The sequence below is a fragment of the Moschus berezovskii genome, chromosome 6, assembly GCF_049115385.1.
Source record: "Moschus berezovskii isolate FMDL1 chromosome 6, NW_MosBer_1.0, whole genome shotgun sequence".
Lineage (NCBI taxonomy): Eukaryota > Metazoa > Chordata > Mammalia > Artiodactyla > Moschidae > Moschus > Moschus berezovskii.
Window position 1 is genome coordinate 116,491,989 of NC_142465.1, and position 262,269 is coordinate 116,754,257.

A 262,269-nucleotide genomic window follows, 5' to 3' on the forward strand; every position below is an offset into this window, starting at 1 on the left:
TCTTTACCATTTCAGCCACCAGGGAAGCTCATATAACCCCAACTTTTTTCCTTTTGGAAAAAACAAACTAAGAAATCTAAGCACATCCAAATAAAGCTGGAATAGTACATTAAAAGCTCACAGAAGTGGGCCATGTGGCTGACAGCAGCCTTCAGTCCCAGTAGCTCTTGCCTTTGCGTATTTCACAGGGGCTGTTCCCTTTTTCTTGATATTCTAAGCTCCCAGGGGGCAGGGACCAAACCAATCTCCAGGGCTTCTTCACAGCTCTGGACACACGGCAGAGGTACAGTTTCCCTCACCTCTTGCCTGACAGCTATACTACCCTCCTCCCTGATTTTCTGCTGCTCCTCTTGCCATCCGTCCACCCCAACTCCTCTGCCCCCAGTCTGTTCTCAATAGTGCAAACCAGTCACATCATTCTTTGACCTACTGGGCCAACCCACTCTCTGGCTTCAACATCTCCCACCACCCCTTCTTCTCAAGTTCCAACTGCTTTAGTCCCATTCAGTTCCTCCGACATTTTCTCACTTGCTGCTCCCTCTGCCTGAAATGCTCTCAGATCTGCGTTTTGTCATTTAGTTCTCAGATTTTTTTACTCTTTGTATTTTGAAATTAATTAAGCGTCTTAGTTGCCACATATAGGATCTTCTTTGTGGTGTGTAGGATCTAATTCCCTGACCAGGGACAGAACCTGGCCCAGGGCAGTGAAAGCGCCAAATCCTAAGAACCAGACCAATCTGGTAACTCCCTTGATTAGGTTCCCCTTAAAGACTTCTGACGCTAAAAATGAAAATGCCAGCTCTTGGGAAGCAAATATGTCAGCTAAAGCCACCTGCCCTATGTGTCGTCTGGAAAAACAGAAACACTTGCTTTTTTAAAAAAATTATGTTTTTAATTGAAGGATAATTGCTTTACAATATTGTGTTGGCTTCTGCCATACATTGACATGAATCAGCCACAGGTTTACATATGTCCCCTCCCTCTTGAACCTCCCTCCTGCCTCCTACCCCTTCTTGCTTTATTTTTAAGCTAGCACATTGGAAAGAGGCAGTGCCTCAGTGATGATGTCTCAGCTGGGTGGTGGTGAGAGCATGGCCTGGATTCAAGAGCTCAGCCACTCACCACCTCTGCACCACTTGCCCATCTGTAAAATGGGACCATCTCACATCCATTGTGAGGGGAAGGGGCTCACTTCAAGTGACCTGACTGAACCCGCAGACACCCACCGCCAAGCTGATATGTCTGGACATATCAGGGGTCATTCAGAGAGCTGTCCATCCACCCCAACACTTGTTCAGTGAGGTGATGGTAACAAGGTGGGGTGAGATCCCCGGGGCCACAAACCCAGCCTACAGCCAAACTGAAACCAGAAGTAGACACTCCTTGTGAGGTCGATGTCCTCTGAGGTCTCAGAAATTGGGCCCAGCAAACCAGACTTCTTTCTCCATCCCCACCCACGAGGTGACCTTCAGCTAGTAGAATTCTCTCTGGGCCTTCTCCACCTTTATAGTCTGGTGGTGAAAGTCATACATTCTTCTCTGCTCTCATCACTTTTTATCCATGAGGCATATAGCCAAGCACGGGCAGCATGTCCAGACCCAGCAAAGCTAAGCTCAGAGGGAGACAGACGAGGCAGCAGCCTGCAGTTGCTTCACACTCAGACCCTCAAGCAGCACACAAATGCAGCAGGCAGAAGTGAGTTTATTGCATTAGAAAAAATACCAAAGAAAACCAGCAAACACCTCCATACTAGACACAATTATTAGCTTGACTTAAAGGGCGGAAAGGAATCTCCAAGGTACAAACTTTATTTCTGGGAGGGGGGTGACAGTCTCATCCCCTCTCCTCCTCCCCTGCCCCTTTAGACCCATGGACTTCAGTGGAAGCGTCCCACTGTGATACAATCACACACGCCTCCTCTCTCATTCCGCTTGCCTGTGTGCGTCCGGGTGGAGCTAGCTGGTTACAAAGAGCAGGCTCCTGAGGTTCTGGGATACACAGAAATGTGAGGATGGGCTTGGGGGGGTCCTAGCCTGAGCCTGGGCTTCCAGTCAGTGACTGGGGTCGGGGAGGGAAGGTTTGCCTTCCTGCAGAGCTGAGGCGAAGGCTTGCTTACTGCTCCCTCCTTGTCCCCAACAAGCCCTAAGGCATGGGCTTTGGCACAAGTGGCTGTTGCTCATGAAGGGCGGCTTTCTGTGAACTGAGGGACTCAAAGTCTCTCAGGGGAGCTGCTCAGGCTGACTTCGTGGTACAGCCCTGGGTCTGGAGGTGACTACTAGAAGGACAGAAATCAGCTGAGCCCGGATGTGGGGGAGGACAGAGAAGAGAAGGAGCTTGTGAGCCTCATCACACTCTGGCCAGAGCACAGTGCCCTGGGCAGAGGGGTCTGGAGCAGGAGCCTGGAAGAGAGGGCTGGGCAAGGCGAGCTAAAAGAAGGAGAACACCTGGCTAAGGAGCAGAGCCGTTGCCTCCACCAGCATGCTGCCCTCCCAGGAGGAACCCAGCCTGAGACACATTCTCCACAGCCCAGTTCTGCCAGTTGGTCCACTTTGAATAGCAGCCTTGCTAGTTTCTGCTCTGAGGTATCATTACCACGCACACTGGCAAATCAATGGGTCTTGAGAAGGATTAAAGTGCTCACTGGTTTAGCTCCCAATCTTAAAAGTTCCAAAATGTCACTTGATAGAACAGCTCATCATCCTGGATGTGCCCTGCTCAGGTCACAGGCAAACACTAAGGCAGAGGAACATCTTTTCCTCCAGTTGAGACCTGACAATGCCAGCTGCCATAACGGCATAGATGGGAGATGAGGCCAGAGGTGAGCAGCAGCTCTTTGGAGAGGAAAGGCACCTGCTGTGGGCCAGACCCCAGGAGAGAGAACATAATTCAAGTCTGAGAACTGGCAAGAGCCGTGGCAGGAGGGACCCATGGAGGCCAGGGCTGGGACTCAGGCACCAGGGAGCTCTGAGTTCTCCACATTCACTCTCCCACCTTAAGGGAGGCTCACAGGAAGCAAGAGAATCTGAAAGCCTCTCTAGGTTAGAAACTTCCAGATTGTTCCCTGCTAGAAGCTCCTGGCCAACAGCCCTTTATGAAAATGCCCACTCACGCCCTCCATCTTGCTTCCTTCAAGTCAGAAGGACACCAGAAATAACACGTGCCTTCAAAACACATTGAGGATGCTATAAAAATCCCTATCAGAAATAACTACAGTTTCTTGCCACCTTGATTCTGCATTATTATGCTTTCTACATTTCCTCTTGGTCCCTAGCTGAATACTGCATATTGGTCTAGGGGTGGGTGGGTACAGTGACTGTCAATAACCTACATTATTACTTGCAGACAAAAGGCCTGGGTCTTTGCTGCTCCAGACCTTCATTAACTGTGACAGGTCAGCTACCCGGAGGAAGAGCAGACTGTAGACAGCAAGGCAGGTTCTCCTAGAGCGATGTCAGAGGCCTGGCCATCAGTCTAGGTGGAAGAAGGCATGGCTTTATCCTGTTTCCTCTGGACTGGCACTTGCTGTTACTCTCCCCGCATCCTTGAGGCTTTTGGTTGCTCCAGTCTGGGCCCCCTGGCCTTGCTGGGGGAGGGGAGGGAAGGTGAGAGAGATCATGGCTAGAGTTCACTTAGGTTGGGTGAGTTACCCTGACACTGGCCCCATTTGCACCAATCCTTTGGTTCATTTCATGGTGGCGAGTAACCACTTCCAGGTCATAGATAATGTGAAACTCACCTGGGTCCCACAGCAGGTGGCAACCTGGGTGGAGTATGGGCATTCTCTAGAAAGAGGTTCTGGGCTGGGGCTCCCCCAAATGGTGCCTCCTGCTTAAACAAAGCCCCTCCCTTTCTCCAGTGGGGAGGACGCTTAGGAAGCAGCGTCAAAAGTGAACTCACAGACAAGACAGCCTTAATAAATTAGTATAATACTATTAGAAGGGATGGCATTTTGTTCTGTGTCTTAGCAGCTGTGTCCTACATGCAGCCTGATGATTTCCTTCCCTGGGAAATTTAAAAAGCCGTCCCCTGGTTGTTAGCTCTGATGTAAAATTATAAAATAGAAATCTGGTAGGGTTTGTTTTGTTTAAAAAGGAAAAGCCCTGGTGAGGCAGGGTGGTCCCATGCAGTCCGGTTAGCTCTGGCCGTTGGGTCGGCCCACCGGGCTCCCTCCGGGAGGCTGGATCGCAATGGAGTCAAGGAAGGGCCTCAGGGCCTGTCCGAAGGGCCTGTGGAGAGAAGAGATATGGGCGCTCGGGTGGGCTCGTGAAATGAAAAGTCAGAAATGAGGATGGCACACAGTTGGGCTTTGGGGGAACTGGGGTCTTCTGGAGAGTATCGGCAATATTCAGGAAAAGAGACAGGTGCAGGGTGTCAGAAGGTGTTGATACCACTGCCCAGTTTGCTCTCAGAGTAGCTTCGCTGGAAAAAAGACTGCAGATACTGTAGTCTCAGACACTCTCCAGGACTTCCCAGGTGGTCCAATGGTTAAGACCCCCTGTTTTCAATGCAGGGGATGTGGGTTCGATCCCTGGTTGGATCCAATTAAGATCCCACATGCTGTGTGGCACAGCCAAAAATAAAAAAAAAGACTTTCCAAGATTACTACAACTTTAAATTGGGTTGCCTGGAAAATATCTGTTATTGGCTTTTTTTTCTTTGGTGGCTACTGCCATTTTTGAAAACCATCCCTGAATTCAAAGGAAGTGAAATATTCTAAAGCATAAACAGAGGAAACCAAGAAATAGCAAGCCTAATTCAGACAAGTCCAGGAACTCACGCATCAAATAATAACAGGGAGAACAATCCAGCTACTCAGGGCCCATAACCTAGATCCTGCTGTGGGCTTTAACATGCCCACTAAGGAGTAGGAAGGCAGGGCCAGGGACGTGGGGCTCACCTTGCTGGCTGGACACTGACAACAGCCTTGTTTCCTGAGGGGTTCTGACCCAGGTATGAAGGATAGCTCACCTTGCTGAGCCTGCTAAACCTGTCAGGATCGCTGCTGGACAGGTCCTCAGTTCAGAGTAACTGAGTCAAGAGTCAGGAAATGGGCCTGGTCCTGCAGTGGGCAGAGGCTGCCTGAGTGCAAAGGGAGGGAGGGGTGAGATGGCACTGAGCACGTGTGTCCCCTGAAAGGACACTGCCTGGACGATGGCCCACAAAGCTTGCATTACATCAGGGTGGGAGGGGTACAGGGTGTTTTTGAAGAAAACATCTACTGAGGGCTGTCCATGTGCTACGAGGTTGACTGGGAGGTTGTCTCTCAGGATGTCAAAGAGCTCAATTACAAGGGAAGAAAGACTGACAGTTTCAAAACAAGTTCCCTGGCTAATTCTCCGACTTACTCTCTGCTCGTCCATCTAAACTGCCTTTTCACTGGGCACTTCTGGGGAGTGGCAAGCTTCATGTGCAATGGGAAAGACAGATGCCAGGATTCTGTACAAACACTGGGGCCAGCGTCAAGTGGGTTTCTAAGTTCTGCAGTTGCGCTCAGGCCAGGGTAGAGTAGGAGGGTGAAAGTAACACAGGTGAGCCTCCGAGAGCAGAAAGAATGGTGTCCTTCCGTGGTAGAAGCTGCCACTGACACCCCACCCAGCCTGGCAGGATTTGGGCGGGGGGGACAGTGATGGGGAAGGAGGCGGACAGGGGCCAGAGGAGAGACCTTGTCTGTGAGTGGGGATTTCAAAGGCAGAGGCAGAGACAGAGGCCACTTACGTGGAGAGAATTTCAGAGGGAAGGTCAGTGATGTAAGAAGGGATCTTCCGCCCGGTTAGGAACTGTGCCACTTCGTTGCTGAAGGTGTTACAGTTGTTCTCAAAGATGTTGTAGGCCTCACTTCTGTACATTATGAGAAAGGTTTGGGACACAGATATGAAAGTCAGTAAGCGTGTACATGAAACTGAAATCAGGTAACGGGAGGGTGAGCACAGCTGAATCTGAGGACAGGGAATTCCTCTCCTACACTCCCAGAGCAGAGCTTGGTTTGCCACTCTGGGCATTTTAAAGGAAGAATGAAATAAAAACATGGCTCCTCCATTTCAGGAGAATCTTTGCATTCACAAAAGCCGAGCTCTGGGGTTAGAATTTTAACACTTGAAACTGACTCAAGCCTCAGTAAGAGAAAACCTGCTCCAGTGTATTTCATCCCAACCTCTCTACAAACTCTGTTTCTGATTTTAGGGACAAAATGCTTCGCTGAGAGCAGCATGTGCCGAAAGAGCAGCAGCTGCTTTTCATCAGAAGGAATAAACAGCTCTTCTTTCCCTCAGAGTTTCAGCAGTAGGTGCGCTGGATGGAGCAGCGGCCGTGGAGGCAGTGCTGAGCTCTTTTTGTGGCATGGCAACTCCTTTCCCATCCTACTTGTTCAGCAAATACTGGGTCGGACCTTGGGCTGAGTGCTCTGGGGGAAATGTCCTGGTGGCTGCCCTCTGGGGACCACTTATCTAGTGGGGAGACAGACACCACTACCCATCTCTCCTGTTCGCCACCCACGGGAACTACCTAGTGGGGAGACAGACGCGACTAACCAACACCCCTGTTCTCCACTCACCGGAACAGAGACTCCCCCAGGGAGGACAGGTACTCCAGAAAGATTTCTTCTGTGACTTCTGTGCTCCCAACATCAACCACAGAATCTGGGGGCCCAAGCAAAGTCCTTCCCTACAAGAGCCAGCCCAAAGAAAGCCAGTAAGTCACTCCCTCTGATGAATTTTTTCCCCTGCCATGGAAGACCACAAATGCTCTGCTCCAACAGCTTCTAACTTTCAGAGCACCTGGGGCAGAGGAAGACTTATTTCCTCTTTGTGTCAAGGCTACGACAGCTTAGAGGCTCCTGGAGACTGTCCGTGGATGTGGGCTGCCAACATGGCTGAGACGTCGGGTGTCCGGTTTCTGGTGGGACCCTGGGAAGCTAAGTCTTCTGCAGGTCGGACTCCTGATACTGTCCACTCCATCAGAGGATACACACAGAAACCCAGAACCTGAAGTCTTCCTTTGTTTCCAGCAGGTCTAGTCACCAGGGCCGAGCAGGACGGCCAGAAATGGCTCACACCTGGCGGCCATCGTTCCATGACTGTATTCATCATGGATGCAGCCAGCTTTTCATATGACACACTTGATACCCCTGTAACACTGGGAAAATGTGAAGAACTGTGAGAAAGCTGGCAGACACTTTCACGATTCAGTTCCTTTTTGATCTGTGAGGCTAATTTAACAAGGTGATAGGGTTCCCCTGGCAAGGGCGTTACTGGCCCCTGAAAGGCCTACCAAAACCTCTCAGCCATGGGTTAACAGACTGGCGTAGCAGATGCAAGGAGAGACTGAGGCCTGGGGGAACCAGCCGAGGGGAAAGCAACAGGACCAGTGGGGAAAGAGGGCTGGGAATGGGATGGGGAGTGAGGGAGCGCACTTCAGAGCAGCGCTCCTCGAAAAGATCATAAATTCACGCAAGAGCTCTTGAGCACCCACTGTGTGCCCGACAAGATTTGAGGGGAAAGTGCGGTGAGCAGATTACTGTAGTCAGAGGTGCAAGAGACCAAAAGGTCACCATTTGACCCACTGCTCTTCACTCGTATGACAAATGTTATTGAGAACCTACTGCATGCCGGGCCTCAAGCCAGGCACTGGAGGCATGTGGACAAGGCAGATGAAGCTCTTGTCCACGTGGGGCTCACAGTCCAACAGTCAAGGCAAACCAACGTCTACTTACGAGCTGTGACAAGGCGCTTGTTGGAAGAAGTACAGAATGTCACGAGTACATAAAACAGGGGACCTTCCCAGTTCAAAGGGTCAGAGAAGACTTGTCTAAGAAAGGGACAGTGAGCTCACCTGGAGGATGGAGAGAGTTAACCCAGTGAAGGATTGGGGAGGTGGACTGATGTCAGAGGACAGGTTTAAATGTCCAAGGTGTTCGAGGAATGAGAAGGGGGTAAGGGTGGGGAAGGGCACAACCTGCAGAGAGGCTATCTAGAGAGAGGGACCGGGCCCAGATCGGATGGGGCCTTGGAGGCTATGCTGAGCTTTCTGGTTTTTATTCTGAGAGCAGTGGGGAGAGTTAAGCAGGGGAATGCCATGTTCAGAGTTGGATTTTGAAAAGATTGCTTTGCCATCTGTACAGAGAACTGACTGAGAAGGAAGAGCAGATGCGCTGCTGTGGTCCAGGCTAGAGATGAGGGTGACTGGATTAAGGTGAAAACTCTGGAGAAATGAGAAGAGATGAAGAGGGACAGACTGCTTTAAAGATACGCTTACAAGGTGGAACTGAATTGGGCTTGTTACAGGGGGTGGGGGGCCAGTAGAAGGGAGAAATGAAACATGACATCCCATTTATGAGTATCCAAATGAATGTGTTTTTGGTCTTTGCTTGAGTACCTCCTGGGACAACCCTTAGATAGCTCAGACAGAAATTCTCTGGAAAAGGACATGGGATTTGGAGTCAGAGAAACCTGAGTGCTAGTACTTACACGGCCGCAACTGGCTGTGTAACTTTGGGCACCTCACTTTCTCTTTCAGAGCCCTCATCAGCTTCACACTGAGTTCACAGCAGGAAAGAGGCACGGAGCTGGTGACGGTGACAGAAGAGTGAGACAGTCTCAGCCTGAAAGGAGCATACACGGGGCTCCCGGTGGAGACTCAGCAATGGCCCGCTTCACCATCACATGCCCAGTGTGAAAGAGGAACCACGAATGCCGTGGGAGCAGAGAGGAGGGCAGCTGCCTGGCAGACCTGTGAAGGGTATTCTTGAACTGAGTCTTGAGGTCATCATGAAAAACTACGCCACAGGGCTACCTACACCGGGCCAGACGCCAGAACTATGAGGACAGCAAGGTTCCTGGACTGTGGGAACTCCCAGGAACCTGGGACAGTGGACGGGCTGGGGGCAGACACTCACCGGCGGACAGCTGGAGATACCGCCACTGCCGAAGAAGAACTCATCCTTGTGCACGACTATGGATGTGTGCCTGCAACGCAGAGAAGAGGTAGAATGAGCCAGATGGTTTAGAACTGGTCTGAGGAAAAGCAAAACACCACACTGCTGTAAGAGTAATTTCTGCCTCAGGATATGACTTACAAGGTCAACAGCTTTATAATCCTAACCAAACAAAGGTAAGATAAACATCACAGATCAGAGTTTCTCAGCATTGGCACTAGTGCCTTTGGGGCTGGCTAATCCCTTGTTGTGGGGGCTGTCCTGTGCATTCTAGAAGGTTTAGCAGATCCTGGTCTGCTCCCACTAGACGGCACTAGCATTCCTCATGCCCTCTGTGGTGATAACCAAACGTGTCTGCAGACACCACCAACATTCTTCTGGTGGCAGAAATGTCCCTTGTTGAGAACCATTGCTGTGGATCATATAAGTGGAGGAGAGTCCTGAGAGTCACCCCAACATTAACAAATCAATACTGAAATAAAGTTCAGCAGACCAAGATGTGTTTCCAGACTTTTCATATGAGATCAGGTGCGTTCAGGGTGGTATGGCCATAGATTGTTCCCAGACTTTTCAAACTAACAGGAGTAGTTAACCTGGACCATGCTGAGGGAAAGACCAGATGGTGTTCAGTGTGAACCTATTTCAAGTGAAGGTGTGTCATATTGCTTCTTGGTTCTGGTCAAACAAAGCAATGGTCATCTGGTCAACTAAAATGTCAGTAGGCTCTAGGATCCATTCAGAACTCTGACCTATGGTTTCCTCAGAAATGGAACAGAGCCCAGCCATCATCCTGTGTCTGACAGGGGTGAGTCTGAGAGACCAATGAAATTGTGTTTTAAGACCAACGTGGAAAAAAAAAAAAAAAAAGACCAACGTGGGGTCCTCATGGCGTCTATAGTTAGAGAACTTGGTCAGGGGTGGGCACACATCATTCTGCCTTTCCTTAGGACAGGGTTTTTATCCTCTGTCTGGTGAAATGTCTGCACCACTGATATTTTTAGCTGGATAATTCTTCATTGTGGAGGGGTGTCCTGTGCATTGCAGGATGTTTACAGCAGCAACCCTGGCCTCCGCCCATCCACCCTAAACGTCTCAAGACACTGGTAACTTCTGGCTGGGAACCATTGCATTAGAACGTGAACATTTGTGGCTTAGAGAGCTAAGTTTCAAACTGGAAGCCACAGACTGGAACCTAAAATGCATGGATGCTGTTTGGTTTCATAAACCAGCCAACGTAAGGAGTCCCACCCAACTTACCAGATGCCTTCCAGTTGTTTCCCTGCAGAGGCAAAAAAAAAAAAGAGAGATTTAGCCACCTGTGACTAGACAACTTGGGACTTTTGCTTCCCAGCCAGAACAAATTCAGATCATCAGAGGAACCCATTATAAACCTCTTGGGGGACCTCTGATAAGGTCCATAGGTCGTGACATGATATATCGTGTTAAATAAGTTGAAAAATAATCAGAATCCTTAAACAGAATTCAAGCAGAAACACTGGTACTGAGGTACCCATTTTTTAAAAAAATTTATTTATTTGTGCCAAGCCTTAGTTGCAGCATGTGGGATCTAGTTCCCTGACCAGGGACAGAATTCAGGGCCACTGCATTGGGAGTGTGGAGTCTTAGCCACTGGACCACCAGGGAAGTCCCGATGTACCCAATTTTATGTCTGCTTTTCTTTCTCCTTTAGGGTCAATTCAACTCTATCTTTTTAATTTCTGTCTCATCTGCAGAGACAAAGTAAAACAAGAGTATAGAAAAGCTATTATCCACTTCTTCACTGAACACATGTGAGGTGAAATCCTCTAGAAAATAAGAACGAACTCTGAAGATGCCGCCCATCTGACCAGCCAGTGCACATGCATACTGTACCTCCATACCTCTATACGCCAGAAGTGATGAGAGATATGGAAATGAAAGTATGAAATGCAAGTCCTGCCTTTAAGGGGCCCAAAGTCGAATGGAAAGAGAGACATATGAAACTAGCTAACACACAATGCTGATAGGCTCCATAATAGAAGTAAACGTAATAAAGGTAAAAAACTACCTTCAGAGCTGCAATTTAACCAGTGAACAAACAGGGAGAGGGGTGGACATTTCTGCCAGAGGGAACAGACACAGAGCTATGAAAAAGACTAAGGTCTTGCAGGGCACAGCAAAGAGTGCAGTGATGGCGGGAAGAGGGCAAGTGGCGGGCCAGGGTGCAAGAAGGGAGAAAACCTCACTGAAGGCCGTCCCACACTGCAGGGCACGGCAGGCTGTGAGGCAGCACAGGGCCTCGACCAGACCCAGGTTTTCAAACGATAACCGTATCTTCTAAGAGATGACTGCAGGAACAGAAGATGTATTGGAGGGAAGAGAGCTGAGAGAGAATAGCCTGAGGAGGTCTGCGCAGTAAGCCATGGGAGATGCAGGAATGCCAAGGACAAAGCGGAAGGACAGTGAAGGGCATGAGAGCCTTATCGAACACCACTCACTCACCTCTGGTTATCACTTCAGGGTAACTGTTTACTGAGTGCTGAGTAAAGAGTGCTTACTTTTGCTTTCAATGCTTCGGTGTTTGCCCTGTGACTTTCTAAAGGACGAAACTTTAGGTCCTGTACAGAAGGGGAGCTGATATGATTACACTTTTCCCTTTGCCTAGCCTGCACTATTTTGCTCCTTCAAGCAAACTTAAAACAGATAACCTCAGCCTAATTTTCTTTTTTTGGAAGAGACAAAAGAAACCATGGCTCCTCCATGACAACCTATTGATGACTCAGCACAGTGTCATTAAAAGCATTTAAGAGTATGGCATAGGACTTCCCTGCAGTCCAGTGGTTAAGACTCTGCCTTCCAATGCAGGACGTACAAGTTCAATCCCTGGTCAGGGAGCTAAAATCCCACATACTTCGTGGCCAAGAAAACATTAAAAATTCGAAAAATATTGTAACAAAGACTTTAAAAATAGTCCACATCAAAAAAAAAAAAAAGAATATGGCATAAGTTCAGATCTGAGCTTTTCCCTTTGCTAGAGGTGGATCTTGAAGAAGGTAATGGCAAGCCACTCCTGTACTCTTGCCTAGAAAATCCCATGGATGGAGGAGCCTCGTAGGCTGTGGTCCGTGGGGTCGCTAAGGGTCGGACATGACTGAGCGACTTCACTTTCACTTTTCACTTTCACACATTGGAGAAGGAAATGGCAACCCACTCCAGTGTTCTTGCCTGGAGAATCCCAGGGACGGGGGAGCCTGGTGGGCTGCCGTCTATGGGGTCACACAGAGTTGGACGCGACTGAAGAGACTTAGCAGCAGCAGCAGCAGAGGTGGATCTTGGGCAAGTTTATTCAACCTGAAATGCAGTTTCATCAGTACAAAGTTGTTGGAATCAGTAATGATTATCAGTGTAAAGCATCACAGTGTGTGGCACACAGAATTCTGATAAACGGAGATACTGGATGTAATAGTCTCCTTGAGGAAAAGGGTAAAATTTTTTAAAACTATCAAAGAAATTCTGCTTCAGGGTGGACAGGTAAGATCTAAGAACAGATTTCAGTATCCATCGGATTAGTCTGAAATCCTGTATTACACATAATCATTTTACCCTCTGTTGTTAGTGCTGGCAGGCTAAACAAAATAACAAAGGAAAATAAAATGTAGCAGAGTTCTTCTGCCTCTAGAGACCAGTCTGCTTTTCACTAGGAGACTGGCTGCTTTGACCACAAGGTCACAAATGGGACAGAGGGATTCTGGCCCAGCGTTTTGGGGACTGTGCGGCAGGCTCTGCCTTGATCCAAATTGAGTTGAAATTCCACAGAGATGGATCAGAAACAAATGGATGCCAAAAGGAAGTGATAACCCATTTAGGACAGGCACTGAGTTGCATTCTTCATCTCTTCCAGACGAAGACTGCTGCTGCTGCTGCTAAGTCGCTTGAGTTGTGTCTGACTCTGTGCGACCCCATAGATGGCAGCCCACCAGGCTCCGCCGTCCCTGGAATTCTCCAGGCAAGAACACTGGAGTGGGTTGCCATTTCCTTCTCCAATGCATGCAAGTGAAAAGTGAAAGTGAAGTCGCTCAGTCGTGTCCGACTCAGCGACCCCATGGACTGCAGCCTACCAGGCTCCTCCACCCATGGGATTTTCCAGGCAAGAGTACTGGAGTGGGGTACCATTGTCTTCTCCGCCAGCTGACTCTAGGAGACTCTAAAAGACCACACTCTTCCTTTTACAATGTGTAAAGTGGAGAGACTAACGTTGCTTTTTAAATTGAGCTGGTGTGCTCTTCTGGACTGACACATAAAAAACAGCTTGTCTAAATGGCAGCAATCTGATTTTTATTTTCTTGGAGACATGCAATGATGCATGAAACTGGACAGATAAGGGATCCTGCTTTCTCCTGGGTGATCCTGCTCTCATCTACTTTGGGAAGAACACTATACTTATAAGACAGGAAGTACAGTGTAGTAAAGAACACAGGTTCTGAGAATTCCCTGGTTGTCTGATGGTTAGGACTCAGCGCTTTCACTGCCCAGGGCTTGGGTTTGGTCCCTCGTCAGGGAAATAGGATCCTGCAAGCTGAATGGTATGGCTAACATTTTTTTAAAAGAAGGGAAAAAGAGAACACAGATTCTAGTGTGGACAGGGCAGGTCTGAATCTTATCAGTTCAGTCAGTGAATCAATGTTTATTAAGTGACTATTATACTTCAGGTGATGTTCTTGTTATTAAGGATATGTCAGAATGCAAAGGAGACAAAAAGAAAAGAAAAGAAAAAAGAAAACTCTTTCAATGCATTCACAGGGTGGGGAGATAGGACAGTCAATAAATAATACTAATAAGTATAATAAACCACAGTCAGTCAGTTCAGTCGCTCAGTCGTTTCCGACTCTTTGCGACCCCATGAACCGCAGCGCGCCACGCCTCCCTATCCATCACCAACTCCCGGAGTTCATTCAACCTCATGTCCATCGAGTCGGTGATGCCATCCAGCTATCTCATTCTCTGTTGTCCCTTTCTCCTCCTGCCCCCAATCCCTCCCAGCATCAGAGTCTTTTCCAATGAGTCAACTCTTCGCATGAGATGGCCAAAGTACTGGAGTTTCAGCTTTAGCATCAGTCCTTCCAACGAACACCCAGGACTGATCTCCTTTAGGATGGACTGGTTGGATCTCCTTGCAGTCCAAGGGACTCTCAAGAGTCTTCTCCAACACCACAGTTCAAAAGCATCAAAACCACAGTAGGTTAACAATAATGAGTGATAAAAATAAGAGCAGGGTAAGGGAGACTGGGCATTTCAGGGACGGCCAGGGTGGGCCTATTTGAGAAGGTGACATTTGAGCAAAGGCCTGAAGGAGGCAAGGGAAAGAGCCATGCAGAGGCAGGACATGCTCGGTGTATCCAAGGGACCTTCAGGAGGCCAGGGTGGCTAGAGCGGGTGAGTGAGGAGAAAAGCAGGAGGTGAACAGAAGTAATGGAGAAGCAGGTCATGCAGATCAACTTGGAGAAGCTGAGAACTTTTCTAAGCCTGAGCTGTCCACATGGTAGTCACTGACCACAAGTGGCTTTTAAAATCAAAAGAACAAATTCAGTACCACATTTCAAGCACTCTCAACAGCCACGTGTGGCTAGCAGTTAGCCATGGGACAGTGCAGATCTAGAATGTTTCTATCACTGCAGGAAGTTCTATTGGTTGGCACTGTGGGAACCTTGGTTTTCGATTCTGTTAGGGAACAAAAGGCACAGTAACAGTGTCCATCTCATAACATTTCCAAGGTTAAAAGAGATGACACATGAAAGGCACAGTGCCTGACACATACTATGTGCCCCGCAAGAAGAATACTTATTACTTTTAGGCTTTACAAATTTGAAAGTTTTATGGCTGCTCCACGGAGAAGGCAATGGCAAGCCACTCCAGTACTCTTGCCTAGAAAATCCCATGGATGGAGGAGCCTGGTAGGCTGCAGTCCATGGGGTCGCTAAGGGTCGGACATGACTGAGCGACTTCACTTTCACTTATTGGAGAAGGAAATGGCAACCCACTCCAGTGTTCTTGCCTGGAGAATCCCAGGGATGGGGGAGCCTGGTGGGCTTCCGTCTATGGGGTCAAACAGCGTCGGACGCGACTGAAGTAACTTAGCAGCATGGCTGCTCCAACAGCATCTTGGTATAAAAACTACCTACTTACAGGTCTTTTCCCCTTGTTAGACTATAATGGTCTCAAGGACAAGGGCCATTGCTTATGCATCTTTGTGATTCTAGGGCTGAGCAGAGAACCTGGATCAGAGATATTACATGCACAGCTGTGGTAGCTGACACACGGTGCTAATGAGGCCAGAGTTCTTAACCTCAATCTTGGCTGCCCTGGCTTGTTATTCAAATGACTTTGCAGCCCTGGCATACTGCACCCTGCTTCTGCCTTCTCAGATGCCCACGCTCAATGACCCAGGAGGACAGGTGGCAGGTCCAGATGCACTGGTCCAAACCCAGTCCTACTAAAATAATGGGTTTTTGGACTGAGGCCTCAGAGACCTTCCTGCCACTTATTTTTACACCTGAAAAACAATGGAAAGTTGTGGGATACAAGTCCTACTTCATTCTCCTTGATATTCTCTGTACTGATCATTGAACTTATCTGTAAGCTGGACATTATGCATGTGTGCGTGCCAAGCTGCTTCAGTCCTGTCTGACTCTCTGCGATCCTATGGACTACAGTGTGCCAGGCTCCTCTGTCCATTGGCTTCTCCAGGCTAGAGTACTGGGGTGGGACTGCCATGCCCTCTTCCAGGGGATCTTTCCCACCCAGGGATCGAACTCATATCTCTTGTGGTTCCTGCATTGCAGGCAGATTCTGTGCTGTTGAGGCACTGGAGAAGCCCCAACCTGGACATTATACTTCCTCTTTATTCAACCACATCAAGGTATGCTTAAGATCCCATCCACCCACAGAATGGTGATAGAAACTATAGAAAAGAAGATTCTCTTATTTATCTTTCTGCCATTTATCAATCCATCTACCAAACACCTAGAACCAACAACTTAAAATGGATTGAGTGGATTCACATCCTTTCTTAAAGTGCTTCATAGTTATCCTTATTCTCACATCTTTACATAGTAGAGTGGGACAAATATTTATTAACATCATTTCAAACAGGTAAATAAAAATGCATGATTTGTCCAGTGTATAGAGAAAAAAGAAAAAAAGGGATACGACCATGTACTTGTTAGAGCAGCTCAGGTGGAAATGTAATGTTAGCTGCCCCGTGGCCCACTCTCATGAGGACAAGAACCAGGGTCATGGCCTCCTCTGGGGGTGACCAGCATTGTAAAGTGGGACTGAAGTGATTTTTAAATTTTTTTGTTCAGACTGAGACACAGTAGGTGAGTAAGTGGTGAGGGTTTGAGACTGAATCAGGGCACAAGGCCATTGGGGGATGTGAATTAGGCTTAGTGGCTATAAGCACACTACAGAAAAGCAGACTGTTTTCCCACTAGGACTTCCTCAGCAAGCTGCAGGGTGCGTGGGTCAGATGGCTGCATGTCTCTAAGCTTGGTGGCACACCCATTGCATTGATTTGGAAGCCTGTGAGGTATGCACATGAAAACAAATGGAAGCTGTGGATATTAGCCCTGTTTTCCATCATATACAACAAAGAATGTAGATTGAGGTCCTGATTATAAGAGTAAAGTCAGTATATAAAAGCCAAGAAGAAAATAACTCCATCTACCTCCCTTGCCAATCAAGGTAGTGGAGTTTGTGTGTACAGACATCCAAGTTGGTAATGGGATGTGCTCACCTTGTATACTGCTGGTGCTAAATAAATGTCTACTAACAAGCATAAAGTGGGTGGCAGGGATGGGACTCCAGGGGCAGGCAGCATTAGCTCATGGGTGTAAACTGAAAGTAGCCCAGGCTCACCTCGGGCTTCTCTCGTAGCTCAGTCGGTGAAGAGTCTGACTGCAATGCAGGAGACCTGGGTTCAACTCCTGGATCGGGAGGATCGGGAGAAGGAAATGGCAACCCACTCCTGTATTCTTGCCCGGAGAATCCCAGGAACAGAGGACCCTGGCAGGCTCCAGTCTATGGGGTCGCAAGAGTCGGACATGACTGAGCAATTGAGCATACTAGCTCACCTCCTAGGTGTCTCCCCACAGGGACAAAGCGCTCTTAACTGGCAATGTTTTAATCTGATTTTCCAGATTACCAGCAATGTGAAGGGGTTAACTAAAAAAAAAAAAATCAGCTTATTCTCCGTGTCTGACTCTTGTGACCCCATGGACTGGAGCCTGTCAGGCGCCTATCTTCATAGGGTTCTCCAGGCAAGAATACTGGAGTGGGTTGCATTTCCTTCTCCAGGGGATCTTCCCAACCCAGGGATCAAACCCTGGTCTCCTGCATTGCAGGTAGATTCTTTACTGATTGAGCTATGAGGGGTTCTCTGGTGACTGAGCTGGTAAAGAATCTGCCGGCAATGAGGGAGACCTGGGTTTGATTCCTGGATTGGGAAGATTCCCCTGAAAAAGGAAATGGCAACTTACTCCAGTATTCTGGCCAGGAGAATTCCATGGACTACAGTCCATGGGGTTGCAAAGAGTCGGACATAATTAAGCGACTTTCACTATTCTTTAGAGCCAGTAGGTAAATGTTTAATCTATGTGGGAAAAGGTAAAAAGAAACATTTGTGTATCATAAGTGGACCTCTGGCCCTATTTTGGAAAAAAAAAAATGCTTATTAGCAGGGGGCTTGCCCCTCCTTAAGGCAGGGAAAGGTTATCACAAAATCAAAAAGGAAAGCACTGTTAAAAACTAAGAGGTATTTTAATACTCAAAAAAGGATAGATTTAAAACTACTTAATACTTTAGCTCTAGCAGCCAGTATATGATTCTTTCTCAGGATAAAAATAACTAATTTGTGAGTTCTTTTCTTTCAGTACTGAGTGGGTTCTCTCTTAATCATTGCTTGGTGTTATCAGTCAGGCCTTGTAGCAATGCTTTGAGGTAGGTCTGCAACATCCTGTCACTTACTCAGTTTGTATGATATTTACTGAATTCCATGGCTTCTCAGGTGGTGCTAGTGATAAAGAATCTGCCTGCCAATGCAGGAGACAAGAGGGTTCGACCCCTAGGTGGGGATGATCCTCTGGAGAAGGAAATGGCAACCCACTTCAGTATTCTTGCCTGGGAAATCGCATGGACAGAAGAGCCTGGCGGGCTACAGTCCATAGGGTGACAAAGAGTTGGACATGACTAAAGCAACTTAGCACACATGCACAATCAAGAATTCTTGTCCCCAGTGGAGCTTCTAGTCCAGGTGGGGATGGGGGAGTGGACACAGATGAGAAAACATGCAATTATAAAATAAGTGCTATTAAAGGAGATAACAGGATGTTATCAGTACTTTATAGAGACACATGACCAAGATTTGAGGGGCAGCGGGACAGGGAAGGCTTCCTGGAGGAAGTAACACTTCAGTTGAGACCTCAAAGATAAGCAGAAGTTATCCCGGCTAAGAGATGGGGAGAGAAAGTATCCCTGGCAGAGGGCACAGCCTTTGAAAAGCCTGGAGGTGAAAAAAAAATGAACAGTTCAGTCCTGTTAGGATGTACAACCGTTTTCTCAGACCCTGGGGTTCTGTTAAGACAATTAAGCCATAATGCCTTGAGGATTTACTGGGAGAAATAGTTACCCAGATCATTTTCCCCATGGCTTAGTTCTCCTGTAGAACCCAGTTGAGGAAGTGTTAAGTAGAGACTGTTCAGGATGTGGGGACAGGTGAGGGTGGAGAGAAAAGCAGAAGGATCATGAAGGGCCTGGCAAGTCCCATTCGTTTTTTCATTTTGCTATTAAGAAATGGCAGTTATTACTAAATTAACTCGTTGGGTGGATATAAAACAACACAGAATGAAAAATAAAAATCTAAAACAAAGCACAATAGATGGCATTAAAAGATTAAATAAATCCCCTCAGATTTAAATACATTCTGGCTAATCTTTAAGCCTGAGTTTGTCTCAATCATTCCTAAAATCAATATTTACTGACCACTAGCTCTGAATGGGAGAAGGCAATGGCAAGCCACTCCAGTACTCTTGCCTAGAAAATCCCATGGATGGAGGAACCTGGTGGGCTGCAGTCCATGGGGTCGCTAAGGGTCGGACACGACTGAGCGACTTCACTTTCACTTTTCACTTTCACACATTGGAGAAGGAAATGGCAACCCACTCCAGTGTTCTTGCCTGGAGAATCCCAGGGAAGGGGGAGCCTGGTGGGCTTCCGTCTATGGGGTCCACAGAGTCGGACACGACTGAAGTGACTTAGCAGCTGCAGCAGCAGCTCTGAATGACCGCTAGGGAACACACAGGGGAGACAGAGTCCCTGCCTTTCAGGAGCTCAAGGTTCCTGCTGAAGTCTTTCTGACACATCCAGCCCACAACGGCCTGTCCCATCTTTCAAGGCCTAAAATAATTATTTCACCACTCACTTCTTTTTGGCATCTAATCATAATCTCTTTTGGGCTTTTACCTAATGTGGCATATGTACATTATTTTTAACTAAATAAACTCAAGGACAGAGTCAATGTGTTTTATTTTGTTACTATTTGTACTATAGAATTAAGCTAGAAACTGAACAGTGTAAAATCTCAAATATTCATTAGATTGCATTTGGCCGAGAATATATATTTATATATATATTCTATATGCCTAAGTCTTTAAATCTGAGAACAATTTTGAGACAGGCTTGTAAAGAGAAAATAAATGTGATCTTGGAACATGTATATGTACACAAAACTTCACACTGGAAAACAATCAACAAATACAAAATATCCCTTAGCACAATTAAATACATAAACCTCCACATTTATTTTTACGTAATTTAGCACAGAAAGAGGTCAAGGAATTTAAAGAGCAGCCAAAATTATTAAAAGGATAAACTGAAGGTCAATCATAATAGCTAATTATCTTAGGCAAATAGTGACCATGAAAAAAAAAAGTACAATCAGGCCATCTGCTCCATTAGAAAGGTAAGGATATTTCTGGGATCATGCTCATGGTGAGTGAGAGACTGTGGAACAGGAGCAGCTTCATGAGAAGCAATTCTAGAAAACTGAAAAGGGGACAGGGTAAAACTGTGGAGTCCACACTGTTTCAGGGGAGAACGGACTCACACTGGGCTTTATCTGGTCTAGTCATGACTGTAATAGACAAGACTGGGTCTTATAATGAGGAACTGTCACTAGAGTACAACTAAATTAAAGAGCCAGGCCACCCCACCTTCAAAAAACAAGATTAAGAGGGCACTGCTGATGAGCTCACACTAGTTCAGGACAATGAAGGCCAGGAGGGATGGTCATAAATCTGTGATTATGATTGGCACACACACTGAACTCAGCTATTTTCCTCATCCAGATTTGAAACACCTGGCCAAAAATGCCTTTATAAACTTGAATGAGGTACCTACTTTACATCAGTTATAAAGGAACAGATTACACCAGAGAGGTGGTACAGCAAAATAACTGAGAACGTGAGCTCCAGAAGTCAAGACTGCTGTATTCACAACCCAGCTTTACTACTTACCAGGTGTGACCTGGGGGCAAATTTCTTAATGCCCTTATCTCAGGAATCTCAACTAAAAAATGGAGGTAAAAACAGGACCTATATCACAAACTTGTGGTGAAGAATGTAACACATGAAAATACTCAGGAAACAGAAGGGTCTGGCACATGGCAAGTGGTAACTATCAGCTATTAATATGCTTCTAGAATTCATAAAAAAATCAGGAAAAAACCTGATTTTTAAAACATTCAAACATATTAATATTTATGAATGGGAAATCAGTGGATGGCTACTCACAGAATTGGGACACACTCAACTTTAAGGTTAGTGATGTTTGGATGGGATGACCCAGTTAGGCAACGCCCGTTTTCCATGTTTTTAACTCTAGAGAGTGACGATAACCCTTTTTTCATTACTTTTACAAAAGGCAGAGAAGCAATATGAGAAAAGGGGATAGAGAAGAGAGAATTAGATTTGTAGGCACGGTGGTGTTCTCAGAAATACCACTGCAATCAAAGGTGCCAAATGATGAAGTTCCAGTTTGGCTGGGGTCTTCTAGGATTTCACATCTATTAAAAAAGCTTTCAGATGGGATGCGAAGGAGTCCCAGTATTCCACCTTCAGTTAAGGCACTTTCTACTTCACCCACTGAACTCCACAAAGGTCTTCTTCCAGTGCCAGGCCAGGCTCTTTTTGCCTAAGAGCCTTGGCAGCTTAATTCCTCTTCTGCCTGGAACCCTGTAACTACCTCACCACCCACATTGTGACTACTTCTTCCTCATCCTTAAATTTCCAACTTAAAAGCCACTACTCCTGATTTTCATATTTAAAATGGGTCTCTCTTTGTATTTTTTGTCTCAGCACCTAGTTGGCTTCCTGCACAGCCTAGTACTTTTCACAATTTGTAATTATTTCATATGCTTATTTATTTTTACTGTCTTCCCCACTAAATAGCTCCATGATGGCAGAGAATATCTTTATTCATCATATCATCTTCACTTAATCTTAACATTGACTAGTATATAGTAGGCACTCAATAAATATGTTGAATGAATTATGAACCAATGGCCCTAAGACCCCTTTCAGCTAAAATCAATAACTATTAGATAATAGAACAAAAAATATCCAGTGTAAAGGTGGAGGCTTTTATTGATGGGCCTAGGAAGTATTGACAGAGAAGGCAATGGCAAGCCACTCCAGTACTCTTGCCTAGAAAATCACATGGACAGAGGAGCCTGGTAGGCTGCAGTCCATGGGGTCGCTACTAGTCAGACACGACTGAGCGATTTCACTTTCACTTTTCACTTTCACACATTGGAGAAGGAAATGGTAACCCACTCCAGTGTTCTTGCCTGGAGAATCCCAGGGATGGCGGAGCCTGGTCGGCTGCTGTCTATGGGGTTGCACAGAGTCAGACACGACTGAAGCGACTTAGCAGCAGCAGCAGGAAGTATCGAAGTGACACCTCACTATGATCAAGCTAACTAAATGGCTCCATTCCAAGAGGTTTAGTCAGAACTTGACTGATGTAATATACTAGTGACTATCACCTGCCTCAAACAGTGACTCTGTAAGTTTTGCTTTCAGATTTGCCTTACTCATTTTAACAACTGGAGAACTAGGCCCAAACTTCTAAACATGAATTAGCTACATAAGAATTGTCTGAGGAGCTTATTAAAAAGACAGCTTTCTGGACCAAAACTCCAAAAGATTCTTATTTAGTACTTGTGTAATAAGGGTCTAGAATCCATATGTTTAGAACTTCATGGAAATTCCCTGGCAGTCCAGTGGTTAGGGCTCTGTGCTTTCACTGCGGAGGAAGTGAAGTTGCTCAGTCGTGTCCGACTCTTTGCGACCCCATGGACTGTAGCCTACCATGCTCCTCCATCCACGGGATTTTCCAGGGAATAGTACTGAAGTGGGTTGCCATTTCCTTCTCCAGGGGATCTTCCCGACTCAGGGATCGAACCGGGGTATCACACATTGTAGACAGACGCTTTACTGTCTAAGCCACCAGGGAAGTCCTCACTGCGGAGGAAGAGGGGTTCAATCCCTGGTTGCCAAACTAAGATCCCGAAAATCAGCATGGCCAAAAACAATGTTTATTTTGCAATATGTGTATAGTACAAATTCAAAAGACACAAAAAAGTTTACAGCAAAATCTCCCTTTCATTCCTGTCTCCCAGCCTCAAGTTGTCCTTTTCATAAGCTAACACTGTTACCAATTTTCTGATGTATTCCTCCAGATAACTATTTGCCTAAACAATATGTATTCTTTGCATCAAACACCCAACTGCATATAGAAAGAACTATTTCAGTTTCATTTTTTCTATTCCCATTTAACAACATATGCTGGAAAGGAAGGTATCTATATTTTTAACAAGCACCCTAGGTGATTTCTGATGGAAAGCCAAACAGGAATCACTCATTGGCCCAGAGTTAAGTGATTAAGTTTGCTCCACTAAGACAAGTTAGAAACTTAAAGGACACACAAACTCAAAGGTAGCTTTGCTTACTTGACCTCTCCCCTCTTGTCTTGTGGACATGAACTAAAACGTTCTCTAATGTCTCCACAGAAGTCAGGAAAAACTAGCCATTCACATGGATGCTCCCAAACTGTTCAGTTTTCAATTCCCATAATCCTTTCCTGCCCAACAGCAACTGAAATCACAAACCGGACTATTTCTAGGTTACACAAGGCATTTTGGTATTTGGGTTATAAAAGAGGATTGGTCTCCGCTAAACTGGGACTGGTTTTCTCTCCTGGTAGTTAAGTAGTTTAATGGAGCACAACCGAAAATACTTCCTTCACTAATCATTACTGACCAAACTGCATCCAGTCCTTCGACTGCTTTCTCACCATGTGGGCAAAAGCAATTAACTTAGAAACTGTCGAGAAGACCGCATGAAGTCAGGCCGAACTCGGTGAATTCTCGAGTTCGGAAGCCGGGAGACCCCGACTTTATTCTCTCTGGGGGCGACTGGCGGGGCCCCTGCGCAACACGCTCTAGCCTTCTCTCCCCACCTACCCCAGAGACTGCAGGAAGAGTTTCCTTTTGGCGGGGAGCGAAGGCTCTCCTCCGCAGTGTCCCTTTCACCACGCGGGGCACTGCGCGGAAAGGCACCTCGCCTCCCCTCCGAGGAAGGAGTGTAAGGGGGCTCCACGAGCGAGTCAGGACACCCACCGGGACCCAGCGCCGGCTTACCCCTCCTCCCAGCTGGAGGGGCTCTGAAGGGCTTGGGGAGGGCGTGACTCCTCCCTCCCCTCTCCCGGGATTCAAATGCGATGACTGCAAAGCGGGGCTTAGGGGGCCCCCACCTCCGACGCACAGCTCTCCTCCGGCGTTTCTCCATCCTCTGGGCCTTCCCTTGAGTCGTGACCCAGGCCTGCCCCCCTCGGCCAGCCGTCCCGGAGCCCTCTTGCCCGGTTCCCGCCCGCTCCCCACAGTCCCCCTCACCCAACATGATGGGGCTGAGCCGCCGGGCCAGGCCCTTGGACAGGTCGTACACGTAGAGCTTCACCGGATAGAGATTCGGCGGCTCCATCGGGACCCGTGGCGGCGGCGGCCACGAAGTCCCTCAGGCACCGGGCAGCGGCTTGGACCTTCCCGTACCCGACGGCGGAGGGGAGTGGAGGGAACGGGAGACCGAGCCGCGGCCCGGCCTGAGGGGCGGGGAGAGGCCGCCCTGGGCTGCTCGCGCCCCCGCACCCGCCACCGGCAACGACTACTGTGAGGTGACAGAGCGGGGACGGGCACTGTCCGTGCGAAAGACAGCGCGGGGGCGGGGACGCACTTTCGCGCATGTGCGTAGTGTTCTGACGGACGGCGAGGGGCGGGGTTTGGCGGACGGGGGCGGGGCTTCGCAGACTGCGTGGTGGTAGTTCGGGTCCGGTGTGGAAAGCGCCTTGTGGGAGTGGGCATGTTTGCTGAACGGGGCGCGCTGTGCGTGATGACGTAAGCGGCGTTGATTGGGTGCAAGAACAGGAGCTTGCGCGTGCGCGGCGCCCCGCCTTCTGCCCAAACTGATCTCTTCCTTGAGGTCAAGGTAGGCGGAAGGGGCTGTTCTCTGTTGCTTGCTGGCCAGGGCTGGCTTCATTCTGCTTTGCCTGTTCAGTCTTGCGAGCCCCTCGTAGCCTCACCGTGGGACGGTGTCAGCCAGGAGTGTGCAGGCCCGAGGGGGTCGAGGAGACAGCCTCTGATCTCCGTTTCTTCCTCCGGGGAGAAAGCGGCACCTGGCCTTGGAGGGCCGCTTCATTTGAGACTTCAGTGGGCATAGCTGGCTGAGGAGTTGGGGAAGATTTGGGGGCGGGGTGAGGATAAGTGGGTCTGCTAAAAGACGAAGTACCCTGGACTGGGAATTTCCAGTCCAGATGATGCCGGAGGCGGGACTGGACCACTACGTCAGGCTACCCAAGCACACCCATTATGGGGGTTATCCCGGGTCAGCGGCGCTGAATCGTCCTTAAGGGATATAGCTCAGGAGAGGCTGCTTCAGGAATGGTCCCCATGCCCGTTTACCTTTGCAGCTCAATTACCAAGCACTCCAGGCAGCAGGATCCATCCACATTTCTCACAAGTAACCTGTAGCCTTTTCCAGTGAGTCTCTTTACAGCACCAGACCTTGCTTCTATCACCGGTCACATCCACAACTGGGTATTGGTTTTGCTTTTGCTCCATCCCTTCATTCCTTCTAGAGTTATTTCTCCACTGATCTCCAGTAGCATACTGGGCACCTACCGACCTGGGGAATTCCTCATTCAGTATCCTATCATTTTGCCCTTTGATACTGTTCATGGGATTCTCAAGGCAAGTATACTGAAGTGGTTTGTTATTCCCACATTTGGCTGTGGTCCATGTGATCAGAGCGAGTTTCCTGTGATTATGATTTCAGTGTGTCTGCCCTGTAAAGAGACTCACTGGAAAAGACTCATGCTGGGAAAGGTTGGGGGCGGGAGGAGAAGGGGATGACAGAGAATGAGATGGCTGGATGGCATCACCGACTCTGTGGACATGAGTTTGAGTGAACTCTGGGAGTTGGTGATGGACAGGGAGGCCTGGCGTGCAGTGATTCATGGGGTCGCGGAGAGTTGGACACGACTGAGCGACTGAACTGAACTGAACTGAACCTGTAGCCTTTAGGACAGATCTCAAAGGAGCCTAGGAGTGGATAAGTTTTAGGTTTAAATTTACTTTGTTACTGATCTTCGCTTTCTTTCACCTAGTGAGCAGTAACAACATGTCAGGGTGGGAGTCTTACTACAAAAATCAGGGTGATGAGGAAGAAGAACAAGAAGAGGGCCTTGAAGCAGGTGGTAAGTGACTTTCATTAACATGTACCATTGTGTGTGTGTTAAAGACTTTCCCTGCCTATCTCTGCTGGATGACCCTTGTTGCCTCCTGGCCCACCCTTCTCTCCTCAGAGAATCTCCAGTGCTTTCCTCCCTTTGAACTTTGCAGAGCTGCTCTGAAAGCGAAAATGAAAGTTGCTCAGTCATGTATGACTCTTTGCGACCCCCATAGACTATACAGTCCACGGAATTCTCCAGGCCAGAATACTGGAGCGGGAAGCCGTTCCCTTCTCCAGGGGATCTTCCCAACCCAGGGGTCGAACCCAGGCCTCCCAGATTGCAGGCCGATTCTTTACCAGCTGAGCCACCAGGGAAGGCCTATGCACTTTTATTCGGGTCCTGCTCTAGTCTATGGTGCATCCCTAGTCTTAAATTATTGCTGGGCACTGATAGATTTAGCTCCAATAAATTACACTGAAACATTGGTATTAAGGGTCACTTTAGGTGGCTCAGGTAAGACCCTTCCTCACCCAGGAAAGTAGTTTTTCTCATTCTTGGACCTCAGTGCAAAAATGCTTTCACCCTACAATAACTGCAGCAACCAAAGAGTAAATGTTCGCAACACAATTACAAGAGTCATTCCCTCACCTTAGCCTGGTGTTTTGGGAGTATGTGTTCAGGCAACACAGTAACATAGGCCAAAGGAAAAGAAACAAGTGTTGCATGTCTGTTGTCCAGTTAATAAATTGCATCCAACTCTTTGTGACCCCGTGGACTACAGTACGCCAGGCTCCCCTGTCCATTGTCTCTTAGAGTTTGCTCAGGTTCATGTCCACTGGGGCAGTGTGCTGTCTAGCCATCTCATCCTCTGCTGCCCCCTTCTCCTTTTGCCTTCAGTCTTTCCCAGCGTCAGGGTCTTTTCCAGTGAGTTGACTTTTTGCATCAGGTGGCCAAAGTATTGGAGCTTCAGCATCAGTCCTTCCAATGAATATTCAGGGTTCATTTCTTTTAGGAAATCATGTACTCTACATACTGGTTAATTTAAGTCCTGGGTAGAAAATTTTAAAGTATTTTTATTAAAAGTGAGAAATATAAGAAATATAAAAAATGAAAGATCTGTAATCTACATAATCTACCACCCTTACACAGCCATTACTAGCATTTTGGCAGTTAGCGTATTTCCTTCCTATATCTTTCAGACTATGTATTTCCTAAGTATATATAGTCTGTTTTTGTTTGTATCTAATTTTTATATAATTGTAATCATAGTGCTTATATTTTTTCCTTTTAAATTTATACTTTCAAAATTTACGTTTTTCAAAAAGAATTTTAAACATAACTTTGTGTGCCTTTTTTCTTTACTGTACTGTAGATATATCTTTACATGTAACTGCAAATATAGCCTCTCTGACTCATTTTAAATGTGCTGTGATTTTTTTTCAGTCTACCTTCCTTTGGACATTTTAGTTTTCAGTTTCTTACTTTAATAAACATCATTGTGGAGATTTTTGCATAGGGTTTTTCCGTATCTTATTTTCTTAATATAGATTCCTAAGAAGTAAAATTCATTGGCTCAAGGTAGAATTTTTCTTTAAGGCTCTTTACACGTATTGCTCTATTGCTTTAGAAAAGATGGGTAAATAAATTTATTGCATTAGGAAGCAGCATAGTCAAAAGGGAGATATTATATGTCTTTTAATGAAAAACTCAACATCACCTATAATGTAATCATGCCAGAAAAAAAGAAAGAAAACCAAATCCGATGAAGCCTCTGTAGGTCCTTTGTGGAAAAGACCGAACTATGTTAATCTACATCAAAAGAATGTAGTCAAGCAAAATCCAGAAGGTGGAAAACTATATGACATAATATCTAGGTTCTTTGGCAAATAAATAATAAGAGACAAAAGACAGAGGGCTATCCATGGATTAAGAGGCTTTAAAAACTTTTTTTAAAGTCAAAACCAGTATGTAGGAATGTTGGCTTGGATGATTAAACTATAAAGAAAAATAATGAAAAATGATTACCACAGGTCAGGGTGGTGGTTACTCTTGGGAGGAAGGTGGGTGTTAAAATTGGATGGGGACCTGGAGAGGGCTCCAGTGGTGACTGGCAAGATTCAATTTTCTGATGTGGTGTTGATTTTAAGAATGTTTGCCTGTTTGTTTTTTTTGTTTTTTTTTTGGGTTGCACTGTGTGAGCATGGCTTGCCAAATCTTAGTTCTCTGGCCAGGGATTGAACCCATGTCCTCAGCAGTGAAAGCATGGAGTCCTAACCACTGGACCACAAAGGAATTCCCTAGGGGTGTTCATCTTATACTAATTCATCAGGTTATAGTTTTGCTTAATGGGGTTTTTTCTATTTGTTTTATATAAATAATAAACATGATAAATGTGAAACAACTGCAAATATTTCCTTCAAATTTTTTTCCCCCATAGGAGATATTTCATATTCAGGAAGAGATAGTTTGATTTTCTTGGTTGATGCTTCCAGGGCCATGTTTGAATCTCAGGACGAAGATGAGTTGACTCCTTTTGACATGAGCATCCAGGTGAGACTACCTTTTCATTTAATTAAACAAACAAAAAAGTATTAACACTACTTTAAAAAATGTAGACTCTTAGAAAAGTTAGTTTGGATTAATAAGTGGTGGTTAGCCTCCTAGGATGGCTACCTATACTTGCAGCTGCAAAAGAGGAGCAAGAGTTGGAGAGCAGGCCCGTTCTATTTTGGGTTTGAACTTCTGATCCTGGGAATACGTTGCTCCCACCTTCTGTGTTAGCTCTGGCAGTAGAAGTGGGCTCCTGTTTCTCTAGAGATGTTTGTGTAAAGGAAGGAAAGACGTTCCAACAATTATGCTGTGAAATAAGTCCTTTTGTAAGTAATTATGTGGAAGCCGAGTATTACTTGTGATTGCGGAAGATTATTACAACAAGAGGACAAACAACCTAGTTTTTATTTATTAATTTTGTTTTTGGTTGTGCTGGATCTTCATTGCTGCATGCAGGCTTTCTGTAGTTGCAGCGAGGCGGGGCTACTCTCTGTTTATGCCGTAAGGGCTTCTCATTGCGGGGGCTTCTCATTGCAGCACATGGGCTCCAGGTCATGCAGGCTCGGTAATTTTGGCTCCTGGGCTCTAGAGCCTGGGCTCAGTCGTTATGGTACACTGGCTTAGGCAGTCCTTGGGATGTGGGATCTTCCTCCACCAGGAATTGGACTCATGTCACCTGCATTGGTAGATTGTTTTGTGTGTTTAATATTTATTTATTTATTAGGTTGCATTGGTCTTAGTTGCAGCACTCGAGCTCTCTAGCTGCGCACATGAACTTAGTTGCTGCATGGCATGTGGGGGTCTTAGTTCCCCTACCAGGGATGGAACCCATGTCCTTTGCACTGCAAGGCAAATTCTTAGCTACTGGACCACCAGGGAAGTCCCTGGCAGGAGGATTCTCATCCACTGTACCACCAGGGACGCCCCGGACAACCTAATTTAGACATGAGCACAAGACTTGAATATACATTTCTCTAAAGATGTTCAAGTGTCCAAAAGCACATGGAAAGATGCCTGACATCTTTAGGCATTAGAGAAGTGCAAACCAAAACTGAAATGAGGTATCACACCCACTAGAACTGGTGTAATTAAAAAAAAAAAAAAGAACGATAGGAAGTGTTGTCGAGGATGTGGAGAAATTGGAACCCTCATACGTTGCAGGTGGGAATGTGAAATGGATCAGCTGCTGTGGAAAACAGTTTGGCAGTTCCTCAGAAGCTTAAACATAGACTTATTATTTGACCCAAGAGTTCCCCTCCTGGGTGTTTACCCAATTAAATAAAAAACAGCTTCTCAAATCCTGATTCTGCCATTTACAAACTGTATGATATTAAGAGTTGCTAAAGCTCTTACACGTTTCTCATCTGTAAAATGGAAATAGTACCTGCTGTGTCAAATTGTCAGAATTAAATATTTTCATTTTTTAGATTGAGGTGTGATTCACGTAACAAAATTAGGGTAATTTCATAACCATTTTGAAGTATACAATTTTAAGGTATTTAATCATTCATGTTACCACTCCCTATCTCATTCTAAAACTTTTTGAATGGATAAACAAAATGTTTACATATAGTCAGTCAGTTCAGTTGCTCAGTTGTGTCCTACTCTGTGACCCCATGGACTGCAGCACGCCAGGCTCCCCTGTCTATCACCAACTTCCAGAGCTTACTCAAACTCGTGTCCATCGAGTCAGTGATGTCGTCCAGCCGTCTCATCCTCTATCATCCCCTTCTCCTCCCGCCTTCAATCTTTCCCAGCATCAGGGTCTTTTCCAGTGAGTCAGTTCTTCGCATCAAATGGCCCAAGTATTGGAGTTTGTATGTAGGTGGAATATTATTGTTGTTATTTAGTCACTAAGTTGTTCTGGCTCTTTTGTGACCCCATGGATTGTAGCCCATCAGGCTCCTCTGTCCATGGAATTTCACAGGCAAGAATACTGGAGTGCGTTGCCATTTCCTTCTCCCGGGGATCCTCCTGACCCAAGGATCAAATCTGAGTCTCTTTCATTGGCAATCAGATTCCTTACCACTGAGCCACCAGGGAAGCCAAATGGACTGAAGCCATAAAAAAAGAATGAAATACTGATACAAGCTATAAGGTGACTGAACCTTGAAAACATTAAGTGAAAGAAGCCAGGCAAAAGGTCACATACTGTATGTTTGCATTTATATGAAATACAGAATAGATAATCCACAGAGTATGCAGGTGGGTAATAACCCAGGCTGGAGGGGGAGGGAAGAATGGGGAGCAACTTCTTAATGGGTATGGGGTTTGCTTTTGGGATAATGAAAATATTTGGTAACTGTTAACAGATAGAGGTGGTGGCTGTACAACATTGTGAGTGCATTAGTTGAACACTGAATTGTTCACTTTAAAATGGTTAGTTTTGTTATGTGAATTTCACCTCAATTAAAACATGTTGTTATTTCTTCACAGAGAAGAATTTCTAAGGATTTATTGTATATCTTGTTTCTCATATTTTTGTAGTTGGGAATCAAAGAGAGGTTTCTTATGTGAAACATTCACAGATGAACATAATGTATTTGATAAGGAGCAATAAAAAAACATTTACTTATTTTCTATTTTAGTTTGTATGTGCTGTGTATGTAGTTTATTTTAGAACATGAAGAAACCCTCACCAGATTTTTGTAGAAGTTTGTAGAGTGCTCAAAGAATAGATTAAAATATTTATAGAAATGATTACCTTAAAGATTTTAATTGTCTTCAGACTTAATAAATAAAAAATTTAAATTTAAAAAATGACTACTTGCCGTGAAGATTACTGTCAATGACTAGACATGCCGTATATAAGTTCTGCATTCCAGGAGAGAGTTGCTAAGGAGGAAGACTGGGTAGTCTCAAGCAGGATATGGAGGGGGGTTGCCAGGGTTGGTTTATTCCTCAGCTTTGCAGAATCAGAAACTTAATTTTGTCAAGGACTAACCCACTTATGAGACATTGATTTATCAGATGCTAGCTTTAGTCGCTAAGGGTCGGACACGACTGAGCGACTTCACTTTCACTTTTCACTTTCACACATTGGAGAAGGAAATGGCAACCCACTCCAGTGTTCTTACCTGGAGAATCCCAGGGATGGGGAAGCCTGGTGGGCTTCCGTCTATGGGGTCACACAGAGTTGGACACGACTGAAGTGACTTAGCAGCAGCAGCAGCTTTAGTTTAAATGGATGACTAGAACTTTCCTGGGATACTGATGTCTTTAAAAGTGTAACTAAGCAAATTCTATTTCAAAAAATGCCATTGGTAGTTACAGATTTATTTCAGGTCACATATACTTTTTTTTTTTTTAACATTTTATTTATTTATTTATTTTTGGTTGCTCTGTGTCTTCATTGCTTGCAGGCTTTTCTCTGGTTGCAGGGATTGGGGGCTACTCTCTGGTTGGGGTTCTTGGGCTTCTCATTCTTCTGTTACAGAGCATGGTGTCTAGGTGCGTGGGCTTCAGTAGTTGTGGGGCACAGGCCTGGTTGCCCCACAGCATGTGGGATCTTCCGAACCAGGGATAGTACCTGGGTCCTGTGCAGTGGTAGGTGGATTCTTAACCACTGGTGGTGGTGGTGGTTTAATCGCTAAGTCATTAACCACTGGATCACCAGGGAAGCCCCCAGGTCACATATACTTAACATTTGCTTAAATTTTATACATGTATATTTTGTTTCTTGGTATCAAGCTACTAGAGAAATGATAAAGTGGCCTGTCTAAACTCAGCCAATTAAGTAAATGACATCATTGGGACTCAAATTCTTGGTTTTCTGATTCTAGTGCTGGGCTTTTATTTATTTATTTTTATTTCCCTATAGTAGAGTTTCCTTCCTGGGTATATACCTGGTTTCAATTCTCTGATTTATTATAGTAGGAACTGCTTATACTTCTGTTCTATGTTTATCACAATCTGCCTTTTGTTGTCATAATGTAAATGGCCAGCATTCTCACTGGTTTGTGAGTTTCCTGAAGGAAGGAGTCACGCCTTACTCTAAGGCCGTGTACAAATTCAGCAAACATATATCAAGTGCCCTCCTATGTGTGAGGCACTTGTGGAGCTTAAGTTTAGTGGTGAATAATATTAACTGATATTTCGTTTCCATTTTCTCAGTGTATCCGGAGCGTATACACCAATAAAATCATAAGCAGTGATCGAGACCTGTTGGCAGTGGTGTTCTATGGCACCAAGAAGGACAGAAATTCAGTGAATTTCAAAAACATTTACGTCTTACAGGAATTGGATAATCCAGGTCAGTAGTATTCTGTGATCAACTTTTCCCCTTTATATGAGAAGGTCACTGCCATGCACAAGGAGGGCAGTGGAGGAGGAAGCAATGACATCTTGCCTGGGAGTACGCTTCCCTGCACAAGGGGGTTCTTACTGGGATGTGGGCCTTTGTTGCATGGGTTAATCAGCTCTGGGTGAGGAAGAGCCCCCAGGCCCTTCCGTTAGTTTTGTAACTGTGGCCACTGACACCATTCTGACTTTTCTGCCCATTTAACTCCCTGTCTCCGAGCAGGTGCTAAACGAGTGCAGGAGCTTGACAAGTTTAAGGGGCAGGAGGGGAAGAAATATTTCCAAGACCAAATTGGCCACGGATCTGATTACTCCTTAAGTGAAGTGCTGTGGGTCTGTGCCAACCTCTTTAGCGACGTCCAGTTCAAGATGAGCCATAAGAGGATCATGCTTTTCACCAATGAAGATGACCCCCACGGTGATGACAGTGCCAAAGCCAGCCGGGCCAGGACCAAAGCTGCGGATCTCCGGGACACAGGTTGGTATTCTCATTCTGTTTGTTTGTTTTTTAGCAGCTCCATTACAGCTCAGTTTTATTCAGCAAACAAAGGATAGTACACCCTCTCCGCAAAGGAGAGGCTCCCAGTCTTTAATTAATTTATTTGGTCACACCGTGTGGCTTGTGGGAATCTTAGTTTCCCAACCAGAGACTGAACTCATGCCCCCTGCGATGGAAGCGTGAAATCTTAACCATTGAACCACCAGGGAAGTCCCTTCCATTGTTTTTTTTTTTTTTTTGGTCATTGTTTAGTTGCTAAGTCGTGTTTTATTGCTTCTTTATAGCTGATGTCAAATATTTGCTTTTCACCCTTCAGAGGAAAATGAAAAAATAAAGGGAAGCTAGGGGAGACCCTTATGTAACATTCCCAGAGAAAACGGGACTCTACCAGAGCGAGCTTTTCTTGACTTCAGTGCCACCGCGAATGGTGGTTCTTTGAATGACTGTTCTGAAGTCATTAGAGCAGCTGGTCCCCTTAACCACTTCTTTAAGTCCTGAACGTGTTCATCATCAGTCTAGTCTTTGGAAGCGTTTATTTAGCATATTTGTCCCTGCTGGGAATTGCCTCCCCTCACTTTGGTCTGTCCTTGCCCCAGGCATCTGCCTTGACTTGATGCACCTAAGGAAACGTGGCGGCTTTGCCATATCCCTGTTCTACAGAGATATTATCGTAGCAGAGGATGAGGACACAGGGATTCACTTTGAGGAGTCCAGCAAGCTCGAAGACCTGTTGAGAAAGGTTCGCGCCAAGGAGACCAGGAAGCGTGTGCTCTACAGGTGGGTATTCAGCCTGGGTCAGTGCCTTCAAGGCCCCTAACTAATCATGAGCCATGCATGGCTTTGACCTTCTTGGCAACTTAGCTCTGGGTTGGACCAGCTCTGGGTTATACCACTGCCTCACTGTGTTCCTCTTAAAAAAATGTGCTTTATTTCATGATGACACAAGCTATTTGCTTTCCTTTCTCTAGAAAGAGCAGGTATGCTGTTTGTCCGAAGTAACACACCTCTCCACTCTGGGGTAAACAACTGTGGCCTAACGGTGTCCCCAGGTGCACTCTCTAGGACATTGCCGGTTTTTTTCTCCTCTGTAGATGGGGGATAACAATAGTACCTCGTATAGAACAAAAACTCAGTGCATGTTAGTTATTATCATTGTTGTTGTGTTTTTCTGGTTTCTTATTAAAAATGAAAAAGGGAAAGTGTTAGTTGCTCTGTCATGTCTGACTCTTTGGGATCCCATGGACTGGAGCCCACCAGGCTCCTCTGTCCATGGAATTCTCCAGGCAAGAATACTGGAGTGGGTTGCCATTCCTTTCTCCAGGGGATCTTCCAGCCCCAGGGATTGAACCTGGGTCTCCTGCACTGCATGTGGATTCTTTACCATCTGAACCATGGGAACCAGAAGGTTGGATTATCTTCTTTTAGAGAATTTAGGATTAGAATCCTAAAGCCTCTTCAGTGTTTCTTACTGAAGAGCATCAGACTTTGATTTTAGACAGCTTTCCTCAGTATAGAAGAATGAGACCATTGGTAGTTTTTGAGCTATTTCCAAAAATTACAGTTCTACTAGAAAACCCGTGAAGTTTTTTAAGGAAACCAAGATGCACTTCTTTGCTATAGTTATAGTTTTGTCGTTGGTCTCTCTTTCCCCCAAGGAAAGAGGGGGGAAATTTCTCTTTTTCCTCAAATAAGCACCCTATCACCTTCCCCTTCTTCCTGAAACAGTGGAATATTGTTACTACTACAGTTTGGAAATCTAACATATTGGTGGAAGTGGCAGGGAGGATGAAACAATAGTTGAAAGTAGGTTATGGAGTCAGATTGACTTGAATTCTAGTCCTGGCCCCTTTGCTGTGTGGCCTGGGGGTAAATCATGTAGCTGCTCTGAGTGTCAGTAAAATGGGAGCAAAAATGGTTCCTTCTTAAAGGACTGCTGTGATGATTAAAAGGAATAATGTAATTATAAATGATAGCTAGTCTTACTATTTTGTGAAAGAGTCATTATAGGATACTGGATATGAATAATAATAAATTGGAGCTATTTGAGAACTAATTGCCTAAGGCTTAGAAAATTATTACACTTATCCTTGCTATAATAAAATAACGTAATTATTTTATTGCATGATTATTATGTGCCAGGCACCATACTAAGCTCTCTGTCTCTAGATTCTCAGGAACAAGTCTGATGGCTTGAACCTAGACCAGATATGCCCATCCTTTGGTCAGGGTAGGGCACAGTACTTTACTGGACATTTTAAAGGGAGATTCCCAAAGAAAAATTGGGGTTTCACGGTTAAAAGAAGAGGGAAGGTATACCAGACAAGCAGAAAGCACAGATAACATAGTACTTACAGGGTTATGATGATGATTAAATGAGAGAATAGCTGTAAATTGATTTAGTAAATGGCTAGACTCAATTTAAAAAGTCATTACAATACATTCTTTATCATTATTTTAAGGAATTAACAATATGTTCTGAAACTTAATTTTTTGTGGTACAGACCCTGAGATGTATTATAGCAAACTCCATTGTATTATTAAAATGTTTTATGTTTGTATTCAAAGAGCTTGAATTATTGGACGGCATAAAACAAATCAGGACTTGGGAGCCATGATTTTAGATAGGAAAGTATAATCTTTCAGTCCAAATTTAAAAATTTTTCTCTCCTTCAGGTTGAAGCTTAAACTCAACAAAGATGTAGCGCTCACTGTTGGCATTTATAATATGGTCCAGAAGGCTTACAGACCTTCTCCAGTGAGGCTTTATCGTGAAACCAATGAACCAGTGAAAACCAAGACCCGGACATTTAATGTAAATACAGGCAGTTTGCTTTTGCCTAGTGACACCAAGAGGTCCCAGGTAGGTCTTCCTTCCTAACTGAATTTTGTCCTGTTGAACTACTGAGGAGGGAGACAGGATCAGTCTCACCAGCTAAATAACTTTCACGTGTGCATCTTTCCAGCCAAGTTGTTGTTATTACCCTTTGGAATATGGCATCTGGATCAGTAATACCTTAGGGGCTAGAAAGTTAGAACCAGTTATTTGAAAGAGTTGTCAGTGAAAACTTCAGCCCTCAATCACTCAGCACATTCTACTCTGAGTCTTAACAGTCTAATTCCTTGCTCAGTGCAATGGCAGAAAGGGTTTTATAGTTGACTAGGTAGGTGAGTTGTGTGTACTCAGTCTCGTCCAACTCTTTGCAGCCCATAAACTGTAGCCCACCATGGCTTCTCTGTCCATGGGATTTCCTAGGCAGGATTACTGGAGTGGATTGCCATTTCCTACTCCAGGGAATCGTCCCAACCCAGGGATCAAACCCAAGTCTCTTGCATCTCCTGTATTGGCAGGCAGATTCTTTGCCACTGTGCTTTAGGGCTTCCCTAGTGGCTCAAGTGGTAAAGAACCCGCCTGCCAATACAGAAGACCAGGTTTGATCCCTGGGTTGGGAAGATTCCCTGGAGAAGGAAATGGCAACCCATTCCAGGATAGCCTGGGAAATCCCATGAATAGAGGAGCCAGGCGGGCTGTAGTCCATGGGGTCACAAGAGTTGAACACAACTTAGTGACTAAGCAGCAACAAGGGAGATGAGTTAGGGAAAGTGTGAAGTGTGTTAGATGTGAAGTGTACTCTTTTTTTTAGGGAGAGTTTTTTTTTCCAAACTAACCACAGTTTTTCCTATGCTTTGAAATGATATATGCATGCCTTTCTTAATCTCAAAGACAAACTAAGAATGTAGAACCTTATGTCTCATCCTGTTACCTTTGTTTAATCTGTAGAAAGATTTTAATTTATTCGGCTGTGCTGGGTCTTAGTTGCAGGATCTTTGATCTTCCTTGTGGCATGAAGGATCTTCTGGTTGTGGCATGGAGGATCTTTATTATTTAGTTGTAGCATTCAGACTATTATTAGTTGTGGCACGTGGGATCTAGTTTGCTGACCAAACTAGAACCCAGGCCCCCTGGAACCCAGGCCCCCTGCATTAGGAGTGTGGAGTCTTAGCCACTGGACCACCAGGGAAGTCCCAATATTCTGTTAATTTCTGCTGTATGGCAAAGTGATTCAATTACATATAGGGCTTCCCTGGTAGCTCAGCTGGTAAAGAATCCACTTGTAATGTAGGAGACCCAGGTTTGATTCCTGGGTCAGGAAGTTCCCACTCCAGTATTCTTGGAATTCCCTGGTGACTCAGTTGGTAAAGAATTCGCCTGGAGTGTGGGAGACCTGGGTTCAATCCCTAGCTTGGGAAGATCCCCTGGAGAAGGGAAAGGCTGCCCACGTCAGTATTCTGGCCTGGAGAATTTCATGGACAGAGGAGCCTGGCAGGCTACAGTCCTTGGGGTTCCAAAGAGTCAGACATGACTGAGCAACTCTCATTTTCGTGTATATATATATTCTTTTCCATTATGGTTTATCTCAGCATGTTGAATATAATACATCCGTGGAGAAAGATTTGATATCTTAAATTAAAGTTGAATGAGTCATCCTTCCTTTTTAATTATGCGAAATGTGGGAGAGCAATTTTGTATAAGTTCAAGACCTAGGAGGATCAACTAAGTGACTAAAATTAGATATTATTTTGATTCAACCCTTGAGATGTTTTTTGGAGCACAAATTTCAGGCCAGAGTGTCTAACCCTACTTTTCAGAAGGAGAAGATGACAAGAAATTTCCCCTTCCATTATGGAGGTAGCTAGCTTTCCATATATGCAGAGTACATCATGAGGAACGCTGGGCTGGAAGAAGCACAAGCTGGAATCAAGATTGCTGGGAGAAATATCAATAATCTCAGATATGCAGATGACACTACCCTTATGGCAGAAAGTGAAGAGGAACTCAAAAGCCTCTTGATGAAAGTGAAAGAGGAGAGTGAAAAGGTTGGCTTGAAGCTCAACATTCAGAAAACAAAGATCATGGCATCTGGTCCCATCACTTCATGGGAAATAGATGGAAAAACAGTGGAAACAATGTTTTGGGCTCCAAAATCACTGCAGATGCTGACTGCAGCCATGAAATTAAAAGACGCTTACTACTTGGAAGGAAAGTTATGACCAACCTTGATAGTATATTAAAAAGCAGAGACATTACTTTGCCAACAAAGGTCCATCTAGTCAAGGCTATGGTTTTTCCCGTGGTCATGTATGGATGTGAGAGTTGGACTGTGAAGAAAGCTGATCACCGAAGAATTGATGCTTTTGAACTGTGGTGTTGGAGAAGACTCTTGAGAGTCCCTTGTACCGCAAGGAGATCCAACCAGTCCATTCTAAGGGATATCGATCCTGGGTGTTCATTGGAAGGACTGATGCTAAAGCTGAAACTGAAATACTTTGGCCACCTCATGCGACGAGTTGACTCACTGGAAAAGACTCTGATGCTGGGAAAGGTTGGGGGCGGGAGGAGAAGGGGACGACCGAGGATGAGATGGCTGGATGGCATCACCGACTCTGTGGACATGAGTTTGAGTGAACTCCGGGAGTTGGTGATGGACAGGGAGGCCTGGCGTGCTGTGATTCATGGTGTCGCGGAGAGTCGGACACGACTGAGCGACTGAACTGAACTGAACTGAACTGAGCTTTCCATGTTGGTTTACTGATAGGCTGTACCTCTTCTTGTTACTAAGTTTTTCTTGACTCATTGTGCCTACAAGAAAAATCTTAAGAGCTCTGTTTTGTTTTTTTTATAAAACTCAAATTTGATTGTTACTAATTTCTGTTACAAATCACATATTTAGGATCAGAATGCAAATGTTGATGTTTGAAAGTGTACTGGATAGTAACAGACGCTTGAAAGAGGTGTGCGTGTGCGTGTGTGTGTGTGTGTCTGCCTGACGTTTGAAAGTGTACTGGATAGTAACAGACGCTTGAAAGAGGGTGTGTGTGTGTGTGTGTGTGTGTGTATGTGTGTGTGTGTGCACGTGTGTGTGTGTCTCTGCCTCCCATACTAACTGAGACCTCTCACAGTACCTGATATTGGTCCTGTCAATGAATAGGTAAGGTTTGAGCATCCTTTGTGTGTCAGGGGGTGGTGCTGAGAGTTTGTTGTTGTTGTTCACTAAGCCATGTCCAACTCTTTGCAACCCCATGAACTGAGCGTTTAGTACACATTGTTACATGAGGGAAAGTATAAAAGCTTAAAGAGGCCTTTAGCCTCTAGCACCAGACAGATGTGGTTTGGTTCAAGACCCAGTTCACTTGTATAACCTGGAGCAATATTGAGCATCAGTACACTCATCTGTAAAGCAGAGTTTTTAACATTTACCGCCTAGGAAATTGTTCAGTTCAGTTCAGTTCAGTTGCTCAGTTGTGTCCGACTCTTAGATACCCCATGAACCACAGCACACCAGGCCTCCCTGTCCATCACCAACTCCCGGAGTTCACTCAAACTCATGTCCATAGAGTCGGTGATGCCATCCAGCCACCTCATTCTCTGTCGTCCCCGTCTCCTCCTACCCCCAATCGCTCCCAGCATCAGAGTCTTTTCCAGTGAGTCAACTCGTTGCATGAGGTGGCCAAAGTATTGTAGTTTCAGCTTTAGCATCAGTCCTTCCAATGAACACCCAGGATGGATCTCCTTTAGAATGGACTGGTTGGATCTCCTTGCAGTCCAAGGGACTCTCAAGAGTCTTCTCCAGCACCACAGTTCAAAAGCATCAATTCTTCGGCTATCAGCTTTCTTCACAGTCCAACTCTCACATCCATACATGACCACGGGAAAAACCATAGCCTTGACTAGACGGACCTTGGTTGGCAAAGTAATGTCTTTCCTTTTTAATATGCTATCTAAGCTGGTCATAACTTTCCTTCCAAGGAGTAAGCGTCTTTTAATTTCATGGCTGCAATCAGCATCCGCAGTGATTTTGGAGCCCAAAAAAATAGTCTGACACGGTTTCCACTGTTTTTCCATCTATTTCCCATGAAGTGATTGGACCAGATGCCATGATCTTAGTTTTCTGCATGTTGAGCTTCAAGCCAACCTTTTCACTCTCCTCTTTCACTTTCATCAAGAGGCTTTTGAGTTCCTCTTCACTTTCTGCCATAAGGGTGGTGTCATCTGCACATCTGAGGTTATTGATATTTCTCCCAGCAATCTTGATTCCAGCTTGTGCTTCTTCCAGCCCAGCGTTCCTCATGATGTACACTGCATATAAGTTAAATAAGCAGGGTGACAATATACAACCTTGACGTACTCCTTTTCCTATTTGGAACCAGTCTGTTGTTCCATGTCCAGTTCTAACTGTTGGTTCGTGACCTGCATACAGGTTTCTCAAGAGGCAGGTCAGGTGGTCTGGGATTCCCACCTCTTTCAGAATTTTCCACAGTTTATTGTGATCCACACAGTCAAAGGCTTTGGCATAGTCAATGAAGCAGAAACAGATGTTTTTCTGGAACTCTCTTGATTTCTCCATAATCCAGCGGATGTTGGCAATTTGATCTCTGGTTACAGATGATAAACTGGGTGGCAAAAGTGCAGTGCCTGGTCAGCCCTCAATAAATGTCCGTTCTTACTGGTAGGAGGAAGGTGCTTCCTGCCCCTTAGAAGAACGCTGGTTTTAACTTGCTAGTGTCATGTGGCAACCATTTGCATCTCTGCGTAGCCTCTTTACATGGCTCTCGTCATTCCCTTTCTGTAGATCTATGGGAGTCGCCAGATTGTATTAGAAAAAGAGGAAACAGAAGAGCTTAAGCGGTTTGATGAACCAGGTTTGATTCTTATCGGTTTCAAGCCCTTGATGATGCTGAAGAAGCACCATTACCTGAGGCCCTCCCTGTTCGTGTACCCTGAGGAGTCCCTGATAAATGGTAAGAGGCACGGGCCATGCGTAAACGAAGAAGTGATGTAGAAGGCAATTTCAGTTCAGTTCAGTCGCTCAGTTGTGTCTGACTCTGAGACCCCATGAATCGCAGCCTGCCAGGCCTCCAGGTCCATCACCAGCTCCCGAAGTTCACTCAAACTCACGTCCATCGAGTCGGTGATGCCATCCAGCCATCTCATTCTCTGTCGTCCCCTTCTCCTCCTGCCCCCAATCCCTCCCAGCATCAGTCTTTTCCAGTGAGTCAACTCTTCGCATGAGGTGGCCAAAGTATTGGAGTTTCAGCTTTAGCATCAGCCCTTCCAATGAACACCCAGGGCTGATCTCCTTTCCGAGCAGCATTTCCCAAATGGCTGCTCTGGAAATTGAATAGGAAGTGTTACTGGGTATTTTGAAAGTGTTTCATGCTCAAATAAATTTTAGAAACATGGGACTAAACAAAGAGATTTCTTTAGGACCAACAATGCACTGATACGTATTGTGACTATCCAGGAGGGGATATGAGATTAGCATATTTAAAACTTACTTGCTTTGAAATTCTTGGAGGCATCAGATAGGGAGTTTGGGAAAAACAAAACACAAACCTGGCATCTTCCTTAGTGTTGCAATTAGAGATGTGTGAACTTGGCCACTGGACTGATGGTGAAGTTGAAACACCAATACTTTGATCACCTGACGTGAAGAACTGACTCGTTGGAAAAGACCCTGATGCTTGGAAAGATTGAAGGTGGGAGGAGAAGGGGACAACAGAGGATGAGATGGTTGGATGGCATCACCGACGCGATGGACATGAGTTTGAGTAGGCTCCGGGAGTTGGGGATGGACTGGGAGGCCTGGCATGCTGCAGTCCATGGGGTCGCAGAGTCGGACACAACTGAGCAACTGAACTGAACTTGGCCACTGGGTTTATCTGTCCAGACCTATATTCCTCTGTGCTATAACTAATGAACCCCCTGGATCTGGACCTGACTGGTTTTCATTAGCGACTCAGGCTTATAGCATTAGTCTAATGATAGTGAAAGTGAACTGACATCAATAATTCACAGTCCTAAATGGAGTATTTGATGCTCCCAATCTCTTACTCCTTTCCTTTTTGTGCCTCTGCTCCCCCAACTTTTCCCTCTACTCTGGGTCCATCACTCCTGACCTACTTAAGTATCAAAAGTCCTTTTAAGAAAATGGAAGAGACACTGTAGGCTTATAACTTGGGCTAAGAGGGAAGAAAGGAGGAGACACCTTTAGGATGTAGAACCCTGGGATGTTTGTTTTCCAGGGAGCTCAACCCTGTTCAGCGTTCTGCTTACCAAGTGCCTAGAGAAGGAGGTCATGGCAGTGTGCAGATACACACCGCGCCAGAACATCCCGCCTTGTTTTGTGGCCTTGGTGCCACAGGAAGAGGAGCTGGATGACCAGAAAATTCAGGTGGCTCCCCCAGGTAGGTGGAAGAGGTGATTTCAGGGCTTTTGAACCTGGCTTAGGCTTTGGAATCACTCATGCGATACTAACTCAGACCGGCCAAAGCAGAGTCTCTAGGAATGGAGCCTGGGAATTGTGTACAAGGTTGCTGTTGTTGTTAGTTGCAAAGTCATGTCCGATTCTTTTGCAACCCCATGGACTGTAGCCTGACAAGCTCCCCTGTCCATGGGACTCTCCAGGCAAGAACTCTGGAGTGGGTTCCCATGCCCTCTTCCAGGGGATCTTCCTGACCCAGGGATCTAATGCATGTCTCCTGCATTTCAGGTGGGTTCTTTACCCATTGAGCCACCTGGGAAGCCCTTTTATAAGGTTGCATAGGTGAATTTGAAGAGCAGCCGGAGAAGGCTGTCATATGTGGTTGTGCAGTACACAGCATGTACAACTGTACAAGGCAGCTTTGCAGCCAGGGTTGAGAATTGACTACATAGGGACTATTCGTGGGTTACTGTCATAAGTTCATGGGGTCTCACAGATACCACATTCTTTACTAAAAACCATTGTTTGATACCCTTGTAATGTTTAATAGTTGGTTTATCTCCTGTGAACAATAAGGCAGTGCGGTATGGTGGAAAGACTGTGGGTTTTGAAGTCAGATTTTTATCTTATACTTAAGTGTCTGAAGTAAGAGTAAGTGTCTTTTGTTTTAGATCCTTCTCTGCCACCTGTTAGCTGGCCAACTTGGGCAAATAATTGAACCTTCCTGATTATGTTCCTTCTCTGCAAAGATGAGAATTCTGGAATACTTTTCTATCAAGGCTGCTTCACATTTGAAATAAGTCAATAAACATACATGCCTAGCCCAAGGCAGCCTGCCACTGTCGATGGTAGTCATTGTTCTTCATTCAGTTCAGTTCAGTCGCTCAGTCGTGTCCGACTCTCCGCGACCCCATGAATCACAGCACGCCAGGCCTCCCTGTCCATCACCAACTCCCGGAGTTCACTCAGACTCATGTCCATCGAGTCGGTGATGCCATCCAGCCATCTCATTCTCCGTCGTCCCCTTCTCCTCCCGCCCCCAATCCCTCCCAGCATCAGAGTCTTTTCCAGTGAGTCAGCTCATCACATGAGGTGGCCAAAGTACTGCAGTTTCAGCTTTAGCATCAGTCCTTCCAATGAACACCCAGGATTGATCTCCTTTAGAATGGACTGGTTGGATCTCCTTGCGGTACAAGGGACTCTCAAGAGTCTTCTCCAGCACCACAGTTCAGAAGCATCAATTCTTCTGCGATCAGCTTTCTTCACAGTCCAACTCTCACATCCATACATGACCACTGGAAAAACCACAGCCTTGACTAGACGGACCTTGGTTGGCAAAGTAATGTCTCTGCTTTTTAATATGTATCTAGGCTGGTCATAACTTTCCTTCCAAGGAGTAAGCGTCTTTTAATTTCATGGCTGCAATCAGCATCTGCAGTGATTTTGGAGCCCAAAAAAATAAAGTCTGACACTGTTTCCACTGTTTCCCCATCTGTTTCCCATGAAGTGATGGGACCAGATGCCATGATCTTCGTTTCTACATGTTGAGCTTCAAGCCAACCTTTTCACTCTCCTCTTTCACTTTCATCAAGAGGCCTTTGAGTTCCTCTTCACTTTCTGCCATAAGGGTGGTGTCATCTGCATATCTGAGGTTATTGATATTTCTCCCAGCAATCTTGATTCCAGCTTGTGCTTCTTTCAGCCCAGTGTTCTTCATGATGTACTCTGCATATAAGTTAAATAAGCAGGGTGACAATATACAACCTTGACGTACTCCTTTTCCTATTTGGAACCAGTCTGTTGTTCCATGTCCAGTTCTAACTGTTGGTTCGTGACCTGCATACAGGTTTCTCAAGAGGCAGGTCAGGTGGTCTGGTATTCCCATCTCTTTCAGAATTTTCCACAGTTTATTGTATAAAAATGATAAAGTAAGTCATTGAACGTGTTACTATTTCTAACTCTGGTCATCAGAATGCTCAGGAACAGCTATTATGTCAGTTCTTAAGCTGTAGTCTCAGCTCTGTTTTCCTGAGCGGGTGAGGCTCTTCAAGCCCGGTTTCTCCATTGCCGGCAGGCTCTCAGGGAGACTGTCAATAGTGGGCGCTAGAGGGAGACATTAGTGCTGGGGAGAGCTAAGAGGCTTGCTCCTTCCTCTTGCTCGGACCTCTTGGCATTGCCAGCAAGGGCTCTTCACCTGGGTTTCAGTCTCTAGATTTTTCAGTCTTTCTGCAACCCATCAGTAATAGGAGAGGGATTAGCCTGATAACCCTTACCTCTTCCTATTTAGTATGTGTTGAGGGCGGGGGAACAAAGGGGAGAGGTTGAAGCTCAGAGGAGAGGCTGATGGTGGGATGTAGCCCTCCAGGGAGGGGCACTGTCCACCTGGCTCTGGGTGTACGGAAAAGGCTGGAAGCTGGCTCGGCGGTGGGGGGACATGGACCAGAACAGGAAGTACATGAAGAGGAACACTCCTGCTTTCAGGCCTCCCTCTTGAAGATGCCAAAGGGAGTCTGCTAGGCAGGCGCTAACAGGAATCAGCTGATAAAGAAGAAATGGGGTTTGCAGGATGTTAGCCCCAGCAGAAAAAAAAGAAAGTGAAGTTGCTCAGTCGTGTCTGACTCTTTGCGACCCCATGGACTGTTGCCTACCAGGCTCCTCCGTCCATGGGATTTTCCAGGCAAGAGTACTGGAGCGGGGTGCCATTTCCTTCTCTAGGAGATATTCCCGACCCAGGGATTGAACCCGGGTCTCCCTCATTGTAGGCAGACGCTTTACCGTCTGAGCTACCAGGGAAGTCAGCCCCAGCAGCACAGGACACAAAAGGGTGAATCGGGGCTGAGAGAAAAACAGATCGGTGACTGAAGCCTTTTATTAGGTCAAGTCTCCGAAGACGTACCTTTCTTCCTCAGGCTTCCAGCTCGTCTTCTTACCCTATGCTGATGACAAACGGAAGGTGCCCTTTACCGAAAAAGTCATGGCCAACCCAGAGCAGGTAGACAAGATGAAGGCTATTGTTCAGAAGCTCCGCTTCAAGTACAGGCGAGTGACGCGTTATTCACAGGCTTTCTTCTGGAACTGCCTCTTGAGTTGAAGGTCTAACTGGAGTTTCGACTTAAACACAGACCAAGAGAATATGATTTTATTATTTTCCATTAGCTGATGGTTTATAACTCTTTAAAAGCTATGCAGAGAGTGAATGGTCTTATATTGAAACTGTGGAATTGTGCGAAGTGTTTATAGCTGGTTGACCTGTTGTGCTGAGAAAGCCAGGTTGGTTAGTTGAGTTTGCTCAACAAAGCAGCAGTAAGGAGAAGGTTCTTGGATGGCCTTCTCCTTGATTGATGTCACACAGCGAGTAAAAGTAAAGTAAATCCAATGTCAACTGCTGCAAGGTTAAAAGGATGATTATATAATTCAAGTTACTCCCCCTTACAAGCACGTAGACCATCTCCCAGAACCTTTGTAAAGTGACACCATTTTTTCACATTCCATCTTTTGTCTCTGGGCTGCTTCTCGGCAAACTGACCTTCCTCCTCAAAGGAAACCTCCTGGTATAGTCCTTTATTGGGCAAATGGAAGCATTGTTAAGATTCTACCACGTGCTAGGCACTGGTCTACATACAGTTCCAACAGTGTCTCATTTATATAATTCAATGGCATTTTCATAAGAACCTGCCCATTTTACAAATGAAGAAACTGAGGCTTAGAGGAGTGAGGCAACTTGTCCAGATTCACCCAGCTAAAAGGAACAGGAGCCAGGGTTCAAGTCGAGGACTGTATCGCCTCTAGGTTCTTTCTCTTTTAACTCTCATGCTGCTTTTGAATATGGTAAAAAAGACTATCAAGTTCATTATCTCCTCACCTCTCATCATCCGTTCTTCATCTTTTCTCTGCACATGCCTCCCCTGGCCCTGCCTCCTCTATTTCTGTCTCAGCCCACAGTTGCCAGTGCCAGACAGATAGGCGGGTGTTGTTTTGCTTTTAAGTTCACTTTTGGATCTTCAGCATCAGACAATAAATTGAAAATTGGGAAGAGAGAGATTGATTCAAGACAGAAGACTCCCAGCTGTTTTACCTGGGGTGTATTTCTCAGCTGACCTTGGGCCTGCACTGTCTCAGCTGAGTTTTTAACTTTATTTTTGTTTTTTAAATATTTACATCTTAACTTTTAAAATTTATTCATGTTACTGTTAATGTTTTAATAGAAGTGACAGCTTTGAGAACCCAGTCTTGCAGCAGCACTTCAGGAACATGGAAGCCTTGGCGCTGGATTTGATGGAGCCTGAGCAAGCAGTGGACCTGACGTGTAAGGAAGCCGTTACCGAGCTGAGAAGTTCTTTTCATGCGAGGCTTTCAGAATGTTAATTTTTCTTGCTCCAGTACTATGCATGCATTTCCTGGCAGGCTCTAAGTACTTGACCTTGTTGTCCAGGTCATCTCTGCTTGAGAGATTTTCTAGACCAGCTTAGATTGCCTGGGAATAGATCTGGCCAGTTCTGTAGTAAAAGGAGGAGAAAGTGCCAGGCTTCTGAGATCCATCTCTGAAGTAGGCCACCCATGACTCCATGTTGGTAAAAGTTAAAAACAACAATCTGTACCATTTATTGAGTGCTTGCTGTGTGCCGGGCACTGTTGTTCTGTGTGTTGACTCATTTATTCCTGATGACCATGAGATGGGTGCTGTTACTATCGTTGGTTTGCAGAGAAGGGAGTGACTTGCCCCAGGCACTAAGTAGTAGTGGTGGATGGATCTAGGTTCAGAATCCTGTGAGCTGGCCCAGAGCCCTTGCTCTGAACCGCTGTGCCCACTGCTGCTCCATCAGACGGCATGCTCTGCCTTCAGAAAATGTACCTTGTTACCCAGCATGGAGGAGGTCTGCCTGGCCTCTGAGCTCCCTGCTGGTCCCTGTCTGGACTGTGACTCTCTGATGTCTCGTAAGAGGATGCATGACATTTAGCGATGTCAGTAAATACCCAGTGGAAAACAGGTTGGATTTAATAATGACTGTAGACAGAGGTTGAAAAGATCAGAACTGTTAGCTTGGCCTTCTTGGCTTCCCAATTATGAATGTTCTTTTTCATACTAGACAAAAGGAGCCAGCCTTAAAAGCATAAAAATTATTGGACCTGGGTCATGGTGGTGACTATCAGCTGGGCCTGGCATGCCCCTGAACCCCACCGCTTCAGCCTTCTCTCACCCTCCTTCAATTCGTACTCTGCAGAGCTGGCCGGCAGGGAGATCCAAAATGTCAGTCTGATCATGTCGCTCCCCTGTTCATAGCCCTTCAAAGTTTCCCCAACACTCTTAGCATGAGGCCTAGTTCCTGGGCAGACATCTGAGGCTTCCGTGACCTTGCCATGCTGCCTTTCCAGCCTCCTTGCTGGTCCTGCCCTCCTCATACCCCACCTGCAAGCTGCGTCACCTGCTATCTCTCATTCCTGTGCCTTCTGCTGAGACTGGTCTCAGCTTGCCAGACTATCTGCACAGAGTCCTTCCTGACCACTGTCCCACCGTATTCGCACATGCCTGTATGGCCCCTTCCTTCACTGCACTGCCGGACTCTACTGCATTTGTGTTTTTACCTCCTTCTCCTCCCACCTGTAAGCCCCGAAGGCAGGGACTCTTGTTGAATCCCCTGGCTCTAGCCCTGTTCTCAACTCTGCCCCTTCTCCGCTGTTTGACCTCAGCAAAGTAATGTAACCTCTCGAATTTCCACCTCTGTAAAATGAGGAGAGAGGTTTCCCTACCCCAGAGATTGTTAGGAGGATTAAATAAAAATAATAGTAAGTTTAAAGCATTTAAGAGAGTGCCTGGCTGTTGTGCTCATTAAGTGCAGTTGTTACAAGCTACTTGGTAAATATTAGACTTTTAGTGAACATTTCCGTGGCCAGGTGAGCTGCCTCCTGGAGCCGTCATACACCACCCCGTCTCAGCAATTACATATTTTCTTCTCTGGTCCCTGTAGATTTGGACTGGGCAGAGGCTGGGCTTGTGACTCACCAGGCCACTCTTACTGTGTTTTTATTTTCTAGTGCCCAAGACTGAAGTAATGGATAAAAGACTGGGCTCCCTCGTGGATGAGTTTAAGGAACTTGTCTACCCACCAGATTATAATCCCGAGGGAAAAGTAACCAAGCGAAAACAAGGTAAGGAGCTGGGCATGGATGTTCAGTGAGTTTCTTTTTTTTTGGCCGCACCGCACAGTTTACAGAGCATACTGCCTGTGTTTTCACCTAGAAGTTTTATGGTTTCAGGTCTTACATTTAAGCCTTTAATCCATTTTGGGTTTTTTTTAAAGTATGGTGTGAGAAAGTAATTGATTCTTTTGCTCATAGCTGACCAGTTTCCCCAGCACCATTTATTGAAGAGGCTGTCTTTTCCCCCTATTCTTGCTTCCTTTGTCATTGATTTATTGCCCGTGTAATGCAGGTTCATTTCTGGACTCTCATCTCCTTCACTGATTTATGTGTCTGTTTCAGGGCCAGTACTATATTTGATTACTGTAGCTTTGTAGTATAGTTTGAAAGTATAAATGCTTTTTGAATAAAGGAAGGAAGGAATGAATGACTTGCTCATCCAGAATTATCAGGAGTTTGGGGTAAACTGGTAAGACTCACGACCTCTAACTCCCTCCTAGATGTGATACTTTAAAAATTTTGTGTATAACTGAAGCTGCCTTATCGAGACACCCGTCTTCCCCAAGGTGTGCTAGGTGGGCGTCACAGCTTTATGGAAGATGGTTAACTGCTGCCTGATCACGTGAGGGCCCCTGCGCCGTATAGCTGGGATCCCACTGAGCCTTTCCAGTCACTCCTACCTAACCTCTGTCCTCAGATGATGAAGGTTCTGGAAGCAAAAGGCCCAAGGTGGAGTTGTCCGAAGAGGAGCTGAAGGCCCATGTCAGCAAGGGCACGCTGGGTAAGCTCACCGTGCCTGCACTGAAGGAAGCCTGCAGGATGTACGGGCTGAAGGGCGGGCTGAAGAAGCAGGAGCTGCTCGATGTCCTCACCAAGCACTTCCAGAAGGCCTGACTGGAGAGCATACAGCCAGCCACCCTTCCACAGTGTAGCCAGGCTGCCCGGTTTTGTTTTTATCAAGTCAAAACCTTTCTTCTCCTGATCCAGGACGAGTCTGCGTGACGGAAGTCAAGGACTTTGTTTAAGAGACTTTCTGTTGCTAGGGAGACAGCGCCACCCTCTCACTTTGCTGTGCTTTACTCTACTGTCTGAATAAAGAGCCTAACTTTGTACTATATATTGTTCTATAGTGTAAAAGAAAAAAGATGTCTCCTTTGCATCCAAAGATGCCGTTGGCTGTGAGCTTTACTTTCTCTCCCACTGGGAATGCGTTTCCTCACAACGGAAACAAGAAATATCAGTGAGGGTAGGGAAGAGTGTGACAGTTAAGGACACATGAACACACTTTAGGGATGATAATCCTAGTTGGGTTATATTCTGATCCTCTGTTTTCCCACCTGTTTCCCTTTACTTGTGTCATATTAAGATCTACAGATCAGATTTCAGAAGTAATAACAAGGTAACTTGTCTAATTCTTGTACTACTCACTTCATGAGTACATAGCAACTCCCCTACTCATGTTGTATTTTCTTAATATGACATTCAAGTATATGAAGAAGAGATACGCATTTTCTGTTGCCCTGAGAATTTGGGTTGCAGTGTAAGTGAAATGAGTTATTCCTGTAATTTTTCAGGGGAGCTGTAGGAAGTTCAAGAAAATAAGGAGAGGTTCAATGGGAGAACGGAAAAAGGAGGGGTCCTTGGATCAGGAAAAGGGGAAGAGGAAGTAAGGGATCTCCCCGTGTCCCCCAGAGCTTCCCTCCTTTAGCCTCCCTGCCCCTTTCCTTGTTCTTTCTGCAGTTACTGCTTTTGAAGAATTAGCCTGAGAGAAGGAAGGAAAGCACCTGGAAGGGTTTTTATCCTCTGAGGATGGCTTGTAGGTCCTGTGTCTTTGAGACTAGAATGAGCATCTCATGAGGTGAGTGTAGGAAGGATCAGGTTACTCTTGGAAGAGGTTTTCAGTTTTGGATTCTTTGAGTTTTATGGATTTTTTTAACTTCTTTTTGCTCGTGTTTGTTTGGAAAGGAGATATTATATTCTTGTTTGGATTTCTTTCCTTATCTCGGGGAGAGGGAAAATAATTATCCAATTAGATTCCTTTGAGGATACAGCAAGATAATGCAAAATCATTTAATATAGGAAGTGTTCATTCTTGTTGCTGGGAAATTAAGACCACCCCTGTTAAATGACACATTCTTGAAAACTCTGGGTTCTAGAGAGGGTTACTAATACCACAGAGGTAGATCAAAATCAGGCTGGTCATCTCAAGTAGGAGGGTAATAATGAGTGCTACCGCTTGCTGGACCTTTGCTTTCAAGCTGGTGAGAAGGAAACCTAGTGAGTCCCAGGCTTTTCTATGCACCCCTGCAGGCCCCTGGGGTCCTTTTCCTCTGTTTGGTTTACAAAATGGAGAGGAGTTCAAGGGTCAAACAAAACATGGGTAATGATGTTAGAAAAATAACCATGGAGGTCTGTGATGAAGAGCAATTGTGTAATCTCTGTTTCTCTGTAGATTAATGATGCTTGCCTTCTCTGCTGTTGAGCTCCTGGGAGAAAAACCATCATGTCCAAACATAATTTGGTTGGGCTCTTGTAAGCTCACAAGTCAGATTTAGCAGATTTACATCTTGGCTCCATCACATACATCCAAATGACTGTAGGCAATTTACTTGGCATTTTCAAGCCTCAATTTACTTATATTTATAATAATAATAATGTGGAATAATGAAAATAAGAAAACATGTAAATGGACAAAGTGCTCAAAAGGCTGCTGCTGCTGCTAAGTCACTTCAGTCGCGTCCGACGCTGTGTGACCCCATAGACGGAAGCCCACCAGGCTCCCCCATCCCTGGGATTCTCCAGGCAAGAACACTAGAGTGGGTTGCCATTTCCTTCTCCAATGTGTGAAAGTGAAAAGTGAAAGTGAAGTCGCTCAGTCGTGTCCGACCCTTAGCGACCCCACGGACTGCAGCCCACCAGGCTCCTCCATCCATGGGATTTTCCAAGCAAGAGTACTGGAGTGGCTTGCCATGCTGCTGCTGCTGCTGCTAAGTCGCTTCAGTCGTGTCCGACTCTGTGCGACCCCACAGACGGAAGCCCACCAGGCTCCCCCGTCCCTGGGATTCTCCAGGCAAGAACAATGGAGTGGGTTGCCATTACCCAATTTCTTCGACTGCAAAAACGCTTCAGTCCAGCAGGTGGTGGTGACGCGCGGTCATTGAGCAGAAATGGCCTGTGCTTGCATGCCACAAACCTGGCGAGAGCGCGCCGGGATGGGAGGAACGGGGAGGTGCCTCTGCCTGAATGGCAGTCAGCAGAGGCAGGTGGGGGCGGGGCTGCTGGAGAGAACTGCACGTGTGTGTATACCCCTCCAGGCCGAATGCAGAGGGGACATCTCTTTTAATGTCTTATTAAAAGGGTAGAAGCAAAGCAGGACCATGAAATCTGGGAGAGCCTAGTCATCCACTTCTCCGTTGCCTTCAAACAGAAATTCCAGCCTGAAGTCCGTTTTAGAGGGAAACACACCCCTATTGTAACGGACCAGGAGCTGTGACGACTATCCAGCCTTTGCGGTTTGAGCCCAAACTATCCCCAAATGTGTAATCTTCATTGTAACTGACTGTATCACACATGAAAGCCAGTCCTGCCTGAGCTTTACTCTGGACACTCGTGCAGCTGGGGCCATCTCACCTGCAGGCCCTGCCAGCACTCTTCATCACTACAGCAATTTTGACACGGTCATATTGCTGTTTTTTGTTTGGCTGCGCTGGGTCTTTGTTGCTGCTTAAGGGTTTTCTCCAGGGGGCTACTCTAGTTGTGGTGCACAGGCTTCTCATTGTGGTAGTTTCTCTTGTTGCCAAGCACAGGCTTTAGAACACACAGGCTCAGTAGTTGTTCATGGGTTTAGTCCTCCCCCTTGCCTCGTGGTGGTGAAGAGAATGGCAACCCACTCCAGTATTCTTGCCTGGAGAATCCCATGGACAGAGGAGCCTGGCAGGCTACAGCCCACGGGTCGCAGAGTCGGACATGACTTAGCGACTAAACCACCACCACTGCCACCTGCCTCGTGGAATGTGGGATCTCTAGTGGATCAGAGATTGAACTTGCATTCCCTGCATTGGCAAGTGGAGTCTTAACCACTGGATTGCCAGGAAATTCCAGAGATTGGACTACTTGATCTCCCTTCACCCCCATAATTATTTCAGTCTTTTATAGCATGATACATAAAAGATACATATGCTGGAGTAAGCCAAAGGAGATTACTAGCCCAGTAGGAACAGAACAGGCTTTAGCACAACAGGGTGGCTTTAGCTTCCCTAGGAACCCACTGCTGGAGTGGTTATATTCTAGTGGGTAAAGGCCAGGTTTGCTGCTAAACATTCTACAGCATACAGGGCAGGCTTCTACAGGAAACGATTATCTAACCAAAAATATCAACAGTGCTGAAAAGTTGAGAAATCCTCTTCCAGAGTGACAGCGACACCTCAATGATTAAGTCTGAATATTCTGAACTGCCAGAAATCATCTGGAAGTGCCGGCTTTTGCACAGCTTCCTGGTGAAAACTGAGAAAGTAAGAGAAACTATTAACCACTCTAATGCTTCAGTCAAGTATCAGCTGGACACCTACCAAGAATCACACTTTCTTTAAACTGGAATATGAATGTATGTATTCTTATTAGGGGATGCTCACAAGAAAGACACATTAGCACTATCCTTCTGATGGGACAGAGAATACACATCTGACCCCCATCATAGCAGGAGACAGGCCCAGGTAATGGCCCTCAGAGCTGGTACAAGGGTCCACTGAAGAAACTGCCATTCAGCAAAGTGAGGACGCTTCCTTGGATTCCATCATCTCTGCTGCAGCTTCCAATCAGTCCTCCGTGATGGGCCCAGAATCCTCCATTCCAGAACCTCTTGCCATGCCTTCAAGACCTAGGTCAACTGGCCCATGTCTCACTCACCTGGGCACCTCTGGAATTTGGCAGCGTGTCTCTTTGGTATGCTGCTGCCCCGCCACCCTCGGGGGCAAAGGTGGGAGTTAGGGGGAATACAACATTACCAAAAGCAAACAGCAGGGATACATCAGCAACTGACACTTCAGGCATACACCCAACCACCTCACAGAACACATGCTTCCTCCCCAAACGACACAGAACGCCCTGCAGAGCAAAGGAAACACCTCAATGACTCAGACACGTGCACAACGCCCCTGTACACTGGGAACGAGGGGTACAAGCAGACAGTTATGCCATCATGCCCTGCACAGTAGGAGGCAGGCACCCAAAAGCTGGGACCAAATCTCTACCTCGGCTCTTCCCTGCCTGTAAGTGGTGTCATCCAGCCTGTTTCACCTGTTCTGGGCGTTAGTTCATTTTCCAAAAGGGAGGATAAAATGGCAGAGAGGAAGGGGAGATTAAGGGAGGGGCTGACAACCTATAAAACAAGACAACAATACAAAAATGCAAAAACCAGACTGAGCATTAAAATATTTTATAACAATAGAAGGTAGCTGGAAACACTACATGCTAACAGACAATATGATACATAACTCTGGGGGGCGGTGGGGCTGGAGAGGAGTCAGCCGGGAGTGTGGCCGAGGCCTCCGGTTTAGACTAAGAGCCTTTCGATGGACTGCTGGATGGACTGGATCTGCTGCTTCAGTTGTGAGCCCTCTTTGATGGTGACGGAGCAGGCGATGACAGGCCTGGAGACCCCGCAGGCTCGCCCCAGGGCCTGCTTGGAGCGTACAAACACGTAGGGCACGTTCTTGTCCTCACACAGCAGTGGGAGGTGCAGGATGATCTCCAAGGGCTCTGCGTCTGCGGCCATCACGATGAACTCAGAGATGCCTCTGTTGAGGGTTTTGGTGGCTGCGGAGAGAAGGACATGAAGTCAACAGGTGATGGGGGCTGGGGCAGGGAAGCCACAACAAAGCAATTTCCAAGGAAAAGAAACAAGTACAAGAAAAATGGGCAAAAATGTCCAGGACTAGGCAATTCTCTGTCCCACAGTGGCCTTGGGAAGATAGGGAGCCAAGCATCAAATCCCCAATGCCTTCCTCAAACTCCATGTCAAACTCCTCAGTTCTGTCAAAACACATGCTAAATCCTAAAGAGCCCTTCTTTTCTTGTCCTCTGCTACCACAGTCTCCAAGTCACCACTATCTCTTGCCTGGGTGACGGGAACAGCTTTCACCCAAGCTTCACCAGCAGGAAGCACTGCAGTGCAGCACTTCTCCAACCCTGTGACCAAGGATCAGGAGTTTCCATCCGAATCTGCCATGATCAACACTTTGGAAAGTTCACACCACATGCAACTCACCAAGCAAGTTCAACACCCCACAGCATTGTTCAAATCCTTATTCCTTATTATAAGGAATTCCTTATTCCTTTATTTAATTTATATTTGTATTTCTGGCTGTTCTGGGTCTTCCTTGCTGCATGGGCTCTTCTCCAGTTGTGGCGAGCAGGGGCTACTCTTTCAGTGGTGATGTGTGGGCTTCTCACTGCAGTGCCTTCTCTTGTGCAGCACAGGCTCAATAGTCATGGCACACAGGCTCAGATGCTCAGCTGCTTGTGGGATCTTCCCAGATCAGGGTTCTAATTCTGTCTCCGGTATTGGTGAGTGGATTCTTTACCACTGAGCTACCAGTGAAACCCCCTCAAATGCTTATTCCTGACTGCTTATCTCTGTGATCCAGTGCTAGCCCATAGGCCACACAAACTGCTGCTCTTAAGTCCCCATGGTGGGCCTAATCAAAAGCATCCAGCCCTCTTTCCACCTTAGAAATCTAGTCCAGAACCCAGACAGGGATAGTGCTGTTAACACTCTTCTCGGACCATCCTCTGGTTGCCTTACCCTCATTGGCTCCTTTTCGAAGTTGCTTGTAGTTACATGACTGCTGAACGAGGTCCAGTAGTTTCTTGGTGAGGTGGGCATCTGCAAGAGGGTAGGCCTTCGGATTGACATCAGCCTCAGTCTGTTGAGGGGAAATCAAAGCATGACTCAAACTGAACCAGGAGTTGTTCCAGACAAGTCACAAAGTACTTCAACCAAAAACTGAGAGGGACAATAGGGAGCTTCCCTACTTCCCCTCCCCCAAACATACACATTTAATTTACTAAATCTAAACCAGTATAATTTATAGAAACCCAGCACAAAGTTCTATTTCCTTTATATTTGAATCTTCAGTTTTCAGTAAGAATCCTGGTTTCCAAAACATCAAAGTATATTTTCTCATTTATTCTACCCTGCAATTCAGAGTTGCTATACCAATACTACCTCCATCAACTATAAACCCACCAAGGTCAAAATTTCCTTTTAATCTTACAATATGTATAACTAAAACCATCCAGTCAGAATACTATATTCAAAAGTTATTCAAATTATATTTTACCTTGTGGCTATCAACCTGATATACAATTAAGATTCCTTTGTATTTAGTTTGCTTAAAAATTCTTAAAACTACATAAAACATTTATGTGGTTCCAAAGTCATTGTTTTGAAAACTAGTAAACTGTAGAGTCTTTCCTATGTAGACTGAGTTAGTAGGTAACCAAGCACCAGGTAAACTTCTCTTGCATTCCACCTAAAGAATGATACAATTAAATAGCACCATCCTGCAATCCATACTAATCAGTTAATTAATCCAAACAATTAATGGATCCAGGTATTGATTTTAATAGCTACCAACATCACACAAAAAAAATACCATGTGACCAGTGCCTCTCTGGGCTTCGTTGATGGCTCAAAGGTAAAGAATCCGCCTGCAATGCGGGAGACCTGGGTTCGATCCCTGGGTTGGGAAGATCCCCTCGAGGAGTGCATGGCAACCCACTCCAGTATTCTTACCTGGAGAAACCCTATAGACTGGGGAACCTGGCGTTCATTGGCGTACAGTCCATTGGGTTGCAAAGAGTCGGACACGACTGAGAGACTAAGCAGATTGCCTCTCTTAAAGAACAAACCATCTATGATCAAGCCTTCCAGCCAACCTTTTTTTGCCCGCAGGGCATGCGGAGATTCCTACTTTCCCGATCAGGGATGGAAAATTGCGCCCCCTGCAGTGGAAGCGCAGAGTCTTAGCCCGGAGCACCGGGGAAGTCCCAGCCTTTGATTCTAATACTGTTACCAAATCCAGGTCCAGAACCCAGGTCTGGCTACTTGAAAGCCAATTCTCCAGAGACAAGTGCTGGTAGGAAAGGAAAGGTTGCTTTATTTTGGAGGCCTGCGGCAACCAGGCGAAGGCAATGGCAACCCACTCCAGTACTATTGCCTGGAAAATGCCACGGAAGGAGGAGCCTTGTAGGCTGCAGTCCATGGGGTCGCACAGAGTCGGACACGACTAAAGCGACTTAGCAGCAGCAACCAGGGGAGAATACTATATATTTGATATTAACGAATTATTAAACTTGGGGGTATAGTAGTGGCATCAAAGTTGTTGAAATTTCTCATTTTACAGACGCATGCTGTAATACCTATAGATAAACTGCAACCCCACTGGATCCACTGCAAAATAACACACATAAAAAACAAACTCAGTGGTGCCTCGCCTATTCCATTCCTCCTACCCTATTTTCAGCTCTCGACTTTAACTATTTTTATTAATTTCTCATTTGCTTTCCCTGTGCTTCTTTTTACAAATATTTATTTTATTATATACATAACCTGGGTGCAGCCCACATTACCATTCCTGAGCACCAAGCAGTTTGCCTGCAGTGATGCGGTCTAACCCTGGGTTTGGAAGCTGGACCGTGGCACGAAGCTTGCGGAACGCGGCACCCATGGGCAACGGCCCACTGGATATACTCACCATGTTGAGTCAGCCTTGATCGTCTCCTACCTGATCCCCGAAGAGCTTAGAAGCGACCCCCCCAGAGGAACTGGAAGTGAAGTCAGCGGAAGTGACGTCGAGAACCCGTTCGCACCCGGAAGCCTGGTCCCACACACCAACACAACACACTGGGTCAATCTGTCATGGTCCCAGGGTGATGAGAAATTAGGGGAAGTTCGATATGTTTCACGAAGTGGGAAAGAGCTCTAATTATTTGCTCTTCTTCACACACCCAGGTGGCTCAGTGGTAAAGAATCCGCCTGCAATGCAGGAGACTCAAGAGATGCGGGTTCAATCCCTGGGTCAGGAAGATCCCCTGGAGGAGGAAATGGCAAGCCACTCTAGTATTCCTGCCTGGAAAATCCCATGGACAGAGGAGCCTGGTGGGCTATACTTCATGGGGTAACAAAGAATCCGACATGGCCAAGCGACTAACAGAGAGTGAGCACGCAGATACATTCTAGAATCAGCTTTTTCAAATTCTACTAAGAAAAAAAAAAAAAGGAAAGAAAAAGCCTGCTGGGACAGCATTGATTTGTAGATTTAAAGTAATCCCAATTAGGATAAAACACCTTTAAGATACAGAATCTGTTAAACCAGTTAAGCATATATATTTACTTAACTCTTTCGTGCTTTTAAATAGTTTTATAATTTCTCCAAAAGCCTTAATATCATTTAGATTTACTCAGATATTTCAGCTTAAGAAAATTCACTCTATTCCTTAATATTTTAAGAACTTCTTTTACAAATGAATTGGCACTGAATTCTATCATATTTTTTGTACAAGATGGGTGAGTTAAGACTTTTCTCCTTTATTTTTAAAGTTTTTCTAGTGTTGGTTGCACAAGGTTGTAAATATAAGAACACCCATTGAGTTATACACTTCTTTTTTTTCTACTACACGCTTGTTTTTAAAATTGATGCATAACTGACCTATGATATTATGTTAGGTACAGGTGCACAACACTGTTATTTGATATTTCTATACATTACAAAATGATCACCATTGACTTACACACTTTAGAGAGCGGAACTTTATGGTATGAAATTATCTCAATAAAGCTATTTTTTAAAGTAGGTGTAGTGGCTCAGATGCCACAATGCAGGAGGCCAGGGTTCAATCCCTCGGTCAGCAAGATCGCTTGGAGAATGGGATGGCTACCCACTGTAGTATTCTTGCCTGGAGAATTCCATGGACAGAGGAGGCTGGTGGACCACAGTCCGTGGAGTTGCAGAGTCAGACAGGACTCAGCGACTAACAGTTAAAGTTTTTCCATGTTAAAAAACGAAAAACAAAACTTTTAGTTTTTCTTACTGAGTTATAATTAACATACAATATAATATTTGTTTCTTTACTATTATTCAGCCCTCCTACTTCTTCTTTAATTCATTTTGATTCTGATTTTTTCAGGTATCTATTTTTTCTAAGTTTCTGTATTTACAGATATCACATTGCTCATATTTTCTTGATTAATCTCATCAGAGGGGACTTTTCAAATACTCTTCTGATTTTGTCCACCCTACAACAAGATATATTTTCTAGTTCAGTAATTCCTGCTTTTCTTTCATGTTATTTTGTCCTTTTGATCTTTTCTTAGCTTTTTAGTGCCCCCCATCTTAGGTTCCAATACTTTAGTACCCTACATACCCTGATATTTGGTATTTCCATTATTGTTCAGTTCTGTTTTCAAATTTCCCTTATTATTTTCAAATTGACCCATGAGTTCTTTATATCTTCTTTACGCTTTGTTTCTAAGATATCTGCATTTTAGTTGGGAGAACATGGTCTATATATTATTAATCTTTATCTTCTATAATTGATGGGTGCAGTATTCACTGGTTTCACTACCACCAGTAGATCAAGTTTATTCATAGTGTTATTCACATCTTCTATTTCCATACTGATGTTTTGGCTTCACAATCAATTAAATGCTACATAACTGCATATCTATTTCTTCTTGTAATTATGTCATCCTCATTTTACTTGTACTTTCTTTCCTTTGAGTGTCGTGTCCCCCCCCCCAACCCATTTTCCACTCTAGTGGTTTGGAGTTATCTTTATTTTTTTGATGGCTACTAAGAAATCACAACTTATGTTTTTAACTCATCAAAATCTAATGCTCACCAATAATGTCACAATTAAGAACCTCCTCTTACAGTTAAGTTCCCAGAAACAGTTTAATTCCTATCACTCCTCATAAATACACTTTTTAAAATGCCAGATATTCTTACTGTAGCTTCCAGTCACCCATCTCTGGGAACTAGGATTCTCATCTCTTAATAAACATCAAAGGCATAAAAGGGGGAGACTTCAGGAGATCCACTATGATCATCTGGTTCCAACACTTCATGGCAAACAAATGGGGAAACAATGGAAACAGTGACAGGCTATTTTCTTGGGCTCCAAAATCACTGCAGCCATCAAATTAAAAGACGCTTGCTTCTTGGAAGAAAGTGAAGTGAGTCACTCAGTTATGTTCGACTCTTTGTGATCCCAGTCCATGGAATTCTCTAGGCCAAAATACTGGAGTGGGTAGTCTTTCCCCTCTCCAGGGAATCTTCCCAACCCAGGGATCTAAGCCAGGTCTCCCACATTGCAGGCAGATTCTGAAAAGCTGACCAACCTAGACAGCATATTAAAAAGCAGAGACATTACTTTGCCAACAAAGGTCTGTCCAGTCAAAGCTACGGTTTCTCCAATAGTCACGTATGGATGTGAGAGTTGGACCAAAAAGAAAGCTGAGCCCCGAGGAATCAATGCTTTTGAACCGTGGTGTTGGAGAAGGCTCTTGAGAGTCCCTTGGACTGCAAGGAGATCAAACCAGTCCATCCTAAAGGAAATCAGTCCTGAATATTCATTGGAAAGACCGATGCTAAAGCTCCAATACTTTGGCCACCTGATGTGAAGAACTGACTCATTGGAAAAGACTCTGGTGCTGGGAAAGATTGAAGGCAAGAGAAGGGGACGACAGAGGATGAGATGATTGGATGGCATCACCAACTGGATGGATAAGAGTTTGAGCAAGCTCTGGAAGTTGGTGATGGACAGGGAGGCCTGGCCTGTTCTAAGTCCATGGGGTAGCAAAGAGCTGGATACGACTGAGCGACTGAACTGAACTATGATCAAAGAGGAGTCACTTTATTGGTTTAATAAAAATCAACAACAAGGACAACAAAAGTTCCACTCAATTTTAAAACCAAACCACCAACTTTATAAATAGCAACTTAAAGTTGCTTCAGTTCAGTCAGTTCAGTTCAGTCGCTCAGTCGTGTCCGACTCTCCGCGACCCCATGAATCACAGCTTAGGGTGTATTTATTCACCTTTTAATTTTTCCAAGGGTTAATTTGAGTGAATGAATGAAATCTTACTGCTAGACAACTTTAACCCGTAGCTTGAAGTCTTTGTTCTCCTCATACACCAGACAGCCAAAACCCACAAGTTTTGATTTGACAACAAACAGTGCATGCTCACTCTCTCCATACCAGGCGCAAAAGCAATTAAATGCATTATTAAACTGAGACCACCTGATTACAAAACTTTTCAAGGAACTCCGAAAGATGAACACTAGTTTAGAAGGTTCAAGTTCTAGACTCAGCAACATACCAACCTCAAAATGGGGGTGGGGCAGCAGGGAAGATATCCATTCGGATCCAAGAACCGTTAAAAGGATTAAACCGCATTATGAAAGTCGAAGTGTTTTTGCAAACTCTTCCCTCCTTACTAAGTGCCGACCAAAACTAGGTACCAAACCACACGATCTGATTAAAAAGTTAGAGACCATCAAGAGTTTTAGAGGAGCCTCGCACGTGGTGCTACCAGGACTTTTGATTTCTGAGGTTACCGCCTCGCAGGAAGAATCTTTCCTGCATTCCAGGCTGCGGTTCCCTCCAAACGCAGGTTCCAAACGCCAAAGGTCCCTTTAATCCCTGGCACATGTAACTTGCGACAGGCACCAGGCGCAGACCCATGGAGATATCCTTCTCCTGAACCTCAGCAATGGGAAGTGGAGCTGGGGAGGTTGATCCGAACCCAGGGTTCCACATCATCCTCTAGCGACCCCTCCAAAAGAAATATAAAACCAATAAAATCAAATTTTCTCATCCGACTTTCTACTCTGTCCCACGTGGGTTGGTCCCTTTCTCCCAGGCCGGGCTATGCCCTCTCCGCTCACCGAAGGCCTTCGGCCAGCAGCACTAACTGCTGACAGATGCTCCATCACAGAATCCGGGACTCAGCTCTAGCGTTCTAACCTCGGGTAGGGAGAAAGACAGTGCTTGGGGTTACTCGGCCATCCGAGCTCGAACCCCTCGCCGGGCCAGCGAGATCGCTCATGTTCTAAGCCGAACGCTAGTGAGAGAACAGAACCCCGAGTCTTCCACTTCCCAGCTCTTCAACCAGGCGCACGCACTCACCATAGCTGCGGTTCGGTGCTACCGTCCCTCCTCAAGAAGCAAAGGCGACGCCAGAAAAGAACTTTCCGCCGCGAAAAGTCGCAAGGAAGAAGTGGAAATGGCCGCTTACGGCCGGAAGCGGAAATGACGTCAGAAAGAGGCCGGCTCTCCCCTTAAAGGGCACCAGCCAGGAACGACTTCAGTTCTGGGGGAGGGACCGCCGTTACCGTGGTGTTCCTGTTCCTGTTCCTGTTCCATCGCTCAGTCGTGTCCGACTCTTTGCGACCCCGTGGACTGTAGCCTACCAGGCTTCTCCGTCCATGGGATTCTCCAGGCAAGAATACTGGAGTGGGTTACCGTTTCCTTCTCCAGGGGATCTTCCCGACCCAGGGATCGAACCCAGGTCTCCCGCATTGGAGGCAGACGCTTTAACCTCTGAGCCACCAGGGAAGCCCACCGTGGTGTTAGCGTCGTTCTATTACCAGTTATTGGCAGGAGCAGTGAGTTCAATATCCAAAACATAACACACCAAAACAAAGAATTTCAGTGGTGTCATTCCATTGCTAGTTTACTTTGTGGCACATTTATGTGATTTTAATATAATCTTTTTGACTATACATGATAGTAAAGGAGTGGTATGGAGATAGTAATTGGTAATCCTAAATGTTTTCCTTCATATTCAGATATCTTTGTTAAATTTTCTGGTGAAGTGTGGAGTCCACCAGAAGTGGAATCCACTGAGGGAATTCAGTCGAGTAGGGAATTCTTCTTCTGGTTTGGGGATGGAGGTTGAGTTTCTGGCAGGTTGGGTTTGGAGATGTCTAGGACACCCACTTTCTTCCTGCCCAGCATGCTGCTTTTTACCTTGGGCTGCTCCAAAGTTCCACTATTTAAAGCTAGACTCATGCCTCATCACCTGTAAGAGGTCCTCCTGGATCCCTCACCACCTGCAAAAAGTTCTCTTGGATCATTACAGCCCTAACTTCTCTCTCTTCCTAAGACGCCAGGCATGTCTTGGGACCATTTGGATCTAGTCAAAACTAGACCATAAGGGGTCAGTTCCAGGTATTTCATTTGGAAACCTTGAAGTAGAGATCCAGTAGGGCACTTGGGACTCATGAAGTGCAGCTCTTTAACTTCACAGATACTGAGGCCCACAGTGGGTAAGTCGCTTGTCCGAAGTCACAGAACGACACGATGGCAAAAGCCTGAACCCGACCCTGGGATTTTTGCCTTTCAGCTTGGGTTACTTCCACCACATCTGGTTACTATGCTTGAAAAGCCAGATGGATGGGTTTGAAGTGGCTCCAGGGCTGAACATTTATTACATGAAAAATCCCATCAGATTTCATCCATGAAGTCTATGACATCTGCAAATCTATGACTTGTCAAATAATAAAATTTGTCTCCAAATTAAGACATTCCCACTGATGACTCCTGTTAAAGAGCAGAACCTGTGATTTGGACCCTGCTCCTCATCTTCCTTGGATGCAGTTTTATATTTCCATGTTTGTTTGTTTTTAACATTTCTTTGGCTGCACCAGGTCTTAGTTGGGGCTGAGCTGGTGGCTCAGCTCAGCTTGAGCTCAGCTGGTAAAGAATCTGCCTGAAATGCGGGGGACTTGGATTTGATCCCTGGGTTGGGAAGATCCCCTGGAGAAGGGAAAGGCTACCCACTCCAGTATTCTGGCCTGGAGAATTCCATGGACTGTATAGTCCATGGGGTTGCAAAGAGTCAGACATGACTACCAACTTTCACTTCACTTCAGGTCTTAGTTGTGGTATTCGGGATCTTCAATTGTAACATTCGAGATCTAGTTCGCTGACCAGGGATCAACCCGGCACCGCCTCTCTCCCACCATATTGGGAGCAGAGTGTCTTAGCCACTTGCCTACCAGGGAAGTCCCCATATTTGCATATTAATTGAACCTATCAGCTACTGCTGGAGAAGAGTGTTGAGAGTCCTTCGGACAGCATGGAGATCAAACCAGTCAATTCTAAAAGAAATCAGTCCTGAATATTCATTGGAAGGACTGATTTTGAAGCTGAAGCTCCAATACTTTGGCCACCTGATTTAAAGAACTGACTCATTGAAAAAGACTCTGATGCTGGGAAAGATTGAAGGCAGGAGGAGAAGGGGATGACAGAGGATGAGATGGTGGATGGCATCATCCATTCGATGGACATGAGTTTGAGCAAACTCTGGGAGATAGTAAAGGACAGGGAAGCCTCATGTGCTGCAGTCCATGGGGTCGCAAAGAGTCAGACACGACTCAGTGACTAAGCAACAACAATCATCTACCACTGCTGGGGAATATATTATTCCTATTTACAGTCATAGGTGTCATTATCATTTGCTTTTTTGGTGTCTCGCTTTATCACAATTTCAGGTGGTTATTTGGCCTACCTGGCATCTTGGATCATTATATCCCAGATCTCCTAGTAACGACTGATAGGAGCTTGGTGTTTTTATGACTATGAGTAGTGAGACAGTAAACTCTACCTAATTAATTCTGTTTCCCAACTGTATAAAATCAACTTATTTTCCGTGTTCTCATAGGACTAGCCCACCCTTTCTTAGTTTGCTCTTTCCCTTACTAGTAAGTTAGTAAATGTTAACATATGCTCAGAATCAATTTGTCTTAGAAATGTGTCTTTTACCACAGTTCCGTGCTTAAAACCCTAACTGCTTGCCTTGGCTTGCAAGGCAAGCCCCTTCTCATCCTCATGTTGCAGCTTCACCTTCTTTCTCTACCTTTTTCACCCTCCACCTTCTTTCTCTACCCTGATCACACCCCAGTCTCCCCAAGACCATCCTTCACCCTCTATCAGGAGTGATGTACTGTGCTCTTCTGCGCAGCTGACTTGTGTTCATCGCCTCTGCAGTGAAGACTCCTCGATCACCCAGACCAGGTAATTGCCCCTGCTGGGTAGACCCAGAAGCCCCCACAATTCCCTTCGTAGTCCTCATTGACTCTGTCTTTATTCAGTGTTTGCCTTTCCAAACACACAGAGTGCTTTGTGAGAGCAGGGCTTGAAGCTGCCTTTGACACTTTGGATACCTATCTTTTGGCACTGTGTCTGATCCAGAGGGCGTTCTTCTTTCACTTAGGGATCTTTGGTGACAAGCAAGCCAAAAGGAATTTGGGAAAAGACTCTGTAATGGCCAAACTTAGGTCACACCTCCACTCCTTGGCTGCCCTGAGCCTGTGAAAAAGAATCAGATATAACCTAGGGTAATGTTTAGCCAAGATGCATTGTGTGGTATATTGGAGTTTTCTGGTGTTTTTTTAAACTTCATTTATTTATGGCTGTGCTGGGTCTTCATTACTGCACTTGGGCTTTCTCTAGCTGTGGCAAGTGGGAAACTACTCTCTAGTTGCAGTGCGCAGGCTTCTCATTGCAGTGACTTCTCTTGTTGCAGAGCATGGCCTCTGGGGCATGCAGGCTTCAGTAGTTGCAGTGCAAGAGCTTAGTTACCCCATGACATGTGAAATCTTCCCAGACCATGGATCGTGGAATCAGTGTCTTCTGCCTTGGCAGGCAGATTCCTAATCACTGGACTATGAGGGAAGTCCTGGGTTCTTAGAATAGAGATACTTTACAAATGGTTGGTAAATAGGTGACACCCTTCTACTGTAACCCCAGGGACCACTTTTGTGTGTGCATGCTCAATTATGTCTGATTCTTTGTGACTCCTTGGACTGTAGTCCATCAGGTTCCTCTGTCCATGTGATTTTCCAGGCAAGGATTCTGGAGTGGGTTGCCATTTCCTCCTCCAGGGGATCTTCCCGACCCAGGGATGGAACCCTCATCTCTTGGGTCTCCTGCATTGATAGGCAGGTTCTTTACCACTGCACCATCTGGGAAGCCCCAGGGACCACTTACAACCCAGCAATTAAGGAGTTAAGGCCTGGCCCATTCTGATTGGTTGATGACCCCGCCTGCTCTGTTATTCAATATTTTGAACAAAACCTTTGGGTGAAAGTCTTCAGGATAGCATTTATATTCCTATCAACACTGATCCTGAGTTGGGAAAGTAATCCCCCAACAAAAAATCAGGATATGCTGGGTGGTTAAACAAGAACACACATGTTCAATACGGTGTTCATTAAGTGTTTGATATTGGATACCTGAAGGACAAATGGATGAAAGTATCCCATAGGAAGAAAGAAATCCAACAGACTGCAGTTTCCATCCCTCCATCAACATGGGGGGAACATAATCTCTTCACTCCAGAGGGCAAGGTGTTTAAGATCTTCTTCCTCTTAATTCCTTTTGGGCCATTCTGCAATGTTGTTCTCATCTATACTGTGGACATATTAGCCAGCTCTGATGTCACGTGCAGCAGCTGGAGCTAAGGCCACAGCATCAAAAGCCTTTGTGAGGTGGCCTTAGTGACAGCAGTTCTATGAGGCAGGGGCTACCCCGCCCCACAGTGGCTAGGTCAGCCATATCAGCCCTGCCCTCCAACTCCAGAACACCACCTGCCTGACCTAAACTGTGTCATGTTGCTGCCCCTCCTGGGCGCCTGTGCTATTGTGGGGCCATTCCGGGGTCCTGAGTGGGAGCCAGTGCGGGGCCTGCTCTCTGAGGATCGCAGCTGCAGGGACCTTCGGTGCTGTGGTAACCTGCTTGTCCTCTGCCTCTTTCTGATCTGGCAGGTCCAGCACTACTGGCATAAGGTCACCAGGACCCACCGCAGCATGAGGAAGTTCATCAAGGTGAGGGGGTCCCACCCACCTCTTTCCCTCCGCACCATGATTGTGTCAGTCATTTGTTTCGGAGACCCTGTTCTATGCCCTGTGTACCGGAGATGGATTCAGACTGAACTCTGATGAACTCAGGAAGAGCATTTTCTTACCTCTAAGCCAGCAGTCACCCTGGACTTTTCTCTCCCTCATGCCACGCGTTCAATCCACCTGCAAGTCCTATGGGCTTTACTTGCAAACCATATCTCAAACCTGATCATTTCTCAAACCCTCACCACATTCTTCTGGACTATAGGTACCACCTTCTGCCTGGCTCCTGCCTCCTCTCACCCAGCCATGGAGCTCAGTGTTCCATGCAGTGAAGAGAATGAACTTCTGTCTCTTTTTAAGATTTTTCATCCAAGGATAATACATATATACAGATTATAAGTGTGCATTTTTATTTTTAAAAATTTTATTTTTAAAATTGATCATCTTAGTTGTGGCATGCAGGATCTTTCATTGTGGTGCTTGGTTTTCTCTCTAGTTGCGATGCCGGGGCTCAAGAGCCCCCCAGGCTCAGTAGTTGTGACGAGCAGGCTTGGTTGCCCTGCGGCATGTGGGAATCTTAGTTCCCCCAACCAGGGATCAAACCTGAGTCCCCTGCATTGGAAGGTGGATTCTTAACCACTGGACCACCAGGGAAGTCCAAGATTATAAGTGTGTAGATCAGTGAATTTTTGCAAACTGAACACATCCAGGTGCAGCATTAGATTAAGAAACAGACCAGCAGCCCAAAAGCTTGCAGACACCAGTCTGTTGATTTCTAAAAGCATAGACTGGTTTTGCCCATACGGCATCATGTAGTAAATATTCCTCTGCACCTGGCTTAGGCCTAACGTTATGTTCATGAGCAAGAACAAACTTTTAAAAAAAGATCATAACACTTTGCCACTCAAGACTTTGCAACAACTCATGGGTATACTTCCAGTCAGACTCAGAACAAAATCTAACTCCTAACCACAACTCCAAGGCTTGGAATAATCTGTTCTGCATTTCTCTTTGACCTCATCTCTTCATGCGCTCTTCCTCACTCGTTCCATTCTGACTACACGGCCTCCTAGCTGTTCTTATACACATGACCCTGTTCTATCCTCAGGGCCTTTGCATGAATGTCTCCTCACCTACAAGGTTCTTTCTTCAGATGTCACTTGGTTTGTCCCTTGCTTCATTCAGGTCTCCAGTCAAACATCACCTCCTCTGAGAGGATTCTCTGACGAAAGGAGCTAACCCCATCCCTACTCTTGCTTTTATTTCCATTAGAACACTTTTTGATACCTCATATGATGTTGTATACTTGGTTATGGTGGCTTCCAAGTCTGGAAGAGACCTCCCAACAAAGACTTTCTGTCTTGTGCATGCTGGTACATCCAGCACCTAGAACAGTGCATGGCCTGGGATAAACTCTTTATCTTTCTTTCTTATTTTCTTTTCTGTGAGTTTAAGTAATTTCCTTTGCTGTGCTGGGTCTTGGTTGCCGCGTGAGGACTTAGGAGTGGGGCTTGCTCTCTAGTTGCGTCGTGTGGACTTCTCATTGTGGTGGTTAGTTTTGTTTCAGAGCACAGGCTCTAGGCACACGGGCTTCAGAAGTTGTGGTGCGCAGGCTCAGTTTCAGCTCGCAGATTCTACAGCACAGGCTCAGCAGTTGTCGCGTAACAGTTTAGCTGTTTCTGCGGCATGTGGGATCTTCCCAGACCAGGGATCGAACCCACATCCTCTGCATTGGCAGGCAGATTCCTATCCACTGTACCACCAGGGAAGTGTAAATGAATACTTTCTTGAATGAATATTTTCCTTAAGAGAAGTGACTCCCCATTTCCTGAACCCCAGCATCCTCATCTGGATAATGAGGATTACAACCCTGATCTGTGAGGATTAGATGAGATAATGTAAATGCAAAGATTTTTACTTCCCTGTTCTTACCTACAGGTGCCACCACAGAAGTGGGCAGTGCCCTCCATGAGACATGATACTTGTTTCAGGCTGACCCCTGAATTCTTTCTCAGTCCTCGCAAGTTCAGGGGCCTGGATGCTCATGCCCAACAGTGGGCCCAAAGAAAGAGCAGGGAATACTGGAGGAGCCTCGAGGAATCATGGACGAAATATCTGCTCTCTTGTCAGCACCCATGTCGAGGTTTACTGTGGGATGCCTACACCTCTTCTGATCACATCTTTTGCACCACCTCCTTTCCAAGCACCAGTATGCTACCCCGGGACAGTTCTAGGGAAGCATGGCAGGTACCCTGGTGTTGTAGTGATGATCAGACTCACCTGATTTGCAAGCCACGGCCCCCTGTGCTGGACAGGTGCCAAAGGATGGAGCAGCTGTTGGTCCATCCCCAGGAAGAACTGGCACCACTGGAGCATATTGTCAGCTTGAGATGCCACCCCACCTCCGTGACCCCTCTCCCAAACCTCCCTTCATCCCAGAGCTTGCCGTTTGGTTCCAGAGAGTTCCTACCAGTTCCTTCCAACCAACGAGTGGGAATGCCCACTTGGAAATCCTGGGGCTGCCCACAAGAGGCCTGCGCACCAGGAACGGAAAACCTTCGGACATTAAGTAGAGAGGCTAGTAGAGAGACCCAGGCTCCAGGGTGGGCGATCCAGAGAGAGAGCAGAAGGGATAATGCTTGGGAAATTCAGGCACCTGGAAGGCAACTGCCAATAAACTTTGGGATGGAGGACATGGCAGAGAGTAAGGTCCTGGACTGGGGCAGTCAGAGACTAGTAATAAGTGGGGCTGTTGGAGAGATCTTGACACCATGGTGGGAGAACCAGGGCCAGGTGCAAGGTAAAAGTGGAGTTGAAATTCAAGAACTATGGAAGAGAAGTCTGGGGGAGGCTGGAGGTGAGAATCTTCCTGAAACCCAGGCATGTAGAGGAGAGAAAGTAGAACAGTTAAGATGTAAAATTGATGCAGAGACCCAAACACCAGTGTGGGAAACTCAGGATAGGAAAAGGGATAAGGATGCTGTAGAGACCCAGTCTTTTGAGAACAAGGAGGCCAGAGGAGAGGATGAAGGAAACAATGAGGCCCAAGTGTTGAGGAAGCAAGGCCAAACTGGAAGTGAGAATGGTGAGGACACCCAGCTCCCAGGGTGGGGAAAACAAGAGCAGATTACAGGTGATACTAGTATAGAAATTCAGGCAGAAGACAGGAGGAAAGAAGACCAGGGTGGAGGTGAGAATGCTGTGCAAATCCAGATATCTGGGAAGGAGAACTTGGGAGAAGTGAAAAATGAGGATGGCATAGAGACCCAGGTCCTGGGGTGGGGAAAGCAGGAATGCGTTCAAAATGAGAATGTTACAGAGATCCAGACACCAGGGTGGGAGAAGCAGGATCAAGATGGAAGTGAGAAAGCTGGGAAGATCCAGGTATGCAGGGCAGAGATCCAGAAACAACTAAGATATGAACTTCAAGTGGGGTGGAGTAATCAAGGCATAAACAGAGGTGAGGATGCTGAGGAAAGTCAGATATCTAGAAGGAACAGCCTCAGGGAGATAAGAGAGGAGGATTGGGTGGTGATCCGCGCACAATGTTGGGGAGACCAGAAACCAGTAGCAAGTGAAATTGACAGAGAATTCAAGACATCATGTTGGGGGAGTGAGGACCAGATTGGAGGTGAACATAGAGCAGAACTTCAGGCACTGGAGAAGGGAGACCAGAGAAAGGACAGAAGTGAAGATGATGCAAACATCCTGGCACCAGAGGCAGAGAACCAGAGACAATTGAGAGGTGTAACTCAGGCAGAGACTCATCCATCAGGGACAAGGAACCAGGAGCAATTTGGAGATGAGACTAGTACAGATGTCCAGGCAACGGGGAAGAAAAACCTGAGGAAGGTTAAAGGTGAAGATAGTAAGGAGACTCAGGAACTTATGGAAGAAAACCAGTACCAGTTAAACAGTGAAATTAATGGAAATATTCACATACCAAAGTGGAAGAATCAGGAACACATTAGAAGCAAGGATGGTAAAAATACCCAGGCATCTGAAGCAGAGAACTGGGGAGAATTAGCAAGTAAAATTGATGTAGAAAGTAATTCAGCAGAATGGAAGAAAGAGGAGCAGGTTAGAGGCGAGAATGGTGCAGAAATTCAAGCTCCAGAAAAGAGAAACCAGAGAGAAGCTGGAGGTGAGGATGGTATAGAGACCTGGACACCTGGAGAAGAAAACCACAGTCAGTTAAGAGATAACACTGATGAAAAGACTCATTTGTCAGACAGGAAGAACCATGAGCAGATGGGAGGTGAGCATGAAACAGAAAGTCAGACACCAGAGAAGACAGACCAGAGAGAACCTGAAGGTGAGGGTGGTGGAGAGAACCAGAGACTTGAGAGAGAGAATGAAGGACAATTAGATGGTGAAACTGGAGTGAGCCACTCACCAGGGGGAAGCAACTGGGAGCAGACTAGAGGAATGGGTGACCCAGAAAATCCAACATTGGAGAAGAAAAGCCAGAGAGAGGTTGGAAGCAAGGACGGTAGAAATATTCAGAGACTTGGGGGAGGGAAGCAGAGACTGTTAAAAAGTAAGGTTAATGAAAACATCTGCTCACCAGAGTGGAAGAACCAGGAGCAGATTGGAGGTGAGAATGGTGCAGAAATTCAAATACAAGGGAAGAGTAACCTGAGAGGGATCACAGGTGATGATGGTAAAGAGACCCAGGCTCATGGTGGAGATTATCAGGCAGAGTTAAGAAATGAAACTGATGGAGAGATCCAGATACAAGGGCAAGGAAACCAGAACGAGGGTGAAGAGGAGGATGCTGCAGAAATCGGGGATGTAGGGAGCCACAGAGAATGCAGAGCTGAGGATGCTGGAAGGCTTCGAGTGCCAAGGCAAAGAAACGAAGGCCAGGTCAGAGGAAAGGATGCTGCTGAAGGCCCTCTCAAAGTTGACTGTTCTGGGGGTGAAGGGCCCCTAGCCCTCACTGGCTCTGACTATGGGGCCATGGATCAGGAACAGGCTGTGGCTGCTGCTCCCCATCCTGAGACAAAGGCTCTCCCCGACCAGAGCGAACTCTTCCTGCTTGCCAGTGGAGAGGGGGAGCATTTGGCCAGCCAGAGCATGGCCACTGCTGGGAAGCCCAGAATCGGTGTCATTCCAGCTTCCCGGCAAGCCAGACCTAAACCCCAGAGGAACCGACAAAGGGACAGAAGAGTGGATCCAGGGAAGACCGCGGACCAGACTGGACAGCTCCAGAACCCACAGTCTTTGGCTGCTCCCCTGGGCTTGCCCTCTGTCTCATGTGGCCACGTCCCCCAAGCTGCCACAGCCCCATTGGGTGGTCCCACTGCCCTCACTGTCCTGCCCAAGTGGCCAGTCCTCAAGAAGAGTCAGCGACAGCTCCTGGAGTCCCTTATGCGGCGGAAGATCGCCCACCTGAAGTGGGGCCTCCCCCAGCGGATCCTAGAGTCCTACCTGCACTTTAATGTCTTAGGACCATGCCCACTGCCTCTTGCTGGGCAGAGGCTCCCTGGGTTGCACACAGCCTGTGAGTTGCAGGGGCAGCAGGAAAGTGAGGCCCAGGGCCCCAGGCCAGGCCTTAAGTCGCAGAAGTTTCAGCCCCCCGAAGGGAAAAGCTCAAAACCTTCTACACAGGCCAGAGCTCTAGAGAAGCCTAGCCGGTCCTGGTCGGAGCCAACGGGCAGTTCTATCCCTCCTGTAAAGCCTAAGAGAGTCAGACCACCAGGGGGCGCCAGAGAACCACAGGATGTCCAGAAAGAGGCTCCTCCCAGGGCGGAGCTCACGGCTTCCAGGAACCCTAGGCCTGCTGCAGAATCTAGCAGCTGGTGTGGCCAAGAAAGGGTCCAAGAACCTTCCAGTGATAACAGCAGAGGGAGAAAGATGGTCAGGCCAGGGATCTCCCGGATAGCAGAGAGGGCTTCCCGCAGGGTGAGGATCTCATACCCCAGGGCAGGCTATGACCACTGGAGGGAGGAACACACATCTCAGAAACCCCTCAGATTCCAGTGTCAGCAGCCCTCACACATGAGAAGAGGAAGCCTGGAACCTGAGGAATGTAGAGGGGCTGGGCAGCAACCTTCCTCCTGTTCCACAGACACCTTCAGCTTCAAAAAGAGTCTCCACTCTGCTGCGGCAAGGCTGAGCATGACCTTTTTGAACAAGAGCTCCCTGTCCCCACACTTGGCCAAGGCCCAGCACTCATCCCCCAACCTGAGTGTGAGGGATCCTGGTCCTATCCCGCTTCCCAGAGTGGGTGACCCACATGCCAGGGAGGGCAGCATCAGAGTCCACACTTTTCTGAAGAGGGACCTTCAGCCACCAGGTCACTGCAGTGCTGGGGTTCCTCTTCTCAAGACAAGAGAACTGGAGGAAATTGAGAACCCACATGGGGCCCTATGGAATCCACCAGCCCCCAGAAAGTCTGGTTTGATGAAATATTTGAGGGGTTTTCTGCTCCAGCATGGCTTTAGGAAGTAGGCTGAAGGCACAGAGTCTTCAAAACCCATCCAGAGAAGGCATGAGAGTGGCCTGCTAACCCCTACAGGGGATGATAAAATAACCTCTAATAAAATTGGTTATTTAAGCCCTGTGAGGGTTCTGATTTCTTTGATACATGTTTTATAAGTGCGTCTTTTGGGGATGGAATACCTTATGGGTGGGATAGCTACTCTATGGCTTTGAAGGTTTGGGGAATGTTGGTCAGCCCAATGCCACCTCCTAAACACCTGCCCTCTCCAGGTCTTCAGAGGAGGGTTTACTGAAATTTCTGTTATGGTTCTGTCCTGTCCTGCTGCTGTTAAATTGCTTCAGTAGTGTCCAACTCTTCACGACCCTGGGGAATGTAGCCTACAAGGCTCCTCTGTCCATGGGATTCTCCAGTCAAGAATACTGAAGTGGGTTGCCATTTCCTTCTCTAGGGGATCTTCCCAACCCAGATATCAAACCCACATGTCTTATGTCTCCTGCTTTGCAGAAGGGTTCTTTACCACTAGCACCACCTGGGAAGCCCTGTCCTATTCTCAGTTCAGTTCAGTTCAGTTGCTCATTCATGTCTGACTCTGCAACCCCATGGCCTGCAGCACACCAGGCCTCCCTGTCCATCACCAGTTCCCAGGACATCAAACTCATGTCCATTGAGTCAGTGATGCCATCCAACCATCTCATCCTCTGTCGTCCCCTTCTCCTCCTGCCTTCAATCTTACCCAGCATCAGGGTCTTTTCAAATGAGTCAGTTCTTCACATCAGGTGGCCAAAGTACTGGAGTTTCAGTTTCAGCATCAGTCCTTCCAATGAATATTCAGGACCGATTTCCTTTAGGATGGACTGGTTGGATCTCCTTGCAGTCCAAGGCACTCTCAAGAGTCTTCTCCAACACCACAGGAGCATCAATTCTTCAGCACGCAGCTTTCTTTATAGTCCAACTCTCACATCCATACATGACTCCTGGAAAAACCATAGCCTTGACTAGACGGACCTTTGTTGGCAAAGTAATGTCTCTGCTTTTTAATATGTCATCTAGGTTGGTCATAGCTTTTCTTCTAAGGAGGAAGCCTCTTTTAATTTCATGACTGCAGTCACCATCTGCAGTGATTTTGGAGCCCTCAAAAATAAAGTCTGACACTGTTTCCACCGTTTCCCCATCTATTTGCCATGAAGTGATGGGACCAGATGCCATGATCTTAGTTTTCTGAATGTTGAGCTTTAAGCCAACTTTTTCACTCTCTTCTTTCACTTTCATGAAGAGGCTCTTTAGTTCTTCGCTTTCTGCCACAAGGGTGGTGTCATCTGCATATTTGAGGTTATTGATATTTCTCCCTCCCGGCAATCTTGATTCCAGGTTGTGCTTCATCCAGCACGTGCTTCATCCAGCACAGCGTTTCTCATGATATACTCTGCATATAGGTTAAATAAGCAGGGTGACAATATACAGCCTTGACGTACTTCTTTCCCTATTTGGAACCAGTCTGTTGTTCCAAGTCCAGTTCTAACTGTTGCTTCCTGACCTGCATACAGATTTCTCAAGAGGCAGGTCAGGTGATCTGGTATTCCATCTCTTCAAGAATTTTCCACAGTTTATTGTGATACACACAGTCAAAGGCTTTGGCATAGTCATGTCCTGTCCTATTCCAAGTTAATTCTGATTGAGGTAGGATGCTCAAACAGCATTTGCTGTTTGAGGAAGGGGTGGTACTTTGCACTGGATACTATTATTCAGGTCCTTTTGAAGGAATGAGGGAAGAGAGCTTGATCACTGAGTAGCTGCCCTTCTGGGATTCTGCTGTCCATGTATAGATTTCATGGAGAAAATATTTCTACCTCTTCAGTTCTCAAACACTGGTTCTCAACTCATTAGAAACTGGAAAAAACAAGGAACTGTTTGCCTGCTAGTGCCTAGGGCTTCCCAGGTGGTGCTAGTGGTAAAGATCCCACCTGCAATGCAGGAGACATAAGAGATGTGCATTCGATCCCTGGATCAGGGAGATCCCCTGGAGGAGGAAATGGCACCCCACTCCAGTATTCTTGCCTGGAGAATCCCATGGACAGAAGAGCCTGGCAGCCTATGACTCATAGGGTCGCAGAGTTGGACATGACTGAGCACACAGTGTCGTCCTGCTGACTTACAGCTTCCAGAACTGAGAGAATAAATTTCTGTTGTTTCAAGCCACCAAGTTTGCGGTAATTTGTTATAGTAGCCATAGAAAACTAATATACCCCCATATTTAGCAGCTTAAAGCGACATTCCGTTCCGTTCCGTTCGGTCGCTCAGTCGTGTCCGACTCTATGCGACCCCGTGGACTGTAGCCTCCCAGGCTTCTCCGTCCATGGGATTCTCCAGGCAAGAATACTGGAGTGGGTTACCGTTTCCTTCTCCAGGGGATCTTCCCGACCCAGGGATCGAACCCGGGTCTCCCGCATTGGGGGCAGACGCTTTAACCTCTGAGCCACCAGGGAAGCCCAAAAGCGACATTAAACATTTTTTTTTTTTTTTTGCCACACCATGCAGCACATAGGATCTTGGTTCTCCAAGCAGGGATCAAACCCATGCCCCTGCATTGGAAGCCCAGAGTCTTAACCACTGGACCACCAGGGAAGTCCACAGGAGCATTTGTTAACTCCTAGTGTTCTTGCCTGGAGAATCCCAGGGATGGGGCAGCCTGGTGGGCTTCCGTCTATGGGGTCACACAGAGTCGGACACGACTGAAGTGACTTAGCAGCAGCAGCAGCAGCAGCAGTTTCTGTGAATCAGGTTTCCAGGCACAGTTTAGCAAGATGACCTTGACTCAAAGCATCACTCATCTCCTTCAACGCTAACAGCTTGCTGGGCATTTTGGTGCTAATTAAACTCTTGTAGATTGACCGATTTGGTTAATATATTTAACAAACCAATTTTTCTTCTTCAGGATTCCTTCTGGGCTCACAAAATTGCAAGTACTGTGCAGCTCTCTGTGAGAGGATATTTTAAGGGGATCACCTTAGAATCTCGGAGAGAAAGGCGTCATCTTAGATTGAGAGAAAGGTGTCACGTAAATTTAAAATAATAGTGCTACCAATTTTTTGTTAAAAATCACCGAGATCATTTAATTTTTTAATAGCACAAATAGATTGTTTCCTTTTTCAAGGCTAATAACAGCACCTTTATAAATGCTTTTCAACCTTCGCCGTGGTGAAGCTGAATTCCTGCAAGTTACAAGAGCAAACATCATCTTTTAGGATTTGAAATAGCTCAGCCGGAATTCTATCACCTCCACCATAGTGATGCTTTGTCCATAGTGATGCTTCCTAAGGCCCACTTGACTTCACATTCCAGGATGTCTGGCTCTAGGTCGGTGATCACACCATCATGATTATCTGGGTCATGAAGATCTTTTTTGTATAGTTCTGTGTATTCTTGCCACCTCTTCTTAGTATCTTCTGCTTCTGTTAGGTCCATACCATTCCTGTTCTTTATTGTGCCCATCTTTGCATGAAATGTTCCCTTGGTATCTCTAATTTTCTTGAAGAGATCTCTAGACTTTCCCATTATATTGTTTTCCTCTATTACTTTGTCAACAAAGCTCTGTCTAGTCAAAGCTATGGTTTTTCCAGTAGTCATGTATGGATGTGAGAGTTGGACTGTGAAGAAAGCTGCGTGCTGAAGAACTGATGCTTTTGAACTGTGGTGCTGGAGAAGACTCTTGAGAGTCCCTTGGACTGCAAGGAGATCCAACCAGTCCATTCTAAAGGAGATCACTCCTGAATATTCACTGGAAGGACTGATGCTGAAGCTGAAATTCCAATACTTTGGCCACCTGATGTGAAGAACTGACATTTGAAAACACCCTGATGCTGGGTAAGATTGAAGGCAGGAGGAGAAGGGGACGACAGAGGATGAGATGGTTGGATGGCATCATCACCGACTAGATGGACACGAGTGTGAGTAAACTGTGGGAGTTGGTGATGGACAGGGAGGCCTGGCGTGCTGAAGTCCATGGGGTCGCAGAGAGTCGGAGACGACTGAGTGACTGAACTGAACTGAACTGATAAGAGCAAACAGCTTTGGCCTTAGACGTACAAAGCGAGTCCTGAGGCCCTTCACTTGCCTTTAAGAGGCGCGGCTCGCCTGAACGGCCAGGTACTCGGTTTACGCAGGCGCATTACCCTCCTCTTCGCGCGCCGCCGAGCTCTGCCAAGTGCGCTTGCGCATAAACTTGGCGGGAAAAGTGCTGTCGTCGTAGAACGGCTGTCGAGGGATGGCCGTGAGGGAGGCCGCGGCAGGCCTTTCCGGGCCCGGGAGGGACGAAGAGGCGGCGCTGCTCTTCGAGAAGGCCCATTACCGGCACGACTCGCGCTGGCTGCTGCCCGTGTCCCCACGCTGCTGCCTGGCCTGCGCGCTGGAGCTGCTGCCGGAGCCCGGCGTGTCGGTGCGAACTGGGTCCCAGCATTTCCCTCACCAACCAGGCCCTCCCCTCAACGGAACAGCTCGCTTGAACCTGACGCGCCTCCGGGGAAACTAAGCCGGCCCCCGCCTGGTTAAATCTGGGTCCTACACAGGCCCGCCCCTCACCCTGCCCCGCAGGCCGCCCAGCAGCCCCTTTGTTAACGAGGCCCTGACCCTGGCTCTGCGCCTCGTGTGGGTCTACGCTCTCCGCACTAAATCCAGGGCTCTCAGGGCCCCCAAGACTCCTTGGCACGCGTTCCCAGCCTTCCTTCTGCCCTCCTTTCAGCCATCCCGCCCTTTGCTGACCCTCTCTCCCCTTCTCCAGGATCCAGCCTTCGCCCAGGCTCCCTCCCGCCCGAGCACCCACGTAGCCTGTGGGCCGGGCGCACACACCATGGGGCCTTATTCCCTTCAGCTTTCTGAGGAAATGTGAGGGGAGGGGGGCGCCCTGGGCTCTGTGGCAGCAGGAACGACAAGTGGTTGTTATGGGCGGGCGGGAGTTGGGTGAGGGGAAGACCTTTCTGAGAGGCAGAGCTGGCTGGAGCTTGACCTGCCCGCTCCCTCAGTGTCTGCCTACTTGTGCTCTGAGTTTTTTGTCCATGGACACCTCCAAGTAGAGTTAGGGAGATAACTTGTTTTTCAGATTCTCAGAAGGGGGATCATCTAGTTCAGCGGTCCTCAAGGTTTTGCTCTGGGGATACCATTCCACTTTTTAAAAATGTTGAGGACCCCAGAGAGCTTTTGTTTATTTACTGTGTTGAAAGTAACAAAGTTTAAGATACTGATTTAAAAATAATGGTAAATCCATTACATATTAATGCAATTCTTTTTGACAAAAAAATAGATAACATCCCATTTACCATTTTGACTTAAATGTACATGATTTTCAAAATGAAAATAACTACTTTCAAAACAAAGCAGATAATGGTAGGAATGTCTGTTTTACACTTTTGCAAATTTTGTTAATGTCTGATTTAATAGAGGATGGCTGGATTTCTGCATTTTATCTGTTGTGACATATCTCCTTGGAAAAACTCTACTGTGCACTCAGTAGAATAAGTGAAAAAGTCAAATAGCATCTTAGTATTATATGGAAATAATTTTCATCTTGTGGATCCTCTGAAAGGATTTTGGCCACCCTCAGGGTCCAAAGACTATACTCTGAGAACCGCTGGACTAGCTGATAACATCTGCAATATCACTGAGCCTAAGTTCTGAGACTGCCATTCTTGGACAGTAAGAGATACAGAGATGAATAAGGCAGTGAGGTATGGGAGAAAATAAGAGAACACATTTCTGGGAATTTAGAAGCTGGACATGTTTATGGTAAGTGCTGTTTGGTGGGATAAGAAGTGAGATGAAGGAAGTTTTTTTTTTTAAGAGGAGGAAGCATTTGAATTACACTTGAAAAGATGGGTGATATTTGGGCCAGAGGAAATGGGGGAGCTTTTTCCAGGAGATGGGATTAGCAAGGATGTTTGGGGAGGTCATCAGAATGTGTTTGAAGGGCAGTTGAGGGAGGTGATATTGTAGAGCCAGGGTTGAGATCAGTTCCTTTAAGAGTCTGAATCCAAGCTAAGGCTTGGATTTAATCCAGCAGGTGAAGGAATGTCACTGACATTTTTTTAATAACTCATTTAGGTCACTAGCTTAATGAATTATGTGGGAGGAACTGGTGAAGTTCAAGAACGAGAGACTTGTTAGAGGCAGTAAGCAATGCAACTTCACCTTTTATTGAACGTACTTGTCTTAGCTTCAGTTTTCACCAATTGAAGGGGTAATGTAGTCAGTTGTACCTATGTTCATGTTCTGTTCTCAGTACACCCTTTTTTTGATCTATCTTTTGTTACTGTCTTGAACACTGCACAGCTGCTACCCAGTTCCCTGTATAGGGAGGCAAACTGAGTGTGAAGATTTATGTCTGGACTGAATGGAAGAATGTATTTTTCTCTACCTACTTCAGTGAGACTTATGAAGCGTCCCCAGTATCATTCTCATGGACTGTGGAAAGAGCCTTGGACAAGACCTGGTTGGATACTTAGATTTGAGTCCTTGGCAAAGTCTCTGACCCTCAGTTTTCTCATCTCCAAAACAGCAATAGTAGTTCCTTTTTTTGCTTGCTTTACCAACTCAATTAGGCTTAAATGAGCTAGTAGACAAAAGAGTGATTAGTGAACAGTAAAGTGCTTTGTAAATATAGTGTATTAGAAGCCTTAGTTCTTGTATCATCCTTTGTTTGAACATGTGGATTCCTGTGTGTAAATGATGCCTCTTTTCATACTCCATAGTTTAGATGATCCCATTGGTATAATCTTGTAATTATATTTGGAAATTATACTTGTTTGGGTTCAGAACAAGTTGAGGCTTGGTTGCTATTGAATATTTTCTTCATCTGCCCCAAGTTGGTGCGCAAGAAGCATGTGCTGTCCGGCTTCCGAGATGCTCTCATGAAGCATGCCTCCCTGGTTGTGCAGCTGGTGGCTCAGGATCAGAGAGTCTGTATCCACTTCGTAAGCATGCTTTTCGGTGAGACTGAAAAGGAAACCTGGAGTGAATTTTGCCTGTATACCTTGTACATTTGTTTTTGGGGTCTTGGAGTGATAGTTTGCACTGCTTGCAATGTAAAAGTTTAACTTACTAGCAAATTATTTTGTTATAATGGTGAAGAAATGGTCCCCTTCCTAAGAAACACGATGCATTGTATGGTAACTGGCTTTACTATAGCTCAGGTGTTATTAAACGTGTGAAGGAGGATGTGTTCTTTTAAAAAGTCCAGACTGTCTGGTCTTTGAACAGGATTAATAGTCAGATCTGGAGTCTGCTGATCTGAGTGTGACCTTGATTGAGTGACTCCTTTTCTGTACCTTTAGTTTCTTCATGTATAAAATAAGATGAATTAAAAAGTCCCTCATTTTAATACAATTATAGTGTCCTATGGAAAGAACCCTTTCAGGGAGGAAGGGAGCCAACTCACATTGAATGCTTTTCTCTGCTAGAGGCTTTTCAGGCTTTCAGCTGCCAAAACTGTCTTTTAAGGGAGAGAGGATGATCCCCAAGGCTCAGGCAGGCCTTAGCTAACAGCTGGTAGAACTGGGATTTTACCCCAGGTCTGTTACAGACTCCAGAACACACAGTTTTTATATTGTGCCACACTGACTATTTTTATCCTTTTAAAGCCAGAGTGCATTACTGAAAATCTGGGGTTTGGTGCTGAGGATAGAATTTAGCTGGGACATTGCTTAAAGCTGCTATTAGTCTTAGAATTCATAGTGTGCCTTTCTGGATTTGTTTCTCTTTTAACTGTTAACCACCCCCCTCTTCTTTCTGCTCCAAGGACTGTTATGTAATGTAGAGGATGGGAGCATAACAGACCTCTGTATTGAAGGTAAGGTAAAACTCTGTGTTCTCAGCATTTGAAGGCGGGAATATTACTCTGAATTGCAGCTTTATTTGAGACCTGGATGAAATGTTCCATTTTAGAGACAGATAAAGAAAACTCAGTTTTTAATCATTAATTCTGCACTTTTTTTCCTTGGCACCTACTCTGTGTCAAGTACCGTATCAGACACTAGGGATATATCTGATATAATTCCTGCCATGTATGAGTTTACAATCTGGAGGAGAGGCTGGCTGGTAAATAGCAATGGCTGATGAGCGCTGTTACAAAGACACGTGCAAACTCTGCTTTTTTTACATTAGTTTTGGGTGATTGGAAGTTGTCTGCACATAGATGGTATTTAAAGCTGTGGAAGTGTCTGAATTTACCTGTAAGACTCAAGAGGAAGGAAGACAGGAGCATTGAGATGAAGGGATTCTTGCAGAAAGAACAAGAACTGTATCAGTTAGAGTCTAGTGAGGAAACACAAACCACTCAAGTTATTTGAACAGAAAAAAGAACTCTAAAGAATTATTAACTAGGTAACTAAAGGCTGAAACTGCAATACTTTGGCCACCTCATGCGACGAGTTGACTCACTGGAAAAGACTCTGAGGCTGGGAAAGGTTGAGGGCTGGAGGAGAAGGGGACGACGGAGAATGAGATGGCTGGATGGCATCACCGACTCTGTGGACATGAGTTTGAGTGAACTCCGGGAGTTGGTGATGGACAGGGAGGCCTGGCGTGCTGTGATTCATGGGGTCGCGGAGAGTCGGACACGACTGAGCGACTGAACTGAACTGAACTAAAGGCAAAAAGAGAACCAAGTTTTCACCAAGGTAGCAATTTCTGAAAACAGCTGCCACCCCTGGGACTAGAGAAGCAAAGTGAGAGGTTGAAATTATTAAAACTTACAAGTTTGGAGGAAGGACCCCATATATGAAACTCAGACTGCTGAGGAGAAAATGCTGCTTGGCTCCTGCTGGGTCTATGACCATACAACCATAGCGTTAGCAGCTGTAATTGCTAGCAGTTGTAACAAATAAGTCAATATGATCTGTGTGTACTTTTGACCATCTCTCAGTATAGAGAATGTGGATAAACAAATCTCACTTTTAAGTTCCGACCACTGGCATGGGTGGGGAGATTGCCCTTTGCCATTTTCCTCAAGGCTCCCCTGTTGTTATTGTTTAGTCGCTAAGTCATGTCTGACTCTTTGCGACCCCATGGATTGTAGTCTGCCAGGCTCCTCTGTCCATGGGATTATCCAAGGCAAGAATACTGGAGTGGGGTGCCATTTCCTCCTCCAGGGGATCATCCTGACCCAGGGATTGAACCCATGTCTCTTGTTGGGCAGGTAGATTCTTTACTGCTGAAAGTGAAAGTCGTTCAGTAGTGTCTGACTCTTTGCGACCCCATGGACGATACACTCCCTGGAATTCTCCAGGCCAGAATGCTGGAATGGATAGCCTTTCCTTTCTCCAGGGGATCTTCCCAACCCAGAGATCAAACTCAGGTCTCCCACATTGCAGGCGGATTCTTTATCAGCTGAGCCATGAGGGAAGCCTCAAGGCCACTCTAGAGTGGAGCTATAATCCTAAAGCCATCTGCTTCTGGTAGATGCCAGCATAGCTTGGAATCCTCTGGAAACTTCATGAGGTGGTGAGCACTAGATGGAGATTGCAGAGCTAGAGGGAGAGGACTTGTTCCTTCCTCACTATTTGCTGTTTGCTTCCTGCCTTCTTTCTGTTTCTGTTAGTGTTGTTCTAGAATGCTTCTTTACTCTGGGAGTGGTAGAGTCTTCCCTCTGCTGCTGCTGCTGCTGCTAAGTCACTTCAGTCGTGCCTGACTCTGTGCGACCCCATAGACGGAAGCCCGCCAGGCTCCCCCGTCCCTGGGATTCTCCAGGCAAGAACACTGGAGTGGGTTGCCATTTCCTTCTCCAGTGCATGAAAGTGAAAAGTGAAAGTGAAGTCTCTCAGTCATGTCCGACTCTTCGAGACCCCATGGACTGCAGCCTACCAGGCTCCTCCGTCCATGGGATTTTCCAGGCAAGAGTACTGGAGTGGGGTGCCATTGCCTTCTCCAGAGTCTTCCCTCAGCAGCAGCCAAATCTAGTTTGCCGCTTCCCCGACACTTGCAGAGCAAGCCTATTCTCCACTCCTCATCAAAGACACCAGCAGAAGCGCACAAATGATTGTATAGAAGGATAGGTTTGGGGTTGAGTGATAACCGTGAACTCCCAGATGTTCAAGCGGGTTTTAGAAAAGGCAGAGGCACCAGAGATCAAATTGCCAACATCCACTGGATCATGGAGAATGCAAGAGAGTTCCAGAAAAACATCTATTTCTGCTTCATTGACTATGCCAAAGTCTTTGACTGTGTGGATCACAATAAACTGTGGAACATTCTGAAAGAGATGGGAATCCCAGACCACCTGACCTGCCTCTTGAGAAACCTGTATGCAGGTCAGGAAGCAACAGTCAGAACTGTACATGGAACAACAGACTGGTTCCAAATAGGAAAAGGAGTACGTCAAGGCTGTATATTGTCACCTTGCTTATTTAACTTCTATGCAGAGTACATCATGAGGAACGCTGGGCTGGAAGAAGCACAAGCTGGAATCAAGATTGCTGGGAGAAATATCAATAATCTCAGATATGCAGATGACACCACCCTTATGGCAGAAAGTGAAGAGGAACTCAAAAGCCTCTTGATGAAAGTGAAAGAGGAGAGTGAAAAGGTTGGCTTGAAGCTCAACATTCAGAAGACAAAGATCATGGCATCTGGTCCCATCACTTCATGGGAAATAGATGGGGAAACAGTGGAAACAGTGTCAGACTTTATTTTTTTGGGTTCCAAAATCACTGCAGATGCTGATTGCAGCCATGAAATTAAAAGACGCTTACTCCTTGGAAGGAAAGTTATGACCAACCTTGATAGCAGAGACATTACTTTGCCAACCAAGGTCCATCTAGTCAAGGCTATGGTTTTTCCCGTGGTCATGTATGGATGTGAGAGTTGGACTGTGAAGAAAGCTGATCGCCGAAGAATTGATGCTTTTGAACTGTGGTGTTGGAGAAGACTCTTGAGAGTCCCTTGTACTGCAAGGAGATCCAACCAGTCCATTCTAAAGGAGATCAATCCTGGGTGTTCATCGGAAGGACTGATGCTAAAGCTGAAACTGCAATACTTTGGCCACCTCATGCGACGAGTTGACTCACTGGAAAAGACTCTGATGTTGGGAAAGGTTGAGGGCGGGAGGAGAAGGGGACGACAGAGAATGAGATGGCTGGATGGTGTCACCGACTCTATGGACATGAGTTTGGGTGAACTCCGGGAGTTGGTGATGGACAGGGAGGCCTGGCGTGCTGTGATTCATGGGGTCGCGGAGAGTCGGACACGACTGAGCGACTGAACTGAACTGAACTGATAATATTATTGTCAATTATCAGCACAATAATTCACTTGTAACTCTTTTTTAGTATATGAAGTAGCAAATTCTAAGGAAGGAAAAAAGTGGAAATAATATAATGATAGTAGTTTTCAACATTGGTTTCACAATAGACTTACCTGGTAAACTTAAAAAAAGTCCAAATGCTTAGACTCTTTCTCTAGAAATTCTGATTTAATTGGTCTAGGATGGAATTGAGCAGTTTTTATTTTTTTTTAAAGCTTCCTAGATTATTCTAATGTATTGCCTCTTTGTGAACCATTGATGAAAAAATAGTCAAGAATGGAGGTGATAGAAAAGACTAATGCCAATTAACACAAGCAGATGACTTTGATTAAAAGTCTGGGCCTGGGGTTGTCTTCTGGTAAGTAATGCTATTGTGTCTGTTCAGTCCTTATCCAGCTTACGACTCAGCTGAAGTTGGAGCAGACCATTCGTTGCCTGCTGGATGAATGTCACAAAGAGGTCAGTATCTGTGGGTTCTTAAGTACCTCTTGGAATCCTCACATGTCAGAGCTGGGTCAACCCTTCTTTGGATAGATTGGGATATTGAATCTTGAGAGGAAAAGGGACTTGCCTGAGGTCACTGAATCAGTGGCAGAACCAGAGCTGGGGCCTGGGTCTTCTGCTCCAGTACTCTTTGTAGCTTCCTCCCTTTTGCTTTTAGTCTCCCAAAGGCTATCTCCATGTTGGTGAAGTTCATTTTCTGGCATAATCATCCCATGCCCTTTCTCTGCTGCTGCTGCTAAGTCACTTCAGTCGTGTCCGACTCTGTGTGACCCCATAGATGAAAGCCCACCAGGCTCCCCCGTCCCTGGGATTCTCCAGGCAAGAACACCAGAGCGGGCGGCCATTCTCTATATCCTCCTAAATATGAACAGATTTCCTTGATAAGTTTATTAAGGAAATATGTTCACTATGTCTTGGCCTAGTATTTTTGTTTGGTTTAAATTGTATACAGTATTTTGTACTGAAGGCATTTGTTTTTATCTGCATCTAAAGTAAGCACTGAATAGTTATATTTAATTTGCTTTATTCAATGTAGTCAAAGATATCAGTTAAACAAGCAGCTTTTGCATTGTTTAAGATACAGGAATAATATCAGAATCACTTTTTTTTGCAAGAGAAAGACAGACGTTTACTTAACACCATTAAGAGCAACATTTAATTAGAAAGAGTTAAATTATTGTGTCATTATAATTACTCTGCATGTGATTAATGTATGAGATTACATTTATAAATTTATATTTATAAATATCAATACATCATTATGGTGATGCCCCTTTCTATACTGTAGGCACTGTGTTGGTGCTTTACATGCAATATCTCATTCAATCTTCTCAACAACCCAGTGAAGTTGGTACTATTACTAATTCCCATCAGAAGAGTTAAGAATCTTAAGGTGCTATAGCTAGTCAATGGAAAAGGTGAAATAAATACTATTGACTCTCCCTGAAAAGCATCAAGCATGCATGCATGCTCAGTTGCTTCAGTCATGTCTGACTCTGTGACCCTATTATAGCCCATCAGGCTCCTCTGTCCATGGGATTCTCCAGGCAAGAATCCTGGAGTGGGTTGCCATGCCCTCCTCCAGGGGTCTTTCCAACCTAGGGATCAAACTTGCACCTTCTGTGTCTCCTGCATTGAAGGCGACTTGTTTACCCCTGAGCCACCGGAAAAGCCCCAAGCATCAAGCATAGTACCTGACAAATAGAATGTTCAGTAATAGTAGCTATAATAATGATAATAGTAATAATTTTTTGCATTTTTTTGCAAAATTTTGCAAAATTTTTGCAATTTTTCCATTTTTATGATGTGTCCAACTTTCACCCCTCCAGTTTCTGGCTCCATAGGGGGCAAAATACACTAATTTTAGTTTAGTTTAACAAACATGTACTGAACTATGTACTGAGGATTCTGAGAGGAATCTGTCTCAGTCCCTTTCCTCTGGGGTTTCCCAGTCCAGTAGGGGCAATTGATACTTAGCTAAAGAGGCTGGTTACTAACTGTTGTGAGAGATACAGGCAGTACAGGCTTTGGTATGGATAGGGCAAGATGAACTTTGGTGGGAGATCTGTTCTCATCCTAACTTATAGAATGGAATGTGTTTACCTTCTGTAGCTGTGTAGCATGCCCTCCATGCGAGGCAGCCTGGCCACTCTGACCCTTCTTGGCAAGTTGGTAGATGCTATCCCTTCTCTGGCAGAGAAACTTGTGATGGAGCATGGTGAGTGACTTCTGGGGAAGAGCTGCTGCTACATTTTCAAGAGCTGCTTTGATCACACTTCCATCTGGGAGGTCCATTCACTGTGTACACCTGGAAAGACATTACTTTCCTTCTTTGGCTTCAGTTTCCCCATCTGCAAAATATACTTTATATTGGCTAATTGGGGAAAAAAAGTATTGCTCAACTCTAGTCTTAGGCTGTTTCTATTCATTATTTTAACACAAAAGGATTAAGTATCTACTATGAGTCTTTCAGATGGGAGGAGGAATTAATTCTGCAATATAGAAGCACTTCTTTCTATCAGTAAAAGGAAATAAGTATCTCATAGAGGATTTATCCAAGGGTAAATCACTTAACTTCTCTATGCCTTGGTTTTCTCTTTTAGGTTCCCAGAAATCATGTATTGTGAGGGATTATAGGAGATTACCATGACCACCCCATTCAGGGCAGTAGTTTGGAGTGTCATCTAGCAGTTGACATTGCGAGGTTCCCCTGATCCCTTGGTTGTTTTCTGGATAGGTGACCTGATGGAGCATCTGTTGAGAGGTTTAGTGTACCCCAATGAGGGGATGCAGGCTTCTGTCTGCTACCTTTATGGGAAGCTGTACTCCTCCCCAGTTGCAGCTGAGATTCTTTTGGGCCATTTCCGGGAGAAGCTATGTCCTCTCTTCCTTTCCACCATGGATGGTGCCCAGACAAAGGAGCTACAGATCAACTGCTTGGGTAAGATGTGGGACTGGAGAGAAAAGAGAAGGCTTTTGAGATTTTTTTCTTTAAGGATTTGAGATGCAGACTCATTAGCAGTGGGGAGGTTTGCTGCTTTGCACAGGGTAGAAGTCATGGGATTGGGAGATAAGAGGCATAGACCATGAAAGATGCCTCTTGTTGGTGTAGTATCTTAAGAACGTCACCTTTGGAAGGAGAAGAGGAGAAAAAGTGGGACAGCAGTTTTTTTGCCTCTGGTCTTTACTGCCTGCCCTGGTGTATCCTGTACTTGCTGCCAAATTAATCTTCACACTGCATAACTCAAGTCCCATCATTTTCCTGTTTGGAAAATCATCTATGGCTTCCTCTGGCCTCCAGGGTGAAGTCCAAGTTTCTCTTGTTATTTGAGGTTCAGTGTACCCTTTCAACCTCTCCTGTTAAGTTCCTTACATAAATACACAAAATCTATCAAATGCTTTTGATCAGGGAGCTTTCATATTTTGGATAGAGCAAATGGGCACTGTGATTGATGACTGGGTGCAGACCTATTTCTGGACAGGAGCTACAGGGAAAAGCATAGTCTGGGCAACAACAATTTCTTTTTACCGTTTGGTCCAAGAGCTCTGTTTTGAATAGCTCAGCCATACACAGAGAGTGTTCATTATGAGCCAGGACCCCTTCTGGGTTCGTAAAGATGATTAAACCCACGCTGTAATCTGAAGAAATTCATAGTCCATTGTGGAGGGCAGATGTGGACAATTAGAATTAATTGTGGTGTTCTCTGTCTTGGAGATTGCAAAGAAAAAGGTGGGATTCTATTCAGCGTAGAACTCGAAGTCCTAGCCAGAACAATTAGGCAAGAAAAAGAAACAAAAGGCAGAAGTAAAGGAAGGAAGTAGTGAAATTGTCTCTGTTTTGATATTACCTTATAGATAGAAACCCCTAAAAACTACATGGAAAGAAAAGTGAAGTTGCTCAGTTGTGTCTGACTCTTTGTGACTCCATGGACTGTAGCTTACCAGGCTCCTCTGGCCATGGGATTTTTCCAGGCAAGAATATTGGAGTGGGTTGCCATTTCCTCCTCCAGGAGATCTTCCTGACCCAGGGATTGAACCTGAGTCTCCCGCATTGTAGGCAGACACTTTACCGTCTGAGCCACCAGGGAAATCCAAAAACCTACACTAAAAACTGTTAGAACTAATACAAGAATTTAGTAAAATTGTAGGATATAAAATCAGTTGAATTTCTATATGGTAGCAGCAAACTATCTCAAAAATAAATTAAGAAAACAATCCCATTTACAGTAGCATTAAAAATGATAAAATGCTTAGGAACATCTATTGAGAGATGCAGAAACTTCTAGTAGATGTCTGAGGAGCCACCTTGGGTGTGTCCTGGTACCCGTGCCGCTCTTGCCTCACTTCCCCACCCCTTTGTTGTCTAGGTTTGCTAAAGCAGCTGCTGAAGTGTGATCTCTTTGTGTCCATGATCATGAACAAGTCTGCGCTGGTGGAAAGTACTGAGAGTGTTGAGGGGCCTCCAGGAGAGACCCCGCTGCCTTTGGTGCTCAAAAAGGTAGTTGTCCTGTGACTCCTGGTCTCTGGGTTCAGTAACCCAGGAACCTGAACCTCCTGGGGCTTTTTCCTTATCTTTCTACCTAGGATTTCCTAAGTACTTTCTCACTGGCCAAAACAACATGCTATCAGAAGACTCAACATTGGTTTTCTTTCAGTCATGAATCTTTATGTTTATGTCCTCCCCTTCACATCTGGGTTGTCCGAGAATGGAGAATACATGCAGCCGTGGAAACAAAGCCACCTCAGTTGTTTTGGGGGTTATTCAAGCTTCTCAGCTTGACACGTGGAGCCCTCTTTCTCTGGACCTGGCTTATCCCTTCAGCCTTACTTGCCTGTCTCTTCTACCCCACAACCCAGCACTCCAGCCATATGCAACTTCTCCCTGGTCCTGTATATGCTAGGACCTGCTGTCTCTATGCCTGTGCAGATGCTCTTCCTTTGCCTTTAAAGCCTCTCCCCTTTCCTTGGTCTGATTCAGCCTTCAAGGCCTATACAGCTCCCCTGTCCCCTGGCTCCTTTAGGTAGAATGTGCCCTCCTCACAGTGCTTACCTTACCATGTTGTGGATTAACTGGGAGCTTTTTTTAGGGCAGGACCTGAGTCTGACTGTCTCTGTCCACAGTGCTCAGCACAGGGCTTGGCAGAGCTGCTTATCCTCATCTGATACCAGGGATATCATTCATTGACCAGACTGTGGGACTCCTTCTGCAGAAAGGAGGAGGTACCTTGGTTAGAAATGGGAAAGGGACAGTTGGGATTAGGTAAGGTAGGAATCAAAAAACCAGAGCAAACTGCCCCTCCTACCCTCCCTAGGACGCCTCTGGAATGGTCCATTCAGGGCCTTTGAACTCTCAAGAGCAAGTCTTATGTCTTCTAACCACAAAATCTCATAGTGGGTTAATTTCTGTGTTCACTTAATTGCTGCTGTCCTGGAGTCCTTGGTGGTGTCTGGTTAGAACCTTGCTCCTGGACTCAGCAGGAGCACAAGGTCTTGTGTCCTCACAGTGCACCAAGGCAGCATGAGGGTGGCAGGGACAGAGATTGGAGAGCACCTCCCTAGGGAGAGAGAGCTTCATGGAGACAGGAATCTTGGTTTAGAGGTCCTGTCCTCCATCCATACGTGGAGACTGTTCCTCTCTTGGCCATTTCGGATGATTAGTATTTTATTTACTATAAGAATCAGCAAGTTTGGAACTTGGGTGAGGTGAGAAGGCACTTGTCTTAGGTGCAAAACTTAAGGGGGTGCTAAAAACTCAACAATCAAAAAAAAAGAAAACCTCAGCAATCAAGATAAATAGTATTTTAATGCAATATTTAAAAAAAAGTTAATGCAAAAAATGTATGATGAACAAAATATCAAAATTTTAAATAAAGACTGGTCTGTATTCTTCTACTTCCATTCTTCCTTTTTTTTTTTTTTCGTTTTGTCAGTCTAATCCAAACACAATAAATAATATACATTTTAAGCCAAGAATCATTGCTTTGCTTAATGGTTAAATATCATTTTTCTAAGGTACTTTTAAATACTGTGACAGCTCTGAAACTGGGAGACATTTTACCATTAATGGTATGTCATAGTTTAATTATAGCTTTTCTTTCTTAGTGGTACATAAAATAATGGTTTGCCTTTTATCACTAGGCATGACGAAATACATGTCATTTCCTATATAAAAGAGAACAAGATAAAGATTAATATCTAGAAACTCCTTTACATACAAATGGAAAGGCTGTTTAAGTATGCATTTTTAAGTCTAACATAACTGAGATGGGTTTAAGTTTGTATCCTCTAAGAACTGTGCAGCTTGGTCCTTTTCCTTTGAAACTCTAAAACCATGCACTCTCTCCTCTGTCTTGTGCTATGTTTTGCTTGTCATTTCCCGCCCAGAAGGCCAGTTTCTTCTACACTTAAAATCTCTGGTTGCATTTAACTCTTTCCTTGATTTCTGAAAGTGTTGTTCAGTTCAGTTCTGTTGCTCAGTCATGTCTGACTCTCTGCGACCCCCATGGAAAGTGTTTTGCTGCTGCTGCTGCTGCTAAGTCGCTTCAGTCGTGTCCGACTCTGTGCAACCCCGTAGACGGCAGCCAACCAGGCTCCGCCGTCCCTGGGATTCTCCAGGCAAGAACACTGGAGTGAGTTGCCATTTCCTTCTCCAATGTGTGAAAGTGAAAGGTGAAAGTGAAGTCACTCAGTCGTGTCCGACTAGTAGCGACCCCATGGACTGCAGCCCACCAGGCTCCTCTGTCCATGCAATCCTCCAGGCAAGAGTACTGGAGTGGCTTGCCATTGCCTTCCCTGGGAAAGTGTTTTAGGGACTCTTAATAGCTATGGTGTCTAGTAGGAGTTTGGATGTTATTCAGAGTTCAATGGAAACATTTTAATTAGAGGAGTAACCTGATTTAAAATTTTGATGAGGGAGGCATCTCAGTTGTGGAAAGACTCCTAGATTTGGATGTGGTTAACCTGAGTATCTGCCTGAGCTTTGCCACTTATGAGCTATGTGGCCTGGCATGGGTAACTTCAATGATCTTTCATTCCTTCCTCTGTGTGCTGAGGGTCCCCAAGACCACTCTAGGTTCAGTGATTCACTAGGAAGACTCACAGGATTCAGTGTACAGTTATATCCACAGCCATGATCTATTACAACAAAAGATTCCAAGCAAAATCAGCAAAGGGAAAGGTGTATGGGATGAGGTCTAGGGAAAAACCAGGCACAAGCTTCCAAGAGTCCTCTCCTAGTGGGGTCACACCAGATGCACTTTCTTCTTCCAGCAATGAACTGACAGCATGTATGAAATGTTTAGCAGGAAAGCTCTTTAGAGTCTCAGCGCCCAAGGTTATAATTGGGATCTGATTATGTATGTACCCTCTGCCTAGCACATACCAAAATCCCAGAGTCCCAGAAAGAAAGCAGGTGTGCAGCATAAACTGCATTGCTTAAACAAACAGTTTAGTCACAGTGAGCCACTCTTATCAGTTCTGGGAGAATTGGGAACCCTCCTGAAATTCAGCTTCCCAGACTCAGTGAATGGCCAGCCTTGCAGGCTGGCCTTTCTAAGGGTACACTCTCAGGTCTGCAGTGTTAACTCTTTTCTGCACACTCTGTAAAGCGAGGCTCATAGTAGAGCCTTGCCTTGTCACGTCCCAGGCTTGTTGCAAACATCAAAACTGGACGAGGGCTGTGAAAATACTTTTGTCAATGAAAGCCGGAGCATTCTTGGGGACGGGTTTAGTGTTCTTGGAATGCCACTGTGTTCTTTTGTTCTATTTCATGCCTGCTGCTGTTCATAGAGACTCTTTTCCATAATCCATAGCTGCTCTCCTTGAGTATCATGGTTACACCTGTGCCAGTAGCGTGGGAGGGATTCAGAGACAATCAGGCTCTTGCCCTGAGGCACCCAGGTGCCTCCCTCTGGTCCTGTCTGTGTTGTGACTGTGGCATATTTTGCTGCCTGTTTCTCCAGCTTCTTCTCTCCAGAGATGAGACTCTGCAGGTGGCCAGTGCCCAATGTATAACTGCAGTATTAGTCCACTCACCAGCGAAGCATGCCCTGGCCTTCATCCATGCTGACATCCCAGGTGGGAGTTCCCTTCTAACTTTCTCCTCTGCAAACCCCAGAATTCTGACTGGAGACCCTCATGTAGCAGTGGCAGCAGCAGTTCTGTTGGGATTCTTTCTTATGTGTACTGAAGGGACTGGCTGGGGGCATGTTCATTATATATGACAGAGTCTAGGAAATAGACCTCAGGAAATCTGAATCCTCTTTCTACAGATTTCTAATTGACCTTGAGCAATTTGTTACTGATTTTTAGACCAGTCTAGAAATAAACCATCTAGGAATAAACATCTAGGGCAGGGTGGTAGAAAGACCTGTAGAAAAAAAGGAACTAATGTGTCTTGAAAGTTTGTTATGAGCCAGGAAATATGCCCTGAGGTGCATTGTAAATATTGCCACATTTAGGTCCTTGTCTTTGCTATTTTATGAATAAGGAAATTAAACTAGAGAATGGAAATAGCTGGTTTAAATCGACAAGGCTTGGCATTGGCAGAGAAGGGATACAAAATCAAGGCTCTCTGGCTCTACAACCTCTTTTCTCTGCATCATGTTGCTGCCCATCCTGAGAATTAGGGGACCTAGGTTCTAGTCCCACTTCTACCACCAGCTGTCTCTCTCTGGACCTCAGTTTCCCCATCTGTAAAAAGAAGAAGTTAGACAATAAGCCAGAGGGCATTTTCCAGGTTTATCTGTGATTTAATTATCATGTCTTATGGCAAGGATGTATGAACAGATGAAGTGACAGGTATGAGATGCTTAATAAATCTCAACCCTTGTATTAGTTGAGGGAGCAATATCACACAGTTTTCATATTGCTTCCTCCCTCTCTCCCTGGCCAGAGTTCCTCTTTGAGCATCTTTCCTCTTCCAGTGAAGTGCTCGTCTGGTCCTGCTACAACTGTTTGATACTCCTAGCAGAAGAGCCACTCTTCTTTTCCAAGTGCCACACGGTGTACGGTTGGTACTGTGGGTCCTGTACTAGCTCTGGCTTGGGTGGACAGCGCCTTGAAGTTAGGTGGCAGCAGCAGTGATGGGCGGGCTGGCCTATACTTTGGAGGAAGGTGCTAGTCTGGTCATTTCCATCAGCCCCAACTCATCACCAGATTCCACAGGCAAGCAGTGATATCCAAACAGTTCTGCTGCTGCTGCTGCTAAGTCACTTCAGTTGTGTCCGACTCTATGTGACCCCATAGACGGAAGCCCACCAGGCTCCCCCGTCCCTGGGATTCTCCAGGCAAGAACACTGGAGTGGGTTGCCATTTCCTTCTCCAATGTGTGAAAGTGAAAAGTGAAAGTGAAGTCACTCAGTCGTGTCCAACCCTTAGCGACCCCACGGACTGCAGCCTACCAGGCTCCTCCATCCATGGGATTTTCTAGGCAAGAGTACTGGAGTGGCTTGCCATTGCCTTCTCCGCCAAACAGTTCTGCTCTCCATTAATTGGCGGGAGTGTATGTTTAGTGAGAAAAGGACACTCCTATCAACCAAGAGATGAATTCCTGTTGTATCTCAAGAGCAACCTTACTCAGCATTGGAGCAGTCTTTTCCTATGCCCCAGAAATCTCCCCATCTAATTAGTCCCCAAGTTTTGCTGATTTATCCTTTCAAAGTTTTTTGAAACTATCCCTTCTTCTTTCCTGGTGATACCTTCCTTGTCTGGGACTTTTTATATCACATCTAGATTTTTAGACTGGGCACATTCAATTATTCATATTTTGTGTTCCTATGCTATGCCAGCATCAGGCTGGGAGCTAGAGATTTAGAGATACATATAACGTGGTCCCTGTCCTCTGGAAGGGGAGGGAGATATAAACAAGGTGGTTAGGGTTATGCTAAAGGGGACGGACAAGAGGTGTAGGAGGCCAGGGGAGGCCCATAGCTCTGCCTGCGTGGACCAGAGAAGGTTTCCTGGAGAGTGGAGGTCTGAGCTGATTCTTTGAGGAGAAATAGGAGTGTATGTAGTAGAGAAGGTGTAGTAGCCCAGTCAGTAGGCATTGACGAAATACCTCGAATGCCAGGGCCTGTGCTGTGGGTTGTTCTGGGTTTGGGGAGACAGAGGTGAATTAGACAAGGGCCTGCCCTCAAAGATCTCACAACCCCGCCCCATCAGCTCAACTTGTCAGGACTGCTCCTTGAGGGCTGCCCGCAACTGTGTGCTGTCCAGAGCCTCTCCCCTCTGCTGGGAAAGCAGAAAGGAAACTACTGGGCACTGATCCCTGGCCTCTGCCGTGTCATTTTGAGGTAGGGATTGAGTCGGTGGTGAGGAGCCTACAGGGAAGCCTGAGGATGAACAACACTGAGCTGCACAAGCAGGGCCTGCTGCTCTTTGCTGAGATCCTGACTCGGTGAGCTAAGTGGTAGAGCATCAAGCCTGCAGGGGCCAGACTGGAGAAGCAAAGAACTGGAGGTATTTATTCCTGGTGGGGTCAGTGATAGGAGTTCATATGCTTATTCTTCATTTACAATTTCTCAGGCAGCCAGAAGAGATCAAGCTGTTCACAAGCTCAGCCATGTGCAGAGATGCTGGCCGTGTCCTCCGAGAGGCAGTGAGCAGTCCTGTGCTGGAGGTGGCCGCTGAGGCACTGAAGGCCATTTCTGCCTTTCTGAGGTGAGAGACCCAGACAGACTGAACTTTCCACCTCTGCGTGTACCCAAAGGCCTGTCAAGGCCAGAGCAGCTTCCAGGGGATACTTGTCCTTTAGGTCAGGGAAATTTCATTGAATTATTTCTTTCCATTATTCTGCTTACTCTGTTCTGCCTTTATGAAACTGCCATTTGGATGTTGGGCATCCTGGATTGGTCATCTGATTTCTTTTCTTTGTCTGACAGTTTTTTATCTTTTTGTCATTATGTACTAGTTTCCAGGAGATTTTCTTGACTTTATTTTTCAACCCTACTATTATTTTACTTCTACTTTCATATTTTAATTTGGAAGAGTTCCTTCCAATTCTTTGCATGTTTTTTAAAATAGGATTTTATTTTATAAATAGTATTTATTTTGTGGATATAACTTTATAAAACTCAGTCTTTTTTTTCAGTCTGGACTTTGTCCCCACTTCCTTTCTACTAATTTTTCCTTCTGCCTAAAATGCTATTCCCCTTAAATCTTTGTATGACTGGCCTCTTTCCATCATTGAGGTCTCATTCAGAGTGTCCTTTCCTAACTGACCTACTTGGCTATTTCTGCACCTACTTGACAGTTCTTGTTTATTCATTTGTTCTGTGTCTTCTTCACAATATAACATAATCTCCAAGAATTAAGAGATCATGTCATTTTTTTTTTAAACTGCTATATGCCTCACTCCTAATAGATAGTCAGTATATGAATGATGTTAAAATGGATGGTGAGACTAAATGATCCTAGGGTCAAAATGGGAACTCATTCCTTAGTAAGATGCTTGATCTTGAAAAAACTAATGGAGGAAACCCATATTTATTTATATAGAAAATTTTACTTTGTTTCTACATTCTCCCTTTTAAAAATCTAACAAAGTAATATATTTAAGCAATAAAAAATAAAACATGCACAAGGTTTAAAATGAAAAGAAAGAGTCCTCTGTCACTACTTTCTAAAGGAAACTAATTTTAAATCATTTTGGTTTTAGTTCTGGTGACTTATTTCCCTAACTCTAAACCGTGTGAGTGCAATGCTATTTCTTTGTCCATTTAAAATAAATAAATAAATAATGGTGGTGGGAGGGAGGGTTGGGAAGCTGGCTGGAGGTGGAGGTGGTGAAGTTTATAAATCTAATTAAAAATGAAGTTGCATTTCCATTTTCCAAAACCACCCATCCACCAGCGTACTGTGTCACTAGACATTATGTACGATTTTACTTTGTGACAGAAACCATTACATTTAAAAATTCTTTACAGCAAGGTTAGTTAGACACACGATGGATGCAGCTTTAATCCTGCCATATATTATTACAGTTAAAATGTAAATGATGAAAAATATTTTGTGCTTATCAGCATTTATGTGGAAATGTGTTTTACAGTGATATATGGTGTTAAATTTCTATTATTGTGATGAAAAAGGAAGCAATACAAAAAGACGAAGTGTTTATTAAAACATGAAAAAAAAAAAGAAATAAATGGTTTTGCAGCACTGAAGAGATTATAGAAAGTAAATAAACTAGATCAGACCTGTTAAAAAAAAAAATAAACCGTGTGAGTGCAATGCTGTTTCTTTGTCCATTTAGAACATTTCATTGACTTGCCAGTAGGAAAGACCAAGACTTAGCTATTTTGTCTTCTCTACGTTTCCTTGACATTTTTGCTAGTTAATATTTTGTTTTCAAACTTTTAAATTATATACTTAAAACTTGTATTTCTTGTTCCCTCAACTTGAAGTAGTATCTCTTGACACCCTACTTGGTTAGCTGAGTATATTAGCACCCCAGCTCTTCCTTACCTTTCTCCTCCTTAACTTCTGCTACTCAATATCAGCTGTACCTTTAATTTTGTATTGTACTTTTAATTTATATTGTAAAGGTTGTTAACATTTATAGTCTCATCTTAACCATATTTAAGTCTTTTTCCCTTGCATAAAATTGCTTCTAAAAATTGAAAGAAAGAATAGCATTTACATTATAATGGCTTCAGTTTGTCTCTTTTCCCCTTTTGTCCTTTGTTGGATTTGATTTCTAAATCTGGGGCATGAATCCTAACAAGAGTGAGGTGAGTAAACCAACAGGGTAACAAAGGCCTAGAGTAAGAGCAAGAGTCAATCAGAAGTTCCCAGGCAGAGCTGCAATTCTCCCAGGAGGTCAGTGTTGTGGGGGACTGATAGCACCTTTCAGGCAGGAGGCAGGGTTTGAACTGTGCTACAAGGGCTTCTCTGGTGGCTCAGATGGTAAAGAATCTGCTTGCAGTGCAGGAGAACCAGTTTTGATCCCTGGGTCGGGAAAATCCTCTGGAGAAGGGAATGGCTACCCACTCCAGTATTCTTGCCTGGAGAATCCCATGGACAAAGGAGCCTGGTGGGCTACAGTCCAAGGGGTTACAAAGGATTAATAACCTTATATTATTGACCTTATAAATGTTAGTTTTATTATGTATACTGACATATACATACATAAGGGATGAGAGAGAGATTTGTGGAAGGACTAGGATTGGCCAAAACATGTGGGTGGGAAAATTTAGGGATTACTGAGGGTACAGTAGTCAGTCTGGCCAGCAGGTTGTGTGAGGTTAAGTAGTACTTGAAGAAGCCAGAAAGCTGGTTGGGTCAGAATTGTGGAGACTTATTTCTGATCCAAAGGTTATTAATTATAAGGTTATTAACACTGGAAAAGAGTCTGATGCTAGGAGGGAATGGGGGTGGGAGGGGACGGGGACGACAGAGAATGAGATGGCTGGATGGCATCACCAACTCGATGGACATGAGTTTGAGTGAACTCCAGGAGTTGGTGATGGACAGGGAGGCCTGGCGTGCTGTGATTCATGGGGTCGCAAAGAGTCGGACACGACTGAGCGACTGAACTGAACTGAACTGAATCCTTAGATGCTTTTATTTTTGACTTTAATTTTCCTGAATGTTTACTGAGGTGGTCCCTCTGAGGTGGAGTGATTCAGAAAGTCTCTGGGAAGCCCAACCAGAAGAAGGAATGAGGAGTGAGAACTATTGAAAGAATTTAAAGATGGCAGAGCCAGAGCTTGTCTATCAATGTAGGATAGAAAGTTAGAGCTTCCGTTCAATACTGTTCACTAATTGTAATAGATGTGCCACAGTAATGCAGTGTGTTAATAGTAGGGGAAACTGCAGTAGGGCTGGGGGAATATGGGAACACTGCACTATCTACTGTATTTGTTTCTGTAAATCTAAAACTGTTATTAAAAAATAAAGTCTAAAAAAGGAAAAATGAAAGAGCTTCCAGAAGGGAAAGGGGAAATCAAGCCTTCCCTATATACAGTTAACTGAGCAGTTAGAAGGCCCAACAGATTGCCTTCAGAGTTCAAAAACAGCCCAGAGATGAGGGTTAACATAGGTTTCTCCTTAGTTACTGCATTGGGTTGAGTTAGCATCCCTCTAAAATTCATGCCCTTGTTTGGAAATAGGGCCTTTGTAGATATAATTGAGTTAAGATGAGGCCATACCGTGTGGGCTCCTGAATCCAGTGGCTGATGCCCTTAGAAGGAGAAGGGAGTTTGAACACAGACACACACAGAGGGCTGTGTGAAGACCGAGGCAGAAACTGGAATCATGTATCTACAAGCCAGGGAATGATAAGGATTGCCAGCAACCACCAGAAGCTAAGAAGCAAGGCAGGATTCTTCCCTGCAGCCTTTGGGAGGGGCTGACACCTTGACTGCAGACTTCCAGCCCCCAGAATATGAGAATAAATTTCTGTTGTTTTAAACAACACAGTTTATCGTAAATTATCATAGCATTTCTAGGAAATCAATATAGCAAACTATACCCTGTCAAGTAGTCAGTCATTCATTCCTTTAACTTTTTTTTTTTTTAATTTAGCATCAATTTATAGTGCATCTAGCTCTGGTTAGGTAAAATGAAAAGGCAGAACTGGCCCCTGGCCTCTTGGAGCTCACATTTAGGCTAATCATGATTCTTACCTCCTCTGATTCTATAGAAATATGAGAATTCAAATGGACCCTAAGTATTACTTTTCACATTATTTCATATTCTGATATTGATTGATTCTCCAAGCATAGTTTCCAGTTTCTGTTTATAATCTCCAATAATGGGGAGCTCACTCCCTCCTAGATACTCCTGTCTACCTCTATAGAGACTTTTTCAGCTCTAAAAAAATTTTATTGAAGTATAGGTAATTTACAGTGTTGTGTGCCTCTATACCCTTTTGACTCTTAGAAAGTTCTTCCTTATATTCATTCCTTAAATAAGATCTGGATCCTTGATAACATTTACCTATTGATCATGATTTTCCTTATCAAGGTAACAGAAATAAAACTTGATTTCTCTTCTCTAAGAGAGCTTGGGATAGGGTGGGGAGGGAGGTGGGAGGGGGGTTCAGGATGGGGGAACACGTATACCTGTGACTGATTCATGTTGATGCATGGCAAAAACCATCATGATATTGTATAGTAATTATCCTCCAATTAAATTACTTGAAAAATTAAGAGAGCTCATCAGTTATTTGAGAACAGTGGCCATATACATCTCTTGATACACCTTCTGTTCTAGGTAGTACTTCTTTAATTGGGAGGCCCTTTTCAGTGAGAAAACCCTTTGTATCCTTAATAACAGTACCCATAGTCATGTGTGTGCGTGCATGCGTGCTAAGTCGCTTCAGTCGTGTCCGACTCTGTGCAACCCTGTGGACTGTAGCCCGCCAGGCTCCTCTGTCCATGGGATTCTCCAGACAAGAATACTGGAGTGGGTTGCCATGCCCTCTTCCAGGGGATCTTTCTGAACCAGGGATTAAGTCCACATCTCTTCCATCTCCTGCATTGGCGAGTGGGTTCTTTACCATTGACGCCACCTGGGAAGCCCAGTCATAGTCATAGCTGGCGTTTATAAGGACTTGCTGTCTAGTAAGCACTGTCCTGAGTTCTTGGCTACATTATCAATTTGGTCCTTAGCATAATTCTATGAGGACAGTACTGTTACCTTTCACTTACTAGATGAGGAAACTGAGGGCTGGAGAGGATGAGGAATGTGTGTAAAGTCACACAACAGGCAAATGCTGGGGCTGGGACTTTTGTCAGATCAGTTCCTGGACCCATGTTCGGATCCACCACATGCCCCTTCATTGCCTGAGAACCTGGGGCTATCTTGGGGTACCCTGACCTGACCGTCGGCCTACCTTTGTCTCCCTGTGTGCAGGAAGGATCATCAGAGTGCGCTACCTGTACTGTACAAGGAGCTGCAGGCCTTGGTCAAAGCCTTGCTGAGCCGGTGTGCAGATCTGTCCCAGACGCCACTGAACTGGAGGCCCCTGGTCAGTGCACAGCAGCTGCTGCTTCTGGAGATCATGCTGTTCTGTGTTTTTAGAAGATAATTAGTACATTGCATTATCTTTGTATGCCACTTTGTAGCTTTTTCTCATGCACACACACCTACAACAAGATGTTTACATAACTGCAGAGCTGTGAGGCTTAATAATTGTTATCCTCATTAGGAAACTGAAGCCACAGAGGTTTAACAGTTTTTCTCTTAGGTCCAAAGCTAGCAAGGACCTAAGTTTGGGTAGTAAATCCCAGGGCCTACTATATACTTTGTCTTTTGTATCATCCAAGCGGGTATGGTAAACCCAAAATTATTTAAATTATGGTAAACTCACAAAATTATTTAAGACTGGATTCACTAGAATCTTAGAATCTGACAAGTGTGCAGTGTCGGAGAAGGCAATGGCAAGCCACTCCAGTACTCTTGCCTAGAAAATCCCATGGATGGAGGAGCCTGGTAGGCTGCAGTCTGTGGGGTCGCTAAGGGTCAGACGCGACTGACTGACCTCACTTTCACTTTTCACTTTCACACATTGGAGAAGGAAATGGCAACCCCCTCCAGTGTTCTTGCCTGGAGAATCCCAAGGACGGGGGAGCCTGGTGGGCTTCCGTCTATGGGGTCACACAGAGTCGGACACGACTGAAGTGACTTAGCAGTAGCAGCAGCAGTGGTCCATAGTAAAGTCATGCTCAAAATTCTCCAAGCCAGTCCAGCAATACGTGAACCGTGAACTTCCAGATATTCAAGCAAAGGAGAAAAGGAAAGATATAAGCATCTGAATGCAGAGTTCCAAAGAATAGCAAGGAGAGATAAGAAAGACTTCCTCAGTGATCAATGCAAAGAAATAGAGGAAAACAACAGAATAGGAAAAACAAGAGACCTCTTCAAGAAAATTAGAGATTCCAAGGGAACATTTCATGCAAAGATGGGCTCGATAAAGGACAGAAATGGTATGGACCTAACGGAAGCAGAAGATATTAAGAAGAGGTGGCAGGAATACACAGAAGAACTGTACAAAAAAGATCTTCACAACCAAGATAGTCACGATAACGTGATCACTGACCTAGAGCCAGACATCTTGGAATGTGAAGTCAAGTGGGCCTTAGAAAGCATCACTACGAACAAAGCTAGTGGTGGTGATGGAATTCCAGTTGAGCTATTTCAAGTCTTGAAAGATGATGCTGTGAAAGTGCTGCACTCAATATGCTAGCAGATTTGGAAAACTCAGCAGTGGCCACAGGACTGGAAGAGGTCAGTTTTCATTCCAATCCCAAAGAAAGGCAATGCCAAAGAATGCTCAAACTACAGCACAATTGCACTCATCTCACACTCTAGCAAAGTCATGCTCAAAATTCTCCAAGCTAGGCTTCAGCAGTATGTAAACCGTGAACTCCCAGATGTTCAAGCAGGTTTTAAAAAAGGCAGAGGCACCAGAGATCAAATTGCCAACATCCGCTGGATCATGGAGAAAGCAAGAGAGTTTCAGAAAAACATCTATTTCTGCTTCATTGACTATGCCAAAGCCTTTGACTGTGTGGATCACAATAAACTGTGGAACATTCTTAAGGAGATGGGAATCCCAGACCACCTGACCTGCCTGTTGAGAAACCTGTATGCAGGTCAGGAAGCAACAGTTAGAACTGGACATGGAACAACAGACTGGTTCCAAATAGGAAAAGGTGTGCGTCAAGGTTGTATATTGTCTCCTTGCTTATTTAACTTATATGCAGAGTACATCATGAGGAACGCTGGGCTGGAAGAAGCACAAGCTGGAATCAAGATTGCTGGGAGAAATATCAATAACCTCAGATATGCAGATGACACTACCCTTATGGCAGAAAGTGAAGAGGAACTCAAAAGCCTCTTGATGAAAGTGAAAGAGGAGAGTGAAAAAGTTGGCTTGAAGCTCAACATTCAGAAGACAAAGATCATGGCATCTGGTCCCATCACTTCATGGGAAATAGATGGAAAAACAGTGGAAACAGTGTCAGACTTTATTTTTTTGGGCTCCAAAATTACTGCAGATGCTGATTGCAGCCATGAAATTAAAAGACGCTTTCTCCTTGGAAGGAAAGTTATGACCAACCTTGATAGTATTTTAAAAAGCAGAGACATTACTTTGCCAACCAAGGTCCGTCTAGTCAAGGCAATGGTTTTTCCCGTGGTCATGTATGGATGTGAGAGTTGGACTGTGAAGAAAGCTGATCGCCGAAGAATTGATGCTTTTGAACTGTGGTGTTGGAGAAGACTCTTGAGAGTCCCTTATACTGCAAGGAGATCCAACCAGTCCATTCTAGAGGAGATCAATCCTGGATGTTCATTGGAGGGACTGATGCTAAAGCTGAGGCTGCAATACTTTGGCCACCTCATGCGACGAGTTGACTCACTGGAAAAGACTCTGATGCTGGGAAAGGTTGGGGGCGGGAGGAGAAGGGGACGACGGAGAATGAGATGGCTGGATGGCATCACCGACTCTGTGGACATGAGTTTGAGTGTACTCCGGGAGTTGGTGATGGACAGGGAGGCCTGGCGTGCTGTTATTCATGGGGTCACAGAGACTCGGACACGACTGAGCGACTGAACTGAACTGAACTGAAGCTGGTTTTAGAAAAGGCAGAGGAACCAGAGATCAAATTGCCAACATCCGCTGGATCATGGAAAATGCAAGAGAGTTCCAGAAAAACATCTATTCCTGCTTTATTGACTATGTCAAAGCCTTTGACTGTGTGGATCACAATAAACTGTGGAAAATTCTTAAACAGATGGGATCACCAGACCACCTGACCTGCCTCTTGAGAAACCTGTATGCAGGTCAGGAAGCAACAGTTAGAACTGGACATGGAACAACAGACTGGTTCCAAATAGGAAAAGGAGTACGTCAAGGCTGTATATTGTCACCCTGCTTATTTAACTTTTATGCAGAGTACATCATGAGAAACGCTGGGCTGGAAGAAGCACAAGCTGGAATCAAGAATGCCAGGAAAATATCAATAACCTCATATAGGCAGATGACACCACCCTTATGGCAGAAAGTGAAGAGGAACTAAAAAACCTCTTGATGAAAGTGAAAGAAGAGAGTGAAAAAGTTGGCTTAAAGCTCAACATTCAGAAAACTAAGATCATGGCATCTGGTCCCATCACTTCATGGGAAATAGATGGAGAAATAGTGAAACAGTGTCAGATTTTATTTTGGGGGGCTCCAAAATCACTGTGGATGCTGATCGCAGCCATGAAATTAAAAGACCTTACTCCTTGGAAGGAAAGTTATGACCAAGCTAGATAGCATATTAAAAAGCAGAGACATTACTTTGCCAACAAAGGTCCATCTAGCCAAGGCTATGGTTTTTCCAGTAGTCACATATGGATGTGAGATTTGGACTATAAAGAAAGCTGAGCGCCGAAGAATTGATACTTTTGAACTGTGGTGTTGGAGAAGACTCTTGAGAGTCCCTTGTACTGCAAGGAGATCCAACCAGTCCTTCCTAAAGGACATGAGTCCTGGGTGTTCCTTGGAAGGACTGATGCTAAAGCTGAAACTCCAATACTTTGGCCACCTCATGTGAAGAGTTGACTCACTGGAAAAGACTCTGATGCTGGGAGGGATTGGGGGCAGGAGGAGAAGGGGACGACAGAGAATGAGTTGGCTGGATGGCATCACCAACTCGATGGACATGGGTTTGAGTGAACTCCGCGAGTTGGTGATGGACAGGGAGGCCTGGCGTGCTGTGATTCATGGGGTCTCAAAGAGTTGGACAAGACTGAGCGACTGAACGGAACTGAAGCGATTAGATTATTTGTGTTCTGTAATACCCACTGTGGTACATTACTCTCTATTTTTATAATAAGTCCAAAAATATTTTATTAGCTTTCAGACTTTGGAAAAATTTGTTAGATTTCAAAAATTTGAGAGTCCTGGGTGTTCCTTGGAAGGACTAATGCTAAAGCTGAAACTCTAATACTTTGGCCACCTCATGTGAAGAGTTGGCTCACTGGAAAAGACTCTGATGCTGGGAGGGATTGGGGACAGGAGGAGAAGGGGACGACAAAGAATGAGATGGCTGGATGGCATCACCAACTCGATGGACATGGGTTTGAGTGAAATGTGGGAGTTGGTGATGGACAGGGAGTCCTGGCGTGCTGTGATTCATGGGGTTGCAAAGAGTCGGACACGACTGAGCAACTTAACTGAGTCTTAAAATATCAGAGGAAATACTAATAATACGAGTGCTTTATGTCTTCTAGATTAACTTGGGAGACTAAGCTGTTTGCACATGATAAGGTGGGGGAATTTGTGTATTTTGGAGCAACTAGTATGGGCGTTAAACAGCCATTAGGCTAATGTCCACTAGCCTGTGACAACTTTCTGTGAACAAGAACAAGAACCAGTCCTGTGCTTCACAGGGAAACAAGGGGTTAAGGTTCCCCTTTGTACCATTTTTTAAAGGAGCTACTAGATATCTGAATTTTTGAGGATATTCCTAAGATCCCCTAGGAAGTGTTAGGTGTGTGGGAATGCCAGACTCCAGTGTGGAGGAAAAGGTCTATAGTCCTCTAAGCAAAGACTGGAACACAGAGTAGGTACTTGACCAGTAGGTTCCCCTCTTTCCTTCTCTCCCTCAGGGCCATGCCTCCAACCGAAATTCAGAGAGGGCCATTCTTCGAAGAGGGAAGTTCCTCTTGAGTGCTCTGGAGGGATTTAGAAATGCCTGCAGGTGAGGAGCTCTTTGCGATCTGATGTAATAATATGGAGGGTGGGTGCAGAAAGGAATGGACAAAGGGTGAAGTTCTAGAAGCAACACTTGATTTCTGATGCTTTGCTGCATAGTGAGAGGACTTTGGCTGGGGTGGAGAATGGGGATGTGTGTGAGTTTGGAGTGAGTCTGTGAAGGAGGTCTCTAAAGGTTCCCTTCTGGTGAAGTTTTTGTTACTGTGCCATGAAATTGTATCTCATTCAGCTTTGCGCTTTGTCCCAAGTAACCCAGCGCTCTATATGTGTTCACTGACTGCTTGTTGGATTAATTCATTTCTCATCAACAAACATTTGTTGTACCTACTGTGTGCCAGCCCTGATGCTAGATAGTGAAAGTAGAAAAATAACTCAGATCAGCTCTTGCCCAGAAGGAGTTCACAGTCTCTTGGGAACTGAGACAGTTTTGTGTATATGTGTGGAATCCATTACATTGTCACAAACCTGGGGGAGGCGTTCCAAACAGAGAGGGCAGCACACGTAAAGGCAGAGAGATGTGAAGCAGCAGACAGCATGGTATGTCGAGGGAAATATTAACACATATAGTCAGGTGGAGTGTCACGTGTTATGGGAGAGAGGGCAGGGAGCTTGAAGCTGGAGAGGGGGCCCAAGACCAGGTTCTTCCTCACTGAGGCCCCTGGAGTTTTCTCCAGGTCTGCTGGTGGGGATGCTTGCCTTGAGCCCTGAACTCAGAAATCCCTCTAAGAGGATAAATCTGACCTTTTTGAATAGGCAGTAGTAAATATATTCATATTTCTCAGGTTGGCTATGGAATTCCAGAAGGAACCTTCAGCCCAGGAGAATCCATTCACAGCTCCCAGTGCTGAGAAAGAAGACACCTTGGAAGCCTTCTCAGAATTTCTCCTCAGTGCCTGTGACTCCCTCTGTATCCCCATGGTGATGGTGGGTTGGGCAGCAAGGATCTTGGGGAGGAGAAAGACGTGAGAGCAAGCCAGACTGAGAGGCATAGGACAGTAACTCGATACTCAACTAGACCTTCTGAGGGTCTTAGCAGTATTGTTCTTGCAGCTACTTTTCTTTTGGTTTTAAAATCACAGTACAGTGTTTTGTTGTAAACAATAGATTAATAGATGCCTCTTAAAAAGTAGAAAGCAGTAGTAATAAAATAATAAATAGGTAATGTTTCAGTTCAGTTCAGTCACTCAGTCGTGTCTGACTCTGTCACCCCATGAACTACAGCATGCCAGGCCTCCCTGTCCATCACCAACTCCCGGAGCTTGCTCAAACTCATGTCCATCGAGTCAGTGATGCCATCCAACCATCTCATACTGTCGTTCCCTTCTCCTCCTGCCTTCAATCTTTCCCAGCATCAGGGTCTTTTCCAGTGAGTCAGTTCTTTGCATCAGGTAACCAAAGTATTGGAGCTTCAGCATCTGTCCTTCCAATGAATATTCAGGACTGATTTCCTTTAGGATTGACTGGTTGGATCTCCTTGCAGTCCAAGGGACTCTCAAGAGTTTTCTCCAGCACCACAGATCAAAAGCATAAATTCTTTGGCACATGTTAATGAGGTGATAAATGCCTTATATTCAGAACTTAATTTAACCCTCCCATTGACCCTGTGAAATAGGTCCTATAATTTCCCCCAATTTAAAGATGATTTTTCTATGGCTGTAAAGCAAGTATATGGCAGTGCTGAGGTTTGAACCCATGTGTTTTGTCTGCCTAGTAAAAATGGCAACCCACTCTGATGTTCTTGCCTAAAAATCCCATGGACAGAGGAGCTTGGTGGGCTGTGGTCCAGGGGTCACAAAAGAGTTGGACATGACTGAGTGACTAAGCAACAGTCAATGTGATTTAGGCTTCAGCAAGTAGCACATGTGTGAGTTCTGTAACATGAGAAATGGCTACTCTCAAGAGACCTGGTTTTGAGCTGACTTGAGACAAAGATGGTAGGAAGAGCAGGGTCCATAGTGTTGACTGCCCAGATGACCTTGGGTGAGTCTTGTCCTGTTTGAGTTTTGGACATCCTATGAACAGTCCATTAGTTAGGAAAGGAAACCTCCAAAACACCCACTGGAAACAGTAGGTGGCAGCAGGGGAGCATCCTCTAGCCATGACAGGAGAGAGTCTCTTTTCCTTGAAGAAGCCTTTGACTCAGGATGCCAGGGTCTTTAGGAGGGTAACTCTTGGGGGCCATGGGTTACAGCCCTGATTGGCACACACTAACAGTGATAGTTGGGCCATTCACTTTGGTTTCTTCCCCTGCTCTGCCTTCCTCCTAGATTTATGAAGTGTTAGAGCTAGATCTAGAATTAGATCATAGAATTATTATGTTATTCTTGCTTTGTACTTTTCAGTATTTTATACATTTTCTTTAATGAACTTGTATTACTTTTCTAGTTGAAAAAAAACTTGGTTTGAAAACCAAATGAAAAGTATCTGTAAGAACCACATCCCTGAGGCCCTGGCTATTTATACATGAGGAACCGAAACAGTGAAAGGGGAGGGGGTGACTGACCCAGGGCACATAGTGACCTTGTGCAAAGCTTGAAATAGAACCCAAGTTTCTCTACTCTATCACATCAGGCTGCCTCGTGATTCTGTTCAAAGATCACATGAAAAATAAACATGAAGGAAGTTTGTGAACCATATTATTATATGTTAGAAACATGAGTGTCATTCATATCACTATAATGTATAGTTTAGAAAGTGCTTTTTACACGTGAGATGTCATTTGTTTCTGGGAAGTAGGACTTGTAGTTATTCCTGGTTTACTCTTTGGTAGATGCCCAGAGCAGTAACGAATCTTGCACAGTTTATTAAGTGGCAGGTATAAGCCTTGGATGTAGGCTTGTGACTTCAGGTCTCTGAGCTTTTTTTGTGTCCATCAGATGAAAGAATTTAGTCTATTACTTCTAGATGATGCAGTTTTTGCTGATGCTGTTTCTTCTTCAGAGGTTCAGTCCTAGTGGACTGTGCGCTCCGTCTTGGTTCTTTGCAGAGGTACTCGGAGCAGGCCACTCACCCAGCCGTGATGGAGGTTTTCCTCTCAGTTCTGCACAGCCTTTTTGTCATCGCCCCTCACATGAAGGAGAAATTCTCCAAGAAGCTTGGTAGGCCGCAAGCAAGTGTGGAAGTTGGAAGGGAGGCTGGTGCCTTAGGCAGTTGTTCAGGGTACTTAGAGAGAGTACAACCTGTGGGTGGAGGGTTACTCATTCGTTCAGAATCAGCGTCTATACTCTGCCTAGTGTTGAGTGGAAGGATATATCATCCAGCAGTCAAAAGTCTTTAAAGGCAGTTCTCAAATTAATGGATACTTCTCTGAGTCAAGAAGGTTCCAGTTCAGAGCCATGGGTTAAACCACTGTCTCAGAAAGTTGCTGTGAAACTCTGAGGGGTTTGTTCCCTACCAGAAACCCTAGGCTAGAGTACGGATTATCCCCAACACGAACTGGGGCAGTGGGAGCTATTGTCTAGAATCCTGCTCTTACAGGGGCCTGGAATGGGCAGGACAGTGGTCACTTTTGATAGAGATCTTCAGAGCAGGGTGGAGTGGGAGTGGGGAGACTGGGAGAGTCAGGCAGTGCAGGGGACTGGGCCAGGGTCACCAGCTAATGCAGAATGTTCATCAGAAAAGAAGGTGAACTTTTACTCAGCACTTGCTCTGAGCTAAATGTTTGTTAGATCTTCTATATACATGTATCTTACTTAGTTTAACAGCAGGCTTTGAGGTATAGATATTGAAACTGAATCTCAGAGAAGGTAAGTGTCTCAGGGTCACATTACTAGTTAGCAATGGAGCATATTTGAACCGAGGTCTGTGTGACTCCAAAACTAGTACCACTCAGACTTGGCAATCCCTGTAATAATCCTGACTTAAATCACTCTCTGCTTTCTTCCCAATTCTCGCAAGCTGCCTCATCCTTCATACAACTGGCCCTGGAACTGAAGGCTAGGTTCTGCAGTGGCCTGAGGTATGTGTTGTCCTAAAGGGTCAAGTGTCCTTCTTGACTGGACAAGTGGAAATTTCTGACCAGTGTGGTTTAGTCATAGGACCGTGGAGGGATTGACACAGTGTCAGAATTGCTCAGCACCTGCTGGTACGGGCTGGATGGGCTTCTCTAGCTTTTATTTATCTGGTTCTGGTAAGACTCTCATTCCATTGTAATACTCGGAAGGGCACCTTTTAGAATCAAAACTGGGAGGGCTCTTAGAGATCATTTGTCTAACCCTCATTTTACAGACCAGGAAGCTGAGGCCTTCACAGGGTAACTGATGCCGTGTCCATCAAGAGGGTCATGTCCTGGCTGCTGCCAGCCCAGCAATTCCAGAGGAGAGGCTGTCTTATACAGAGTAGAGAGGTTGCTGCTTCAATCTCTCTCGTTAGGTTTCTGGAGCAGCCTTCCCATTTCTGGCTTGCTACCTGTTTCTGCATTTGCTTGGCAGATTCCACTTGTTAACTGCCTACAGTCCTCAAGGTAACCTCAGTGTAGTACCTAGCCCTCCTTCCATATCTCTGGGTAGAACAACTGACGTTCAGGAGAAAATACAGGGATCCACCTGGGTCAGAGTCACAGTTTTGGATGTTTATAATTCTCCTGAATCACCCAATTTGGGTTCAACAGATTCCTCTTTTTATAGTATTTGCTAGCCCCTTCCTGACCCAGGAGCATATTTTGTTTATATGTTTTATTAATTTGGAGCTTAGTACCTTACCTTGACTTATTTTTTTCAGGAAATTTTTCATGAATACCTATATGGGCCAAGTGATTAAGTTACACCTGTGGGCAGCAGGTTCCATATTTACTTTTCACAGCCACCTCCAGACCTTCAACCTTCTCTACCAGGGCCATGGTTAGAATTTCCTTGGGCTCTGGTACAAAGCAGTGGTGCCTCAGTACCTGGCAGAGATAATGCTGTCCCAGCCAGAGTAGCAATGTCCTCTTTCTTGTTCTGTCTTCCTCTCCTCCCACTAAGTCACTCAGCCCTGAACCAGGTGTGTTCCAGTTTCCTGTACTACATGTGCATCAACCTCCTCTCAGCTCCAGAGAAGACAGGACCACCTTCCCAAGAAGGTAAGATGCTGTAGTTTGGCCACTCACGAGGTCCATGGTGGTGTCTTAGTGTCTGGATGTCTTGCTGATTGGCTGAGTCATAAATCAGTACAGTAATAAGGAATCTTTGCCTGAAGCTACCCAGAAGAACCATGGAATCATGGAACGATGGAACTATAAGCTGTTTCCTAGGGAGGGAGGTGAGATAATAGATCAGCTCTCTGCCTATCCAGGTGTGGTCTGGCCTGCACAGGAACTAGCATGATAACTTCTGCCCTGGTGGCAGCCACGTCACAGCAGCCTCTTGTGCTTACCGGCACCAGTCCCCTGTTTCTGGCCAGTTTTGTCTCTTGTCTGAATAGGAGGAGCCCCACTTTTGCCTCCTCAGACCCTGAGACCCAGATAGCTTGTCTTATCTCAGAGCACCAGAAAGAGCAGCCAGCTTTGCTGACATGCAGACTGCATCTTTCTTTTACATTTCAGGAGAGGAGCAGGTGGGTGTGCGAGGTTCAAGGATATTAATTTTGTTGTGATCATAATGATCACAGTGTGCTTTGATGGAAAAAGCAATAAACTTAGAATTAGGAAACCTGACCTGATTGCTGCCACACCTTAGTGGCACATTCCGTCTCACTCTCCACTTGGCTGTAGGCCCATTGCATTGGCAGGATGGACCCTTTCATGTGACCTCTAACTTGGCCTCCTGCTTTCAGTCTCTCATCCTCCAACCAGTCTTCACCGACTGCTGGAGGGTCTATCCGAAAACCAAGTCAACGTCTCAATTCCCCTAACCTTCAGCAGTCATCTCCAATCAGCAGTCTACCAGGCATTGTTTGACAGTGATAGAGTTTTCTCTGGTGTCTGTGGTGAAATTTGGAAAGTAAGGGTAATGTAGTGAATTTTCCATGAAGTTGAGTTTATTCAAAACTTAAGCTCTGAGGTCCTTTTCTTTCATATTCTTTTGGTATTCAAATGTTCTTTCTTGTAAGAAACAGAGGTTTCATAAGAAATGTAGGAATCTGCTCTCACATTCCACATTCTGTACTCCTCATTCAAGATCTTTCACAGCCTACCTACAAATTACATCACCCAGTTCCTAAACCCTTGACACTCCACATCTTTTCACTGATGGTCCAGTCACATTGAACTCCTTGCCACCCCCTAAACACGATGTCCTCTTATGCCTCCAGGCTGCTGAACACCTTGCTTCCTGGCTTGGCAAGCCTCTTCTCTCCTTTCTCTGCCTGATTTCTGTTCCCCTTCATGGTTCCCTCCTCTTTGAGCTTGCCTTCCCCATCGCAGGTGGCATGAGTCACTGTCTCTTCCACACTTGAACATGGCACTGATCACATGTCCTGCAATTATCTGTCTCATTATCTATTTTTTTCCCACCAGCTGCCAGCTACAGGAGGTAGGGCCTGTGTGTCATAGCCTGGCCTAGAATAGCCACTCAGTGGACATTGTCAAGTGGACGAATGTATCCAAGTCCTTCCCCATGTTACCTTCAGTCTCTCCTGAGAGACTAAGAGGGGGAGAAGAGAGTGATTGCCTTTTATCCTGTGTGTGTCCTTGCTGTCCTGTGCAGTACTCTGTATGTACAGACACGCGTGTGACCATTACCTGCTCTCCTCTGTCCTTTGTGTGATTTTCTCCGGCCTGTTCCCTCCCCAGAGCTCTCTGCAGTGTCTGAGCTCCTGCAGCACGGGCTGCCCCAGATAAGCAGCAGGGGCCCCGAAAGCCTTGCTCTCCTGTCGGATCGCCAGTACGTGGAGGAAACTGCTCGCCAGAGACAGTACTGCATCCTACTCCTCTTCTACCTGGCCTACATTCATGAGGACAGGTCAGTGCTCAGAGCTGGCGACTGACAGTTGGTTCTGGAACCTACATCTGTAGCCAGGTTCAGTTCAATAACTATTTACAGAGGCATCCTCTCCAGGCCTGGTGCTGAGCACTGGGGACATGGAGATACGTGAGAAATGGCATGTATTCCTGAGGGGCTCACACTTTGGAGAGATGGGTAGTCTCAGAAGTGACAGAGCCTCGAATGCTGATGCGCATTCCTTGATATCCCTGAGGGTGTTTATGCACCAAAAAAAAAAGTCAGTAGTTTACTTTGGTTTTAAGAATTACTATACAATTTATTAAAATTTAAAATCAAAATACTATTTTTCATTAAGCTTTTAAACAATTATTGAGGTAAAGTTTACATAGCTAAGTTAGCCATTTTAAAGAGGACAACTCAGTGGCATTGAGTATGTTCACAGTGTTGTGCAAGCACCATCTCTGTCTAGTTCCAAAACATTTCCGTCACTCCAAAGTAAAGCGTCCTATCCTTTAAGCAGTCACTCCCCTTTCCTTCTGCTCAGCTTCTGGCAACTAGCATTCTGCATTCTGTCTCTGTGGATTTATCTATTCTGAACATTTCTGGTAGATGTGTTCATACGTATGTGATCTTTTGCACCTGCCCCTTCCACTGACCATAATGTTTTCAAGATTCATCCAGTAAGCATAATGTTTACAGCAGGCATTGGTACTTCATTCTTTTTCATGGCTTAATAATATACCATTGTGTGTATACACCACAGTTTGTTTATTCCTTCATTCATTGATGGGCATTTGGGCTGTTTCCACCTTCTGGCTATTGTGAATAGTAATGCTGTGAATATGTATGTGCACGTGTTTGTTTGAGTACTTGTTTTCTATTCCTTTTCTATATACACCAGGTTTAGAATTGAGGAGTCATATGGTAATACTATTGGTGACATTTTGAGGAACTTCCAAACTGTTTTCCAGAGGAGCTGCAGCAATGTTTGAGCAAGGATTCCAGTTTCTCCATATCCTTGTCAAGACTTGTCCATCTTTTTTATTATAGCCATCCTAGTGGTTATGAAGTGGTTTTTGGATTCAGTTCAGTTCGGTCGCTCAGTCATGTCCGACTCTTTGTGACCTCATGGACTGCACCACGCCAGGCTTCCCTGTCCATCACCAAATCCTGGAGCTTGCTCAAACTCATGTCCATCAAGTTGGTGATGCCATCCAACCATCTTATCCCCTGTCATCCCCTTCTCCTGTCTTCAATCTTTCCCAGCATCAGGGTCTTTTCCAGTGAGTCAGTTCTTCACATCAGGCAGCCAAAGTACTGGAGCTTCAACTTCAGCATCAGTCGTTCCAGTGATCAAGGTTGATTTCCTTTAGGATTGACTGGTTTGATCTTCTTGCAGTCCAGGGCACTCTCAAGAATCTTCTCCAACACCACAGTTCAAAAGCATCAATTCTTTGGCACTCAGACTTCTTTATGGTTCAACTCTCACATCCGTATATGACCACTAGAAAAACCATAGCTTTGATTATACAGACCTTTGTGGGCAAAGTAATGTCTCTGCTTTGTAATACACTGTCTAGGTTTGTCATAGCTTTTCTTCCAAGGAGTATGTGTCTTTTAATTTAAATTTTGATTAAATATAATTAAAGAAATTTGGGGGGGATTAAATTTGTCTATTTTTTCTGTTGTCATTTGATGTTGAGCATCTTTTCATGTGCTTGTTGGCCATTTGTATATCTTCTTTGGAGAAATGTCTATTCAAATCTTTTGTCTAGTTTTGATTCAGATTGAGTGTTTTTGTTATTGAGTCTCAGGAGTTATCTATATATTCTGGATATTAGTTCTTTATTAGATTTGCAAATAATTTCTACCATTCTGTGGGTTGCCTTTTTACTCTTTTGATAGTGGTTTTGGATGCACAAACTTTTAAAACTTTCATAAAGTCCAGTTTATTTTTTTCTTTTATTGCCTGTATTTTTAGTGTCATTATCAATAATTCATTGCCAAATTCAGTGTCATGAAACTTTTGCCTTATGTTTTATTCTAAAATTTTTTTTATAGGTTTAAGTCTTTCATTAAGTGTGTTTCTAGTTGGGGTCAATTTTTTTCTATCATGTTAGGTAAGATTCTAACTTCATTCTTTTACATGTGGAAATCCAGTTTTCCCAGTGCCATTTGTTGAAAAGACTATCCTTTCCCCACTGAATGGTGTTGGCACCCTTGTTGAAAATCATTTGACTATATGTATGATGGTACAGTAGTATTAACTAAACTTTATTCAGATTTCACCAGTTTTCCTGTACTGTCCCTTTTCTGTTCTAGGATACAATCCAGGATACTACATTGCATTTGGTATTACCTATTTTAAAATGTTTATCAGAGTCTTAATCTGATAGGTGAGACATACCCATGGTAGAAAATTTAAAAAGCATAAAAGGGCATGTAGTGAAGTTGGGCTTCTCCTCATCCCCATCTTCCTTGCATGTACAAGTGTAGAAGCCTCCCTTCCCCAGAAAGGAGCCCATTGAACACACAAATGTTTAGTGATAAATATGAGAAGAGAAGGGTGAACTGACTGTCAAAGCAGGGTTCAAACTGAACCCCCAAAGTAGCATCCTTCTTTTTAACACTGCTGGTCCAGCTGCCTGATGCTTTACCTTCTAGGTGTGAGTCAGGAGTCTGTGTCCTCTTAACAGATCCTTGCACAAAGCAGAGAACCACGTGCTGTGCATGTGTGATAGCACTTTGTTAAGTATGTACAGCACCTTCTCTGTGCAAGATGTCATTAGGCTGTGGATGTGCTGGGACAGAGGGCAGAGGGAGGGTGTGGCAAGGCAGGACAGCCATCTCTGCCTTTTTCACTCAGACTGTCCTTGGTTGACAGGTTTGTCTCAAAGACGAAGTTATTCGTGGCTGTGCAAAGCTTCCTCCTATCTCTGCAGGACCAGGGTGAACGCCCTCCACTCATGGTCTTCAGAGCTTCTATCTATCTACTTGCAATCTGCCAGGACAAAGATGGTGCCTTAGATGAGGTATGGACCAAAACACCTGGGGCTTTTCCTCCTTCTCCTGCTCCTCTTCATCATGGTTCCTTGGAGGACTATTTTGATGTATGTATAGAGACGCTGGGTGGCAGAGAGACAGTGTGTGTTGGGGGACTAGAGGGAGACACAGTGCTGACACATACAGAGCTCATGTAACTTAGCCAGTTCTCTCAACAGTTCTGGGAGACAGAGATTACTATTTTTATTTTATTGATAAGAAAATCAAGACTTAAGGACTTCCCCCAAAATCCAGTGGTCAAGACTCCATGCTTCCACTGCAGGAGGCATGGGTTTGATCCCTAGTCAGAGAAGAAGGATCCTGCACACTGTGGACCTAAGTTAATTAAGTCCTAATTAACGCTTCCGTCTATGGGGTCGCACAGAGTTGGACACGACTGAAGTGACTTAGCAGCAGCAGCATAAAGGTCAGTTAGGTTAAAGGCTGTTTTCTTAGTACCACCTCTGGTTTGTGCAGGAGGAAAAAGGTGTGAGATGTCTACAGATAGTTTATGAAGCAAAATGTATTGCTGGGACCTACATCATTGTTAACCAGGTTGGTCTTGGTTTACTTTGATGAGGTTATATGTTACAGGTTTTCTCCCTCCAGCTTCTTTATAAACTCTTAGGGCTGGAGCAGTCATTTCACAATATATACATTTATCAGATGATTATGTTGTATCCCTTAAACTTGAAAGTCCCTCAGTCGTGTCCAACTCTTTGTGACTGGACTATACAGTCCATGGAATTCTCCAGGCTGGAATTCTGGAGTGGGTAGCTGGTCCCTTCTCCAGGGGGTCTTTCTAACTCAGGGATTGAACCCAGGTCTTGCTCATTGCAGGCGGATTCTTTACCAGCTGAGCCACAAGGGAAGCCCATACCTGAACTATCAGGGAAACCTTAAATTTATGCAATGTTATATGTTAATTATGTCTCACTAAAACTAGGAAAAAAGACTTAATAGTGTTTAAATGGCAATACTCCCCAAATTGTTCTATAGATTCAACATAATCTTGATCAAAATTCTAGTTGCCTTCCTTTTTTTTTTTCTTGTCTCGAAATGGACAAGCTGATCCTAAAATTTATTTGGAAATGCAAGGGACCCAAAATAGCCAAAATAATTTTGAAAAAGATCAGGTTTGGAGGACTCACACTTCTTCATTTCAAACTTACTACAAAGATAGAGTAATCAAGACAGTGTGGTTCTAAATATGTCTAGGAGAGATATCCAGATCAACCGAAAAGAGTTGAGAGTCCAAAAATAAACCCATAGGGAAGTCCCTGTCTGTTCAGTGGTTAGAACTCAGCACTTTCACTGCCGGGACCTGGATTTCATCCCTGGTGGGAGAATTAAGGTCCCTCAGGTCAAAAATCAAACAAAAACCCTGAAAATAAACCCATATATTTTTATAAGGACGACAAGACAATTCAGCACAGGAAAGAACTGCCTTTTTAATAATGGTATTGGAATCAGCTGCATATCTACATGCAACAGAATGGAGCTGGACCCTTAACTCATATCATACACAGAAATGAACTGAAAATGGATGAAAGACCCAAGTGAAGAGTCAAAACTATGAAGCGTAAAATCATGAGAGTAACACGCTCAGGAATTTGAGATTTGTTATATGTGCAGCAGGGAAGAGAGAGGTTTAATAAATGGTTTAACACACCTGCCCGTTGCTTTCTCTGTGCCAGGGCACAGATTAATCTGCCGCAGTCCTTGCCCTCGGGCAGCTGAAGTCTAGTGTGGTAGGTAGACACATACATGCTGACAGTGGTGACACACTGTGCTAAGTGTCATTAGAGAGTGGGGTTTCTCAGCCAAGCACTGGTAACAGTTTGCACAGTCTTTTCTGTGGGAGGCTCTTCTGTGCATTGCAGGATATTTAGCGGGATTCCTGCCTTGTCACACTAGACACCACTAGCAGTCCCCCAATCAAGACAATCAACAATCTAGACATTTTTAAATGTCCCTTGGGGAGTGAAATCACCCTGATTTGAGGGCCACTGTTACAAGGTAAGCACGGTGAGGTTTTCTTTTTGCTGGAGGGTGCCAGTGAAAATATCCTGGACCCCTGAGAAGCCAGTACATTTTTTCCCGGTTACATCTTGGCTGTCTCTATTTGTTGAGGATTGGAGTCTCTTGGGCCCTCTGCAAGGTGTATTTAGCCTCTTTATTCTTTGCCTCCAGGCTGTGGTTGGCGCCATCAAAAAATTCCTAGAGGACACCCGAGACCTGCACCGAGTCTACACCCACCATCCGCTCCTGCTCAGGTTGTTCCTGCTGCATCCAGAGCTGATGAGGAGGTTTGGGCACCGTGTCCTGGAACTTTGGTTCTCCTGGGAAGAGAGCAGCTGTGAGGAGCTGGATGGTGTCCCATCTGCTGGGCAGCCCACCCTTCCCGCCAGTGTAACAGCCCTGTTTCACATGCTTAGGAGCAGCCCCAGCATCCTACTCATTTTACTAGTAGGTGACCATTTGCTCATTTCTACAGTCAGCCATCTACAGGGTGGTGGGCCCTCTCTCTCTGGGAGCTGGATTCCTGAGGTCAGGAGGCACCTGCAGCTGCTCCTACCCGCCTCTGGACTTACCACTGTTGCCATGCTAGTAGGAGGTCTTTTCAGCTGGCAGGTGCCTGGTAAATCTCTCAGTGGTTGTCTGCTCACTGAGAGATATGTGCCCCTCTAATCCCCAGGGGATACACCTCTGAAGTGCTGACCTTTGTCACCATTCCCTCTCGCCTACCTGTCTTAAGTGTATTCTGTTAGCAAAGGTTTGATGTCACAGGGGACCCCTGGGGCATGTAGTGGCAGATGCCTGACTGGCAATTGGACTCAGCGTCTTTTCTGTCATAACTTTCAAGATAATGTTACATGTGCAACACTCTCTCTGGGGCATACCCAGAATTTTTTTTTATCATGAGTTTATTGCATATTCCAGTGATTTTTTTGTGTGAAGTGAGACATTCCTATAATTTCTGTAGGTTCATCAGTTAGATAAGGAAGCTGCTTGTTTGCAGTTTCTCACACACTGGCTTTAACTCCATCTATTTTTCTTTATTATTATAGAGATAACTGCTATAATATATATTTTTTAAAAGTAAATTATGTACACAGTCGACAATTTGTACTTAGTGACCAATTAATGTGACTAGTGGCAGGTCCCAAACTGACAATGTGGTTTAGAACCCCTATCTTCAATGCCATTTCACTTACTTGCCCCCTGTCCCTTAGTCCTAGAATGACACAGCCCTTTAGAGGTGAGTGGGTGTTCTTTTGATAGTCTTATCATCAATAAATATGATTCCCTGATTTTGGAGTGACACCTGCGTATTGTATATCTCACATCCTTAGTTACCTCCTTCTGTCCATATTCACACCCACACATACACACCCCCGCTGAGACGTAAATCTTCACCCTCTGTCCCTGAGATCTGTCATTTTGTGAAATCTCACATGTGTTGATTTGATAGGGGCCACATTCATGCTTTGGCTCAAATTCTTTCTTGGATGAGGAAGAAAAGGGAATAGGAATGGGTTAAAAATAAACCATTAGTGCGTAAGGAAAGAAGACAAGATGGGACACAGAGTAGCAATGGACAGAGCTAAGATGCTGGATTTTCTTTGCCAGATAAAGTATTCAGGGTCAGTTTCTCACATGTAAGTATTTAGAAACCTTTGCTGACCTGTTGAGTTAGGGATCTGAACAGATCTAAATCTCTCAAAAAAGAAAAAATTCAGGTCTTCTCTAACACCCAAAAAAGATGTCCTTTTCATTATAGGGGACTGGAATGCAAAAGTAGGAAGTCAAGAAACACCTGGAGTAACAGGCAAATTTGGCCTTGGAGCACGAAATGAAGCAGGGCAAAGGCTAATAGAGTTTTGCCAAGAGAACGCACTGGTCATAGCAAACACCCTCTTTCAACAACACAAGAGAAGACTCTACACATGGACATCACCAGATGGTCAACACTGAAATCAGATTGATTATATTCTTTGCAGCCAAAGATGGAGAAGCTCTATACAGTTAGCAAAAACAAGACCAGGAGCTAACTGTGGCTCAGATCATGAACTCCTTATTGCCAAATTCAGACTTAAATTGAAGAAAATAGGGCAAACCACTAGACCATTCAGATATGACCTAAATCAAATCCCTTATGATTATACAGTGGAAGTAAGAAATAGATTTAAGGGACAAGATCTGATAGATAGAATGCCTGATGAACACTGGATGGAGGTTCGTGACATTGTACAGGAGACAGGGACCAAGACCATCCCCATGGAAAAGAAATGCAAAAAAGCAAAATGGTTGTCTGAGGAGGCCTTACAAATAGCTGTGAAAAGAAAAGAAGCGAAAAGCAAAGGAGAAAAGGAAAGATATAAGCATCTGAATGCAGAGTTCCAAAGAATAGCTAGGAGAGATAACAAAGCCTTCCTCAGCGATCAATGCAAAGAAATAGAGGAAAACAACAGAATAGGAAAAACAAGAGATCTTTTCAAGAAAATTAGAGATATCAAGGTAACATTTCGTGCAAAGATGGGCTCGATAAAGGACAGAAATGGTATGGACCTAACAGAAGCAGAAGATATTAAGAAGAGGTGGCAGGAATACACAGAAGAACTGTACAAAAAAGATCTTCACGACGAAGATAATCACGATGGTGTGATCACTCACCTGGAGCCAGACATCCTGAAGTCAAGTGGGCCTTAGAGAGCATCACTACGAACAAAGCTAGTGGAGGTGATGGAATTCCAATTGAGCTATTTCAAATCCTGAAAGATGATGCTGTGAAAGTGCTGCACTCAATATGTCAGCAAATTGGAAAACTCAGCAGTGGCCACAGGACTGGAAAAGGTCAGTCTTCATTCCAATCCCAAAGAAAGGGAATGCCAAAGAATGCTCAAACTACTGCACCATTGCACTCATCTCACACGCTAGTAAAGTCATGCTCAAAATTCTCCAAGCCAGGCTTCAGCAATATGTGAACCGTGAACTTCCAAATGTTCAAGCAGGTTTTAGAAAAGGCAGAGGCACCAGAGATCAAATTGCCAGCATCCGCTGTTTCATGGAGAAAGCAAGAGAGTTCCAGAAAAACATCTATTTCTGCTTCATTGACTATGCCAAAGCCTTTGACTGTGTGGATCACAATAAACTGTGGAACATTCTGAAAGAGATGGGAATCCCAGTCCACCTGACCTGCCTCTTGAGAAACCTGTATGCAGGTCAGGAAGCAACAGTTAGAACTGGACATGGAACAACAGACTGGTTCCAAATAGGAAAAGGAGTACGTCAAGGCTGTATATTGTCACCCTGTTTATTTAACTTCTATGCAGAGTACATCATGAGGAACGCTGGGCTGGAAGAAGCACAAGCTGGAATCAAGATTGCTGGGAGAAATATCAATAACCTCAGATATGCAGATGACACCACCCTTATGGCAGAAAGTGAAGAGGAACTCAAAGGCCTCTTGATGAAAGTGAAAGAGGAGAGTGAAAAGGTTGGCTTGAAGCTCAACATTCAGAAAACGAAGATCATGGCATCTGGTCTCATCACTTCATGGGAAATAGATGGGGAAACAGTGGAAACAGTGTCAGACTTTATTTTTTTGGGCTCCAAAATCACTGCAGATGCTGATTGCAGCCAGGAAATTAAAAGATGCTTACTCCTTGGAAGGAAAATTATGACCAACCTAGATAGCATATTAAAAAGCAGAGACATTACTTTGCCAACCAGAGTCCGCCTAGTCAAGGCTATGGTTTTTCCTGTGCTCATGTATGGATGTGAAAGTTGGACTGTGAAGAAAGCTGATCGCCGAAGAATTGATGCTTTTGAACTGTGGTGCTGGAGAAGACTCTTGAGAGTTCCTTGGACTGCAAGGAGATCCAACCAGTCCATTCTAAAGGAGATCAGTCCTGGGTGTTCATTGGAAGGACTGATGCTAAAGCTGAAACTCCAATACTTTGGCCACCTCATGCGACGAGTTGACTCACTGGAAAAGACTCTGATGCTGGGAGGGATTGGGGGCGGGAGGAGACGGGGATGACAGAGAATGAGATGGCTGGATGGCATCACCGACTCGATGGACCTGAGTTTGAGTGAACTCCGGGAGTTGGTGATGGACAGGAGGCCTGGCGTGCTGTGATTCATGGGGTTGCAAAGAGTTGGACACGACTGAGCGACTGAACTGAAGTGAACTGAGGAAGATACTAATCATAGTATCTTATTTTTTTCTTTTTAAACAGATTAAGAAATAGCTTTAGAGAGATTTGCCCAAGGTCACAAGAGCTGAGATTAAAACCCAGATTTTGATTCCCTATTGTTTTTTCCAGTAAACTGAGCTAAATCTCAGGACAAGAGAGAAACCAATCCTGACTCAGGGTTTCATCTAATGGGAGAACTATTTGTTTGAGCACAGGGAAGAATTAGACCTACTTCCTGGCCCATGGGCCAGTGAGGGACTCAGATACAACAAACCCCTAACAACTGAAAGAAGTCTTCTCTGAGCTTTGGTTTCTTCATGTCTAAAATGGAGATAACATGGGGATAAATGAAAGAATATATAGGAGCAGTCGTGGTATGCTGTACACAGTAGACTATCATTCACTGATTCCTGACTGCCTCCAAACCAAATAAAGAATCTTAATCTCAGAAACGCTTATTGAGGGCCTTCCCTTGTGGTCCATTGGTTAAGAATCTGCCTTCCAATGCAAGGGATACAAGTTTGAACCCTGCTTGAGCAACTAAAATCCCACATTCCACCTGACAACTAAGCCACAACAAAGACCTGATATAGCCAAATAAATAAAGTTTTTAAAAAAAGAAGGAAGACTTATTGAATTCTGAAGGTCATATAGCTAACAACGGTCATGACCGTGGCCGGAGCCTAAATTAATGAGCTTTTTACTAAATTAGATCCTAGAAACATCATTGTTAAGAAAGAAGAGCAAGGAACAACTTTGTTGTTTGTTCATGTGTATAATTTCTACCATTGCTTTCCAGCTTCTAGCTGCAGGAGGGGAGAGAGTCTAAAAATATGTGTTAGTACCAATTTCTGTTTCTGATATGGGTAATTAACAGCTGAAAACAAAGCTGTTAATTGCCAGTCTTACCAACGGGTGGTCTTTCACGTGGGTTGTTTATATGTAAAAAACAGTGATGTCATAGAAGCTCTGTTTGTTCCCTGCTTGGGCCATGTCCCTCTGGCCAGCCCAGTCCCAGAGAGTTCTGGACGACTCTGGACAGGAGAGGCTTCAGAGTGGGTCATGCTCCACCCAGAGCCTCCTCACTGACCCATATGGTGTGTTGCACCCCTTCCCCTGGCATTCATCACAGCTGCCAGATATCTAAGTCGCCCCCTTCCTTTGGCACTTTTAATATTCACTAACTTAGATTTCTAAGAGACCAGCTTTGGCAGTCGGGCGGCCGTGTGCTGGTGAAGGAGCAGAACTAGGAAACTGGTTTGACTGTGGGTCCTGTGACCTTAGACAAATCACACCTCATCTGGCTTCAGCCTCATACTCTATAAAGTAAAAAGGTTGATGGAAATGAACTGAAATTCCCTTTAGCCTTCTTACTCTGAGAGCCTTTCCTTCCAGGGCTGTTTTCTGAGTCTCTGTGTGTATGTGTATTCTGTGTCCAGCTCTTTGCAACCCCATGGACTGTAGCCCAACAAGCTCCTCTGTCCATGGAATTTTCTAGGCAATAATACTGGAGTGGGTTACCATTTCCTACTCCAGGGGATCTTCCCAACCAAGTCCCTACAAGGTAACAAAGATAAAGCCAACCTCATCCCTGACCTTCCTTAAATCATAGTGGCTATAGAATTTATAATGCTCCTGCTTTCTTGACAGGCAGACTAGTTAACCTGCCCCAGTTTGCTGATTTGAAAAACTGGCGTGACACCTACTAGGAAGAGTTATCATGAAGATACAGATAATGTATAAACAAACCTGTAACTGCAGTTTAAACACAGAACAATACCTGACCTTATTAGGTCCTAATTGAGTGATTGCTGTTGATGTTGTCAATAAAAATTAATCAACAGTCTATCTCAGAAGGAAATGGCAAATTTATTTCAGCCAACCTGAGAATTATAACCTGGTAGACAGTCTTTTGGAAATCTCTGAGGGGAATTCCCTGGCAGTTCAGTGGTTAGGACTCAGTGCTTCCATTGCAGGGAGCACAGGTTCCATACCTGGTCCAGGAACTAAGATCTTGCAAACCATGTGGTGTGGCCGAAAAAATAAATTAAGAAAGTAAAATAAAAAGCTCTGAGGATTATTTTGCCCATAAGAGGTCAAAGCACAGTGATTTAAGTTTTTGAGACAAATGGTTAAATGACATATTACTGATCGTTTACACAATTTAAATCTATACATACAAAGGTAGTAGTGGATCACAGGTCATCATGGTCCCTTGCAGAATTAGGAAGGAATTTATTCCCTAAAGACTTAATGAGTTGTGACCCTTGAAAGATTGAGAAAGAATGTTATCTCCTAAGGAGGTCTGGTTAATTCAGATGCAGAATACACACTAAAAGGGGAGGAAGATGCCCAAGCTAGCAAAGAAAAATTTTATATTTAAATGTTTCTCATTGTGCCATATTTTAATGAGTTATTTCATCAGTATTATAGCTGTTACTCTGGCAGCTGTGGGGGTTTTTAGAGAGACAAGCACAGATGCCCCCATGCTACCCAGGGATCAACACATCTGGGTTTGTCTGGCCAGTTGCCTGTAATCATGGTTGTGTGTGTCAGGAGCTAGGAGTCTGTATGTGACACTGGTTTTGTGGCACCCAGCCCCCTCTGCCCTGTCCAATGGAATTGGCCTGTTTGAGCTGGAAGGTGCCAGGAACTCTCAGTGGGATAGTCTCTGGTGTAGCTTCTGCTGACTTCCCCTTTAACATATACTCATTAACTCTGAAAGCAAATAAAAAGCAATGTTCTTTCCTGCATTCTGAAACCAAGGCCTTTACTCCTTGGGGCAGAAATAGCCAGATGCCATGGCGGAGACGGGGCCTGATCTGGTCCTTGCTTCTCTTCCTGTGTCCTGAATCTGTCCTAACCCATCCTATCCTTGCCCTGTGACATCTCCACCCCACCCCCTTCTCCCTTAAGGCACACTCAGGTCCCCACTTCTGAAGTAACCTCTTCCTGACCCTTGTATTTCCATGTGCAAGAGAGGGGCATCCTGGAAAGTAGAAAGAGCTCTGGGCTTGGAGGTTGGAGTGTGTTAGTCACTCAGTCGTGTCTGACTCTTTGTGTCCAAGTCCTATCCTAGGGACTGCAGCCTGCCAAGCTCCTCTGTCCATGGGATTCTCTAGGCAATGATAGTGAAGTGGGTAGCCCTTCCCTTCTCCAGGGGATCTTCCTGACCCAGGGTCTTCTGCATTGTAGGCAGATTCTTTACCATCTGAGCCACCAGGGAGTCAAATCCTAACTGTGCCACTTACTAGTTTATGTGAGCTTTGGCACATCACACAATCTCTCTGAGCCTCTGTTTTTTCCCGTTTAGGATGGACTTGTTTGACAGGATGATGCATGGTAGGTCCTGAGTGAGTGCTTCCTTCCCCAGGTTCTGTGACAGCATCATTTGGGGCTCTTCTCCAGCCCCTCTTCTTCACTGCTCAACTGTCCCCAACTATAATGCCCTCTGAGCTCTGACTTCCTTCTCTCCTGCTCAGGACCTCATCTGTTCCAGTCCCATGGACATAGCCCACAAGGTACTGATCGTTCTGAAGACCTTTCTGAGGAGGAATGAAGATGTCCAAGTGGGCGGTCTCATCCGAGGCCACTTCCTGATGATCCTGCAGCATCTGCTGGTGGAGCATGGGTCCTCCCCCTCAGGAGGTCAGCCTGTAGCTGCTGGAGGCATGTTTAGACCTGAAGAAAGGTCACTCAGGAGTGGGCATCTCTACCGTGATGAGGTCTGCTCTGGGAGAGAGAAGTGGAGTTTTCTCTGCAAAAGAAAAGTCAGGCCAGCGGGGCATCAAGCAAGAAACTTTTATCTCCTTCCTCTTATGGGAGAGTGGGTGCTCAACATACTTGTGCGTGTGTGTGTGTGTGGTTTGAGTGTGCTTATGTTTCATGTCTGCATGGGTGGGTGTGTTTGATGCATGCATGCATATCCCCACCCTGCGCAGCATGTGCTCAGAGCTATTTGTCACAAGAATGGCAGCCCCCAGTTGGGAAGAAAGAAGCGGTAAATGTTGGGGAGGTGAGGGAGGCAGCAACAGCCAGCAGGGGCAAGGGAGGGGGTGGATCTGTGATGGATTGGAAGCTCCTGGTGAGATCTAAAAGGATGGTTTCCAAATCTGTAATGGGACTCCCTGGAGTCACAGAAGCTTGATATTTGGTATAGTGTGAAAGGCTGGGATTAGTCTGTTTTTTTCCTAATCTTAGAAAGTTGAACTTTTAAATGTTCAAGCAATTAAGAGGAAGTGGGTAGAGAACTATGGCTCACTTGGTCCAGTTCTGTTGAGGACGGGGGTTTGGAGGCATGTTTAAGGGGATCTCAGTTCTGTTCAGTTCAGTCGTTCAGTTGTGTCCGACTCTTTGTGACCCCATGAACCCCAGCATGCCAGGCCTTCCTGTCCATCACCAATTCCCAGAGTTTACCCAAACTTATGTCCATTGAGTTGGTGATGCCATCCAGCCATCTCATCCTCTGTTGTCCCCTTCTCCCTGCCCTCAATCTTTCTCAGCATCAGGGTCTTTTCAAATGAGTCACCTCTTCGCATCAGGTGGCCAAAGTATTGGAGTTTCAGCTTCAACATCAGTCATTCCAATGAACACCCAGGACTGATCTCTTTTAGGATGGACTGGTTGGATCTCCTTGCAGTCCAATGGACTCTCAAGAGTCTTATCCAACACCACCGTTCAAAAGCATCAATTCTTCAGCGCTCAGCTTTCTTTATAGTCCAACTCTCACATCCATACATGACTCCTGGAAAAACCATAGCCTTAACTAGACGGACCTTTGTGGACAAAGTAATGTCTCTGCTTTTTAATATGCTGTTTAGGTTGGTCATAACTTTCCTTCCAAGGAGTAAGCATCTTTTAATTTCATGCCTGCAGTCACCATCTGCAGTGATTTTGGAGCCCCCAAAAATAAAGTCAGCCACTGTTTCCACTGTTTCCCCATCTATTTGCCATAAAGTGATGGGACCGGATGCCATGATCTTAGTTTTCTGAATGTTGAGTTTCAAGCCAACTTCTTCACTCTCCTCTTTCACTTTCATCAGTAGGCTCTTTAGTTCTTCTTCACTTTCTGCCAGCATATCTGAGGTTATTGATATTTCTCCCAGCAATCTTGATTCCAGCTTGTGCTCTTCCAGCCCAGCGTTCCTCATGATGTACTCTGCATATAAGTTAAATAAGCAGGGTGACAATATACAGCCTTGACGTACACCTTTTCCTATTTGGAACCAGTCTGTTGTTCCATGTCCAGTTCTAACTGTTGCTTCCTGACCTGCATACAGTTTTCTCAAGAGGCAGGTCAGGTGGTCTGGTATTCCCATCTCTTTCAGAATTTTCCACAGTTTATTGTGATCCACACAGTCAAAGGCTTTGGCATAATCAATGAAGCAGAAATAGATGTTTTTCTGGAACTCTCTTGCTTTTTTGATGATCCAGCGGATGTTGGCAATTTGATGTCTGGTTCCTCTGCCTTTTCTAAAACCAGCTTGAACATCTGGAAGTTCACGGTTCACGTATTGCTGAAGCCTGGCTTGGAGAATTTTGAGCATGACTTTACTAGCATGCGAGATGAGTGCAATGGTGCGGTAGTTTGAGCATTCTTTGGCATTGCCTTTCTTTGGGATTGGGATGAAAACTGACCTTTTCCAGTCCTGTGGCCACTGCTGAGTTTTCCAAATTTGCTGACATATTGAGTGCAGCACTTTCACAGCATCATCTTTCAGGATTTGAAATAGCTCAACATCACCTCTACTAGCTTTGTTCGTAGTGATGTTTCCTAAGGCCCACTTGACTTCACATTCCAGGATGTTTGGCTGTAGATGAGTGATCACACCATTGCGATTATCTGGGTCATAAAGATCTTTTTTGTATAGTTCTTCTGTGTATTCTTGCCACCTCTTCTTAATATCTTCTGTTCTGTTAAGGGGATCAGGAGGATCTGAATCCTTCCTTTTCAGGGAAGGAGAAGCCACAACTAACTGATTATAGTGTTTAAGAATCATGAGATTTCTTGAAAACCCACAGTGGAAAGACTGTGAGCCTTGGATTCAAATTTGGGTTCAAGTCCTGGCCCTACCAGTGGCTGTGGGACCTGGGATATGTCATTCAGCCTCTCTGGGCCTCAGTTTTCTTAACTGTAAAATAGAAATGACAGTCCCTGCTTCCCATGATTCTAAAGAGGATTAAGTGAAATAATGAATTCTCTTGCCCAACCCAGAGTTGGCACTCAGTATTTCAGCTTCCTCTTTTCCAAATGAAGAAGGCAGGAAATAGGGGTAAATCCCAATGAACTATTTACTGCTGGTTGGGTGGTGGTTGTGATCTGTCTGTCAGTCCCCCTGACCAGCTCTCCTTGTTCCTAACAGCCTCCGGGAACCTGCCTTTGCTGTTGAGCCTCCTCTCCTTAGTGCAGTTGAGGAATGAGTCAGAGCAAGAACTGGACAGCATGGCCATGAAGCTGCTTCACCAAGGTGCCTTGACTGCTTGGAACAGTGCCTGAGGGCCCAGGGCTGGGCAGGCTGTGGGTCAGCCCTCATAGCTGTGGCCTTGCTCCTTTCTTCCACCCTTTCACCTTTTGGAAGAAGCTGGTGTGTCAGTCTATTCCTGTGGGCTTCTCTCTCTTTTTTTGAGTAGAGAAAGGTTTATTGCAGGGCCATGCAAGAATGGGACTCATGCCCCCCATAAAACCCAGACTCCCCGAAGGATTTCAGCAAAGCATTTTTAAAGGCAATGTGAGGGAGGAGGGTTGCAGGGTATGCGATCAACTCATGCACAGTTCTCTGACTGGTTGATCGTCTATGGGCTTCTTGATAAAGGACCTTCCAGATCTTCTGCTCGTCCTCTGGGGATGTTTGGAAAACAAAAACCAAAAGAAGTCACTGCAACAAGCTCCAGAATCAAGAAGGCTTGATTTTGTTCTCAGCTTAGTCACTAGTTATGCAACCTGGGGCAACCTCTAGCCTTTATAAGTCTTTGGTTCTTCATAAGTAAGATAATAGTGTGTATTGATTTAGGGTTGATGTAAGGAGTAACTTTAAATGAAGAATGCCGCAGGGTTCTAGGCACAGAGTAGGCCTTCAGTGGATACTGTCTATGTATCCTTCATTTTTCCTGGTACAAGTTCTGTTCTCCACCTCACCCTGCAGCTGACTCTGGATCTGATGATCCAGTTCAGAGATCTCTAGGCCTTTTCTCTCCCCAAACTTTATTAGGATCTTTTATTGCTCACTGATGCAGCCACCAATTCATAGGCAGCACCCTCAGGAAGATTTGTTGAGGAAAGCTTGAAATTAATAGGAAAAATGGTTTGTCTCCAGTCCCTGTGGAGTGTCGTGTCCTCTGGCCACAGGGTAGTATGGTATTTTCCCTGCCTGGAGCCCAGATCTCCTCATGAGAAGATCAGTGTCCAGCCTGGCCTGGTGCTGGTGATTGCCTGCCTGTCTTATTAGGTGACACTCAGCCAGGAGGGAGGTTTGTGCGTGACAAAAACAGCTGTCAAAAGGGCCTCTTAACAGGGAGACATAACAGACTGAAACATATAGGTGAAATGAGTATATATTTCCATATAACCCTTGAGTAGTTTTGTCTGAGAGCACTGAGAGTAGATGACTGTGGTTCAAGGGTGGGACTGTGGTTGGGAGGGGCCTGGTTGTCTGGTTGATCATGAGCCATGGAAAGTCAAGTGTGACACGGCTGCCAAAAGAGTGAATGGAGACTTAGGTTCATATCTCGGATGGTGGGGGCAGGGAAGCAAGGGCTGATAATTCCCAGGAGGAAAGCGTTGTGCTCTGTAGATGTCTACTCCACAGTGTTGTAACTGCTCTGATGAGGCAGGCAGAGTATGAGGAGGCATTTAACCTTGCCTTGAGAGATTAGGGGAGAATTCATGAGAGAGGTGAACTTTGAGCTGAATCTTGATTGCTGAATCAGAGGAAAGGTGTTTGCTAGATGGAGGTGGTACGAGAGAGAGAATGTGACAAGTTCAGGGAACTGCACGTCGACAGCTGCAGACCTCCCCTGGAAGGTGGTGAGTGCCTGTTGCTGGAAGAATGCAGAGACTTGATCATCTTTATGCTGATGGTGGCAAGTTGGCCTACATAACCTCTGCAAACTCTGCAGCCTGGAGTCTGGTTGGCACAAGTGATGTCAGAGGCTGCCTTTTGACCTCCTAAACTTGTGTGGTCTGTTCGTACATGCAGCTGTGGGCTGCTTGCCTGATGTTTGTTCCGATGGAAAGTGTGAACATGTCTTTGGGTTTGTCACTGCTTCTTTCCATTGGCAGTAACATCAGGGACACCTGGTTTGTTCTTGATCCCCAAGACTGACATCTGAAATTAGCCGGTTGAGGGCCATTAGCTGTAAGAAGTGTGAGTGCTGAGTGCTGGGACTCCCGAGGACTCTGATCTCTTGCAGTGAGCAAGCTGTGTGGGACATGCAGCCCCGCTGACTCAGACATCCTGCAGCCCTCCTTCAACTTCCTGTACTGCAGCCTTCACCAGACCACGCTGGGCAGTCAGAGAAGAGGTGCTGGGGCCCAGGCTGGCACTGTGAAGATGAAGGGAGGGTGCTGGGCGGTGTCTGTGGCTCTTGCTGCCCTCAGTTCTTCCATCTTAAAAAAATAAATAAATAAGGGTGTGTGTGGCTGGAACGGATGGTCATAAGGTCCTTTCTGGTTCCAATAACTTTGGGTTCTAAAACGAAGCTGGGACTCTTAGAGCCTCCAGGTGACCCTTTTGTTCATTCACAGTGCGTATGTAAAGCACCTTCTGGGTACTAATTGAGCACCACCTGCTCTGCCCAACCCTCTGCAGCCACTGCAGTGCTTCTGAGCAGCACGGCCCTGATGGAGCTTCTGGAGAAGGTGCTGGCGCTGACCTGGGCTGAGGAGGGCTTTCCCAGGACCGGGCTCCTCTGCTCCGCCTGGCTGCTCACTGCCTCCTTCTCCGCCCAGCAGCACAAAGGCAGTCTTCAGGTTAGTCTCTACCCCTGTGGCTTTGGGGCATGGGTGTCACTCAGAGAAATGTGAGAGTTCTGGTCTCAGCTCTGTGGCTTATTACGTGTGTAACCTTAGTGAAGTATTTACCTCTTTGAGCTTCGATTTCCTTGCCTACAAAACAGGAGAGTAACATGCAAGGCTGTTGTCAGGTTGATTTACATTGATTCATTTAGCACACATGGATCACCTACATGCCAGGCGGTACTTTAGGAACAGGAATAAAAAATGAATACAGTATACACCCCACACTTGGGGAACTTGTAGTCTTTAACCAAAGCCTTGAAAGGTAAATAAGACTGTGCCAGGCAAGGGGGAGAGCATGCTAGGCAAAGAGAATGAAATGAGCACAGGCCTGAAGCTGTACAAATTTAAGACATGATTTATGTATTTGAAGAATGGTGAGGTATCACATGGCAGGGTGTAGGGAGTGGACTGTCTGGCTGAAAGGGAAGGCAGAATTCAGCCCGTGATCTTGAAGTGGTGGGTGGTAAGCTGTGACGTGCCATACACATGGGAGCTGTCATGTGACTGTTAGAGAAGGTGATGCAGGGAACGGAAGTGCCACGGACTTATCCACAGTGCACCTCCTTTCCTCTCAGCCCCTCCCCCTTGTATGACCTTGGAATCCTAGTGCCCTGCATGGGCTCCTCTGTGGGCTGCTCTACTTTTGAGTGTTTCCCCTATGGCTGGCTACTCCTAGTAGACGTAAACCATTGCCTAGCCCTTGAGGTATCCTCTCACTGTGCTCAGCTCTGTGCCAACCTAATGCCAGGCACTCACTCACTGGTATAGAATTGAAGTAAGTCTTAAAGTTTTGGCTTCTAGACTTTCAGTAAACTGGCAGATCTACAGTATAGCAGATCCTCAGGTAGTTGCCAGTAGGGTCAACTTGGGACAGGAACCTCTCCTGCTTTTCTCTGTTGGGCCCACCCCTGCCCCTGCAGCCACCTGCCTGGATGGAAGCCTGCACCATGTCATCAGTTCTGCCCTGGCCCTCAGCTCACACCCAGCCAATCACCTAACTGCCTCTCCTCCGAGTCCTCCCCTCTGCCCTCTTTCAGGCCTGATCATGGATCCTAACCACCAAGGCAGCCTGTTCACAATCTGCTGGCCCCAGCCTCTCCGTCCCCCTGCCTCTCTATCCCCACGGCACAGTCTGTCCACACTTCCCCTCTGCCCACTCTCCTTCAGCACCTCTCTGTTGTCTCTGTGGCTGCTGAGACCCTTCCTATTAGGACCCCCTGCAGCCTTACTTCCTGTCATTCTGCCCTCTTCAGAGCACGTGCTTGCTCTTCTCCCAGTTTACTGTGCTCTTTCACATCTCCGTACCTTGTTTTGTTTGTTTCTGGTTGATTTTTAGTAGCTGTTATTTTTTGGACAGTTTTAGATTTACCAAAAAATTGAGCAAATAGCACAGAACTTGTACACAGCTTCCTCTACTAACAGATTAGTATGGCATCTCAATATCTTTATACAAGTTGGTTCTTCTGCCTAGAAACTGTCAATTCCACCAGCCAACAAGCATTTTTGAGGAATTGCTTTGTGCAAAATTGTGATAGATCCAAGTGGAGGAGAAGCTGCCCAAAGGCAGCTCATGTTCTGGGTAAGGAGAGCAGAGCACACTCACAGCTTTGAACCTGTTGCCTAAACTAACCCCTCAGTTTGGTCACTGCTTTGACATCAAAGAGCACATGCCCAGTGCTGATCCTCAGCTGTTCTTCACAATGGCTCTGGCGGAAGTGAAAGCAGGTGGTACTGTTCCCGTTTCAAAGGTGAAGGACCTAAGACAGGCTGAGAGAGGTGCAGGGCAGTGACTTGTCCACAGCCACTCACCTGGCAAGTGGAAGAGCCAGGATTTTGAATCTGGGCCATCTGACTCCAGGTCTGAGTTAGGTGGATGGTGGGCTGAGGTAGAGATGGACCTACAGATAAGGTGCAGATGCTCTCTGAGGATGGGGGACATTTGGGAGAAGCCGGGTTCTCCAGGTCTGAGCTTGATTTTCCTCCTCAAGCTCCTGAATCCAGGTGAGGTTCACAAGACCCTGTGTGGCCTTCTCTGTCCTTCTGGGTATGTGTATGAAGGTACACGAGATATTGTGGCAGGTTATTTTCTCCCCAGGCTCCCAGAAAGTGGGGGTTATGCCTTTACCCCATGCTCTGCCAGGTTCATCAGACGTTGTCCGTGGAACTGGACCAAGTACTGAAGGCCCTCAGCGTCCCGAAGAAAAAGGCTGCACTGCTGTCAGGTGTGGGGCCAAGAGCCTCCAGCAGGGAGAAGAAAAACCTTTCCCGTAGATTCTGAGATGGGACCACCCCACCCAGACAAGCCTGTGGTCACCCCACTATATCTCCATGGTCTTCCCCCTGTAACAGAGCTGGGCACAGGGAGGTGGGGAATGAGACAGGAACTGGGTGTAAGGAGTTTCCTACTTTCAGCTGCCATCTTACGCTTCCTGCGGACAGCCCTGCAACAAAACTTCTCCTCTGCCCTGGTTGCCCTACTGCCCTCAGGGGCCCAGTCACTGCCAGCCCCTGAGGACACTGTCCTAGCTCCACTGGGAACATCACAGGTGCTGTCCCTGGTCATCGGACTGCAGAACCTCCTGGTGCAGGTAAGGCCCTTGCCAAGTGGGACCCTGGCAGTGGAGCCTGCTTCTCCCAAGATGACGGCAGGAAGGGGTAGCTGCCTGTCAAGATCCTGGTATTCCCACCAAGGCCTGGAGAGTAGATTGATTGGTTTTAAAGTTACAGCAACAGAAACAAAACTCAAATTGTCTCATAACTGAGAAGTCCAGGGGCCAAAACTGGCTTTTGGCACATCTGGGATCCCAGAGGCTCAGGCAGTGTCATCAGAGCTCTATCTCTCTATCTCCTGGCTCTGCGTTTCTCTCAGCTTTCTTCTCATGGGATGGTATGATAACCTAGAGCAGCTCTTGGCCTCTATTCTTCTGGCAGAAAGTTTCTCTTTCTCAGTAGCCCCAAGAATTGAGTCTCGTGAGCCTGGCTTGGCAATGTGCTAGTCACTCTGCTTGAAACATGGGGTGCTCTGGTTGGCCTGGCTTGTGCCCCTCCTGAAGGATGGGGCATATGGTCAACTCTCCGTAACTCACATGGACTGAACATAAGAGAGGAGCGTTTCTGCAAAATAAAATTGTACTCAGAAGAAGGAGGAATGGATCCTGGACAAGCAAAAACTGGCCAATCTTGAGTACCTGGGAAAAAGTTGGAAGTGCCCAACTCTTAACTGATTAAGAGTTAATTTTTGATTGGAGAAGGAGAAAGGACACAAGGCCTAGACTTAGGGGTTGTTAGGGAGAATGTTTCCCCTGTTATGCATTTCATTAAGATATTCACCACTTTTTTGTGCTAACTCAGTGCCAAGCACTTGTTAGATACTTTGCACCCATATCTCATCAAACCCTCTTAGCAACCCAAGTAATCTTTTTATCTCAACTTAGAAAAATTAAGTAACCTTGGCCAGGATCCTGCAGATGGTAAGTAGCCAAGCAAGGATTCAAATCCAGATCTGCCTCATAATTTAACCTTCAAGTTGCTGTGTTCCAAAGGATAGCATGAGGAGAACGTAGGATTTTTTTTGTTAGTTTGTTACGTTAAAAAATAAAAACAGTCTTATTGAGATATAACTTGCACGTAGTAAAATTCACTGATTTAAGTGTAATTAGATGAGTTTTGACAAATATATACAGTTTTGTGAACACCAGCACAATCATGGTATAGGTTTCCAGCACTACAAAAAGCTCCAGTGTATTGCTTTGTAGTCAGCCCCCTCCCCATCCCTGACCCTTGGCAAACACTGATCTGCTTTCTGGCACTACGGTTGTACCAATTCTAGAATTCCATGTAAATGAAATCATACATTATGTTGTCTTGTGTGTCTGTCTGCTTCAACTTAGCTTAATGCTTTTGAGATTCATTCATAGTGTTGTGTGTATCAGTACTTCATTTCTATTTATTGGTGAGTAGTGGCCTAATATGTGGCTATACCACAATTTGTTTATCCATTTACCTACTGCTTCCCTGGTGGCTCACATGGTAAAGAGTCTGGCTGCAATGTGGGAGACCTGGGCTCGATCTCTGGGTCAGGAAGATCCCCTGGAGAAGGAAATAGCAACCTACTTCAGTATTCTTGCCTAGGAAATTCCACGGACAGAGGAGCCTAGCAGGCTACAGTCCACGGGGCCACAAAGAGTTGGACATGACTGAGCGACTCATATAACACCGATAGCTATTTGGGACTTCCAGACTTTTGGTTATTATGAATAAACACTGAAGTATAAGTCTCTGTGTGAATATCCATTTTTACTTCTCTTGGGTAAAATACCCAGGAGTGGGATTGCTGGGTCAAATGACATATTAGTTTTCCGTTGCTGTGTATCTACACACCACAATATAATAGCTTAACACAGAACCCACTAGTTATCTGACAGTTCTTTACATCGGAAGTCTGGGTGGGCTTAACCAGGTTCTTCACTTAAGAGTCTCACAAGGCTGAAATCAAGTTATTGCTCAGGCTGGGTGCTTATCTGGGAGGTCAAGGAAAGAAACGCTTCTCTCTCAGTTTGGTGTGGGGGTGCTCTTTCCTCTCTTTAAGGTTCCCCCTGTTCTGTCTTACATGGCCCCTCCACCCTCTAACCAGCCAGTGCATGTTGAGTCCCTCTCACATGTCCAGTCTCTCTGGTTCTTCTTCTGCCACTGGCCAAAGAAAACTCTGCTGTTAGAGAACTGGTGTGAGCAGATTGGACCAACCCAAACAATCTCCCTTTTGCCATATAATGTAACCTAATCACAGGAGTAACATCTGGGAGCAAAGGTCACGGGACCGTCTTAAAATTTTGCCTACAACATATGGTAAGCGTATGTCTATAAGAAACCATCAAACTATTTTCCAAAGCGGCTGCACCATTTCGCCTTCCCATCAGGAGTGCACGAAAGTTCTAGTTGCTTCACATTCTTGCCAATACTATTTATTGTCAGTCACAGTTAGCTATTGGTGAGCATGTGGTGTTATCTCAAGGTGATTTTAATTTGCATTTCCTTAATGACTAATGATAATAAGCTCTTTTCATGTGCCTATTAGAGCATAAAATTTTGTTTGGTAAAAGGTTCTGCTTTAAGAAAAAACCTACCCGTGCTGACTTAGATAAACTGCGGGATTCTTATAGCATCTGTAATTTGTGAATAGCTTAAGGGGCCCCAGGGCCCACTCTTTTCTGGAACAAAACAGTTCTGTCAAATGTTGGTAAATCATCAGTATACACACTGTAATGTGTGTGTGAGTGAGAGAGGAAACCAACAAACGTCTTGATTTTCTACACAGCCACAATCCCCAATCTGAAATCCTGAAATCCAACTGTTTTGAAAATCAAATGTTTTTTTCTTGGTTGGCAGCAAAACCCATTGATAGAGAAATGTGATGTGTACGTCTGTGGGTTTCATTGTTTTTTTGCAGAAGGACCCTCTGTTGTCCCACGCCTGTGTCGGCTGCCTGGAGGCCTTGCTTGACTACCTGCATGCCCGGAGCCCAGATGTTGGTACAAACCCTCCCTCTTCGGCGGTTGGAGGGAGCCAGCACCTGCCATGACACCCTCCCACCCCAAACTCCCATCCCCTCTTCTGTGATTCACACTTTTCTCTTTTTTTTTGGCTTGCGGGATGTCAGTTCCCCGACCAGAGATTGAACCTGAGTCATGGCAGTGAAAGCCCAGAATCCTAACCACAAGGCCACCAGGGAGCTCCCTGATTCACATTCATCTTAATTCTTTTAACAATACTGCAAAGGCACTGATATGTCCATCATACAGATGAGAACACTGAGGTTCAGGGATGTCAAGCAAGTTGCCCCACATAGCTCTTGCATGGCAGAGCTCCTCCCACATATAATGGGATATATGGTCTCCCTGTGCCAGGCAGCATGGGTCGATAGAAGCCCAGGAAAAAAAACCCTGGAGTCAGCTTGTCCAATGCCCGGCCTCTAGTGGAGCAACCCGTTTTTGAGCCAATAGGAGAAAGTTTTCTTCATCAGTGTTCAATGGCCTTTGGAAAAGCAGCATTAACAACGCAGTGACTGGTGTTTCCCATAGCCCTCCATGTGGCCTGCCAGCCCTGGAATCGGTTTTTGATGTTTACTCTCTTGGAAGCTGGAGAGAATTCCTTCCTCAAACCTGAAATCTTGAGACTTATGACTCTGGTAAGTGTAGAATGGATGTCTTGTGGTCTGAAGAATGTCATCCTCCAAGAAGGTAGAGGGGCTGGGTGGGCCTTCACCCTACAAGAAACCTGCTGAGAGAATTCCTCTAAATGCCCACGTCTTCTCAGCCCAGAAGACCTGGGCATTCTTTCTTATTCACTCACTAATGAAACATTGACCAGAGCCTGCCCACCACATGTCAGATCCTGTGCAGCTACCAAAGATGTCAGTGAGCCAACTGTTCTTTCTTAAGGGTCCCTCAATCTAGAGAAGGAGATAGACAAGGAAACTAAGACTTAAAATATGATGTTATTAATGGAAGAGAAGAAGATAATGCTAAGTGCCTAGAACACAGTAGGCACACTGAATAAACAATAAGGCAGTAAGCCTGTGAACGATAGTGAAACAGATGAGTGAATAACTCAATGGTTGGTGTGGGAACCCAGCAAAAGTAAATTTTTTGTTGCTGTTGTGCTGGGTCTTCACTGCTGCATGTGGGCTTACTCTAGTTGCAGCGAGCAGGGTTACTCTTCCTTGTAGTGCATGGGCTTCTCGTGGCGGTGACTTCTCTTGTTGCAGAGCACAGCACAGGCTCTAGGCACACAAGCTTCAGTAGTTGTGCCTCAGGGGCTCTAGAGTGGTGGCTCAGTAGTTGTGGCACACAGGCTTAGTTGCTCCGCGCCATGTGGAATCTTCCCAGACCAGTGATCGAACCTCTGTCGCCTGCATTGGCAGGCAGATTCTTATCAGTGAGCCAACAGGGAAGTCCTGATAAAAGAGTAATTGTTTCTGCCAGAGCTGGGAGGGACAGTTAATACTTGTTGTTGTTCATTCATTCAGTCGTGCCTGACTCTTTGCTACTCCATGGACAGCAGTACACCAGTCTTCCCTGTTCTTCACCATCTCCCAGAGCTTGCTCAAACTTCTGTCCATTGAGTTGGTGATGCCATCTAACCATCTCGTCCTCTGTTGTCCCCTTCTCCTCCTGCTTTCAATCTTTCCCAGCATCGGGGTCTTTTCTAATGAGTCAGTTCTTTGCATCAGGTGGCCTAAGTACTGGAGCTTCAGCTTCAGCATCAGTCCTTCCAATGAATATTCAAGATTGATTGCCTTTAGGATGGACTGATTGGATCTCCTTGCAGTCCAAGGGACTTTCAAGAGTCTTCTCCAACACCACAGTTCAAAGTCATCATTCTTTGATGCTCAACCTTTATGGTCCAACTCTCACATCCATATATGACTACTGGAAAAACTAGAGCTTTGACTAGATGGACCTTGGTTGGCAAAGTAATGTCTCTGCTTTTTAATATGCTATCTAGATTGGTCATAGCTTTTCTTCCAAGGAGCAAGCGTCTTTTAATTTCATGGCTGCAGTCACCATCTGCAGTGATCTTTGGAGCCCAAGAAAATAAAGTCTGTCACTGTTTCCATTGTTTCCCCATCTATTTGCCATGAAGTAATGAAGCTCAACGTTCAGAAAACAAAGATCATGGCATCTGGTCCCATCACTTCATGGGACATAGACGGAAAAACAGTGGAAACAGTGTCAGACTTTATTTTTTTGGGCTCCAAAATCACTGCAGATGCTGATTGCAGCCATGAAATTAAAAGACGCTTACTCCTTGGAAGGAAAGTTATGACCAACCTTGACAGTATATTAAAAAGCAGAGACATCACTTTGCCAACAAAGGTCCGTCTAGTCAAGGCTATGGTTTTTCCCGTGGTCATGTATGGATGTGAGAGTTGGACTGTGAAGAAAGCTGATCGCCGAAGAATTGATGCTTTTGAACTGTGGTGCTGGAGAAGACTCTTGAGAGTCCCTTGTACTGCAAGGAGATCCAGCCAGTCCATTCTAAAGGAGATCAATCCTGGGTGTTCATCAGAAGGACTGATGCTAAAGCTGAAATTCCAATACTTTGGCCACCTCATGCAACGAGTTGACTCACTGGAAAAGACTCTGATGCTAGGAAAGGTTGGGGGCGGGAGGAGAAGGGGACGACAGAGAATGAGATGGCTGGATGGCATCACCGACTCTGTGGACATGAGTTTGAGTGAACTCCGGGAGTTGGTGGTGGACAGGGAGGCCTGGCGTGCTGTGATTCATGGGGTCGCGGAGAGTCGGACACAACTGAGCGACTGAACTGAACTGAACTGAACTGAATGGGACCAGATGCCATGATCTTAGTTTTTTGAATGTTGGGTTTTAAACCAGCTTTTTCACTCTCCTCTCACTTTGATTAAGAGACTCTTTTGTTCCTCTTAGCTTTCTGCCATAAGGTTGGTGTCATCTGCATATCTGAGGTTATTGATACTTCTGCTGGCAATCTTGATTCCAGCTTGTGCTTCTTCCAGCCCAGCATTTCTCATGATGTACTCTGCATATAAGTTAAATAAGCAGGGTGACAATATACAGCCTTGATGTACTCCTTTCCCAATTTAGAACAAGTCTAGTGTTCCATGTCCAGTTCTAACTGTTGCTTCTTGACCTGCATACAGATTTCTCAGGAGGCAGGTTAAGGTGGTCTTGTATTCCCATCTCTTTAAGAATTTTCTACAGCTTGTTGTGATCCACGCACTCAAAGGCTTTAGCATAGGGAGGGAGAGTTAATGCCTATATATCTTTAATAAAAGAACCATTCAGTAGTGAAGGTAGCGTTTTAGCTGAGACTTGAAGGATTAATTGAGAAAGAGAAGGAAAAGTATTACGGGTATTGAGGTGAGGACAGCAGGTGTATGAGCACATGGTGGCAGGTTGGTGTGACCACACACTCTAGTGCGAGAGGCAAGGCTGAGGGGCAGGGAGTTGGAGACTGAGGGGTCAGCAGGGCCAGCTCTCAATGTCTCACAGTTCTCATTACTTCATTGTCCCAAGACACAACCCCACCTGTGCGTACCAGCGTTGAGCTCCTTGAAGGCAGAGTTCCGTGGGCTTCAAATCTGTGTTCCTAGCCCAGTGCTGGGCATGGCAGGGACATAGGAAATGTTTGTGAATGGAGGAGATGCTGAGTCACTGCATGCTTGGCTTCTCTCCCTGGCCCAGTTTGTGCGGTTCCGGAGCAGCAGCATCCTCTCTCAGGAGGTGGGTCATGTTCTGCAAGGTGCAGCTTCGACCGACCTCTCTACCCTCCCTGGCTCCACACTCCAGGCTCTGCATGGCTTCTTCCTGCAGGTAAGTGGGGAAGGGATGCCATTTAGCCACTGGGAGGCCAAACCCTCTATACCATCTTCTCTTGGGGCGTGGTGGGAAGGGGGAACTCTAACCACAACAGCCAATGGGAGGTCAGGAGTGCAGGGAGTGGAGGGCAGAGAGGGCCTGTGTGAAGTGGGCACTGAGAAAGCCTGTCTTTCTTACCCTCCATTTTCTCTAGGTCCAGAGCATGGGCCTCCTGACTGACCACAGCATGGCCCAGACCCTGCAGGCCTCCTTGGAGAGTCTTTCCCCCAGGGCCTCCCTGACTCAGCCACCCCTACAGGACATGCTGTATCCTTTCTTGAATCTTAGAGCTTTGACCTGGGCATGGTCACCCAGGCTATGGGAAGCCACGGCATCATGCTTCAGAGTAGAGACGTACCCTGTATACAGCCCTGTCCTCTTAAGGCAAGCAGGGGTCAGTGAGAATAATTAACAGTGGGAGCAGTGACAGTGACTTGTTCTGTTTGTTAAGTTCCTACCAGGGACCAGTCATGTTACATGTACTGTATCGAATCCTCACAATAGCTAGGGGTGTTAATGCAGTAGTAACTTATATCAGAGAGGTTAAATGACATGCCCGGATCCACACTGATAGCATCAGGATTTGACCCCAGATTTGACCATCTCCAAAGTCATATCACCAAACTCAGAGGGAGTGACCCCTTCCCCAGGAGCTTTGGAGAAAGTTGCCCAAGCCCAGCTGGCACAGATGCTGCCCTGAGTGTAACATGGGGGACGGTGCTGGGTGACTGGCAGGTCCCCGAGAAAGCCAGGGGCTGTGGCAGTGGTCACCCGCCCTCTGAGGGGTTGCTCTGGTGCTCCAGAGACACTTGGTCTGGAGGTGTGTGTGCTGGGGTGGGGGTGGGGGTGCCTCCTTACAGACTCTCCTCCTTCCCCTTCCATGGAACAGTTCCCTCCTTGATGTATAGTGACCACTGAGCTCAGGTATTCAGGTCCCAAATTTAGAGTCCATCCCATTATTCTCAAGAGCACCTCTGCTCTTGTCTGACTGTTTTTGCCCTTTGGGCCCCAGAAGCGTGGTTCTCCCCTGGTTGGCCCCACCTCCTTGCTGTTCTCCTCTCATGGTTGTTGCCAGCTGCCTGGGAGGGGTGTCGGTATCCCTGTCCCACATCAGAGACTGACCCTCCGGCCGGATGCCTAGAAGCAGAGAGAACTGAGACCTGGAGAAGACAAAGTCAGGGCACGGTGGTTTGGGGGAAATGGATGACAACTGCAGCCATTCATCTGGGGCCATGTACTCCGTCATTGAAACAGAAATCAGGAAATAAAGTGATACACTCAGATGCCTGTGTGGGCTCTCCAAAAACATTTCACTTTGCACTTACCTGGGCTCCCTCCAGCTGGTTCGTCAGCCAGGATGGGTGGCCTCCTCAGGGAGAGAGGGGGAGGACTTGTTCTGGTTACACTCAGTTGAAGACATTAGTCAGGCCATCTTTGGGGTAGGAGAGGCAGAGAGAGGCCATGTGTTTGGTGCTGCTGTGATCCAGGTGCTCTGGGGTCAGTTTATTTGCTCCTTTACCTCAAGTGAAAGTGGAGAGAGGTACAATTTCCAGGCAAGGAAAGTAAGCAGGTCAGAACTTTCTCAGCCTAACTAAAGGAAGTGGTTCCAGCTTATCTCCTTCCTGGCTGAAGCAGGTGTGCCTTTCGCTCCTGGCTCTCCTCGGAGTGTGTATTTGTGCACCCATGTATGCAGTTCTTCCAATGTCTGCTTCCACAACTGCCCACTCCTGTTCTGCGCTCAGCTCACCCGGAGTGGCAGCTCCCTCACCGACTCTCTGCTAGGACTCTCTCAGAAACTCAGCCACTGTTTATTGGTGCCAAATAGTAATAGAAACTTGGAGTTTTGGGTGAAGTAGAAAAGAGTAGCTTTTATTGCTTTGCCAGGCAAAAGGGGCCACACTGGGCTAATGCCCTCAAGACTGTGATTCACCCTGGAGGAGGGTAGTGAGGAATTTTATAGTCTTCAAGGGGCAGGGCATGATCCATGCACAGTTCTTAGATCGGTTGGCATCAAGATGAAGTTTCAAGTATCATCAATTTTCTGGTTTCAGCTAGTCAAGGGCCTATGGTTCTTGTGGGCAGCAGTTTTCATTTAGGGGTGGTGGTGGTCTGCTTCCTATAAAAACAATTTAGGAATGTGTTTCAGACCTTTGTATCTTCCAGGGAACTGGGAGTTGGGTGATTCTGCTATGTGGCAGAATTATAGTCTAAACTGTTACCAGTTCCTAGTCCAACAGCTATTCTTTGTTTCTACATCTCACCTTTCCCAATCATTAACGCTAGAGTCAGCATTTTACTTCAAAAGACAAGGATACGGGGTTGTACACGTTTCGGAGCTCTCCTCGGGTCTGTCTATACTGATGCTGTACAAAATCATAGACCAGGGAAGAACCTAACGAGCTTGGTTTAGAATTTCGTGGATCGAAGCGGCGAGCAGGGGATGTCCCAGCTCTGCATTGCACATTACTTAGAAAAAGGGGTTAGTCACGAACCACTAAACTGATTTTGACAAACACAGTTTGAGAAACACTCCGCTGACAAAACAGTTTCAGGAAGGGCGCTAGGAAGACCGTCCGGCAGGGATCACAGCGTCAGTGTGCTGATGCGCCCTTTAAGGCTATTTCCTCCAAACCGACCTTAACACCGGACGAGCACGCGAGCGAACCGGCAGGGTGGGCGGGACCGGAATCCCACGGATCTCCAGCAGGGCAGATACCTGCGCCTACTGGGCGGGGCCGGAAGTGAGGTCAAGGAACGACCGTCGCGGCCTGCGCTCATTGGTCAGGAGTGGCACGGTGGGCGGGGGCAGTAATCGGCGGTCCCTGTGCTGCTATTCGCGGGCATTCTATGAGGATCCACGGTTCTGCTGGTTGCTGGCAGACTGAAGTCGGTTGCTGTCTGACTCCTGCCCCCACGCCCGTCTGTCTCGGTAGGTAGGGCGAGGGCCGTGGGCAAGCGGACCCTTTTGGTGGGCGGGGGGAGGGACCGAGGGCCCAGAACTGGCTGCAGGGGGTGGGGTGTGGGATTCGCGGACCTCTTTCGAAAGACTGTCTCCTCTCGGAGCTCTAAAGGCACGGGTGGCATCCCTGGTCTGTAAGCCCGAGTGGCCGGCTCAGAACCCACCACCAAGTCACCTTTCTCATTTCCCACTTCTTCCCCGCTTCAGTCATTACCGGCCATCTGATATTCCATGACTCCCAAGTTTCGCCTTAACCAGGATTTGGTTCCCTTGAGTCTGGAGTATGACGGTGGAATGTAGGGCTCTGGGTGAGCTTGAACTATTTCCTCACATTCTCTAGGCTTCAGTTGTCTGATCTGCACGGGACAGAGTTGGTTCTCTGATCTCTGTGAGCGGTCACTGTCAATAACTGAGCATCTCTCCCCTGGGGCAGGTGTCCCGGTAGAACCGTGGCCAGCTCTGAGATCGCCTGTTCATTAAGACTCATAGTTTAACTGGAAAATGTATGAGTGATCTATAAGTGATTTGGGCAGTCACCTCATTTTTCTGTGCATTCATCTCCACGTTGGTAAAATTGGGCAGCTGTCATCTGAGTAGAGGCGTCCTCTGACTGCTGTTTTTAATATCACGCTTTGCTGATTCCCTCTTATCCTTCTGTGCTTGTTTTACAACTTTGTTGGTTGTCTCTTAACCCTACTAGAGGTAGGAGTACCATTGTGCAGGGAATGTTGTTCCTGCTGTATTCCTGGCTCCAGAACATTCAAGGAACATGAAAGTTGCTCAGTGAGTAGTTTGGGAATGTTGCCTAGATAGGAACAGGTGTTGCTGTGGTGCCTGTGGTTCCTGGGAGAGTTAACAGCCGTCTTACCCCAAGACTGCCTTGCCTCCCTTCCCAGCCCTCACCCCTTCTTCCTTTCTGATAACAGAAGTTAGGAAAAGCAAGAAACCCTACACGCTTCACGTTTTTGACTGCCTGGACCTCCTGGAAGGCCATGGTGGGGGATCTGAGGGGGAATGATGTTGATCCTCCTTCCTCAGGCACAGTGCCTCACCCAGGTCTCTGTCTCTGCAACAGGGAGATGACCTCCTTATTTTGCAGTGAGGAAGATGAAGCTCAGAGAGGCTGAGCAGTTTGCCTTCTGAGGTCCCGAAGTCAGGCAGAGCCAGGGCTGCAGCTTAGGGTTCCAGACCTGTTGTCTGAGCATCCCTGCTGTGCTGACATTTATCTTTCTTCCTCCCATCATCCCGTGTCTTCACCGCATTTCTCTTGTGCCCTGGCCCTGGCCTAGGGACTGGGGCTTCAGGAGTTCCGAAAGCTGGGTTCTTGGTATTTGGAGGCTGTGTCACGTCAGGGGAAGTTGCTTTTCAGCTCACTTTCTGTTTTATATAATACCAAGCTCTGGGTCTCACCTTCTTTTGCTGGGTTACTCTCTTAGCTCCAGAATTTTGGATATGGACCTTCTTCAGTCCCTGACCTCCCTGTCTGTCCTGCTGTTGTCTGGAATAGGAGTCACAGACACCCTGAGGACCTCCCTGGACCCGAGCCTGGAGATCTGTATCCTTTGGGGTTGAAGGTATTTTAGAGGGATCTATAAATTAAGTCTCTCTATACCCACAGCTGCTTGGGGGATTCCAGGGTAGAGCAGGACCCACCCCCCTCAACCAATAGAAATCAGGGAGAAAAAGTAATGTGCTGTAACCAGATCTTTATCAAGTCAGTTCTCTTCTGAGCCTCAGTTTCCCCATACAAATTGAAAAGGCAAGGTATATATTTCAGGACCATGAGGACCCTGAGGATTTTACATGTACCTAGCGCTTTCTGTGTGAGACCCTGGGCGGAGACCAAATCCTGGCATTTTGGGCTACCTACTAAAAAACCGGGTCTTGAAAGAGTGGAAACTCATAGAGAAGGGTGGGAGGGCGCCCCACCCCAGGCAGAGTGTACAGTGTGAGCAGAGGAGCAGAGGTTCTGGAAACAGTGAAGGGTTGTGGGAGATGGTGTAAAGACCATGGCGGGGGGGGCGGGGCAGAAGCCAGGTCCTGAGGGTTGTATTTAGGCTGTTGGGTGTGGAATCCTCTGTGAAATAATGATGTTTTGCGGGATTCATATGCTTCTCAGACAGCTTATTCATTCCCTGGGAAGTCCCAGCCATGCACATCTATGCCCCTTGCAGAGACTTGCTGGCCAGGAATGGGCCCTCTGGACCAGGACCACTGGATTATCCATGCAGGAGAATTGGTGCCAGCTCCTTAACTTAATGGTGCTCAGACAAGAAGATGTTTGAGGTGAAGCGGCGGGAACAGTTGTTGGCGCTGAAAAACCTAGCACAGCTGAACGATGTCCACCAGCAGTACAAGATCCTGGATGTCATGCTCAAGGGGCTCTTTAAGGTGCACGCAGGCAGGGGGCAGCTCATGGCATACCTGGTCTTTGATCTGTGCACTGATGGATGAGTAGGAGTTCCCCATGGGGTTCGTGTTCCGTGAAGGGGAAGCAAATCCACAGAAGATTTGAAGTAGGGCCTCAGTAAACAGGGCTGGGGCTGGTCTGGGAAGACCTTGGCAAAGCCACTCAGCCCAGGCGGGCTTCCCTCAGGTGCTGGAGGACTCCCGGACAATGCTCACTGCTGCAGGTGTGCTCCCAGATGGGCCCTTCCCCCAGGACGAGAAACTGAAGGATGGTATGGTCTTCCCCCCCGCAACCTTGATCTTCTCCAGCTGGTCCTTCCCTCTTGTTCTTGTCTCTCTTCTTTTCCTCTCTGAAAATGCCCTCTTGCAGCACCTTCAAGGAGTCTCTTGGGTGGTTGGGCACTCAGTATAAGATTCTCCGAGTGTTTCTGGGCTCGTTTCAGAGCCAGTTTCTGTATCCCTGACACACATACATTATATAATGCTGTCCTGTGCTTGGGGCAGGGGAATCAGGGAGGAGCCTTTGCCCACTTCCAGTCCCACAATCCTTGCCTTTACCACCCTGACCCTTCTGGTAGAGATGGCACGGGTTGTTCCCATTTATAGAAGAAAAACACTGAGGTCTATTGAAGTGACTGGTCCATGGGAGCAGTTACCAGCACTCTTTACTGCTGTTCTAAAAGCCTCGACCTCCTTAAATCCTTTTTGAGACAAGGTGGGGCCAACATAAATAAAAGAATATTCTATATCCCTTCATCTCCTCTTCCAGAAATTTCTCTCCAGTGGTAATTTCTCCCCATTAACTGGTTACGTTCTAACAATAAAGTATATTAGGTCACACTGTCTGATACAGGACAGAAGTAGCCTTTACATATTGAATGCTGGGCAGATACCATGTCTTATCTCCACTGTAACTGAGGAAGGCGCCATACACTCCAGTTTCCAAGTGAAAGAGGACAGGTGGTTTGCCTGGCTCTTACCTATAAACCTAGCGAATTCCTGAGTTCTTTGCGATTCAGGATTGTTCTGAAGCCCAGAGGTCCCTGCCCGACTTGTCTCAGACCCAGCCTGGTATATCTTTGGAGGGTTCCCCTTATCGCTTTGTGTGTTCTGGCCAGTGCTGGTAAGGACGTGGGCCTTATCTATGGGTGTCACTCAAACAGGCCTCGGCCCCTGCCACCGGGGCTGGGTGTATAATTAGTATTCTTCATGCTAGCCTGGGTCAGGGGAACCTGCCACCGTAATGGACACTAAACTCAAACTGATCTGTTGACTGAAAGATATTGGTGGAAAAACTGACCAAAATCAAATAAGGTCTAGGGATTAGTTAATAGTATTGTATCAATGTTGATTTCCTGTCTTAGATGGTTTGTACAATGGTTATATAAGGATGATGATATTAGAGGAAGCTGAGTGAAGAAATTTTGTGGTGTATTATGTAAGTCTAAAATTATTTCAAAATAAGAACTTAAGTATTTAAAATAAAATTGGACATATACTAAAAAGAAAACAAGCCCTGATGTGTTCCCTGGCCATCCTAACAGAACTGACCCCTCACAGACACTAGTTAACACTAGGGCCCAGCTCTGGACATTATGGTTCCAAGTTGGGGAGGTTAAGCCTCATGGGATGCATATGCCTCCATCTGCGCAATGGCACCCCTCTCTGGTCTCCACGGCAAATGAGTCTTCTGAGCTGCGAGGTACGGGGGAAGAAGCGTGTCCTTTGGAGTCAGACAGACCTGGGTTTGCAGCCCAGGTTTGCTGCTCGCTAGCTGTCAGCTTCAGTTTCCCATGTGTGAAATGGGAATTACAGCCACATTTCCCTCTGAAGGTGGTTTTGCTGATTTGGTGACATGAATCTCTCAGTGCTCACTGCACATGTGGTTAGCAGCCTGTGTGCAGCAGGCACTGTTCCCTTCTCTGGTTAGAGGGCTTGCCGCTGTCCTCTGGAGGGTGTGTAGGGCTGGCCAGGAGGCTGCAGAGGGCCATCTCTGCCAGCCACTCACCAGGGTCCTCTCGCCAGCTTTCTCCCAAGTGGTGGAGAACACAGCCTTCTTCGGCGATGTGGTGCTGCGCTTCCCAAGGATCGTGCACCACTACTTTGACCACAACTCCAACTGGAACCTCCTCATCCGCTGGGGCATCAGCTTCTGCAACCAGTCGGGCGTCTTTGACGAGGGCCCCCACTCGCCCATCCTCAGCCTGGTAAGGACTGGGGCGGAGGAGGTCCGGGAGCCCTCTATGTGGTTGCACCATGAGCCTGCTTCAGTGGAGCCTGAATGTCAACCCTTGGTTGCATTTTCTGTGATAAGCCTCGGGCCACCTTGAGGTACCATTTCAAGGGCTTCTGTGCTGACCTTGGTGCCTGGGGGTCATCACCTGGCCCACATCCGTCCCAGCCTTGGAGGGAATGGCCTGTGGGTGAGCACGATGGGGGAAAAGGCAGAGGATGACTAGCTTTTCCTCATCCGCAGATGGCCCAGGAGCTGGGGATCAGCGAGAAACACTCTGACTTCCAGAACCCATTTAAAGTAGACCGCACAGAGGTGAGCTGCTGGGGCCTGTGGCCCTGTCTGCACTGCATCTGCCGGGCCCTGGGAGGCCAGGGCCAGCAGAAGCTGAAGCACCTAGAGTGGAGTGTGAGGGCTTTGGACTTGGAGCCGGAAGTTCCTGGGTCTGGGTCTAACCTACCTCTCACTCACTGGTACCTTTGGGCAAGCTGCTGGCCCTGTCTTAGCCTCAGCTTCCTCTCTGTCCATGTGGGCTGAACCTCAGCTATGAGGGACAGTCAGGGGCTATGAAGATGTCCATCCCAGTGCACAGTAGGCACTGTTCACGGCAGGTGAATGGTAGGGAAACCAAGGGAGGTCAGGCCCTACTTCTCTGCCCTTGAGCCTCTGAGCACCCAGCCAGCTTTCTGTCCCAAATTTCTGCACGTGTTCTCATTCAAGCTGAACTGGGCTCTGAGGGCTGGAGGCCACAGTGGGAGCAGGACAGGCAGCAGAAGGGAGGGTGGGGTCAGAGCAGCCGGGCAGGAAGGGCTGGAGGGCTGGCCTCTGCAAAGGATCAGCTCCCCCCAGGTGTTGTGGGGGTACCACTGAAGGTCTAGGATTTTGCTGCTGTTTCATGGATGCTGACAGGTTAGAGACATCAGAGTTCATTACAGTGAAAGCCGTTGCTGTTAACCTGGTCATGCGGGTTTCCCTTGTTTCCCAAGTCTTGGCTGGGGGAAAGAGGTGAAACAGAGGGGTCCAGACAGATGCCAGTGGGTTTGCATCAAGTTGAGGAACACTAAGCTTGGGAAATTCACCACCTTTATAGTGAACAGAAGCAAACCTGGTCTTTGTTTGTAGACAGACATCACCTCATCCTTCAAGGTTGCTTTCTGTAAGCACGACCTGAAAAATGGCCCAGGTACAGAGGGGTCAGGTGTACCCAGCAAGAATGCAGGGACGCTCAGGGCCATAGAGACGATTCCGCACACACTCCCACCACCACCACACACACCAGTCCATCCACCAGCCCCGTGTGTCTTGGCTTAACTAACATTTCTACATGAATGCCTCATTCCACATGAAAATCTGATCAGTAGAGACTAGGATCACATTTGTTTAGTTGGTCTCGGACTGCTGTCAGCAGGACTGTAACTAGCAGGATGAGGCCGTGTGCAGTGTTGATCTTAACCATATACTCCAGGGTCCCGAACTCAACCAGCTATGATAAGTCCTGGGGGATCAGTAGATCTTACATTAGAAAATCAGGATGTCGTCTGAGACCAATCTATTATCTCTTGCCACCCACACAAGAGTTTAGACTGAGCTGCTGATCTTCAGTATCATTGCTAGTGGCTACCAGGGCCAGTTTGTGTGTGTGTTCAGTCGCTCAGTCGTGTCCGGCTCTTCACGACCCCACGGACTGTAGCATGCCAGGGTCCTTGGAGCATAGGATTTTCCAGGCAGGAATACTGGAGTGGGTTGCCATTTCCTTCTCCAGGGGATTTTCCCAACTCAGGGATCTCACCTGAGTCTCCTGCATTGCAGGGAGATTCTTTACCACTGAGCCATTGGAGAAGCCTGATACTGGGACCAGTAGGTAGACCCAAAGCCATCTTCATCTGCACTGGGGAGGCATTCCATGGTCCACTGTCTCCCACTTGATTTGGGTCACCATTGCATTGTTTGAGCTAAACAGTGGGGGCAGTGTTACCATGGAGTTGCTCAGTTGCCTCAGTTGCCCTATGTGGTGTAACCCACGGTGGATCAGGGATGAGGACAGGCAGAAGGATTCATACCAAGGTTGGATTGAAGCAAGATTGTACTGGTCTGTGTGTCTGCGCAGGGTTACTTCCGTTCCGTTCCAGGAGCTGCCTTTGATGGCAGCAGGCAGAGCCAGATAGTTCAGCAGTGACCTCGTCTATGTGAATTTTCCTGTCACGTGGTCGAGAATGACACACTGGACAGTTGGTTTGACTCAACTGCAGCTGCCACTTGGCTTGCACAGACCCTAGGATTATTTGGCCAGGCGGCAGTGCTGGCTGTAAGGGACAAAGAGGATTAGTTGTTCCACATGCCTCCTGGGGTCTCAGGCAGTCCCCCCCTAGAATATTGCTGCAAAATCAACATGTCACATCCCAGGACCTATAATTTCACTTTTCTCTAGTTATTCCCTACTTTCATCTAGACTTTTTGTCTGAAAGGGTTAGAAGTGAGCGGGACAAGAGCATTTTTTGCAAAATTTTCATAAACACCTTTTTCCCATCTTGGCCCACATGGGCCACTACAAGGGGACTTGGCAAGGAGTGTTTGTGTACTTAGCCAAGTGGTCATTATTATTTTTTCGGGGAAGGGGTGTGTGCCATGTAGCATGTGAGATCTTTGTTCCCTGACCAGGATCGAACCTGTGCCCCCTGCGGTGGAAGTGTGAAGTCTTAACCACTGGATTGCCAGGGAAGTCCCCCAAGTGATCATTATTCTGATGATCTTGGGCCTTACTGTTCCATCCAGGATCTCTAGGTGGTTGAATCAGAGATTCAGAGTCCTCTGATTTATGTCAGTCCGTGGTGGCGGGTGTACTGCCATATCTAGTACAGTGACACGTATAGGTGGCAGTGCCGGTCAACTGGGCAGTGTCGGCTCGATCAGCAGTTTGATTCTGGTCAGTCTCATCAGAGAATTGGCTATGGGCATCTAAACGAGTGACCCAGACTGTCCCGTTGTCAACCATGGTTTGTTTCCACAGTTCATGGCCCCCGGGAGGGATGGCCGTGTGTGACCTGCCAGTTTGCAGCCTGCTCATCTGCCAGACCAGATGGCTAGGACGCTGACAGTAGTCAGTAAGAATACAGCATGCCTGGTCGCTAGAAATACCATCTAGGCAAGAGTCACAACTTTTAATTCAGATTGTTGTCTTACTGGACTTTATGACAGTTGGTCTCCCAGCGTCATCCCTGGGGCTGGATGGCTGCTGCTGCCCATAGAAACCACCCCCAGGTTGGTGATTAGTTGGGAGGACTGAGTCCTGTGAGTCACTGGTTAATGCTCTTCATGTGTCGTTGTCCTCATGGCTCTGATTTATTACAGTGCAAAGATCCACAATAAAATCAGCAGTAAAAAAGGTAAAAGCCTCCTAGGGTGAAGTCTAAGGGAACCTGGACCCTCCACTCTCCCAGTGGAGTCACACAGTATTCCCCCAGCAACAGGTTATGAAAACGTGTGAGAAGTCGTCTATTAGGAGAGCCCGTTAAAGACGAAGCACCCAGAGTTTTTACCAGGGACTGGTCACATAGGCACCCTCTGCCTAACCCATACCAAAATTCCAGACTCCAGAATGGAAGCACATGTTTGTGGCATAAACCACACTTTTTTACGGTTTAGGCACAAGGTGCCACTCTTATCAATCAGGGTGATGGAAATCCCTCCCAGAATCCTGATTCCCAGATACCAGCCAAGGGCCAAGTTCCGAGATGCCAGCCAAGGGCCGGCCTTAGACGCAGGCCCTCCAAAGGAGAGCAGTCAGGCCAGCTTGGTTAAGAGCACCATCAGCGCTTCACTGAACAATCAGTAGAGTTCCTGAGTACAGGAACCTCTGACTCGAGGGTCCTGTTGAACTATAGTGGCTTTGCTTCAGGTGATGGAGTGGGTGATACAGTTTTTCACACTAGCATAGCTGCCTCCCCTTCATGTGAAACCCAGATGACACACCCTGCACGGCGGTTTGCTGCCACCACAACCCTGATAAACAGCCTGGACAAGAGCAGCAGGGCTGATTCTCAGTGTACCCAGAAGGGACATGCAGGCAGGCTCCAGGCCATGGCAGGTTGCCATTCCCAGCGCGGGCTCTCATGGAGATGTTTTCCTGCTGTGACGCTGGCTCTCCTTGCCCTGCTGATCATGAAATGAATGCTTCTCCCACAGAAGGTGGGCCTCAAGAGAGAACAGGTTCCAGAGAAGTGTGATTTAGCGTCATCGTAATGTGCTCTGCTTGGATATAGCCATACAGAAGCAACACACTTCCCTTCTCATCGGCTGGGGATGGTCCCAAAATTTTACTCACCTTTGTTCACTTTTCAGTATCCAGTATAGACCCCTCTGCCAGCAAGGTTCAGAGATGACCATTTTTTAAAAGGTCATCTGTGCTCTATTGTGCAGCACTGGCCCCTCATGGAACCTGCATTGTAGGGCTCCTGGGAGGCCAGCTCCTGTCCCAACCCCAAATACCCCAGTCCTGCCTGGCTTCCAGCCCGGTGCAGGGTAGATGGGCTGGGGGACCAGAATTCCTGTCCATGAAGTCCACACTGGGCTCAGTCCTGGCCTCTTGGGCCCCTGGGGGCTGGACAGGGTGGGCGAGGTGAGATAGGAGAGCCCCATCAAGTCCTCTGGGGCCCAGGGCCTATCCTGGCACTTTCTTGAGGTATCCACGTGGGGAGGCCAGCAACAGCCCAGGTTTGCTCAGTTTCCCGCATGCACTACCTCCATACCAGTGGGTGTTCTGGGAGGGCCCCTACTTATGATACTAGAGCCAACTTGTGTTAGGCTTTGGGCTGGCCACTGTCCAGATGCTCACAGACTGCTGGGGAAGGTAGCAGAGGAGCACAGTCCCAGTCGAGTGTGATCATTGGAACCCGTGGAAGAGGGAAGCATCATGAGCCACAGGACCCATGAGAGGAAACCTGTGGAAGCAGGTGGCTGAGGCTCTGGGATAAGTAAGAGTTGCCAGGTGGACCATCTCAGGAAAGACCTTCCAGGGAGAGGGACTGGCTTGAATGAAGGCTCAGAGGCAGAGCGCATGCCTTTATTCAATGTTTAGTGAGCATCTGCTGAATCCCAGCCACCAGAGAAGCCCTCCGGCTCTGCCCACCTGGGAAAGGCATTCTGGTTGGAAGAGACACAGTCAATAAAAAACACATGGTAGTTGGTGACAAGGGCGATGGAGGAAAAGGGAGAGGCACGTGGTTAAGGAATTCCAGGGATAAGGTGAGGATATCGTTGCTGTTTCATGTGACTTGGACACGGGAGGTTCTAATTGCAAAGACCTGAAAGCAGCAAGTGAGCCAGCCCTATCTCTGGGGGAAGAACTTTCCAGGCTGGAGGGGCAGTAAGTGCAAAGGCCCTCAGTTGGAAGCATATTTGGAAGGGCAGAAGCATGGGAAGGGGAGGTCAGAGTCGTAGGCCAGATCATAAGATCCTTGCAGGTCTTCTCCAGGGCTTTGGCATTTACTCCGGGACACAGAGGAACAGGGCAAGGGGCTCTGACTTAGCCCTTTAAGGGATCAGCCTGGCAGCCGTGTGGTAAATAGTGGGGGACCAGGGTGGAGACAGAGCCTGGTGAGGAGACTGCTGTGCTTGTCCATTTGGAGTTAACAGTGGCTTGAACCAGGGTGACAACAGTGGGGCTGTTGGGAATGGTGAAATTTGGTTCTGTTTTGAAGGTAGAGCCAGTAAAATTTACTAAGGAAGCAAATATGGAGTGAAAGGTATTAGGGATGACTTGACAATTTTGGAAGAATGGGGCTGCTATTTTCCACCAGATGGGCAAAGTGGTAGGGGCGAGGTTGAGGGCTGGATTGGGGATCAGTGCCTTGTTTCTGGACCGGATGGGCATCTGGATGAAGATGTCAAAGAGGTAACTGATTTTGACTTGACTGATGTCAAGGAGGAGGACTATATTTCAGGGGAGAGCTTATTAAAGCCAGAGCTACAAATGTGAGAGTCGTGCCGATGACAGACCGTGTCCCATCACTCCAGGGGGCAGGGGAACGGGGCAGATAGAGCGGTGGTCTGAGGACCAAGGCCTGGGATGTGCCTGCAGTTAGAGATGGGAGAGTGAGGAGGAGCTCACAGAGCACCCCAAGAAGGATCAGTCAGTGGAGTAGTAGCAGACCCAAGAGGGAATCGGTTCCCTGAGGCCACGTGACAGGAAGGAGAGCGGGGACGTGCCATCGGACGCCGCTGGAAGGTCAGGAAGGTGGGGCTGAGAATCGGCTGCCGGACTTAGAACCATGGAGACCAGCTCTCAGAGAGCTGGGTAAAAGCTCTTTTGGTCAAGTGGTGGGGATAAAAGACTGAGTTTCAAGAGAAGAGAAGTAGACTCGTCCCATCAAATACAGGTGACCCTTTTGAAAAGTTATACTCTTTTTTTTTTTTAATATTAGTTTCAGGTGTGCAGCATAGTGATTCAGTATTTTTACAGGCTCTACTCCATTAAAAGTTATTACAAGGTAAAGGCTGTAATTCCCTGTGCTGTGCAGTATATCCTTGTTACCTATTGTAAAGAGATGTGTTTTCAAGGGGAGCAGACCCAACGGGAGACTAGCTAGAGAAGGGCGTGGGTTCCAGGGGAAATCTTAGTTGGATGGGAGAGACCGCACCATGTTTGCATGTTGAGGGGACCCACCCATGGCGTGGGTGCAGGGGTAGGGGAGTCGCTGGAGCCTCTTCCCTGAGGACGTGAGGAGGGAGAGAGAGGCGCGCTGTTGCCTGGGGGAGGGGTGGCCTCGCCTGGAAGAGCAGCGTGGGCACAGCAGCACGGGTCCGCGGGTGTGGCGGTGGGGGCTCACGGAAGCTGTCTCCTTAGCGTCTCCATTCTCTGTGAAACAGGAAACGAGGTCGTGGTCTGCGAGTGAGGAGGGGAGGAGAGATGGAGGCTCGAGGAGAAGGTCTAGGAGAGCAGGACAGGGAGTGAGTGGACCAGGGCAACATTCTGGGTTGCCAGGCAGCAGGGAGGGCCCGCTGAGGTCAGCATCCGAATTTAAAGTAGGCATTAGCCAGGCCCAGCCGGGAGGAGAGCCAGGAAAGGACTGGGCATTGTTTCTCTGCTCACCCAACCTGCTGGGGGCCAGGATCTCTTGACTGGTCCTTCCCCAGCCAGAGCCAAAGGATGGGGTCCTCTGTAGCCTGAGGGGTCTCCTGGCTCCTCCTTGCTTCCCAAGAGGATCTGAAGTAACTGGTAGGGATAGGAGGCATTGTGATCGGGGAAGCACAGGGCAGGGAGCTTGGGAGGCTCGGGGGCTAGTCCCAACTGGGACTAGCTGTGTGACCTGTGCAGATCATTTACCCTCTCTGAGCTGCACTTCTCTGGCTTCACCCCATCTTCCAGACTTGTGGTTCAATCTAACACAGTAGGTGGATTACTCCACAAGGTGGAGCTCCTAGTTTGTTTTTAACGTCTGCCTTGACCAAACATCAGATTTACCGTATGAACAAGTAAAAGGGGCATATTTCCCATCAGAGTTATCTGAGTTGTGGATATTACTGTATTTCATACTCTAACATGATTCATTCATTCATTTAAAAAATACATCTAAGCGCCGCCTGTCAGCCCATCAGACTGCACTGGGAGCTTGGGTCACAGTGAGCGGCACCCCACACTATCCACCTGTCCTCGGGGAGTGTGATCCAGTGGGGGCAACAGGCACGAAGCAGGTGTCACGGAGGCAGGTGGTCACAGGGGAAGAAGCACTGAGAAGGAACCAGAGGAGACAGCCCCAGCCGGGAGAGTCAGGGCAGGAGTCACCCCAGGGATGGGGACCGCTGAGCTGTAGCTACTGTAGCAAAGAGGGTGGGGGCCGGGAATAGTGTTCTGGGCCTGGGGCACAGCATGTGCCGAGGGCTGGAAGTGGGCACAAAGGAACCCAGGAGCCAGAAGTGAGGGGGGAGGAGGGGTGGGCAGGGTGGGCCTGCAGATAGAGCTGTGTGGAGAGTCAAGGAAGGGTTTCAGCAGGAGTCTGATTTACATTTTGAAAATATCTGACTGCAGCGAGGAGAATAGCTTCAGAGGGACCAAAGTGGGTGTGGAGAGACCCTGGGAGGTGCTGAAGTTTATCAGGAGAGGTGTGTGGGGGGGTGGTCATGGCGTTAGCGATATGATAGGTGAGACAGAAGAGATGGGTTTGAGACTTAGGGGTTAAAATGGGCCAGACCTTGGCAATGAACTGTGAGGGGTTTGGACCTGCGGCTGGGGAGTTGGGGGTCGGTGGGGGCGATGTTTGGTCTCTGCGCTACTTGCTGACTGGGATGTGGGACTCTGCTGTTCATGAGGACATGGACTCGGGAAGGGGACTGGGTTTTGGGGAGATGGAGCCATGCTGAGTTCGGGGCACATGTGCACACATGTGGAGGTGTCAGACAGGCATTTAGATAGGGAGATGCAAATCTGAGGGGTGACGGACTGTAGAGGTGCGACAGAAGCCCTGGGTTCACATGAATCGGTCTGGAGAGTCGGGGAGGAAGAGCTGAGAGCCTGGGGGTTGCCCCAGCCAAAGTCCCATCCTCCTCCCTCCCAGCATGCCCCATGTTCCTGTCTTTTCACTGGTTACCACCCTGCACCCACTAGGGAAGCCACAAGCCTGGGCATCACTGTCATCTTTCCATCTCTTTCCGGGTCTGGCAGTTTAACTCTGATCCAGCTGCTTCCTATATGCTCCCTTGCCTACACTTTGCAGCTTGTCTGCAAGCAGTAGGACCCCTGTTGTCTGATGCTCACTGACTGCCCCCTCCCACAAAAGGCTCTGGGGGCCCGTGGTGGGTCTTGGGCACTCAGCCCCCTTTACCCCAAGCGTAGTCCGTCGCTTGTTTCTCAAATGTGCTGTGCAGGTTCGGCACCCGTCCCTCTTCCTGGAATGTCCTCTTCCCTCGCCCTGTTGGCTTGGCAAGCTCCTGCTTAATCTTTTGAGACCCAATCAGTTTTCCCCAAGCCCATTTACTAGCTGCATGTCCATGGGCTTCCCCCGAGGCCAGGGCCTGTGTCTCAGTGACCTTCCTGTACCCACATCCTACTGCAGCCTAGCTCAGAGCGCACTCTTTGCTGCCAGCTGACCTAATAGACCTCTCTGCTTTTCCCCTCAGTTCATCTCCAGCACTGACCCTTTCCAGAAGGCCCTGAGGGAAGAGGAGAAACGACGGAAGAAAGAAGAGAAGCGGAAAGAGATCCGGAAAGGCCCTCGGATCTCAAGATCACAGTCTGAGTTATAGCCCTGGAGCGGCCTAGGGCTCACGGGACCAGGAGGCGGCCGGTTGGGAGGAAAAGGAGAGTGCAGAAGCGTAACTGATGGTGAGCGCTGGTGCCTTCAGAAAGGAGGCCAGAGTCTTCTTGGCCCCCTGGGGCTGGCTCTGAGCCCCCACTGAAGGTACTGGGCCGCAGAGGACTGGACTTCCTCCCAGGGACCTCCCTGGAGGGGTGCCAAGGGAGCTTCCAGAAGGCGCTGTGCTGCAGAGCTAACCCTGTGGAGATGCTGGGGGAAGTAGGAGGGATCCTGGGCTGGACTCCCTCCCCTACCACTATGGGTTAGGACCACTGGCCCGCTGGCGGCCGCTCCTCATGGGGAGGCGGCAGAACTAGGCTCTGAGCCACGTGCAGAGGTGTCATGCCTGCTGCTGGCCCCGCTGTGTCACTGAAATGCCAGGCACAGATCCTAGCCCCCTGCAGAGAAAATAAAAGCCAGCAAATGCTCTGGGCTGACCGAGGCTGGTTTGGGCCCCAGGGAGGTTTGAGCCTCTCCATGGAGCAGGTGAAGGGGACCTGGGCAAGGGGGTCAGGGGCCCTCAGCTGTAGAGACCACCTTAGAGAATGTTCTGCCTACTCAAAAGGATCCTCAGGCCCTGGAAGAGCAGCAAAGCAGAGGCTTGGCTTTGGCCTCCTTTTCCCTTCTCAGCAGCGTCCTTGATGAGGGGTCAGTGTTGGGAAGGGACCAGAAGTATCCTTCCTGGGAGGGTGTTTAGCCCAAGACAGTCTTGGAGCAGTCCGATATCTGTCCTCAGGTACCGAGGGACAGTTATTGAGCAGGCAGGCCTAGGGAAGAATCAACTTGTCCTCTCTGGCAGTGCAGGGAGACCCTGGGCCTGTTGGGGGCGCTGTTGCGGGGACAGGCTGCAGCTCTGCAGGAGGCTGTACTTTGTAGCGGAAGGGCTGCTCCCAGGATGGATGGGCCAGACAGCAAGCTCCCTGTGTCAGGAGGCCTGTAAGCAGAGACCTGGGCCAGGAGGGCGGGGAGCTGCAGAGGGACTCAGGCCCTGAGTAGGCAGCCGCCCTTCAGTCATGCCCCTCCCAGGCAGAGAAAGGAGGGGCTCTGGGGGGAATTCTAGCTCTGTCTCTTGACTTTGCCATCCAGGGAAGAGACACACAGCTATCCCCAATATCCCACCACTAATGGAGCCCAAGGGAGACCCAGGGTCTTAGCCCATCAGACTTGCTGAGTGACCCTGGCCCACCCCTTCCCTGTGCTGTGGCTTCATTGGTGTAATAAATTTGATAATGCCTGAACCCTCTACCCAGCCCTAAACTGCTTCTCTGAGGTTGGGGCCTGGTTTCTCAGTGACAAGAGCCCTTCTCTGATGGTTCTTCATTCATCCCAGAGATGTGGTGAGTGCCCACTGTATGCACAGCCAGAGAGAGGGGGGCACAGTCTTAACCAGTCTTCACTTCTGCTCCATTTTAGCACCTTTATCCTCTAGGACTCTTCCTTCTACACCTTCACTTATCTCCATCTCGGTTGATGCCTTCCTCTCCACCCTCCAATGAGCCCACGTTTTCCCCTCTGACACCTTGAAAGGTACAAACAGAACCACTCTGCTCTCCTCCCTGGGCAGGTCTAGCTGGGAGCTGAGGGAACAGATGCAGAGTGGGAGGCACTGTGCCCACTTACCTGACCTGGTGCTCAGGCAGCCCTCTGCAGTAGCTTACTGAGGCTATGGGATGGGAGGGCATTGCACCAAAGTGAAAGTACGTGGTGTGGTGTGCCAGCAGACTATCCCCTGATGTGGGAGCCCTGCGGACCACTGAATGGTGGAGTTGAAGGTGGCACTGTCCAGCTCAGCGCCTGGCCAGAGCAGGGCAGCAGGGTTTGGTTTTCTGTTTCAAGGTGAGACTTGTATCATCTTTATCAACTCTCCTGCATGTAAACAATGAAAAGAACATTTGTGTCTCCCCCACCCCCAGTAAAGTGCTTTGCTATACATGTTGATTATAAAAAGTAATTTTAAGTAACTCTGATATGCCAAGAAGAAAGTATTCAGTTCAGTTCAGTCGCTCAGTCGTGTCCGACTCTTTGCGACCCCATGAACCACAGCACGCCAGGCCTCCCTGTCCATCACCAACTCCTGGAGTTCACTCAAACTAATGTCCATCGAGTCGGTGATGCCATCCAGCCATCTCATTCTCTGTCGTCCCCTTCTCCTCCCGCCCCCAATCCTTCTCAGCATCAGAGTCTTTTCCAGTGAGTCAACTCGTCGCATGAGGCGGCCAAAGTATTGGAGTTTCAGCTTTAGCATCAGTCCTTCCAATGAACACCCAGGACTGATCTCCTTTAGTATGGACTGGTTGGATCTCCTTGCAGTCCAAGGGACTCTCAAGAGTCTTCTCCAGCACCACAGTTCAAAAGCATCAACTCTTCGGTGATCAGCTTTCTTCACAGTCCAACTCTCACATCCATACATGACCACTGATCTCACCACTCCATAACCATAATGGACGCTCAACTGTTGGACCGGCCATCCTTTTTGCACTTCGTGTGCACACAGATCACATGTAATTTTTCAGTTACCAAAACAGTAGCTACCTTGTATGAGCACTGTGTGTCAGGCCCTATCCACGTGCTGGCTTGCAGTAGCTCCTCCTGCCTCAGGGCCTTTGCTTGCTTTGTGTGTTCCCCTGGCTATACCAGATGCAGTTGTCACCGCAGAATTTTAGGTTTCCTCTTAAATATCAGTGTCTGTCTTCAACAGACTGGAAACTCTCTGAGGGCAGGAACTGTCTCTTTGTCTTCCACAGAGATATTCAGTAAATACTGTCAAATGAGTGTGTAAGTGATCTCATTTCATCTTTACCACTGCAAGGGGGCACTGTTCCCCTCAGTTTTTAGAGATGACAAAAATGAGAAGGAAAAAAAAAAAATTATTTAACCAGCCCAAAGTCACAGGGTTCATAAGTGGATCCATATGTCCATATGGTTACCTCCACCCAACCTGTGAACTCGATTTTAAGTTTTGACCACCAAGCAACTGCTGTCTCACCGACTAGTGAGACAGCTTTTCCCTTTTAACAATAAATATATTGTGAAAGTCTTTGTCAATAGACACACATTTGGGTATGTAATGTTTAACGATGCCATGGTATTACATTGTGTGGATGTAATGTATTCATCAGGTCCTTATTGGGGTTTCCAGTTTTTCCAGGTTACAGGGGATTCCGTGATGAACACCTTTGAACACATGTGCTTGCGCACTTCTCGGAGCACTCGTACTTTTATTCCTTAGTATAAATTCCTAGAAACCTGCACATTTGTTTACATCGTGACCAGTTGCGAGGTGGGGAAGTGAGGTGGTTGAAGAAGTGGGAATCCGTGGGTAGGTTGCGCCTCAGAATCTCTGCGGAACTCTTTGTCAAAATGTCGTGCTCGAACCGCACCCCAGAAGCCCTGTGGTGTTTCCGGGGCGCTGGCACTATCTTAAAGGACTGAAGGAGATTCGGAGGTACCGAAGGGGAGACCGCTGGAGTAAACACGTGGTCGCGGCAGGTGCAAAGGCACAGAGTTCGTAAATCAAACGCTCCGCACTCGGGCAATTCGCGAGTCTCCGTAGAAAGGCTTAGGAGGAACGCGATTAGAGAGCATCTCCTAACTCCTCGGGGTGGGGGGGCCCAATGTTGGGGGTCCAGTTTTGATTCTGCCCGCCCCAGTGGGCTGGGCAGCGAGGCAGGGGTAGGGGGAGAGGAGGATGACAGCTGGGAGGATGACGTAATGTGCTCTGGGCTTGCTCCGGGGGGCGCCGAGCGGACGCGGGGCGGACGGCGTTAACCCTTCCACTCCTAGCAGGTGGACCGAGTTAGCTCGTGGAGCCAAACCAAGAGAAAAGGGAACGGTTCCTTTAAACATGGCGGGGGGAAGGAGGTTGGTCTGAGGACCCGGGGGACTCGCTCTCCGTATTCGCTCCAGAGCCGCCAGAGGTGGGGCCTCGCTATGCAAATCCGAGCTGCTGATCGTCGACGCGCCATCACCCCACGCGCCGGCCCGCGCGCCGATTGGCCACGGCCAGCCTGGTCCCATTGACAACAAACAAGGGGGCGCGCGGCCCGGGGGGCGGGGCCACGGAGGGCGCGGGCTGGGGGCGGGGCAGCGCCGCCCCGCCCCCGTCCCGCGCGGCGCAAACATGGCGGCGGCTGGCACCGGCCGCTGAGGCGGTAACCCGGCGGGGGCTGTTGGGTGTCATGGGCGGCGACGGCGGCACCGCCCCCGCGTCTCCCTGAGCGGGACGGCAGAGGAGGCGTGGGGCGGGGGGAGGTGGTCTTCTGCGCCGAGCCGGGCGATGGACGGGAGCGGCGAGCTGGGCGGTCTGGAGACCATGGAGACGCTGACGGAGCTGGGCGACGAGCTGACCCTGGGGGACATCGACGGTGAGGGGTGGGGTTGGGGTGGGAGAGCGGGGGGCGGGGGGCGCGCGCGGGGAGGAAGGGGTTACGGCGGCGCGCGCGGGTGCGCGTGCGCCCACCTTCTCACACACAGCCCGCCGCCGGGCAGTCCCGTCTCACGCGGGAGGAACCGGCGCGCGCGGTCGCCGCGGCCGTCCGCAGCCCTTCCGGGCGCTGCGGGCTCCAGCCCCGCCCGGCGGCTGTGCTCCGGCAGGCCGCGCGGGAGCTGCTCCGGGGGGCGCCTCGTGTCCGGAAGCCCAGCGAGGGTCTCGGGGTCGGCGGGGGGCCTGAGGGGAGCGGCCAGCGGAGAGCGGGCGGCCGCTGCCTCCGTCGCGCGCCGGCCGAGGTCCGGTTCTGCTCGCCCGCCCACCCAAGCGGCTCCGCGTCGCACCTGTCACTCCCCGCCCGGCCGCGTGGGCGGCTCTGGGAGATTCCCGGGGCCGGGCCCCCAGGCTCCGCGTCCTCCCGCTCCGTGGTCTTCCCGGGGTTGGACCGCGGCCGAATTCTCCCGGCGCTTGGGAAAACTTTGGGGGCCAGTGAGAAGCTTAGTCGCTGATGAAGCGAGCGGTGGCGGCGGAGTGTTGGAGGCATTTCCCCGCGATAGGGACCCGGGCGCTCCTGCTGTCGCGCTGCGAAGGGAGTTGAGCCGCAGGAATTTTGAGTTGTGCTCCCCCCGACCCCCTCCGGAACAGGTTGGGGAGCGGGTGGCCTTTGTTCCGGCCACCTTCACAGCGGAGAGGAAGAACTGTAGGAGCCCAGGGAATCATTTTGTGATCACGGAACCCAAAGTTTGGAGGTCAGAGACTTGCCCAAGGTCACCCAAGCTGGTTACAGCACAGTTACTGGGTCAGTGTTGCCGTCGCTGCTAACATCAGTCTTTTCACCTGATCTTTGGGGGTGAGAAGTCCAATGAGTGGATTAGTCGTCCTAGTAATAATAATAACTCCCAGCAGTTGGACTCTTCCGATAGTCTAGGCCCCACTTACTTTTATTGTTTCACTCGTTCCTCACTACAATCCCTGAACTAGATATTCTTACTGCTCTGGGTAGATGTTAACTTGTGTCAGGTTCCTCTCTAGATTCTCCAGAACCCATGTTTTTAATCAGTAAGTGACTCAGGTGCATTGTGCTCTCCAGTTTACAAAGTGCTTTCTTGTGCCAGGATCTTACTACACCCTTGCAGGCAGGTGTGAAGGCTTCATCTCATTATACAAATGAAGAAACCGAGGCAGCAGAAGATTCTTTTCCAGGGGAAGAGACAGTGGCAGCAGCTAATTGAAAAGGATCCCTTTCTCATTTTGCTTCTGTAACAACCCTGTGGCCTGACCTTGTTTTCCTATTTTGGTCATCCAGGCAGCGTGGTAAGACTCTTAAATGAAGCCCTAAATCTAACCACAGACTTTTTCTGTTGGATGCTCCCAAATACAGAGATGTGTTGAAAAATGGAGAGAGGGAGGTTCTTGGAACTTAACAAGGACAGCCAGCATGTCATGAGCACTTGTGTGCCAGGCACCGTGTTAAGCAGTTAGTGCACATCAATGTTCTCAATCCTTAACAAGTTCCATCAGGTAGAGACTGCTTGTTATACTACATTCATCCTTTTTTTGTAGATCCTGAAACTGAGGCTCGAGGCAGTTGATTAACTTACCCATGCTTACACAGCCAGTAAGGAATATAACTGCCTACCAGCAACATCACACAAAGAAATTTGTGTGGATTTTGCATTCCCATTCCGAAACTGATCCCTGTTTGTTTTCATTTATAAATTTATAATGTGTTAAAGTGTATGTGTGCATGCTGAGTCGCTTCAGTCGTGTCTGACTTTCTGACCCTATGGACTATATAGCCTGCCAGGCTCCTCTGTCCATGGGATTTTTCCAGGCAAGAATACTGGAGTGGGTCGCCATGCTCTTCTCCAGGGGATCTTCCCGACCAAGGGATCAAACCTGCATCTCCTGTGTCTCCTGGATTGCAGGCAGATTCTTTACTGCTGAGCCACTGGGGAAGTCCACTGTGTTGAAGTACCTGGTGGTTAAGTAGTAACCTTATCCCTATAGATTGTTGAATAAAATGAACATTCTGGAAACTCCCACAGTGGTTAAGTGGCTTCACAGGGCTCCATGTTAGATTTGGGGTAAAGTGTTTCCCTGTCTTCATTGGTCAACAAGTATTCACATGCCAGCTGTAGTTTCTGAGCTATGGGGAACATGAGAAGATAGGGAAGATAGAATTTTATGGCTTTGTGGAGCTTGAGATGAATGATAATAAAACTGTAGTGTGTGTGTTGTGTGCACGCATGCTCAGTTCTGTCCAACTCTTTTTGACCCCTTGGACTATAGCCCGCGGGTTCCTCTGTCCATGGAATTCTCCAGGCAAGAGTACTGGAGTAGGTTGCCATTTCCTCCTCCAGGGGATCTTCCCAACCCAGGGATTGAACCTGTATCTCCTTTGTCTCCTGCATTGGCAGGCAGACTCTTTACCACTGCGCCACCTGGTAAGCATACTGAGTATAGAACAGCTCAGTTATACAGGGCAGTTAGTGAAAGTCAGTGAGTGTGGATGGAGCTTGGTAAATACTGGCTTATCAGGAAGACCACACCAAAGAGATGGCCCTGGACTCAGGTCTTAGAGCAAAGTTGATTGGGCTGAAGACCAGTGGTCTGCAGGTATCCTTGAATGCTCACTCATACACCCACCTCCAGAACATCAGCCCTGTGAGGGCCAGGACATTTGTTTTGTTTCTTTCACCTAGAATTAAATATTTGTGGAGTGTTTGAGTCCAAGGACTTTGAGCTGGTCAGGAGTTAAATAATTAGGCTCAGCCCTTGTTGGATCAGATCAGGGCTAGATGCTTCTAGGAGCTAGTCAGCTGAAGAGACTCTGTGGGTATGAACACATATATTTTTTTTGTTTGTGTTTAATGGGGGAGAGAGGGTATCTGCCACCTAGAGAACTCACGCCTGCCTCAAGGAGACAGCCATCTGGGTGTGTGATGACGATCCTAAGAGCCTGACTGGATGGGGAGAGGAAGTAGCCGTTGTGCAAGGTGCTGGACATGACAAGACTTGGCCTCAGTGAAACTTGGTCCTGAAGACAGAGCAAAGGTGGAATTTAAGTTCCCATTTAGGCTTTGATGTGGGACATTGGGAGGGTTCAGAAGCTAGCAGGAAGAGCTGGTTTGGGGAGATGATGAAAATTTGTCTTTAAATGGACTGAAATTGAGGCGCTAGTAGGAAACGAGAGACAGATACTCGGGAGAATGTCAAAACTGGGGGTGGAGACTGAAGACTAGTCACGCAGATTGATGAGTTGAGGACAGAGGTGAGAGGAAACTGTAATAACCTAAGGGGAAGCGAGCTTTTTGAGGAACAGTGGATGATGGAGGCAGGGCTGCAGAAGACAGCAAGGATGACGAGGCTCTGAGAGAACTCCTGGGATTTGGCAATTAGGAGATCCACTGGACGAAGCGATTGGGTGAAGTGGTCCAGGGCTAGGTAAACAGAGTCAGGAGGGCAAGTAGGGGCAGCAGTTCTTTGGAGAAAGTTGGAGAAACTTTTCAGTGAGCTAATTTACATTCTGCCCTTGTGAATTGGCCTCTTGTGGACATTTCATTGACTGGAATCATACACTGAGTGGCCTTCTTCACTTAGCCTAAAGTTGAGGTCCATCCGTGTTGCACCAGTGTTCCCTTGTATGGATACTCTGTGTCTTCACTTGTTGGACATTAGGTTGTTTCCACCTTTTGGCTATGATAAATGAAGCTGCTGTGAGCATTCGTGTACAGATGTTTCTGTGGGCATGTTTTCTTTTCCCTTGGGTAGGTCCTCTGCGGTTTTCGTCGCTGTCTGTTTCCCTCGGGTTTATAACCCCATTTATCCACTTGCACTCTCCATGTCCCATGCTCTAACCTTGTGACGGGGCTTCCCTGGTGGCTCAGAGGTTGAAGCGTCTGCCTCCAATGCGGGAGACCCGGGTTCGATCCCTGGGTCGGGAAGATCCCCTGGAGAAGGAAACGGTAACCCACTCCAGTATTCTTGCCTGGAGAATCCCATGTACGGAGAAGCCTGGTGGGCTACAGTCCACGGGGTCGCAAAGAGTCAGACACGACTGAGTGACTGAACTGAACTGAACTGAACTGAACCTTGTGACGGAAGCTCTGTTCGGTGGTCAGTTCTTTTTATTCCCCTTGTTGATGTCTCTTCTGAAACTCTCCCTCTCTCTGTCTGACGGTTGTTCTAGGTCTGTGTTTCCTCGTTTATACAGGGACTGCCCTTGACTGTCAGCTGGGGTCAGGGGCATGTTGAAGCCCTTATTCCCTTGTATTTTTTGTGCGTGGTGTTTTTACTCCCTTGTTTTGATGGAGCACATCCTCCAGTAGCTTCCTAAGAGTACATTAGAAGTAACTTTGAGGGGACCTTACCTCTCTGAAAATATCTTTATTCTGCCCTCCAATTTGATAGTTGGGGTGAGTTTAGAATTTCAGGTTGAAGGCATTGCCTCGTTGTTTGCTAGCTCTCAGTAGCTGGGCATCTGATGCCATTTTGACTCCTACCCTATGTGTGTGACCTGTTTTCCCTGGAAGCTTGTGGGCTCTTGTCTGTATCCCTGCTGCTCTGAACTCCACAAGGATATCCGCTAACGTGACTGAGCGGCCGATCTGTGCCTGGTCAAGTGGGCTCTGAAGGGCTCACAGAGTCGGATATGTGCCTGCATGTAGTCCCCCTGCTGGTCACCCAGCCTGCCCTTCTGTCTGCCGAGAAACCTGTGGTTCCTGAGCCTTTGGGTGGCACTGTCTCTTGGGCCTCTGCTGGCTTCTCCCGGCAGACAGTTCTGTCTTGGGCAGTCCCTGGACGCTACCTGGCACTAAAGAGACACTCTGTAAAGGTGTGTCCAATGAGGAGAGGAAAGCACCTCAGGTCCAGGGTGTTGGGTGGGCCCCTCGCCTGTGTGTCCACGTCACTGGGAACGCTGGAGTGGCCAGCCTGGTGTGGGGGAGGAGGTGAAGAGAGGGGTAGAAACTGATTCCATGTCTCTTCAGTGAGTCATGCTTCGGAAAAACTGCTCAGAGAGGTGGAGCCTCAATCTGCCTCTTGCCCCATTTTCAAGATGTAAGCTGCGTCTTGACCCTGAAGTATATATCACTGGTCCTAGTGTCTGGGTTGGAAGAGCTCCTGTTGCTCTCAGCCTGTTTATTTTCTATGAGTTTTTAGCTCCTGGTCTAATCCAGTTCCATTTCCTGGGATACATCTTCTGGGCTTGCTCACACCTCTGAGCCAGTCTCCCTGGGTTTCTCCTCCTTCCTGGGTCTGTTTGGTCTCGCCCTTGACAAACGTTGTCATGCTCACACCTGGGCCTGTGACCCAGTGTTCTGAGCGCTGCCTGCCTCTCAGTCTTTTCTGTCATCCTCATACTCAGCCCAGGCTTGGCTTTTTTTAAAAAGTGAATTTTTGCTTCTGTATGGAATAGACCTTTTCTTTCCTCAATTTCATAATTAGAAAAGGAACTTTTTAAGCAACTTTATTCAAATAGCGCCCCCTGAATATCAAATTGTCTCTCCTGCTGGGTTTGTGTATGAACTTTATATTAAAGTGCACATGAAACATTATAGCATTTTCACTTGTGGGTTGCTGTACATGGAAACAGTTAAGGTGTAATTGTCATATTATCCAGTGTAATTCATCTGAGGCGGCAAACACCTATTCAGGTCCCTGTGGAACATTTTCATCATTTGCAGTTTCCTTAACCTAAGTATTGTTGCCCTGAACACAGATGAGCAAATCACTTTGGAGTTAGTTCGTTGGTATGTGTTTCTCATCAAGGACTCTTCAAGTCAAGATCTGGGTGATAGCTCTTACACACTGCCAGCTGTAGCCCTTTCATTAAAAAAAACTTTTTCAATATGATAAATTACTGTGGTGATTGGAACTTACTGCTTGGAAAATATTTTTTTAATGATACATTCATAAAGCAAAATAAATATATGAAAGGGGTACTATGGAAAGTCTTGCCCCCAGCCCTGTCATCATCTACTTAGGGTCTACAACCCCCAGGTTATTCATTTTTTTCATTTCCTTTACATCCTTCAAAACTGAATGCAGGTAGAAGCAAATAGCATGTATGGATTTTCACTTTTGCTCCCCTTTTTATTTTTCACAAATAACTAGCATACTATAAGTTTTGTTTTTCTGCCAGTGTTGATGTTAGAGATCTTCCCAATCTACTTCACTGCTGCAGGGTTTTCCATTATATAGATGCACTATAACTCATCTGCCCAGTCCCTTTTTGGTGGACATTTGAGGGTGTTTCCAGTCTTACTATGAAAAATGTGCTGGTGTGAATAGCTGTGTAAATTCATCATTGCACACATGTGCAGGTATGTGTGCGTGCTCAGTCGTGTCTGACTCTTTGCGACCCTCTGGACTATAGCCCACCAGGTTCCTCTGTTGGTGGGATTCTCCAGGCATGAATCCTGGACTGGGTCACTGGTTCTTCCCCAGGGAATCTTCCCGACCCAGGGATTAAACCCCTGATGTCCAGTGTCTCCTGCATTGGCAGGCAGATTCTTTACCACTGAGCCACTTGAGAAACCCACGTGCAGGTATAGGCACAGGATGAATGACTAGAGGTGGGGTTGCTGGCTCAAGGTAGGGTGGTGATAGCTACATCACTGGTGCTGCCAGAATCAAAAGAGATAAAACATATGAAAGGAAGGGGCAGGAAGTAACATCCTCTTCTGACTCCTTTGTGGTTTCGATAGGTCCTGTCCAATGCTCTCCACGCTGGATGGGCCAGTTTACTCCCCCACCACAGTGGAGGAGAGGGCCTATCCTCCTTAGCTTCCAGCTAGAGTCTGAAACTCTGGTCCCTTTATCCTGCCTGTCTCTATGCCAGTACAGGGCTGATGCCACCCAGCCCCCCAACAATGCACAGATAACAGGCTCCTTTGTCCTGGCCTCCTGGTTCCTCATTTGCCTTTCCTGTACTTGAGGCCACTGGACAGTCAGTGAGCAGCCACCAACTTCCTGAGCAGTCCCTTCGAGTGCTTCTGATGTTTCCTTTGCTTGCCCAGAACCCTAGTGGTTGCGACTCTCTTACTCCTCTGCTCCACTTGGTTTCTTGGAGTGATCCTTCATTGGGTTGGCTTGCTCTCCGTACGTTTAGAATTGCTCTAAAGGTACAGCAGTTCCTTATTTTCAGCCCTCCTGTGCCTTGGGGGACTTGATAAATGACTTCTTGTTTTGCGTTGTTTCATTGGGACTGTCTTCTGTCTGAGTTCCCTTTTTTTCAGTGTCTTGGTGACAGCCCTGTCTGCTGCCAAAAGTCTGTGAATCCTCTGTCCTTGCATCAAAGTTCTTTGGGACTCTGTATTCCTATAGTGTTCTTCGTTCTAATTCTCTTATGACTGCTTTTCACCAAAATCTGCAGATATTTTAAGAAATGCCCTTTGGTTATGAATAACCTCATCTCTCACAGTACTTTCCTTTGAACTGTTAAAAGTCAACGGGGGTGGTTTTTCTGAGCTAGATGGGTGGACTTTCTGTGATTATTTGTTGGGCAGGACCGAAATTGACATGCAATAGCTGTTTCCCATCGTGTGATTCTTCCTACAGACATACACAATATTTGATAATGAATATGGGACCATTTCATCTTGATCCTACAGATGTACTGTCATTTATCCTGAGGTGCATTAGTTCTCTAGGTAAATGTAACTGTCTTATTCTTTATTAATTATTGACTCTCTCTGCAGTCACCACTTCTTTTCCATCCTTCGTCAGGTTTGAAATCACACTGTAGGCAGCATCCACTATGTGCCCAGCACAGTGTCTGGTTAGCTCTGCAGTCGAGACCCTTTCAGAGGGCCTGTGTTGTGCTGGGCTCTGGGTATAGCCCTGGCAGGGTGAGCAAGGTCCCTGCCTTCACACGGTGTGTATGGCCTTTGACCTACACTGTCTTTTGCTTTTAATTCTTTCTCCAGTTGCATGGTATGTTACAGGTGAAGACACTGAGGCCCAGATCAGAGCTAGTAAGTTGTAAACTGGTGACCTCACTCCAACACCAAAACCCATGTACTTTTCCTCCCCCACATACCAAATCCCCATCTGATGTAGAGGTCTTCGGAGTTGTGAATACAAGGTGGGTGGTGGGCTGGGGCTGGAGAGACCAGCCTCCTCTGCTCAGGTTTCCCTTCAGTCCACATGTGTTTATCAGAAAGGGTCTGCCTGTGCTGGACGCTTCAAGTGACTTCCCTGGCCCCACAGCACTTCTCTCAGCCTTCTCTCCTGCTGCAGAGCGGGGACTGGGGCTGTCTGCATCTCAGGCGCTCTGAGACTTGCCTGAAGCCACAGCGCACACCCGGAAGAGGGCAGGGAGTATAACGTTCTCTTCAATTCTTATCTGAGAGTGAACGAGGAACTACAAGTTGCAAGTGGACTCTTAGGACCAAGGGCCCTTTTTTAGAATACAGTTTTGAAATGTTTATTCTTTCCTTTGGAAAGGGCTTCTGTAGGTGTGGTGGGTGGACACAAAGGAGCAGTCACAGAACAAGGTCAAGTGTTCCATTTCTGGACCACAAACCTCACGGGTTAAACTTTGTTGACATGATGGAATTTTTTAAAGAGTAGCAGGATCCCAGAGCGAGGCCTCAAAAGAAGGCTCTCTGGGGAAACCTCTGTTCAGAAACTAATCCTCAACCATGGAACAGCTTGGAAGCTGGAAAAACAGAGCTCTTTCTGCATCTCTCAGGCCTTCGGAATTGCTAATGAACACATGTCTAAACATCCCTTATAATGTGGCTTCTGCATCTGTCCCGTGGAACTGGTCTGCTGGGTTCAGGGACTAGACTGGATCAGCTATGAAATTCCGGCTGCTGAACCAGATGTGGAACTGCCTTGTTAAACTGGAGTCTTCTTGGCTCAGGCCCTCATCATCCCATAGCAACTCATGGAAATACTGCTGCTTCCTAAGTGTAAATGTTCCTGCGAGGCCTAACATGTTACAAAAGTCCCTCTGATACATTTGTCTTCCTGACAGTGCTGGGAGGTGCTTGATTTTATTCCCATTTTGCAGATGAAGACAGAGACAGATAAAATGATTTGCCCGAGATTTACTACGCTGATGAAGTGGCATTAGGAGTGAACTTGGGCCTTCTGATGTGAGCTCGTACTCTTCCCTACCCCGTGGGAGGTGGGAGATGCCCTGACTCTGGAAGCCTGTCTGGGGACCCCTGTTCTGGTCAGAAGTTGTTTTAAATGTTTTAAATTTAATTTGAGAAATGTATTCATCCCAGTTCCACCTGAGTATCCATTAGGTCCCTAGCTCTGTGCTACGTATCTGTGCTCTGTGCTGGGTCCCACACAAGCTAGCATATCGCTCGACTTGGGTATTAGAGATGAATGAAAAAGTCTCAACTTTCAGGGAGCTGACATCTCAGCAGCAAGTCACAATACAGAGCAAAATGCAACAGAGGCCAGAACAGAGGAACAAAGTCCCAAGTTTTTGAAACACTAAGGAAGGGGAGAAGGAAAATCTTCAGAGACTGGCATTTGAGCTGAGTTGTGAAGGATGAGTGAATAGTATTTTAGAAAGGAGAATTAGGAAAGGCAGGGTGTTGGGAATAATTTGGGAATATGTTTGGGAATATGTGATTCATTGTGGCCAGAACACTGTAGGACTGAGGGTCTCAAACTTTAATGTGCTTAAGAGGCCCACTAGGGTACACCCCCAGAGATTCCAATGTGGAAGGCAAGATCTGGGGTAGAGTCCAGGAAAGGCATTGGTCAAGGGAGCAGGCGCAGTATTGTCCCAGGCTGAGCGGACAGCTGCTTCCTAAGGCTTGACCACCGTGCTCAGGCGATTTGCAGGCTGTCCTCTTGATAGCTGTATTTTGTAGCCTTCCTCAAGCATAGTTTTGATCAGGTCCCTCTCCTGCTCCCATGTGCTGTCAGTTGGCAGGCTTGGTGATGAGCCACAGAAGCTGGCTTTGAGTAGCTCAAGTAGAAAAGGAGTTTATTGGCAGGATGGTGTGTGGACTGATCAGAGAAGCGGGAGAGCCAGACTAGGAACATGGGCCAGAGCCAAGGGCAGCTCGGCAGCAGAGTCTTGCTAAGGAGAGGCCAGAGCAGCCTGTTTAGAACCCGCCACCTCGGTGGCCTCTGCTTGTCCCCGCTTCCTAGAGTCACGTTCCTGGTGGGAGCCTGCATTCATCAGAGCCACCTGGCAGGAAACCTTATTGCTGAGACCACCCAGCAAGGAAGATCAGGGTGCCTGGGAGGTTCAGCTTGAAGGATGGCAGACAGAGCAGAAATGGCAGACGTCCACGGTGTTTTCTGTGCCATGCCAGGCAGCTTCAGTGCGGCCCTTCACAGCTCAAGTATAGGCAGCTCCGTCTCTCCACTCTGTTCCACGTGCTCTGCCGAAGCTCCTTCCAGAACATTTCTTGGTGCTATGCTTTTGCTCATACCGTTCCCTTTGTCTGCAGCACCTACCCATGCCTCTAAGTCACACACGTCTCTTCGCCCTTCGAGACTCTGCTTTCCCTGCCTGCCAGGACGAGTCAGCCCTTTCTCTGCCTTCTGACAGCCCTTTTCCTCTGTGAGGCACCTGTCTGTTCACCCTTGTCACAGTTTTGGGGTTTGGTTGGGTTTCTTCCCTGTGAGGTTGCTGGGAGGGAAAGGAACCGGCACTTTGGAGTCAGCTGTATGCGGATTCCGCGAGCTCCCAGTGCCGCAGTGCACAGTGGGTATGAACGTGCTGGGTGGTGATTTGTAGCAGGGGTTAGCAACCTGCTTTGGGAGTATTATTTTTGTCCTTAGTCTGAGGGAGATTTGGGGGTGTGGTAATGATTTGGGTCAAATCCATCCTTATGGCAGAAAGTGAAGAGGAACTCAAAGGCCTATTGATGAAAGTGAAAGAGGAGAGTGAAAAGTTTGGCTTGAAGCTCAACATTCAGAAAACGAAGATCATGGCATCTGGTCCCATCACTTCATGGGAAATAGATGGGGAAACAGTGGAAACAGTGTCAGACTTTAATTTTTTGGGCTCCAAAATCACTGCAGATGCTGATTGCAGCCAGGAAATTAAAAGACGCTTACTCCTTGGAAGGAAAGTTATGACCAACCTAGATAGCATATTAAAAAGCAGAGACATTACTTTGCCAACCAAGGTCCATCTAGTCAAGGCTATGGTTTTTCCCGTGGTCATGTATGGATGTGAAAGTTGGACTGTGAAGAAAGCTGATCGCCGAAGAATTGATGCTTTTGAACTGTGGTGCTAGAGAAGACTCTTGAGAGTCCCTTGGACTGCAAGGAGATCCAACCAGACCATTCTAAAGGAGATCAGTCCTGGGTGTTCATTGGAAGGACTGATGCTAAAACTGAAACTGCAATACTTTGGCCACCTCATGCGACGAGTTGACTCACTGGAAAAGACTCTGATGCTGGGAGGGATTGGGGGCGGGAGGAGATGGGGACGACAGAGAATGAGATGGCTGGATGGCATCACCGACTCGATGGACATGAGTTTGAGTGAACTCCGGGAGTTGGTGATGGACAGGGAGGCCTGGCGTGCTGTGATTCATGGGGTCACAGAGACTCGGACACGACTGAGCGACTGAACTGAACTGAATGATTTGGGAAAGGGTAGGTTGGTGAGTCACTGAGGTCTTTCACTTTTGCCTGAATGACTTTTTTAAAATTAATTTTTCTTGGAGTATAATTGCTTTACTGAGTGGTTTAAGGACTGGGAAAGGTTGAGATCCCCAGCTTTGGAACTTTGCCCCCCAGGAGGACAGTTAAGTGGAAGAAGTGGCTTTTGCCGGACTTTGTGGACACTCGGTCACCTGGCACTGTCAGCGCCACCCCCTGGAACAGGCTTGTGCAGGGGCGTTCCTGCGAGTCTTCCTCTGTGCCTGTTGTTCAACTTTCAGCCTCTTTGTTGCGGGAGAGGGAGAGAGACACCAGTGTGATACAGAGTGGGAACAGGTCAGGAGATCCAGGACACCTGGGATGACACTCTTTTCCTTCCTGAGCTGGGGATGTTTTTTCCCATTCAAGAACGAGGCTCTGTCTGGTGACATCCACATAGTAACAGAAGCAAAGCATCTGTCCAGGGTGGTGGCTGAGAACTTTACTCTTCAGTCCCAGCGCCGTCACCTGCTGACTGAGTGACACTGGAAAAGTAACCTCTCTGCTCCTAGTATTCCTTGTGTGTGAAGTGGAGGTGATGAAGGCACCTACCTCAAAGTGTTGTGGAGATGAAGTGATGAAATCCATGTCAAATGCTTAACGTAATTGCTAACACGTGGTAAGAGCTCAGGAAATGTGAACAATTGCTGTACTATTTTTATTATTACCGCTAGTCATTGGCATGAGTTTTTTCTTAATTGTTATTCTCAAAATCTATTCTTGATCTGTTTCTAAAAGCATCCTTTTCAAAGGAATAAAGAAACAAGATTGACAGCCTTTCAAATGTGGGCGGTCAACAGATCTGATGCCTCTAATGTGGTCTTGGATAAGACCTGGGTTCCCTGCTGGGACCCAGGGTGGGACGCCCCATGGGTGGGGACTGTCACTGCGAGCTGGGACAGTCCCAGGGGTGGAGGGCTCCTGAGAAGAAGCCCCCACAGCGTGCTTGTTGGGGTGACGTCTGGAGCAAGATGGAGCCTTCACAGACTCACCTGCCTAAGACCCCTCATTGGACTTGGGCTTATTTCTTCCTGTGTAACAACCCCCACCACCGTCACCACTTTTAAGCACTTCTGTGCCAGACACTATTCTAAGTGCTGTGCATATATTAACTCATTTAAAAGAGTGCTTAAAGCTACCTCACAGGGTGATTTGAATCGTATACCATGATGAGTAGAAGTTTGCACAAGCAAGGTGTTAAAAGCAGACACAACTGGGTGACATTGCTAATGAAGTTCTTTTCTAGTAAAAAAAATAAAAAAAAAATCACATTTAACCTTTAAATGCTCACACACAAGCATGAGATGAATTGCAGTAAAAATCAACAACAGAAGCTTTTTAGGAAATGTACTCCGACAGGGTCCTATTCCATCATGCGCCTTTTATCATCCCAGCACACGGCACCCGGCCCTGGCAGGTGTTCACACAGGGTTTCTCCATCAGAACACTTGCCTCTTGATGTGTTCAGTTTTGTGTCTGGCGCACTGTAGGCTCAGTTAATGTGTGTTGAATGCAGGTCTTAAGGGTTGTGTCTTTATTGGTTGGTTCTTTATTTGAAGAAAGAAGGGTGTTCTGGAAAGGAGCATCTTGTCAAGGCAGAAGGTCTCATCTGGAGACAGGTTTAGTACTTCGGGAGGAAAGTTTGCTGGCAAAATACAGTCAGGCAAAAATCTCTCTCGTCTACTCCCCCATGAGTCAGTCACATGTGTGTTACCCTGAGATGGTTGTTCTTTCATTAGTATTGGGAGTCATGAGATGGGTTACATTAAGTGCCTCCCCTCCACCCACACCCAGATTCCCCAGACTTTATTGTCGCACCTGGTCCATCTTGCATCTTTCTCCTAAGTTGTAAAATCCAAGAAATGTTTGTTTTGTGGGGGGAAATAGAGTGCATGGAATAGAGATGCAGATCTCACTACAGATATAAATTCAGATCTTGTAGCTTGTATGAAGGGCTTGAGCAAATAGTTTAACATCCCTGAACTGCATTTCCATGACCTGTGAAGTAGAATAGTAATACTAGCGTCTGGGTTTGTGTGAAGCAGTAAGTAGGTGTTAGTGACAGCTATTATTATGTTGTCCACATAGAGTCAATAGGAAGTGAATTTAATTTCAGTCATAACCACCTTCTCTGCGTTTGAATAAAATGTAAATATGATTTCTAGTTAGAAAATAAGTTTATTAGCTTTGTCACTGAATTGTTTTTGCTTTTAAACATCAATAGTGTGACTACTGGCTTTTATTCAAAGGTTAAATTGGAAGCTAAGCTACAAATACCCCTTTTCAAATGTTAGGTTAAAAAAGAAACTGAAAAAGTAAAAGACATTTTAGTATGTGCTGGTCATATCCCTATATATTAATATATATCCGTTGGAATTTGGATTGTTCCCATATTTAGAGAAACTGAGTCTCGGAGAGATCAATTAATTTCCCAGAGGCAGCACAATTACATTCTGAGAGTTCCAACCAGCCTTCTGATTTGTCACACAGAAAGCCCTCTTTGAATTTAAACTTGGGAATCCCCGTTCTCTTTGGCCTTTCAGGTAATTCTTGGTTTAACTTTTCAACATTCTGCTTTTCCTTTTTAATATGATGGTTTGCCATGCTCCCTTCACAGAACCCCTAAGAGATAGGTGGCCTGTTTCCCAGTTTTCATACATAACTGGAACTTTCCTTTGGGGACTTCCCTGGTGGTCCAGTGTTTAAGACTCCACATTTCCACTGCAAGGCATACAGTTTCAATCCCTGGTCAGGAAACTAAGCCCTCATGCTGTGTGGCACAGCCAAAAATTAAAGAAAAAAAAAGAACTTCCGTTTAATTGATTTTCAGAAGTCTTTTCCTCTGTTGAAGTTACGTTAACTTTTGTTTTAGCTGTTTTGATATTCTCCTCTCAAGGCAGAACTCAGCCTTAAGTCTTTGCTCAGAATGATTCTTAATGAGCATATGGTATCTGGGGACTCTGGGCAAGCCAGTAGCTCCCTATACAAACCAGAGTGAGCAGGGCTGAGCTGCAGGGCTCCCCTTCCTAGAGCAATTGCTGGACTGCTGGCTGTAGCTTTTCCTTCTTTAAGAAGGAGAGAGACCAAGTTCATTACCATGAGCTGCAGATCCCTTCAGGATTTGGTCTTGACCACCTGCCCAGCCTGGTGCCCTTGCGCTGCCCACCGTACAGCTCCAGGCCTCCGAGCCGTGACTGACAAGATTCCCTGGGCCTAGAATTCACCCGGCATCCTGGTCAGCCTTCATTCCAGCTTCTTGAGGACCAGCTGGAGTCAGTGATTTTATCACATCCCTTGTGTTGTCCTCGTCTGCTGTGACTGTCGCCACCCGATCTGTCACTCTCACCAACTCCTTGAGGTCGAGGGGTGTTTTGTCATCTCTGTGCCAGCACACAGTGGGTGTTCAACACATTTAAAACCTTGCATTTATATGCCTATTTAACCAAAAGTGGAAGCTTTGTGGAAATTGCAGAAATTTGTCCAGATTTTCCTGGGTAACCCAAATTTCAAAAACATCTTGTCCCATCGTGAGGCGGTGTCCCTTCCACTTTTGGTTCAGAAAGCATGTTTGCCGTTTTTATAGAGTGCATGAAGGTTGCATGTGAGGGCATCGCAGTGAGTTGACACCAAGTCTTTTAAGTACCAGAGCGCTGAGTGCCTAGAGAGGCCCAGGGAGTGGAAGGTTTTGTCTGTGTGCTGGTGAAGCACAAGATCTAAGGAAAATATTAAAAAATATGTCTTACTGGATATAATATGACAAAACAAACTTTTTAATGTTAGAAGCATACTCTTATACCAGTATATTATTAGTATGCACCCAAGATTTATGAAGATTACTGAGGCAAACAGCAGGATGACAAAGGTGGATTCAAGGAGAATGCAAGAAGCTGATACTCACATAGTAGGAAAGAAGCAAGATTGCAAATTCAGATACATAACCGGTTAATGTCCTGCAGGGCAATAAAGACAAAGCTTTCAAGGTTATCTTTTTCACCCGACAAGTCATTTGCAACTTGTTTATTTTCTACGTGTGAACATCTCATTTTACAGAATGTGTGCCTGATGAGTAGTAAAGAGGAAGTCAGACCACTTTGTGTTTCCGGAGAGCATCAGGTAGGACTTTAGAGACACTGTACTTTTTTTTCCCCCTGCTTATTTTTAAGTTTTGGACAACTTTTTTTTTTTTAAACAAATCACAGTTGGGTTCAGGAGCTAAAAGATGGCTAGACCTGAGGTAGAAAAGTGTCCTCGGTGAAAGAAATTGTAAGTTGTTTTGAAATGGAATTGTGCAATTAAAAGGAAGAAGGCTCTAACAAGCAGAAGGGTGAGGCAGGTGATCGCATTCAGAGAAAGAGCCCCTCCTCCCCTCCCAAAGGCTTGTGCTGACAAGGAAGCGAGTGGGTACTTTTCCAGGGTGGATGATGAGCTAAAATGAGTGGGAAGTGAAATCCCTTGGAGTTGGAGGGAGCCATCGGTGGGAAGCTATGAAGCTCCTATTTGAGAAGTTTGATTTGCTTTGAAAGATTGTTGGCCCAACAAAATACTCAAGACTGTTCGGTCACCAGGTAGAAGGCTGCTGTTGAAATCAAGGCAGGAGGGAGCGAAGAGATAACCCTGTGATACTGTGGAAGGAGACCTGCCAGGAATTCATAGTGAACTCACCACAGAGGAAAGAAGAAAAGAGCAAGTGAAGGTAGTGCCGCAGGTCACTATCTTTCGATTGGAACTCAAGAGCTGGCTCAGGTTCTGTTGGCCCAGAGACAACGGCACCGGTCAGCTGAGCCGGGTCCTCTGGGGCTGCCCTGATGCCCAGCCTGGGCAGGTGGCGAGAGAGCCAGGGCAGACCAGAGGCTGTCTGAGAACTACTTGGCTTCCCTTTGTGTTTTCTTTTCTCTCTTAATCTTTCAATGTATCATTTTATTACGTAATACTCAAAATGTGCAGAGGAGTGTGTGACACATTTGTGTGTATTATGAAACACAAGCATTTGAGAAATTCCACCTCCCTGCCTTATTTTCCTCTGTGGTTTCTTTGCCAGTAAAGAGTTCACTCATCCCTCACTTAAAATATAGGATACCTGAGTCACCCACTTGTCATCCTGTGTCATTCGGCACCTCCTCCAGCCTCCCTCTCCCCAGGACTGTGACCCAGGATTCTCCTGAAGTACGTGATTCTACCCCTGTGCTCTGAGCTTCTTAGCCAATGAATGTGCCTCCCGGTGTTTGAGTGGATCGCTTTTTTTTTAATTTGAGAGATCTCTAGAATAATTTTATCTGTAGAGCTGCCATAGCATATAATTTCAAAGAATATCTTGAGGATATTTCATTTCTTGAGTATTTATATTCAAGAAATTTCATAAGTGGTCACATTTTCTATGGAAATATTGACTCCAAGTCACTAGATTTGGAGGGTACTTGTTGTCAGATCACACATTTACACAAAATAATAGTTGTACAAATAAAACAAACCTTATTAATTTCTCTAACAGTCCTATTATTTCCTTGGGTGGGGAACGGGGCTCATTCCGCTAGTTGTCATCTCTCAGTTATTCTAGTTTAAACTCTCAATTTTTCACAATTCAGTCTCTTTTCTTTTCCCACCTCCCTTTGGGTCTTCTTAAATGCTGCATCAAGGGAAGAGTTCTGTGGCATATGACCCAAATCCTTAGAGACTCTATTCTTAAACTATTAGTGGGTTTTGCCCTGGGTGACGTGTCTCTTCTGATTCCTGGACTGGTATTTGTTGAGGTGCAACTGGACCTGCCTGGCTTTCTGAATTGTCTTTCAGGGTCTAATTGTTGGCCCCTGCCATAGAGCACACTCAGGCTTCCTTATCACATGTTCAAGCCATTGCCACACATCCCTGAAACACAGAGGAATTTTGGCATTCTCCAGAAAACAGAAGATCTTCAGATTTACCTTGTGCAAATGCTGTCTTTCCAGTGCACATTTGATAAGACACCATGGATACATGAGGCTTTTAGAGAAATGCCCTCCCTTTATTGCTGCACCTGTAAAATAGAGTCATTCATCCTTCTCCTGATGTTATCAGATTCTCTCATAACTATGTGTGCTCAGTCTCTTAATCGTGTCTGACTCTTTGCAACCCCATAGACTGTAGCCTGCCAGGCTCCTCTTTCCATGGAATTTTCCAGGCAAGAATACTGGAGTATTGCCATTTCTTACTCCGGAGTGGATCGATTTTTAAGGCGGCAGTTTGCCTGGTGTAGCTGTTCCTCTGTTCCTTCTGGTATTGTTTGCACTTCAGGGCTTCTATGATGAGGGAGTGGTCGACAGCCCAGCTCCTTTACTGCTCCTCCAGGTGACCTGAATGGAGATAACAGATGTTTCCAGGTCCTGAGGAAGCAGGGGTGATCACAAATAGCAAAATGGTGGACAAATGAAAAGTCGCCTTAACACTAACCCTCAGGTTTGATATGGATCTACACTGGACTTTTTTTTTCTTTTTTAAGATTCTTTAATTAGAAAAAAAAATCCTAGGAAGGGAGACAGGTTCATCAACTTGAAAACGGGATACATTTTGGGGATTAGATTTTGTGTTTACCTCCCCCCCCGACTGGTTAGGGTCTCTCTCGTTCCACACACATCACACACCATGCTTCTGTGTTCTCAGGTCTGTTGGGCAGGTCTAATGTGAAAGATGAACAAAAGTAAGTGAAGACAGTTTTGGTCAATATCCTTATGATGTTGGGGATGAGGAGCAGTAACCAGGTAATTTTACTATACAGCATTAAAATTGTTCCACTGTAATGGAACGTACCTGTTACTAGGAAGTACTGCACTATTCAGAGTTACGCAGTAAAACGACAGAGCTTATGGGGAAAGTGGGATTAGGTTCTCAACACTCAGAAACTTCGTAGGAGACCAGAAAACACAGAGGAAAAATAAATAGGCATTCTGGAAAAAAAAAAGGGAGGTACAAACTACCATGTATAAAATAAATGAACTGCAAGGTTATATTTATTTATTGTACAGCGCAGGAACAATACCCAATATTTTATAATAACCTTAAATAGAGTGTATATAATTTATAAAGATTTTGAATCACTGTGTTGTAAAACTGAAACTAGCATTTTGTTAATCAACTATAGCCCAATAAAAAAATTTAAATTTAAATGCTAAAAATAAATAACTAAGATAGCAACCCTTAAAACAGTTTTACAGATGTTAAGTGGCTTGGAAATACAGCACTCTACCTTGAAAAAGACCTGAGGTTTGCTTGTGGAAGTGGGTGTTGGAAAGTTATAGCTCATGAGTTACTGTGAAGTGAAGGAAGAAGGGCTATCTGAAGTCCAGTGGAAATTCTGACCCCAGATATGGATGGTTATAGCTCATAATACATGCAAGTGACCTGATGAAGCTGGTAGATGTTTGAGGTGTGTGCATTTTTTGTTTTCCTGTGTGGCTCATTTCAGCTGGGTGTGTTTTATGCATTTTTTAGTGTTTCTTTAATGCATAAGTAAACACACAATTTATGCCCAAATTATTCCCTAATATATCCATTTCATCAGAAAAAAATCTAAATTTTCAAAAAATAAAGCAAAACTATCAGAAACCACTACGTATAACATGTACTAGCGAATACTAAGTGCCAGGCACTGTGCTGTAGATTCTGTGTGAATTCTGTCTCAACAACATGATGAGCTCAGTATGCTTGTTAGCCACATTCTATAGGTGAGAAGACTGTGACTTGGAGAGGTGCAACTTACCCCGGGTTACAGGGCCAGGACACGGTGGCTCTCATGACTGCGCCATTCTCTTTCCTAAGCAAAAGCAAATAAACCAGCAAAGTGGGGCAAATATTTAAGGAAGAGCAAAATCCATAATATATGAAGGTGTTTCAAATCAGTAAGGAGAGACAAATAGCCCAGTAGAAAAATGAACAAAAGTCAAGAGCAGGCAGTTTGCAAAGAAGGAATACAAATGGCCAGTGAAATGGGGGGAATGACATTTAACCTCATTTAATACTCATTCATGTCAATCAGAACAATTAGATGGTTTTTTCCCACTATCAAATGGACAGAAATAAATGTGGGAAAACACTGCCAAGAATATAGATTGTTATAACCTTTCTGAAGTATATATAGAATACGTGTCTTTTGACCCAGCCATCTAATTTCTAGAACTTTATCCTAAGAAAATAAATAATCAGATAAGTAGGAAAAGATCCTTGTTCAAGATTTCTGTAAGAGTTGTTCATCATGCCAAAAAGATTAAAGCATCCATTCATCATCACCAAGTGATTAGCCAAGTGGTTAAATCCTGGTACATTAATACAATATAATACAATGCGGTACCGCACAACACAATACAATATGAATGTACGACTCTCAGAAAGGATGATATTCTGTCCGTAATGGTTGACACTACATATTCTTTGTGTTTTATTAAGCGAAAGAAACAGGGACAAAATAGCATCTCCCCAGTGTGATCCCATTTTTTTAAAACCATCCCACGTGTGTTCATGCTTGTGTTTGCAAGCAAACCTTGAATGAATGGGAAGAAGTCTGGAAAGATACACATCAAAACATTGATGGTAGATGTCTCTGGGTGATGGAATTGCTGGGTGATATTTTTTTTTTCATTTAATTTTTTTCTAAATTTTTCTGTAGTGAATATGTTACTTATGTTTAAAAAAGAAAATTATTTTAAAACATTGTCTAGGGCCTTCCCTGGCAGCCCAGGGGTTAAAACTTCGCCTTCCCGTGCAGGGGACGCAGGTTCCACTCCTGGTCAGAGAGCTATCCCACATGCCTCATGGCCAGAAAACCAAAACATAAAGCAGAAGCAACATTGTAACAAATTCAGTAAAGACTTAAGAGTTGACTCACTGGAAAAGACTGTGATGCTGGGAGGGATTGGGGGCAGGAGGAGAAGGGGACGACAGAGAATGAGATGGCTGGATGGCATCACCGACTTGAGGGACATGGGTTTGAGTGAACTCCGGGAGTTGGTGATGGACAGGGAGGCCTGGCGTGCTGTGATTCATGGGGTTGCAGAGAGTCGGACACGACTGAGCGACTGAACTGAACTGAACGAAAAAATCTTTGAGAAAACATTGTCTAACCCAAGATCCATAATAAATACAAAATATAAGAATAAATGACCTTTGTAAAACAGTTCTAGCACCTAACAGGGCTCAGTAACAAACACCCACAGAAAGGATTTTTGACCAGCTGCAGTATTGAAAATGATGTTACCCTGTTTGGAGCTTCAGATTCTTTATTTCTGACCGAAATTAATCTGATTGGATTTCAGGTTACCTCATTCTCAGGTAGATGCCACTGGACCGAGCCAGACACAGTGGCTTATGTTACCTCCAGGTCCCAGGCCCTGTAAAGTACATGTGAACTTGGGATCTCTTCGGATGAAACCTGGGACTGTCATGCACAGGTGACAGCCAGAGCCCACATGTAGTTTCTTGGGGCCCAGCTTACTTTATCAGGCAACTTGAATCTTAGTTTATGAAGCAGCTAAACACAGGAGGGTAGCTTGGTAGGGAAGGTGACTGACAGGGGTGCCCTTCCACCCCACCCAGTGAGCTGGGGTTTGCAGGTCTCAAGTGGTGGCCCAGCTCCAAGGAGGCCCGTGTCTGGTCCTCCATGTCTCACCCAACTGTATTTTCAAAGCTCCATAAAAATACCCAGACTTCCCAGTGGCTCAGTGGGGAAGACTCCACCTGCCAATGCAGGAGACACGGATTTGATCCCTGGCCTGGGAAGATACCACTAAGCCCGTGAGCCACAGCTATTGAGCCTGTGCTCCTCAACAAAAGAAGCCACTGCTGTGAGAAGCCCATGCACCGCCACTAGAGAAAAGCCTGCACAGCAAAGAAGACCCAGCACGGCCAAAAAGAAAATTATTTAAACAGAAAACAACAAACTGCCTTCTCTTAGGCCTCCCTTTTCCAGATTTCATGGACATGGGAACCTGCGTGACCATGGCACACGAGTGATGGGAACAGGGAAGCGCCAGGAGATGCTGGGCGCTCCCAGGGAGTACCCCGAGGTACAGAGCAGATCTGCACCTGTGCGGCCTCCCCTCTGTCATTGCAGCCAGCTGGGTCTGGGGAGGCCCAGCAGGCCTGCTGCAGCAGTGGCTCCCAGAGCCTCTTCCTTCTTCCTTCAAGTGCTCAGTCTCAACAGCCCCACTGTGCCCCTCAGCCCAGTGCCTGTCTGCCTGGCTGGAGATAGCTCTGCTGGAGCTCATCATGTATGGGTTGAAAAGGATTTTTTTTTTTTTTTTTTTAGTTTAAGCAGTCACATTCCATCTGCCTATACACACCCTGCTTTGTGAGCTAAGCTATGTGACCTCTGCACGTTACTTTTCCCCAGCCAGACCAAGTGTCCCCCTATAAAAGTTTCTGGAGAGCACTCGACAGGGTAAGTGGAGCCAAGCACCCGTGTAGTAGGGCTTCAGATCCCACTGACAGGGATCTTTGTAAGGGTCAGCCTCTCACCAAGCACTTTGCATACATTATCTTATTAATCCTCACCACAAAGAAGCCAAGTCTTCTTGTGGCAGCCTCTTGTGAGGAAATGGGGATGTGGAAAGAAGTGACTTGTTCGTGTTCACACAGCAGATTAGATTGGAGATCCACCTGGTGCCAAAGCCTGTGCCCATCTGCCCTCCAGCCTCTCTTGCCCTCCTTCACTTTCCATGGATTAGGACAGTTAGTGGGGGAGTAAGAGTCTTACAGCTCACAGAGTAGTCCTCTGTGTTGAATCCCCAGCGGGGAGATATTATGGGAAGGCTCAACAAATTACTAGGTTTCTCTGAATCACTTTCTTAAAGCATTTTAAGAAACTGTGCTTGGAACATGTCAGCACTGAATTGTTTAAATTTTGTGCTAATTTGAGGATATTTCTCAATAATCATGTATGAGAAATTGGAATTAGTTGGTGTAAGTTACAGTTATCTGTGGCATTCTGCCCACTCCTCCCTCCCACAGGTGACAGGCTGAGTGGGGACGGAGCCGAGTGTTGAGGTGTGGTGTTGGTAAATAACACCACTGTGCAGTCATTTAATCTTGTGAGGTGCTGGTTTGCCAGCAGGTTGAACTGACTGAACACTAAACATGCTGAACTTCTAGGTCACAGGATAGCTTTCTGCTTTCCTTAACGTAAGACTCTTCATATTGCAGATTCACATCACACACACACACACACACACACACACACACACACACACACTAGCTTTCTGCTTTCCTTAACGTCACACACACGATAGCTTTCTGCTTTCCTTAACGTCACACACACACACACACACGATAGCTTTCTGCTTTCCTTAACGTCACACACACACACACACACACACACACACACACACAGGATAGCTTTCTGCTTTCCTTAACGTCACACACACACACACACACACACACACACACGATAGCTTTCTGCTTTCCTTAACGTCACACACACACACACACACACACACACACACACACACACACGATAGCTTTCTGCTTTCCTTAACGTCACACACACACACACACGATAGCTTTCTGCTTTCCTTAACGTCACACACACACACACACACACACGATAGCTTTCTGCTTTCCTTAACGTAAGACTCTTCATATTGCAGATTCACATCACACACACACACACACACACACACACACAGTTAAGAATGATTAGAGACAGTGCTTAGGGGCTTGGACACAGTTGAGGCCCCAGACCCCAGTGGGAAGCAGACCTATGGGGAGGGGAGTCTGGAGAGATGAGTTATTGGTCGTGGATTAAGTTCGGTTTGGGTAAACCTTTGGGAGGATGAACCAGGGGAGGAGGCCCTGGAAGCAGGCTTGCAGCCCTCAGGGCTGGGAATTTAGGGTCCCAGGAACTTTTTTTTTGCACGATCTAGAAGGGGGGCATGGTCTCCAGTGGACACATGCCCTTGGCCCCACAGACTCCTTGCCCAAAGGAAAGGGGCACAGCTAGAGGAGTCCAGAGCCTGGGTTGTTTTGCCTTGACCTTCTGATGGTGCAGTGGAAGAACTCGAAGGTGGGAGGCCAAGAACTGGTTCTAATTCTTGCTGTGCCCTGATGTGCTGTGTGACCTTGGCCAAGTGATTTCCCTGTTCTCAACCTCATGTAAGATCTTTCCTTCGGGGCCATCACCTTTATCAACCTTGCGGGTTCCATTGCCCAGGATGGAGGGAAGGCCCAGAGCATGCCTGTGGTGAGGAGAGTCAGGGTCTGGCCGACTCCTGCTCTGTCATGGGGAGCAGTGCTGGCAGAGACTGGAGGTGGCTTCACAGTGCAAGGCTGCTGAGCCCCAAAAACTTAGGGCAGTGACTCCCCCAACTGTAAAATGAGGCCAGCAGCCTCCTCCAAAGGCAGCACTCACCCAGCACAGAGGCCGCTCCTGTTAGACCTGATGCAGACAATGAGGAAAGTGGGCAGGGCGAGCCTGGAGGTGGTGAGGAGGGAGAACAGGAGCCAAGTGAAGTCCTGTTCCGCTTGCCCACGGTCGGCCATGTTGGCCCCATTGAGTCCCCACGCGCGAGAGAGGTCATCCATCTCTGCCCTGGTCTTGGGGAAGCTGCTGGATTTTCTCACGCCTCAGTTGTTGTTCAGCTGCTAGTCATGTCCCAGTCTTCGTGACCCCGCGGACTGCAGCACGCCAGGCCTCCCTGTTCCTCCCCATCTCCTGGAGATTGCCCAAGTTCTCGTGCCTCAGGTTCTTAAGCAAATTTAAAAGTTAATCAGCATCTTGTTTGTTTATGATGCTAAATACTTTTCTCAAGTTTATTTCCTTTTTTTAGATCCAAAGCTACACCACAAACAAGTAACAACCAAGGCGTTTTATCTCACATTTTACCCACTAAACTAGACGTTTTGGACGGCAGTAAAATTCCCCCTCTCCGTGTGTTCACAGAGATGCTGCAGTTCGTCAGCAATCAAGTGGGCGAGTTCCCTGACTTGTTCTCAGAGCCACTCTGCGGCTCCTTCCCCGGCGGTGGCAGTGGCAGCGGCAGCGGCAGCAGCGGTGGCGGAGCTGGGAGCGGGGACACCTCCGGGCAGCGGCCCTTCAGCCAGGTCCCGCTGCCGGCCTTCTCACCCTCGGCCACCTCCCCGCAGGCTGCGACCCTCCAGGTCAAAGCGCCCGCGGCTTCGGGTCCCACCCCGCCGAGGGCGGCCCCGGTTCTGCAGCCCCGCCCCCAGCCACAGCCCCCTACCCCCGCCCCGCTGCCTCCGCAGACCGTCATGATCACCCCGACCTTCAGCACCGCTCCGCAGACGAGGATCATCCAGCAGCCCGTCATCTACCAGAATGCAGCTACCAGCTTTCAAGGTGACTCGAGAACTCAGATGCCACAGCCTTTAATGGGTTCAAAAGTTTTCAGGCCAGTCTGCAGACACTGCAGAGGCAGATGGTGAAGAATTCTGTCCTCCCTGGGGATGACAGAATCTTAGTGACTTGGCCCGGTCTGAATGAGGTTTTGGTTAACTGAGCCTGGTGGTGCAGGATCAGGTTCCCGCTCTTCAGATGCCTTAATGTCTGTTGGGCCTGCTTCAAGGATTCGTGGTCAGAGACTCCCGACAGGCACAGTAGGCTCAGGGCTGTCCTGAGAACTAGAGGTGGAGGCTTGCATGAAATGGGTCTTGAAACTTAACCCAGGCACCAGGAGGATCACAGCTCCTGTAGGCTGAGAACCGGGCGTCCAGCCACCATCTGAGCGCCCACCACCGAGAGGAGTGTGCTGTTGACGTGAGCACCGTCTCCTGAAGGGGCGGGCCTCCTCGGAGCATGCGGAGTGAACGAGCGACTTTCTGCGCTGTGCAGCGTCCCAGCCCCTTTTCGTGGGTGGGATTTCTCTCTGACCCTGTGGGGAGCCCAGGGTGTGATTAGTCCTGCTGTACTAATTTATTTAACAGGATCTGCCAGCTCTTCAGTGGACTTCAGGGGTTTCAGGGCCAGGGAAAGGTGACCGAGCAAAAAGCCAAAACAGTCATCCCAAAGTACACTTTCCATTCATTTCCTGGGAGCCAATGAAGCCCCGGGAGTTGGTTCTAACATCTGTTAACTCGCTCACTGGGGCAGCCATTTGCTGTTTAGCTCCCCTCACCCCGACTCCAGCACCTGGAGTGATGAAATAGCTTCTCGTTCGCTCAGAAATTGAGGTAGCCCTCACGGGATATTCTTGTCCACTTGACTGGCTTGTGGACGGCTCTCCACATCCTCTCCAGAAGCAGGCAGGGAGCTGGGCTCCTTCCGAGGCACTCGGTTCCAGCGCAGCTACAGTGACAGAATGCATTCCTCGTCCATGTGACTTTTTTTCTCTTCTCTTCCCAAGTCCTTCAGCCTCAAGTCCAGAGCCTAGTGACCTCCTCCCAGGTGCAGCCAGTCACCATCCAGCAGCAGGTGCAGACGGTGCAGGCCCAGCGGGTGCTTACACAGACGGCCAATGGCACGCTGCAGACCCTGGCCCCGGCCACGGTGCAGACAGTGGCTGCACCCCAGGTGCAGCAGGTCCCGGTAGGTGGCTGGCAGGAGTTCCGGGAGGTCTTGGTAGGGGCTCTCGGCCAGTCTGTGATGGAGGATGGGGTCTACATACCAAGCAGGGCCAGCAGGGTGTGAGGGAGCCACTGGTGGGGGCAGGTTGGGGCCACTGGCCCTTACGAAGCACCCATGAGACCCAGCAGAGATGACGTCTGTAGGCGGACACTGGCACACATATAAACTCAGGAAATGCTGGTGTATTAACTCATCTGCACATGTAATAGGTATGAACGGAAAACAGATGTGCTAAAGTGTTTTTAAGACACGCATCACAGTGGACTGTGTTTTTAACTAATGAAGTAATTTATCTTAAAAAAGCCAGGTTTACCATTTTTGCTTCTCAGCCATGTTCCTGGCATTCCTAAGTTTGTCCACAATCAGATCTCTCTCCGCTCCACAGTCCCTCTGCGCCATGCCTTCTCCGCACTAGCTAGGCTCCTGGCACTGCTCGCATGGAAGCCTTTCAGCCTTCCATCCCAAGACCCTCTTTGTTGTTGGTGGTTAGTCTCTGAGTTGTAGCCGATTCTTGTGACCCCATGGACCGTGGCCTGCCAGCCTCCTGTGTCCATAGGATTTCCCAGACAAGAGTACTGGAATGGGTTGCCATTTCTTTCTCAGGTTATCTTCCCGACTCAGGGATCTAGCCACGTCTTCTGCTTGGCAGGCAGATCCTTTACCACTAAGCCACTTGAGAAGTGAAGCCCTAAACCCTCTTTAGCTGTGTTCTTTCTCCCCATCAACCCAGTAGTCAAGCTACAGTCTCAGTTTTATGAAAATTTTATCTATCTTGTCTGGAGGGTCTTTGCAGCAAGAAGTAACACAAAACAGAAAAATAGCACTGCCAGGACTTCCTTGGTGGTCCAATGGTTAGGACTTTACACGTCCACTGCAAGGGGTATGGGTTCCATCCCTGGTCTGAGAACTTACGGTCTCATGTGCTGGATGGTACAGCCAAAAGAGGGAGAAAAAGAAATACAGTGCTACCTTCCCTTTCCTTTTCTTCCTTTTCCATGCAGGTCCTGGTACAGCCTCAGATCATCAAGACAGACTCCCTTGTCCTGACCACACTGAAGACAGATGGCAGCCCTGTGATGGCTGCGGTCCAGAACCCCGCCCTCACTGCCCTCACCACCCCCATCCAGACAGCTGCCCTGCAAGTTCCGGTAAGAGCTGTGCCCTCTCTTTCTCGGGGGTGTTAGCCCTCAGAGAGATGTTAACAAAGCCTCCAGACACTGAATAGATGCAGAAACTATGGGATGTGTCAGCCAAATTGCAGAATCACCCCTTTTTAGTTTTTTTTCCCCTTGAGAAGTAGCAGCACCTAGTGTTATGTGGGAGCCCTTGGGTCTGTGAGGAGCGAGGGGGCCCTCAGAGGAGCTGCAGGCCCACACAGGGCCAGCTATCTCCTCAGTCCTGCCGATGGAGGTTTAGCTGTGAAGGACCCTAGGCGGGGAGGGGCTTCAAGGTGGGGCATGGAAGGTCCCTTACTTAAGCTGTAGGGTCTTGGTCACTGTCCGCATCTTGTGGACGGAGAGTCTGACAGAAAAAAGTGATCAGAAATCAAAAGTAAGCACAATTCATAAAAGCCAAAAACCAGAGTCAACCCAGCTATCCATCCAAAAAGAACTACTGATACATACAGCTACATGGCTGACCTTCAGAAATAGTATGCTGAGCAAAAGATGCTGATCACAAAGAATTCATGCTGATGTTTCCAGTCGATGAAGTTTAAGAAGACAGTGAGAAGTCAGAGCAGTGATTACGAAGATGGGAAAGGGGCGTGTGGGAACTTTCTCGCGAAATAGAAAGGGTCTGTGTCTTCGTCAGGGTTACGTTGGTTACACTGTATTACATACATCACAATTCCATTAAGTTGTACACTTGAAATGTGTACTTATGACTGTGTGTGAATTATTTCTTGATGACTCATGCATTTGAGAAGCATTTTATCTGCTCGTTGGCCATTTGGATATTGAGGCCATTTGTTGAAGAAAATAAAACTAAAAATAGTGAAAACAGAAACAGAAGGAAAAGCAGATCTGAGGGGAAAACAGGGGGATGCCTCCATAGTTAGTGTGTTTATTTAATAAATGGCTCTGATTATCACTTCTGCCCTTGAGGTTTTTGATGGTCAAATTGTATAAGGAAATCCAATAAGTTAGTTCTCCGTCATGTGAGAGGAAAACATGTGTCACACACAGGAGAAAGTTTTGTGGTTGGTACAGCACTGTACGTGAGCTCAGAGGCGGCTGACAGGTTAGCAGCGAAGCAGAAACTGTAGATGTTTTCTGGCATCCTTACACCAAAGGTTGTCATTAATCCACACTAATGCTGTTGTGGCACAGCCTAACCAGCAGTGACTCTAAAAGGGCACAGTGCCCAAGATACCGTGGCTCCCAGGGCTTCTAGAGTTGATTATCCCAAGCATGGCGTCAGACCACACAAAGCATTTTCAGGTGATGCCACGTGGCCAGGGCCAGCAGGTTCGTGACCTGAGGTTGCTTTCCTCACGCTAACCAGGCAGTCATTCTGACCTTGTGTCTGTTCTAGACCCTGGTGGGCAGCAATGGGACCATTCTGACCACGATGCCTGTGATGATGGGACAAGAGAAGGTGCCCATTAAGCAAGTCCCTGGGGGAGTCAAGCAGCTCGAGCCTCCCAAGGAAGGAGAAAGGCGGACGACACACAACATCATTGAGAAGCGGTATCGCTCCTCCATCAACGACAAAATCATTGAGTTGAAGGACCTGGTCATGGGGACTGATGCCAAGGTGGGTGCCAAGCAGAATGATGTCTCATGCCCCGTCACCTTCCCTCTGTCTGTCTTTGCTCTGGGAATTTAGGGGAGACCCAGGCCCAAGCGAGTGAATGCAGGAATAGATAAGGGTGCTTTCTTATTAAAGCATCTTGGTGTTTTGAAATTCTATAAAGTATTAGCTGTTGGGAGTTGGTAGGGCAGTAGCTTGCCTGGACCTTTGACTCTGCTCTGCAGTGGTGGCTACTCACTGCCCCCCGACAACCACCGTGTCACAGGCTCCTGCTGCTCACTGATGGCCAAGTATAGGACCGTGTGCACCTCTAAGTCAGCTGATGGCATTTTTGGCAAATGTTTAATCATATTCGGGGGGGCTAGCAATATTTTAACCTTTTAGGGAGGAGATAAAATGTAGATTGGGTCTTTGACCAAGAAAAAATAAGAGGAAATTGATTTTTCATATATTTCTGGTGTTTCAATTAATGTATCTTTTGACTTTGGCATGTAGATTTTTAAATCTATTATCTGTTTATCTTTACCTCTATTTTCAAAGAAAATACAATTTTCTTGGTAGCCCTCAAATCTGAAAGGTACTGATACACCTTTATTTAAGATAACCATCCAACAGTGCTCTGGTTTTTTGTCGCTTATTTTCCTTAAAGTTTGTTTTGGTGCTAGGATTATTACAGGAAGTAAGAATAACAACTCATATTTAGTGCTACTATATGCCAGGCCAGAGGCTCAGCTCTTTACACATATTATCTCTTTTAACCCTCATAGCAAGCCTATGACTCATATATTGTCATTATCCCTATTTCACAGAGGAAGAAAAGAGAGGTTCAGAGATGCTGAGTAACTTGTCCTGGGTTCCACAGCTAGTTAGTGGAAGAATCAGGATCTGAACCCAGCAAGGACCTCCCACTCCAGAGCCTGAGCTCTGGGCCTCTGCTGCCCTCACTGTGCAGGCTGGTCTGATGCCGCTGTGTTTCTCACCCGTCTTCCTTCCCAGATGCACAAGTCTGGCGTTCTGAGGAAGGCCATTGACTACATCAAATACTTGCAGCAGGTCAATCATAAACTGCGCCAGGAGAACATGGTGCTGAAACTGGCAAATCAGAAGAACAGTGAGTGTGCTTGTTATAGGGGAAGTCCTGTACTGGGCACTGGGGCGGGTCTACGGGTGTGTGTCCAAGGCGCCGTCACGGGGGAAGCAGGAGCAGGGGCTGTGCATCCCTCCTAGCCCTGCCCTGACCCAGGCTGAGTGTTATAAAACGGACCGTTTGCCAGGTAAGGTTTTCTTCACAGAGCTCCTGAAGGGCATCGACTTGGGCAGCCTGGTGGACAATGACGTGGACCTGAAGATCGATGACTTTAATCAGAATGTCCTTCTAATGTCGCCTCCGGCCTCCGACTCAGGGTCCCAGGCCGGCTTCTCCCCCTACTCCATTGACTCAGAGCCAGGAAGCCCTCTATTGGATGATGCAAAGGTAATGAGCTTTTGAAATCCCCTGACCCTGGGAATCTCTCCCATCTCCCGTAAGTTAATAGTGGGGAGATTGCCGACAGAGGTCCAGGCCAGGTGTTCGGAGGCCTCGGGCTGGAGAAGAGCAAGAATCCTTTGAAATTAGGCACATACTAAAAACTAAAGAAAAAGAAGACTGACTCTATGTGGGGAGCCAGCCCTTGGTTTTATTGGTCTTTGCTGAAAGGGCCCATCAGAGAGGAATAAGGGCTGAATCTAGAACGGGGACACACAGCAGCTATCACGCGGAGCTAGGAGCTGCTGGAGGCGCCTCATTGCTTTCCTCGCCTGTAATGAGCCTGGCAAGACTGCTTTGTGAGGTTGTTCGGTTGGGTTAGGATGAAGCTGCCTCTGGGTCCTCTTCAGGAAATGATTACAATTTGCACTCTTAACAGATAACATTCCTGCCAAGGGCCTTTAATTGTGGAAGAAAGCCCATGGCAATTGTTGTTTAATGGAGTTAGTTAGAAGAGACTCAAGCCTGATGATTTTTCTAGGACCCTGTGGAGAGCACTGGGGTTTGTGCTTCATTTTGACACTGCCTGTTTCTGGCTTCAAAAGCACAAGTTTCCTCCTACTATAAGTTGTTGATCAGACTATTTATTGTAGCATCTGCTTAATTTTATTAAGGAAGCTCTATTTTTGAAATATTTTATAAGTGTGATTCTGTTTGGAAACACAAGTCCATATGACATATACCTTGAATTGGATAAGTGTCTGAATCATCAGAAGAAATTTTCAAGTGGCTTAAAAATGTTGAAAAGGAATGACGTGATATGTACACACTGGGAGTCGGGGGAGATCCGACTCCAGTCTGGTTCCCCAGGCCGGCAGAGTCTCTGCCTCCAGTTCTTCTGTAAAATGGGGAGAAAACAATGTTGTGGGTTTAGAATAGGTAAGCTTCTGAAAATAGGTTCATACTAAAGCCCTTATTCCTCGCTGATGGGTCGTTAATCAACTTGGAGGTATAATTTATATGTGATAAAATACACCTATTTTACTATATTGTACAATAAGTGTTTTAATAAATATGTACACTTATGTAACTCACAGTAATCATGATATAGAGGAAAGAACTGGAAGTATTTTTTCTAAGATCAGGTGGAAGACAAGAATGCCCAGAGAAATTCTCTGGTGGTCCAGTGGCTAGGACTCGACACTTTCACTGCCATTGACCCAGGTTTGATCCCTGGTCAATGAACTAAGATACCATAAGTCGCACTTCATGGCCCAAAAAAATACGACAAAGATGACCCCTCTTGCCACTTTATTCAACATAGAATTGGAAATCCTAAAAAGGAAGTTAAAAGGAATCCAAATTGAAAAGGAAGAAGTAAAACTGTCACTGTTTGCAGATGGCATGATACTATATATAGAAAATTCTAAAGATGCCACCAAAAAACTACTAGATTAATAAGTTTAGCAAGATTGCAGGATATAAAATTAATATACAGAAATTGGTTGCATTTCTATACTAACAAAGTACCAGAAAGAGAAATTAAGAAAATGATCTCATTTGCAGTTGCATTGAAAAGAATAACGTATCTAGGAATAAATCTGACTAAGTAGCTAAAAGACCTGTACTAAGAAAACTGTAAGACACTGATGATAGAAACCTAAAATGGTGATGGCCACAGATGGAACACTGTATCGTGCTCGTGGACTGGAAGAGTTAATACTGCTAAAATGACCATACTCCTCAAGACAGTCTGCAGATTCAGTGCAATCCCTGTCAAAATATCAATGACATTTTTCACAGAGCTAGTAAAAAAAATCCTAAAATTTATATGGCAACACACAGGACCCCAAGTAGCCAAAATAGTCTTGATAAAGAACAGTAGAGCTGGAGATAGCAGGTTCCCTGATTTCAGTAATGAAAACAGTAGGATATTGGCACAAAACAGACACATAGATTCATGGAACAGAATGAAAAGCCCAGAGGGCGCAAGCGGTTGAAAGATGGTAGGTGTTGGTTCAGCCTCCCAACTCCGGTCCAGTTGCCCAGCCCTGCTCCATGGCAAACCCTGAAGGGCTCCAGGTTTCCCCACCGCCGCCTTCTCCTTCATCTTCAGACACATCTTCAGCATCTTCCCCTGGCGCCCCGGGGGGTTTGGGCGGCCGGTTCCGAGCAGGAGCTGCGGCCAGCTGGTGGACCTGCTGGAAGAGGTGGAGCTGCAGATCGGAGACGCAGCATTTTCATTAACCAAACTTCTGCAAGCCACATCTGCAGTGTCAGCTCAAGTGGAAGAGCTTGCCTTCAAATGTACAGAAAATGCACGTTTCCTTAAAACATGGCGGGATCTCTTGAAAGAAGGCTATGATTCATTGAAGCCTGACAACTGATTTGACTGTGATAATGCATACCTCCTCATCTATGATGCTTGCACATGGAGACTGGATAATCGCATGGTTCTGGATACTGAAGATGAAATTTTTCTTGGTTTTCTTTATTTTGTGAAAACAGAATGCTGATGTTATTTTTGAGGCTGATTCATATTTGTTTATCTTTAAACACTTTCTTTTCTCTGAACTTTCAAAGAATCTTTCATGAAAGTTAATCAATAGATAATAATGCCAACAGTGTTACCAGTAGCAAACTAGGTGGACCATTATGCCCTTCTATTTGCAAGAAGATGCCAAGAATAGCAGAATTTGAAATTGAGCTTTATTTATGCCCCAAAGAAGGTAAACTGTCATGTTACCAATGTTAGATTTAGCTCCACTGGGCTAAGTTCCCTGGAACCAAGGATTATGTCTTAGTTACCTACATATTTCCAGCAACCTAAAACACTGTTACACAAGTCACTAAATGTTTGTTAAATGGGAGTTGACAGCATAATTAAAAGCTGCTTTTTCTTCTTGATTTTAGCATAAAGATGTTAGTTGTTTCTTGAAAAAGTATTTGAGTCAGAACCTCACTGACTTGAAGGAAAATGTTATCTTTTTTGTTTTTTTTTTAATAAGAATTTGAACTTTGATAACAACTTTTTAAAATATATGATAAATATTTTTCGTCCCTCTGTGATGCTTTTCAAAAAAACTTTTACTGAAGCCTTTCTTGAAAAAATACATATTTTTTCAAAAAAAAAGAATAAAAAAATTTTAAAAAAGAATAAAAAGCCCAGAAATAAACCTACTTATGTGTTGAGTAAATCTGTGACAAAAGAGGCGAGGATATACAAAGCGGGGGAATGACAGCTTCATTAGTAAGTGCTTCTGGGAAAACAGGACAGCTCCATGCAAGAGAATCAGATGTACTACTTTCTCACACCATCTACAAAAATAAACTCAGAACAGATTAAGGACTTAAATGTAAGACCTGAAACCATAAAACTCCTAGAAGAAAACAGGCAGTATGCTCTTTGTTACCCGTCTCAGCAATATTTTTTTGAGTATGTCTCCTCAGGCAAGGGAAACAAAAGCAAAAATAAACAAATGGGACTACAGCAAACTAAAAAGCTTTTGCAGCAAAAGAAACTTATCAGCAAACTAAAAGGGCCACCTACTGAATGGAAGATGGTGTTTGTCTGATAAGGGGTTAATATCCAAAATATGCAAAGCCTTGTAGGATTCAACATCGGAAGAATACACAATTAAAAAATGGACCTAGGACACGACCATTTTTCCAGAGAAGACATACAAATGTCCAACAGGCACATGAAAAGGTGTTCAACATCAGTAATCATCAGGGAAATGCAAATCAGAACCATGGTGAGATACCACCTCACACCTGTCAGAGTGGCTATTATCAAAAAGACAACAAATAACAAGTGTTGGTGAGAATGTGGAGAAGAGAACCCTAGTGCACTGTTGGTGGGAATGTAAACTGGTGCAGCCACTATCGAAAGCTTCCCTGGTGGCTCAGACAGTGAGAATCTGCCCACAGTGCGGGAGACCCGGGTTCATCCCCTGGAGCAGGAAGTGGCAACCCCCTCCAGTGTTCTTGCCTGGAGAACCCCATGGACGGGGGAGCCTGAGGGGCTATAGTCCACGGGGCTGAAAAGAGTGGGACACGACTGAGTGAGTAACACAGACAGTATGGAAAGCAGCATGGAGGGAGGTTCCTGAAAAAAGGTTTAAAGTAGAACTACCACCCAGTTCAGCAGTTCGCCTTCTGGGTGTTTTCTGAAGAAAACAGAAATGCCAATTTGAAAAGATACATGTACCCTTGTGTTTATTACAGCCTTGTTCACAATAGTCAAGGTATGGAAGCTACCTGCTGCTGCTGCTCCTAAGTCGCTTCAGTCGTGTCCGACTCTGTGTGACCCCATAGACGGCAGCCCACCAGGCTCCGCCGTCCCTGGAATTCTCCAGGCAAGAATACTGGAGTGGGTTGCCATTTCCCCCTCCAGTGCATGAAAGTGAAAAGTGAAAGTAAAGTCGCCCAGTCGTGTCCGACTCTTAGCAACCCCATGGACTGCAGCCCACCAGGCTCCTCTGTCCATGGGATTTTCCAGGCAAGAGTACTGGAGTAGGGTGCCATTGCCTTCTCCGATGGAAGCCACCTAAGTGCCTATAAATAGATGAATGGGTAAAGAAGATGTGGTGTATATGCAGTGAAATATTAGCCATTAAAAAGAATGAAATCTTACCATTTGCGACACTGTAGATGGACCTGGAGGGTATTATACTAAAGTGAAATTAGTCAGAGAATGACACGTGTTGGCGAGGATGTGGAGAAAAGGGAACCCTCACCCAGCTGTTGTGGGAATGGCACTTGGTGCAGCCACTATGGAAAGTAGTATGGAGGTTCCTCAAAAAGTTTAAAAGAGAACTACCATCCAATTCAGCTGTTCCACTTCTGGCTATTTTTCTGAAGTAAAAAGCCATAAAAATGAATGAAATTTTGTGACAACCCGTATGATTCTAGAGGCTATTATGCTAAATGAAATGAGTCAGACAGAGAAAGCTAACCACACATGATTTCACTTACCAGTTCAGTTCAGTCGCTCAGTCATGTCCAACTCTTTGTGACCCCATGAATCGCAGCACGCCAGGCCTCCCTGTCCATCACCAACTCCCGGAGTCTACCAAAACCCATGTCCATTGGGTCAGTGATGCCATCCAACCATCTCATCCTCTGTCGTCCCCTTCTCCTGCCCCTAATCCCTCCCAGCATCAGAGTCTTTTCCAGTGAGTCAGCTCTTCACATGAGGTGGCCAAAGTATTGGAGTTTCAGCTTCAACATCAGTCCTTCCAGTGAACACCCAGGACCGATTTCCTTTAGGATGGACTGGTTGGATCTCCTTGCAGTCCAATGGACTCTCAAGAGTCTTCTTCAACACCACAGTTCAAAAGCATCAATTCTTCAGTGCTCAGCTTTCTTTACAGTCCAACTCTCACATCCATACATGACTACTAGAAAAACCATAGCCTTGACTAGACGGACCTTTGTTGACAAAGTAATGTCTCTGCTTTTAAATATCCTGTCTAGGTTGGTCATAACTTTCCTTCCAAGGAGTAAGCATCTTTTAATTTCATGGCTGCAGTCACCATCTGCAGTGATTTTGGAGCCCCCAAAAATAAAGTCAGCCACTGTTTCCACTGTTTCCCCATCTATTTGCCATGAAGTGATGGGACCGGATGCCATAATCTTAGTTTTCTGAATGTTGAGCTTTAAGCCAACTTTTTCATTCTCCTCCTTCACTTTCTTCAAGAGGCTTTTTAGTTCCTCTTCACTTTCTGCGTTAAGGGTGGTGTCATCTGCATATCTGAGGTTATTGATATTTCTCCCGGCAATCTTGATTCCAGATTGTGCTTCTTCCAGCCCAGCATTTCTCATGATATACTCTGCATACAAGTTAAATAAGCAGGGTGACAATATACAGCCTTGACGTACTCCTTTTCCTATTCGGAACAAGTCTGTTGTTCCATGTCCAGTTCTAACTGTTGCTTCCTGACTTGCATACAGGTTTCTCAAGAGGCAGGTCAGATGGTCTGGTATTCCAATCTCTTTAAGAATTTCACTTATATGTGGAATCTTAAAAAAAAAAAGTGTACAAAACAGATGCAGATGCTTAGATAAAGATAACAAATGGGTAATTGCCAGAGGGGAGGGTTTGGGATGGTTAGTGAAATAAGAGGGGGAGACTTAGAGATACAGACTTCCAGATAAAAAAATAAATGAGTCAGAGGGAAGAGCTTTACAACATGGGGAAAATAGTCAGTACTGTTGTGATAATTTTATCTGGTGACAGATGGCAGCTAGATTTATTGTAGAGATAGTGTCATATATGAAAATAATCCAGGCGCTGTGTTGTGCACCTGGAGCCAACATAGTGTTTGTAGGTCAATTATACTGTAATTTAAAAATAGCAATAAATGAATAAATCCTTTCTAGTTTTAAAAAAAATGATACAGAACATATTTATCTCCCCTGAACATACACTTTTGCAGGAAGTTCCCCCATGCCTCTCCAGGCTCAGACTTCTGGTTTTGCCTTAATTGCTTTAGATCAGCTTGCCTATTGTGGAATTACACAGAAGCAGAATCCTTCAGGGTATTCTCTTTTGTGCCAGAGCACTTTGGTAACAGCAGGGCCCCTCTACCTCCGAGCTTTAGAGCGTGTTCTCCTAGGTGGCAAGGGGGCGAGGGCCCCCATGTCTGAGCAGCAGTGGGAGAGGCGTGAACCTCTTAGTTCCCTCCTGAGTTTATTCCCATCCAGCTTCATGGTCTTGAATTTAAATCTCAAAGTCTCGTTTCTAATATGTAGAAAGTAAAATGCTATAGAAACTCACATAAGTCTTCCTTCTCACCTTGCGGCCCCCTGTTTTGAAGGTCAAAGATGAGCCAGACTCTCCTCCGGTCGCGCTGGGCATGGTGGACCGCTCTCGCATCCTGCTGTGTGTCCTCACCTTCCTCTGCCTCTCCTTTAACCCCCTGACTGCTCTGCTGCAGTGGGGGGGGACCCATGACACAGACCAGCACCCGCACTCAGGCCCTGGCCGCAGCATGCTGTCGCTCGAGTCAGGTAGGTGGAGGGCGCCTCGTGCCACCTGGGCACGAGTCGGCTGCTGTGGCAGGAGAAGGCCTTGCCCGCAACCTGCTTGGCATGTCACCAGGTCCCAAAGGGCTTTCGCAGTGGGCCCCCACCTGCTTGCTTCTGATAGCGACCAGAATCAGTTGCATGTACCAGTAACAGGGCCGACCTAAGTTCAGTCAGAAATAGCAAAGCAAAAATCAGGACCCTGCTCAGCTGTAATTGGGGGTTTGGGATGTGCCTGTTTGGAGGAGGATGTGGTCTTAATGCCTGAGTCATTAAACCAGCTGCCGAGCCCTGCCTTGGCCAACAAAGATTTGTGTGGCATTCTGCCCCATGGTGACAAGGGCTCCAGGGCTCCTATTGAGGCTGTGGAATTGTCCCAGATTTTCTACAGTGTGGATTAATTGCATGTATTTATTCATGCCCTAAGCACTTAGACATTGTTACTAAATGAAACAATCACATTTGTTTCAAACATGAGGGAGGAGGCTGCTTCCTGTCACACTGAAGGGTTGGTCAGGTGCCCTGCAGTCCCCCAAGGGCTGCCCTCGGAGGGGTGGGCCCTCCCTCATGGGCTCAGCTGAGACACCTCCGTAGGCTCCAGGGGCTGGCTTGACTGGATGATGCCTACGCTCCTCCTGTGGCTGGTGAACGGCGTGATAGTGCTGAGCGTCTTTGTGAAGCTGCTGGTTCACGGGGAGCCGGTGATCCGGCCACACTCACGCTCCTCAGTCACCTTCTGGAGACACCGGAAGCAGGCAGACCTGGACCTCGCCCGGGTGAGTCTGCACACGGGCTCAGAGACCATCATGCTCAGAGCGTGGGCCGCCTCTGTCCCTCTTCTTCAGGGTCCTCTCTTCTTAAAGGCACAGGAAAGAAGGTTCAGCTGTCATACCCAATGCATGACGGGAAAGGAGAAGAGCGTTGACCCCCGTTTCCCCAGTGTGGCCTCCAGGAATGAGAAAGACACAGACAGGGCCTTCAGCACAGGGCAGCAGACTGTCCACTGGGCCCTCTCAGCTTGGCAGAGACCTGGTCAGATCCTCGGTCAGAATAGTTTCACTGCATGTTTGTCTAAAACTGTGGTTCTCAAACTTCAGGTTCATCAGGACCACCCTGAGGGCCCATCCCAGAGGTTCTGAGTTGGTAGAGGGAAAGGGGTGGGATGGAAAACCAGTAATTCACATTTCTAACAAGATCCCAGGGCCTGATGATGCTCCTGGTCTCTGGGAACCACACTTTGAGAACCTAAAAGCCTAAAAGATCACATGGTTCATCGTCTCCACCCATGTTATCGTCTTATGTATGAGAGGTACCGTGGGAAATTCTGGATAGAATATTTGCTTAAAGATAGAACGTGGTACAATCCCAGCTTAGCAAAAAGGCTGGGAGAAAGTGTATCAGAATGGCAACAGTCATTCTAGGGGAGAAGATTCCAGGTGATTTCTTTGTACTTTTCTGTAGCTTTCTGAGTTTTCCCAGATTTTTCTTCACTAAGCATGCATTACTCTGATAACCTGGAGGGCTGAAGAGCAAGTAAGAGTTTGCACTAAAGCAAAACTAAAAGGCCACCCCAAGGCCGGCGAATGTGATACCTTCTTGCTTCCTGCCAGGGGGACTTTGCGGCTGCCGCAGCCAACCTACAAACCTGCCTGTCGGTGCTGGGCCGGGCCCTGCCCACTTCCCGCCTGGACCTGGCCTGCAGCCTCTCGTGGAATGTGATCCGCTACAGCCTGCAGAAGCTGCGCCTGGTGCGCTGGCTGCTCAAGAAGGTCTTCCAGCATCGGCGGGCCGCCCCAGCCACTGCTGCAGGCTTCGAGGAGGAAGCAAAGACCAGCGCCCGTGATGCAGCCCTGGCCTACCACAGGCTGCACCAGCTGCACATCACAGGTGAGGGCTGGCCGCCGCGGCCCGGCCTGCCTCACAGTGCCCTGTGCCATCACCCCACCCAGCTTCAGTTTGCCAGTTTTCTGCCTCAGGTGAACAAAGTCCCCTTTACAACGCTCATCAAGGATGGTTAGACCAACTGTCCACCCATGGCCATGGCTCTGAAGATTGCAGTTCATCATTACGTGTGCATAGTTGCTCAGTCATGTCCTACTTTTAGCGACCCATGGACTGTAGCCCACCAGGCTCCTCTGTCCATGGAATTCTCCAGGGAAGAATACTGGAGTGGGTTGCCATACCCTCCTCCAGAGAATCTTCCCGACCCTGGGATCGAACCCAGATCTCCCGCATTACAGGCAGATTTTTTTAACTATCTGAGCCACCGGGGAAGTCTTTCGTCATTATAAGACACGTGTTTTTTTCACTTTAATATCTCTGCACCAGGCTGTGTCCTCTACATATTGAGTGTCATGGTTGAGTTGGCAGTGCTTTTTCCTTGGTGGTGCTTAAGTTAATGGAGAAACTTAAAATTGATGGCATCTTAGAATCAGTGAAACATGATCCTTTATTTCATTCCACAAATTCCTGCTCTAATAGAGAAGCAGATTGGTCAGCAGGTGAATTACAGTTCAGTGTGGTTTTGGGGTCACAGCTGGGTTTTTGGGTTTCAGCTGGGAGGGAGGGGTCCATGTCGGGCAGGGCCCTAAAAGGCTTCATGTCAAGTCTCAGCTTTGTGTGCAAGGAGGCGTTTGAGTTCACTGGCTCTGCTGAGGGGATGTGCCTTCCAGGCTGAGGGATGTGTTCCCAAGGAGGAGCCCCCCCCGCCTGGTGGTGTCCCCAGGCAGGCTGTGTGAGGGGAAGGTGACAGGAGCCAGTGCAGTGGGGGTGATGATGTCATCAGGCCTGTGCCCTGAAGCCAAGAAGATTGACTCCGATGGAGAGGCTGCCTTTGGGAGGCCCTGTCGGAGCGGGTGCAGGTGCTGAGAAGACAGACAGAGAGGAAGGAGCAGGTGGTTGACAGGCCTTGGGGACTCATTGCATGGGAAGGGTAAGGAAAATTGGGTAAGGGGCTTCCCTGGTTTCTTGCTTGAGAGTTGGGGTGAATTGTGTTGCCACCAGCAAAGGCGGGGAGAACAGGAGACACACAGCTTTCTAGGGAGGAGGTGAGACATCCAGCTCAGGACCCTTGCCCATGAGAAACTGAGGAGGGCTATTCAGTGGTGGGGGCTGCGCCGGATCTGTCATCCACGGCATGGAGCTAGGTCTCTGGTCTGCGGATGAGGATAAAAGCCATGGGCGCTGATGAGAGGGCTTGTGATGAAAGGGCCCCTCCAGGGCATGTGGGAGGAGACCCACACAGAAAGGACAGGGCAGGGACAAGGAATGGGGCAGAGGCTGACCTGAGAGGTGGTCAGGCAGGAGAGGCCGAGAGGCTTGGTGTGGGGGGAGGAAAGAGTTTAAGAAGGGAGTTTGCTGCTGGGATGTGGGTAAGACGAGGGCAGAGAGCAGCCATGGGCGCAGCAACAGGAAGGTCATAGGAGGCCTGGTGGCTGGGGGAGCTTTGCCCAGGGGTGGGGCGCTCCCAGGCCCTGGGGGGATGGAGATGAGACTCTGGGGCAGCTGTGGGGCTGGAACACCTGCGGCCTTGTAGAGCTCTCGCAGCGGGGCCCCATGTGCAGACCTTCCCTGCTTCCCCGTCCATCCTGAGTCCCTGGGGATGGAACAGGCTCCATCCAGGTCTCTGATCTGGAAGCTGCATCTGTTCGGGAGAGTTCCAGCTGGGATGGTTCACACTGCTCATCCCCCACACTCACCCAGCACTTGGTGGGCCTGGCCCTGAGCAGGGCCCCGAGAGGACAGTGACCGAGAGGCGACATGGTCCCCACGCTGCCCTCCACCTGCCTTCCCCACAAAGGAGAAAGCCCAGTTGGTGGTGCCTCCTGGGAAGACCAATACCTAAACATCTGTGCCAAATGAAGTTGGGCCTGATATGAGACCAGAGAGGCTGGGCAGGGTCAGGAGGCCTGGCTGGCCACCCCACAAGGGACAACCTCCCCCCGCCTCAAAAAAACAAGGCAACTGCTTGTGCTGGCCACCTCACCTCACTGTAGCGAGGACCAAGGCAGGTGGCAGTGTGAGAGCCTCGGAGCCTTTGTCGTGCCCTGGGGTCCGGTCCCCGAAGAGCCGTGTGGCCCTCACAGGAGGGTGCAGTAAGCCTTTCCTGGCCGTCCACCTCCTTGCCAAGATGTGTCTGGCCATCACGGCTCACTTTTGTGTAACTTCCTTCCCTCGAAAGGGTATGGCTTATAGACTGTGGGGTCTTGTTAAAGCAAGATAAATTCAGATCAGTTTTTATTTTTTTAACCTTTCTTGCACCATTTGGAAACACGGGACTGTGTTAGCAGAACACGGCCATGCTGTTGACACCATTTGGGAAAATGCTGCAGCTCACCCCCCTGAGTCCTGTCCACCAACCTGCAGTCCTGACCACTTCCATTACCCAGGGCTGGGGCCGCGGGCCAGGCTTTGGACCTATACTTTCTCTTGTCCTCAACCACCTGTGAAGTAGAAGGGAGCAGAGAGCTACTGGGTGTCAGGGCTGGTGCCCCATCCAGGGCTGTCTGATCACAAAGTCCACCAGCTTCCCCGCCGTGGTCCTGCTCTTGCTCTGACGGTGCTGGAGGAGGCAGGAGAAAGTGTGGGTTGAGGGCCTCTTGTCAACATTCATCATCCCATTTCTGCCACCGTAGGCAAACTTCCCATGGGATCCGCCTGTTCCGATGTACACATGGCCTTGTGCGCAGTGAACCTGGCTGAATGTGCCGAGGAGAAGATCCCTCCAAGCATGCTGGTGGAGATCCACCTGACCGCCGCCATGGGGCTCAAGACCAGGTGTGGAGGCAAGCTGGGCTTCCTGGCGGTGAGTGTCCTTCACTTCTCTCCCCTGGACCTTCTCAGAGAGCCCTTCCCAGCCAAGTGAGTGAGTGAAAGTCGTTCATTCGTGTCCAACTCTGCAACCCCATGGACTGTAACCCGCCAGGATCCTCTCTCCATGGAATTCTTCAGGCAAGAATTCTGGAGTGGGTTGCCATTCTCTTCTCCAGGGGATCTTCCGGACCCAGGGATTGATCCCTCATCTCAAAGAATTGCAGGCGGATTCTTTACTGTCTGAGCCACCAGGGAAGCCCTTCCCAGCCAGGAGCCAAGATGTAAAAATGGGTGTGGGCCCTGCCCTCAGATGCTGACCACCTTGAGGGGTAGATGTCCACTCAGTGGGTCATTCCACAAATACTTGGCAGTAAATCAAACAGACAAGAATTCCTCCCCCCGAGCCATTTTAAACAGAACAAGGCATTTTAGTACCCTGAGGTATTGCTTCCGTGATAAGAGTGACCTTGTATTTGAGAGGGTATTGTGTGACTCTTCTGCTTAGAATCTGCTGGTTGTGTCTCCTGGTTCTGTTGTTAACTGAGAAGGCCTTCTGTTTGGTACCTTGTGTTGATCACAGCTCTGTGGGTCTAGAAGTGGAAAACATTGTATCTCTTGTGAGGGGCTCGCGTCAGACTCCGGGCAGAGACCGTGGTTTCCTCCACTGTGCCTGGCACAGGGCCAGCCTTGCGAACTCACAACTGGATAATTCACAGACTGTGTTGCCAACTCGTTCACAGCCTCTGCTGACCTCAGGCTTTCTCTTCCTCCGGCAGACACAGGCATGTCTTATTCAGTGTGAGCTTTGGGTTGGCTACCCATCTTATCAGCTGTGTTCAGCATAGAATGATCTTATCCCCCCACCTGTGTCCATATCTCATTAATAGCACTGATGCACTGAGAATGAGCAGGAACGTGCCCTGTGCTGACACTGATGTGCTTCAAGTGTGTCACCGTAATCTGACAGAGGGCACGGGAGAGGAAGACCGTGTTTCTAAGACCCAAATAAGAGGTTCATTCACCAAAGGTTACTGAGGCCAGGCAGTCCCTGGGGAGGACGTGCAGTGGCGAGCAGGACCTTCACCCTGCCAGGGTGGCTCACAGTCGGACAGGAACCCAGACCAGGCCCAGGCCTTGGGGGCAGCAGGATGAGGTGGGATCTGGATGGCTGCCCAGAGAGCATGCTGGGCTCCCAACCCCATCTTAGAGGAAGTCAAGGTGGACTGTCTGGGCTGGGAGCAGTCCTAGTGCCGGGACCAGAGTCATCCCATTTGTCACTTCTCTGCCCCCCCCAAAAGTTTTCAAGGCATAATCAAAATACAACATACACACAGAAAAATCTGTCCATTTTAACTTAGCAACTTGATAAATTTTCACACAGTGAACTTACCCACATAACAGCCACCCAGATCAAGAAGTTATGTGTTCCCATCACCCCCAGGCCTCCAGCAGGCCTTCGCCCATGCTGCCCCCCACAGAGGTGACCATTGTTCTGAATTCCATCACGATAGTTTAACCTCCCTGCTGTTTGTTGTTCCTGGAAGCTTTTTATTAAAGTACAATATGCCTGTAGAAAAGTATGCAAATTATAAATACACAGGTCAGTGACTTCCCAAAATGAATACACGCTTATAACCAACAGACAGATCTAGAAACAGAACATGACCCAGACCCCGGAAGCCTCCCTTGGGGCCCTTGCCATCAGCAAACTGCAACTCCCCACCCCAAGCCCCCCAGCCAGGTAAGCACCACCCCGATGACCTCAGATGTTTGCACCTCTAGGCTCCGCATGAGGAGAGCCACACGTGTGTCCTGTAGCTCGCCGCCCTTTTCCGCTCGGTGCCGTGTGTAAGGCTCATTGACGTCGCGCGCGCTTACAGAGTGCCCGTTTTCATCACTTCATGGCGGTCCACTGTATGACCAGACACTTCCCAGTGGACTGGGGGTTGTTTCCTGTTTTGGTTACTGTGAATAGTGCTGCTATGAACATTCCTGTTCATCTCTCAGTGGACGTGTGCCTGCATCTCTGGTCTGGCGCTGCTAGCTCAGAGGTTTTCATATGCTTAGCTTCAGTATCCACAGCCTGGCGGTTTTCCAAAGTGGATGAACCAGTTGTCACTTCACCAGCAGTGTAGAGAGTTTCAGTTCTGTTCCCTCAGCAGACATAGGATAATTTTGGGGTTTTAGCCCTTCTGGTGGTATCTCATAGTTTTCATCCACAATTCCCAGGTGGTTAAAGATGTGAGCCCCTTTTCACGGGCTGTTTGGACAGAGCCTCCTTTGTGACCTGTTCAGGTCTTCTACCTGTGTTTCGTTTGTGGTGTCTGCTTCTGCTGGCTCGCGGCGCGCTCTGCTCTGGGCTCTGTTGGGGACGTGCTCTGCCTGTGTTTGGTTTGTGGGGTCTGTCTTTGCTGGCTTGCGGCGCGCTCTGCTCTGGGCTCTGTTGGGGACGTGCGCTGCCTGTGTTTGGTTTGTGGGGTCTGTCTCTGCTGGCTCGCAGCGCGCTCTGCTCTGGGCTCTGTTGGGGATGTGCTCTGCCTGTGTTTGGTTTGTGGGGTCTGCCTCTGCTGGCTCGCAGCGCGCTCTGCTCTGGGCTTTGTTGGGGACGTGCTCTGCCTATGTCTCCTCCCACTCTGTAGCTTGCTTGTTCTCAGGGGTGTTGATCAATAAACACAAGTGCTTAATGTTCATGAACTCTAGTCTGTTCTTTTCCTTAACAGACACATCATGTCCTGTTTAATATTCCTTTGTCCTACCTCAGTGTCAGGAAAATCCTCTACTAGGAGTCTGATAGACCCATTATTTTTAAATGTTGCATCTGGGTCCATAATCCACATGGAACTGGTTTGTGTATGAGTTGGAGGCAGAGATGACCGATCTATTTTCTTCTTCACACGTCTGTCTCCCTGTCTCAGAACCTGTTGTTAAAATGACTGTCTGCTCCCTGCTGCACCCGGTGGCCCCTTTTGCATAAATTAAATGTCTGCATGTGAGGACTCTGCTTCTGGACCCTCCAGTCAGTTCCACTGTGCACCACCAATGCCACACACCCCTGGTGACACATGTCTAATACGTCTTGATGTCTGGAAGTGTCGGTCCTCTGGCCCTAGTGGCTAGTGTTTACCGTCCCGTATACATTTTAGGATCATTCCCATCAGCCCGGAAATCTCAGCGGGGTTTTGATTTTCCTTGTTACTAAGACGCAGCTGCTCTGTGAGAGACACGCATCCGGTTGAGGAAGGCATGTGTGTAGCAGCTGAGGATGGGGGAGATGGTCCCCCAGTGAGTGCCCCACCCCCCGAAAACATTGAGTGTGCCTCACAAGCAGTGAGCAGTTTTTTGTTACTGCTGTTTTGGTTTTTTGGGCCACACAGCACAGCATGCGGGATCTTATGTTTTTCTTTTTCTCTTTTCTTCTGGACTGTACCGTGCATCCTTTTCTTTTGGATTCAGGTAGCCGTATCCGTGTTCCCCCGAGAGAGCCAGTCGCCTTGGTCCATGTCCTTTGAGTGGCACTTTGGCAGGGCTATTTTCTGACCCTGGCATTCAAATCTTCTGAGACCGTCACATTAGATGATGGTGCTCAGAGCCCAGTAAAGGTCAGAACCATCAGGCTGAACCATCAGAGGAAGCAGCCTCCTGGGTTGTGAAGGCAAGGCTGCCGTGTGATGGGTGAGGCCCAGCCCAGCAGCCGCTCCTCCAGCACTGAGCTCTTCTCTCTCCCCTCCATCCTTCTCTGCTGAGTTTCTCATTCAGATTGTGCTGTATCAAGTGGTTTTCTGGGTTTTAGAGTAAAGATTTGTTGTTGTTCAGTCACTATGTTGTATCCAACTCTTTGCGACCCCATGGACTGTAGCACGCCAGGCTCCTCTCTCCTCCACTGTCTACCAGAGTTTGCTCAAATTCATGTCCATCGAATCAGCAGTGCTTTCTAACTATCTCATCCTCTGCTGTCCCTCTTCTTCTTTTGCCCTCAGCCTTTCCCAGCATCAAGGGCTTTTCCAGTGAGTCGGCTCTTCACAACAGGTGGCTTAAATATTGGAGCTTCATCATCAGTCCTTCCAGTGAATATTTAGGGGTGATTTCCTTTAGGATTGACTGGTTGGATCTCCTTGCAGTCAAAAAAATGACACAATTTCTGAAAACATGGATGGACATCATTGTCCCTGCAGGTTTATCCCTGGGCCCTGGAGTGATGTTATCTTGTGGGCAGAGGAGGGACTTGGGAAGCAAGGGCTCTCCAGCAAAGAGGCTTTCAGAGTCTTTTCCTCACTAGGCCAGTGTTCTCATCAAGGGCTCACCCAGGGTTGGCAGGGGGGTCTCTCTCTCTCTCTTTTTTTAAAATATTCATTTATGTCCTTGGCTGTGTTGGGTCTCAGTTGTGGCACACAGGATCTTCATCACTGCACGCAGACTCTGTAGTTGCAGCGTGCAGGCTCAGTAGTTGGCAGCACATGGGCTCAGTATCTCCGCAGAATATGGGATCTTAGTTCCCCACACAGGGATCAAACCTGTGTTCACCTGCACTGCAAGGCGGGTTCTTAACCACTGGACCACCCAGGGGGTTCTCTGGAGGATGGACAAAGCCCTTGCCGGGCGAGTCTTGAGGGAGGGGCATCATGCAGGCCTGCTCGCGTCCTGGACAAGCCTCAGGGCAGCCCTCTCACTCCAGCGCTGTCTAGACTGACAGTGACAGTAAATGACAGTCACCAGCCACTTGCTGGGTACCTAGTCTAAACTCTTCACACTCGGAGGTGAAAGAGATGAAACTGAGTCAAAGCAGAACACAGTTTTACCTAAAAATGCTCTGAAAGATATGTAATTAACATGGCAGATGATAAAAAGTCTCAGGACCCAGGGTGCCGCCTGGCTGGAATGCAGAGCTGGACAGGGTTGAGGGCAGGCATGCTGTGGGGGGGATGCAGGGGGGCCTGGGAGAGCCTGGCTCAGCTCGGCAGGTTGGACGCCAGCATGGCCAAGAAGATTCAAGTCCAGTTGGGCAGACCCAGCAGGACAGGGTACAGCCGAGTCCCCAAGGGTGCCTTGAGCCGCCAACCCCCTTCCCTCTGGGGTTTGTCATTGAGCCATTGCCCTGGTTTACATGGGGGTATTTGCTTCCAGACGTGGAGGGGCCCAGCCCTCCTGCTAGCACCCCTTCCCTAGCCTGCCTCCTCCCCGGTGGCACTTTCTGATGGCCCCCGCTGGCTGCAGCCGGTGTCGGCCACCCCGGTGTCGGCCACCCCGGTGTCACGGCGGTCCTTGTCCTTCCACAGAGCTACTTCCTCAGTCGTGCCCAGAGCCTGTGTGGCCCTGAGCGCAGTACCGTCCCCGACTCGCTGCGCTGGCTCTGCCATCCCCTGGGCCAGAAGTTCTTCATGGAGCGGAGCTGGTCGGTGAAGTCGGCTGCCAAGGAGAGTCTGTACTGTGCCCAGAGGAACCCAGGTGAGAACATCTTGCCCCCTGGAGGCCCCCGGTGCTGCCCTCAGTGCGTGGAGACACAGAGTGCCTCAGCCGTGAATTCCTTACACTCAGGAGCTCGTGAGCCTGTTGCCAGCGAAGCTGGGTTTGCAGCTTGCCACTGGGCCACTCAGAGCCCGTGGTGCTGGCATCAGTCACCCCACCACACGTCCCAAAGGGTGACTGAGTGCCAGCGGAATCTTGCCCTTGTGCCGGGCGCTCTGGAGACTCAGAGGGTGTCGAGGAGCTGCTCGCTGGCCCTGGTCTCCCGCTCCCGCCGGAAAACAGACAGACATAGACGGAGCAGTTAGGGAACAGGCGACAGACGGTCATCAAGTGCTCAGGGTGGTGGCAGAGACAGGGCTCCGGGCGTCAGGGGGAGAGGCTGGCTGGCTGTCTCCCGGTGTCTGATGGTGATCAGAGTCGACACGCCCGGCCTTGGAGTGGGCGGGAGAGGCCGGTCGGCTTGGCCCAGGCTTGAGCAATCAGTGGCTTTGTGCTGTCCGCACTTTTCCTCTCTCTGAACTGGGAGTGTGGGGAGTCAGGTGTGGTTGGCAGGTTCAGGGTGTGTGTCAAACATTTTGTGAGGAAGGTGGGGTCCACTGTCGTTTCTTCTCAGTAACTCTGTTGGTCACAGTAAGAATGACGGGCGACCCCAGAAAGGAAGGGCAGAAGTAGAAGCCGTCATTCGTCTTGGATGTGTGGCAGGCTGCTCTGTCTACAGCGGAGGCTGCCCCTGGCCCTCATGCCTCCAGTGGCTCTGGTTCTAGGCCTTGTCACCCTAAGTGTCCTGCCTCCCCGTCCTTGTCAAGTTGAAGCCCACACGTCTGTGGTGTGTGAATGAGGGGAAGGGCCTGGTGACACTGTATCTGGGGCTTGCCAGTCGGGGGACTTGGTGACAGGCAGCTGTCATTGCCAAGCATTGCCAGGCCTCTTGTTTAATTGACTCAGCCAGACAACTTCTGGCCACCGGTCTTGTGTGAAGGCTGTTAAGCAGCTGGCTCTTACTCACCCTGTCAGGTAGGAGCCTCGGTGGCCGTCCTCCTGAGCCACGGGAGAAGGGGCAGCCTCTGAGACTTGGGGTGGCTGTCCACCTTCCCAGTTTCTGTTTGCTGACGAGGGTCGTGGCTACCACCTTACTGCTCCCAGCCTTGAATGAAAAGACTGAGCATTATGCTAAGAGAACACAGCACCCCTCACGCACCCCCGCTGGAGCCAGTCCAGAACTCATGTAGTCTTGGACTTGACCACCCTTCCCCCACCCATCCCCAACTTCTGACTGTTCAACGAGCAGTTCTGGGGTTTGGTTGGGGAGGTTCGGCCCCATTCAGAGGGGATATCTATTGCTTGGGTTCCTCCCCCACACCCTGTTTTCTCTGTGGAAACTGGGCTCAGTGAGCCCCACTCACCCCTCTCCTGCTTCCTCCTCCTCTGCAGCCGACCCCGTCGCCCAGGTGCACCAGGCCTTCTGCAGGAGCCTGCTGGAGCGAGCCGTAGAGTCCTTGGTAAAACCTCAGGCCAAGAAGACAGCTGCAGACCTGGAAGAGGAGAGCTGGTATGGGCCTTGGACATGCCCTCCGCCGCCCCTGCCTCAGGCTGCCTCCCTCGGTGGCGCAGATGGGGCTCTGAGATCACCTCCCTTAAGGAAACGAGCCCCAGTGTGGGGGCTGCAGGGAAATCCAGTGACTCTGGTGTTGATGTCTCAGGTCTGGCAACCCCATGCGAGCCCTCTGTGGGCTCAGAGCTGGCTTCTTTGTCTCTTGCTGCCCCACCAAGTATATCACTTCCTTCTTTTCTCCTTTCTACCTATCTCTTCACCAAGTGGAGTCAGTTCTTGGAGCAGGTCGGGGATTAGATTTCTTTTGCTTTGCGCTTTGGCAGGGGGAGGGTGGCCTGTGGAATGGAGCGTGGGAAGCTCAGCAGAAGGCAGACACCTCTGGCCCAGGCATCTTGGGGACCCAGGCCTGTACTGAGAGGTCAGGCAGTGTCTTCTTCTTACGGAGTCAGCGAGCACAGTCTTTCCTTCACAGAGTCAGGCCTGAGAGGCAGACAGGTGCCAGCATCACTCTGGTTCAAGGCCCAGGTCGTGGCAAGAGTGCACCTGGGCAGAGGGGACCTCCTGCCTGGGGTCAGAAAACTTCCGGGCAGAGGGCGCAGCTGAATTGGGTCTTGAAGGGCAAGGGATAAAAGAGCAACCTTGCTTTTCCCACAGAGAGAAGTGTGTCAGGAACAGTGTCAGGGCGGCCTGGGGAGAGCCGGAGTGGTTGGTGGGGGCAGTGCTCGGGATATGCCTGGCCTTGTGGGTCTCAGAGCTGGGGGCTGACCAGCCAAGCTGTGAGTGAGGCCCTTGTGTACATTCTGATGTGCGTGGGACCCTTTCTTTTCTTTCCAGTGAATTCTCCATTGCTCTCGAGTACCTGAAATTACTTAACTCTTTTGTGGACTCTGTGGGGATTGTGAGCCCCCCCTTCTCCAGCAGCTCCGTGCTCAAGTCGGCCCTTGGTAAGTACCTTGCAGGCGGCTCCACAGGCCTCAGGTTGCTTGACTCAGTCCTTCACAGCCCTTGTGTCTTGGGGGCCCAGGGTTGGTTATGAGTCTGCCACTCAAGAACCTTCTCTGGCTCTGAGGTGTGTTTCTGTGGTCCCCACATCGCCCCCACCCACAGTTCCCCTCGCTGGGCTGTGTTTTGGGGACAGGAAATCACAATGCTGCTAGAAATGGGACAATGAGTCAGTCAGTGATGCTGCCCGGGCCCTGGCTGGCTGGGACAGGTCAGGAATGCTCCCAGATGCTCAGAATGGGCAGCAAGTGGTCCAGGCGCCAGGGGCTGGTAGGGGGGACTCACCTTTCAGTACACAGTGGTCCCTGGGGCTGCTCTTGGGTCTGACACTCTCTGCCAGAGAGGCCTTTCATCTGGTGTCCGTACTGCTCCGGCACCCACTTCCTCGGGTTGGCCACACAACTGCCAACTGAACAGGACACACTGCTTCCATCTCTAAACTGTCATCCCAGTGACTACATGAGAGCTGCCGCCTCTCGTGCAGCTGAGGCTGCAGAAGAGGGCACGGAGCTCCTGACGGCTCTTCCCATGGAGGGCAGGATCCCAGAGAAGCAGCCTCCCCATCGTGACCTCTGACCTCATGGCCTGTCTCATTTCCGAGTTGAGGAAACAGCGCGCTCTTAGGCGTTTCACGTGCAGGTTCACTGAGAAAACTAGGCTTCAGAGAGGAAAACACTAGAAAGATTCTGCCTGCACCGTTACTGCACATATTCTGGAAACACTGTTTTTCACAGCTGTTGGAAGTTTGGGTTGTTTGCAGCTTCTTAAAAATAACACCACAGTGAACGTCTTTTTTTTCCCTCTATTTAGGCTCGTTTCTTTATGATGGATTTTCAAAAATGAGATTCCTAGGTTAATAGGAGTGAAAGTTTTTAAGGCTTTTAAGGCAAATTGCCAGACATGTTCTGAGATGGGGCTGGTGGGTGTGAAAGGGCAGCTCACAGGCCCCAGCCCCTCATCGGGAGGGAGAGACAGCACGAACAGGGAGGCTTTAGTTTCCGCAGTGCTCGAGCAGCATTGGGTTCTGTTCGCCTCTAGGCCCAGACGTCGTCTGTCGGTGGTGGACGTCCGCCATCACCATGGCCATCAGCTGGCTCCAGGGAGATGACGCTGCTGTGCGCACTCACTTCACCGAAGTGGAGCGGGTCCCCCAGGCCCTGGAAGTGACAGAGTGCGTAGCCCTCTTTGACCTCTTGCCCGCTTCTCTCCAGGGGAGCCCCCGGTGCCAGCAGGTGCCAGGCTTGCTGGGTTAGTGGGGGAGGGGAGTGGGTCTGCGTGGCCATCAGCGTGAAGGGTCAGGCAGCCTGGGGACTGCACGACAGACCGAGAGATGAAGCAAGGGGCAGGGGCGCCGCGGAGACTCTAGACGTGGCGAGCCGTGTGTGTGTCTGTGTGTGTCACCTGAGCAGCCATCAGTGCTGCTCCCAGGGCTCCTCACACAGGCTGACGGGCAGGGAGAGCCAGTGGCTCCTTCTACTTCAGAAGGTCCCCGTGGAGCCTGGCAGGCCAGCGCTAGCTTGTGAGGCCCGGGGACCCTCTCATGTGCCAGCGCTGAGTCCCATTTCCTCTCGACCACCTTCCACCCCACCAGCTGAATCACTAAAAAGGCCTTTAGCACAAGGCATCACCAGAGAGCTTTTGACATTCCTCTTGGGGACTCATGCCTGCCTCTTGGGGGCGTTTGGCCTGTAGTGGCGGGCAGCCTGCCAACACCCTGGCTGCTTCTGACTGGATCTGAGCGTCCCTGACGTCTTCTGCCACTTGGAGAAATTGTGAAACGCCCCAAGGCAGGAAGGCCTCACTGGGTCTTTCCTCAGAGCCAAGGCTGTCATGTTTCCCGCCAAGCAGGCACTTAACCGGGAGAGCAGGAGGGAGCCGAGGAAAGCAGGTTTAGGCAGCTGCAACACTCCCAATTTCATCTAAGTAACCCCCCTTTCCGGAGAAGGCAATGGCACGCCACTCCAGTATTCTTGCCTAGAAAATCCCATGGATGGAGGAGCCTGGTAGGCTGCAGTCCCTGGGGTCGCTAAGGGTCGGACATGACTGAGCGACTTCACTTTCACTTTTCACTTTCACACATTGGAGAAGGAAATGGCAACCCACTCCAGTGTTCTTGCTTGGAGAATCCCAGGGACAGGGGAGCCTGGTGGGCTTCCGTCTATGGGGTCACACAGAGTCGGACACGACTGAAGTGACTTAGCAGCAGCAGCAGCAGCAGCAACCCCCTTTTAAGCTCTGACCAGTGAACACCCACCCAGGGTGTGTTGTCTCCCAGCTGACGCACGCAAGCAGACTGAGGCCCAGCAGGTAAACCGTCTAAAGTCTTCTCACTTCTAAGAACAAGCCCTGGGGTGCAGCTAAGACCCCTGCAGGCATTCCTTCCCCCAAAATTCAGCCACCCTGGGGCCCCTTTGCTCTTTAGTTATGGTGATGCTGTGGGACCCCCCCAACCCCAGCCTCCCACTCTCTCCCTGATCTACTCCCTGAAATGAGGCTGTTTCTCCAGAGTTGAGCACCCGGCCTGTGCACGTTAGCGAGTGGGTGCAGATAACAGGGCTGATACCGTTCGTCCCCACAGGGAGCGGCGAGTGGTACTGTGGTTTCTGTACAGATGAGGAAACTGAGACGTGGGGTTTTTTTTTTTTCATTTTTTGCTCTTCTGCTTTTTATTGAACTTTTTATGTTGTGTTGGAGTATAGCCAATTAACAATGTTATGACGGTTTCGGGTGAACAACAGAGGGACTCACCCACACACAGACTTGTACCATCCTCCCCCTGAGGCACAGATTGTTTGAATGACTGCCTTGGGTGGCTTCTCAGTGACTGTTGGTGGTGGGCCCACCAACAGTCTCTATGACTGGGGTCTCTGATCCCTTCTCCTTGGTCACATGCCACATTTGGGGGTCTTCTGCACCCCTCCACGATTCCATCATCCACTCAGCAAATGCTTAGCTGAGGGCGTACTTGGTGTTCTAGTTCTAGTCTCTGGGAGGCCGCGGTGAACGAGACAGCAAGTTATGGCCATAAGCACATAGACAACAGCCTGCCCCACTCAGCTTTCTGCTCTGGGAGCCATGGCCTCTGCCGGGGGCCGGTCCTGGCTCTCAGGAAGCAGGCAGCACCTCATGGGGAGGCGTTCCGGGCCAGAGGCAGGTCAGCCTCCAGGAGTTCACACAGCGCCTGGTAAGGGCAGGAGGCTCACAAACCGACAGCCAGTGTCGGGGGAGCATGGGACCTGAGCTAGGGGGCAGCCAGAGGAGGCTTGCAGGGGGCAGGGCAGGAGAAGGCGGACCAGAGGGCCAGCAGGTGAAACAGGTCAGAGGAACAAGTGGGGGATGGTGAGAAAGGGTATTCCAGGCGAAGGCAGCCATGTTAGCGGAGGCAAAGAATGAGAAAGGGAGCAGAGATGAGCTCCGGTTTCCTGGAGCCTGAAGCGGGTCAGAGGCTGAGAAGGGCCTCGTCAGCGCCTGCTCGCCTCCACTCCCCTCACTTCCTCCTGCAGCCACGCTCCCACCTGGATGTCCTCGCACGTGTCAGACACTCTGGGCCTTTGCACCTGCCGCGCCTCTTTCCACAACCCTCCTCCCTAGAAATCCACGCGCCTGCTTCCCTCGGGTTCCTTCTGCACGAGTGTCACCTTTCCCATGAGGCTGTCCCTGGCCGTCCTTTATAAAACGCCACCCACTGGCTCCAGGTGACTTTCCTTCATGGCTCTTGCAGTGCCTGGCTTTACACAGTCAGCATCTAATGTGTTGATCATCCGACTCCCTCACTAGGATGTGAACACTGTGCACATTTCTGGAGTGAAGAGGATGCTTAGGGCCAGGGAGCCTCCCTCACTCAGGGCCGGCATTTCCAGTCTGGAGCTGGGACCTAGAACCATTATGGTGGCCTTTGGTCCTGCACACCCACGTGTCACAGCGGTGTGGGGGCAGCAGTCGCCGGCTTGGGCTCCCCACCTTCATTCTGCGCATACATGCGCTGACCTCTTGCCTCTCACCTCTGTCACCACCCAGGAGCCCCTTGGTGAAGGCCGTCTTCCACACCTGCAGAGCCATGCACGCCTCGCTCTCCGGGAAGGCGGACGGGCAGCAGAGTTCCTTCTGCCACTGCGAGAGGGCCAGTGGCCACTTGTGGAGCAGCCTCAACGTCAGTGGGGCTACCTGTGACCCCGACCTTAACCATGTGAGTGGGGGCATATGGCCCTGGAGGGCGGTGCTCATCTCTGCTGGGACAGAGCATTCTGACCCGCCATGAGCCCACCCGGCCTGTGGGGCTGCCCGAAAGGCAGCCCCTCCCCGAGAGCCTGGCCTGGTGGTCTGGGGGTTTTCCTTTCCGTACTTGGAACCAGCATGTTCCCATCTGGGTCCCGGGTCCTGCAGGCCCTCAGCTCGGTCAGCCCCAGGTGGACCTCGGCTGGCCAGGGCACGCATCTGCTCTGGCCCCCGTGCCTCGCGTGCACACCCTGGAGCGGGTGGCTGTGGTGCATTGTAGTTGCATTGCATGTTCTGGCGGTACCCGTGCAATGTTTCCACAGTGCATCACAGAGGCCTGCCCGGCCCTCGAGAGACTCCCCTGTGCCTTATTAGAGGGACTGTGTCACTGCTGGGGTGCGAGGCAGGGCCGTCCGGGGTCTGGGGCAGGGGAGGGGACGTGTGCACACAGCTGAGGGGGACGTGTCATCTGCTCACCGGGAGGAGCCTGGTTCACTCCAGAAAGGGAGGCAGGAGGTGTGTCCTGAGGGTCAGACTCCGAGGCCCTCACTGGGGTTGGTCTGGCACCTCTGGCTGAGATCGTCCCTGGACCCGGAGCCTGTGGTGAACCCGGGATAACATGCTAGCCCTATAGGACAGGTGTGCCCCCAGCGCCTGAGGCTCGCTCTGGTGGTTCCTCTGGTGGGTCCAGGAGTGTTTGTCTTCATGGAGAACCAGACGAGTTTGAGGAGGAAAGAGGCCGCAGGCACCTGTGTGGGAAAGTGGGCCTGGAAAAAGGGGCCCCCACAGAGGCTAGCGTCCCTCAGAGGGCAGAATTCAGCCCAGGCTGTTACCTCACCTCTCAGAAATGCTACCTTTGGTTGAGGAGAGGGGTCTCATCCATGTTCTCCACCAGTGCTGTCAGCAGCCAAAAAGGCACTGTGCTCGAGGGTCAGGCAACATACAGGTGCGAGGCAGGGTCAGGGCGGGGGGTGGTGTGTGGCGTAGCACCGTGGAGAAGGGGACGCCAGGCTGGATGAGATGAGGAACAGCCTGGAGGCATCCATCGGTGCCTGAGGGCGGCACATGACCCACCTTGAGAAGCACTGTCCCTGGCGCTGAGGGCCCTCGGGAGCTGAGCAACACCAGCATGGGCTGAGGCCAATGCCCTTTGTGACTCTCCTTTGTGACACTGCAGCCCTGTGTGGTGCCCGTTTTGTGGGTGGGGAAACAGGCTCAGAGGCAAGGTCATGTGTCAGGGCCACATAGCTATGGACAGCAAACCCTGAGAGAGCTAGACTGGTGGATCCAAACCCCAGCATTGAGCCGCTCTGCGGGTCTGCTTTCTTGGGTTCCTGTCTCCCCCGCCCACCAGAGAGGCCACTAGGGCCAAACCTGGGCCCCATCCATGGAAGCGAGCCTCTGATTCCTGCTCCTCCATCTCCAGGCTCTGATTCCCCAGCAAGGACAGGGTCTCTAAGCTAGCCATGGCCTCCCGGAGGGGGGAGGGGCTCCCGGAGGGGGGAGGGGCTCCCGGAGGGGGGAGGGGCTCCCGGAGGGGGGAGGGGCTCCCGGAGGGGGGAGGGGCCTGCGACTTAATGTCAGAACCGCCTGGGTTTTATTCCTCCCTCCCTAGTGTCTCCTCCATGAGGTGCTGCCCCTCTCTGAGCCTTGGCTTCCTGACCCGCTCAGTGGAAGAGCAGATTTCCGTACAGGGGCTGTGGGAAGGACTAGATGTCATGAGCTGAAGCTCTCCCTGGCGGTTCTCTTGCTCCCTGATTTTCTGGGGCTCCCCTTTAATCCCAGAGCTGCCAGGTGTCTGGTTGGGGAAGACCTGGTGCGTGCAGGAACCCCTGACCTGGTAACCGGCCACTCACCTTCTCCTTCCTCATGGCCCACCACACAGGTGGTCCAGCTGCTGACCTGTGACCTGCTCCTGTCGCTGCGGACAGCACTGTGGCAGAAGCAGGCTGGAGCCAGCCAGGCCCTGGGGGAGACCTACCATGCGTCGGGTGCCGAGCTGGCTGGCTTCCAGCGGGACCTGGGCAGCCTGCGCAGGCTGGCACACAGCTTCCGCCCAGCCTACCGCAAGGTAAGGCCCAGCCTGCTGCCGGGGAAGGTGGATCGAGGCGCCAGAACCCAGCCCAGCTCCGGCGTGGGGTCGTGGAGTCGGCTGACCTGTCAGGCCCTGGGCTGGGTGCCGTTCATCCTTTTGTTTGGCTCATGGTGTGTGTGCCCAGCCCTGGAACGTGGCGGTGAGCAGTCCACACGGCACAGACAGGACAGCAGAGGTCTCGCCTTATCGGTTAACACTCGGGAGCGAGAAGGGGCTCCTAGTCTGTGTGAGGACAGTGGGAAGGCCACGAGGGAGCATTGCTAGGTTTTCATAGTGGGTGTCAGAATCCCCTAGAGTTGTATTTAATGCTTTTTCTGGGCCACTGGGGCTTGAGTTCTATGCTTGAGAACTCTCCACGTACCATCCCCTTGGCAATGAGGGCAGTTGTATAACCCACTTAGTGGACTCAATTTGTTCCCATGTTTACCTTTATTGCTAATTAAGAGTAATACAACTCAACATATTTTCCCTGAATTGTTTTCTAAAAATTCAAGTGAGAAAGCCAGTGTTGGGGTGGGGAAGGGCTGTATTTGGAAACGTGCAAAAAAGAAGGGCTTGGGGTGCAGCTGCCCTCACTCTCGAGTGCTCTGGGACCCTCACGGGGTTGCACTGTGGCCCCTGTGTGCAGCGAGCCAGGACAGATACTGCAGATGAAAATACAGTCATGTGAGAACCATCCCCTTCACAGTGGAAAAGAGGAAGTGCGCCCAGGGGCGGCGGCCGCCTCACAGGCCTCCTCAGAAAACATCCCACGTGCCTCTCCCTTCCCCGCCTCCACCCTGGCCTTCTAGGACAGCGCCACCCTCCTCACACCCTGATGTGTTCGGGTGTAAAAGAAACTTAGAGACCTAGGGAGACCCTTTCTACCCTCCCCCGCACCCCTGTTGGTGACTCATGTTGACAGAAGAGCTGCAGGTCTTCCTCCTGGAGACCTTCCGAACTCTGAAGAGGAGACCCTTTCTGAAGAAACCAAAGGACACAGGCCTGTGAGCCGCCTCGAGCCGTCCCCCTGCCTCTTTCCCGTCCCCGCCTCTCCTCTGTCCTGTTTTCGGGCTGGAGGCAGCCTCCAGCATCGTGCGGGTCCCCACGCCTCCGTGTCCTCACACCCCGGAGTGCGTGTCAGTGCTCTCCGGCACCGTCAGCGGAGGTGGCCTTTAGCTTCTCTCTCAGCCCCACCAGCTGGCCTGTGCTCTTCCCCTTTCCTGCTGGGTGTGTGTCCGGGGTCAGAGTGAGGACGGGAGAGGTTGTTTTCAAGGGGTGAGCGGGGCAGGGTGTCGTGGAGAAGAGAAGGTGTGGTCAGGGGGCAGACTCAATGCTGCAGGGAGGGATGCCCCCAGGGACACAGACGATGAGGACACCGGGCTTGTGTCCCCGGGCCCACCAGGTGTTCCTGCATGAAGCCACCGTGCGCCTGATGGCCGGAGCCAGCCCCACCCGCACCCACCAGCTGCTGGAGCACAGCCTGCGACGGCGCACGGCTCAGAATGCCAAGCACGGTGAGCCCCCAGCACCGGTGCCTGGGTGGGCCCACTCAGGGAGGGGAGGGCAACCCAAGGCTTGATTTGGTGGGTGGCCAGGGAGGGTCCGTGAGGCGTTGTGGGGTGGACTGTCGGGTTGTTGTGGGTCCAGCCTCTCCAGAGTGAGAAGGGGATTGTGCGGGGTGTTGTCCCAGCGCAGGAGCTGGGGCCCCACTGATGGGCCCCATCTCAGCCTGGTCACAGGATGATAGCCAGAGTAATGTGTGTGGCGCCCGCCAGGGTCAGCTCATCTGTCTGTTGAGCTGAACCTCCCTTGCTTGGGGGCTCGGGACTTAGATATAAGTTCTCACCGAGCCCGGGGATAGCACCTGCATTGTAGCAGCCTCTCAGCGGGTATGTGTGTCTCCTGGTTCCCACAGGAGAGGCGGATGCCTGGCCCGGGCAGCGAGAGCGGGCCACTGCCATCCTCCTGGCCTGCCGTCACCTCCCCCTTTCCTTCCTGTCTTCCCCGGGCCAGCGGGCCGTGCTGCTGGCCGAGGCCGCCCGCACCCTGGAGAAGGTGGGCGACCGGCGCTCATGCAACGACTGCCAGCAGATGATTGTCAAGCTGGGGGGCGGCACCGCCATTGCAGCCTCCTGACCACGGGGCTCTGCCCACCTCGGCTGCCGCCTCCCTCCGTCACTCCCCAGCTCCCTCCGTCTCTGAGCCGCTCCCTCCGCCATCTCTCCCTCCTCTCTCTGTCGCTCCCTCCTCTCTCTGTCGCTCCCTCTTTGTCTCTCAGTCTCTGCCACCTCCTCTGTCTTTTGTGTCTCTCTCCTCTTTCCTGTGGGAGCTGAGGGATGAACCTTGGCTTCAGAGCGGTCACCTGCAGAAGCTTCTGGACCACCTCGGGTTAACGGGCCCCTGGGAGCTGCGGCGGAGATAGGCCTCCCGCCTGGGCCCCACTGGGCATGAGCAGGGGAAGACAGGGCGGGTAGGAAATGGGGGTTCCCTGACTTGAAAGTGGCAGGGGGAACTCCCAAGCTGCCCAGTCCCACCGCCAGCCCTCCCAAGACACTCTCTCCTCTGAAAATGTCCCCACTCCCTTTTCCTGCTTCCTTGTTTTTTTTTTTAATCATGCTTTCCCTCCAGGGGACATAGGTCTCTGGGCACCATACGCTCCACCCGTGGCACTGTGCCCAGCACGCCCCCCTTTTATATGAATGTTTTTATATCCGTGTGCTTGGGGTTGCCGTGATGCAAGGCTGAGTTGCTGTGGCATCTTTATTTCTCTCCCCGGGTCCACGTCCCCTCCCCTGTACCTGACAAAGCGAGTTCGTTGTTTTCTCTTCATTACACAGGACAGCCAGGGGAGGAGCGAGCCCAGCCCTGGGGAGGTGGGTGGGAGGCAGGGGGCAGGTTTGGGGATGGGTGAAATCGTGTTGGCATTATTTTTTAATTTTTTTAAAAAATAAACGGTCTTATTTAATTGTCCTGTTCCTTCCCACTCCCCCACCCCCTGGGATGTCAGCCCAGACTCGGGGTAGGTCCCCGGGGGGCTGGGAGAGATAAAGCCACCCACCAGGACTGAGGACCAGGGGCCTTCGTGGGTTCTCCGCTCTCTCGGGCTCCCTCCCACCCCAACTCCTACCTCCACAGTCTATTTTTATCCCTATTCTTAACCTGAAAATAAGCCAGGCTGGCAGGGACCAGACCCCAACCCATCCCCAGACAAGCCCCTTTTTGAGGTGGGCACAGTGTTGCCTAATGTGGGCACTAGGATCGAAGCCCCCTTCCTTGAGGGGTGTCCTGTGAGGAAGAGTGGCCCCGCTTTTCTGGATGCCTGGGCTTGGCGTCTCCCTGAGGCCATTTCTCCAGGGGCCTGAGGGCTGCCTGGCACCCAGGGCCTGCGGGGAGGCCCGGGTGCTGCCCTCCTCCCTCCCTGGGCCTCTCACCCCCTTGGCTGGTTGGGGCAGAAAGTGGGCAGGGGCCCCCGCACCGACTGAGGGGACATGCAGCAAGGGCTCCCCTCATGCCGAGAGCAGGCTTCAGCTGTAAGCGTGGACCTCATCCACTTCTCTTCTGCCCCCACCTTAATTTATGGCCCCTGCCCCCTGGGTGAGCCAGCCTTTGTGTCATGTGTATATACTGTGCCTTTTCTCATTATGGTTTCAGGGTGGGAGGGGTGGGTTTTTCACTGAAAAGCGGGCTATGCCTGTGGCTTCCTTGATGTGGAATCGTTCACTGTATCCTGAATGTAGGTTACTGAATAAACAGATTGGTACCACCCAGCGTGAAGCGTGTGGGGTCTGTGGGGTGAACAGACAGGTGGCTGCGTGGCTTGGCCTCCAGTGGGTCTAGAACCAGGGGCCGCCTCTCCCCGTCTGCCAAGAGGTCCTAGGGGCTTCAGGCTGACATACCTTCCTTGCCTACCCATGCTCCTGGCCCCATCCTCCCAGCACCCGCTGTCTGGCTCACACTTCAGGGCTGGGACAGACCTGGGCAAAACAGGGTGGTGGTGGTGGTGTTGCTGGGGTCAGAGGTCACCATATGCAGGACACAAAGCTGGCTGCTTAGCAGACGACACCAGTTCTTTGGGATTTGGGGTGCTAAGCCCTCCTGGGTTCACCCTTGAGAAGGCTCTCCCCGGTTGGGTTTCCGCATCTCCCTGGAGGCAGAGAGCTTCTGAGATGTGGCCTGCAGGCCACATCCGAGTCCAGCTCCTGTGCTTCCCAGCTGGGTCCCCTTGGAGGTGCGGATGGCAGGGGTGGGGGGCATCCCTTCGGCCTCCACATGCCTGTGTGCAGCCAGCCAGCCCCTGCCTGTGATGGCCTGCTGGCCAGCATGCACTACCTGGTGCACACGAAGTGCCAGTTTGTGGAGCGGGCCCATGAGGCTGGGGAGGGGCCAGGCCACAAGGAGTGCGGGGGCCGTGTGGGCAGGCGGGTCAGCAAGGCCTGTGGGGGCCGAAGTGCGTGGTCCATAACCTGGCCCCCGGCTAAGAAATGGGCCAGGGCCCTTGAGCTGTCTAAGCTACTCCCTTCTCTGAAGGACATACAGCAGGCCACTGTCCCTGGGGTCAGAACAGCCTGTGGGGGTGAGGGGTGGGGGGTCGCGGGAGGCCACTGTAGCTGGTCCTTGTCCACAGTCACTACAGCAGCATTTCCAGTGGAGGCCTGGCCCCCTGGGATGGAGATCCAGGGCCCTTGGAACTGAAGGAGCAACGAGGTCACGCCCACTTCCCAGCCCAGCCTCTCCAGGGCCTGTGTCACCAGGGTGGGTGGCTGGCTGTGGGTGTCTGATGTGTGCCCAGGAACCCGATTCTTTTGTGAGTCTCTACAGGATCCGTGACTCAGCACCCACCCCCCTCCCTCAGCTCTGTACAGCTGCAGGATTGTCTTGGGGTACCCCACCCACACCCTGGGTTGAGGGTGTGAGAGCCACCTTCCCTGTGAGCCATGGGGGTCTCCATTGCAGGCATAGCCATGGACCCTGGGCTCTGTTCTGACCTGGGGCTTCTGGGCCTTGGTCTTAAAAGAACATTAGAAAGGGCAAGGTGGACCCTCCTATGGGTGAAGAGCTGGAGGGTTTGGGGGGCCTCAGGGCAGCCCAGCCAGCAGGAGGAAGGCCGGAGACGCTGGGAGCAGGGGCCCCTCTGCCAACACACACTGCCATTCCACCCCCAGATCCACAGTGCCGGCAGAATACGAAAGAGTTCTAAACTACCGTCAGTTGGGTGACCTTGGCAAGGACCTCAGTTTCCTCATCTATCCAGCCACATGCCCATGGGGCTTTCGTGAGGACTAATCAGAAGAAATAGCAAATGGCAGCTATTGTTACTAAAACAGTATACTGTGCCTAAGATATCCAGTGAGGGGCATAACCCAGCCCTCAACCTCCCACCAGTGCCTGGCACAGGGGAACTTGATGCACATAGGGTGTTGGCAGTGCCCTGGGCCACAGCCAGGAAAAGAGGGGAGAGCTGGCAGTGCCAAGCCTGATGGGGGGACAAGCACCCTGGTGGGGGCACTGCCAAGGCTCTGGGTTCAGCAGCCCCATCCCCGTTTCCCCCAGAGCAGCCACTGGGAGCAGGCTCCCCCATCCTGAGTACCAGCTGTCTCCCGGCCCACTGCCCATGCCCATCAGGGGGTTGGCCCCAGGCCAAGCTGGCCAAGTGGCCTGCAGCCCAGGGGCCGGCCCAGGGCCAGACAATGTCAATGAGGATCAGCCAGGCTCAGCCAAGTCAAGCGGGTGACTGGCTGGAGGGGCTCTCCTCCGTTCAGGGTCATGGACCCTCGGGGGCCCACCAGCTCTCTCCCCTGTGCCAGCCTCCAAGATGGCTGGGGCCTAGCTGCCCCCTCTCCATGGCTCCTCCTGGTGTGGACATTCCGGCTGGCTTTCAGCCCTGACCACCCTCTCCAGCTACTTCTCCCCGGCTCCCAGAGCGCTTTCCCCCGGGCTCTCAGTCCTCTGCTCTTGCACATGCTGTGCCCTCTGCTGGCACTGCCGTCTGTCCAGTCAATGACCAACACCTCCACCATCAGTGCCTCTCAGAGCCAAGCTGGGGCCCCTTTATTCTCAGGGATGGGAGTCACAGAAGAGGGTTTATTTACACTAGGAGCCGCCAGGACAGAACCACTGGCCTTACCCAGTGCGCCTCAGCCCTGCAAGGCTCCTCCTGGTCCAGTCAGGGCAGGCAGAAGGGCTGGAGTTCAAGGCTGGCACCCCTCCTTCCGCGGCCTGGCGCCCCCACACCCGTCAGGCCCCGTGGCAAGTCCCCCTGGCAGACGAGGGCTCCCGGCGCTGCAACGCCTCGAGAGCATCGGCAGCCCCTTCTTCACACGGTGACCTCAGCTTTGCTGTTGGTGCTCAGGTGCCGGGGTCCGCGGCCGGCGCTGCCGTAAAGGCCAGGAGCCTGCTGGCTGAAGGCCTCGGGCAGCTTCTCCACGCTGAATTGGCTCCGGGGCGCGTGGCCCGGCCGTCGCGGCGCGGGAGAGGCGTGAACCGCCAGGTGGCCGCGGGCTGCGGGCCGGACGGGGCGGCCGGCGGTCCAGGCCTTGTAGTGGCCCGATGGGGTGGAGCCGGCGGGGGGCGCGTAGCCCGGAGGGGCCCAGGGGCAGGCGTCGAGCAGCTCAGGCAAGTCCTCGGGGGGCCTCCGGGCTCGCGCCGGGAGGGTCAGCGGGGCGGGTTCCGTGGCAGGAAAACGCTGGTAGAAGTCCGGCGTGGAGGCCTCTGCGGGGACAGAGAGCCGTGAGTCGGGGGCGGGGCCAGATCTCAGGGGCAGGGTCAGACCTCAAGGCGTGGCCAGGTCCCGGGGGCGGGGCCTCAGCGCCTCGGGTCTCAGACCCACCCGGGAAGGGTACAAGCTACGCCCCCGGCTCCAGATTCGGCTACCCGGCCCCAGACCCGCGGCCTGATCAGAGAGGGGTGTGGTGCAGCCGAGGCGGGGGAGCCGATCGGCGAGGGGGCGATGCGGACGTTGGCTGGTGCGCCGGGAACTGTAGAACTGGGACGCCGAGCCTCGCAATCCAGAGGCGCTTGCACCTCCGGGGGTGCAGTGGGCCCAGCGCTCCCCGCACAAACCCGGCCTCTCACCTGCGGCTTTGAGCGCGGCTGCCTTGAGGGTGGCGTACTTAGCGAAGTCGGGCTGCAGGGTCACGTTGCCGCCGCCCTGCAGCCGGGGGGCGCGCGGGGGCCCCGCAGTCACCGAACCCAGGGGCACGTTGTTGGGGCGTTTCTTGTCTGGAAGGAGGAGATGAGACTCGACCCGCTGACCGGAAGACATCCCGCACCTCTTTGCAGCCCACTCCCCGAGGGCAATTAATGAGCACTTGTGAGATGATTTAGGAACTTATTCCTCCTTTGTCACCTGACGACAGAATCTCCAGTACCTCGGACAGGGCCTGGCTCAGAATAAACGTGAATAATAGCAGCTAGCCCTGAGGGGGTGCTCATCTAACGGATGACTGGCCAGCTTGTTCGATTGGAGCCTGGTGCTGGGGCCCAGGATCGGCTTCTCCCAGACAGGAAGAGAATGTTTGAGGATTGGAACCCATAGTGGGGGGAGGGGAGGTGCCGTCAAGCCTGCGTCGCCTGCAGGAGTCCAAGAGGGAGGCACCAGCCTGAAGCAAAAGGCCCAGGAGAGGCCACAGACGCAGACCAGTCAGACCCCAGGGCTCTGAGCCAGAGTCTAGGATCAGGCAGACCCAGAGTCTGAACTGGGCATCCCTGAATCTGGACTCTTCTTTCACAGAGTTCTAGAGGCTGGAGGTTGCAGGACCCTGGAAGGGACCCTGTCCACCACGAGGAGCTGACTAGTTGCCTCACAGAGGCGGGCAGTTCACTTCCATCTGGGAAAACAGCTCACAGCCTCAGCGCCCGGGCCCCCTGCCCCCAGACCGTCCTCACAAGAAGGCTCTGTGCTGTGGATCAACAAAGGCCCGGCCTCACCTGTGCTGTTGTGGGGGGAGCCACGGGGAAGGCCATCACCCATCTGCACCTGGATACAGCTACCCAGAGGTGGGCCCAGAGGTGGAGGCAGTGGCTCCTGGGGGCCGGGCTGCTTCAGGAGTTCCGTCAGCGTCCTGTGGGGAAAGGGTGGTGACAGGCAGCCTGTTTCCCCGTCAGCCAGGTCTGGCCCATCAGAGGCAGCCCCCTCCATGACTTCTCACTGTGTGGCTCTGGGCAGCTCTTTCAACCCTTCTGGCCTCCCCTCTCCCCGGTGATTAACCCCAAATATCTAGTTTCCCCTCCCAGACATGACCTGTAGCCCCAACATGGCCAACTCTCAGAGCAGGTCAGGAAACTAAGGGGATCACATGTAACTCGGGCCACCTTATTTTCGAAAGGCTCTCCTCCTCCCCTTTCTGGAGTCTACTCCCCAAGACCCTCCATGTTGAGCCCCCTCTCTCAACACAAGCATCAGAGCATCTCTGGCTCCTGGACTTTGTGCCACTCCTTCTCCGTCTCCTCTGGGAAAACTCCTACTCATTCTTCAAAGCCCACCAGAATCCTTCCTCTACCAGGAAGCCTTTTTTTTTTACCTGCCTACCTTCCTCCCCTCTTGCTGCAGGGGTTTCTGCTGTGTTCCGGGACTTAGCTGCCAGCACAAGCAGGGAGGATGGACAGTGTGGAAAGGAGGAGCCAGGAGACCCTGCAGTGCCAGCCCCGCACCAAAGGCTGTGTGACCTTGGGTACCAGGACACCCAGCCCCCACCCAGCTGTGACAGGATCTGACTGAGCCTTCAACACAGACAGCCAAACCCAGCCTTCAGCCCAGCTGCCTTCAGAGTCCAGAACCCATGATTTTCTCCTCGCTGGGGCCTCAAATGACTGATTCATTCTGAAGCACACTGGAGATGGGACACCTGGGATGGGCGCAGTTTGGGGGCAATGTGGCAGGAGCTGAAGGTCTCCTAGCGCCTGCCCGAGCTGATCCGCGTTCCTGGCTCACTCCTTGGCTGCTCACCCCTGTGGTCTCATCTCTGAGCGCCCACCAGCCAGCTCTCCTAAACACCTGAGCGATTTTCATGCCTCTGAGCCTTTGCACAAACTTTCTCCAGAGACAGACTCAGACTCCCCACCAAGCCGTCTGAGAAGCCTTCCCTGACCAGCAAGCTCAACAAAGCAGAATTAAGGGGAGGAGGGCAGGGACTCAGAACACACCCACACACAAGCTCCAGCTTTCCCCAAATAAGAAATGGAGTCAGGGCACATAGGAGCCTAAAGCCCAGACAGAAAAAGGCACCGGCCCACGCAACACAGCACATCAGGGGTGGCCCGGCTCTTCCTGAAGCATCACTCGACCTGCTGCCTGGTCGCCTTGAGGATAAAGTGGGTTCCGGTGAATGTGTCCCTAGGCTGCCGCAGCCACTACCCTCCACTATCATGGCCCCCAGTTCCTGTTGCCCCGCTTGGATCAAGGGGCAAGGACAGGCCCTGTCCGCTCCCCCTCAGCCAGCTCCAGGAGGCTCCAAGCTTAGGAGGCCCAGGCCTTGCTCCTGAAACATCCAGCGCCCAGGGTGAGAGGCACCACATGGCACACAGCACAGCAGCTGAGGCCAGGGTTCCAGTCCCGGCTCCGGCCTACAGTTGCCTTAGAGCAGATGGGCTGGGTGGTCTGGAGGGTGAGGGGTCCCATAGAGTGCCAAAGAAGCCCTCCTGCGCCTGAGGGAAGTCTACTAGTGGGGAAGCATTAACACCTAGCCCACCCAGGCATGGGGGCCTCTCTCCACAATCACTTCTAAGTACCAGCCTGTCGCACACCATGTCAGCAGCCCACACACCCAAGGGAGCTGGGCCTGGATGAGCCAGTGAGGAGGGCACAGGCCCCAGGACATGGGGGTGACTGGGGGCATGTGAGTGTGTGTTGGGGTATGGGGCGTGGGTGAGGGTTTCAGGGTTGGGACACCGAATCTCAGAGTCCCTTTCTCAGCTGAGGTAGGGAACCTGGGTCCTGTGACCCCCACTTAACACAAAATTCAGAACTCAGCACCTGTCCAGACCGCAGCCAAAACGAATCGCTCCCAATTCGGATCCCCGTCTACCCAAGGGGCACCGAGTGGGGTGAGATGGGGAGGTCTTTTAGAAACACGAGGGGAATGAGGTCAGCCCTGAGTCACAGCTTTGGGGTGGGGTGGGGGAGTGGGGAGGGAAGCAGGAGGGAAGAGAGCCAGGGAGCCACAGAAAATGTCCCTTCCCTGGGGACCTGAGATGCCCAGCGCTACATCAGTGCACGCCCCCTACCCCAGCGCTAGTTGGGCTCGGGCCCCAGGCCCCATCCCCTAGGCACGGGTTTTGTGCCCTCTGTCGGGCGACCTGCCCTCCCCCCAACTCCGGAGGAGGCGGGAGCCGCGGGGGAAGGCAGCTCAGCACCCAGCTCCCGCCGGAAGGTCAAGGGGAGACGGAGCGGTATCGGCTGTCTCCCTCCGTGAAGGGGGGATGGGGGGAGAAACAGACCTGGAGACAGTCAGGAGCGGGGAGGCAAAACCTGAAGGAGGGGGGCTGTTGAGAGGACCGGAGGTTCCAGAGGGTCAGGAAGAACGAAGGACCGCGAGGGGGAGCCCACCCGGCAGGCTGGCAGTGCAGGGGGTTAGGAGGGGCTCCCGGGCCCCGGCCGCGGGCCGCGCGCGCTCACCTGGTCACGGTGCGCCGCGCGCGCGGGCTGTGCGCCCTCTCCAGGCCCAGGCGCGCCCCGATGCCGGCTAGCACCAGCAGCGCGGCGACGCCGCACACCGCGTAGACGGCCGTGTGGCTGCGTTCGCGGCCCGGGTCCCGGGGCGCGGCGGCGTCGCGGGCGCGCGCGGGCGGCCGGCCAGTCTGCACCCAGGCCGGCGTGTCGTAGTTGGAGCAGCGGCTCTGGTCCAGGCGCCGCGGCCCGTCGTGGCAGCAGAAGCGGTAGCCGCACGTGCCGCAGCAGAAGTTGTAGGCGCCCGAGCTGCAGTTGAAGGGCGGGTCCCACTGGCCCATCACGTCGTAGTAGCCGCGGCAGCGGTCGCCCCCGGCTGGGGCCGCAGTGCCGGGAGCCGCCGGCTCCTGCGCCTCGGGGGCCCCCGCGCGGCCCGACGGCGGCCGCGCCAGCAGCAGCGCCAGCCCGAGCCCGAGCCCGAGCCCGAGCCCCGGCGGCCCGCGGCGTCCGCGCAGTCCCCGCGCACCGGCCCGCTCCATCGGGCCCGCGCCTTCGGCTACAGCTCCCGGCGCATGGCGGCACGCCGCGGCTCCGTCCCGCCGCGCTCCGGGCCCGCTGGTCCGCGCCCGCTGGGATCGCGCCCGCCTCGCCGCCCTGCCGCTGTCTCCTGGAGGACACCGCCTCTGTCGTCAGCCTCCCGCGAGGACCCCAGGCCCTGGGCCGGGGTTCGGTCTGGGCCTCGCGGGGCCGCGTCTCCGGTGGGCGCGGACTCTTCGGAGGCTCACCTCGGGCCCGAGCCGGCCAGTCGGCGCCCTGGGACTGCTCCCGCCCCGGGCCGGGCGGCGGGTCGTCGCCGGCGCGCGGTCCCGGCCCGGCGGGTGTGCGGGTCCCGGGCCAGCGGGGGCGGCGGGCCGCCGGATTCCGCTGCCTTCCCGCCGCCCGCTCCGCGCTGCCCGCGCTCTGGCTGCGGCTCCGGCTCCGCGCGGGCTCGGGCGGGCGGGGGAGGGAGGGAGCGGGGGAAGGAGGGCAGGCGGGAGGGAGGCAGGGCCGGGGGAGGAGCGCGGCCGCGGCGGCGGGAGGGCGGCGGCGCGGCGGGCCCCGCACCGGCGGAGCGCCCCGCCGAGACCCTCCCCGAAGGCCCGCCGCGAGCGGTCCTCGGAACGGGCGCTCCAGGGCGCTCAGCCCAAGGCTCTCGGGACTGTTCCTTCGGACACTAGGCCCGCCGCGGGAGCGCTTGTGTTTACAGGTGCGGGGACGGAAGGGACCAGGCAGCCCTGGCGGGTCGCTGTTGTCCCCCATCCTCCCCGTGCTCTCCGTCAGTTCCGATCCAGACACAATTGTGGCTTGAGGTAGGGCCATTCCCTTCTGCGCGCCTCGATGTTCTGGCTGTTAAATGGGAAGGAAACTTCCAGCAGAGCCGCAGCAGAGAGCCAAGTTTAGGTCCCCTCCAGGCCGCCTCGGGTTCAGTGTTAACCCTGGGACACGAACCTGGGTCCCAGAACGTCCTGGACGTTGGGCTGGGGTCCTGCGGTGACCACACGCCTATGAGCGATGGACATGGCCTAGTCCGGAGCTTCCTGGAGAGAAAGAGAGGAGATTGTTTTCCCTGCAGGGACTCCGCTTGGGGCAGAGCCCTTTTCAGACCCTGTGCCCTGGTCCCCACTGGACCCTCAGGCCCTTTCCGAAGCCCTGGGGTAGGGGTAGGGGCCGGGGAGGGAACCTACTTAAAGCGCTACTCAGTTAGGATTTTGAAGTTGGTTTTAACTGCAGAATGTGATCCGAGCAACCCAGGTGAGGTGCCTTGCTTTTCCCTGCCTCAGTTTCTCATTTTAGCATCAGGAACTGCCTCTTCTGGCGGGGAGGGGTCAATATGGGGCCTCCCACTGTCTAGATGAGAGTATGAGGAGGGCACCGGCTGCGTGGGCCAGTTTCCTGGCGTCCCCACAGTACAGACTTCTGCCACATCTGCTGAATGAATGAAGTGACTCTAGCCTCTGGTTCCAGATGAAGAATTTGGACTCCTTGGGTCCTTCCTGCTCCCCTTGCATCCTGTCTTCACTCAGTAACTGGGATCAGCTTATAAAAATGGAGGAGTTGGAGGCAGGAAGGAGGCAGATTTACATTTAAAGGAGGATCAGGTTTTCTGTTGATGAGATGAGGGGCTGACAGGCTAATTTCAGGGCTAAGAGAGGAAGGAGGGTGACCTCCTTACAAAGCCCTCCCCCATTCCTTATGCCCTGGCCAAAAACAGACTGCTCCTCTCACCTCCACCCACAAACATGCTTTGGATCCAGCCCAGAAGACCCTACCCTACAAAAAGGCTTTATTACAATTTTAGAGAAAAAAGAAAATAGATGAACAAAGGGATAAAATGAAATTGCCTTAGTCCCATTACCAGGGAAAACTGATGCTTTACGAACTGCTTTGTAACTGGTTTTTCATTTACTTTTTGCTGTCAAACTTTCAGTATATTATTCTGCTTTAGAACTTTATATTTTCTGGTGCATCCTTTGCTGCTTCCTTAGCTGGTATTCCTAGAAATGGAATCCATGGCACAGACTGTCTAGTCTGTATCAATGCCCCCAGCGCACACTGCCAAGCAGCCCTCTGGGTCACTGAGTCTCGGAGGGTGGCTGCTTCTCCCCTCTTTCCCACCCTATTGCTGGGCACTAGGTTTCAAGAGGCTTGTCACTGCTCCCTGGGACTGTGACCTCTTCCCGGGTAACATGACCCTGTTGGACCCAGAGCAAGTCTTCCAATGCTCTGCTTCTCCCTGGGCCCCTCTCCTGACCCTACTCTCTTGGCATCATTGGATGCTCTGCCCAGCTTCCACCCCAAATTGACTGCAATCAGGATATATGTCTCCGTTTATCCAATGAAGGAGCTGGATTCCAGGCACCCTCCTACCATCCCCCCAAGGGACTGATGTCCAACCTCCAACTCCTCCCCACATCCATGGCTTCCTCCCCATCTCATTCTGGTTCAGTGGTCAGCCAGGAACCATAGATGCCCACATCTACTGGGTCCATGCCAGGCACTCAATGCCCTCTCCATGAGAACACTCAGCCTTGGGGTGGGGGATGACACGAAGAGAGCAAATGCGAAGAGAGACCGCAGCTGACTGGCTGAGCCCTGGGGTCCGACCATCCACTCAGCTGACACTGTCCCCCAGGTGCCCAGCCACGTGCTGGGCAAGGGGATCTAGAGATGGAGTAGTCCAGTTAAGGGAGGACCCCTTTGTCCAAGCTGCCCTCCCTGGACCCTGGGATCTCTCTCCATGACAAGGCACCAGAGCACCGGCCCCTCGTCTCCACTGTCCGCCTGTATCACCAGAAGTCATCCATTGATCCAGGCTTAAAATAACCCCTGGCATCTGCAGCAGGCCCCACGGGGCGGGCAGAGAAGTCGAGTCTCTGTTCATGAAGGGCACCTGCCCTGCCCCCAGCTCTGAAAGCTGGGATCTGGAGTGTGTGGGTATCTGAGTGTGCTCGAGAACATGAGTGAGAGTGTACAAGTCTGGGGCTGGCACGGCTGTGAGGGCCTTCACTGCATGTGGGCGTGTGGGCATGTGTGTGTGGCAGTGTGAGTGTGCCTGTGCACAGCCCTCCCTGCTGAGTCCTCCCCTGGTGCCCAGGTCTGGCTGGACAGGGCTCAGGGTCCCGAGAGGAGAGATCAGAGACGTACTCAGAGTCTGGATTCTAGGTGGTAGGTAACCAGTCTGCCTAGCCTTCCTAGAGAGAAACTCAAGACCCTGGGATGAGGAATGACTTGTGGTGACTGGTACACAGCCTGGAAGGGCCGGAGTCTGGCCTGGAACCCGCACTGTGTGCCCCAAACCTACCTTCTGACCAGTTCAGTCCAGAGAAAGCAGCTGGAGGCCCCCGGCCCAGAGGCCTGGCAGCACTCCCAATGCCTAACACCTAGCACATCAACTCCTCCATGACCTCCTGGGCCCTCCCACAGGTTGTTTCTTCCTGGAATGCCTTTCTAGCCTCTGACACTGAGAACTCCTATCTATTCTTCACTTTGGATCCAGACTAATGTGAGTTGGAATTCCAGCTCTAATAAGACCGATCAACATTTCTGGGCCTCAGTTTTCTCATCTGCAAGATGGGCTGCTAGCTCTTCTTCCACAGGGCTGCAGGGAGGGGCCAAAGGGTCTCCGGTTGAAAAACATCGGAACCTGCAGCCTTTTGGGAGCTCCCACTACAGCTGCGCTAAGAAGACGGTGATTCCACCGTGGGTGCCCTCTGTGAGTCATTGCCAAGCCCATCTTGCTCCCACTTCGTCTATGGTGGACAGTTACCCAAGAAGCAGACATTGCAGGGGGCATGGATTCCCGGCTAGTGCAGATGCCGAAGAAAGTACGTTGGGGGGAAGGTCTGCAGGGGAGGACCCGAGGCTCCTTTGTCTCCCTGAGAGGCAGTTCGTGACTCAGGCTCCAGCTGCCTGTGGGAGGGAAGGGACGCGCCCGGGCTCCAGAGGTCGCGAGGGAGCGGGGTGGGGCTGGGGGTTGGGAGGTGGGGGCTGGGGCTGGGTACTGGAACTCAGCTTCCTTTCTCAAACCCGCGTGCACGCAACCAAGGTGCAAGTCTGGAGCTGCCCGCAGTGACCTTAGCGCGGACACAGACCCAGAGAGGACAGCGTTCGGAGGAGGCCATACCGCGCCTCCACCCCGGACAGGTGGGCTCTGCTCCGCCAGCCTGCCGGTTCCTAGGACATAGCTCTGAGGTCCGCTTCGAGAGCGGAGCGCCGAGCCGGAGGAGAGGGACAGAGCTGGGGAGGACGCTTCTCCCCAGAGTCGGGACCAAGCCCCTGCGTTTGGACCCCTCCCAGCTCGGGTCGCGGTCCTCGGGCCTCGTTTGAGGACGGGCACCCCGCGTGAGCGTGGCGGTCCGGAGTTTGGAGTCTACGGTGATCTCGGTGCCCTGCTCCTACACGACCTCCCTGTTTCCCTATAGGTGGGCCTTGGACCCACCCCTTCCACCAGCTCCTGGCCCCGCCCCTTTCCTGCTACCCCGTGGCTTGGGGTTCCTCGGCCCCGCCTCCCTCCTTGACCCCGCCCTCGCCACGCCTCTAGCCCTGGCCCCACCCCCTCCCTCCCGCAGCCCCGCCTTCCGGTGCCCTAACGCAGGAGGTCCAGGTGCTCGGGGTCTCGCTGACCGCAGGAGCCGCCGACATAGACTTTCACCTGCGCCAGAGTCGTCGGCACTGTCCTGGATCCATGTAGGACGCCCGGGGCTTTTCCCCAGATTCTCTGCAGCTCAGGGGAGTGAAGAGATGCTCAAGAGGCCCGGTGGGCCCCGGGAACCCATGCAGAGTCCCCCGAGGAGTACGAAACAGAACACAGGCGTCTGTATCCTCTTGGCTTCTCCTCGACTCTCCATGTGATCCTGGGCAGTTGTTCCTACCACCCACCCCCTTGCAACCCCCCTTCCCCACTCCCAGGTCAGGATCAGGCAGCTGGGGAGCGGGCAGAGACGGGAGAGAGGTCAGATTTCGGTTCTGGGTAAGGAAGAATTTGGCCTGAGCCACTGACAACAGAGAAGATGGGAGTGGGTCCCCACCTTGTTCCCGGGGCAGGGTTAAAGGGTCTGGAGGTGACAGCAAGGGCGAGACCGAGCGAGGGAGCTGAAGGAGCGCCGTGCTCCCAGAGGTGGGTGCCCTTGGGTGCCACAGGGCGGGAGTGGCCACAGGGAAGGTTCTGACAGCCTCATCTGGCACTCAGCGGCCGTGTGCCCAAGTCCCCAGCCCCTTCCCCTACCCCGACTTCTCTGCACCTTTGCACACAGCTCCCTGGGCCAGGAATGCCCTTTCTCTGCTCTGTTCCAGCAAGACAGCTCTGCAGGACTCAGGGCATATCTCCTACTCTCCAAAGCACTCTAAGTGCTGAATTATCACACACAAACACGCGTCTCTCCCTTCTCCGTGCCGCTCCCAGCCCAACCCCCCACCCCACCCTGCCCCGCGCCTGCCTGGGGCATTCCCTGGCTCTGTTCTTGTGTCCCACTCTGTCTCTCCCGCTGGAATAGGACCTCAGGGCGGGGTCTGAGGCTGACCTCCTGGCACTGACCAGCATGGTCCTGGCACAACGCAGGCATGCTGGGATCTGGGATCAACGGGGGCAGTAAACAGGTGACAATGGGAGATGGAAGTGGTAATTCCTGAGACCACAGCCTCAGGCCAGCTCTGGGAAACTCACATGGAGGGGGTGGTTTCTGAGGGTTGGAGGGCTCTGGGCAGAAAAGTGTCTGCATCCCAGGGAAGGAAGTCAATAGAGACACTCATGCGGTGGAGCCCCGACTTGCCACTTGGCCTCTTTAATCTTAGACAGTTGCTTGGCCCTCAGGTTCCGTTTTGCTCGTGGCAGACAGGCCCCAAGAGATGCCACAGCTTCTAAAGGCAAGGGCTATGTGGGACCATCCCTACTGGGACAGAGGGAGGTTAGGGGTCATGTCCCTCCTCCTGGCCTCACCAGCTGGGCCTCCCCACCCCCACCTTGAGCCAGGAGCCAGGGCTGCCAGGCAGGAAGTGAGAGGTGCCTGCAGGAAGCCCCAGGAGGAACTGAGACTTCAGCCAGCCCCGCCCCCACCTGCAGGGCCCTGGGGACCTTGGGGACACCTGACCCTGCACCAGGAAAATCTGTCCAGAAACAGGCTGGGGGAGGGGGGCTACTTCCCTGGGTTCCAATCCCAACAAGCAGCTTTCCCAGTCTATCTTGGATCCTTCTTACTGCAGAAAGAGACCAGCCGGGGAGGGAAATCTCTGAATGGAGATGAAAATAAAGAGCAAAGCCTGGAACCAATGCCTGGAGTCTGCAGCTCCCGGGTCTGCTCCTGGGACCTTCTGGCCAGCGGGTGCCCAGGTCTAGCCCAGCTCCACCACTGCTGATTGTATCTTGAGCCAGGTCCCTTCACCTCTCTGGGCCTTTTCTTTCCTATCTGCAAAATGAGCCATTAAATCCCTGCTCAGGGACATGAACTGGTCCAAATTTTCAGGAAAGCAGTTTGACCAAGAGGGCTCTAAAAAAGGTCAAGGCCTTTTTAAAGCAACAACTCTCCTTCTGGGAAACAGAGACTCAGTGTCCTCTTCTGTAAATTGGAGGTGAGGAGTGGGGATCCTCTAGGTTTCCTTCCAGTCCTTGGAGGGCCACAGGCCAGGAGGAGAGCTATGCATCCAACCCCCACCTCCATTTTTCAGAAAAGGAAACTGAGACTGGACTAGGGGTTCAGTGGGGACACAGTGGGGCCAGAGGTTTGCATGTCTGGGCCCCAGGGGGCTGCACCCACTTGTGTGGCCGCCAGGGCCCACCCCCGGGTGTGGTAGCAAAGGTTGGGAGGGAGACGGGGGTGGCCGAGAACAGCTCAGGCTCCCCCAACTCTGAGGTGCAGAGAAATGGAAAGTTGGGCCCATTCTGGGCCTGCCCCCGACCCTCTTGCTTACAGCCCTCACCCTGACCTTACCTCAGCCACCTGGTGGCTGGGGGGATGGGGGAAGGCATCCGAGATGTGTTCAGGATGGAGAGAAGAGAGTCAGATGTGGCTGTCCGGGTTCTGGGGGTGCCAAACGTTGCTGGCCGCTATCTTCTAAGCTGGGAAAGGGCTGGGCTGGAAGGGCAGATGTCTACTTGGCAGCTCTGATGGGCAGGTCAGGGACAGATGGACAGAGAGCAACCGATGCATGGAACAGAACACGGTCAAGGTGGGAGTTCTCTGGCCGTCCAGGGGTTACGACTCCAAGCTCTCACTGACAAGGGCCTGGGCTCCATCTCTGGTCAGGGAACTAAGATCCCACAAGGCATGCAGCATGGCCCAAAAAAGAGAAAAGAATACGGTCAAGAACCTACAAGGGGGACAACATGGTACTCAGAATACCATCTTCTGACTTCCCAGTCCCTTAAGGGTGCTGCTGCTGCTGCTGCTAAATCACTTCAGTCGTGTCCGACTCTGTGTGACCCCATAGACGGAAGCCCACCAGGCTCCCCCGTCCCTGGGATTCTCCAGGCAAGAACACTGGAGTGGGTTGCCATTTCCTTCTCCAATGTGTGAAAGTGAAAAGTGAAAGTGAAGCCACTCAGTCATGTCCAACCCTTAGGGACCCCACGGACTGCAGCCTACCAGGCTCCTCCATCCATGGGATTTTCTAGGCAATAGTACTGAAGTGGCTTGCCATTGCCTTCTCCGCTTAAGGGTGCTAAGCTGTGACAAATTCCAAGGACACAGTCCAGGACAGAGTCCAGGTCAGGAGGAGCTAACCCTCATGATCGCAGGAGGTTCGGCAGGAAAGCCAGTGGCTGGCTGAGTGCACAGTGTGGTCCAGAACTGGGAGAGACGGTCTTGGTTCCAGGCCCCAGGGCAGGGGGCAACTCGGTCAGAGGAACAGTTCCACTGGGGTGGTGGATGCCTGACTTGGGGAGGACAGGCCACAGAGTGAAGGGCACTCAAAGGACATCGGGTCCAGCCTGTTCAAGGCCACAGGCCTGCCCTGGCCCCCTAACTAATGAGCCTCCTGCAGGTCCTGGGCCCTGCCCTGCATACAGCTCCGTTTGCCCTGGAGGCTGCTAGGACTCCAGGTGGGCTCTGATGCAGATGCTGTCAGCGTGCATCAGTGTGCAATTGCAGTCCAGCCCCACAGGCTCTAGACTTCCTCCCAAGTGTGAGCCTGGGGTTCTGGAAGCTGCCACCAGGGCGAAAATGGCATCATAGATCTTAGCAGATTGGGCCAAGTTCAGGGGTAACCCTAGGATACAGATACCCAAGAACCAGCACAATTCAGGCTATTTCTTAAACTCATCTTGTACTAAATCCCAAAGCAAATCAGTCAGTTGGTTATTCACTGCTGCCATTTGCATCAGTTTAAAAGCGGGACAGCTTCGAGAGCAAGTATTAAATACAACCCAGCTACAAATTAAGCATCCTCCTACTCAATATACTTTCCTAGATTCATTCTGGTTTATGGTGGTTTCCCCAAGCTTAAAGAAAAACTCTACTCAGAGTATCCCAACCACTCAAAAAGCACAGAGCTCAGCCATGACCTTTGAGGACTACAACAGATGGTATGAGTTTATTTTGTGTATTTGTGCTCAGACACTCAGTCATGTCCGAGTCTTAGCGACCCCATGGAATGTAACCCGCCAGGTTCCTCTGTCCATGGGATTCTCCAGGCAAGAGTACTGGAGTGGGTTGCCATTTCCTCCTCCAGGGGATCTTCCCAACCCGCCTCCGGGGATCAAACCCGCCTCTCTTAATGTCTCCTGCATTAGCAGGAAGATTCTTTACCGCTAGCGCCACCTGGGCAGCCCAGTATGAGTTTAAGCCAAATGCTGACATGCTGTACAATGCCATGTAGTCCAAACCCTGTGGTCTGGGTGCCTGTAGCTCTGCAGGGTTAGCTGGGGAGCAGGTGGGCTGCCAGAAGGGACAGTGGGCACCGGGGTGAAGAACTGAGTTCATCCTCCAAGTCTGGCTGGTGGCCCATAGAGAGGGTGGGGGCCACCTCCTGCCCTCCTCCGTTGCTACTGTAGCTCAGGCCCGGCCGTCTTGGTGGTCACCAGCTCAGTGGAACCCAGCTCTGTGGCTGGCACAGGGACGCTGTGGGCAGGTGGGATGGCTGCTGGGTCTTCAGTGGGCAGAAGCCAGATGGGAGTCGTGGCATCCAGGGTTCCGCGGGAGAGTGTGGTGTCAATGTCCAGGGACTCTGGGGGCGGGGGGTGCGGGGGGGTGCAGGGTCAGGATTGGCTTGCAGCCGACCCCACCCCCTGTTCTGGAAGCCTCCCTGCCAGGACAGCCCTCTGACTGATGGGAGAGAAGTCAGTTGATAAAGCCCCACTGGTGGGATGGGGAGGAGTGGCACGTGATGGGCCCTCAGGACGGGAAGTTTCTAGAGCTGGCTGGCAAAACGCCAGTGCTGACAGAGGGCGAGGAGAGGTGGGAACCAGTCTGGCTGTCCCAGAGAGAGGGCAGGACAGGCCACCCCCCCCCCACCTTCAACTGGGCTCCCTGGCCTCGGGTTTCTTGGTCTCAGAGGTGACACGCTAGAGCTGTGTCCCTCACCTGGACTGGGGTCTCTGGCCGGACTATTTCTCTCCACTCGGCCTTGCCTCCTTCAGACCACCCCTACCCCTTCACCCAGACCCCCTCGGACCCCTCAAGGGCCATGCCTCCCCTCCGACGGCCCCCAACCCTCTCCCGCCCGCTAGACGAGGAACTTACTGTCTGGCTCTCCGTCTGGGGCCTCCGGGGCCTCCGGGACCTCCGCGGCCTCCGGAGCCTCGGGGACCACCGCCGCGCCCGGCCGCCGCCGCCGCCGCTTCCAGGTCACCAGCCCGAGCAGGGCCAGGGCCAGCGCCAGGCCCAGCAGCGCGGGGGCCCCGAAGAGCAGCGCCGGGAGCGGCAGCGCCGCTTCGGCCTCCGCAGGGGTCCCCGGGCCCGCCGACTCCTGCGGCTGCGTCGCCGTCCCGGGCGCCAGGCTGCTCGGGCCGCCTGCTGGAGGGGACGGGCAGGGGGAGCAGGGGGCGGAGGGGAGCGGGGCGTGGGGAGGGGGAGGCCCGGAGGAAGGTGAGGCTGGGCGGCGGGGCGGGGACGGCCGGGCGCGGCGGCGCAGGCCGAGGGGCGAGAGGGGCCGTGAGGGCCACGCGCCGACGGCTGGTGCCCCCTCCAGGCCCCCGGCTCACACCGCCCACCCGCCTCGCCAGTCAGCCGAGGCCCCCGCGCCCTCCCCTGTCCCGGGACGGCGGGGGCGAGGGCAGGGCATGCCCGCGACTCTGGGCTTCACCCTCCTTCCCGCCCCAGGGCCGCCCGGTGCGGGCGCCGTGCGTCGCGCGGCTCGACTCTTACCCGGTCTAGGCTCCGTCGTCCGGAGGAGGCTGCAGGCCACGCAGTTGCGGACCAGCGGGTCGAAGCACTGGGTCTGCAGGCACTGCGTGGGTGCCGACCGGTCCTTGCCCCGCAGGCCTCTCCGCCCTCGCTGCATGCTGCCGGAGCCTCTAGCCTTCGGCGCGCACCCCCGCCGCCCGCGGGACCGAGTCTGGCCTCTGCTGCCCCGCGGGGAGGAAACCGGGCGGGGCCGCCACCCACTCCGCCCCAGCCCGCCCTCCTGCCTGCTGGAGTGGGACCACTCAGCCCGTGGACCAGCACCCCAGACCTTCTCTCTGTGGTTTCTCCATTCAACCATCACCCCTAGACAGCCACGGGGCGGGCCCTATTCTGGGCACTGAAATCAGGCTGGGACTGAGACCCGGGGCTTGATCTTGGGCATGCAGGATGGGCCCCTTAAGCAGGACACAGAGCGCTGGGGTGGCCTCCTCAGTTCTGCCCCCCCCACCCCGCCAAGGCCAGCCTGTAGTCCTAGGCCATCCTCACCAGTCCTCTTCCCCTTCCTGCCTCCTCCTCCGGGGAGCCCTCCTGTCCTTCTCAGGCAGCACTGGTCAGTTCCTCAAACACAACTGGAGCACCCACACTGTCCCAGGCCCTCGGGGGACTCCCGCACTAGGAGGTGGCAATGGGGGAGGCAGTGCCTCTCCGCCGCAGCATCACTGAAGGGGATCCCCACGGAGGGGACAGGGAAACTTCGTGGACAGGGCAGCTTTATGGACAGGACAAGCAGGTGTTTGCTGGATGGAGTGAGATCCACTGGAGCAGGCAGTGTAAACAAAGGCCTTCGGCCAAATCCAAAGGCCAGGTAGTGCTGGGACCAGAGGGCGGGGCTGGGGCTTTGACTGAGAGAAGCCAAGACTCTGGCTGCAAAGGCACTGGGGAGCCATGGAGGGCTTTCAGCAGGAAGTGTCCCAGTCAGACCTGCCTGTTAAGCACTGGCTGGAACGGAGTGCGTAGATGGGGTAGATCTAGGGACAGCTCGGTCTCTAGCTCTTAAGCAAGAGGGAGACTCAGACCAGCCGATAAACAGATAGACAGACCAAGGCTCAGGAGGCGGTAGGCAGCCCACCCACCTCGCCTTCTTTTTCGCAGGGCTGTGTGTGTTCAGGCCTGCTCACCCCTGCGCCTCATCGAGGCCCCTCCTGGCTGCCTCTACTCCCTAGTGTTTGGAGCAGCCCCACCTGACTCTCACCTGAGTCACTCGGATCAAGTCTCAGGCAGACACACAAGCCCCCTTGGCCTTCCTGGACAGATGCTGGACCCCCTACCTGGGGCAGCAGGGGGCTGGGGCTAGCAGAGAGCCTCAGGAAGGAGCATGGACTTGGTGCCCTCGTGGTGGGCAGTACCAGACCCCTAAGCACTCAGGGCTGGAGGTACACAGAGGAGAGAGTAACTTTCCAGGGGGCAGGGAGGGGGCTCAGGGCCAGGAGTAGATCTTTAGCGGCTCAAGCAGGAGGGAAACCTTCCAGACAGAAGGTGGGACGGACAAGTTCACAAGCAAGAGAGGGACAAGGGGAAGCTTGCCCTGGGGACTGGCTTGGCCGCTGCCTTGGGGGCCCAAGGCTGCGGATGGGCTGGGCCAGGCCTCGAGCCACAGGCCCTGGGGGGTGAGGAGCCCCAGGAGGTGTTGGAGTGGGTGAGATTCTCTGAGCTGTGCCTTTGAAGGGATCCTCTGCCTGCTGCTGTGGAGCTGCAGCTTGGCCAGGGTGGGCAGTGCAGCAAGGAGGCAGGCGCCACAGCCCAGGGCCGGGGAACAAGCCAGCAGTTGTTTCTGAGAAAAGAGGGATGTGATGGAATGAGGGGAGCAGGGCTAGCCCCCCTCCAAGGTTTCTGGCTCCAGAAACCCTGAGATGGCCGGCCTTCAGGAGCCTGGGGCCCACTGCCTCTCCGTCCCCTGCCCACGGGCCAGCAACTCCGTGGCAGGAAGGTGTAGGCGGTGGGGCAGCTGCAAAGGAGAAGTGGGTCTGGGGTGGGGGTGTGGGTGTCAGTGTGGGTGTGTTGAGGGGGTGGGGGAGCCAGGAGCCTTCACAGGGGCCAGCGCAGGGCAGGCCCTCCTTGGGGGGCAGGGGGGCAAGACTAGAAGACTGGGTCCCCCTCCCCACCCCCTCACAACTGATGCTGCCATTACCTGTTAGCCGGGGGCCGGCCGAGCCCCTAATAGCATCAGGCAATCTCTTCTAACCTCTGTGTGTGTGTGCTCTTGGCGACCCCATGGGCTGTAGCCCGCCAGGCTCCTCTGTCCTTGGGATTTCCCAGGCAAGAATGCTGGAGTGGGTCGCCTTGCCATCCTCCATCCAGAGGCTCTTCCTGACCCAGGATCGAACCTGCATCTCTTGTGTCTTCTCCCTTGGCAGGCTTGTTCTTTATCTCTGTGCCACCCGGGCAGCCCCTTCTTTGAAGCTGGGTGCCAGACAATTGGGCAAAGGGAGCTGAGTCTCAGGAACCTTGGGGAGAACCTCCGCTTGGGGGACGGGAGGTTCCCTGGGCTACACGCCTGGGGTCATGTACACAAGCCATCCCTGCCCGGGCGGCCCTGGGCCTCTGTCTTACTGCGGCCGCTCTGACCCTGGCAGAGAGCAGAGGAGGTGACCAGCAGGGCCTCAGGCCATTCGGGGAGAGTGGCACCTGGTGGTGCAGGCCTCCTGGAAGGAAAGAGGTCCTCATTGGACACACAGGCTTCCCGGGCACCTCCTGTGTGCCTGCAGAGGCAGGTGCTGGGGACAGAGCTAGCGACAGGACTCGTGTGGATGGAGCCTGTGGGGGCCTGACTCCAAACCTTTTCACTTGTGCTTCCTAAATAGGGAAGCAGGGAGAGCTTGAATCTCTGTTTGGATGACTTAGGGGTTAAGAAATTTTGGGACTTTCCTTGTAGGCCAGTGGTTGAGACTCTGAGCTTCCACTGTAGGGGGCATGGGGTTGAATTTCTGGTCGGGGAACTAAGATCCTACATGCTGCCACAAAAAAAATAAAATAAGAGAGAAATTTCACCATCAGACCATGTGGTAGAAGTTTATTCCTCAATGCCTTTTTTCATATCTCTGAAGTCAAATTTATTATTTTTAAAATTCACCATCTGTATCACTTTTTAATTGTGAGATATGAGCAAGAGGGAGGAGTTACGTTTCTAAAGTCAAATGTGGTTCAAGCAGATGTCCCCTGAGCTCTCAATAGTTTTTACTTTAACTTGGCATCATTGCTCTATGTATGCGCAAGTAGAAAATTAGGGACTTTGTTGCTGAAAAACCCTTCTAACCGAATCTATTAGTGTTCTCAAGTTTTCATTCACCGAGGTGTTTTTTTTTTTTAATATGATTAATTTGAGTCTGACAGAGAAAACAGAGTCTCCTTTGATCTGTGTCCCCCAAAATACCCACCAAAACACCCTTCCCATGGTTCTGGCACAGGTGCTATCCTGATGTCGTCTTTTTTCAGATGGGGAAACAGGGGCTGTGAGGGACAGAGGGATGACCCTGTACCTACGGGGGAGCCTGGCTGGGGTCTGTGTCCAGCTGACCATGAAGTGTGGCCCGTGCCCTTCAAGCCTCAAGGACAGGGTGGGGAAGTGAGGACATTCTGCCTGGTGGACAAGCTCAGTGTCAGGGGTATGGAGAGGGGAGGCCCCAGGGGCAGAGAGGCCCAGTCCCCAGATCTGGATGTGAAAGCGCTCTGAGACCTGGGATGCCTGTGTTCTTTACTTAAAAATTAGTTTTATTTGTAATTTTGTGAGTAATATCTGAACATGTTCTCATGAAAAAACCCTCACACAGCACCGACGTCGATGAGTAAGAAGGGGCGTTTCTCCGCCGCTCCCTGGAGGGAGGCCGTTCTCACTGTGTTGGAGTCTTTCACCCGTCTTATCTTTATGCCTTCACACTGTCTTGCACACATTGAGAAAATCAGCTTTTGTGTTTCACAGAGAGAGGGGCCATGGGCTGTGAACTGACCTGTTGGTCTGAGTGCTTGTGTTGGCTCTTGCATGTCATCTTTTTTGGGGCCAAACCACATGACATGCAAGATCTTAGTTCCCTGACCAGGGATCCGATCTAGGTCCCGGCAGTGGAGCCCTAACCGCTGGGAATTCTGTCTCATTCCATCTCATTTTGTCACAGCGGCCAGAGCCCCCAGAGTCGAGATTCCCTTTGCCTTTATTTTTCGGCTGTGCCGGGTCTTCACTCCTGTGAGAGGGCTTCCTCTGGTTGCGGTGTGTGGGCCTCTCATTTTGTGGCTTCTCAAGTTGCGGCGGCTTCTCTTTTTTGTGGAGCAAAGGGCTCAGTACTTGTGGGATGCAGGCTTAGTTACTCCTGGGCAGGTAGAATCTTCCTGTCCAGGAACTGAACCCATGTCTCTTGCCTTGACAGGGGGATTCCTATCCACTGTGCCATCAGGGAAAGCCCTCCTTTGCCTTTCTCATGTATTGGGATGGCTAAAAAGTTAGTTCAGATTTTTCCATAAGATGTTATGGAAACACCTGAACTAAACTTTTGGCCAATGGATGTCATTTTATCTCTGACATCCAGGACACTGCCAGAAAGTCTCCTTTGCCACCAGGGAGAGTGGGAAGGGTGTGATGTGGGGCCTCTGGACACAGGGAAGGGTTGGGAGTGGCAGGGAAGTCAGCTCAAAGTCCTGGTGAGGCAGAGGTCCCCGGGGCCCCTCTCCCCTTGAATCCAAGTCACACAAGGTGAGACCTAGGAACAGGGGGACAGAGGTGGGAGTGCTCCCTGAGGATGCCTGTCTAGGAGGCAGTTAGGAAGTCCTCGCCCAGGCTCTCAGGCCCCTCTGCCTTTCCTCAAGGGCCCATCCCTCCCCCTGCCACCAACTCACACACATGTAGTCCAGGGATTCTGGACCAGGGCAGCCCCAGCAGATCTCTCAGCCTGGCCCCAGGCTGGGGGACGTGGGCCCTCCATGTGAGGTCTGAAAGGAGACCCGGCCCCTCAGCGTCACAGGGAGAGGAGTCCCCCACCCTCTGGGGCCAGGCCTACAGGTATGTAAGGTGGACAGCGATGCTGAGACTTGGCGGACGGGGCAGACGGGGAGCAGGACCCCCCACAAGGGGCCAGCTGTCCCCAGGCCTCATTCAGGGCACCACCCAGGAGGGACCGGGGACATACCACGGGTCAGGCGGTGTTCTAGGTTCTGGGGCAGTGTCAGGGAACCACAGAGACACAGGCCCAACAGTAAGACCGCAGAGGAGGTAAGGAGGTGAGACGTGCTGGGGAGGAAATGTCAGGAGCACAGGGCGAGGAGGGGCTGGAGCCTCGGGGAAGGCCCGGTGCGACCTCGGAACAGCAGAACAGAGGTCCAGTGACCATGAGGATGTCTGGGGAGGAGCGGGCGATGCCCAGGGACCAACCGGCCGCACCAGCCAGGGAGATGGCAGCGTGCACGCCCACCACGGCCTGGCCCTGCACCCCCTTGCCTCGCTCGACCTGTGGGGGAGGTGGCCTCGTGAGCCTTCCTTTGCAGAGGACAAAGCAAATTCAGGAGGAGGGATGAGCCAGGCAGCCCTCGGGCCCTGAGCCGTCCTGCCACCGCCCCTCCATACCACTTCTGTTGGTTGATGACACCGCGGTGGGTGGGGGTGGGGGGTCTAGTCCAGCACAGAAGCGGACCAAGTGCTGGGTCCCTTCTCAGCCTGGCCAGGCAAGGCTGTTACCCAGTCAGACCAAGCACCCATTACATGTTAGCTCCAGAGCCCGCCCCAGATGTCTTTGGCACCCCCCCGACACCACAGGGGTGTCCCCAGGTCACGGGCACCAGGGATGGCCACCCACTCTCCCGCCCAGAGCGGCTGTTCAGGGACCCCAGCCCCCTTTGCTAGGGTCACACTCGAGTGGGCCTCACAGCCTCGGGGTGCAGCGGGCTCCACAGCCCACCCCTCCGCCTCCCCCCGCCTCGCCCTGTGTCTGTGAGAAGTCCTTTCACAATGATCCTCTGCTTGCACACTCGCAGCCCCAGGGGAGACTGAGCGGGGCGGGGACGGTGGGGGAGGGGTTAGGTGGGCAGGCATTTTCTGGACAGGGTCCGTTTGAGCTGGAGTCCTGCCAGGTAGGCCCAGCACCAGGTGTGTGTGGGCAGGGAAGCCCTGCGGCGGGGCTCTAGTTCAATCACCTCCTGCGCTCACCTCGCCCTCCACACCCCTGGCCTAGCCAGCCAACTCCCACCCCCGGGGTCACCATCTGCAGAGGGTGTGGAGGGCCAGACCCCGGCAGGTGCGGTGCCCGGCCCTTGGGTTTATCTGAGCCTCGCAGGGACCTCGCCAGGCCGCGCGGGGCCCGGGGGTGGGAAGTGAGCCGCCCCCGGTCACACTGCAGGTTGGCTGCAGACCCCGAGGCAGTGGGACGCAAAGGCCGGGTCCTTTCCCACTGCATCACTTCCCCTCTGTGGCCAGGCTGCCCTGTCTTAGCCACAGCCCCAGGCTGCCCCTGCCTCTGCTCGCTGAGGGGTGGCGGAGACGCAGGTGCCAGGCTCGGAGCCCCCTCCTGGGCAGGGAGGGGAAACAGTGTCAGCCTGGGGACGAGATGCCTGGTTCGAAGGAGAGCCTGAGCCCCTCGGGCCTGGGCTTGAGTGCTGCCTGCAACCAGATGGCCTGAAGACCCAAAGAAACCTGTGCCCCCGAGCGAGCCCTGCCCCTCTGGCAGCCTCGAGGCCTCATCCACATGGTGGGGGCCCCAACACCCCTCTCCCGTGTTCTCAGGGAGCAGGGAGCCTCGGGCTGCCCACCGCCTGGGACCTGCTGCCCGGGGGTCCCCGCCCACCATCAGTAACTGCCTCCGACGTGACCACCCCATGACTGTGGCCAGCCTGAGAAGTATTCCATTAGCTTTGAGTTTATTGGGTGCCGGGTACCACAGGGGAGTCGAGACAGGCCTTCCTTCACTTCCCTCCGGCACGCCAGCTCCCGGACAGGGTCACTGGCCTCCACTCCCTGGCTGGCTCCCGGGCCTGAGGGCTCGGCTCCGCTGTGAGGCAGAGGCAGGGTTCCAGGGTTCCGGGGCCCCCGCTGAGCTTGCTGGAGCCGTGACAGCATGGAGCTCCCCCAGCACTTGGAAGGCTCCCAGGTCCTCGGCTGGAAAATGTGATGCCATTTCTCTTGTTAAATGGCACCAGGTGGCGAAGACAATGTGGCTCAGGGACCAGAGAGAGAGACAGACAGAGTGCGCCCCGTGCTGGCTGGGGGTGGGGAGGGGTGAGGAGAAGGACCCCATGTGACCCCACCCCAGACGTGGCAGGCAGGGCGCGCCCACACCCCTGCTCATCCCCGCTCCCCTCCAGCAGCCCTGCGGGGCCCCAGCCTTGGTGGCCCAGGCTCCCAAGGGGCTCAGAACAAGGCTGGTTTCTAGAACCCCGGGTCCTTCTGGGAAGCTGACCTCCTGGGCCTCGGCTGATACCGTGCATCCCCGCAGAGACCCACTCCCCACCTCGGCACAGAAGGGGACCTCCCTCCCCAGATGCTGAGGGAGTTCTTGGCTCGAGCCCCAGGCTCCTACCCTGCTCCCCGCCCTCCCCTCCACGAGGCCTGCCCCTGTGCTAATGGGGCCCCAGCCGGTGGGAACGGCTCTTCAGACCATCTTTCCACACAGGCCGCTTTCTCCGGCATAAGGCCCGCGTGTCCACCACTGCTGGGTTCTCACTGCCCAGTAGAGATGACCAAACCTCTGCTCAATGATTGGGCGCACAAGAGAACCACCAGAGAGAAAAAGCAGAGAACTGGGACCAGGGTGGGCTCTGCCTCCGATCACCTGCGTGACTGTGGATGTGCCTCTGATGACAAGAGTCTCGGTTTCGTTAAATGTGAAATGGGGAAACACTGTCAACTTCACACAGGTCCGCGGGGAGGGCGGGTGGCAGGAGCGACTGTGAGAAGCGCTCTGTAGAGCGTGAAGCTCTGCGGAGGTCGGGTGACGTCTGAGACCTGAATCGAAATCTCCGCAGCTGAGGTTCTCGGTGGGGGCTGCTTGAAGACCAGCCAGGCCTCGCAAACCTCACCGAGCGAGCCAGAGGTGCAGAGCAGTCCAGGGGGAGGAGAAAGGCGGGCCCACCGTCACGACGCCTGCACTGGGTTTCAGGCTGGCCCATCCGTCAGTGAAGCGCGCGAGCTGCGGCTGCCACGGTGACGTCAAAGCAGGGGCCCTGCGGCGCTGGCACCGCCCAGGGCATCAAGCAGGGCCCATCCTGAGGCCTGAGGATGGAGGGAGGGCTGGGAGGGCGCTGGCACGCTCCAAGGAAACCAAGATCTGGCTCTCTTCCTTTTCCACCAGACCTGCTCCTCACCCAAGCTCCCATGGGAGTGTCCAGCCGGCCACAGGGGCTCGGCTGCAGCTCATACCTGGCTGCCAGGGTTTCTGCAGCCTCATCTCAGCATGGCCACAGATTCTAACTAGACCCTGAGGAGAAGGAAAGCAGCCGTCATCGCATAGTCTCTTGCGGCCAGCCCAGAAACCAGCCGTTGGTCAGGTTCTCTCACTTAAGACTTCATGGTGTAATTCCTGGATGTGCACCAGTTTTGTAACTTAGCTCTGGGTGATTTCACATAATAGTTCAAGTAACTGTTCATGGAGTGCTTACCTGGCGCCGTGCAAGCATTCACACATTTATTATGAAATACATGGAGCACCCAAACAAGCGCAGGAGTAACACAATACATCTCAGGCACTTCACCTTTACCACATCAATCCTTACGACGCCAGCAAGGTAAGCTGAACAACCTCCATCTAACACCTGGAGAAACTGAAGTTCCGCAGGTCCTGTAAGAATGGCAAGGCCAGGATGTGGAGTCAGACTCGGCTCATAGAGTTCAAGCTCCCGCTGCCCAGCTCTTTTTAAAATATTTGTTTATTTGGCTGAACCGGGTCTTAGTTGACGTATGAAGGACCTTGAGTTGCGACATGTGGGGTCTAGTAGCCTGACAGGGGTCGAATCCGGGCCCTCGGCATTGGGAGCGCAGTCTTAGCCGCGGGACCAGCAGGGAAGCCCTCAGCTACTCTCACTTTTAGGTGTTTGGAGTCAGTTTCCTCATCTACAAATCAAAGTGGTGGACAAGTTCAGTGACGCTCAAACTTTTAGCCACGGGCCCTTTGTTCAAATGAAGTCCCGAGAGGTAAGACGTCAGACGGATGAAGACTTGGGGCTCTGCTGGGGTGGGCATGAGAGTGGTGGGGGACTGGAGTCCAACCAGCTGGACTGCCCCCACCCCCCCCAGCACTTCCTGTTGGAACACGAGGACTTTGCGTCCTGAGGGAACTGTCCACTGACCCAGGCCTGCAAAGCCTTGGCACCATCTGCAGCAACAGTGACTGTTGGCCTGAGCGCCCAGCCACGGGGGAGGGCGGCCAGGGGATGGGGGCCTCACAGGTCCTCCAGGGAGGGGTTCTCGGAGCCCCTCAGCAGGGACAGCAGGTTCAGGGCCGAGACGCCAGGCACGTGGCCTGCGCAGATCTGCAGCAGGCGGACCAGACGCTGTGCCATGGCGGCACGGAAGTCTTCTACCTGCAGAGGAGGAGAGGACCCCAGTGAGGCAGCAGCCAGAGGGGAGCTGGGGGCTGAGACACAGGGACAGCCCTGGGCACCGCTGCCCCCAGGGCCACCCCCCTGTCCGCGCCACACCTCACCGAGCAGCTTCTAACCACCTCAGCTTATGGAAACCCTTCAGACACCCTCCAGGGATACCAGAGACGCTGACCCCTACTCCAGAAGAAATGAAGGCTCAGTAGGCAGGGCCGGCGAGGTCAGAGACAGCGTCCAGAGGCATGGTGAGCGACTGTCGAGCTGGGGTCTGAACCAGGGCTAGTCCCAACCAATGCTGGGGTGGCACCCACTGGGGGCGCTTTGAGACGGACACGCCCAGGTTGGAAAGGAGGGGTAGGGAGAGTGGCCCTCATGGAGGACAGGGAGGTGCCATCAACAGACGGTCCCTATACCAGGGCCACGGAAGGGCTAGTGGGCCCAAAGGAGCCGTGGGACTAGGCAGAGGTAATCAGACTGTGTGATGTGAGAGCTGGACTATAAAGAAAGCTGAGCGCCAAAGAATTGATGCTTTTGAACTGTGGTGCTGGAGAAGACTCTTGAGAGTCCCTTGGACTGCAAGGAGATCCAGCCAGTCCATCCTTAAGGAGACCAGTCCTGGGTGTTCATTGGCAGGACTGAGGCTGACGCTGAAGCTCCCGCTTTGCCACCACCCGACGTGCCACATCTCCACGCCCTAACGCATCACGCATTCTACGTCCTTACTGTTTCCTCCACCAGAACAGAATTGGGAGTGTTAACACTGCTTTGCTCTATGCTGCCTCCCGAGAGCCTAGAACAACACTGGACAGGCTGTAGGTTATGTTAAGAAATGTCTGTTAAAGAAATCCTTTGGGCTTTGCGGCCTTGGCCTCGGAACGGTCCCTCCAAATGGCCGCTGCTCTCACTCAGGCTCCACGGTATGCTTCCTGCAGCCTCGTCCCTGGCCCCCTGCCTCTGGCCAGGCCTCCTCCCATCCACACACCTTACTCCAGAGATGTGACCCCCAAACAGCTGAGCCCATTGTGACTGCCCCAACGCCGACGGGAAGGAATGGCTGGATTCACTGCCTGGCTTCCAAAGCCCTGCGGATCCTCCTGCCTGGCAGGTGCGATGAGTCGGTCTATCTCCCTCCACTGAGGGGCAGGGCCAGTGTCAGAGGCATCTGGTTCTCAGGGACTTGCACAGGGCCTAGTAGCGGAGGTGGAAAGTAACTGCACTGGGCGAATCCTGCACCTCCCTGGGTGTGTTTCCTGTCCTGTAAAACGGGGCCAGTGTTTCTCGCCATGCAAAGGCCTCAAAACACGATGAGGCGCCAGCTCATGAAGTGGGGGAAAGTGCCCTGGACAGGACCGCACAGGTACCAGGCACGCTGCGGTCCAAACACTGGGTGCTTCGGATGAGAGGATGCCAGGCCTAGGTTCTCAGCCCGCCGGCTCCAGGCTGGAAATAGAAAGTCAGCCACAGACCTTTTCTTGGTGGTTCAGATGGTAAAGAATCTGCCTGCCAATGCAGGAGACTCAAGTTCAATCCCTGGATTGGGAAGATCCCCTGGAGTAGGGCATGGCAAACCACTCCAGTATTCTTGCCTGTAGAATTCCATGGACAGAGGGGCCTGGCGGACTACGGTCCATGGGGTCGCAGAGAGTCAGACACAACTGAGCGACTACCATTCTCAGGCTAGAGGACAACACAGGACCTGGTACAGTCTGCCACCTCCTGGCCACGCGCAGAACTGCACCAACACGCACACCTCTGCGGTGGATTGCCATTTCCCTTGAGAGCTAAGAAAAGGAAGGCAGGGCAAGTAATCTGTGTGTGTGTGTGTGCGCGCGTGTGTGTGTGTGTGCGTGTGTGTCTGTGTGTGTGTGTGCAGGGCGAGTAATCTGTGTGTGTGCGTGTGTGTGTGTGTGTGTTGGGGGGAGGGGCTGACTTGTTCAAAGGCATGCAGCTAGCCCGCTAAGCCAGGAAAGAGTCAGCAGCACACCAACCTGGCTCTTCTGTTGACTAGCTGTGTGACTGTGAGCATGCCACCTCTCCTGTTGTGAGCAAAGCCGGCAGGGATGGGCACCTCAGGGTGCCTCAGGTCCTACCTGTGAGGTCAGAGCCTTGGTCGAGATGGGTTCTTAAAACAGTGACCAGACATGAAACACAGGTGGGTGACAGAGCAGTGTATGCATCTCAAGGACGCATTGAGTAAGAGGACCTTGGACAGGTTTAACAGCGTCTGCAGAATCGCAGACGCTCATGAGGTCCACCCTATCCCCACGGGACAGGCCAGTGTCTGCTGCTTCTGTCGCTAACAACCACAGACTCTGCTAACACCATCGCCTCCCATCTATGTCACAGTGCTAAATTCCTCCCAGAGGTTAGTGAAAACAGAAGTCATTTTTTTTTTCTTGTCCAAAGCCACACCTCTCCTGAATTCTTCTCCCTTCGGAGTAGAGGGGTCCATAGACCCCAGAGTCAGCACCTCTAGTCTAGATGGTGATGACGGACCATACGCTGACTCAGCTCCCTCTGCACCACATCACTTGGCCTTTGGGGACAGGTGTAAGACCCAGAACAGAAACACAAATCTTTAAAATGAAACTCAAACCAATAAACATAACTTATATGGGTAAAGAATCGGAAAAGAATGGATCCATGTATAACTGAATCACTTTGCTGTACCCCTGAAACTAAGATAACACTATAAATCAATATACTGCAATATAAAAATAAATAAACAGAACCCTAAACCAACTGAGCAGGTCTGGGGCAGGTGTGCAGGTGGGGCAGCCCAGGACCCGGGAGCCCTGAGCAGACCCCCAGAGGGAGCAGAATCAACTCTTGCCCAGAACCCTTTAGCAAAATGTCTTCAGGCTCCACACTATACAGAGAGAGGCTGAAGAGCAAAACTCATCAGCAAAGCAGAAATCTGCTGTGCTACCCTCACAGCTAGGATTCAGCTTGTGAGAAACCCCAGGAGAAGCGAGTCAAGGCAGAACCAACATCACAAGTATCCATTCAGCCATCTATCCACCCATCCACCCAACCTCCACCCTTGCTGCCTGCTGGACCCCCTGCCCCGGGCTGGGACTGGACAAGGTCTGCAATCCAGGAAGGGAAGGGGGAACGGAGGGCATCCTGACTGCTGGTTAATGATACAGACAGGATGCCTGGCCTCACAGCTCTTACACCCCAGCAGGAAAAGTGAGATATTAACAGGGACCTATAGACACACACACAAGACCTAGTCATGAGTACAGAGAAAAATGTCAAAGCAAGAGGTGACGGCACCTGGTGTACAAACGGAACTCAAGATGTACATGGAGTGTCACCCTACTTTACAGGAGTGCACCCAAGGCTTACGGTGACCCACCCAAGGACAGTGAGTGGAAAAGCCAGGATTCCAATGAGGATCTCGTCTCCACATCAGGAGCCCCTTCACTTGGGTATTCAGGATCCTCCAAGAAGTGCCCCGCCATGCCCTCTGTGTTCTGACTGTGCCATCCCACGGCCCACGTGAGCAGGTCCTCACCTCTAGGTCACAGAAGAGCAGGGGGCTCCGGTAGGTGTGGGCCAGCTTCACCACGGTGTTCCGGTGGACGCTGCAGTGGCTGTCCCGCCCAGCTGCAAAGAAGCCACGCCTGTCATCTCCACCATCGTGGCTGTGATGGAGGAAGCACTGGGCCTGGGAGGTCACGTCCCCTCTCTGGGCCACAGTTTCTACCTTCTTTGGGTGACAGGCCTGTTCTACTTTCTTTTCGGGGCAGTCAAGATCATCAGATCAGAAAACAGGCTAAAGAGACTTGATAGAGTCAGAATAAACACGTGAGTTTCCTCATCTATGAAATGAGGATCATAACAGCACCTACTCTGCTGAGTTACTATAGAAAGTCCGTGAACGAATACACAGAAGTGACCTGGCGTTCACTTCTCCACCAAAGCTTATTGAGAATAATGTGAGCCAGGCCCTTCATGCCAGGAGTTCGCAGGGCAGCTGGGGGAGGCGGGCAGACACACCATCAGTGTAGTAGAAGGGTGCGGAGTCTGACAGAGGCCTGCGTGGACACCCCGAGGGCCCAGACAGCAGGGCTGGCCAGGAAGGTGTTCCCCAGGGGGCAGAAAATTGGGGTCAGCCACATAAAAAAGAGGAAAAAGTATTTATGAGAAGCCACGTGGTATAATCATTACAGGCATGGGCCCTGGAATATGACCAGCTAAGTATGAACTCTGCTCTACCACTGTCTAGTTATGGGGCCTTGGACGAGTTACCTAACCTCATGACCAGCTTCCTTCACTGTAAGAGAGACAACAGTACTGACCTCAACAGTACTTTTTGTGAAAATTAAGTGATACAGAAACAAAGCACTTAGAACAGAGTCTGGTCTACAGTGAGTACTCAGTATAGGTTAGCTATATTTTCTTAAGGTTTTTTTTTTAATGTGGATCATTTTAAAAGTTTCTATTGAATTTGTTACAATATTGCTCCTGTCTTATGTTTTGGTTTTTTTGCCAGATGGCATGTGGGATCTTAGCTGCCTGACCAGGGATTGAAGTCTTACCCACTCAAGAGCCAGGGACATTACAGCGTCTCGGAGAACTATCTGAGGAAGAGGAGATGAGCCACCAGGCACCCCAGGGCAAAGAACTCAGCAGAATTAACCTGGCAGAACAATCAGCTCCGACTTGCTTTATGGAGACAGACAGCAGTCAGATTTCAAAGCCCAAGGTCTCCCCATCACCCAGGCTGCCTCTGCATGGACTCCACCACAGGCCCACCCACAGCAGCAGGCAGGGGAGGCACTCACCCCCTGTGGCGAGGAAGGTCACCTTCCCCAGGAAGAAGGCCGCATCCAGGTGGCACAGGGACTCCTCCACGTTTTGCAGGCTGGGGCAGCAGAAAACAAGCAGAGGACATACCTTACAACAGAGAAGGCAGAAGAAGCGCCCCCGCCTCTGATTCCAGAGAGGCCAGGGCACAAGACGAGGGTGACGGGAGACAGCCCTGGAGGAACACTTTTGTAGCTTTAAACTGCTTCTAATTACAAAGTGAGTCAAGTTTGTGAAACGATCAAATAGTAAATACTGGTGTACAAGTAAAAAGTAAAAGTCCCCGTCTCCAGCACCACCTCTAGTTTTAACTCCCCAGAGATGACTGCCACAATAGTTTGGGGTGTAATTCTTCTGGAATTTTCTTCATATGCAAATACAGACAGTGATTTGTATAAGTAGCCAGTTGGGTCTAATTGGGTTCAATGTCTCTGTTACATTCTTTGGAATGACCACAACATACCCCAAACTAACTGCTTGCCCTGTGGTGGACATTTAAATGGTCTCGTTTTTCATCATCACAAAGAACGCTGCATGAATACTGTTTCCTACATCTCCTACTAAGCAGATTTCTCTGTAGAACAGATGCTAGAAGTGGAAAAGCTGGGTCATGGTATGTGTCTTTTTCAAGTGTGGATCACTATTGCTGAATTGCTTTCCAGGAAGATGACAGCGATTTTAAATCATATCAGTTGTATGAAAACACTCTTTTCCTCTAATCAAGGGCACCCTGACCTGCTGGGTTGAGGCTTTCTCACTGGTGTCCAGGGAGTGATGAAAGATTCTGTTGTCTTCCAGGCCAAAAGCCACCTCAGTCAGGCTTCATGAATGAACAAAGCCTGAGACCAACAGCCCTGTGGCTCAGACGGTTCTCCGGTGTCCCTTCTGGTGAAGAAAGACCTCACCCAAACAGCAGCAGACCTGTGAGCCAGGGCGCCCATGGCAGGCCTCAGCCCTTTCCTGCCCAACCTGGGCCTAAGTCACTGCTGACCGGTTCCCAGCGGTCAGGTCGTGCAGTCTGGGCTCGATCCTTGTGTCTGGTGTCTCTGCCCTCCGGTCCTCAGGCGCTTCCACCACAGCCTTCCCTTACCCCCACCCCAGGACCAGGTGTCTGTCCCGGTTTCCTGCTGGACCCTGTGTCCTTAGCCAGCTGTCCCCAGGAAGGAGAGGGGAGACCTTCCACCTGTATTCCCTAGATTGGCTGCACTCCTGACCCCAGGGTTGCCAGGACCGTGCGGAGGCCAGGCCAGGCCACAGGCATCAATGTCATCCACGCTGCCACTGCCCCGGCCCCAGAGTGGACTGGGCTCTGACCTTTCCCAGGCCTGGACGGTCCTCCACACATGCTGTGCTCCTCCTGCCTTTACACCAGCCCTCCCCCTGGGACGTTCTGCTCACGGTCATCCTTGCCTGACTAACTCCTCCTCATCTCTCAGGTGTTTTGTTTTTTTTTAACTGATTGATTGACATGTGTGGCTTGTGCGCTTTTAGTTCCCCGACCAGAGATTGAAGCCAGGCCCCCAGAGTGAAAGCGCAGAGTCTTAGCCACTGAACCACCAGGGAATTCCCTCCGGTGTCTATGTAGATGTCACCTCCGCCAGGAAGTCTAGCTTGACCTAAGTCCTCAGAGTCAGAGGTCGTGTTCAGGCTCTCATAGTCCCAGGCTTCCCCCTTTGACAGTACACATCACAGGTACTGTAACTGTCTGTTCAAAAGTCTAGATTCCTCCCCTAACGGAGCTTGAGAACAAGGTCCATTTCATTCACATCTGTGCTGCTGTCAGGGAGGCAGAGTGGGCCCCAGAGAGCATTAGATAAATGACAGATGACACTGTTAGCATTTGTCAGCTCTTTGAAACATCTTGTGTTGGCACTGGCTCCTCCCTCCTCCCCCTCTAGGCTGCCCCCAGGCAGCCTCTCCCTGTCTCCTCTCTTTCCCTTGACAAGTGAAGCCACCATCCCAGTACAACCCTAAGCCGCATTTGAGCAATGACAGCCCCATCCCCTGGCTCTCACCTGTGTTTGCTGTGAAGGTTGACCACAAACACAATCAAGTCAATTCGGGGCCGATTCACGCTGCAGGGCAGAGGGAGGGCCCTTGCTAAGTGGCTGAAAAACAAGAGATTGCAGGACTCAAGAGACATGTACCCACATCACAATGACCATTCACACGCTACCCTCTGTAGGGGAAGAGGCTGTCAAAAGCTCCTCCCTATTCACCTGAAGCTTTTGTGTGTGCGTGTGCATGTTTTAAAAATTTGCAACCTGCAGGAATTTTTTTTTCTTAGTTGTGGCTTGTGGGATCTAGTCCCCAACCAGGGATCAAACCCGATCCCTCTGCATTAGGAGCATGGAGCCTTGGCCACTGCACCACCAGGGAAGCCCCCACAGGAGGCTTTTGTGGGCAAGACTCCTTAAGTGAGCACAGAGGCAGGGCAGAGCTCTTATTCAGATTACCCCTGCTTTACTCTCCCTGCCAGAAAGTTTAATAACTGCTTTGGCAAGAGGGGGTTTGGGATATAAGATGGCATCTAGCCATCTATCCTGAATGCTGGGAGGGAGGCCAGGCTCAGAAGGGGAGGGGAAGGTGTTAGACTATGAAGTTTAGGGGTGAAGACTGAAGCCCTTCGGAGTGAGACAGAAGTGGGTTTAAATCCCAGTCTGTCAACTATCAGCTGTGTGACACTGGGAAGTCACCCTCAACATTCTTGTCGGTACTTGGTCTCAGATTGTCGAATACCCACCTGAAGCTTTTTTTTTGGGAATCCTCTATTTCTGCCCATTTCTATTTATTCCTATTACTCATCTGCCTCTACCCCTCAGCTTCTAATTCAAGAATACCGAAAAGTATACAAAATATAACAAAAGTTAAAACACACACACACACACTCCTAACTCCTAAAAGTTCAGTTACCTAAAAATTACTACTATTAATGTTAGAACATTTTTCTAAATATCTTTCCATGTACAGATGTATACACATTCACACACTAGAATACAGTAGATGGAATCTAAAAATAGGATAATAGTATTTCCTTTTTTTGGTAATGATTTCCATCTTGCTCAAGGAAGGCAATTTTGTCCACATTTTCCTTTAACTCTGATGCTTATTATTTTTTTAATCTTTTCCTATTTCTGAGCTACGGGATTCAGTTTATCGGTGATTGTGTTTGGTGTTCTATAGCCTAAGAGCCTGGTAAGACAGGTAGGGCACAGATGGACCTATGAACAATCTTTATTTCAAGGGAAAGATGATGTTCTCGCTAGGAAAGCGCATTTCCAATTCCCATAAAGGAAATTTGCTTTAGATTTGGGTCATTCAACATAGACCCTTGGAGCTTGTCTTTCAATCAGGGAGAATGACACCCAAATATATTCAGTCACTTGACTTCTGCCAGCAGCTGTTTCTTCTCTGTATCAGTTAGAAAAAGGGAAGCAAAATATACTTTAGTCACCTTTTCTCCAAATTTGGGGAGTATCTGAGTAACTAACTGTTCTGGGCCAAGTACTGCTCAAGGCAGTGGGGCTTCTTCACCAGTCAGCAAAAGTGAAAGTCCCTGCCCTCAAGGGGCTAACCTTGGGGTGCCTCGGCGTGGCAGACTGGAAACAAGTAAACAAACATGTGAACAAGGAAATTTCCTTTTTTTTTTAAAACAAGCTCTGGCCAGTTTTATTAAAAAAAAAAAGGGTACATGATTTACTTTTCATCAGTCTGTTCTGGCATGCTTCTAATATCAGAATCACCTGGATCAATGACAGCCAGTGTGCATACTCTGCAGTATTTTCCACATGCTGTGCCCAATTCAATATTATTACCACTGCAGTGATGGACACCAGTTTTGGCCAACGTGGCATAATATGGAAATTTCTTTATAGTGACAAGTGCTAGAGGGAAACAGAAAAACTGGCATGACAGAGAAGTGACAGAGGATGCTTTACACGGGGACAGATCACGCGTCAGGGAGGAGACTCCGAGCGGTGGGTCAAAACTCGCCCCACCTGCGCTGGCCTCTCTGGCCTTCCGCTCCACCCACACCCACTCCACCCTCCTCCCCGCTCTCCCTTGCGCCCAGGCCAGCGATCGGACATCTCCAGCGCAGGCTACTTACACGTTCAGCTCCGAGGTGCAGTCCTCCTTGAGCATCGAATCGGCCAGTTGCTGCAGAAGAGCATCCTCTGTGCCCACCAGCTGCCCAGAGAGAGAAGGCGACCAATAGACCCCTGGATACAGCAGTGCCGCCGCTGGGCCCGGTCGGCCGCGACCCCGGGATTCTGGCTGTAGCGCACGAGGCACTCTTTACCGAGATGACTACGGAAGGCATTGGTGAGGGTCTGAGGTTTGCACCCGCTCCGGTTCCGCTCACTACCCGCCCCACTAGCCCCCGAACCCTCCATGGGACAGCCTCTTTTCTACCGGAGGCCTGACACGGATACAGGGGGAAAGCCACGTCTTGGACCGCCTGCATTCACTCTGCGCGCGGGCGCCCGGCCCAGCCGCTCCACCAATCAGAAACTCAGAAAGAGCCCGCCGCGCACTTATTGGTGGAGACATCCCACGGCGTCACGAGGGCAGCTAACTCTGATTGGTTCAGAGAGGGGCTCTCCCGCCCACCACACTCCGGCCGGAGCAGCCCGGGCCAGAATCTCAAGAGAGCCGCAGGAGGCCTGGCCGCTGAGGCGCGGCCCAGGAGGAAAGGCGGGCGCGGGAATCGGGGCTGCTGACGCCTACCAAGATGGTGGCCGTGTTCAGGCCAGGCAGCTTGTCCAGCGGCCGTAACGCTGACATCCTCGGTGACTGACGGAACTGCCGCTCGCAGGGTGCGCGCCACGCTTTCAAACCGCCCTCTGGCCCGTCCCCCGTGCGTAACCGCGGGTCACGTGACACTGTCTGGGCGGGGCTTCACGTAGGGGCGGGGCCGGGCAGGACCTTCTTAAAGGAGACACTACGCTTTTCCTTTTCTTTTTTAAAAATTTATCTTTTATTGGGGGATAGCCGATTAACAAACCATGTTGTGATAGTTTCAGGTGAACAGCGAAGGGACTCAGCCATACAAACACACATATCCATTCCACCCCCCCGCCTCCTCCCCTCCAGGCTGCCATATAACTTTGAGTGGAGTTACGTGTGCTGGAAAAGACTCTGATGCTGGGAAAGGTTGGGGGCGGGAGGAGAAGGGGACGACAGAGAATGAGATGGCTGGATGGCATCACCGACTCTGTGGACATGAGTTTGAGTGAACTCCGGGAGTTGGTGATGGACCGGGAGGCCTGGCGTGCTGTGATTCATGGGGTCGCGGAGAGTCGGACACGACTGAGCGACTGAACTGACTGACATGTGCTAGACAGTAGATCCTTTCTAAGGGGAAGTTTTCCACGGCTGGCCCTAGGCACCAAAGGTGCTGCCTGCGAGACAGGACTTTTATTTCACTCCTGGGAGAAAGACGGTATTCAGTGATTTGTTTACTCATTTTTCCCTCACTTATGATCATTCCAGGTGCTCTTGTTCAGTCGCTCAGTCAGTGTCCAACTCTTTGAGACCCCATAGACTGCAGCACACCAGGCCTCCCTGTCCATCACTAACTCCCGGAGTTCACTCAAACTCATATCCGTTGTGTGATGCCATCCAACCATCTTATCCTCTGTCGTCCCCTTCTCCTCCTGCCCTTAGTCTTTCCCAGCATCAGGGTCTTTTCAAATGAGTCAGCTCTTCACATCAGATGGCCAAAGTATTGGAGTTTCAGCTTCAGCATCAGTCCTTCCAATAAATATTCAGGACTGTTCAGTCGCTAAGTCATTTTTAACTCTTTGTGACCCCATGGACTGCAGCATGCCAGGCTTCCCTGTCCTTCACAGTCTCTTGGAGCTTGCTCAAACTCATGTCCATTGAGTTGGTGATACCATCCAACCATCTCATCCTCTGTTGTCCCCTTTTCCTCCCACCTTCAATCTTTCCCAGCCTCAGGGTCTTTTCCTATGAGGCAGCTCTTCACATCAGGTGGCCAAAGTATTGGAGCTTCAGCTTCAACTTCAGTCTTTCCAATGAATATTCATGGTTGATTTCCTTTAGGATTGACAGGTTTGATCTCCTTGCAGTCCGAGGGACTCTCAAGAATCTTCTCCAACACCACAGTTAGAAAGCATTGATTCTTTGGCACTCAGCCTTTTTTATGGTTCCAACTCTCAGATCCATACATGACTATCGGAAAAACCATAACTTTGACTATGTGGACCTTTCCTGACAAGTGCTGGCTCTGCTTTTTAATACGTTAAATTTGTCTCCTCCAGCTCAGTGGACTCATTCCTTGCAGCTGCTCAGAACAAAATCTTGGGTCATTCTTGGCTCCTTTTCTCTGCACCTCACAGCCAATTTCTGGTTCTGTTCTTAAAATGCATCCAGAAGCTGACTATTTCTCACCACTTCCACCCCCCAATCAGGAGAAGATGCTGGCATCTCTCATTGGGTCTACTGTAATAGACTTCTCACAGGCTTCCTGTGTCCACACTGATCTCCAGGGCTACTGGCTATTCTCATACAGCAATCAGAGTCTTCCTTTTGAAAGAGAAATCAGAGCAGGCCACTTCTCTGGTCAAAACCCACTGGTAGTCCCCCTCTCACTCAGAGTACGTTGCAAACGCCTTACATGACCTTTGAGGCTCTGTGTGTTCTGGCCCTTGACGGACTCCCCAGCCTCATCTTCTGCCTTTCTCTCTTTAACACCTGCTCCCGGGGGCTTCCCTGGTGGCTCAACTAGTAAAAAATCTACCTGCAATGCGGAAGACCTGGGTTCTATCCTTGGGTTGGGAAGATCCCCTGGAGAAGGGAAAGGCTACCCACTCCAGTATTCTAGCCTAGGGAATTCCATGGACTGTATAGTTTATGGGGTCGCGAAGAGTTAGACAGGACTGAGTGACTTTCACTTCATTCACCAGGACCTTTGCCCCTGTAGTTCTGGCTGAAATGCACTTCCAAACAGTCACTTGGCTTGTTTCCTCACTTTATTCATGTATCTGCATCAATGTCACTTGATCAGAAGAGGCTTTCTGAATGACCTCATCTAAAATAGCGAGCATGGGACTTCCCTGGTGGTCCAGTGGTGAAGACTGGGCTCCCAAAGCAGGGGGCCTGGGTTTGATCTCTTGTCAGGGAACTAGAGCCTGCATTCCGAGACTGAAGATTCTGCGTGCCTCAATGACGATCCTGTGTTCCGCAACAGAGACCCGACACAAATAAGTAGAAAATAAAAATAAAATAAAGTAGCAAGCCCTGGGATTTCCATGGTGGTCCAGTGGTTAAGACTCTGAGCTTCCAATGCAGGGGTCCTGGCTTCCATCCCTGCTTGGGTAACTAAGATCCCAGGTGCTGTTCAGCTCAGAAAAAAACATATATATATATAGCAAGCCCTCCCATAATTCCTCTCTCCTCTTTTCTGCTCAGTTTTCTCAAAAGCACTTCACATATTGCTTACAAATGTACAGCACCTGAGATTTTGCAAACTAATAAACTGTTTCTATTTATTACAGTTTAGCGAAAGTCTTTTCATGGATGCTGCAGGAGACATGGAACTCCTGGGTCAGGGACAAAGGACATTATTATTACTCATGGTAAAAGCAGTCGCTGATGCTTTATTTTTGTGTCATTTTCCCCCACATCCCCCAAGCCCTGCAAAGGATGCACTGTGTTTGTCTGTATACCTTGTGCATGGCATTATGGGAGAGGAACACAGAAGTTAATCCTGCTTTTATAGTGAGTGATAAGCATGCTTGTTCTTTTTCCAGGAGGAGATGTTACCTCATCCCTCAACATTGCTTGTTATAAACACAGCCCTGAGAAATGGCCTGGGTAGGCAGCTTTCAGGGCCTTGCTCTCTTGACTTGCCCAGCAAGAACTTGCAGGGACTCAAAGCCCATGGCAAACTGCTTCTCCTAACAGTTATATAGTTACTGGCTCATTCTCTCTCCAACTAAAGTATAAAATACAAAAGACAAGGATTTTGTCAGTTTGTACATCCAGCACTTTAGAAAGTGCTTGGTAGGGACTTCCCTGGTGGTCCAGTGGCTAAGAGTCTATGTTCCCAATGCAGGGGGCCCAAGTTGAATCCTTGGTCAGGGAACTAGATCCCACATGCTGAAACTAATGATCCTGCACTCCACAATGAAAACTGAAAATCCTGTGTGCCACAACTAAGGCCTGCTGCAGCCAAGATCAATAAATAAATATTTTTAAAAGGAAAGCCTTTCTTATTCATATAATAAAAACTTTTAAAAATAAATAAGAAGTACCTGAAACTACAGAGTAGTTGCTCAATAAATATTTGTCGAATGAGGCCCTTAGAGAGTCAAGGAAAGACTTTGGACCCTGCTCATCATGTTCCAGGAGGGGCTGAGCTGAGACCCATTCAGTCCCACCTGTGCAGAGTGCCTGCCTGGGCTGGGCCTGGTGCTGGGCTGACCTGGGCACAGAGGTGTCCTTCCTGCTCTCTGGAGTTTTCAGGGTGGACGGGCAGACAACAGCAATGAAAGGCAGCACAGTGGGTGAGAGTCACCCTGGCAACAGCTGGAGCCCAGATGAAGGTGCATGAACGCTCCCTGGGGAGAGCCCCGTTACACTTTACTGACTGTTGGCTGAGGCATCAAGGCAAGCTGATGCTTGTCCCCCAGGTAGTGCAATAGAAAACAGTGGTGTGTGAGATCCATCCTGTGATGAAGGGTAGAGATTGGCAGGTAACCCAGATCCAGGCCTAGAAGTTCTTGTATTAATATCATCAGAACCCAGAACTGGAAGGGCCATCAGAGACCCTCTGGGCCATTGTGTTTTGAACTGACTTTTGTGGAACCCTAGGGAGATGCTGCCTCGGTGGGCGGGCACTGTGAGGGCCACCATTAAACAGAAGCAGCTCTGGCTTTATTGCATATTGAGCTTCCCACCAACTTTTGTGTGGGACTTCCCTGGTGACTCAGTGGTAAAGAATCTGCCTGCCAATGCGGTGGACAAGGGTTTGATCCCTGATCCGAGAAGATCCTGCATGCTGCTAAGCAACTAAGCCTGTGTACCACAACTACTGAAGTTTGTGTCTGACAGCCGGTGCTCCGCAACAAGAGAAACCACCCCAATAAGAAGTTTGCGCACCGCAACTAGAGCGTAAGCTGGCGCAGCCACCAAGACCCAGCACTGCCAAAAATAAATGGATAAATAAAAATTATAAAAAAACCTTAGAGTGAATAAAGAATCACGTGACTAAAACAATATCC

The 262,269-nt window shown here is 49.1% G+C and overlaps 10 protein-coding genes and 1 pseudogene across 17 annotated transcripts; 6 read left to right on the forward strand and 5 right to left on the reverse strand.

Moving 5' to 3' along the window:
- Window positions 1-1,683: 1,683 nt before the first annotated feature.
- On the reverse strand, window positions 1,684-24,241 carry DESI1 (desumoylating isopeptidase 1). The gene is made up of 6 exons (XM_055395370.2): window positions 23,913-24,241; window positions 10,187-10,208; window positions 8,891-8,960; window positions 6,551-6,660; window positions 5,716-5,838; window positions 1,684-4,226 (listed from the first exon to the last, which is right to left on the reverse strand). The coding sequence occupies exons 1-6, from the start codon at window positions 23,998-24,000 to the stop codon at window positions 4,133-4,135; spliced, it is 507 nt and encodes a 168-aa protein (XP_055251345.1). The 5' UTR covers window positions 24,001-24,241; the 3' UTR covers window positions 1,684-4,132.
- Window positions 24,242-24,446: 205 nt separating this feature from the next.
- XRCC6 (X-ray repair cross complementing 6) lies at window positions 24,447-49,607 on the forward strand. 3 transcript variants are annotated; one of them, XM_055395792.2, is made up of 13 exons: window positions 24,447-24,501; window positions 25,679-25,768; window positions 28,182-28,294; window positions 32,408-32,546; window positions 32,817-33,071; window positions 33,689-33,869; window positions 35,766-35,952; window positions 40,721-40,889; window positions 42,174-42,335; window positions 45,262-45,391; window positions 46,558-46,658; window positions 48,386-48,499; window positions 49,188-49,607. In XM_055395792.2, exons 2-13 carry the CDS (start codon window positions 25,693-25,695, stop codon window positions 49,382-49,384), a joined length of 1,824 nt encoding a protein of 607 aa, XP_055251767.1. In that variant the 5' UTR covers window positions 24,447-24,501; window positions 25,679-25,692; the 3' UTR covers window positions 49,385-49,607. The 3 variants fall into 3 exon arrangements, with proteins under 3 accessions (XP_055251767.1, XP_088693650.1, XP_055251768.1); XM_088837524.1 differs by lacking the exon at window positions 24,447-24,501 and adding an exon at window positions 24,508-25,266 and having other exon boundaries at window positions 25,683-25,768; XM_055395793.2 differs by lacking the exon at window positions 24,447-24,501 and adding an exon at window positions 24,508-25,109.
- A 4,301-nt stretch (window positions 49,608-53,908) lies between these two features.
- SNU13 (small nuclear ribonucleoprotein 13) lies at window positions 53,909-61,802 on the reverse strand. The gene is made up of 3 exons (XM_055395949.1): window positions 61,682-61,802; window positions 55,293-55,413; window positions 53,909-54,304 (listed from the first exon to the last, which is right to left on the reverse strand). Exons 1-3 carry the CDS (start codon window positions 61,682-61,684, stop codon window positions 54,042-54,044), a joined length of 387 nt encoding a protein of 128 aa, XP_055251924.1. The 5' UTR covers window positions 61,685-61,802; the 3' UTR covers window positions 53,909-54,041.
- Window positions 61,803-66,168: 4,366 nt separating this feature from the next.
- Window positions 66,169-72,902, forward strand: LOC148777740 (uncharacterized). The gene is made up of 2 exons (XM_088836765.1): window positions 66,169-66,384; window positions 68,341-72,902. The coding sequence occupies exons 1-2, from the start codon at window positions 66,169-66,171 to the stop codon at window positions 72,856-72,858; spliced, it is 4,734 nt and encodes a 1,577-aa protein (XP_088692891.1). The 3' UTR covers window positions 72,859-72,902.
- A 4,209-nt stretch (window positions 72,903-77,111) lies between these two features.
- On the forward strand, window positions 77,112-140,643 carry MEI1 (meiotic double-stranded break formation protein 1). Its single transcript, XM_055396274.2, has 31 exons — window positions 77,112-77,282; window positions 79,702-79,825; window positions 80,634-80,684; window positions 84,520-84,593; window positions 86,250-86,355; window positions 86,875-87,078; window positions 88,505-88,635; window positions 92,099-92,213; window positions 93,031-93,147; window positions 94,434-94,533; window positions 94,662-94,796; window positions 99,993-100,107; window positions 104,736-104,827; window positions 105,624-105,765; window positions 107,828-107,939; window positions 108,739-108,799; window positions 109,803-109,900; window positions 111,551-111,719; window positions 114,586-114,733; window positions 116,937-117,212; window positions 124,429-124,594; window positions 127,309-127,413; window positions 129,356-129,466; window positions 129,754-129,914; window positions 132,103-132,184; window positions 132,375-132,550; window positions 135,409-135,490; window positions 136,040-136,146; window positions 139,187-139,315; window positions 139,515-139,627; window positions 140,436-140,643. Exons 1-31 carry the CDS (start codon window positions 77,112-77,114, stop codon window positions 140,479-140,481), a joined length of 3,819 nt encoding a protein of 1,272 aa, XP_055252249.2. The 3' UTR covers window positions 140,482-140,643.
- A 1,514-nt stretch (window positions 140,644-142,157) lies between these two features.
- On the forward strand, window positions 142,158-157,491 carry CCDC134 (coiled-coil domain containing 134). 2 transcript variants are annotated; one of them, XM_055395666.2, is made up of 7 exons: window positions 142,158-142,289; window positions 143,756-143,874; window positions 144,589-144,710; window positions 144,916-145,000; window positions 146,754-146,935; window positions 147,205-147,276; window positions 156,073-157,491. In XM_055395666.2, exons 2-7 carry the CDS (start codon window positions 143,772-143,774, stop codon window positions 156,196-156,198), a joined length of 690 nt encoding a protein of 229 aa, XP_055251641.1. In that variant the 5' UTR covers window positions 142,158-142,289; window positions 143,756-143,771; the 3' UTR covers window positions 156,199-157,491. The 2 variants fall into 2 exon arrangements, with proteins under 2 accessions (XP_055251641.1, XP_055251642.1); XM_055395667.2 differs by lacking the exon at window positions 142,158-142,289 and having other exon boundaries at window positions 143,755-143,893; window positions 144,494-144,710.
- Window positions 157,492-160,340: 2,849 nt separating this feature from the next.
- Window positions 160,341-220,987, forward strand: SREBF2 (sterol regulatory element binding transcription factor 2). Its single transcript, XM_055394260.2, has 19 exons — window positions 160,341-160,612; window positions 185,210-185,626; window positions 186,630-186,811; window positions 187,852-187,998; window positions 189,386-189,607; window positions 190,601-190,715; window positions 190,897-191,078; window positions 197,891-198,083; window positions 198,693-198,874; window positions 199,709-199,985; window positions 202,733-202,902; window positions 208,184-208,352; window positions 209,805-209,922; window positions 210,760-210,869; window positions 211,966-212,098; window positions 214,945-215,113; window positions 217,028-217,213; window positions 218,622-218,733; window positions 219,135-220,987. The coding sequence occupies exons 1-19, from the start codon at window positions 160,525-160,527 to the stop codon at window positions 219,353-219,355; spliced, it is 3,393 nt and encodes a 1,130-aa protein (XP_055250235.1). The 5' UTR covers window positions 160,341-160,524; the 3' UTR covers window positions 219,356-220,987.
- On the forward strand, window positions 191,090-197,867 carry LOC148777741 (uncharacterized protein C4orf46 homolog pseudogene; annotated as a pseudogene).
- A 2,243-nt stretch (window positions 220,988-223,230) lies between the features above and the next one.
- On the reverse strand, window positions 223,231-229,196 carry SHISA8 (shisa family member 8). Of its 2 annotated transcripts, XM_055395662.2 has the most exons (4): window positions 227,832-228,504; window positions 225,146-225,279; window positions 224,291-224,437; window positions 223,231-223,927 (listed from the first exon to the last, which is right to left on the reverse strand). In XM_055395662.2, exons 1-4 carry the CDS (start codon window positions 228,359-228,361, stop codon window positions 223,533-223,535), a joined length of 1,206 nt encoding a protein of 401 aa, XP_055251637.2. In that variant the 5' UTR covers window positions 228,362-228,504; the 3' UTR covers window positions 223,231-223,532. The 2 variants fall into 2 exon arrangements, 1 of the variants encoding a protein (XP_055251637.2); XR_016037721.1 differs by lacking the exon at window positions 223,231-223,927 and having other exon boundaries at window positions 224,301-224,437; window positions 227,832-229,196.
- Window positions 229,197-236,866: 7,670 nt separating this feature from the next.
- On the reverse strand, window positions 236,867-238,875 carry TNFRSF13C (TNF receptor superfamily member 13C). Of its 3 annotated transcripts, none has more exons than XM_055395664.2 (3): window positions 238,658-238,875; window positions 238,034-238,384; window positions 236,867-237,518 (listed from the first exon to the last, which is right to left on the reverse strand). In XM_055395664.2, exons 1-3 carry the CDS (start codon window positions 238,791-238,793, stop codon window positions 237,337-237,339), a joined length of 669 nt encoding a protein of 222 aa, XP_055251639.2. In that variant the 5' UTR covers window positions 238,794-238,875; the 3' UTR covers window positions 236,867-237,336. The 3 variants fall into 3 exon arrangements, with proteins under 3 accessions (XP_055251639.2, XP_088693651.1, XP_055251640.2); XM_088837525.1 differs by having other exon boundaries at window positions 238,034-238,306; window positions 238,658-238,869; XM_055395665.2 differs by having other exon boundaries at window positions 238,034-238,303; window positions 238,658-238,865.
- Window positions 238,876-245,531: 6,656 nt separating this feature from the next.
- CENPM (centromere protein M) lies at window positions 245,532-257,900 on the reverse strand. Of its 2 annotated transcripts, none has more exons than XM_055395147.2 (6): window positions 257,750-257,900; window positions 257,130-257,209; window positions 255,037-255,129; window positions 253,000-253,079; window positions 251,727-251,818; window positions 245,532-248,188 (listed from the first exon to the last, which is right to left on the reverse strand). In XM_055395147.2, the coding sequence occupies exons 1-6, from the start codon at window positions 257,804-257,806 to the stop codon at window positions 248,048-248,050; spliced, it is 543 nt and encodes a 180-aa protein (XP_055251122.1). In that variant the 5' UTR covers window positions 257,807-257,900; the 3' UTR covers window positions 245,532-248,047. The 2 variants fall into 2 exon arrangements, with proteins under 2 accessions (XP_055251122.1, XP_055251123.1); XM_055395148.2 differs by having other exon boundaries at window positions 257,130-257,329; window positions 257,750-257,870.
- Window positions 257,901-262,269: the final 4,369 nt, after the last annotated feature.

What these genes read in the sequence shown, in the direction of transcription:
- DESI1 (XM_055395370.2), bottom strand. Translation starts at nt 24,000, where the DNA reads ATGGAGCCGCCGAATCTCTATCCGGTGAAGCTCTACGTGTACGACCTG. An exon ending in CTGGGGGAGTCTCTGTTCCG is followed by an intron (nt 5,839 to 6,550) that starts GTGAGTGGAGAA and finishes CATAATGTACAG; the next exon opens with AAGTGAGGCCTACAACATCT. An exon ending in CCCTCTGAAATTCTCTCCAC is followed by an intron (nt 4,227 to 5,715) that starts GTAAGTGGCCTC and finishes TTCTCTCCACAG; the next exon opens with GCCCTTCGGACAGGCCCTGA.
- XRCC6 (XM_055395792.2), top strand. Translation starts at nt 25,693, where the DNA reads ATGTCAGGGTGGGAGTCTTACTACAAAAATCAGGGTGATGAGGAAGAA. An exon ending in ACAGGAATTGGATAATCCAG is followed by an intron (nt 32,547 to 32,816) that starts GTCAGTAGTATT and finishes GTCTCCGAGCAG; the next exon opens with GTGCTAAACGAGTGCAGGAG. An exon ending in AGGAAGCGTGTGCTCTACAG is followed by an intron (nt 33,870 to 35,765) that starts GTGGGTATTCAG and finishes TCTCTCCTTCAG; the next exon opens with GTTGAAGCTTAAACTCAACA.
- SNU13 (XM_055395949.1), bottom strand. An exon ending in TCGAAAAGGAGCCAATGAGG is followed by an intron (nt 54,305 to 55,292) that starts GTAAGGCAACCA and finishes TTCTCTCCGCAG; the next exon opens with CCACCAAAACCCTCAACAGA.
- LOC148777740 (XM_088836765.1), top strand. Translation starts at nt 66,169, where the DNA reads ATGTTGCTGCCCCTCCTGGGCGCCTGTGCTATTGTGGGGCCATTCCGG. An exon ending in GCATGAGGAAGTTCATCAAG is followed by an intron (nt 66,385 to 68,340) that starts GTGAGGGGGTCC and finishes TCTTACCTACAG; the next exon opens with GTGCCACCACAGAAGTGGGC.
- MEI1 (XM_055396274.2), top strand. Translation starts at nt 77,112, where the DNA reads ATGGCCGTGAGGGAGGCCGCGGCAGGCCTTTCCGGGCCCGGGAGGGAC. An exon ending in AGGTTCTGCAGTGGCCTGAG is followed by an intron (nt 108,800 to 109,802) that starts GTATGTGTTGTC and finishes CCTCCCACTAAG; the next exon opens with TCACTCAGCCCTGAACCAGG. An exon ending in TGCAGAACCTCCTGGTGCAG is followed by an intron (nt 132,551 to 135,408) that starts GTAAGGCCCTTG and finishes GTTTTTTTGCAG; the next exon opens with AAGGACCCTCTGTTGTCCCA.
- CCDC134 (XM_055395666.2), top strand. Translation starts at nt 143,772, where the DNA reads ATGGACCTTCTTCAGTCCCTGACCTCCCTGTCTGTCCTGCTGTTGTCT. An exon ending in GGACCCGAGCCTGGAGATCT is followed by an intron (nt 143,875 to 144,588) that starts GTATCCTTTGGG and finishes AATGGTGCTCAG; the next exon opens with ACAAGAAGATGTTTGAGGTG. An exon ending in GGACGAGAAACTGAAGGATG is followed by an intron (nt 145,001 to 146,753) that starts GTATGGTCTTCC and finishes TCCTCTCGCCAG; the next exon opens with CTTTCTCCCAAGTGGTGGAG.
- SREBF2 (XM_055394260.2), top strand. Translation starts at nt 160,525, where the DNA reads ATGGACGGGAGCGGCGAGCTGGGCGGTCTGGAGACCATGGAGACGCTG. An exon ending in GACCCTGGGGGACATCGACG is followed by an intron (nt 160,613 to 185,209) that starts GTGAGGGGTGGG and finishes GTGTGTTCACAG; the next exon opens with AGATGCTGCAGTTCGTCAGC. An exon ending in GGCTCAGAATGCCAAGCACG is followed by an intron (nt 218,734 to 219,134) that starts GTGAGCCCCCAG and finishes TGGTTCCCACAG; the next exon opens with GAGAGGCGGATGCCTGGCCC.
- SHISA8 (XM_055395662.2), bottom strand. Translation starts at nt 228,361, where the DNA reads ATGGAGCGGGCCGGTGCGCGGGGACTGCGCGGACGCCGCGGGCCGCCG. An exon ending in GCGCGGCGCACCGTGACCAG is followed by an intron (nt 225,280 to 227,831) that starts GTGAGCGCGCGC and finishes CTTTCCCCACAG; the next exon opens with GACGCTGACGGAACTCCTGA. An exon ending in AGCCGCGCTCAAAGCCGCAG is followed by an intron (nt 223,928 to 224,290) that starts GTGAGAGGCCGG and finishes CTGTCCCCGCAG; the next exon opens with AGGCCTCCACGCCGGACTTC.
- TNFRSF13C (XM_055395664.2), bottom strand. Translation starts at nt 238,793, where the DNA reads ATGCAGCGAGGGCGGAGAGGCCTGCGGGGCAAGGACCGGTCGGCACCC. An exon ending in GACGACGGAGCCTAGACCGG is followed by an intron (nt 238,385 to 238,657) that starts GTAAGAGTCGAG and finishes CCCGCCGCCCAG; the next exon opens with CCTCACCTTCCTCCGGGCCT. An exon ending in CCCAGACGGAGAGCCAGACA is followed by an intron (nt 237,519 to 238,033) that starts GTAAGTTCCTCG and finishes CCCCGCCCCCAG; the next exon opens with AGTCCCTGGACATTGACACC.
- CENPM (XM_055395147.2), bottom strand. Translation starts at nt 257,806, where the DNA reads ATGTCAGCGTTACGGCCGCTGGACAAGCTGCCTGGCCTGAACACGGCC. An exon ending in AACCTTCACAGCAAACACAG is followed by an intron (nt 253,080 to 255,036) that starts GTGAGAGCCAGG and finishes CTGCTGCCCCAG; the next exon opens with CCTGCAAAACGTGGAGGAGT. An exon ending in GACCTTCCTCGCCACAGGGG is followed by an intron (nt 251,819 to 252,999) that starts GTGAGTGCCTCC and finishes GCTTCTTTGCAG; the next exon opens with CTGGGCGGGACAGCCACTGC.